The following is a 240712-nucleotide window of genomic DNA, read 5'->3' as shown; positions in this document are numbered from 1 at the left end:
CAAAAGGAGACACCTGAGCCTTTTGATTTGTGTTCCTGCTAATGTTAACATTTCCCCTTTTATGTATGGAGCACAGGCTAAGGCAGGGGTCTGACAATGCCCACAGCACCTCCTGCAGAGGTGGTTCCCTCCCCACTTCTGCTGGGCACTTTGCATGGGCCTGGGAGAGATGAAAGACAAAAAACCCACCCCAAAAATAACTACAATGCACGACTGTGACTTTTGCAGCTTCTGCTCTGCTGGTGCCCAAAGTTTCTGAGCATTGATTTTTTATCTGCCAGGGGCAGTGGCCTCCAGAGGGGTGGCAGTGCGAGGCTGCATGTGGGGGCTTTGATGGTGGATGGGGGAACTTTCTTGGGCTCTGTTTCTGCCCCTGAAACTGCTGCTGGATTTTATCTACAGATTTGTTCAGTGCAAAATGCAGAAGCTGCCCAGGAAACAGAAGGCGATGCTTCCCCCGCCACCCCCCCCCCGGAAGTGTTTGCAAATCCCATCTCCTCTTTCGCTGTGTGTTTCTGCAGAGGCTGCTGGCATTGTTTATTCATTTTGCTGCACAGTGTCATGGTTTCAACAGGAGGGGGGGATAGTCCCCTTTTGATCCGTGCTGGCCCATGGCTTCTGTTGGTGGGGCACTTCTATAGGGGGGGTGGTGGGGTGGGTTTAGCTCTCCTGAAGCTTGGGGCTGCTGCCCTTGGGGCTGCTGCTCATCAGGCAAGCACTGAAAAAGCTGCTGGTTGTCCAGCCTGTGGCTGATGTCGCTGATGGTGAGGGTTTGCTGTGCTGCACAGTTTGTCCTAGCACGCTCCCAGGGCAGGGGTGGAAAGGCTCAGCTCAGGCTGGCGTGGGACGGAGCTCAGAGCACTTGCTGGGGAGGCTGCAGGGCTGGGCTCCCTGCAGGAAATCAGAATTGCTAACTACAGTGTCCCAGCGACACCTGACGGAACCTGTTTGGACTGGGCTGCTTGGTCATGCACAGGCATGATGGACAAAAGGCAAACACCCTGCAGACTTTGTCATGGAAAAGTGATAGGCACGTTCCAGGCTTGAATTTATAAAATGTTTAGATCTCCTTCAGGTGCTGCCTAGGTCTCACAAAACACTTCTGATCAAACATTCAGGCCCAGAACCTCGAGGGTGTTTCAGCATCCGTGCTGCTGACATCCCCTGGCATGCACTTAATCCTTTTTAGGTGTCTCAAGGGTGAGTAGAGCCACCCAAACACAGGTGCTGCTGCCTGGCACAGCCCCAGAGCTGCAGGGGTGCAGTGCTCAGGCAAAGTGTGTCCAGATCTGGGCTTTGCTAGCACAAGCCACCCTCTCTGTACTGTGTCAGTGCCCTGGCTGCTCATCCTGTTCCCCAGGGGATGCTGCTGCCCATTGAGTTGTGAGGGCCCTGTGTGTGCTCTTCTTCTCCCCACCCTGAGCTCAAGCCTGGTGCTGTAGCCTTTCAGCTGGAGACTCTACAGCACCACACAGCCAGCTTGAGGCACTGTAGGGTCCCCCAGACTCGATGGGATGCTCTATCAAGGCACCCACTGAGCAAATAATGGTCTGAGAGCATCCCAGCTTGGTGCTTTCTTTCATTGCTTCAACGGTCTGCTCTTTAGTTTGCAAATTTTAAACTGCACCAGTTGCAGCCCCAAGCAGTGGGGTTTCCCTGTCCAAGGGATGCATTTCTGTGACACTGCTGACTCCATTGCTCTAGTGAGAGAGAGACTGTAGAGGCTGTCACCAAGTGCACCTCAGTGGCTGCTCTGAATGCTCAGAGTGCCAAGGAGAGAGAGAGGGTGTTTTGGATGCCCCAGAGATGCTGCCCTATGTGACTGAGCAGCTCCTTCCCTCTCTCACACCCTCATGTACCAAATGTATCTCCCCTGTACAGCACAGTAAGGCTCAGGGAAGTGTGGAAGTGATGCTGAAATCAAAGGGAAATTGTAATCATAGTGAGAAATTCTGGGTGGAACACAGGTTTTTTGAGGGCTGTTGTATCTTGCAGAGCCCTGGTGTGATTTATTTTTAATGCTGAATGTCTGGCCCTCCATTGCATTTCCCACACGTGTCGTTTGCCCCCTCATTTATTTGTTTCCCACCATACAAGGAGGGCAGATACTCCCTACTCTCTGTTACAACTCAAATTGGGCACGGTAGCTCCAACAGCTTGTTGCAACACACTCGTGGCTAAAGCCCAGCTGTTGTGGCACAGCTTCTCTGACAAGAGCCCAGAGGGTTTCCCCCACCTGCCTGCAGGCTCCCATGAACCCAACACAGCCTGCACCCCTGGATGCAACCCAGAAATGGTTAAGGGATGAGCAGGCTGCGGTGCTGCTGCTGTCAGGCTTGCAGGAGGGGAGCTTTCTCTTCCCATTGCCAGTTGCTAGGTTTGGGACTCAGCACTGATCCTATCCAGGAGTGTACTGATCCTATCCAGGAGCTGCATCCTCTGCCACCATCAATTTAATGTCTCAGAAAAAGGTGCTGAACTCCTGTCCCTCAGGTAACGAGGCCTTCTGCAGCTGGCAGGAAACAGTCTTTTGCATGAGCAGAAGTGCTGTACTTCTGTGATCCATAAATACACCCCAGTGTGGGGGATCTGCTGTCTTTGCCGTGTCATGGCTGTGGGGGCTTTTTTTGGCAACGCCCAGGGTTGGTATGGAGGAGGAGGTGTCAGCAGCCCATAAAAGCATAGGTGGGGAACGAGTGGGAAGCAGAATATGTGGGTGTAAATGTGAGCTTATCTCTTGCAGTGGCTGCTCCCCTCCCACCCCCAAGCTCTGCTAGCTTTAATCATCTTAGACCCGTGCAAAAACTTTGCATACATCAGGTGCAGGATGTTTGAGCAGCTGCATTACTGAGCTGGAGGATCTAAACCCCTTGCACTTGCACTTTGTGGAGGTGGCAGACAGCTCCCGATGGTCACAGCTCCTGACCCCAGCGACTGCTCCATCCCTCTCTGGTGTGTCCTGGAGCAGTGATGTGTTTCACATCTGGGCTTGATATTTTCAGAGACTGCATGGCCACTGCATATTCAGTAAGGCATGATAAGTTCATTAAACAAACCTTCCACATCATCTGTGAGTGAACACTGCTCTAACCTCCTGTTTAACGTGCTGGTTATTGTGGTATTGAAGTTTATTCCTGATCTGATGCTTTCCTCCTTTCCTGCCTGCCAGCATCTTTGACAGACAACAGAATTCTATTTTAGATCTATACCAGGTAATTATGTTTGCTTGGCATGTTGCAGTGCTCCTTGTTACTTTGCATTCAGAAGTGTTAGGCAGGGGAAAATGCCATGACAGGTGGAGTAAAAATCACATTGCAGCCCAGCTGTAGCCCCCCCCCAGGTCCCTTCCTCCAAGAGTCCCAGGGCTTCTGGCTCATTCTCCCAAGTATTTGACCTGGCTACAGAACAGGATCCTGACATAAATGCCTGAGGTAAGCAGAGACAGGTAAAGTGATGAACCTGGCCCAAATATTGACTCTATACAGTGGGGAGAAGCTGGCACTGATCCTGTCCTGGAGGTGGGAGAGATGAATTACCAGGAGGTAAATAAAGTGTCTGGTGAGTCCTGGGAGGGCTGTTGGCTTGGATAATGTGTGGCCTGTTGTGCCTTTACTGCAGAAAGGCTGTTTCAAAAGGTGTTTGCAGAGCTGTGTTTAAGTTCATTGTGCATTGCCTGTATGTGGCTGAGGAGCTTTATCAGGATGAATGGACCCATGAGCACTAAGGGGGAATTAAGCAGAACTCGCTGCCATGTCCTTGCCTTCCTGTGTGCACTGTGCAGGCTTCCCCTGAGATCACAAGGAACTGCAGGAGCCACTGCCTTGGGCAGCAGCCTGTGGGAAGCATGGCACGAGGACTTCAGCAGGACATGAGCAGCTCCCTGTCACTGTCCTGGGTGGGAGTGGGAGCTTCAGACAAAATTTACTAGAGGAACCCTGCTGCTGAGTCACAAGGTGCAGAGAGGACCCCCTTGCTTTTTAAACTTCTCAGGGAGGAGCCTGAAGGTGTCTGGGTACAATCTTAGCCTCAGACTGTCAACAATTCAAGTAACTTTGACCTGCAGGATTTAAAGATGGCAAATCAGATATGTTTATATAAAATAAATTATTTACTATGACAAATGATTATACAAAATATCTTAATCAGAATTACTAACTACACAGAATAAAAGCTGAAACTACTAATAGTTATATAGTATAACATAGTGCACTAAATTAAAGGAATTGTATTAAAGGTAGCAAAAAGAAACAGTTACTAAGTAGATATTGATGTAATTCACCATACCAACACTCACAGTGGATGGTCTCTTTCTCTTAACATTGAGGAACAACTCTGAGGGCCACCCCCATTCAAGGGAGAATCTCCACACACAATCCAAGAAGTCAGAAGAACCTACTGTATGGAAAGTGGACTGGATTTTTAGAGTGTAAAGGGGCTGACTATCAGTCATATGCCTGCAGGCCAGTTTAGCAGCTTATCTGCCAAAGCTTTGCCTTACTGTCAGGATGTCGATTTGGGCTTGGTGTGCCAGACTGAGTTTCAGCGTAATTCAACACCAAAACAACACACAGTCCCCTCTCAATCCACCCTGATAGATTTGCAAATGGGACACTGAGTTCTTGACCACATTCCAGGTCAAAGCATGAGGGGCTATGGGGTGAAAACATCCTGCCACAATTACACAGGATAGAAATGACCCCACAGATGGGCTGGAGCAGAGCAGAGCAGCTCCCCAGCTGCTGGAAAATGCACCATGAGCCCACACTCTCCCAGGGCTCCCTGGCTGTGCATGCCCACATCACTGGCACCCTCAGGTGCCACCTTCAGCAGGGAGGGCAGGCTGAAGGTTCAGGTGCTGCCAGTCTTGGATGTCCCCATCTGCTGTGTGACAGGGGAGCAGCAGCTGCTCCTTGGACGCACTCTGGACACCGGTGATGCCCTGCTGCACATGAGGGCTGCTCAAAGGCAGGAGGGAGGGCAGGGCTCCCCTCACCCTGCAGAGGAAGATGACGCAGCCCTGTTCAGGCTTCAACAGCAGCAGCTTTTCCCTGAACAGAGAACTCTGAGCACAGCTGGCCAGTTTTAGTCAAGGCCAAGGTCACAGAGTGGATGTGGGAAACATGGATCCAAGTCCCTCTTCAGTTTTAATTAATACAGATCTGAGCCCAGCTTCCCTCCCCTTCCCCACATCTGCTCTGGGTATTGTGGAGAGTTACCCAGCAGCCCAAATGATGTTTTCAAGCACTGCATCCATACACATGTACTGCAGTGGGAAGCAAGAACTTGCTTCCATGGCAAATGCCCAGCCCCTCACTGCAGAGCAGCCTTGCTGCTCCTTTCTTGCTGGAAATGTTACTGTTTGATTGGCATGGGAGAGTCATGAAACCACATCTGCAGGATGGGCTGGGAGAGACCTTGTGAGCTGATTGATGTAAAATCCAGTGGCCTGGACAGACTTGGAAAGGATCTCTGTCCTGCTCTGACCAAGCAGTGGGAGGATTTGACCTTGATGGAGCTACACGCCATGCCCAGGGCTCCTTGTCCTCTTTGTGTGGGGTCTGTGTGGTGTCTCACACAGAGGTTTGGGTGCTGGCAGAGGTTTGGGCTGACAGATGAGTGCACTGGCCCATGGCTTGCTGTGCACTGCATCTGCTTCAGGCTGCCTACCCTAGAGTGTGCTGTTCCCTTTCAGAAACGCTCCTGCTGCAGCTGCAGGCTCCTGGGCCCGCTCCTGCAGCACGGCTTGGTCATCAGGCAGCACCTGGGCTGGGGCTGAGATCTGCCGCCCAGCTTGACCCTCTCTTCTTACCTGCTGTTTTATTGGCTTTAATTCATCACTGTCTGCATGGGTAAGTGGCTTTTTGGTGGCTATTTCTTGCCAAGTGTTGCTGCTGGCTGTCTTGTCTCATCCACAGACCAGGTGGTGAAGATTCCTCCTGCAGGATTGCTCCTGCAGGCAGGCTGCTGTGAGGCGGCTGCCAGCTGCTGTGCCCTTGGGCTGGGTTTGGGCATCATAACATGCTCTCAGTCCACAGTCAGGAACCTGTCCCCGCTCAGACCACTCTGTGATGGCAGCCCATGTGTGTGTGTGTTTGTGTGCGGTGGGGACATGGCTCCGGTGAGATGGTGCTGTCAGCTTGAGGCCCTCCTTGCTGAGGATGCACAAGGAGGACTTTGTGGGGGGAACCACAGCAGCTCTTCTGTCCAAGGGGTATCTTGAAGTGGTGTTGGTCTTCTGCAGGGGTGGGACCAGGAGAAGGCAGGCTGGCAAGGACACCCTGAGGGGGCTGAGCCTGCTGTGAGGGAGCTCTGGAACTTAATGCCTGAGCAAAGTTTGGTGGCCTCAGTCTACACAAAAATGAAACCCTGCCTGCAGATGGAGATCTGTCCTCTCTTCTGAGCAAGGGAAAGCTCTTCAGCTCCTTGCTCTCAAAGTCCTGGTTGGCTGCTCAGCTGCTTCTGAGTCTCCGTGAGCAGCCACATCACGCGTGTACCAAGTGCTATTTCTGGTGGCGGTGCAGGCTGTGCTGCAGCTGCAAACCCCAGCACGGCCACACTGGTCCATCCTGTCTGCTCACAGCTCTGTGATGCTACCACAGGGCACGTCCTCCCTGCCCCAAACACACCCAGCCAGGGCTTAGTGTGACCACCCTGTGTGCAACCTGGTCCCACGGACAGTGCTGACACCAGGAGCTCTGCCAAGAAACGCTGAGGCAGCTCCTTCAAAGGTCACCCTGCTGATTTACCAGCACAGGAAAGGCTCGGATGTGTGACACAGCTGTGGCTGTGAGATGAGGGGAAGTGAGCACCGAGCTGTGACTGCTGTTACAGGAGCTCAGGAAACTAAAGCCTGTTGAAGGCAGAGGGGCTCTGGTGCTGTGTGGCATGAGGACCTCACCCCCAGCACTGGTCCCATGAATGCAAGCAGCTGATAGAGATAAAAACCAGGGGAGTGAAGATGTTCAGCCACCAGTCAGGCAGCAGCTCTGCTCCTTCACTGCCCTGAGGAAGGAAACACTTGGCTGGAAGTGTCTGGATGTGCAGTGCTTGGGTTCCAGCTAATCCAGCACTGGTGTCATCAAAGCTGCACGTCCTTGGCTGTCTTGCCATCCTGTCAGAGAAAGTGAGCCCTGCTGAGGGCCACAGTGGTGCCCACAGGTAAGCAGCTAAAGTGGGTGAGATGAGACCTGTCACCTCCAGTTAGGTGAAATGAGTCCCACCAGCTGTTCTTGGGCAAACTTGGAAAATAACAGGAATATTTTAATGTGCAAGAAGCAGTCCCCAGTGATAATTTAAAATCATATCAATGTATATTAGAGATAGGAGCTACCTACAGATCCTTAAGTCACAATCACATTAAATGCCCCTGGCCATGAAAAAAGGGGCTTTTAGAAGCAATCTTTGTGCCAAGTCTACACAGGATTGCCCTGCAAGGCAGATGTCTTCACTGGCAGCTGGTGAAGGTTTATGTCCCCACAGCACACACCTCTGCAGCAGAGAAGGTTCCTTCAATCAAGACTCTATTCTCAAAATTCTTTTGGTGGAAGATCACATAAAAAAAGCCATTGTTTTCTTTTTTCAGTGGCAGCATATCTCTGCAGCTTTCTGGTCTTGCTCTACTGCTGTGTTGACCACTGGCTTCTCCGACTTCCCAGAGATTAAAAAGAGCAGGATAGATCATGAGGAGGAACTCTTGGTGGCAAAAAAATGTAACAGCACAGAGCTGCAGTAGCACAGTCTGTAGCTTCTGACTCTACTTCCAGCCTGGCAGCCACAGCAGCTTCCCAACACTGAGAATCTCTAGTGTGCTCAAACCTCAGCATTAACCAGCCATGAGTCATGCTCTAAATAATGCCGAGATGTGGTTTAGAGCCCGAGTTTGTTTCTTTAGAGAATACATGCTGGTCTCCTTTATGTACACTCTGGTATTTAAGTTTTCCTACCTAAGATGACAAGAAACTTCTCCTTTTCAGGCCTCCTTCTCACATTGTCATGCCCTTTCAGGGCCAAGGGTTATCAGGAAATGAGTCAGGAGTCACCAGAAGTTCATGAGGGCACAAGGTGCCTGTTTGGTGCACCTGCAGTGCTCTGCTGAAGCCACTCACAGGGCAATGCTCCCTGACTTTCCTAGGAATTGGGACCTCAGTTGCCTCCCAGTCCCAGCTCCCCAGTTTCTCCCCAGCACAGAGATGCTAAGATGTTAATGCTGAGATGTTAATGTCTTCTCTGTGCCAGGGGCTGGAGGTGTGCAAGGCTCCTGCCTGTGGATGGTGCACAGAAATACAGTGCTGTGAGCTGTGGAGCTGCTGCTGCCGGGCAGGCAGGAGCTCTGGGTGTGCCAGCACGGTGTGGCTGGTGAAACTGGGGTGGGAGGGCTCATGATGGGGCAGGACATGGCCTCTCCCAGCTGTTTTACCTCCAGCCTGTAGGAAATGCAGAGTGGGGCTGGGCTGGCTGCAGTCACTGCACTGTGTGTGGGGGGTGCATGCTGATGGCACAGCTGCTGTCAGAAACTCCTGCAGGAGCAAATGCTGTCTGTGCATGTCTCTGGTGAGGCTGCCTGCTGCAGCAGCTCTCTGAGAGGTGTTCCCTGCCTGCCTGTGTTCCTCCAGCTGCTGCTGCAGCCAGCTTCGGCAGCATCGCCTCATCAGCACCGCGGCTGCTGATTCCTCAGTAGGCACCTACTGCCCCCCGCCCCCAAAAGGAGCTGCTGAGGTGCTCACAGTTTATCAAACCCACCAATCCCCAACCCACCAGCCCCCACCCACCTGCTGTGCATAGCAGAGGTTCCCAGTGCCCTTCACTGGGAATGTCTTGTGTCGGTCCTGCAAGCTGCTCCTCTGAGGGAGGTGGTTCTGTTGATGACAAGAGCACTTCCCGGGGCTCAGCGGTCCTTCATGTCCCATCCCTCCAGCCCTTACATGTGCACATGGAAAAAGCAGCGAGGCACGGGGGAGCCTCAAAATCTCACAGAAATGTGATGTTTTGTGGTGCAGACCAGCCCCTCCTCGTTCCCCGTGAGCAGGTTTAGTGCTGCCGTGTAAACCGAGCTGCAGGTCTAATCCCTGGGGAGCTGCCAGCTGCTCAGACACCAGTTTGTCCCCAGATCCAACACGCCCTCCTCCCTCTCTGCCTCCCCCCTTGCTGACAGCACGTGTGCACCTGGGGAGAGAATGATTCCTGGTACCCCTTGTGAAAAACGCCAATCACTTGGTTTTTAAAATTTTAAAAGTTTAATAATAATAAAATAGTTATAAAAATAGTAATACAATTAGAGTAATAAAAATTTAGAGTTAGGACAATTACAAGACAATAAAAAGCAAAGAATTACAGATGTCCGGATGCTCTCGGGCACTTGAGCCACGACAAGCATGCCTTGTGAACAAAGGAATCACCCTTAAAACAATACACTTTTGCAGATTCATATATACTTCATGGTTATGCATACATTCTATTTAAAACAAGAAACTCTGTCTGGTATATGTCAACTGTTTCCTTTAATCCCCACGGCATCTTTGAGTCTGAGCAAGGCCTGAAGAAATTAGCTTCTTCTGATAAGAAAACCATAAATTCCTCTTCTCTGGAAGATTTAGGTGTTCTGTGATGGTTACCTCGAAGTGAGTATCTCATTCCTTAAAAAAACCCCACATACATAGTTTCTATTTCAACTACTAAAGCTTTGTTTTAACTACAAAACTACATTTACCATACTATTAAAATGTTAATACAGCACAGCTAATCAATATAACATAATACATATATTAACTATCTGTATAGAGCCATATAATATGCATTTTCCACACCCCGATAAGGCTCTTGCAGATACTGGGGAAGAAAGAAGTGGGAATAGCACTTCCTCCTCCTCCCCTCTCAGTTTCTTCATGGCTGAAAGGTCAGTGATCTCCTTGCTGTGATCAGGGTGGTTGTGGCTTCCTGGTATTCCCATGGGAACCAGGCCTTCCAGGGCAAACTTCAGCTGCCCCAGCACTGGTGAGGACCCAGCTGGTGCTGTTTCTGTCCCACAAGGTCTCCAGCAGCTTCAGCTCTGCGGTGGGGGCTGCAGTGTGCCTGTCTGTGGCTTTGCAAATCTCTTTCATTCTCTGCAGAACAGCGCGGTACAAAGCACCGAAGTGCAAAGGTAGAGGGTTTATTACAGCAGGTAGTGGGGAAAGGCTTAAAATCTAAAATTCAGCTAAAATCTGTGCTCTGTGGGTCACCCCCTGCCCTCCAGCCTGCCCCCAGCACAGCCTGCTTACAGACTGTTGGGACAGACAAATTTCCTGAGGCGCCAGCCAGATGCCTTAAGATTGAGGGAAAGCCAAACCAAAATAAACCTGATGTAGCTGGGTGCTTTAATTTGCAGGAAGAGCTGTGCAGCAGCAGGCTGGTACCCAGCTGAATATTTCTTGCTGTATCAAGCATAAATTCATCAGGTATTCCATTTCCTGGGGAAAAAAATAAAGCAGAATAATTCACTTGGAAATAAAGAGTGGAGTTATTTTTCCCTCTGACATGGTGAATGCAATTACCTAAGGCATGGGAGGCTGAGATAACTCACTGATTCAGCCCCCACTCTCCAAAGAAACCATCATCATTCTGTCAGAAAAGGCTTTAAACTCCAATTCACATCCTGAATGCTAAAACATCACCGCATACAGAAACTGTCCTTATGATTTCCATGCACCAGCTGCTGCATCACAAGGAAAACACACTCATAGACAGGCCAGAGTTTATTATTGCCAAGGCCATATACACAGTGCAAGCTCCCTGTGTTTGCTGACCCTTTTCCTGATGCTCTTGGTGTCTCCTTGTCCATCAGGAGCAATTCCTAGTGAAGCAAAGCCCACTGGCAGCCTGTTAGTAGTGTGTGAGCCACGCTGGGGCTGGGAAAATGTGCATGGGGGTTGAGAGTCTTGAGCCGTGTCTGTTTGGAGAGCTCAGTGCAGGCAAGCCATAAGCCTGTGATTGCCCCTGAATTTAATTCCATTTAGGCAGCACTCTCCCACCTCTTCTGCCATTACATAATGGAGCAGAGTAATGACTTTGAGCAATACTGTTTGAGTGGCAGCAGTCCAATTCTGGACTGTATTTTTTTTTTTTTTTTAATGGTGGGGGGAGAGCAGGTTGGCAGAGGGGAGAAAGCATCCGTTTGGTTCATCTGCAATCCCTATTTTGCTTTGGGAGCTTTAGAGGACAGACACATTCCTCCATCTCTGCTAATCCTCCTCTGATACAGAGGATTTTCCTGCCATTAAATGATAGCTTGTGAGAAAAAAAATGCCAACTTTTCAGAGACTGACTCGTATGGCTAAGGGCAGCCTCATGAGCAGGAGGGAGGACACAGCCACTGCCTGGCCAGGTAAGCAAGGCATCGGATGATTTCTCTTGGGAATTTTAGTTTGCACTATTTGATGCTAAGCTGGTTACACTCCTCTGTACCAGCACCTATTTCCTGGGGATAGAGCCAGTCCCTTACTGTTGGTGATCCTTTCCCACCTCAGATGAGAGGAATCTGCCTTTGGCATGGCTTGTGGGAAGGATGCAGATGAGCTCCTGAAAAGCAGTGGCACAAAGCTGCAGGATTCCCTGAGAAGGTCAGTGGTGGAAGAAAGATACTCACCAGGAAGGTGCTGGGGACTTCTTCAGTTTGAAAGTGTGTGAGAGAAGAGCCTTTTCCTTCATCTTCCTTTCTAAACATAGACCTTTTTGTGGAAAAATGATGCAGGGAAATGACAGAGGATGAAACCCATCTCTATTCTTCCTGTGTGCTTTTAGATCCCTTAAGTTTGCTTGCCAGACCTGAAATGCCACTAGAGAATAATCAAGGTAATGTTTGCCATCGTTCTAAATGGTGAGTATACTCTTCTTCTGCATTATCCAGTAGTGGATTAGACAGATCATTTGGAAAGGTGGCAGTTAAATAATTATTTGCAATTATTGTCTCTTTACCCTTCTTAAGACTCTGCAACTTTTCTTTTTTTTGTTTCTTTTCCTTTGGTCTCCTACTCTTTCTTCCAAATACTGAGTTACTGTAGTATTTAAAAGAGCGAAAGATATCATCCATGGGAGGAAATTTTTTTATTCTTTAATGTCACAAACGTTTTTGACCTAACTGCTCTCTTTCACCCTTTTGCTCAAACACACATCTCATTTGAGTGCTCAAATGTGTCACTGACTGGCTGAAAGCTTCCAGCTGCTGCCCTTTTTTAGGGAAGGGGAAGGAGTGAGGTGGGAAAGATGGGAATCTTCCAGGCTGTGTTGATCAGATGAGATCTCGCCAATGGGGAAGAATCAATCTCTTTTGCCCTGAGCAACAGCTCTCCCAAGGGTTTGGTACGGTTCATGTGGAGGATTTTTTCCAACTTCCTTGAAAGAGGGGAAATTGTCCACAAAGGCTGCATTGCTGAGGGGTTTCTCTGAGCTCCTGTTGCTGGGGGGATATTTTCTCATTGAGTGGTCCTCTCACTCTTGCTTTCCATGTCCTGAAGATTGCAAAGATGCACTTGTAAATAGAGATCTTAGAAGTCTGCTATGAAATGCCACTAGCAGAAGACCCAGATTTGGCACTTTTGTGTAATGAAAGCAGGCTGGATATGGCTTGGGGGCAGATATTTCCTCTATTGATTGATTAGAGGAGAAGCAGGGAGGGGAAGGAGGGGATCAGCAGGCTCATTCCCACACTGTCCACCATGTGCACAGCAGTGCATGGAGGTCTGCTCTGAAGGCCAGGGATGTGACTGAGCTTGGGCAGCTGGAAATAAACATGGAGCTTGCTCAGGACAGCCTCACCTGTAGGACAGCCTATGCACAAATGCCCCTCTGGATGTCACCCTGAACCCACACCAGGCTCCCTACCAGCGGCAATCCTTGCATCCATCATTTTCCAGACAACCACCTGCAGTCAGACATTTGGGAACAGGCAAATCCTTAATCTGTCTGGCCCTCAGTTTATGTAACTGCCTAACAAAAACAACATATGCCCCTGTTGGCACACAGAGGGTGGACTGGTGCAGAGGGGAGCAAATGAGGCAGCCCCTGGGCAGGCTGCACAAAGAAAGAGCAATCTGAGACCAGCATATTGTTCCCCTTCTTGTCCTTATACTCCAGCTGTTTTCAGGGGGATTGAAGGAGACTTTCCTTTAGCTGTGGCTGTTAGATAAGGGCATGGGAAAAAGGGGAAGAGCAGACAAACAAAATGACAACCTTTCTAAAATCCTTTCCACCTCCCAGAGTCCTTCACTATCATTTATCCTTGAAGTGATGTTGTTTTGCTAATTCTCCAGTCACAATAGTGTGCCCAGGCATGATGAGACTTGAATTTTGATGAAGAGGCCACAGCTCATCCTTTTGTGATGCTCTCTGTGTATTTGAATACCTCTCCTACATGCAGTAACCAGAATGGTTTGAACAGACCCAGGCTCCAGGGCAGCTCCTGGGTTGATGCCCTTCAGCAGGGACTTGCCCAACAACCGGTTTTGCAAGTCTCTTTTACACAGGCAGTGTAAACTCCTAAATACCACCCCATGCATGTTGTCTTTAGAAAGGATAGAGGAAAGGCAGAGCAATTGTAGCCCCAACTGTTGTTTCTACTGTACATTAAAGCCTTAAGGACTGCAAAAATAAAACTTGATGCTTGCTGAAGGTGATGCTCCTGGGCATATCACCTCACAAGTCTGTCTTATTAAAAATGCCCATGGGAATACAGCTGTAGTGGGCAATCCCTGTGCTGCAAACCACAGGGAGAGGCAACCCAGCTGCTGGGAGCTTCCCCCTCTGGACACTCAGCAGGAGTATGGAGGAAACCCCCCTGATCCCAGGAGATGGTAATAGAGGTGGCTGTTGGTAAAGTTGTTGGCATCTCATGTTTTGCTGAAAAAAACAAAGAAAAGGATTATGTTTGTATGGGAGCTAATAAACTGCAGCACAAAACCAGTCAGCAGCAATTGCACCATTTCATGCTTGTGACTACACGGAGATTGCTGGTGTGGCTGCTCATTTTGTGGAGGAGAAGGTAGGATGTGTCTGGGAGAGCAATGAGGAAAACTGCCTTCCGTTCTTCCCCTCTAATGAGTTTATTTTCATGGAATTAGAGAAAGAGTTGTGCTGGAAAGTATTTAAAAGACCATCTCATTCCAAGCCCCCTGCCACGAGCAGGGACACCTTCCACTAGACCAGGTTTCTCAGAGCTTCATCCATCCTGGCCTTGAACACTGGCAGGAGTGGGGCATCCACAGCTTCTCTGGGTACCCTGTGCCAGTGCCTCACCATCCTCACAGCAAAGACTTTCTTCCATATATCTAACCTAAATTTCCTCTCTTTCAGAGGAGAAAAGCATTTTGCATTAAAAAAACAAAAACAAAAACAAACTTTTCAGATTTTTTTTTGACTGGATGTTTTTTTCCCCACAGAAAACCTGTCTGTGGAGGCTGATGTCTCCCAGGCCTTTTGCTCTTTTTTGTTCTCTCATTTCTCCCAAGAGCCTTCTTCTCTTCCTTGTTCACTCACCTGTGTGGAACTAACCTGGGAGGAAACAACAGCCATGCACCTCCCACATCAGGCTGAGAAAGGACGAAGTGGCAGCTCCCATCAAACATAAGGCACTATGGTGACCGTCTTGAGAACTGCCAAAGTAGCAAAAACTGTGCTGGAGATGCAGAGTTTCTCATCTATTATGAGATCATGAAGCCAGCAGTTGAAGAACATCTCTTAGTTTGTTTTTACTCATGCTGTCATAGCAGTACACAGTGGGAATGTGTTTTCAAACACTGCATTACATCTCCTTGAGAGCTGAGACTTCCCCTTCCAGTGCTGCACCAGCTCATGGTTCTGGTGGAGAAACATTAGGTTGAAAGATTAAAAGAAAGAAAGAAGCAAAAAGTATGAATTTGACACACTTTGGGCAATTAATTGATCTGCCCTGCCTATTGCCAGACTCAGAATATACTGCCATCCCCTTTTCCACACCCAGGGATGCTGTAACCCACCCACAGCTGCTGGCCCTCAATGCATTTCTGCCTGCTTACTGGCCAAACCATGTCCCCATCGGGCAGCAGAGAGACCCCAGCAGAGACACTTGAGAAATACTGAATTCTAGGTGAACCCCCACTTGGGGAGAGGAATTAATCAGAGATTGTCTTCTAGGTGACATATATTCTCAGTAGGTTTAGAAAGCCCAGAAGATTTTTAGGAATTTTACACAAGAGCTCCTCAGTCAGCACTGAGGTGGCAATTAACTTGGCTAGAGGGGAGGAAAAATTGTAATTTCTTTTTACTGCTCTGACTAATTAATTTGCTAATGATGCATTCTTTTCTCTTCTGCCTCACCTCTGTGGGGATGGCAGTGATCCTTTGGGTCCCACAGGTCCATGGGGTGTGGGCCTGCGTGCGCTCCTGCCCTCCCAGCTGCGTGTGCACCCCGGAGAGGAGCTGCTCCGTGCTCTGTGACCGTGCCGGGCTGGGGCAGGTCCCCAGCGAGTTCCCCTGCGAAGCCTCTTCCATCAACCTGGATAAAAACAGCATCAAGTTCCTGTCTGAGAGGGCCTTCGGGACGCTGCCTTCCCTCAAGTCCCTGTCACTCAACCACAACAACATCTCCTTCATCACGCCAGGGGCGTTCAAGGGGCTGCCCAGCCTGACGGAGCTGAAGATGGCTCACAACGAGTACATTCGCTATCTCCACACTCGGACCTTCACCGCGCTCCGGCGCCTCGTGAGGCTGGACCTGGCCGACTGCAACCTCTTCAACATCCCAGACAGGATCTTCATCGAGCTGCCTGCTCTGCAAGAGCTGTTCTGCTTCCAGAACAACTTCCGAAGGATCCCAGGCGCCATCAGGGGCATGGAGAACTTGACCCATGTGTACCTGGAGAGAAATAGGATTGAAGCGGTGGCCTATAACTCCCTGCAGGGCCTGACCAAGCTGAGATACCTGAATCTGCAGGACAACAAGATAAATGTCATCCACGAGCGAGCTTTTCAGGGCTGTCAGAGGATGGAGTACCTGTACCTGAATGACAACTTGATCAGTGAGCTTCCAGAAAACTCCTTTGATGGCCTGAGGCACCTGAAGATGCTCAACCTGGGGGGGAATTTTCTCAGGAACATTTCCAACACCTGGTTCCGGGACCTGGGGGAGCTGGAGTTCCTCTACCTGGACCGCAACAGGATCAGCTACATTGAGGAGGGGGCTTTTGAGAACCTCACCAGCCTGGTGGCGCTGCACTTGAACAGCAACAACCTGACGACGCTGCCCTTCTCCGTGTTCGAGCCCGTGTACTTCCTGGGGCGCCTGTACCTCTTCCGCAACCCCTGGGAGTGTGACTGCCGCATCGAGTGGCTCAAGGAGTGGATGGAGAACTACAGGCTGGTCAGGGATATTCCGTGTGCCTCCCCCTCCTCAGTGGCTGGGATTGATCTGATGGACGTGCTCTTCGAGAGGTCTCCCGAAGGTTACTGTCTCGACCCGGAGGAGCTGAACATCACGTCTGAGTGGCCGACCCCAAGCGAGGAGCCTTGGTCCACCACAGAGAGCAAGTTCAACAGCCTTATCTCCAAACTCTTGCTCCAGATGGGCCTTCCTGAAGAGGTGGCAAATGCCACTGAAGTGTACAGTAACAGCACACAACCGCTCGGACAGACTGAAGGGGTTTCTTCCGGCATGAGGGGAGACAGAACCGAGGCTGACTCCTCTTCCTTGTACCTCCCAGCACTTTTGACAGTGATTGTTCTGCTGTGCAAATAGTCCAAGGGCTGGATGGAGCAGGGGTTCTACTTAAGGGTTTAGACCCTGCACCTACTTAGTCATCAGAGAAAAGTTTTACTGTGGGCCTCTGATACGTAACAGGCTCTAACCTCTTCCAGGCTGGGTTTGTTGGATCTGGCTCCAGATTCCCCTGGGAGCTGGTGAGATCTGGGTCCTGCTATGGGTGACAAACCTGCCCTGTGGGTGTCCCAGAGCCTCCTGGATACTCACAGGGAGATGAGCAGCACTAAGATTGAATTTTGCCTAGAGATGTGTGATGTTCTGCTGGGAAAGGAGGGAAGAGGTGTCTGTCTGTGGGGTGTTTGCTCCATTGGGCCAACTTGAGAGAGGAAGATGTTCCATGGTGACTCAGCTTCATGAGAGCAAGATGAGGCTGCAAAACTGGGCCCCTCTTCATGTCCTGACAGACACCCACACCCACGGCAGATGCTGCCGAACAATGGGAAACTATTCCTCATTTCCTCAGTGGGTGCAGGAGGGAGCAGGGCAGTTCTGGGCAACATCCAGGGATGTAGCAGGAAACATGTATAGGCCTCAATGAAAAGATCCAGGAAACATGTACAGGCCTCATGGAAATGAGGAAAGTGCCTGGGGGGGGCACCTGCCCCAGGCAGATCTGGGATGGGCGCAGTATTTTGGCTGTGACCACAGGCAGGATTTTGATCCTCTCTCCCCCCGCCATTATCCTGGTACTGGTGAGGAGCACCAGATGTTTGCACCCGTGTTTGTCCCAACATTCTTCTCTGAGACAAAGCTACTTAAACTTAACCTACTTATTCCCATAATTTCAATGTGTTTAATTTTTCAGTGAATATATTGTTTCAAGGAATACATTTTTTTATTTGTAGATTGTTTCATGGCATGGCAGCAGGGGCAGAGCATGGTGAGTACAAATGCAACCAGGCCCCACGAAATATTTTGTATTTCCACCATTAATATGTACCATGTAGTGTGTCATATTATGCCATATTGATAATTTTTTTTTATACGGCATCTTAAGTGTTTTATCTTTGAACTCATCAATAAAAGCTGCTAATATGACCAGAAAAAAATATGTTTTATGTATCAAAGCATATTAATAAAATAATTTGATACTTTACTCACAAAAATAAATTAACTGCTCAAACCTAGGTTTTGTTTTTTTTTCTGGAGATCCTTGAACAACTCTGGTGATTTTTTTTTGTAGGCTACTCAAAGGGTGCACATGAGTGTCCTTTCATGGCCTAGAGCAAATGGCAAGCTATTTATTGCAACATAAGTACTTTCACTTAGAACCTGACAGTGCTTATGTTTGTGTTAAGCAGCAACACTTGACAATATAAGTGACTATATAGAGATACACTTCTGTCCAAAAAGATCTACTGCTTTCTAATTAGTACCAGAGATTTCCAGAGGAAAGCTGAGTACAGGGAAAACCAAGCCTTCCCTGCTGCAATGGCTTCTCAGTTATCTGTAGCTCGACCACAGTTTCCCCAGGGAATCAAAATGCCAGATGGTTTGATAAATGCCTATTTGACCTGTTCCGCGAACTAAATTCAATGAGTTTGGATTTCCAGGCTATTTATGAATCCATTAATCTTCTTAAGTGCTAAATTCATCTGAGTATTAAAAGAGGCTGTTTTTCAAACCTAGTTCAGCCCGGTGCTGCAGAGACATATTAGGTTAAGGATGCCTTTACAGGAGCACTGTTTCATCCTGTCAGGGGAGGTTTATCAATAGGCCTGGCACAGATGGTAGGACACAAATGGTTGTATTTCACTTCATGCCTCATGAGTGAATTGTTTTTATAACCCACATATTCATTTTCCATGCTGGGGCACATTAAAGCTGAAGATCACCTTACTGTGCAATTGCTGAGTGGCTTTCAAGTCAATCAGTGCTTCAAAGATGCTCCTGCTTTATCTGCAAGATGCAGATCTGATCATGAAGCGTCCTAAAATGTTGGTTTTAGCAGAGATTGTGCTGTCAGGTGATGGGCAAGAGGGCTGTGCATTGTACTCAGCTGTGTGACAGCAGGGACACTGACCTTGGGGTCGATGGTTTAAGTGTCTCTTGTGCTCAGACACCTGCCTGGCCCAGAGAGTTTCCCTGTGCTGCTCGGACACAGCCGTGGCTGCCTGGAGAGCGCGTGGCCGACACCATGCTGGGTGTAAAGTCTTCATCTTCCCTGCAGGAACCGGGACAGATTCCGCGCTCTCCTGCTCTGAAATCCTGCTCTTCCCTCTGAGCTGAGAGATCAGCAATGTGTGTTTCCAGCAGTACAGAGCAGCTGGCACACGGCACTCTGAGTGGATTGGGAAAGGTCTGTGAGCCCGCGATTGCTTTTCTCCTCTTCTCTATCTTGCTCATTCCTTGTGGAGACACCAGAACTGCCTGCTTCATTCTTTCATGATTCTTGTTTCTAAACTCTTAGCAAATGGCTTGTTTCTCTGATTGCACAGGCAGGTGACAACCCATAATTACATTTTTTTAATAAATAATTTGGTTTTTTTTCTTTATTTTCTTAGACCACATTCTTGCTGCAAAATTGTGCTTCAGCTGGTAAACCTGAATCAGTTGTTGGTTGCAAATCCATGGCTCAGAGTCCCTTCACAAATCAATGCTATTTTCAAAATCTGTCTCTGGAATGAGACACCTCGAAAGATGCCAAACCTTTGTCTGTTTGGAATAACTGCAAATATTTTTCAGTAAAGTAGTGCTCCCAGCCCTGCCCTCAGCATGAAGTGCTGAGGTTTTGTTTGAAGCAGTGGGAATGGATGGTCATGAGCTGCCTGGAGTTAGGATACACCTTCTGACTGAAGTTTATTCAGAGAGCTGGTGCTCCCAGGCACCTGAGGTCCTGGGAGAAGGCAAATTTAATGTGTGGCACCTGGTGACACTGCACTGCTCTTCTCTGGTGCAACTGGTTTTCATGCTGTACAAGAGTTACTGTTGGAGCAGAGGGGAGAAGTTGTCAATGTAAATAGAGGAAAGAAACAATCTGATTTTTGGATATAACTTCTGAGTCTCAGAATTCTGTTGCTATGTTGCCCCCCTAGGATCATACTCAGTGTTTTAATATGAACACACCTTCATGTCCCCTCTATTTTCTTTAAATTTGCAGCTATTGCCAGCAACCCCCTGTGAAATGAACCTATTGGCTGTTTTGTTTCTCTTGTGGATTATCATATTTTCTGCTTTGGAAAGAAACATGATGTGCAGGACTTGAGGAATCATTGTCCTTTGCTAGAGAGGCAGCAGCTGCTGTCTGAGACTGACAGCTGCTGGCCAGCCAAAGCTCAGGAACTTCATGGCCAGTTTTCAAGGGTGTTGTATTTTGGCTAATTCTTGTCTTCACAACATGTGGCTGATAGCTTTTAAAAGAAATTGAATTTTAACTTGTTGGGTTTTCCTTTGATAATTTTTGTGGTCACAAATTCAGGAGGAACCAAATCAATGGAGTAAAATTCCAGAAAACTGGTGTGCCTGCTCTGGAGAATATTAAGCCTTGCAAGAAAATAGCCTGTCATGTTCACTCATGTTCAGAAGACAAGGCTAGTTTGGGTGAGAAAACAGTGCTTGTAAATGCCTGCTTTTGCAGAATTAAGGTATGAGATTGTTGCAGAATCACTAAAAATACTGATCTTTCCTCTTCCCCCACCCAAATCTGATAGAGATCGGTGGAGTTTGAAGGATCTGCTGCAATAACCTTGAAAGCAGTTTTAAAAGAGCTTAAAAAAGTGCTAACAATGAAATAAAGACCAGAAAATATAATTAAAAAAAAAGGTATTACTTCAGAGAAAAACATATAGCAAATATTTAAAACATAAGCCTAAATATGTGCAAGATTGGCACCAAATATCCATTCCTCATGGGGCAAGGCTGGTATTTTAAATTCCAACATGAAGAAGAATACAGAAAATAGATATTTCTGGACAGAGAATTATCTATGCCTTTCACCCAAAGTCTGATTTTGTTTACCCTGTGGTTACTTGAAGCAGTCTGATCTTGTACTCTGTGGTCAGTTTTAGCCTTGAATGGGAGAAGTTCATTTCTTCTGCAGTTCTTCTCAACTTTGACCTTCACCACATCCTTTGATTTTTGTTGTACTTCCTTCTTCATCTGTCTTTTAAAGGACTGTTTTAGAGTTAATTCTTAACTTGCACATCATAAATCTTATATTCTCAATGAAAAATACCAAGGCATTTCAAAAAGACCTAAAACCACCTTTACTTTTTCTGTCCACACCTGATGGTTTACTCTTCATGCATATTCTATGTATTTGCCATTTGGATTAACAGCTGATTTCACTTTGTTCTTGTTCAGTGGGTTTTGTCCTGTCTCAGGAGCTTCTTGACATGGCTGGAGGTTTGCAGTGAGGCTTCAGGCACCCTTGTTCTGCCTCCCCTTGTATTCCACACCCTCCTTTCCACTCCTCCTCTCCTCACCTGCTTGTTTCTGCTCCAAGCCAGAGGGCACTTGCCTGTGCCCTCACTGTGCTGCTCCAGCAGGGCCAGCTGTGACTGAAACTGGATCACTGCAATGGCCCTGGTAAAACCAACATTCACCCCTTCCCTCTTTTTTTTTTTTTTTTTGATGTTTAGGTTCCCTATTATTTCCCCTAGTATTTTGTAAGTCAGGTTGGGCCATAAGTGGCTTAAACTGGATAATTGGAATAAAATGCTATTGTTGTATCTGAAAGGGGGACAAGCTAAATGGGAAAGATTGTGCTCAATTGCTGTTCAGTTTCCTTAAACTGAGGGCAGAGCCCAAGGATATTGGGAAGATGCCCAGGGAGTTCTTGGGCTTTGTGGGGGCAGATCAGGGGACAAGCAAGGAAGCACTGGTTGAGATGAGGATGTGCCAGACTCACAACAAACTATGCCAGGCAGCCAGATGTAAAAATATGTGTAAAAATATAAGTGGTTACTTCTGGGCTTTTGATGATGAGAACAAGGCTGAGTGCACAGTGCCAGGGTGGGCAAATGTGATAAATCAGTAACAAAGGACAACCAGCTGTGCCCATGTAAATTGGAATGGAATTGGCAGCAGCAATTCCTCACAGTGCTGAATGATTGTGTCTCAATGTGCTGTGACAATAAGAAATACATCAGACTCTAAGTGGACAGGCACTTCCCTGATGTATGAGACTGGTAAAGAGCCAGAGGGCAAAGCACAGAAATAAATGATAAACTTGCAATCAGACAAAGCTGGTTCTACAAATATACTTTTGTCTCTGTTGAAAGCATTTGTGAGCAAGCCAGATACCCAGTGCTGCATGGATCATGGGCAATGTGGGACACAAATGACCACAAATTCTAGGGATGGGTGAGACATTTCTGCTCTGTGCCACAGGGTACAATGACCTTCACCAGAGGATCCCCTGAGGATGTGAAGTTGATTTTGATTCACAGACCTTTTCTATTTTCCTAAGAGTAGGGTTGGGTTTCTGTGTTCTTGGCTCAGACCTTGTCTGTCTGCGGTGGCTCCTCCAGTGATGCTGCCAAGCTTTATGACTAAATCTCAGCTGTGGATCTGTGACACTTGAGGGCAAGCTCAGGACACCCCTTGGCCTAATGTTAACAGAGCACAGGAGGCATTTATGCCAACACAAAGCAATAAAAATCACCATGTAGCCCTCAAGGATACAGAACCTACCTTTTTGAGAGGAAAATTTTTTCATTAAATTGCTAAAACAGGATGAATCACTGAATCATAGAATGGTTTGGATTGGAAAGGATCTTAGAAATCACCTAGTTCCTGCCATGGGCAGGGACACCTTCCACTAGGTCAGGCTGTTCAAAGTCCCAACCAATCTGGCCCTGAACATTTCCAGGAATGGGGCATTCACAACTTCCTTGAGCAACCTGTGCCAGTGCCTCACCACTCTCACAGTAAAGAATTCCTTCCTTATACCTAATCTAAACCTTCCCTCGTTCAGTTTAAAGCCATCCCCCCCCTTGTCCTGTCACCATATTCTCTTGTAAAAACTCCCTCCCCATCTTTCTTGTAGGTTCCATTTACATACTGGAAGGCTATGGTGAGGTCTCACCTTAAAAAAAAGTGTCTGTCAGAAAGAGCTTGGAAAACAAGAGACAAACCAGAAAGGAGGCAGATGCAGGCCAGCAGGAGAAGGAGAGTTGCAACTGGTGTCACACTGGAGAACACAGTTTAGGAAAAAAAAAAAAAGGACCTACATCCCTACATCCATCCCACAGACTACAAGGATGTGGATTTTAAGGTCTGTGGGCAGCTTCCTTAGCTCAGCGAAATGCTCCTGGTGAGCATCTACGCTCCCATCTTCCAGCCATGGGAATTTCTCATCTCTCAGTCTTTGGCCACTGGAGCCACAGAATCACAGAATATTCTAAGTTGGAAGGGACCCCAGTGGAAGATCTTCCTCAGGATGCTGCCTGTGCAGCTCAATACTAAAAGTGCTAGTTAGTGTTTCAGTAAACCTGCCTGTTTTGGGGCAGTGGATTCCACACCTGCATCTGCACCACCCACTGAAATCCAGATTTGAATACCAAAGTTACTGTGATGGGGTAAAATCTCTGATGAAACCCCAAATTACCTCACATGGACTCTGCCTGCAAAGGCCACTCAGGGGCTGGGGACTGTTCAGCCTCACCATTGGAATTGCTGACACCCTGCAGCCTTACCTTGGCTTGACCCTATAACATGTGGTGTCACGTCCCTAATACATCCTGATCACAGGTGAGAATGCAGGAGGGAAGTGCAGGAAGAGGTGAAGGGACTTTACCCTGTCCTGCACAGCAGATGGCTCCTGCACAGCTCTCAGGTTCCAAATCTGCAGCTCTCTTTCTGAGCCTTTGCCTTTTTATTTTCTGAGTAGACAACTTACCTTTCTACTTGTTCATTCAATCTTACTGTCACTTCTATTGACAGGTACCTTAAAAATCCAAATTGGGTTGGGTATGAACTCCTGAAGTGGAGTGGATCACTCAAGTGAAGTTCAGGAATGTTCAAGTGCAAGAGATAAAAAACCTGACAGCTGAACTATCAGCTTAGATTGAGCAGCAGTGTCACCCTTCCCTCAAGCCTCATTACTGCACACAGCCAGGACTGAGTTTGTGAGACCCAGGCAGGGAGGATTTCATCACTCTGTGGATCCTAAAAGGTCCTTTTTAGTGTGAGACTGGGGCATGTGAACCCCAGCCAGCCCCAGAGCCTACAGAACAACCCAGCTGCAGCACAGCTGGGACAACAGGGAAGAATGGAGAAGTAGATAGTGACACCCCTCCAGTGATCTCTCATTCTTTAGCTGTTTTAATGATCAAACCAGAAAAATATATTAAAAACATATTAATAAAAGTACATGTCAAGACAGAAGATCAAAGATTCTAGAATTATTTTGAGTCTTTCCATTGCCCTCAGAGACTTAGTATCACAAATTACAGCCAAATGGATAACACTGAGCCCAGCAGCCCACAAGACAGTTGAAACATTTTATTTTCTACCTGAAATATTGCTAATTTAAAATCACAAATTGATGATGTTGGCAGAGTGGAACCCTCAAATGGCTGGCACTGAAATTCCTTGGAGGCTCCTCCAGGCAGGGGCAGCTGCTCAAATCAACAAGGCATTTTCCTGGAAGCAGGATCTCTCTCCTCTTCCTTTCCTAACACTTGGGAAATACCCTAAAGCCTTTACTGAAATGCTTATTTTGAAGAATAGAGAACCAGAATATTTTACTTTAGGAGAGTTGTCATGATCAGTAACTTGTATATTTCAGAGATTAATCTTTTTTATCCATTATAAAGTTTACTTGTCTGCATTTTTTCCCCTAACAATTAATGAAAAAAAAAAAAGTTTGGAAAGTTTTCATAATAAACAGAAAACAACCTTGTGGGATCTATTTTCTTTCACCTATGGGGTAACTATAAATCTTTACTGATTTATAATCCAATAATCTTTACTGGGTTGTGGTTTTGACACAGATTTGTTGCTTTTGTTACATCCATCCTAGTAAACAAAAATGGCTGTAAGGCAGAGTAAGGAGATGTTTAGACACAGAAATTGTTGAATTTAGTGAAAAATGACTGAGTTTAAAAAACTTTATTTCTGCATAAGCCTGGGGTGGATTCTTCAGCATTCAGTAGTATGTGCTGTAACATTGCTGCAACCTGTAATATTCATTGATTATTAATGAAATACTCTAGACAACAATTCATGCATCTCTCACTCCACAGTTATGTTAGTTAAGAGAGGAGTGCTTCTGTAATTTCATCTCCTTGCTCTGAACTCATCTCAGGAAACTGTTGGTTGTACAGAGGCAAAGCAGACAATTGTGTTGAAGCCATCTCGATTTTCATGTAGTGGATTAGCCCATTTCCACAAATGACTCTCATTCCTCCTTGACAAAAAGGAGCAGATTTTGCTCATTTTTAAATAAATTTTAATTCCAATTAAAATACTTCCAGTTGATAATTCCAGTTTTGATTACAGAGTCATTTAGGTTGGAAATCAGCTCTTAATATCACCTAGTACAACCCCCTTGGATCAAGCAATGGTAGCTGCAGCAGGGTCTTCAGAACTGTGTGCACTTGAATTAAGTGTCTTCAGAACTTTTCTCTGAATTGTTTTTTAAAAGGAATTTAGGAAAACCTTCTAAAGGTTTTATGCAAATGCTGCAGACCCTTGGTCTTTCCAGAGAAGAATTTCCCTAAATATGCTCATCATGGGTTGCCTTGTCTCCCAGTGAAAACTGTGGGATGTTTAGGCTGGTAGCTCTGAATTGCTCTAATGTGTAGCTGCAACTTTTCAAGGAAACACCTGGAGCTATTGTCATGTCAGGTTATAATCTGCTATTTTTGCTTAGAAAGTTTAAGATTACATGAGAAACCATCAACTTTCTGGCCAAAATCTTAACTGAGAAATGTATTTCTGAGGTAAGAATTAATTATTTATTCATGTACAGGTCTGAGAAACAGGCTTAACTCTGAGGCTAAATTGTAAGGAGTCAAGAGGATTTTTGTACTTGCTTCTGTCCAGCTTTCACAGGATTAGAGCAGAAGACTGTTAAAAATCACTTAAGGCGAAGAAAGTCAAAATTACTATAGGTGCACTTACTGTATCAGCAAGCAAAAAACACCCAAAACACTGCAAACACTTAAATGTGGGAAGTGGCTTTGTATTTTATTGTGTAGCATCAGTAAAAATAGTCTCCTCTATCCTAAGCTTGTGCACTCATCCCCATGGTGTAGACATGAGGCACAATTATTCAGAATTTACTTCTGTTCTGTTGGTCAATGACATGCTTCCTGTTGTGCAGATATTTTGATTTATATGTGACTATTTGACATAATGTGCAGCAGTTTCCTTGTCAAGAGTTATGACTGTCTCTGAGCTCATTAAAGGTAGAGAAGAAATTAGTCTGAGAGACAGGTTTATTAAGGAAATGAATATGCTTCACGTAAAAAAAGCAGATTTTTTATGGTGCCTGCTTTAGCTCATCCTCTGTCAATTTAGCTCATAAAAAGATAACTCTTTAATAGTCAGGAAATATATATTTTTTTCCTGTAGTTTTCAAAAATCCTTTTCTACCAAGTTTTTTAAAGCCTGTATTGAATTCTAACAGCCTTCACTAAAGTTGTTGAATACTATCTGCAGTGAAAGAGAATGGGGCCAGAACTGTTTGCATTTAGGATTTCAATGCAGATTTGCAAAGCACTCCTGTGAGCTCTGTTGGCATTTCCAAGTATTTCTTTAAGTAACAGTACTCTGAAATAATTTCCTCATAGAAAATAATAAAAATTGAACAAATACTGGTTAGTCTGTGCTTCACCTTGTCTTAGTGGCTCTGGTACCCAGTTTTTGGAGTATACACACCAGCCCAATGCTGCTCAGGTTGAACACCTCTTCTTCTTTGTTGGGATTTCAAAGTCAACTATCACAGTTTGACGCCCCCATGAAATTTCACCTCCCCAAATAAATGCTGTGAGATGCAATCAGGAACAGAGCAGAGCAGGCCCAAGCTTAAAAACAAAGGAGAAAGAACTTTATTAAGCTACTACCATGATAAAAGACACACACTAAATCCAGAATGAAAACCCTCCAGAACACTCCTCCTCCCCCCACCCAAACTCCAGCAAACCACAGTGAGACACAACTTGGACCCTCAATCAAGTCATCACCCTTCAGATAATCAATACTCAGTCCATTAAGGGAGAGAGGAGTCTCTCTTGCACCACAGACTCCCCAGGAAACACAGTTGCCACCCTTCTGTGTTTCCCTGTCACACATGCAACCACCCGGAGAAAATCTGCCAGTGTGACACTCTCCTTTCCATGTCACAGTGCTCTCACCACCGTGCATGGACAGACTGCCCATAGGATTCCTTTAAGGATGCTTTGCCATGGACCAAAAGAAATAACAGTTCAGCTTCTCATTTTGGGACAACAGTCCCCACCATTTTCTTCCTCCCCTGGGGCCGAGGGTCTCAAGAACAGAGATCTTCTTCTTCCTGGAGACAGAGGGCATCACCACACCCTCCTCAACTCTTCTCTGTTCACTCCACTCCTGTGTTGGTAGTTGCTGAAACAGGTCTCTTGGCTCACCATTGCATCCCCCTAAAAATGCAGTCTCTGTTGCAGGAGAAATTGGTTCAGTCTATGACTATCAAGACAAGAAAAGTCTAGTCACAAGCCACTCCATCATCTCCTCCCACCTAAAAATTTCTTCTTCTAACATCTCAGGTCCCAGACTGTTTCTCTTCCACTATAAATTGAGGAGGAATATTTTACAAAGCCCTCATTTCCCAGGAAAGGGTTGAAAGTTCAGACTCCCTGGCCGGCTGAAATCTCTGCCCAGAACTCCAACTCCCACAATGGGCACCTTCCCCCTGCCTTCTCCTTCTCCTCTGCCGGCAAATCTCCAGGTGCCGTCAGGCTCTCTGTCTCCTTCCCTTTGGGGGGGAACAAAGGCATCTCCATTTCTCTCCACCCTTCCGTGGGCAGGGGCCGGCCCGGTTCCAGTCCCTACACACCTTGGGCCTACCTCGACCAGGCTGCATGGCTTCCCCTCCTGCACCCAGCCTGAGGCTGGGCAGGGGAGAGTCTGCACTGCACTCTGACCGGAACCAAAGACAGACAGTTCCCCTGTGAATTTTTGCTTTTAACCCCCTGTGTTCTCAGAGGCGTGTCCATACCTTCAGTGGTCACTCCAGGTGCCAATATCCAAACCTGACCACTGATTGGTTTGACTTCCTGAAAAAATTCACTTCTGTGTCAAACCATGACATCACCTGAGTAACCCTCATGAAGTTTCTGAGGCAGGTAGGTTTTTTTTCTTTTAGAGACGAGTGGCACAGCATTGTTCTTGACCAAACCATATAAAAAGAAATCCACTGCTAAAACACATGGAAGAATTTGGCTTTAGTGATTTTTAAGAATGTCCATCTGGCAGTGGCCAGGAATCTAAACTAGGCTACCATTTCCATGCAATAATCTTACCACTCTGAGACACTGAGTAACCTAGTGAGTGTACTTTTATTAGGTAAATGGAAGCAGAGGTTAATGAACATTTATTGGACCAACTTAACACCTTGAAATCACAGGCATCAGTCAGACTGAGAGGCAGCATACTGATAAGATCAAGTTTTTTTTTACAAATCTATGAGCCCCTGTACAAAAATAAAGTATAAAAGGGGCAAACAGAAACATTTGTTTCTTCCCAATCCCAGGGCTGCTTCTGAGGTCACATTCAGCATAAATTTAGAGAAGTCCATGTGGCGCTCCAAATTATGCAGTGATATTTACAGTACCAGGAGGACCCTTCTCCACTTGGAGACTGAAAAAACCAACAAACTGTAACACCAGCTTTGCACCTGCACAAGCCTTCCCTATGCAGGTGAAGCTTCCACCTCAATTTCTGCAGCCTTTTGCCCTCTATGTACCACACAAACAACAGAGATGCTTCAGAAGGGTCTGAGCAGGGTGGGAGGACTGGGCAGACTGAGGAGTCCTGGGCTTGCTCTGTCTGGGACTGTGCAGAACTCTGCTCATGGAGCTCACTGTGTGCTGTGGATCTGCTGAACTTAAAGCCTAGGCAGGGTTTCCAATTTAATCTTTTGCTACTGAAGGTTCCTACAAGGAAAACAGACTGTGGTAAAGAGGAGGCAAGACAGGATGCTAACTGTGTGCTTTACAGTTTTTGTCTCTTGATAAAAGGTTATACAGTGAGAATAAAAGAAACAAAGCTCTCCAGGTCAATCTTTCTACTGTGTAGCATTAACTGAATGGTAGCTCCACTTAAGAGAAGAAAAGGTATTAGTTACATCAAATCACTACTTATTGTCATCTACATAAGGCAGAAGCACCCTCATGGGCCATGTGAGATTTCTTTCCTTATGAGCTGGATACACAGAACTCCAAGAAATTCACATTAACAGAGTCAAAAGTGTAGTTAAAACATTTATGGTAGACTATACTCGAATTATCAAAATTACTTTACCTGTTTAATGCCATAAACATTTGAGATGAAAAACATTTCACTGAAGTCAGACACCAATGCTCATCAGAGAAGTTTGTATTTCTAACATCAGAAACACTCCACTGCTTGATTTTCAGTAGGTCTTCCCATCTTTGTGCTTTGCTGGGAAAAGAGGTAGTTCTGAGAGTGAATGAACCTGTCACTTCCATGAGCTCAGCCAGTGTGGACTCACCACTGCAACAGCACACCAGCTACGGTTCACCCAGGACTAAACACAACCACTTGAAAAATTACCTCTTACTCACTAAATAGTTCACAGTTTGCACCATCCCCTTCTTGTGGGGCTAAACCCAGAACAGATGAGCACCTACACCTCTTCTGACAGCTCCCTCGCTTCCCTCCACGTGAGGCCCACGCTGACTCTCTCATCCATTACTTCCCACAAAACTACAAACTCAAGGGACTCGGGTACGGCTCTTGTTTAGGGATGCAGCCACAGAACTGTGATTCCAGCTGTGGCACTAAGGGCATTCAGCAGGTGGGGTAAAGTGATGGATGAATTTCCCTTCTGTGGGCTGCAAGCCGGGCAGTGAATGCTGCAGGAAAGGAACACCTTTGCCTGCCCTGGCTGGGTGGGAGGAGGCCCGGCCAGACTGAGATTTCAGCTGTGGATTTTCAAGAATTGTAAACATACTCGACCACCCAACCTGCAGAAGTAGTAGGCAGGAGAAAATTAGCAATAGGATTACCCTTGTGGGAAAGATTCAATCTTGAGAACCCTTTTCTGTTTGCAGAATGGTGCAATGGTTCCAAACAACTGGAACAGCCCACAGACCAACTCCAGCTGCAAGTTCCACTTTGAGGAAAAATCCTGTATCACTGTATCATTTTAATATAAACACTAAAATTCACACTGTACAACAGCACAGCCAATCAAACTTAGAGAAGTAATTTTAAAGAACAGTGTGCTTCTGACACCTAAAAAGAGGTGGCAATGCCTGTTGCCTTTAACCATTTTCAGAGAAAATGCAAATCATGTGGGCCAGTGAGAGCACAAAGAAGGAAAATGAAGTGCCAGGTCCACCCATGGTTACACTTTCTTAGTTGGTTCTGCCCTAATTCCAACTTTATGGAAGGAATCCTGTGCTGATCCAGGAGGAGCAGAGCCCCTGGGACAGACTGCAGGCTGTGTGCCTACAAAGGCTTCCCTTAAGGACTTTAAGACACTTTTCCTCACTGCACGAGTCACTGATTTGCTCTTGAAACTCTCTGTGATGAAATGAAGCACCCAAAAGCATTTAATTGTTGAACACATAAAAGGAAGTATATTTAAAATAAAAAAAATTGGTCAGACTGTAGAGTCAATTACCATTTTTAAAGGAATTTACAGGGCTGTTGTAGATGAGTCTTTTGGAATAGTCAGTTTATCGTAATGTCTAAACTGGTTTCTTCATTGCACAGTATTTTCTTTTAAAATGTGTGCATCTTTAAACAATTACAGACATATTAAAAATCAGCATTTCTTTGCTTCAACTTAATTAAAACGTTAATACTCTCAGACAACACAGATCTGAAATGGTGAAACCAGTAATTGCCCCCTCCCACCTTACAACAAATTAAATTGAGACAAAATTACAAACACATTTCACTACATGATTATTATTAATAAAAATCAGTTTTTCTTTTTTTTTTTCTTTTTTTTTAGAAAGTTGCCCAAAATGCAAGGGATGTGCATAGGTTTACAACTTAGTCAGAATAATATTTTGCTTTATTCCCTTGGGTAGGTGTTCCCATGAACGGAATGTACTTTGCTGTAGATTACAGGTTTTATCAACACAGATACACCAACGGCATGAACGCTTGCGACTGTCCACATGCATTAAGAGTCAAGACCCAATTTCAAATTTCTAAAACTTTTACAGAGTTCTTCAAAGAGACAGTATCACATTATCTGGATGTTACACAAAAATACTTAAAAATACTATCCTAGGAGAAAAAAAAAAAGCGCGAAAAAAAAGGCCTTTAAAATTTATTAATTTGTTTTGTAACCACTAGACTAATTACTTCAAATAAATAAAGGAAAGCAAAGTATTCCAATCCATAAAATCAGACTCTAAAAAGAATGTAGTGTTCCACCCCCAAGTTAAGGTAACAGAATCATATTATTATTACTATTAAAATAGATTATAGAAAGCAGCATCTATTTTGTGCAGTTTTTAGGGGCCCTCGAAATAAAAAGCTATGATTTCCAAAAATATAACATTCCAAAAGACTGAATAGTACATATATTTAAAGATACATTTTATTAAAGTTTAGGAGAAATTATTAAAAAAAAGATACTGTCTCTTTAAATTAGTGTTTCATCTGTTTTTTCCCTCCTCCTATCTATTCGGACATGACAATAATTATATTTTAGGTCACACTACATCTAGGTAGTCTCTAGGGGCCAAGACCTGTTGACACAAGGTCAATAACGAAGAGGTTTTCCATGTATGAGGTGGTTCCCAGTAATGACAGATTTTTTTTTTTCTCCTTAATTCTCCCATTCCCGGTCTAGTAGACCCAGGAGACCGGGACCCACTGGGAGGCTGTACACACGAGCTCGATGGCTTCCTCCAGGTGCCTGATGGTTTCATCAATCTCATTGTTGATAATTGTTAGGTCAAAGTAGTGTGCATATGTTCTCTGTAAGATTTCGGACTCCTTCTGCAGGCGCTGAAGGGATTCATCCTGTGCAGCGGCCGGGAGAGAAAACGGGAGAAAAGAAAAGTTGGATTGTTTCGTGCTCTTCCACAACAGCTTCTCAACTGAGAAGGAAATGGGTAAAAAGGTCTCAGGGAGCCGAGGTGCTTTAGCTCTCCCACCTACAGCTATGGGAATCACATGGGACAAAGGGCACAGTTTCCCTCTGGAAGCTGACACTCAAACAGCACTCGGTTATTGACGTTCTTGGAGACAAAACACAGCTCTAGAGTTAAAAAAGCGAGGTAGAGGATGGAAACTTGGAAAAGCAGCAATGGAGACCACATGTGAATAAATCAGACCTGGTGTTATTGGGCCCATGTCACAGTGAGAACATGAGAAACGGGAGGAGGGGGAGAGGCTGTCAGGTATTAGCTGTTCCCACTTTTAAGTAATGTTTTCTGTTCCACACCAATCCTCTGGGTCTGCTTCCTTTAATGGCAATTTACTGATAAGGAAGTTCTCACTCCACTCCTCTGTGGTTTCTATCTCAGAGCAGGGCATTTCCAGCTCCTCTCAGTGGGAGATCCTGGAGATGAACCAGGCAGCCTGGACATCAGACCTTTGTTAGCGAGGTCTGCCTGCCTGAGGCAGCTGGATGAAAAAGGCTTCTTCCCAGGGCTCTGCAGCAATTTTAAGTTTGAATTCTCTTCCTGCAAATTTCCTTATGAGTTAAAAAAAACCCAACAAACCCATTTGCTGGTTTGCTGTTTTTTACCCATTTCAAGGTTTTCAGGAACCTTGAAAAAGCTACAGGAAAGCAATCAAGTCTTTCCTGTCCCACAGGTTTGGGGTGGATCTGGTGCCAAATGATTCCTGCTGCTCTGCAGTATCCATAGGCTGACTCTACTGGATCAATCAGCTGGGACACACTTTTCTAGAGTTTTAGGCTGCAAAAGTACAGACACAGTGCCCACAGCTTTGTCACTAGAAATTCTTCTGGAAACAGATTTTTATCTGGCTGTTAAGATGACCTCCACCTTTATTTTTTTTTCTGTTTCATCTTCCCAAGTACTTGTAATTACAGTGACAAGTAGCTGTGGAACAACAGCTTTCAGGTCCCCTCAAGGAAACAACCTGCTCTGAGACAGTTCTCCTTCCCTGCAGCAACGAAACCAGCCACTTCTGGAGGAGAAGTTCTCTGCCAGAGTTACAGTTCTGCTTCTCCCCTGAAGCTGCAGCCTCAGATGGGGAGGGGGCTGTGTGGTGTGGTTGTCTTCACTTGAAAATTATTACAAACTCCCTTCCAAGTAAGGCAAATACTCCTCACATTCACTTCTGTACAAGGGATGTTCCCTGTATGGGCCATTATGCACCACCAGCAACTCCTGGAACTTCTGTAGAAAATTCCAGTGTGTGCAAATTTAATTTATGCTATTACAAAAGAGAACAATGTGTATCAATGCTAGTATTAAATATTTTTGTAGATTATTTCATGTGGCCCAGTATCTTTAAGCCAAAACCCTACTTAGGTGAACTTCCAACTTCTCAGAGATTCCAGAAGAAACATCAATTTGTATCAGCTGAGCATCAAACATTTCCTGCTTAAATTAACCTACAAAGGAAGGTCAATAACTTGTCATGCAGACTATTTGCAATGCTTTAAATGTATCTAGCTAAGATTAATTTTGTATTTACAGTCTGTCTTGTCCAAATCATAGTGCACCTTGAAAATAGTTTTGATCTCATGACACAGGGCTAACAGTACCTGAGAAGCCCCTAGAAGCCCTAGAACTGTTAAGTCCTTATGCAGATTTTGAATAATTATTCAGATTTCCCATCAATGTTACTTTTACCTGCAGATATGGACTTTTCTCACTACAGCCTCTCTTCTACTGTGACTGACAATGAAAATCTGAAAATCTCACAGCTATCTCATCTTAAAAAAAGTGAGCTGGTAAAGTTTACCTTGCACACACAAAGGTTCCACAAAACGAAGTGTTTCAAAATTTCATTACATTTCAGTATTTTTCTGAATAGCTTCTCCTAGATCCAACTTTGCTGGGATCAAAGAGGTCTTTATTTTGGAATATCTAAATTTCCCAGCCTGCTGGAAATGTAAATCATTACTTCTTTCATATACTTTTATGGGCAGTAGTAAGTTTGGGATAGGCCATTGCAGTAAGTTTCAAATAGGTTCAAACTTCCCTAAGCTCAGCAAAAGGAAGAGATCAAAGCTCTTGATTTTTATTTCATTCTGGACTAACTTTCACCTGTGTTTGTGATAAGAGTATCTAGTTGTACATGTCAGACTTGGCTGTTTTCTCTGAGTCTGCAAGACTTAAATACCAAAATTCATCTTTGAAGCTAGCTGTAATCAAAGTATTTGCTGTAGTAAGTTCCTCTCAATTTCTCCAAAATGTCTTCATTAAATTCTGCATACTGAACATCCCAGCTTATGTTCCAAGAAGGAAATTCTTCAGCAGTTGTGCTCTCAATAGTGTCAAGAAAGAAGATATTTATCAAAATGTTCAGTGAACTGCAGACAAATGAATGGCCACAACTTCAGAAATTAACATTTGGGAGCACAACATCTGTATTTCCTTCTTCCCTCAGCTTTTGTGCAATAGGGATTTTATGTGGGTCTAGTTGCAGTGTGTCCATTATTGGATCAGACTTTTTCTTCCTAATTCAATCCACTTTCCCACTCTCCTTTTCCACCACAGCTGAAAGGAGTGAAACGTGGCTTTGTCCATGAAATACATAAAGGCCACCAGTGGCATCTTCACTCTCTGAGGGCTGGGTTTTTTTGGCCTGAAAGTACATAGAACAACAGCTACCACTTGTGGCAATCAAAGCCCAGCCCAAAAAATTACTAATATTCCCTTCTAAGGCTGTGGACAATGTGTAAACACCATCAGGTCTTTGCCACTTTTGCTTCAACAGAAATAAGTTCACAATTTAAATAGCTGGTGAACTCCACACTTCCTAAAAAAAATATTCTTTGGCTGTAGGAAGGGAGGAAGCACAGCTAAAAGTCTGAAGAATTTGGCTCAATAAGGTTTACATCAAACAAATGGAGCCTGTGATCTCTTTGCTGCTGTCTAGGCAAAGAAGGTAGGAACAGCTGGAGGAAAGAGGAACTACCCCAAGGTTTTCTGATGCACTTTCTCCTCTGTTTTAGCACAACAACCATCAGATTTAAGCTTCCTCTGTGATTAGACAGGTGGGTGCACTGTGGGAGATTCCCTGTATGATTTACATTGGTCTTGTGCTTTGCAGGACTGCTCAGGGTGCATTCCTATATTCACTGCAAAGGATAACATTTTGTCTCCTGATTCTTGCTGTGTAGGCCTCGATTACTGAGACATTTTGTGTGGTCTCTGACAGGCTAAAGTGTCTCAAGAGACACTGTTAGGATCAGGCCTCTGCACTGGTTTTACCACAAAGTTCAGCTATACATCTGTAAAAGCAGAATTTTTACTCAAAAGCTTCTCTTTTCGCTAGCAGATAATTTTAGTGCAGATATCAAAAGTCATTATTATATTAAATTTTGACTCCAATGGCAAAAGTAATGTTGAATGGGAACAAGCATATCTACATTCTAGAACTACTGCAATAACCAGGACTACCTTGTGAGCCCCTAGCTGGTACTTACAGGCAGTTTTCTGCACCATTTTGGCAGCTATGTACAATTAGTACGAATGCAGGAAAATGAAAAGAAAAGCAAAGATGAATTTTAAGAAAACATGGGAAGGGAAAAAGGGACAGTCATTACAGAAGTGTTCTCAAAAAGTGCAAGTAAAATAAAACAAAGCAGGGCAAGAGGATCAACAGAAAATGACACTCATTATGCAAATGAACCTTTCAAAAAGGAAGCATGAATGGGAAATAGGAAACACACACTCCTCACTCTTGTTTGCTGCCCTGCAGGCTGCTACACACAGACACACTTTGCTTATCTGCCCAGAAAATCTTGGAAAACAGGATTCTGTGTGTGGGTAAGGGCTGTTGCTATTACCATTGCCTGCCCCTCCCTTTCCTTAACTTTGATTGATTAATAAATTAGCATGTTTTGTAAGTGTGGCCTTGGCTCAGCATTTCATGTGCCTGGGTGAAACCCTGCAGGCACAGAGATTTTTGTCAGAGGAGCTTAAAATGGGTTTTACAGCACAAACACAGTATTTTACTTCTGCTAATTCTTTGGCATGAAGTACTTCCCCACCACTACTGTAAAAGGCACATTTCTGTTCTCTTCCCAGTGTATGAGGGAAAATGTTTTCTCCATCACATGAACTGTCTCAAGTATCTCTGTATTACATCCTACAGCTGGAAGATAAAAATTTAAGTACCACTGGCAGATGAGTGAGGCCAAGGAAAGACTATTTGGGAGCTGAGGCAGGTATGGAGGCAACAGACCTGAGCATTTGTGTAATTTTACAGGGTACCTGATGCAATGCTATTTGTTTACACAAAGAAAAATTCAGTGTAGATGACAAAATTCTAGTATTTTATCCAGACTGTACTGATTCACAGCATCACACCAGCAGTTACATGAAGTGTCACTTCACTAAGTGGCAAGTTGTGCTGTGCTGAGGGATCTTGGTTCTTACACTCTTGAGCCATCTTCCCCCTCCTGTCCCTCTTTCACTGCTTGTTCTAGCACTGGTGCTTAAAAATTGACAAAACTCCAATTTAGAACTGGAGTAGCTCACTAAAGCATCATAGTGAAGTAGCAGAAAGCCTCAGCTGTCAGTAAAATTCCAGCCTGAGGCCAAAATTCTTCACTTTCCACTTTTGATTTGAATAATCATTCAGGTTATTTGCATTTAAATATGCTTGTCTTGCTCCTTCCTTTCCTGCAAGCCTATGCAGTGATGCCATAGCTTCATGCTTATAATATTGTAATTACATTTCTATAGAAACCTGCTGTAGTGACACAGCTTCTGACTTTGTGTTTTGATGATCAAAGAGACATCTAGGATATTTGGAACAGATTCATGATCAAATCCAACAGATTAAATACTTTAATATCATGGTTTAAGGAAGACTGAGCAAATTAAGTGTTTGTGAAAATGGAGTTTGTGTTAGTGTCAGCTAAATCCAGAATTGCTTGGTATCCTTGAAATCAGCAGCAATCTGCAGAGCAGATACTCTGTACAAACTAAGTAGGAAATGTATGCTGTGGACCTCCATGAATACTTAGCATCATTCCACAAGCAATTACGCCTTGGGTCAAAGATTCCAATTCTTAGAGGACAGCTGTCAAAATGAACAAGCCTATTTCTGATACATATTTGCTGTGCAGGGAAAATGCTAAAGCTAAAGGTGGGATCAGTGCTGGCACTGCAATATACAATTGAGTAATTTGTGCCAATGATTTGGAAATGGATTTCTGAGCTGGAGCAGGGAATGAAATATAAGAATATGTACTTTGATCATACAGCACATGGATCCTTCCTCTTGAAGCCCACATTTTGAATGGTTGGTTTTATTATAAACAATAAATGTATGCCAATCAACTTAATAAAGCTGTTATTCAATTATTTTTCTGCCTCTTCATTTACAGACAAGGAAACAATTGAAGAGTCTGATTTGCACATTTGAATCTCATCCTTAATTCTGTCTCTGCCAGGACATCAGATTGCAACGTGCCATACCTCATTAATGCCTGGGGTAATCGTAGGTGCAGCAATAAAAACAACAAAAGGAGCAAACTCTGCAGTTCTCAGGACCTTCAATGCCTAAGGGAAAAAAAAATCAGATACTTTAGAGGAAACCTCCAACAATCAATATGAAGTAAGTTTAGTCATACAAGCAAAAGACATAAATTCATGATCTACCAATGCTGGATTTGTTTTTAACTGAATTGAAGTCAAGACCTTAGTAATACAGACACCTATCTTTTTCTATTATTTTATATTTTTGGTGGTCAAAACATGTATTTATCCTTAATTAAAGGGAGTTTATGAGACAGTAAAAGCTTTACAATTTTCAGAGTACCTCTCCCCATACAGTCTCAAAGAGTGTGAAATTGTTTATATTTAAACTGACTGATGAAATGCCATGGAAAAAAAATCAGTTATGCTATAAATAGGGAAAAGAGCCAACTGTGTTTCAGAATATTGATTAGACTATAAATTTTATTATTATAAATTATTTTTTAAAAAGATGAAAATGTGATGTGAGAGGTTTTGTGATGTGATGTTTGAAGTGTTTAAAAATTGAGCATAGCACTAAATGCAGTAAATACAGCTCCAATCTCCTGAACCAAATCTGTGCAAAAGAGTTCTCATTAAAGAGTTGCCTTAATGAACTGAGTGACACAGAGCTGCCATATGTGACACTGTCACAGATCTGGGCTGGACTGAAGTGCAGGACAGTGGGTTAAGCACCTCAGCTGAACTCAGAGGGATGGACAAGATAAAGTCAGGCTGCTAAAGGTCACTCTGGTTTTGCTCTTTCGATTTCCTGTCTTCTCCAAAGCTTTTTCTTTTTAGAGAAACCAACAAAACAAAGCCCCCATAATCCACCCTTTCCTTGAGCTGAAAGGTTTTCATCTCTGCTGCCACCAACAGGAATCACCTCTGCCAACCTGCTCCAAGCAAGAGACAAACCCCATAATTGAAATGTAAGAAAACCCATAAGAGTGCCCGAGGGAGAACAGGCAAGTGGTGTAAGACAGCCAGGAATAAATCCACAAACAGGTTGGCCTCAATGAGCTGAGATGGATGCTGGTTAGCAAATTGGCTTGCTGGACACAAGCTGGAGGAAATGTGGCAAAGGCAGCTGCTGCCAAATGTAAATATATTCTAACAAAGATTAAAATCTCTTCTGAGAATCTATTCTGAGAATTCTGAGCTCTTGAATGATGCATATTGAAAAAGTTTATCTAGAGAGTTTGCTGCTAACAGCTGCTCCATTTGAACTAATTATAAATGCTGCTCTCCCTGAACGCTGTTAAATGTGGGATTTTGTTTTGAAGAACACCACCACATTGTTGTACTCTTAACTGTATTAAATAATTTAGTCAGATATCTCATTTCTGTTGTGAAATTCTTAGAAAAATTTGAACTTCCTGAATCCATTCACAAAGAAGAAACAACTCAGCAAATTTAAGTAGATAACGCTGGTCACAATTTTGTCCTCCCTCCCATTTCCTTCCGTCTGCTAGAATAATATAAACATGACAATCGTCTATATTCATGTTGTTTCACTTTACAAAATATATAAACAGATCCCTGTGAATTGAAAGTAATGAGTACACAGATGTTTCAAAGGAAATGTATCAGAATATTCCACAGATTTTCTACAATGAATAAATAAACTATTAGTGTTTCTTGAGAGCCTGATTTTTCTTTCTCCTCTGTGTCCTTCTAACCATATGATTACTGGAATTCCACAGACTGATATCCTGGTGGTCCAAGGACTTTTGTTTCACATCACTTTAAGCAGCACTTACCTAGTGTGCAATCAATAAAAACATTTCAATGAAACAAGGTTGAAGGATTTGTGATGAATCCCATTTTTATACACTTCTAATTAGTTACCTGAGGTTCTACATCAAGTATTGCAATTAGTCCCTGCTCATGGATCTTTCGTATTGTTTCCAGTTTTGTCCCATACATTGCATCCTCATGGCTGCCATATTCCAAATATTCATTGTTTGATATATCCTGCATCATTTGGTCATGTGATACAAAGTAGTAATTTTTGCCATTTTCTTCATCTTTCTTTGGAGGTCTGGTTGTGTCTGAAAATACAAAATACTTTAGTACAGAAGCAATATTAAGGTTATGCATGGCTTCTTTTTTTTTTTTTTTTTTTTTTGTTTATCAGTACTTATTCACTGAACTGAACCTGTCAAATCACATGTAGAGCAATGAAGTATGAGGCAGTCAGAATGACAGGCACTGGGAAAAGCAGGAGTTTGAGGGATATGTGTTGGGAAAAGCAGCAGTAGAGTCCCTAGGGTCTACTGAACTTAAGATGCTCATATTTCTCCTAAATCCTCTTCTGTCCTAAAAACATTTCCTTTTTTTTTTTTTTTAATATAAGTTTTTATGAGGTTTTTATGACTGTGAAAAGGATAATACTAAGAAGCAGTTTAAAAACCTGATTACCTGTGGTCAAGAGAGGTAAAAGCTACTCAGGGATAACATACTTTTTGGATATTGCTTCTACAGACTTATGTGGTAAGAGAAGTATGGCCTACTAATCTTTAGAATTAACTGCCATTGTATGTGACCTGATATTTTTGATCTGGTTTTCAGTCCGCAGGTAATTTCTTCATAAAGCATTCTTCCAAACTCCTCATCCAATTTAAGGCCCGTCTCAAAAGCTACCTATTACACCATGGTTTTGTAAAGGGATGCAGAAAATGCATTTTAGTGTTATAGAATCAGTGAAACAATTTCAGTGCAGGAACCACAGAGGAGGAAACTAATGCAGGCAACCTAAGGCATGTTCACCATGGTATAGGTGAGCCCATTTTAAAAGCATCTGCAAATAAAATCACTAGTTTCTGTGAAGAAAATTAAACAAGTGTCACTTGTGAGCCATGTAGGGCATTTCTGAGGTCAGTCTGAAATAGAGTGGACAGGTAGGTGCTGGATGCTCTTGTTTTGGTGTGCTTAGCTTGAGGAAAAATGATGCATCTCCAAGAGACCATGTAATGGGATCTGCAGTTCCTGCAGGGCATTGATAGATTGTCATGAAGGGAAAACAGCTCTGTGCTCTTTGTAACAACCCACTGGTAAGCAGTGAAATTAATTGTGTTTTCTCTTACTTAGTGTCACCTCTGGAAACTTGGACCTATTTTAGTACAATACCAGTCCTTACGACTTGGCCGTGTGAACTAATTAAAACACTACAGGTTCCTTCGAAATCCAGCTCATATTTCTTCTCATGGGAATTATACACAGTTAAAAATGAGAAATCTTTTATCTTTCATTTTAAATTAACAAACATTTGGGGTAGAGAGAAGTATGTCTAACAAGAAGTTTTGTGAATAATAAGGAACATCTGATGCAAAAGTGGTGTTACTTTCCACCCTGCCCTTTGAAAAAGCAAAAGAACCACACCCAGCCCTACACAGCTCCCTGCTTCAAGGCAGGATTTGTCTCAGCTGAGCTGAACACAGGCAGTAGAACAAGGGGGGTGCTGTCAAGGAGGGCACAAACAATTCTGCAGCACATTGAACCCTGCTACTTACGAGGAATGGGGTAAGCAAATCTGTCCGGGTGTTTTGTGATGAGTGTGTTTTTTATGTGTCTTCTTCCAACACCATGGGCACCTGAACCGCAACACAAAAAAATAATTTAGAAATATTCCACCACCAGAAAGGCTTCAAAGCTATGATACTATGTTCAGAAAAATAACTGAAAATTACCTAGTAGGACTAGCGTTTTCCTTTTGAATGCTGGCAGCTTTACTACTTCTTCATATGTGACGAGATCTAATTGATCAAACACTAAAACACAAAAGAAAGGCCCAAAGAATAAGAAAAAAAAGGAATATGAAGGGTGACAACTAATTCTGCTATAATCAAGATTTAGACTTATAATACAAAGTAACATGTTATGGAAAATAAAACCATTCATTCCTTATGCAATTTTAACAAGAGTGTTCATTTAAAAAACTGTTAAGAGCAGTAACAAAACTACTGAGATGCTCAGCAAAGTTTGCATGTCCTTTCATGCAGTGTTCAGCAGACCACAAAAATCAGCTAGAACAGCATGCCATTCACATTTGCATTCCTAAGAAATAGCAGTACTAAAGAAAAATTTGTGGACAGTGACCGACATGAATACAATATGAGAACATCTATTTACACTGAAGATAGGGATACTTTCCTAATAATGTTTTAACAAGATCTATGAGAAATGCACAGTGTTAATACTTTGTGGTATTTATTCTTTCAAACCACACCATTTACTTGTAATTAGAGTTCTCTTTAAACACACGTGCTAATTAAACTGACATGCTTTTAAAACTTGTGACAAGATGAAGAATTCTGATGAAAAGTGATGGCATTACAGAAAAGAACCTCCACCATATTTAGGGAAAAATTGTAAAAGTATTATTTCAGATATCATTTCAACTGCAGTTGAAATTGGATGAATTCCATCATGCCCATCAATCTGTCATCAATTGCCAGGGAATATAGTGATTGGCAAATCAAGTTTTGTTCATTAATAACAGCTTATTCCTCCTGTGCTCAGTAACACATCATCTCTGGTAACTCCTGCTGAATTCTAATGACAGAAGCAGCCAGGAGGCAGTTATTTATATTTGTAAAGATTGCAGCAACCAGCAATTGTGGAGCAGAACAAAGAACAAGAGTTTTCAGTTCTGTATTTCTGCACGCTATGAAAAGGAGGCAGGAGAGACTCCATCCTATGGAACTCCAAACTATGGAATCTCTCTCTGAGTGTTTCCAAGTGTTAAGTGGTGTATCCACCTCAGCTACAGCCAATCCATATTTTAGGATCAGTGTGGACATCTCTCAGTTTTTCAATTTGTGGCAGTCTTTTCACCTGAGAAAGTCCAACGGCTTCGATTTGGTGAAACTACAAATCCGCCAATTGACACACCCAACTCTTTAAGGTATTGAAAAGATACAGATATGAAAACTTCCTAGTCCATTTGAAGCATTTTGAATTTCATCCTAAAGAAGAATCTCTTTCAACCTTTCCCCAAATACTACAAACAAGAATTTAGTCATATTTTTCTTTCCACAGCAGAACTCTTACTCTTGTCCTTTTTGCAACTTCACAGTATTTAAACAAATTAGTAATTAATTTCATAATAATGATCTACAACACACTAAAAAGCTTCACCATGCTAACCACCTAAGCCTGCAAGAGTATTTTTCCATTGAAAAATTATAATTAAAAAAGAAATCAATCCTTTATTTTCTTCTTGAACAAAACCACGTTATGTTAGATACAAACAACAGGAACAAACACCAGAAATGACACATATTAATGCCTTCATCACAACGTAGTAACATGGAGAAGATGTGTCTCAGTCTACATGGATTTAACTAATGATTGTGGGGTTCTCAAATGCAAAAGAAAAATGATTCATTTCTTAATATACAAAGATAGGAGGAATACAGGGCACACTTAAAAGACTGAACTTCAATGCTTCTGTGTTACTAGCTGATAAAAGAAAAGGAGTTCTTGAAAGGAAACAGTAAGAAGCAAATAAAGAGGCATTGTCACTTGACAGGTTACTTACATGCACAGAGGCCATTGGGAGTAAGACAGCATGAAAAATGTACAGGGGTCATTGAGATATGGCTTGTAATATATTAGTAAAATAAAAAGTATATGCACAAAATAAACTTTATCATGCAATAGTCTAAACACAAGGCAAATAAATCACATTAAGAAATGATAAACGTATTTTATAAAAGCTTGGCAATTTTCTACATTATGCATAATATGGAGCATAGTTCTGGTCTGTTCTGCTCTTTTCTGAAGCCCTGCAATAACTTTTCAGCAAAATAAATGAAAGATGTATCTGGATATCACGGCAGCATATCTCTAGAGCATTTATAAAAATGTCAGTGAAATCTAATAATGGAAAAGATATTTCATTTTTTCTGTGGGCTTTGGTTTAAAACTAACTTTATACTGATAAAACATATGATAATGAAATTGCCTAATACTCTAATATGAAGTATGGAGGAAAGAACAACAGGATTGCATTTTTCTTGCAAAGGAGAATGTATTTGCTTCTAATTCTAAAAAGTAACTGAAATAATCTCCTGTTTACCTAATAAACTACATCTGATTTGCAGAATAAACTCATTTCTACTTCCAGTAATATCCCAATATACCACACCAGCTCTCAAATCATCAGCTGGCCACACAAATCTGAGTTGACTAAGAATTATTTTACTGGGTCATTTCTCAGCACCCCAGCTCAGTCTCACCCCTAAGAGAAAAATAACACACAAGTCCAAACAGATTACACACTGCTGATCAATTTATTTCATTTTACACTAGGATATAAGAGAAATAAATTCTACCTTCCTGTAAGAGCAACATTTTGACCATGATTATACTTGTTTTGGATCCAGCAGAAGAAAAGATCTGTTTTTTATTCTGAAACAGAAGCACTGAAAGGTTGCAAGGGCCAGTGTTGCCATATTTCTGACCAACAATCCTGGATGTGACAGAGCACTTCAAAGAATGTGAATTCAGTGCCACCTCAGTTAAACCTGAACTCACATGAGCACCAAAGCAACTCATAATATTCATATATTGAATATCCTATATTTGGTGTCATTCCCTGGAATATTACTGGCATTACCTTCAGTACCTCAGGGACTGAAGATCAATAACATTTCTACAAGAAGTCTTCATTTCAATCTGTGCTTACATTAACTTTTTGACTTAGGGGAAAGGGGAAGCTGTATTCTGAAGGGAACAGTTTCTTTTATGGTCATTGTAATAATTTTTAATTATTTCTAATGGTATTTCTAATTCTTGACAAACACCTGCTCTGATATAAAGCAAATAAAGATGTAACACTGCTGGTGAAGGCAGATGAACTGTGTGAAGCAAAATGCCATCAACCTACTCTGAAATGTCCCCCTATGTTAATGCTGCAAAGTCTACATTCCTTTCAGGAATTTAAATGATAGAAAATCTTTGAGCTAGCTCTGCTCCTACAGCACTGCCTGCTCCTCCTCCTTCCCTGGCTGTCTTTCCTTTAGCTCACTCCCTTGTGGCAGGCCCTGCTTACTCACATGGACATTTTTAGTTTTGTATTTGCACTGAGAAATGCATTAAGAAATGTATCTGCCCTAAAGAAAAAAATATCCATGTTTTTTTGGGTTGTTCTTGATCCAGCTCACAGCATGGCCACAAGTGAAGGGAGGAGCAAGGCTGTGGGAATGTGTGCTGGGAGCAATTGATATCAGTACTGTGAAAAGCTTTGGCTCATAAAATCCAGTTTACTCTCAACAGCTTTTGTTATAATTATTAAAATGTGGTTGAGTGCTACTTGAGGGGGAAACATTAGAACAAGCAGGGTGTTACAGCAGCAAAAGGAAGGAACCTACTTAAAGCTTTCAGTCTCTGCTTGTGAGAGCTTTCAGGGTAACAAATAGTTTTATATTCACCTGTGAACATCTTAAATGCAACAGTGAATTTAAAGAGTATAAACAACAATTACTGTCTTAGAATTTAGGCTTTCTTAGAATTTACTGCCAAATTACTTTTAAGGAAACACATATTCTGTAATAGTGACACATTATGAGCTCTGATACTGCACACATTGCGCAGGTAAAGAGAAATACATGAAAACATGGATTTATAATGTTTAATTAGTGCATTCAAGAATGCAACTGAAAAAATCCCCCAGAAATGAATGTAATATAGGATACTTTCATTACACTGCTTGGACAGGTATCTATTCTGATTCTAATAAAAACCTCTGCAAGTCTCTCAGGAGACCACAACAACATAAGCATTACAGAATGTGCTACCAAAGCAGGAGCAACAGAAAAGTGTTGAAAAGCAGTTTCAGCACATTAAGTATTTTATATTAAAAGAAGAAAAGAAGCAAATTCAGCTCATAAATGATGGGGTCTGTCTTCTTTACCACTAAAACGAATGAATTTTGCTTGACAAGGATCTCTTACTCTACACTTCTAAAATTTTCTAAAACAATTCATTTTTTCAGCAGTCTAAACAGAAGCCCCAAACTCAGGATTCAGGCAGAAATCACTGCAAGGAGGATAAACCTCCACAGCTGGTTCTATTTGGTAACTGGAAATAACACACTGACTATGCAATGGCTCTTATTCCACTTCCAGCTGTAGCACTTCAACAAAAATGCTCTTTCATGGTGTTTTCACATATGTAATCTGTAACTATAAATACATATTAACAAGGATGCCACAGAACAGTCTTTTGTAGAGCACATTACAGTTATATAGGTTGCAAAAATAATATCCTGTTTGTTTCTAATGCTGCTTTAAACATAAATCCCCAAACAATCTAAGCCTCTATGAGGACATACTATGATGCACTGCTTTTGTGGCAGCTTGCCTCTCACTGACTAAGCTCCATGCTTAAATAGCAAAGAACAAGCAGAATAATGTTGGTGTAATTAGAATTTTACTTTTATTTTCCTAATTAACTCATTAGGTTTATATTATACAATAGTGCCAGCTAAACAATTAATGGCAAGGCTTAAACTGCAAAAAATGTAACCTGTTACAGATACCTGCATTTTTTTGTTCATACCTGCATTGTGCTTTGCCAAGTATTTGTCTTTGTACTGCTTTTTTTTCTTTCCAAACCAAGTACAGCTGGCCTGTTGCTCCTGTTTGGTCTTCTCCATGGCAATACAAGCAACTCGCCTGACATAAGGAGGAGAAAAAACATTTTCTGCTGCAATCAAGGATCTTTAAAAAGCTGCACAGAATGAATTAGAAAAGCATGACTTTTTTATAGAAAACAAGTACAGTAAACTTTTAAAAACCTTTTTTATGACTTCAAAGAACATATATACATGGATATTTTGATGTAAGAATATTTTCTTAGAGGTAGATGATGGAAGCTCCCAGATGAAGTGAACATGGGAGGAAAGGCAGCTGCTGCTGGAGTGAATCCAGACCACTCTGCAGCAGATCAGAATGGCAGAGCACAAGGTCTGGAAAGACCACCATGGTCTAAATCACTCCAGAGCAAGTGGTGCTGTGCTGGGGGACTCTGGAAGTTGATCCCTAGGGTGAAGCACTGCAAGGGACCCTACTGCAATGTGCACCTGTGCTCCCTTACATCAGGGCTTGCACACAGCTCAGGAGATGGAACTAAAGGTCTTGGCTGCTTCTGTCTCTCTCCTGGCAAATCTCCCTTACCCAGCCCAGGAGACACAGGAGCAGTGCACAACTCTAGCTCTTTTACACAGCAAAGCCTGTATGAAGTTGTTTTGGGCTAGATTATCTAAATTTTACTGAGTTATGGCCACACCTTCCAAGACCCAGGACTCGCTTGCTAGAATTTGTGCTGACACATTTTAAATGTTTTCTAAACAGCTCCTGCAAGAGGCTGTTTAAAGACTCTGCATTGTTCAGGGCCACTGCTCTTCACTGACCTTGCCATAGGCACTGTGATTTTGTTCTGCTTTTTGACATTCATATGAAAAATGAAAAGGAAAGAAAACCCTAAAAGTCCCTCAATGACCTTTTTGTTTGACAACTTGCTAAAACCCTATTCCTGCAGCACTTGCATGAAAACAGTACTAATGAAACCCCTGATTAGCAGCTGAAAGAGAAATTAATTTGACCCTCTTATATAACCAATTTGCATGTAGCCATCTTCAATCCTACTTTCCTACAGTATACCAGAAAGCACAATGTTTACTAACACAGGAATTAATTTTTTTAATGTAATCACACAAACAAAATTGCATATAACCCTTACTGCTATGCATACATGAGAAAAAAATCAAAACCACACAATATACAGACTTAGGAAAAAAACAAGGAAGAAAAAGATAAAAGAATTCAAAGCTTAGATATACAACAATGAAAAGTATGAAAGACAGAAATAAAATCAAAATTAAGTTAATTTTTATAGAAAACTTAAGTCATACCATTCCTGAAGTTCAGGAGAAGGAATAAGACCTGCAGTACCATTTTTGGAGTTCTCAAGTTTACCCTGCCACCAGTTATGATCATCTTTGCTAATGATTTGGATAATATCACCAACTCGGAATCTGATGCCAGCTTCTTTGCAAGGAATGAGGTCATCCTTTGCTGGATCATATTCAAATTGTGCTCTTACATAGATCTAGGAAAAAAAGAGTTTATAAGAGACACTGCAGTATCATCACTGCTATTCAGAGTAACAGGTGAAAATCTGATCTGTGAATGCAGCTACACATATTGGTTGCAACAAGCAAAGAAAGAAACAAAAAAGGAAGGTGCCAAAGCAAAAGTGATAGTTGAAAATGAAAATGCCCCCTCCAGCAAATGACAGAGACATATGATGCTATTTCAAAAGCTCATGTTTTCTACATTCTATGGAACCTGAACAGCAAAAATGTAATAAACTCACGGAGTCCCTCAAACAGTTATTAACTATCACAAATCATTCCAGAACACAAGCCAGCACCTTACAACTCAATCTGTAATGTATCCAACTGAAGTCCCATGGTATGTTTTAAAACTTTCTGTGACAGGAAACCTTACTGGACACTATAAAGGACTTTGGCTTTATTAGTGGTCTTTAGAATGAGAATTTTTAAGATTTAAGACATTAAAAAAATATTTTTTTAGGAAGTCCTGTATTGTACCTATCACAGTGTTACTCAGGAGGAATGTGGAAATTCTCTGTATGGGTTTTTTAGTAAAAGTCTGCTCCTGTGTAAATAAAACTCATGATTTGAGCACATTATTCTCTAAGGAACATGAAGAGAAAGAATCCAGACTCTGACTTCACAATTTAAAAGATTATACCAATACTTTCCTTGTGTGTTATTGAGGTCTCAACCCTAGAAAATAAAAATAAAAGTGATACCCAGTTTTGGCTGCTAATTGGAGCCCTGATGAACCCAAGGATCTTAAAATCAAAATTAAGTGTCATGCCCTAGATGGGTAATTTCTACAGTTCATGAGTGTCAAACATCACCCTGCAGCATCTCAGCCAGCCCTGTATACACATACTGCTGCTTTTCTTACTAAAAATAGACTAGATCTAAAAATCCCCAACAATTACATTGCAAACTATCATTCTTCTTAAAAACTGTAACAATCATTTTTCAACTCTGCTCAAATTCTGCTCCAGTAATAGCTGTAACTATGCAGTGTTAGCACTATTCATGGCACTTAAAAAAGTAATCCAATCTGCACCTTGACATATGAATAAATTAACTTAAAATGGCTAATCACTTTTCTCTTGTATCTGATGTATTTTTATTGGTTTGCAGTGAGAGCATCAGATGACAAGACCAATATAGAACTCAACTTTTAATACATTAAATCTGACCCTTGCTCTGCTGTGCACTGAGTTTAAAAAAGCAACCCAACTTATTTTAATTACTTGAGAAATAGGATATTTTGAAACCAATTATGTTTACTTAGTAATTTGTTTTTCATGAAGTAATCAATATTGAGCCAATCCCTTATTTTGCCTGAAGCTTATTCATATAGGTCTAAAAACATCAGCACTATTTTTACTATCTAGAAACTTCCCTGCTTTTCAAGCCCCTACTGCAGTTTGAGCCATTACCCACCATATACTGGCAGCTCATGGAACATTACAGACTTCCTGACACATAAAAATATATCTATTAACCAAGCCCTCATTGTTTTCAAGGATGACAAGAAAAATATGCTGGTTCAATGGGAAAAAAACAGGTAATTATAAATGGTGTGAGTAAGAGAAACACCATTATTTTGATATTGCCTTGAACAAAGTTTCTTCTTCTGGGAAAAAAAACCCATGAGGGCCAAATGAAAACCTAATATAAATGTCTGGAAGGTGTTTCATGGAGCCTCTCCAGGTTTACATTCAGGCAGCTTCAGAAGAAAATGGAAAGCTGAAAGAACCATAGAGAGCTTTAAAAATGGGAAGTGAAGTAAGAGCAAACCATTCTTGTAACAGAAGTTCCAGCCAAATCAGACAGCAGTATAAAAAGATTCTCAAAGATAAGAGTTAATGTTGCTGATTGACTTCTTGAATGGAATTGCAAGAGCTATTATGAAAATTCCTGGCAGAGAAGGAGGCTGAGTACACAGTTAAAAATTCAGAGGTAGATTCTGGAAAGATTATAAATAACTGGAGCTGTTACTGGAGATGAATCACAAATCAGTTGATGGTATGTGCTCACTTGGAGGCTGCTGAAAAAGAACAAAAATTCTTAAAACTGCAAAAAGAAAGATAGGGAATCCTCTGAGAAGCCCCACATGCTTTCTTGGAATTTTCTGGAGAGGGAAGATCTTTCTTTGGTCTGTGCTGACTTGCACAACCACCAGGTCAAGGTAACAAAGTTAATGGAGGCTATTGAAAATGGGACTAAGGACTGAAATTTTAAGAGACCAGATTCATCAAGCCTTAACAGAAACTATCCTTAATGTTTTTCTTTGAAAAACTTTGTTAATGTTAATAACTAGTTTCAGATAAACTCAAGCTTTATGATCTTTGTCGGCAAAATATTTTAGAGTTTTAGACACCTGCCCTACATGTCTCCATTCCAGCTAAAATAGAAATTTGAGCTTTCCTCTAAGATTAAAACCTGAACAGGTCACTGCACAACAGGAAGTCTATTAATGCATTCTGAACTAAATCAACATCTCCAGTTAAATTCTCAGTGAATTTGTAACTCTCACACATGTGGACATATGAAAAAAAAAATTTGAATTAGCTACAAACAAATGGGTTAAAAGAAAAATGAAAAAAAATGGAACAAATTTTTCAAGCTTAAATGCTTTAGTCCAGCACACACAGAATATGAGTGGGGAAAAGGTAAGCAGGGATGTTTGCTAGCAGCTAAGTTTACAAAAATTCCCAGGGAGGATATCTATTCACCTGTCGTCCTTTTGGTTGTGTTGTCGATGGCAAGTCCTGCAGAATAAAGTCAACCCAGGAGAAGAAATTTTCATTTTACTTTTTAAGGGTACATAACACTGTTTGTTAGTGATTCATACTACATTACAGTCAAATGGTAAGTTAGACAAAAGTATAAAGCATTGACCCATGTTTAGAAATAACTTTTTTCTTAAAGAAAAATCAAACCCAGGCTGTTTAGCAGCAAGCTGAAGAAAGCAGGTAAAAAGTTTAAGCAGATAGAGAATGTGCTTTTTAATAAATAATTCAGCATCTTCAACACAAAAGCACCACCAAGTGAAAGAGGCTCATTATGTGAATGCCTTTTCCATTTAAGTATCAAGTTTTGCTTTTAAAAGAGAGAGGCTATTATAAATGTTAAAAAACCTATGATTAAAAATGTATAATGTGATCAGTTGTGCTGAGAATTAAGATTATAACTACTTTCATGTTATAAATTTAATTCACAAAAACGTCCTGAATTTTTCATTCACGTAATTATTTTTCATTCTACTAATTAATAAGCACTTTACCTTGTGGCAAATAATGTCTAAGTTGCAATTTTTATCAATAGTTAAAGAAATAGTTACTTGGTTTTGGGTTTTTTTTTGTTTGTTTTTAGCTAGTCCCATGAACTCATGATATTGACAGCACTCACTGAAGAAACTTGTGTGTAGTTACTACATTGGTCCAAACAACAACAAATGATAAACAACACGAATTTTAACACCAATGTGCTTTAGGAAGAACAGGAGATCGACAGCACCTTTCTACCTGAACACATACAAAACAGAAGTACTTTGTGTTAAAGATGTGATGGTAACAGCTTGGTTTGTAGTGCAGCTTAAAGCCACTTCCTTTTGCTTTCCATATCCAGGCAAGGCTCATGTTTCACACAGTATGTGCACGTACCACGACAGCAGAGAGCACACCAATTCCTTAACTCAGATAGCGGAAACCAGTACACGTTCCAGAGGGCTCTCAAACACAAAACTTAAAAAAAAAAAGAATCTAAAATGTCTTGGGATACCAACTGCACAGTTACTCTCTTCCTTCAAACTCTGCTTCTGAAGTTCAGGATGGAAATAAAAGCTTCCACTTAAACCTATGCTCAGTTTTGAGGAAAGTGCTGACAATGGTTTAAGGATGACTGAAGTGTCACAATACAGTTATTAACATTTAATTCACTGTATGGCTTTTAATGAGAAGAACATGTTGGAAAAAGCCCTTAAAAAAAAAAAAAAGAAAATAAAATGGGGAGTTACATATGCAATAACCTGGGTTCTCTCAGCAGGACAAAATTTTCCACTGACCACACGATAAGTATAACAGTAATGGCAGATGAGCACCAACAAAACTTTCACACTTTCTCTGTGTGGAACTGGAAATCTTACCGAAACAGAATTGTTAGTGCTGCTATGACCATTAGCGGGGGACTGTCTGGATGTAGAGGGGGAATCTCTCTGAAATAAGACACAAGGTTCATTAACAACACAAAACTATCACAGGAACACAGAAATATTTCAAAGAACAGTTACATCCACAGCCTTATAACCATTTGCTAAGCTGCTTCATTTGTGAAAGTTTCCACACTACAAACTCTGTAAAGCTGAAAAGCTTTTCCACAGCTTGGGATTCAGGTTTGACATTTTGATTTATCTGAGGTAATAACTATTTTTATGTTGCCTTCAGCTTTTTAATAACTGGGACTTCAGAGATCTCACGTGGCTGACAACGCTACCAGTCCTCATCATACACCAGTCTTGGTTAAAGTACCTGGAAGTTACACTCTGAACAGTACTTGGAACAGAATGAGGCCCATATCCTGTTTTAAAGATGTTTCTGAATATTTTTCCAGCTTTCTGGTGGTTGTCAGTCTCTATTCAGCAAGATGCATCTCCCTGCAGTGCCTCACAGACACTGAGGCTGGGACCTGAGGAGAAAGCTGGATTTTCTCCCATCCATTTTAAAGGACAAATGAGGGGTTTCCTCCAACATTCTTATGGGCTTGAAAGTATCAAACCTTGCCAAAATATAGGACTTTAAAAAAAGCCAATTCCCTTGACCCACACTACCAGTGTGGCCCTAGACTTCAGTGCAGAGACAGCAGACACAGGGAGCACACTGGGAAATTCTACAGGAAGGAGAACAGGAATTTCTTTTGGGTTTTTCAGAGCAATCTTTTTCACATGCCATTTTGACTGCATAGTGCTTAATTCCGTGAGGTCAGATAATTGAGCCATCTCTTCTGAAAATAAAATAATCCACTCATACACTGTAAAAAAAAAAAAAAAATCCCTTTTACCCTCACAGGAATTCTGGAATATAATATTCCATGTCAAAGGTCAGCTTAGGAATCTCTGGTCATTTTGTGTAACATCAAGGACAGCAGAGAAAAAGGGCTAAAACAGTTTTCTAGGCAAACCAAGTTAACCCTGTCATATTTTATCAATATAAGTATCTTTTGTGAATAATGAAAAACCTGGAGCTAAACTGTTCATGCAACACTAATCAGGGATTAATGCTACATACAAGGAACAAAACTTGCCTTCCACAAGTATTTGCAATGTGTCATGGACTGGGGGAAATCAGCTCTAAATTCTAATTACAAAATCACTCCAACACAAGTTTAAAATATTCAAATGAGAGCAAATAAACCATTCATTAGTGAAAAATATATTTTAAAAAATTAAAAATACAAAAAAATTTGAAAAGCCTAAAGGATTCAGTATTCTTTTTTTTCCCTTTTGTGTATGGATTATCAGCATCACCTTTATCAAATTGTAACCAGAAGAACTTTTTTCAAAAAGGCAGTAACTTCCTTGCTTTATAAAGAGATTTTATGCTGGCTCTGCAACTCCGTTTCTGCTATTTTCTCACTTTCAAGAAGTGAAAAAGAAATTTAAACTTTTTTTTCTTTAATATGGTTTGTTATGATCTATTGTCAGTGATGGTTTAGCAAGGGAGCAAGGGAAGGCTTTGGAAACTGATGCAAGCACCCAAATCATTTGGAGAAAAACAAGTTTAGAGAATGCCACTATTTCTGGACTGTCTTGAAGGATTCTGCCTTTGAAGGAAATTTTCTTGGTTTGAGAATGTTTTGATTTGTATTCCTCCAACAGTTCCCAACACAAGACAGCATATTATTCAAAGCAAATGTTCATCATAACATACTGAAGAAAATATACATTTTCAGTGCTATTGGTGATTTCAGTACTGTCAGAAATAATCTAACATGTGAGTCAAGAGACATTTTTTTATGTATGAGTTTTACATAATTAGGCTGTTCTGTCAGAAATTCAAAGGCATTTAGACTCTTAATTTTCTAGGGACAAGTCTTTCAAAAAATACCAGACTCAAAAGTTAGGAGAAAAACTGTATTATGAACAATCTAATGAGACAAATCAATGAGCACAGAGATCCTTGCAGAATAACAGGGCTGCTTAGGACTGGCCTGGAAGAATTCAGTTTTGGTTATGAGTTTGTTTCTCCAGTAAATCTGTACAAGCCCTCCTTTTCCTGGGAATAGGGGCAAAAAAACACTTGGAGGATCCAATGATTCTGAGTAATGTAGAAAGGTTGTTATAATTACATTTTAGTAAACTCAACTGTCTGGACTTCCCAGCCTTCTCCAGCCCCAAGACAAAAAACACAAATATCTTTGGGGTCATCACTCTTCAGCTGAAGAACCACAGAGCCAGAGCCTCAGAGGAAACAACCACAATTATTTCCAAATGATGGCAAACTCAGCTTCCTGTTGATTCCCTATTTTTAGGTGTGGTTTATGAATGATAAACTAATGTATTTGAGATGCAAACCTATACAGAAGAACTAAATGATGTCTAATAAATATGACCTGATCAAATTAGATACTGACACAACAGGTGGATCAACGATATTGTTGCCAGATATAAAAGAAAAAGCTCAAACAAGAAAACCAGCAAAACCTCCAACAAAACCAGACAGACTTTCCAAAATTCTGAAAATACTTTAACATGTCTGTCAGTATTTTTAATACAAATTTAAAAAAGGTTTAAGACAATAAAAACTCCTGATGTTTGAGCACTAATGGAAACCATGAAAGATAAAGGAAAAAAAATCCGTGGTGATTACCACCAGGCTTCTAAAATCTCATATGTATAAAGGCTTTTCTTCCTAATGAAACAAGAGATTCACAAAGGCAGTATGAAACATAAAGAATGTTTATAAGGATTTTTTTTTTTGTTTAAAGAAAAAAGAAGAGGAAAAAAAGTACTTCTCTTACCATTCTCACATATCTGACACTATAAAAAGTTACTTTGAGTGTTGTGTCAGTACAAAGAAAGAATGTAAATGTAGCCAGAGCAAAATGCTTACTCACTGGAATAAAACTGAAACACACAGACAGTGTCCACAGCCATCAGCCATAAGAAGGATGTGTTGCAATAGTTACATAAGTTCATGTTTATGTAAATCTGCAATTTTCCTGGTATCTGATGAAGAGAACAACACCCTGCCCCCCTGTTATCTAAATATGTGAGTTAACTCAGGTCATTTGCCATGCCAGTGACTAAACAGGTCACCTCACACCAGATCAGCTGATCCAATTTGTACACAAGGGAATTCAAAAGTATTATGTCTTAAAGCAAGGTCTGCTCCATGAAATAGAAGGTCTGGTAACTGAATGGAGGGCATGAGTGCAGGAAAAGCCACAAATGCCTAAAAAACCTGAAATTTTTCAGCTGAGATTTTGCAAAATGCCTAGTGACCCTAAATCATATAGTGTAGGAAAAAGACTTCCCTATATATATATATATATGCAGAAATGGCTCAATATTTAGAAAATAACACTTATTTTAAATGACTGTAATAGAAGACAAATATGGCAAGTGAAATTCACATCCCAGTTAATAAAAAAGAAACATTCCATGCCCCCCTCACCTTTGTGAAGGCCTAGGATGGTAAATAAAAGGCACATCATCTCTGATTCTCCTAATACGTAGTTTTTTCTTATTCAAGATTAACAGGATGTCTTGCAATCCAATGATGTGATCCCGGTAGGAGCCTCAAAGCTCCCAGTCCTCAATTCTGTTTTATATTCCTCTTCTCATAAAACTACACTACATGAGCACCAGTCCATGACTGAAGGAAGGGGGAATCAAACACAGACTGAAATGTTGCCAAAAATACCTTAACTAGGAAGATTATACTAGTGAAGTCCCAATATCACTCTATTTATCCTGTTGGAGGGCATGAGAAGCAAGATTTCTGTGTTAGTAATGACAGTCAACATTGATTTTTAGCCTTTTATCAGTGATTAAGGATTTGATTCATTTTCTGAATCACCTTCCTGAAAAATTCTGTGAACAAAATTCTCTGTGTACCAAAGGATTAGTGATGCTTTAAAAGATGATTTAAGAACACTGGGGCTTTTGTGTACACCTGTAACTGATGAAAATCAAGCCAAAGCCTTAGTGTAGCAGAGCAGGTGGAAAGGACTCAACCATCTCTGACTTAATGAATGCTAAATGCTACAAAATGGGATAATTAGACAGGATTTCTTTTTCTCTTTGATCACACATTTCTAGTTTAGCCATTTTTTTTCCAAAGGAATGTAAGAGTCTATTTTCCATTCTTCTGTGAAATAAATAGTCATGAAAAGCCTGAGGACACAAAGCTAAAGAAAAGAAATTACCTGCTAGTACTAAAATGACAACTAATAGTATTAAATTAAAGCTGTATGCTGAGATTTCCTAAATAATTGTCTTCTCAGCAAGTCTGCAGTTTCATCAGTTTCTGTATTTCAATATTGGGAAGTGAGGTATCTTTTATTATTACTCCTCTTTGCAGCACAGAAGTCAATACATGAATTTGTCAGCATGCTGCAATTTTTTTAACAGCCTCTGCCTTTCATGAAAAACTTTTGGTTTCATATTTATTTTAAGAAAATTGGCCTCATAGGTGAAAATCTGTCAAACCTTCTACCTCTAAAACCTTTTAGTTTTTGTTGAATTCTACTAGAAATACCGAAGGCAACCAAAAAGCAGTAATTTTTCCCTTGCAAAACAGATTGTTCTGACAACCACAATAGCAGTTTCTGTGTATTCTCGCATCTGCTGAGCCATAGGAACAATTAGGGTGAAATCACAGCTCTAATTAAGATAAGGTGCTTGACTTCAGCAGGGGTTGTGATTTCACTCGGGGAGCTCTAATTCGGGAGCTGTTTGCGCAGTTAAGCGCGTGGCTCGGAGAGATTGGCACCATCCACACGCTGCAAATGCCATCTGTAAACTCACACTGAACAGGGGCTCTCAAGTAGCCATTTAAGACAATTTAATTCCCTTCAGTTGCAATCTGGAATGCAACTTTGTGAGCAGAAGGGAATTAAAGGTTGCTGTGCAAAAGCTGTAATACCAAGTTTCTAGTTCAGCAACAACTCGAAATCTGTTTTTCTTCCATAGTGACAAAGACCATTTCTTCATGGAAACATAGTATTAAGCCACATGTAACTGTTACACACGACCATCACAAATTTTCCTCAACAGGGTTATACAGAAACAGGTTTTTCAATTAACCCTTAACAGCCCAAAGCAGCAATATAATGTTTAAAGCCTAAAAAAGAGGAGGATTGCTCCTCAGCTTGGGAACCTCAATAGACTTACTGAAGTATGAGTTTAAATGGTCATATTTTAAAGGGGCTTCTTAAAGGCATGAGTTGAGGATCCCCTTTCCTATTTTTTTTATTTAATAGGCTGTAAAGAGTTAGTTAAGGTGCTGATGAGATGAATATGAAGGCAGGGCTGAGTAGGTAGGTGAGACCTACTCGTGTTCCGTTATCTTTGTTGTAAAATTGGTGTGCGATCTAACAGGACAGGCAGAAACAACTTCCCAGAAAGCAGGAACATTCAGCCATCAGCAGGCAGTTAGTTACAGGACTGGGGAAGAAAGGGGATGGCTCATTAAATTCATTACCTCACAGGATGAGGATTGTGTGCGGTAACTTGGCACAATCTTGAAGGTAATACTTCCACGCATTTCCCTCTGTGAAAAAAGAAGCACTTTGAGACTAACACTGAAAAGAAAATCTCCAAATTGTCAATGTTAGAAAGGAAAACATCAGAGTCTAAGTATGAAAAGCTAAAATGCCATGGGTAAGTTGTCATATCACCTATGAACAAACATTCAAATAGTCCTCATTAAACTAAAGGATGAACATGCATTACCTGTTTGTTCACCTGACCAGATTTTGAATGCCTAGAATCCAGAATTGTATTTTTATGTGAGAGATTCAGAGATGTGTAGGTTTCTTCCATGTCAACCTTTTCTTTGTAGCTATAATTCTTGTCATCTACAGTCTTTTCTACCAAAGTGGCATTTTCTTCCCTTTCATCATACATGTTAAATAGCAAAACTGTATTCAGTTTCTGGAAAGCTGCATTTTACTGTCCTGAAGGTAGGAATTTCCAAAACAGTCTTTCATCAAAACAGGACATGGGGTCTGCCACTTTGCATTTACTATTGTATAAGAATATTTATAACAAGTAGTAACTCCAGAACAGCAGCAGATTGTGACAACATATTTTCTTAAAAGGCAATCTGAATACTCTTGAATACCACGTGGCTGACAACTGCAGGACTCTATCTGGGCAGAAATGTGAGCAGATCACTTCAAGAGATCTCGGAGTTTCTCTCCTTTCTCTCTTTGGCTGGCTTACTGTGACCCCAAAAAAATTCTATTTCCCTTGAAGCTTGTCTAGGATTAGTGATACCATCCAAGATGTCAAGGTTAGTGTTGCATGCAGAAAAATTAACAAGTGTTATGGAAATATCAAACAGACTCTACCAGCAAGGTCAAAGGTGGAGTTTTCCTGGAAAAAGACAGACTAAGTAATGTTTTTTAAATTTTTAGCTTCAGTAACTGTGAGCCCAACTGTTATAAACTGAAAGGACTTTTTGTTGCATAGACAGGTAGTTTATCAAGAACACAAGAAAAAGGGGAAGTTAGAACACATTTACACAAAAGTTTTGACTAAATAAGACAGGCACTTTTATAGAGGCTATGGAGAAGACTTCAGGCACTTACAAGCATTTTTTGTAGTTGTTCTACAGTTTGATTTGCCACACTGATTCCGTTTATTTCTCTGATTTCATCCCCTACATGTAGCGTACCTGCAGAGTCAACAAACACACAATCACCTCAGGACACGTTTTATAAATTGAAATAATTAGAACACAGCACTAATATTCATACAAAGGCATGAACAGAAAACAACATTAAAATATTTTTTTGCTAGATTCAGAAAAGGACTTTGTGTGAGTAACAAATCTGTCTTACAGAGTGTAGTGAATACACAGCAAGAGATGCCCAGGCATCTTCTCAGTGAACAGGAAAAATATGTTTTTATTACTAAACAACAATATTAAATCAAAACCACCATATGGCCTGGAATACTATAAAGATGCTCTGATACTATTCAAAACATAAAAGTGATGGAATTACATATTAGACTGAGAATCAGATTCAGTAACATCCCTGTATCAAATAAAATCCCCTTTTCTGCATCATTTCCCATTTCTGTCACTCTGACAGAAGTGAATATTGTTATGCTCATGACTGTAAGGAGAAGTATACATAAAAACTGTGAATAAAGAATGGACATTTGGCAGACATGTCAACAACAGACAGACAATTTTAAATGACTGACACTGGTGGTTCATTTTTACTGAATTCTCTGGAAGGTGCGAGTAGATGGAATCTTTAAAAGCCTTTCTTCCCATTTCAACTCTGCCACCTTTGGAATAAGAACAATTTCAATCACCAGGACTAGACAGAGTTGGCCTAGAGACAGGAGACAGCTTCACAGCAGCTACAATTTTGTGACTGGGAATTGCAGAGTTTGTGTTTAATATTGCTGGACCTGAAATTATACAGTTCCTGTAACCCTCACAGCAGATTTATTATCCAGACACTGCTGATACTGCCTGGCAGTTTTCCATACAGCAAAAAGAGACAGCAGAGAAAAACAACCTAACACTCCCCAAAACCAATTCAAGGCATAGGCCCTATCAATAGGATTCGAAGATGGTGCTTGAGATCACTGTGAAATGACACTTGTGTTATTTTATTCAGTAAAAATATTCTCAATACAGGTATGCTGAATGAAGCAGTGAAGCTAAGAAGTATCTAGAGCACTAAGAGAATTAGAAGCATTAAAAAAAATAGATGACTATACTGCAGAACCACTGAAGTAAAGCTCATTTTCAAGTGCAGAAGCACTACCTTAGCTAGATGAAGCACATGGAGAATAAGTTAAATTTCCCAAATCTTTAGAAATAAAAGATACTGTATAATTAAAAAGAAGAGTTGTAATGGGCACAGTTGGATATTTTACCCAGTTTTAGCAAGGTTTTAAAAGTTTTATTAGCCCCATTATGGAACACAGTAATGTTAAGCAATATTCTGCAGAACATCACCACTACCTAAGCACAGTTGGAAGAAAACCTTGCTCCTGTGAATCTTAGAGCAATCTCCTTTAAAAACTCATTTTCAGAAGCCAAATAAATTTCAGTTCAGAATGTCCTCCAAAGACAGAATTCTCTCTGAATTGCATCTTTGCTTGTATTAAAACTTTTGTCTTTCCCTGCTTCCTGACAGATTTTACCATATCAGTCGGACAAAGTGAATATATGTTTTGTCTTCCAAATTACCTGTTCCTAGCTTCCTTTGAAATGGAACACAAGGCTAGAGAGAACTCTGGTCTGAGAAATTAAGAAAATTTTAAAAATTTGTTTAAAGCAGGACAAAACCCAGTTACTTCTGGACATCTGATCTGAGCACAAAATGACAAAAAGGAGAAGACTGGGGATGAGAAAAAAAAAAGCATGTTTGCAGGATTTGTTGTGTTAGTGAAAACTGAAAATAAGATTTAGAATCTAGGCACAAATAATATTTTTATTTTAAACCTTATTTTTGTGATTCTCAACACCAAAAATATAAAGATCCTCAAGAACTGTGTGGACAAAGCTCTTTCATTTTTGCAAGGGAAAGTACCGCTACTTGTGTAAGGATTTATTTTTAAACAGAGAATTAAATAAGCACAGCTCCAGAAATTATTGGTGTTTCCATCTCTTGATGAGCTATACTCACTAGTAAGACAGCAATTATCATAATTAAGACCTAAATGAAACACAGTGGCCCCTCACCTCAAAATTGGCAGAAATCTACAACTGGAAGGTAACTAAAGCAGTTAGCAGGAGTCCACGCAGGCACAGAGGGACACTGCTATGGAATAGTAGCAGTCACAATCAGGAAAATGTACACAGTTTGTACAAAAGGACCTCAAATAACTCTGTTTGAGGACAAAACTCTTCATGAGATGTGATTACCTTGCCGGTGAATCATTCCTCCGTGCATAATTCTTGCCACAATGCAGTGGTTCAGCTCATTCATTTTTAAAGTGATTCCCTAGAAAAAAAAAAGAAATGTTTATACTTTTAAAATAAAATATTAAGCACTGTGATTCTTGAGTGGTTAAGAGTAGTCATATTTCCTGAAAGCTTGAAGACAGGGTATATATTTCAAGATTAAAATAAAATCTTTGTCACTCACTTCAAGATGAGCAATAAAACCAGATACTATTTATAAGTGAGGATGCAATACTTCAACATATGAGTATACAAGGATCTGGTTTGTTAAAAATGTGATTTTATACTGAAGTGCAAAGGCTCCAGTTGGGTTTAAGGACTAATTTGCTATAAGTACTACAAGGTTGCTTTTAAACAAACCAAGCCCTAGTGGCACAGCAGCAGTGTGAGCGCACACGAAGAATTTCAAGGAGGACAAATATCTGCAGTGGCTGCTGAACTATTCCAGTTAATTGACAACCCCACCTCAAAGTGAGGAAACTGGCACAAAAATCATTACAACACTGGTCTTTATCAGCACAGAGGGAATAGTGAGCTTCCCTCCATACCATGGGCTCGTCTGTGTTCTTCTGGAACTGCACCAGCCGGACCCGCGTTACGTTCTCCATGTCCATGTCGCCGTTGGCGCTCTCCGGGGAATCCCCGTTCAGGTAGGGAGAGGTGGGAGGAGGGGTGACCCTCAGCGCTTCGTCACTGTAAACTTCATGTGCCACTACATCATGAGTTTGAAGTAAGGCCTGGAGGACAGCACAGCAACAAAATGTCACATTTCCATCATCTCCCATGTCCCTTGCTCGTTTCCTTGTAAGGGTTTTTTTAAGCTTTTCAAGGAAATCCAAGTTTTATTGTCATTTCCCACTGGAGAACTTTTCCCTTAAAGGACTCTAACATAAACTTTCAGACTGCAAACACACACACACACTGAGACTCTAAAACCTGCTTGAGTTTATGTGATTTTTACTGCAGGCACTTCAATGAGAATGATGCTGCCTCCCTTCCCCTCATCCTCTCAACACCTGCAGGGTGTCAAGAGTGAATCCATCTTCATGTGCATAGACAGAGAATCAGGAATCTACCTTTCTGTGCAAACTATTCTATAATCATTACTCCAGTACAATGGAAAGCTACTCAGACCCCATGGTATCTCACTCTAATTAAGACAGACTGTGGAACAATACTAGCTCAAAGAAGAAAATACTGCTTTTTGTTGTTTACTATTATAATTGCTTCCATACTCTCCTCTTCCCCTAGAACTTGGTCCCAGCACCACCATCCTGAGTTCAAAATGCTTGACAAAAATTAAGAGTGCAAACCAGCAAACTGCTAAAATACTGCTTCATTAGCTTTCATTAGCTACTTCAGTAGCACTTCTAAATTGTACTGTGTTATAAAAGGTAATTTCTTAAACACTTTCTATTCTCATTTCTCTAATCAATTTGAAACTATATTTGAGAAGTCAGCACTATAATGATGGAACCAAATTCCCTAAACTAACAATGCTTTGCCCATATTCCTTCCCACCTTCCCAGTGTTTCAAGCCCACTTACATATATACTATTTTTAGTTAAATACTAACCTGTATCTGCATTTCCTGTTTTTCATCTTATTTTGTCAACCACTAAGCTCAAACTTGCAACAATTCCTCTGCATTAGTCTGCTCTACTGAAGCAACATTTTATATTAGAGATCTGGACCATATAAGTAAGTTAAAACACTTAAAAAATATTTAATTAAAATTTATTTGTGTGTCCACTTATGTGTGGGTACTCCGATGCAGGTTTAATGGCTGGACACAATGACCTTGGAGGTGCTTCTGTTACACTTTCCATGCCTCAATATTACATTTCTTATTTAATCCAGGTCCTTACATTTTTACCACATCAAATACTTGCCCTGATTTATATTATTTTTAGCCATAATATTCACCTTGTAGGTGGTTAAAAGATGGTACTTCCAGCATTTTTAAAGGTCTGTAATTATACTAAATGACTTCTGAATATGTTCACAAAAATGAACACTATTTCAGAAATACACTAAAGTACAGCAAGCTCAATTTAATATTGAAAACATTTATTAAAAAGATTCCTATTGGACCTTACTTAAAGATGCCTGTTTTCAGGCATTTCTGCTAATTTTGATAATGTGTTTTTTCCCTGTTTTTCCTTTGCAGAACATGGTAATACTGTTAAAAATCAGTTTAATGAGAACAACTGCTTTCTACTGTACTGCAGGATCACTGCGGAGAACAGCACAGGAAGGCATATGATGATGCATAAAACTTCAATATGTCATTAAGCAAAAGTCTCCTAGCAAATATTTCAATTGTTACAACATACTAAACTTATATAATAGAATCTTTAACACATGAAACTGACATATATGAAAAACTACTGAAAGTCATGTACTGGAATAAAAACTGTTTGAAATGTGTGCATCCATAACAAATGATACACTTGACAATGCTTTTAGAATTCTTAAATTAATTATCTACTGAAAGACCTTCATGCAAAATTTACATACATTTCTTTAAATTAAAATGTTAAACATACACAGAATAAACTGATTATTTATTTCTGTAGCCACAAGGCACAGAAATTAGAGGGCAAAAGAAAATTAGAAAAACAGAACACCTTGAAGATCTGTTACAAACACGTTTTATTGGCTTTGGTTCTGTGGCTTGCACACAGTTTAAGCCACTAACACTGTGGTTAAGTAAACAAGACAGATTATACTCTTTTTTCTTCTAATTAGGGATACGTATTAGATTAAAAAAAATACTAAAAAAGTCCATTATCATATAGGTGTTAATGCACACTGCTACGTATTACACCTAATTGATTACTGGATTAATGTGCATTAATAACCAGAATATTGCTCTGTACAACACCTGGCAAACACACAGAGTGTGGGTTAACAATATTGGCTTATACAATTATTCCTTTTCATAATAGTTTCCTTTAAAATATAAAAGCTTTTGCTCTGAAGGGAAGTTAAGCAGAATGCAACAAATGTAAGATTAAGTTTATTAAAGTCTGCAACCCATAAAGGTGCACCTGGGAGCAGGAGTGGGAATGGTGGAGAGGACAGAGTTGTCCCTTTGGCATCTGGAGACTGTGGTATCTGCAGGTGTGGATCCACACCAGCTTATGCTGGTTTAATTGCTGCTTCACATTCCTCCCCAGCACAAACTGTTTCTGTTCCCCTGCTCATTCTGGCCCTGGCAGCATCCCTGTTACCCTCAATTCTTTTTGCTAAATGGTTAGTTGGGGATTTTTTTTTTTTTTTTTTTTTTGGAGCTACTTTTTTCTACTAGTTCAGCCCAGGGCAACATTAAAGTCCAGCTCTAGATGAATGCCAGAACTACAAGGGAGAGGATGAAAGATGGGGAAAAGGGGTAATAGGACTTCAGCAACTGGCAATTTGGCCTGGGATATCACAGATTCACTTGCTGAAATTACTTCTCATCAGAAGTACTTGTTATGGAATTGTAGCTTATTCCTTATGAAAAAATACTTTGCAAAGATTTGCAGCAAAAGAATTCTGACAAATGGTTTTAGATTTATGAGTGTATCAGGGAACAGAGATACCTAAAAAAGGAGGATTTTCAACTCAATTTTCCTGTCACTTGATTTGATGCATGAAATTTCTATATACCACAATCACTTTTATTGATGCCTACCCTGAAAATAATTTATACTTTAAAAATGCTCTTTCTCAACAGTGCTTCATGTTTTAGCAATACTATGGGGTAATTACAAACACAAAAAAGTAAATAAAATGAACCTGTCAGTTTCCAAATGAAGCTGAGTAGAGAAAGTCAAATTCTTGATTTTAAGCAGATAATAGTGTATAGCAGATTTAAGCAAACATGTTTATTTCTCAATTTATGAACTTCACCTACAGCATAAACAAAAGAAATCCTTCAAATTAGTAGACTTCAGCAACTTGAACCAAGTTACAAAGCAGTAACATCCCTGAATTTAGGACAATTATTGCCCTCAAATCAGATTTGGGAAACAGACACAGTAAGTGCTGATATGTAACGCAAACTCAAGAGACTGTACAAACAACTGATTTGTTGTAAAATAATATTAAATACACACTTATTTTGCAATGAATTCACACACCTTTATCCTAAGAAGACCTTTGGAAAAAGAAAAAGGAGGACCCCAGCTCTATCTATGGACATCCAAAAGCATCAATTCCTCTTTCCATGTGCAACACAGACCTCCAAAAACACAGTGAAACTGCTCCATAATTACACTACTCCAAACTGCTGACAGTTTTCAGCACAGTAAAGAGGACCAATACTAATTCTTTTGCCAGAGCAGCAGGTTAGAAATACTTATTAATAGGTGTATTGGGTGCAGTTCCATCCCTTGCAGATTTTAAGAATTTACTGAAGTTTTCTAACATAAAGAATATATATTAAAAAAATAAAAAGGAAAGGAAAAAAACCCCAAACAAGAGTAAGATCATCTTACCATGAAATGAGGTTGTGTTAAAATACGCTTTAGCTCCTTTGCATCATTGTTCTCTGGGTAACATGAAATTTCTTCCAATACCTGCAAAATAAGCAGGAGAAATATCCCATAGTAACTTTCTTTTAAAGCTATTGAAGAAACTAAACCCTTCACTGCTCAGTCAGAATATCCCCAAATGATTATACACACCTCCTGACACAGGAAAGGTTTTAAGAGAATGTGCCCCAACCCAGCTGCCCCAAGAGAACAAAATACCTTGTTCCAATGTTCTCTCTGGAAGAGATTAAAGCAGAAATTTGAAGGAATTTTTATTTTTTTCAACTGACAGCATTCCTCCAACAGCTAAATACATGGGGACAGAAATGGAGTACTAACAGGTGACATGCAAGACCTCCGCCAGTTGCTGCTTTCATACATGGTCTCAATTTATTAAAACAATTGGTGTAAAAGCAGAATTAAAACACTCATAAAATCTATTGTTAAAGGCACCAAATCTAGCTGGGCCATCTGCTACCCCACCTTCAAGCTCCAGATTTAATAAAATCTGAGCCACTTTATCACGGGGGAAGGAGGAGTAAAGAAGCTTTAACTCATTTGCTTGCAGCCTGATTCTTACACCTTAATTTTCACATGCAGCTAGCTGGACAAGAAAAGCAGAGTATTTTGCTTCTGGAAGCATCCCCCAGGATTAACTGACAGCAAATTTTGCAGAATGGGACTTGAGGGCATGTATCAGTGTGACTTCAGCTATTATGTGGAGATTTAAAGTCTTCCTCCTTTAATAGCACAATAAACAGTTTTCCTATGACGTAACCCCTAAAAACTGCACAAATTTTTACTGATAATATATAATACAATATGGGTTTGAGTTTTTTACTACTTGCCATAAATAAGCAAATAACATACAATTTGCAAAGTACACGAATTAAGAACATCTGTGTCTATCTTTGGTCTTAGTGGGCCACCTTCATTGCATTTCCAAGTCTGCTCTTCTTAGACCTATCTATTATAAACTTGGGGTTTTTTCAATTTAAAAAGCTGACACTTAAAAATATTGCTTTTGGTGACTAATTTTATAAACATCAGATTTCTGGTGCAGATAAATAACCTGAACAGCAAAGATACTTCAATTAGCAGGAGTGTTCTTTTAACACCACTATTGTTGAAGAAAAGGTTAAATGATTAAACTGAGTAATATTCATAATCCTCACACAGATAATGGAATTCTGCAAGTTTATGCAACTTGTTACATAACTTGGGTAAGCAATGGTAATATTCCAGAAATAATTCAGATAATGAGGCAGAATACACATATTAATGAAGAAAAGTAAGTTACAGTTTAAATACAATCAACGTTTCAAAGTAAAAACCCCATACTTTAAAGCCATTACCTCTTTGGCTCTCTGTACAGCATCACTTGGAGGATTCCTGATTTGTGGTGAAGATTTTGTGTTTATTTTGTCATAAAGCTGAAATAACAAGAAAACAAACTACTGAAATCATATGCTACTTTATATAAACTAATGAGTGTTTACAATAGCCTGCTTATGTTACCAGGATTAGGATGATTGCTAAACTGCAAAACCCACAGATGTTCTGTATACAAAATCTAGCAGCCTAGGGTTTTGGCTTTTCATTTTTAAACATTTCCTGATTTGAACGGTGCCATAGATTTAGAGTTCATAGGATGACATGGGAAAGTTCAAGAGGTTAAGGGCTTCTGCAAACCTCACATGCTTCTGCCACAGATTTCCAGAAACTATATTCTTCTACTAGAAGTGAGTGTGTAAATCTTGAATAAATGCTATAAACCAAACATTCTGCTATAAAATCAAGTTAACCTGCATATCTCACTTTTCTCAATAAATCAAGTCATCAAACATCTGAACAGTAATTTAAATAAACCTTGGAATATGGGAAAATACTCTTGAAGATAAAACATTACAAAAGCCAAATACTCTGAGAACAGAAAAACAAACTTTCCAAGAATGAGTACTCATAAAAAAGGGTAACCTTATTTTACTTGGGATTTTCTGTTAGACAGAAGAATGCCATTGTATTTAAACAGGCTACTGCAAACCTTCCATGTTAATGATAATTTTAAAAAGCCCTTTTAAAAACTATTCAACTATGCAAATCACAACAGAAGAAAGATCCTTATTTTAGGTTTCAAATTAGAGATAAGACATTACAGGCTCTTTTTCATACAAACCTAACAGACTGTTCCTGTTTTAAAGGAAAAAATGTATACTTAAGAATAAATAGGTACTGTAATAAGCAGTATTTTCAAATAAAACCTTTTGGCTTACATTTGAAGTGACATAAAGATGGTCATGTCTGTAATTACTTTCTAATTATGTTAGACTATTTCTTTGATATATAAGACAGAAAAAAGCACAAATAAATTTTTTAAGGAATTAGAGACATTTTTATCACAACAAGGGTGGTGAAACACTGCAACAAGTTGCCCAGGGAAGTTGGGGAATCTCTAAACTTTGGAAACACTCAAAATTTAACTGAAATTCAAAATACTGGATATAAAAAAGCATTCAAAATACAAGAGTGACTCTAAAACCTTCAGCAAATCCTAACACTGCCAAGGATGAGGTGATAAGAAAGCACCATTTAGGCTGCTCAGCAAGGAGTGCTCAGCAGCTTCCTCTGGAAGCTGTTTGGCTTAGAATGGCCTTGGATGTTTGAAAAAGGGAATCCTGCCAGGACACAGAACTGCCCTCTTCTCTTTCTCACACAACAAGAAATTCCACTCAATTTTAGATACATAAACTGCCATAAATGCAATCCAACATCGCCATCACTTTCCTGGGTTAACAATTTAACAAACATGCTGAACATTTCAAGCCCATACATATATAAGCACAAAACCAGTAAACAGTGTCACTTCCAAAGACCATTCCCTGCAGGACAGTTACACCACTCTCTTGGGGAAAGAAAAGTAGAGAAGTCAAGCTAAATCAGTTTCTTCCAATGCAACAACTTCAGCTTGTGCTGCCAAAACCACTAAACTCCACAGTTTAAGCAGCCTTGAAAGCTTTGAGATAAAAGCTTTGTGATGGCTTGTAGTTCAGGAGATATTTTATTTGTGCACACAATTATTTGTTTTACCTTTTCTTAAATAAATTAACAAACTCTACCCAAACTCCAGCAACTGCAAATTACAAAGTACCACCATTCTATGCCCGTTAAGAAACTGCACTGAGCACTGTGTACTGACCAAAGCGCAGCAGAAGATGTACAATACCCACCATGAGTATTACTGAATGTCTTTTTCCTTCTTAAGAGTAATGAAATTACAGAAAAATTACCTTGAAAATATTCTTATTAGTTATTTCTAGCAATGGTTGAAAAGGTATATTGCTGAAGTTGCAGATTTCCCTTGTTCCTGTGACCCAAAACAACCAGCAGTTTACAGAAACAATTTTTTCCCCACTAACATGGGAGAGTTATCTTCTGAGATTAGGAAGGAGGCAAAAAGAAAACTAGGGAGCAGGGTTCCTCAAATAATGTTTAGAAAAAAAATCAAGGCAAAGTTCAGACTAAACAAGAGTGCATTTATTTTTCCACAGCGCCTTCATGCTGAGGCATGGCACTTAAATTTCATCTTCTAGGATTTCTGCTTACTGAGGTTTGCTTTGAAGGAACCAAACTATTAGAAGGAATTCTGACAACACTTAGAAGAAAAACATTCATATCTGCATTAATTTTAAGGATGATATATTACCCAAGGCAAGGGATCTATTAATTGTGGAGCTAGAACACGGCCTCACCCAGAGAAAGCATGTGGATTTGGTAGATTCACTAGCACGAGGAGGTCTCTTCATTTTGAAATGGCATACTCTAGCTGAAGTTAGTTTGTGGAGTTTTTTTACAAGAGGCAAGAGAAGCAAAGCTTATAATGGACATTAATGCATCAGAACTGGTGAAGCAGTCCCACCTCCTTTGCAATCTTTGAAAAAAGACTGGTTTTGCAACACTTTTCAGTATTTTTGCACTGAAATACTAGTTGTAGCAAAAGCAATTTAGAATTAAGGAATTTAGAGCTTGCATAATTAATTAATGAAAGCATTTGAATGTAGAGGTTTCATTCAGACATTAAAAAGAATATTTGCTCCCTTGGATGTAAGAATCTAACACACCTTTACATGACTGTTTTACGGAGTGTATAAGAAAACCTTAAATAAAACCTGTTTGCACACATCATAGATTAAAGTGAACATTAATTACACTTAGAGCCAGGCTCTGTGTGCTCCCTGTGGTAGAGAACACATTACTTTGTGCAGCTAGCTACAACATTTTAATCACAGAAACCCATCATGTTCACAGGGCTCCTTTCAGCAGCCCTGCAAACCTAAGTCCTACAGGGACCGTACCAAAGGTGGTTTCTTGTAGAGCAGAATGAACTGGCTCATTCTTCACTGTCCTCTGCAGAAAGCTTTTCTATGCAATATCAACAGACTCACAGCAGGACAAAATGTATGCCCTAATCATGGCTTTCTTTTTGCTGGGAGTCTCTATTTTCCAGCAAGTAACTCTGCCCCCTCAGCCCAGGAACCCAACCTCCAACAATTTCATTCAGCAATAAGCATAATCATATAAATGAAAAGTTTATAATAATTAAAAAAAGTAAAATGCCACAGCATATATAACTTTCAGCATTTCCAGACTTTTAAATACTTTGTATGTCAGTCTCACTCCTCAGCATCAGTTATTCTGCATTTCCTAGAAAGAAAATTGAAACTGAGAGCTTGCTCTTGACAAGATTAACAGTCTCAACAGATGTATTAACAGAACTTGATATAACAAACATACATGGACATTATAGCTAATAAACAGAATAGTACTGCTTATCAAAACCACAAGTTTTGATTTAAATTTTGCATGCTAGAACACAAAAGCTATGAAGAGAATACCCACAAGTTGAGTTGCTATCAGTTGACAGCTCTTGCAGCGTCAAGACTTTTTGTCTTCTGCCTGTATAAAGGGAGCTCGTCTCTTCTGATATTTAAAGCAGACAGCCCAAAGCCTAATCCAAAATCAGGCAGTCGAGACAAAACAACAAACTCTTCTCTTCTGACTAGTTTTTCAGATGTGCAGAAATTCCTTTTTAACCATTTCCTGTAAGAGGAGTCAGAATACTGTCCCAATGTAACCCCCATTCAATGTCACATTGAAAAATTTAGGTATGTCACAAGTAGCAGAAATGCAGCCTCACCACCTGGTCTGATCTTGAATGTAATAAAGATCAGATCACAGTGAAATCAGTAAATATTTTATCTACCCATACCTCAAAGTTTATGTGAGGCAAATGAGAAACTTGTTAAAACAAGAGCTACTGAACTGCTGGAGCACAAAGCCCCCTGCTCGTTCAATACAAATACACATTTTGTGGGGATGCAGCTGCAATTCAGAGCAGATACTTGGCTGCCAACCTCAAACATTAAATCCCCACATTGAAACATCTAAAATAATCATTATATATTATCCTTATATATTTGACTTTCTGAACAGTTTAACCACAGGCATCACAGTGATATTAGAGAGCTGTTTTTCACCACTTTAAGGTTTTTGGACCATCTAAAAAATTCTCATCTGGAAGTGCTGCCCCTTACACAGCAGCATTTACTGACAAAGAGGGTTTTTGCTTTGTTACCTCCCACAGCTCCCTATCCTGGTTCTCCATCCACCCCAGAGGTTTTATATGCTCAGAGACTGAAAGAAATTCATGGCCCACTGAGCAAGTAATACAAGTAGCAGTATCAAAGAATGGCTAAAATTAAAGGGCCAATTAGATAAATGCTAGATCACTTCATTCTTTCTTCCGCCAAGAAAGAAAGAATTCTGTTTCACATCTCCTTTTCCATGAAAAATATTATAATGTTCCCATGGGTGCCTCTTTTCCTGGGATTCTAAGCTCTCAAGGAAACACATCCCTGAAGCTAATACCTCCTGTGGAAAACACAGAGTAGCAAGGTCACAGCAGAGGCCTTATCTTCAACTTTGTTTAAAGGCAGTTTACTCTTTCAAACCCTCTGTTCTCCACTGTTAAGGACTGTGCATGAAGTTCATTTTTACCATTTCAGCATCATAGACCTAACATTTGCTTCCCAGGCTAATTCTACAGAACATCTTACAGTTCCATCCTGTATCAAAGTCCAAAGCATCTTTCAGACTCTGTGCCTGCTAGAGCATTACAGGCTACAGCCCTTCACAGCTTCAAATCCTTTTCTGTGATACACTCGCTGTGGAAGAGGAGCATAATTAACATCTGCATTCCAGTTCCTCACTCAGTGAAATGCTGAGCAATGCAAACAAAACTAATTCAACAAAAGGGTTCAGGAAGCAGTTTATCAGCTAAAATCAAGATTCCCTGACAGAGTGTTCACAGAAGACAGTCTGAAGCAGAACATTAATTCTGTCTGAACAAACAAGTGTTTGTTTCTGTCATGCCCAAAACTGACAGCTGCCAACACTGCAGCTTGTTACTGGAAGCACTCAGACTTTCAGTAACCCTGCCAAGGGTTATGCAGATTTGAAATACTCAATTCCTCTGTGCATATTCACAATCAAGCAACACATGAATAATCTTTCCTGTAAAAAATGTTGCAGTAGCAATTGGACCCTGAATTTCAATTTTAAGTTTGCTCATTCACATGACAGAACCGAAATACATACTCTTCAAACTTTTAGAGGAATTTTTATCTGCAAAAAGCAGGCCAACTGTACCTTGTTTTTAGAAGTCATCTATATTCTTATTCATAATGTGTCTTTTAGAACAACAATTACACTTGGTGCTACCTGTATCAGAACAAACATAAAACCAGGTTTTCTTACACCTTTACCTACTACACATAGGAGAAAATGATGCCAGCTAAACTCAGTCAGCCCTATGCAATTTCAGCTTTTACTCGAAGAAGCTGCCTTTTTTTTTTTTTTTTTTTTGATCATTCCTCATCTGGGCTTCTTCACTTATTTTGTTATAAACCAAAATGTAGCTTTTTGGAGGTAAGAATAGAGGAGAGAAACTCAGCTGGGCAAAACAATTTTTCTCTGAGCATTAGTTCAGTTCCCACTGCATGTGACTGGCAAACAAGTGTGCTGTAGAGAGTGAGAATTACAAACTTCACTGCACAAACCCTGAAACCCTGACACACCAGTGAAGCTAAATGCCAACTGGAGAATGTTTAATATGTATTAACAGGTCGTTAATGACCACATTTCTGAGGCACACAGAAGATAACACCTGTTTGTTAGGGGTCAGTGCCTTGCTATGGGAGAAGGAGGAGATACATGAACTAATCTACTTCAAGAACTGCTAGAATAAAATTCTATCTATCAGTGTGTTGTACAGACAACAAACTGCCTGTCAGACAGGCAGACAGAGTTGCCAGAACAGCATCTTCGTAAAACACAAATGATGTTTATGTTACTGAGGATAAACATAAATGACAGGTGAGTGACACAGTTCCCTTTAGTCAAGGTGGAACCCTGAAATGATTTTAGGCTCCTTTGAGAAGGAGAACACATTCCCCAGCCACAGCCAGAGACTGTGCATGTATTGGCTTTGTAGTGATCCAAAGGGTAAAAAGGATCCCAGAAAGAAATCCTTCACAGGGTCTGTCAGTGGCAATCTGGTGACACGAGGGCTGTAAGGAAAGCACACAGCCCTTCACCTGTGTCAGCAGCAGGGAGAGGATGCCCTGTGGCATTAGACATTACCAGTCAATATTTTATCAAGGGTATCTTCCACTGACATATTTGGTATGCTTGGAGACATGAAGGGAACCAGAAGGTTCAGGTAAAGAACACTGAAAAGGTTTTTTCATCCTGTTATGTAGCTAAGTGTTGGCATATCTGTTGTATATCTTTTGATCAAAACCTTAAAAAGTGAAAATGTATCCAAGTTTAAATTCTCTCAAAAAGTTATAATGCTGTAGCAAAACTGCAGGCAGTCATGAACTGTGGGGAAATCATACAAAGTTCAGTTTGAAACAAAGACTACACAAACCTCTGCAGCTCTACACACTGATACAGTGAAAAACAGATTCAAGGACACATTTCTGCTTAGGTTGGTTCAGACCCCACAGATATTCAGTAATATCTGACTTGCATATCCTATTTCTTTGCAAAGGTCAAAGTTTCCTACTTTCAGTGTACATGAGCTACAAACAAATTTTAGCTCTGCTGTGGAACATATTCCTTTTTAGCAGAGATTATCAAGTGTGATGCACTTTGTAAAATCAAAGCCTTAACACTTCAGAGACAAAAGAGCCAAGGAGAGGACTTTATTTGTACAAAATAAACTCCAGGGTGTGTGCATTTCTTCCCCCACAACTGACATTTTGAATTGTGCCTCTAGATTTGCTTCACAGATACAAAAATATATTTATTTGTCTCACAGAAATACTGATAATGAATGGTTATGTTACTCCTCAAAATCACAGCAGACATTATTTCCTTCTTTTTAATTTCAGATGTCCCTAAATGTCTCATTCATGTATGATGAACCCAGACTCTGATGTCTGACAGCATTTTATTTCCTTACAAAGTAGGACTCTAACCTAGTAATTTGTTTCCTATTTTAAGGAAAACCCATATTAATACTCATCATAAAAATTTTATTGACTGCAGAAGCTGCAGTTCTCCACAAGTGACAGCAGATGTTGAAGACATGCCAGACAGTACATGGACATAACCAGACTTTACTCTGTTCACACTGCAAATGTTTTAACATCTTTTGCAAAGATGAAATATGCCAAACTAGGATGAGATAAAGGTACTGCTTTGCACATGGCAGTACCAACAAAACCAGCACAGCAGTTGGAAAACCAATACAATAAAATTCAACGGTCCCATTTAAAAAAAGCAAAACACTCTCACTCTGGAAGGTAGCAGTAGTAGTGCTGGGGAAAACCTGGGCTTAGAACAGTATTTCCCAAGGTACTCTAACATATTACTGACTTCAAGGACACAAGAATCCCATTATTTCAGTAACAGAGTCACTTTTTTTTTCTTTTTTACTACATTGGATATAATTGAAGCTGATCTTAACAAAACCAAGGCAAAGCACTTTTTAGAGATGACACCATGCAGCTGATCAAATAAAAGTAAATGTAAAAGACATTGAGGTGCTGGAGGGAGTTTAGATAAAGGCATTGGTAAAGGGTCTGGAACAGAAGTCTAAACAGAGGGAGAACTTGGGGTGTTTAGTCTGGAGAAAAGGAAGCTCAGAGGAGGCCTTATCACTCTTTAAAACTCACTCAAAGGAGTAGCAAGCTGGGGGGTTGATCTCTCCCAAGTAACAAGAGATAGGTCAAGAGTAAATAGCCTTAAGTTGTGCTAGGGAAGGTTTTAGATTAGATATTAGGGAAATTTTTCACCACAAGGGTTATCAAGCACTGGAACAGGCTGCCTGGTGAAGGTTGCCCTTGGCAGTGTTGGGTTTACACCTGGACTTGATGAGCTTAAAGATTTTTTCCAACCTCAATGATTCAATAAGCACCAGGGAAAACAACTCCCTCAACACAGAAGGGCTTTACAAAGAGTTTGTTTCATGGACAACACCTTGCTACACCCCACAGAATAAGCTTTGCTCCTGTCTTTCCCCCACCTTTCAATATGGACTAATAACCAAGAACAGGAACTAACAGAGTCGGGTTAGGCCTAAATGAGCTTAATTCCCAAACCTGTTGGCCCAAGTACCTTGTCAGGGTTGGATCATCACCCTGAAGAGAAAATGCTAATGACCATGAACATCATTCCAGGGGGATAGAGAACCCACAAAACCAGTTAAATCCACAATAACTAACAACACCACAGCCCCTCTCCTGCTTTGTGACGTAGAGCACACCTTGCACCAGAGCTGCTAATGCTGGAATTCACAACTAGTTTTGTTTCTCCCTATTCACATAAATTTTCTGCAAGGATATTCTGAGAATAAAAATACTCAGAATGAGTATTATCTATATCTATATTTATCTATAATGAGTATTATCTCTGCAATGAGATCACTAGCACCTAGAACAGTCAGCATGCCCCAGCCAACTACCTGAAGGACTGGAAGAGGAGGCGGAGAGGACTGATTGAATTCAAAGACAGAAGAAGAGCTCACTGGGCTGTTTATACATTGCCTTTGGTTTTTTGAATGTAAACTAAGTGCAGACTGAAATATCACTCCAAATTTAAGCTCCCAGCACTAAGAAAGCTGAAGCATTAATAAAGATTTGTGGCCCAGGTGCTGCAGCATTTCTTTATTTTTGTCATTTCTCAGAGCAGATCCCAAGCTCTAGGAGAAATAATAAACCTAAGAATCTGAAGGTTTATAAGGAAAAAAGCCCAAACACAACAGGTACCCCTTATGGGTAAAAAGAAACTTGAACTCCACACAATGCAAGAAGTGAAGAAAATGTAGAAAGTTAAATATGAAACTGATCCTCTTTATCCCAAGACAGTATCAGTGAAGTTAATGAAATGTTCCACAAGTGTCAGGAATACAGTGTTACTGTTCTTTGATATATCAGGGCCCAGTAACTTAAAAACAGGCTGAAATAATGGGAATTTTTAGTTCCATATAAAAAAAAGAAGTAATTGGATTTTGGAGTCAGAGATGTTGGTGCACACAGACACAATGACACACCTTTTACACAGGGGAGATGACATCAGGCCAAGAAGAATGGGCTCAGGACTAAAATTCCCATTTAAAATACAGTATCAAGCTGAATTTCACTTGAGGATTCACCACATCAGTATCAAGCTTATAAATACTCAAAATGACAGAATATTAGTTAAAAGAAAACAGGTTAAGCATAACAAAGTAACTCTCACAATCTCATGAAAAGTGAGCCAGAATTTTGCATTGTTGGGAAGTGGTGGATATATAAATTTCTCAAAAATTGCTCTCAATATAAAAGTAACTCTTGGCTCATATTTGTATTAAGTTTGGGGTTAAGAGACCCACTCACTTATTACTATTATATATTATAAAAATGTGGAACAATGCTTTCTGCTCTGAAGACTAAATATAAAATAAATCCCCCATTTAATTTGTAAGGCAGAGGAACAGGAAGAACAAGAAAACAATGAGATGATGCTGAGTGGCAAAGTGATCCACCTATCCCAGCAGCAGAGAAAATGAAATGCAAAGGTACAATGGAAGATGAAAATGGAAAGTATTTTAGAGAATGATTATGAAATAATGCAGAAGGAATTCCAGGATAGCCTCTGCTTTTTGTGTTCTTTCAGACAGCGCTTCCAGAGAAGTTACCTGTTGGAGAACAAATGCACTGCACTGGTGGTGATGATCCAGCCCACCTGCTGAAGGAATTCTCCACAATTCTCCCTAAGGCTTGGCCATTGTTCTGTCTCCACTGCTTGGGAAAGGAGCTCCCACTGCAGTGTGGGACAGTCCCTCCCACTCCCTGGGGCTGAGCACGCTGCCTCTGCTCTGGGATAAAAGCCAGATTTGATTCCCCAAATAGCAAGGTGCCTTCCTGCCAACATAGTTTCTTCTGTTTTTTTTTTTTTTAACAAATATTTTCCATGTGTTTTTGTCTTACAATGATATGAAATAAAGAACAATTAAAAATATGAAAACAATGTGTTTTAAAAATGATAAAGTATTATTTCACTTAAGCATAACATGTTCTGAGGGGTTTTAAGTAAGACATCCCTAACACACTTTGTGATCTGTTTTTGCAAAAGAGAAGCATTCAGGTCTCACTAAAACATGTTCCCCCTATAAGTGCTAACAAAATCAGCATTCAAGAGGGTAAGGACCAACATGCATCCAAAAAAACTCGAAGCACACTATGTGATTCACATATAAAGTCATTCTCATTCAAATCAAAACACAGTAAAACTGGATGATCTAGAAAAATATTTACGCTTTTTATACGCATCTGCTAGTTTTATTTTCTACATCATATGATAGATATTCCACCAGTCTAGTCATGATTTAAAATAAAAGAAAAAAGAAAATTAAAGCATCCTGAAGACAAAAACCAAAATGTTCTTTGCTTTCCCCCTCCCCTTTTTTTTAAAAATTCCGAATTATACATTAAAATTTTTAAAACAATACACTTTGCTCAAAAAAAGAGTAGATCAGGGATAAATGCATAGAGAGTTTAAAACATTGTCAAACAGAGGACTATAGTATCAGCCATGCCTGGACACTGCTGAAAAACTGCAACTTTTACAAAGGACAGTCAAATTTACTGTGCCAACATCCAGACTGGGAGGGTAAACAGAACAAACCAAAATAAACCCAGAAGAAAGCTTTAGCCAGCCATGTAAGAAGCTAAACTGAGGTTCCAACAACATTCATTTTAGCAAAAGAGAAAATATGTTTCCTTAAAAGTCTGGACTTCAGGACCAAATGTGTTTGGATGACAGAGCTCAAAAGAAATCCTAAGGAAACTCTGAAGTGTGCACAGATGCAGGCTCCTGTGAAACACTACCATGAGCAGCAAAGGATAACAGACACAGAAGTGGGATTCTCTTGAGAAATCAGCGTGCCTTAAATATATGCACGGTGAATATAAATTAAACTCGAAAAAGAAAGAAGTGGCTGCACACATGGATATGATAAAAGTGGCCAGTGCAAAATTTATTGAACCTCATTTAGTTAAAATCATACGTGTGTAACACGTTAAGCCGGCAAAAAGTAAAATAAACTTTTCTGAAAGCTTGTAAAATATCTATCACAGAAATAACAACACTTACCTCAACGATTCCATCTATGAAAACAATGTAACAAACTTTTAAAATTAACAGCCAAAACACATCAGCCTAGAGAACTATCTCTGCCTTGGGACGGCCAGATGCAGACAAAGCCAGCAGAGAGGCCCCAGTCACACAAAAGCTGATATTGTTCTCCTGCTGGGTGAAAATCTCACTTGTAAATCGAGGGACATCTGCATTCAGAGTCAGCCCTGCAGAGGTGACCAAAGCACTCCACCCCACAGGAGAATGATCTCCCTGATCTCCTCCAGAGCACGCAGCTGCACCAAGCAGCAGCTCCTGGGTTTACATCTGAGCAGAATTCCTTTGATGCACTGATAGAGATGAAACATGGGTAAAACTCTTCCCCTCTAAGCACAGCCTTGAAGCGCACTAGACTTTGCAAAACAAACAATAATTGAAGTAAAAGACCTCCAAAATTAGTAACCTCTTCACAATTCTTTCCAACGTCTTTATCAGTACTGCTGACTCAGGACAGCAGAGTCCCCCAGGATGTCTTTCATTGAAAGTTAATAAAAAATTATTTAATTCAAGCATTTGATAAGGCTTCTAAAATCTGTCCATGGTAATAAAAAACTGCTTTCACTACTTAAATTTAACTCTGTTTTTCCATAAAGTTATTTATATACTGCACTGCATTCTTTATCATCTAAATTGGATACTGGAATGAAACAGTCTATAAAGCTTTATATAGTCACAAACCCAGACATTTCTGAGTGACACAGAGAAATGTCCTACAGCATTCACCAGAATTTTGATCATCACACATTTAACAGAGTAAGAAAAAAGAAAAATGTGTCCAAACCAAAGTTACTCTTTTACTTAAAAAAAAAAAATCAATTATTAAGCAATAATTTTTTTTTAGGCAGTGAATATTTCTATATGGTTGTTTCTAGAAGGGCCTTTTCTTTACTCTCTGCAGTAAACAATTAAGTTTTTAATAATGAAATGTGAAACTTCTGTGCAGGACAAAGCCCACTCAACACAAATAATAGGATTCTATAAAATGATGGAAAAATACACAATGAAACTATTCAATAAACCCACATCAGGATATGCTTCTGTACTGCAGAATTTGGCTGAGAGTGATTAACTACTTTCTAAGCAGTTGGAACCTTTTTCCCCTTGTTTTGAACACCTCTGGCTACCAAGACAATTGGAAGAGAGCCTTAAGACAGTTATCTAAACAAATTAATCAATTAAAAACAATCAATAGGATGGTGCCTCCTGTGGCCTTCAGAGGTGCCTGTCCTCTTAACACCCAACTTAATGAATTACTGAGAAAGATTTCTATTTTGTAATCTGAAAAAAAACCCAACACATGGGTAACTTGCACCCTTAACAAAATGAATGCTCTTTTTTTTTTTGGCCTTCAGAAAAAGTTATTTCAGAGGAAAAATAAGATATTTCAGCAGCAGGCATGATCTACCATCATGTGCTTAATCTAAAAATAAGGATAACTCTTGAGAAAGAGTAGGAACATGAGAACAAATTTAACTGTGGAAAATGGTCACAGAAGAGGAACAGTATTTAATGCAAAGTGACAGCCACAACTTCACAACAGAATAGAGAATTCCTACTTAGTGGGATATAATGGTTTATAGGCTACTTGGTCTGGAGGCTTCAGTAACCCCAAATACTCTAAGAGGAATAAACAGTTTCCCTGACAGAACTACATCCAAGTACAACTGGTGATTTTTTCTGAGAAAGAAATTGGAATAGTACTGATACAAAATCAGCAATCAATCTCCCACATTCAAGTTACTGACATGAAAAGGCTTCCCTTTCAAATAATACTGTCTGTAACTTGCTTCAGGCTTTAAAATATGTATTTCAATACACTGCACTCCTTCAGAATTTTATTTTGTATTTTTCTAACCAAAGTGTCCTTGGGAAGATTCTATCATCTCCCTTCCACATAGCATAACAAAATAAAAATGCTTTTTGATGGCAGTTTGTTCTTATAAAGATAACATATCTTTATAAGCTGCAGTTAAATGCATCCCTTTCTGTTTATGAGGATGACTGTGATGAAGAATGTGAAAACTGTATGAATTCACTGCTGGTTTTTCTTATTTGAAAAGCTACAACAGACCATTACAGCAGTAAAATAACAGGTCATGAATGAAGTACGAGGAACCTGACTGGTACTGTCAAGAGCAGAAAAAAGCAAAAGCCTTGCAGAAGTATGAGTTAATGTCTGGCAGACCTGTCATCCAGAAAAACACTGAAACTAAGGCTGTGTGGTTTACCAAAGCCCAAGAAGTTGTATGATAACACAATAATGGTAAATAAATATCTAAAACCTTTCTGCATGAGTGACACAAGTATTTTGGTTCTTACTACACTCATTCTACTCCTCTCCAGATTTTTTATTTACTGTTCATATTAACTGAGCACCTTCCTATACTGCAGCATGCCATATAAAAAGCAATTTAAGCATCTGGGAAACAAGCTAGGTGAACTTAAATTGGGAAAAAAAATTCATGCAAAATGCAAACTGCAGAGATGAGTTGTTGGGAGATGCTATTCAGGAAAGTCATAAGCTCCTAGTCCCTTCCTCCTGTGTGCTTCATGTAATTTTATCCAATGACTGTTGATGTAAAGTAAACAGTTATCAGAGTACAAAGATTGGAACTGCAGTGCTGTGCCAGGGCAATGCCATCATCACTTAGCAGCCAACTCCCTATCTCTGGATGCTGCAGTCCCAGGGGCAGCTGTGCTGTGGGGAAGCTCTGCCAGCAGCTTTGTGTTCCCACACAGGCCAGCTCAGAGCCCAGCAGCGGGGGCCATGTCCAGACTGCAATCCCTTAAACTTCAAGAATGCACAGAATTCAAGTGACTGCCCAAACTGTAACAAGAGTACAAATCATTCATTACATTGTAAAGAGTTTGGACACCAAAGGACCTGTGGTTGTTGACATTCAGCTCGTGCTCCTGCAAAGCTGCACAGAGGAACCAGGGCATTCAACAGTTTTGCAGAAATTCTCTCAAGTCTCTACAAACATAATAATCTACCTCAGATCAGACAGCTGGAATGACTCCTACTCCTGTGGCTCTTTCACTGGGTAAAAAGCACACACATCTTGTTAGATTTGTGATATTCACTGAGCTGTTCAGTTTAAGACATTGTACTAAAAAGGTCATCATCCATGTGATCACACAAGCATTATGGCTTGATCCAGGAGTGCATTTTTAAAATTAATCTCATTATGCCCACCTACCATTCTTCATTTTTCACCATACAGTGTTAACAGAGCATATTTACTCTCAAACAACATTAAAATAAAAGATGCTGTTCACGTACCAGTGGTTATTCAGTCCACAGGACTGCAGTACAACTGGAATAAAGTAAAAGCCCTTAGAACACACAGAATTGTCAGCACTGGCTCCTCAGTGCCAGCTGCTTTGTTCTAGAGATCTGCCACTGCTGTGCCACAGCACCTGCCAAGGCGCCTCTGTGCATTTGGTTCCATCTGGAGTTTTTTCTCAGTGCAAGGTGCAGATTGCTTTAGAAAAAGCTGGTCTGTCTGAAAAGCAAGTCCTCTGTCTTCAGCATTAAGTATCCACATATCCCAGAAAAAAACATCAGGGAAAGTATTTTTTCTGCTAATTTTTTTGACTTTTATTTTAGACCTCAGTGCTGTGCACATACAAAGTCACTGACAACAGGATGTCCTTTTGAATTTGTCACCCAGCGAGTGTTTTGGCACTCCACTAAGACACTGCTGCCTATGGACTAGCAGCTCTCCAGAACCACAGAGCAATCAGATTTTAGATGACTGAGCCTATTACATACCATGTCCAAGTGTGAAAGAGAAATGAACATACCTTGGTGCATCACACGAAAAAATTTCACACTTGTAAGAATATCCCCAGAACTGGCCTAACATTAGTAGATTTAATGTTAATAATAATAGAATATGTACAGTTATAAAGTTGCAATTCATGTTTAAAATTTTAAAAAACTTTTTTTTAAAAAAACCCTAAAATCTCGCCCATATTAAAAGAAAAAATCTATTCTGATGAATTATTTTAAAGCAAACCTATTAACTCAAACTCTTGATCACTTACATATTCTAATATACTCTATATTACAGTCCTAAAAATTTATTTTTGCATAAAGTGCTGGATGATTCTTACATTCTACAACTAAAGAAACTGATTTTGGTATCAAACAAGAAAAGGGAATATGCTCAGGATAAAATAAAATATTATCCAATGAACAACAGATACAGGAACAAATTCAAATTTTTATCACAGAAAACTTACATCTAGTAACGTGTGAAGATGCTGATCCTGGAAAACACTGTGAAGGAAATCTAAGTCTTTTTCACTGCAGTCTGTAAGTGCATGAATTTCTTCCAGGCTATCCAGCACCTGTGAGACTGCTCCTATGGGGCAACAGACAGGAAAAAAAACAGAAAAAAAAATCAATAAAGCAAAGGCTCATAGTAAACTGAACTTTGGAAAAAGAAACTTTCAATTCATCTGGTACAACTAGAATAGGAGCTCAAAAAAGCTGGAGTTTTAACAGGAAAATTCACTGAATAAATTTTTCATATATCAAAAGTGCTCACAGATAATGTAATTACACATAAGAAATGGCTTAATGGGAGAGAGGTTAAAGCCTAATTTTATTAAGCTCATCTTTGTTCTATTTTAACCTTGCTTCCAACGATATCTTATGGAGCTATTTGGATTATTGGCCTGTCCTCACCATTCCACCCCACTTCTCTTTTTGAACTGCCAGACAATTTCAAATACATACTGTAAAATTGTAAAACATCAGTAAGAATTATTTTGAAATCAAATCCGAAACATTGGTAAAATCAGGAAGAACCAATACTTTCACAAATATTTTAAAAATCAGCATTGGGATAAAGAAGGGAAGAGGGAGAAACACCTGACTGCTGAATCCTCTGGGGGACAAAAAAGGCTGTCATGTGTTTTTGTTCTGTTTGTTCTGCTTGCCTGGTTATCTCCTGCCCAGCTATTACACTTGCTGCTTTTTCACCAGGGCATTGCTTTGGGCCATGAGGATGAGGATGATTTTTATATGGCATGGGGGTGGGAGAGAAGCGAGAGCTATGGAGACAAAAAGGAGAAACGGGAGGGAGTGTGGAAGGTGGAAGTCCAGGAGGAAAAGCTGAACTCTCAGCAGGAGAGGACAAAGAACACAACACAAACCTGCAGTAAACCAGCCCACAGTCGTTCTGTGTGAAAACTTGTTTAAAAAGAGAGTATCAGTGGTGGCTGCCACCTGTGTGCTTTACTAGAATGCCAACTTTGCTTATCTCAACGCCCACGGATCATGTCTTCACTTTCTTCACTGTGGTAAAAACAACTGGTAAGAAGGCAGCATATCCAGTGAGAGTCTGCAGCAATGCTGGTGGTCTGGCAGTGAACTACTGAATGCTTTTTCATAATTAAATTCTTAATTCTGGATACTGAATTCTACACATTCTCTATTTCACTAATTTCTCATCAATATGCTTATTCTGTTCACTTATACATTTGCCTGTGTATTTTTAACAAGATAGGTAACATCTAAAAAATTGCTGCATTCCTTGAAATTCTATCTTCTATTGCATGAACAATTCTTACCAGCCCTCCTTAACTCAAAGCCTTTTGTACTGCATTTTCAGAATGTAATAAAAACAATATACCAAACTGCTCTTAACCACACAAGGAAAGAAGTTAACTTATTTCTCTGAAAATCCTGAAAAACTGGAATAAACACAACAAAATACACAAAAACTACTATACGAGACTTGCAACCTCATGGCCAAGAAAGAGAAATAAATTACAAATCTAGAAACTCTTGCATCACATTCAGTAGAAACCTCAGCCTAGGATTCTCCTCACAGCTCTCTGTACAAGGCTTGAGAACCGCAATATCCCCCTCACTCACAACTCATGTCTCAGGAGCAATAAAACTTCTTAATTCTTTCCCATCAAGTGCATCTGACTACTTATACCTATTTGATGTACTAATTTATGTTCTTTTAAAAATCTGTGGCTGTCAGCAAGTAAAACAAATGGCTTGACTTTTAGTAGTTGCTGTGCACGAGGTCGGATGCACTGAAAAAGAGAAAAATTTGCTTCCTCTTTGATAATGAACAAGGCTGCTCAGCTGAAAGGAACCATCCACATCCCTCTGCCAGACACACAGCAGGAAACCTGAGAAAATATAAGGGCTGGGGATCTGCTGGTAAGAGGATGGAGAGATCAGAGCTAAGCCTCAAAGGCAAGGAAAAAAACCTACCCAGGGACCCCAAAAGGACTGCACTGTTTTCCCAAAAGGACTGTGCACATGTTCAGCACATCAGTTAAAAGGCTGATGGACTTAGAGATCTCCAAGCCTGAAGGAAAGTGCTTGACTTTCCAGGATCCAGTCAGTAAAAGAAAATTTGTTAAAATTCTCTTCTATTTCTGCTCTTTTCACGCTCAGAGTTTGAATTATTTTATTTTCAAGCAAAGCTTCTTTTTCTTGGTTCAAAGCCCTTTCTGTATATTTGGGGTATTTAAGGAAAACTCAAGAAAAGGTTCACTTCAGAGGCCTGGGGATCTTAAGAGTCTCTAATACTGCTCAGTGTTGTCCATAATCCCCAAAACCTGAGCCAAATTTGGAAGCAGTAAGAAGCATGTTCAAAGTTGCCTGCAGTGCTGTGTTATTGTGAAACACCAAATGCTCTGGACCACCATATTTTTTATTTGACAGTATTATTTCCTCTGCAAACTTTGTTTTGTGGAATTCTTTGAGGGCTTTGAAATGGAAATGAAAGTTATGATTTTTCAATATTTGCATCTCAACAACCTCTTGAATATTTGGGAATTCAAAAAAAATTAGGGTTTGATCATTAGGTGTCTTTTTTCTTCTGTCCATTGGTCACATTGAATAGAAGGCTATAAATAAAGTTTCCAAGAATATCCTTAAGAAATTTGATGGGACTTTCTGACAGCAACTTTGTTAATCTCCCAAATGACAGTTTTTACCTTATTTTTTTTTTTTTTTACTTATAATCATATGCTTCATCTACTGCCATGCCCCTCACTCATTTACAAATAATGTGCACCTGCATGAGAAAACGGCATAGCAGCAATATACAGCAGGTTAGTGCTTAAAAAAAGGTGACAGAACAATTTTACACCCATTTTCATGAATACCTAAACTCTCTTTGTTACAGACATCTGTTAAAATGTCTAAAAGTTCCTTTCAGAAGAGTTTTAAATTCAGGGAAGAGATACTACACAAAATAAAGTTAACCAACCTTTACAGCACACCTGTTTCTAAAAAGATTCATATTCAAGCTAAATTTCTAACCTTTGGGAAAAGTGTAAAGGCACTCAATATTTATAATTAAAGCTTATATCCTCTTGAAATAGGATTTAACCTCTTTTCAACATTGCAAGTGCACCCATTTTAGCCTCAGCTAAAATATCCTCACAGATGATAAGACTTAAGTGAATTATTACACTCATGTAAGCTAAAACCTCAGACTTCTCATGGTCTGTAACAGTTACAGACAGAATCTAGAAACATGAAAATTAGAATGATGCATAAATATTAGTAAGGCAGGAAAAATCAGGAAGTTGACCAACTTGACTGGCTGTGTTCATTTGTTTTTTAAGACTCCATAAAGTAAACTTTGCTAGAAAATACTAATCACTGCCCCAGAATTTTCAAGTAGCCCCAACTTTTGGGTGAGATGAATCTCACCCTGCACCTTAAGTTACTATAAAACCAGATCCAATTGCACAGGAAAGGCTGCAATTCCAGTGATATAAATAGAAGACTCTTCTCTGCAGAAACAGTAACAAAATCCACACCAAACATGGTTCTGTGAGAAGACTGTGCATCCTCCAGTAAATGCACAGCAAATGACCTCAGTGTCAAAAGGAGCAGTGACACTCTGGGCCATGCACACAACCTTGTCTTCCCTGTATTCCCATAAGAATACCTAAGAAAGGATGGCTGCAGCTACTCAGAGTTTTCTGGGGACTGCCAGCTGTGGAAAGTTGAAAACTATGAGCTGTCATATAAAAAAGAGGAAAAACCACATTAGAATGCTTATGACAGTCTCCTGCAGTCACCACTAGTACATAAAATGCTTTTATAGTTAGTGGAATGACTTCTTAAGGATGACACCCAATTACTTCTGAGAAGACAGAGATGAACTGAGCAGTCTTCTGCCTACTGAGGCAGATCTGTTATTTATCAGAGACATGTATTTGCCTTGTGAGGCAGAAACTTGGGATTTTCTCTTTACACAATGCACAGTCAAAGTTACCACAACTATTCTGGGTGGGTTCTGCTATCTCATTTTTGGAGATAGCCAATCAGAAATAGTTTTCTCTTACAGCTGAATTCTGTCTCTAGAGTCTTTGTAGTTCTCATGCAGTGCACCTGAAGTTGCTATGGACACTAGTTCATCAGGCTGGAAGCAGGCAAAGCTTTGATAAAATAGTGTTGTTACTACAACATCCAGCTATTCTAGTCTGGAACAGGTGGTTTGACGAGAGAAACTGAAATTTAAAGGTAGGGAGGAGTTGCTTACTTCTCCCCAGAACAGAGTAAAAGAGAATTTTAAGGACTATTCCAAGAATTACCTACATATCCTGCAGTAGTCATGTGTCCCCCAGCACAAAACATCCCAAAATTTGCTTTTCTGAGATTTCTCAGCACACCAGGGAGGTGTAACTGGCTCCCTTTGATAGGTAACAGGCAATAAACAGAAATAGGAACCTCTTTTCATGTGGCAGGTGATCTGCAACAGTGTACAACTGAAAAAAGTGTTTAGGTAAAGAGACTCAGATATTGCTGCAAAGCACAGACTACATCCTGACTGCAAACACATTCTGACAGAGGGCAAAAGAACTCCTTGATTTATTTTTTAACACTGAAGATTACAAATGCTCATTTAAGTCTTGGGTCAGTCATAAACCCGCTTCTGAGTAATGAAAATCCAGAACTCAGGATGCCTGACATTGTTTAAACACAAAACTATAATCACCTTTTTGCCAGTCTCCTGCAATTACTATTATAGAAAAACTTATGATGACCATTATAATAATAGCATGTTTTTATGAAAGAGACATTGGCAAAATTTAAATCTCTTAGATTTGAAGAACCACATAAAATGAAGTTGATGACACCAGCCACTCATTTGTATCCTGTTAATTCTTATAAACTACCTTTATTTGTTTGGCTTTTCAATTGTTATTTATGTTGTGTAAATAGCTAAGTAACTGTGGTATTTAAATGACTAAGCAAGGCTTTGCTGTCATTTGCAATTTCTCTGTATATCACAGTTCTGTCCTTATGCCACCCAAACTACAGTAAACAGAAACTCATTTCTCTCAGCCTCATTTCTTGGCTGCCTTCTCATGGGCAGCTGCTGGAAATGAAATTAAAAGACCAATCCTGGCTCTTAAAGCACAGGCATTTCAGAAGGCAGGATTTACATTTTACTTTGTTTGTGAAGAAGTCTGAGGGTAGTCCATCCAGCAAGGAATGACAAAAAAATCATCAGAAATTGTCAAATTTTAGAGATCAAATATTAGAATCACAAAACAAAGTCACAGGATATAATCTCACAAAAAAAAAAAAAAACCCACAAAAAAACCCAAAAAACAACAACAACAACAACAAAAAACCCAAAAAAAAACCACCACAAAAACAAAACAAAAAAAAAACCCACCAAGCATGGGCATTATTATAAAGTGCAAACCTTTCCACTACTTTAACTGATGTAACATCTCAGATTTAGAGAAAGCCAGCTGAGCATCAGCTGCTCTTCACCACTAGCAGCAACATCTGCAGAAATCACTGGAGTCGAGATGGCTCTGATCTCACACAGTAATTTGTGGCTCTTTGCTGTTCACTGTATTCCAGAGCAACTGACTGCAGGAACAGATGACAGCCAGAGCAGGTGTATGCATGTACATGACTGTAATAGGTTAAAATAAAGTGGCAGATACATGTTTTACATATGCACAGCAGTATAATTAAAATGTAAGGCAAGTAAAGGCTCTGTCCTGCTCAGATGTGAGCTCTATTGCCATCCATGACTTCCTCCTTCTTGGACTGAAATCAAACAGTGAAGTTTAGACACCCTACAAATTTACAAATAAGCTCCTACATGCACACAGTTCTGTGAATGCTACTGGGAAGCAAATAAGGCAGTGCTAATACAAATATATGTATATACATACACTGTATGTATATAAAACAATCAGGAAGAGTGCAGTAAGAGAGCTAGAAAGATGGATGTTTATGGAGATGACAAAAATGATTCAGAAAGAAGACTGCTGGTGCAATGGAGGGTATTGGGATTTACAGCTACATTAAAGAAGGTAAGAACATCTAAGGAATACAAGAAAAGAGAGAAAGGCATGTAGAAGTCAGAAAAGAAACTAAAGGAAATAGGTGCAGGAGAGAAAAACAGGAAGAAAGAGACTAAACAAAGGAAAAAAAGAAAAATAAAGAAAAAAGGAAACAAAGATATTAAGTGTTTCCAAACAGCAGAAGGAATATAGAGGAGAGTACTACATATGGAAAACAACAAAGGATGGGGGGGAAGAGCAATTGGTGGGAGAGAGGACAAAGGGCAATGAGAAACTGATGCTTAATTTTGAAGAGAGACTTTTTTCATCTGCACACACAGGGGCACTGAGTATAGGCATGGCTCCACTTTCTCCTGTCCCCATACTTGGCACCTTCACACAAATGAGTTTGTTAACTCTTTTTCCCAGCTACCCCTCACTGAAAATCCAGCCACAGATATGACAGAAGCCAGTCTAGTGTGGTGCTGCAGAAACATGCAGAAGTGTTATTTTTCAGACCAGACCTGTAGCCTACATGTAAGTGCACTCACATGCAAGTAAACAAATGAATCTTTTAATAGATGAATGCCCTTCACTACCCCTTCCTTAGGTTCTTCCTCATTGCAAAAATGTCTTAAAACCCCCTTCTGACCAGCATGACAGCAGCACCCCATTATAGTCAGTTTGTGGAAGAAAAGTCTCTATGCACAAACAAAAACCCAAAAATCATGTCACAGGCTCTGTCTGAGTTTTGTTTCTTCCTTCCCCCCTTCAACTGCTTATAAATAATACTATCACAAAACTTTTATACAAAAATCCATGGAATCCATTTCACTCTCATGTTACTGGACAGGCATTCTGAGATGCAGAAATAGGAGGAAAAGGAACAACTTCCCCCACAATCTGCAAAATCAAAAGAATGAACCAAACAACAACAACCACAAAATCCATGACTGATCAGAACTGGAGACAGGGACACATGTGCTGCTGACATGTCCTGAGCTAGGACAGAAGTAGAGCTGTTAATCTACATGTCTTAAAATGCTGCAGGAAAACCCCACTTTCTATAGCTTGTTTTTGGAGAATTAGTTTTGCAGAATTAGTTGTTTTTGCAGTGGTTGTGGTTTGTATCAAAGGGTCTAAAATTTCACAGCTTCTCCTCTGCCTAGTATTGCCTGCAGGTTTTAGAAGTGCTTGTGCTCCCAGTTTCTCACGAAGTGTGCAGCTACCTTGCAGCAGAACCTCTTCCCTACATGCCAACAACATTCCTTCATTGAGGAGACACATTTTGGATAGTTATTGAATCAGGTGTATGCATATCCACAGTGCATATGCATAGATCAGGTGCCACATCAACACAGAAGGATCAAGAAAGTTCATGCAAGCGTAGAGCAAGAATATAATATTTGACTAATATTACATTATATGTTTGGTGGTAGGAAGAAAAAAAACCACATCAGTCTATGAAAACAATTTTGGAATGAAAATGCAAAACCAAAATATACTTTATTAATTCAATGAAAATTAAATTTTAGTTCAGTTGTGCTGCAAATATTAAATATTGGGGAAAAAACCCCAAAACTCAGGTAATTTTAATACTGCCTCTAAATTAGAACCTTCAGAATTCCTTGGAAATCATCCTTCTGCTTGATTATACTGTTAATTATATATTACACTGTCTACAGATTTAGTCAATACCATATAATTTTATCTGAACAGGCAGTATTAAAACTGAAAGGAGCAAAGAGAAGCAAAAGAAAGCAGATTTTTAAGCATGCAAAGACACACACCATAGCTGACTGATATGCCTTAAAGGAAAACAAAGGGATACCTACTTTCTGCTGCTAGAAGTCCTAGAAGGAAGGCAGCGTTTGGACAAACAACAAACAGTATGAAGATTTCAGAACAAGCCATTTATAAAGCTGCAACCTAGCAGACTAATTTAGCCACAAAATAGTCTCAACAAAGTGACAAGGATCCCCCCAGTTTTTAATATGGTTTTTCTATGTGTGAAGCAAATGGCACTGGCAGACTGGGATGGGAGGAAAACAAACATTTGGCATTGGGAAGGCAGCACATGGATGCAGTGTTAGAGATCTATTAATACCAGACTTTTCTCAATACTGGTTAAACTATTTTAAAACACTCATGGACAAAAAGTGATTTTTAGTAAAAATATTATAAGAGTCAAAATGATAAAATAAGTCAACATGCTGCACATGATGCATAACATCATATTAATATACTTAGTAAGCAAAATTTAGCAATGTTATATTGAAATCAAAAGTTTCAGTGAGAAATGTTAAGTGAACCACTTAGAAATATAATCACTTCATTATTGCTTTTAATTAACAGTGTCTTTATGCCATTTTTTAAATTTAAACATATCAGAGCAAAGAATTAATAGCTGAAAAATCATAAAGTTAATAATAGAATGTTGGAAACACACAAACTCATGATCTCAAAACTGATGGCTGTGCTTGTAATACTAGTGAAGAAATTAATAATAATTATAAGGTGAATGTATTTTTTTTTCCCAAGCATTCATATTTTAAAATGTTACACAACACCCTTTGCAAATATTTACAAAATCAGTGATGATAATTTTTGCATTACATAAGTGGGGTTTTTTTCTTACTTATGTTGATGAAACTGATGGGTTTTAAGATATGGGCTTGCATTGACAATATTTCATTAATTCTAAATCCCATAAAACAACTAATCATTCTAACTTGTGAGTTCAGCTACTTCCATGTATGTTGGAGACAGTGAGCTCACAACTTGTCTGTATCTATGCTGTTTGACCTTGCTCTGAAAGACTAAGAGATTTAGCTTTATTCCCATTTTTATTATCAAATTTGAAAATCAAAATCTCATGCTGTTAAAAACTTCTTGTTTAACATGACAACATAGAGTCTGACAAAATAGAAGAGGATGAAAATTTCAATTTGCACACATCAATCCTGAGACAAAATACCAAAAAGCATTTGCAGAAATGCTGTGTGTGGAGAAAATGAGGCAGAAGCACTGAAGGAGGTTCAGTGTGGCTGCTTTGTGCGCGGTGCAAAACTCTGCTTCTTTTTATCTGCTTCCAGAGTGACCACAGAGCCCAATACTCACATGAAGGCAGGAAGCACTGCAGCAGTGCCACTGCTCAGCACAGGTGCAGGAGCACATTTGGCCCCTCATGCTCTTCTCTTGCTCTGAGGTTACCCCAAAACACAGCTTGAGGATCCCCTTACAGGAATCCAGAACTGTCTGTGGCAAAAAGCTGCTCTGAAACCTCTTAGTCACAGTTCAGAAATGTGTGCCACAGACCAAGCAATTCCAGCAGACATCAGAGTAACAGCCTTGAACCAAAAGGTAAGGGTTGCTTCAATTAAAAATCAGTTATGCAGTTTTCCAAAGACTATGGACTATCCACTAGCTTAACTCCAGCACTGACTTGGTTCTGAAAATGTGGTTACAAAAAGCTTTTGGAAACATAAAGTTTATAAAAAACCTCTTCAATTGATCAGTTTTTCTAACTGTTGGCCTGAAAACGTAACCATTTTGAATCTACTTAACACCCCATATGAAACAGTTGTCCTCAATTCAGCTTCTCAAGTCAAACCCCAAGAAGCAAAAGGAGGAAAAATTAAAAGCTTTCCACTGGTGCTGTTCATTCCCCAGCCTGAGGCACTGTTATGAAAACACTTGATAACTGTTTGTCTGTACATTCTCCTGGGGAACAAGGGGCCAGCATATGACAGAAGGAGAGGAAATCCTGTCTAGAGCTAATGTGCAATCAGGAGGTAGGAGAGCCAGGCATTGGGCAGGAGAAAGGAGGGATGCAGATGGGGAAGGACAGCAGAGAGCAAGCTCTGTGAATTTCCCTGGCACCTTATGTATTTCATGGTCCACTTGAAACACTTCCTACTGGACCATTTTTCTCCTGTGACAGATTTAGCCTTCAGGGCTGCTGATTGCTAACTTCAGATTTATGTTTGTTTCAGGATATTAAAAATATCCAAAACATTTGTTGCCTTGGGGAATACACACTTTGCAACGTCTTGAAGACAGGCAACCTGAAAATCAAATGTTTCACATTCTAGAGAAGACCATTTGCAGAAAGCTTGTCAGCTGAGCTGCTTGGTGGCTTTACTGGAGAAGTTACTGAACACAGGCTGTCAGCAATAAAGCAGCATTGTAGTTTAACAGTATTTTAAAAGGTTTTATTGCATTCAAAATTCAGCAAGACTGGTTTCTGCAATGTTACCAACAGGATGATAGCAGGATTAATTCAAGTTTTTCAGAGGATGGTTGCTGACAAAAGAGGAAACACCAGTGGTCAGCAAGTGGTTGGAACCAAGAGCTGTTAACACTGTACAAAGGAAAGGAAGATGTGTACAGAAAAAAAACCTTGGTTGACCTTAAATGAAATTTATCTCTGTTCATTCCCATCTAATTTAGCTATGAAATTTTCTGACTTCCACTGGAAAACTCTCTAACAAGAATATCCTCTGTGCTTCTGCATCAACAAAAGTCATCTGACTTGCTGCCTGCAGTGCCTCCCTATCCTGGGATAATACTCTGGTAGCACAGGAAGATGCTCCAAGGTTCCAGCAACCCCAGGTTTCCATACTGAACTCTGAGGAAGAACACCTCTAGACTAATTGGGTAAAAAGAGAGAATTGAAACTTTCTGTTTCTGTGTTTGGAAAGCCCTGGAAGAGAGGAAATGTGATTTGCATAACTTAATAAGCATCCATATTTCTGTATATTTATCTCTGTAGGAGTTCTGTATTTGCCTGTTTCTGACAAACCATTTAATTAGAGTGATAGGCTTCATGAAATTTTATGGGAGGAATAATTGGTAACCACATCTAAAATATTAAATGCTCTTCATTAAGAGTTTATGATCTGGAATAACATTATGAGGTATTAGGAAGGAAACTTAAATAACCTTAAGATAATCAAGTTTCTACTGCAATACTTGAGTTTTAATTTCTCCAAACTAGTTTGGTTTAGAATCATCCCAAGACCCATCCTACAAGCTAGAAGTATTTGAAAATACGATTAGTACTTCTGAAGAGGAAACAAAATAGATTTTGATATCTAGGAATTTCAGCTGAAATGTTACAATCTCTGAAAGAGAAAGCTGAAAGAGTTGTAGAGTCTTTTCTTGCAAGACTTAGTGTTCAGTATTAAGTATTTTGTCAGCTAAAGCAGTGGGTCAGAGAAACATAATGAAAACTACCCACTTAGCATGGTTTCCTGATCACTGTGATCCCCCATCAGTTTGATCAACAATGTCAGGTTAGAGAATAACTTTGCTGTCCTGAGAATTCCAAGCTTTTGTTTCAGTTATTTCAGAGATGAACACAAACTAACAATGGATCCAACACAGATATTCTGTACAATTTACATGTGCACTGGGTTCAAGTATTCTGCGAGCAGAAAAAAATAGAACTTGGAACTTTCCTGTATAGTGATATCTGCAATTACATCATTCTGAGGAAGACACATGTCCTGTTGATGTGAGACTGAAACTGGAAAGCAGAACTGCTGTTTCCAGATTAGGAAAGTTGCCACTGCCAGTCATGTTGGTGGCCATTCACCACTGAAATGGGGGAAGTAGACGGAAACAAAAATTAAGGCACTGCAAGAGTTCTAGGTGAAGTAAAACTGACTTATTCTTTCTTTAAAAGAATAGGTGGATCCTTAACTGCAAGTTCAAGTATCCAAAAGCTGTGCGGCTGAACTCAAGCCATGAGGCTTTGTTTATCCATTTGCAATAAATGATCTGAGATTCTTATTAATTTCTATGGGAATTATGAATGGTGCTCATGTCTAAGGACAAAGCAATCTTTTAATTTTAGTACTTGAAGTTGGATTCCAAGAAGTGAAATTGGAGAATTTCAACCAAGAAAAGTTGCCCCCATTCTTATGGGGCATATAATTCTTATATTAATGACATTGAAATAATTTATAATTACTTGTTTATATGAAATAGAAGGAAAGAAATAATATATGCAGTCAATACATAATTTTCTCACGTATAAAAATACTGGGACAGAGAATTATCACACAGCAGATCAACACACGCAATTAAGTTCCTGAAATGTCTTCTAGAAAAGTCAGTATATAGCTAAAATATTCTGTCAGTACCTCCTAAATTGTTTAGAAAAATTAAAGACAGTCCTTTTGGTCTTAGATTTCTCTCAAAGGTTCATTTAAATTGATCCTAAATCCTAATTTTAGGACAGACAAACCAACCCAGACTTTTGTACTGCAAATATTTTGAGCAATGTTATGTCAAAATTAAGATACATAATGAAGACAGGGCTGTGTTAGTTTAGGGACTGACAGGTTATTTAAATTTCTGAATATGGGCTATGGACAAAAGGATTGCTTGGTAAGGTCATTGTCCTGTCCAAGGCCTAGATCACAGCACAAGCATTATCTTCTCCTCTGAGGTATGCTGGGATGTCCCTGGGTACATGTATTGTCTCTCTCTGAAAATTTGGGGGCCAGAAATACTGTCCAGTGTACTTTAAACAGGACACATCTTAATCATATTGTTCTCTAAAACAGGAGGTCAGGAAAATTTGGTACATAATGGCTTCTTTTTGTAAATAACTGTTAGTAAGGTATTAGAGCTTTGCTCCTGCCTAAGAATTCAAGACAAAATTTCAATAAGCTTTTATACTCAAGTAATATAAAAAGAAATGTATACAGAAATGTTATAAAGAGATTATAACATTATTTGTAATTAAATGTACATACACTAAAAAATAAAAAAATCAGACAGAATTTCAGTAGAAGCTTAAAACTGTGCTGAGATTTTCTCTTCATTTTTGCCAGCTGTGAATGCCATTGTGACTGAAAATTATTTATCCTTTCACATATAAATGTTAACTTAATATTCAATTTTATGGAATCTCAAGAAATTAGTAAATACTTGGTACTCTGGTCAGTATGGACTTAAGACATGCTGACTGCAGTAAATACACTTTCTGTTAAAATACCTGAGGAGGTGGGGTCTTCAGAGAAGTCTGGCAGCTCTTCAGGGGGGTCACCATAGAAGGAGTTGAATTTGTGGCTTGACACAGCTGCTAGTACTGCCCCCTGAATAAAAACACCCACAGAGTCTCAATTACACAAAGCAGGATAATGAAACATTTCCAGAGCCCTTGGATCCCTCAGTCTCCTGAGGTCTCTTGTGTGTTGAACTTTTCAGTGAAGAGCAAATATATTTTCTAGTCTTCAGCTCTGCCTCCCTTTTATCAGTGACCATATCTATCAGAAAAGCTGGTCATACACGAATAAACAGTAAAAATATTATTTGCAAGGGGATTCATCAGAACAGTTCTTTATGTGAATGCATTTTGAAATAATAACTGTGAGGCATAAATTCGCATTGTAGTACAATGTAAACTAACTGATCTCTTTATCTTTTCCTCTTACCTAGACTGAGTGGATTAGCAAGAATAAAAATTCACTATTTAAAGCAAAACATTATGTTTTTATTTTAGAAATTGTCATAATTTGACACTGACAGCACTACAATACTTTGACACCCATAATGCATCAATATAAAAATAACAGTTATTCAGAATCACAGAGTCCTAAAATGAGCATTACAGGGGAATTTATAGACCCAGAAAAATGGTTACCTCCTCTGACATATATTTACTTGTTCAAATAAATTACACTTTAACCACTCAGGTTTTAATGCCTCACAGTTATGGAAGTATGGATGAATTTCATGAAACATACTGCAGAACAGTGCTTTGGATAAAATGGCATAAAAAAAAAAAAAGTATAAAAGCTCAGGAAACTAAACAGAGTGGCCTCCCCAGGAAGAAATCTGGGAAATATCTGAAATTGCACCTAGAACAGGAATCAGGTCATATTCTAAAATGTACTAGATAGCATTTTAATGGAAATGTTACCTGGGCATACAAACCCTCTAAGAGAATAGGCTGCTCATGAACTGTGTCATCTGCTCATCCTCAGCTACATTAAACTTTTGCAAAGCAGCAGCTCAGTGTGAATACCTGATTCTGAGTTTTATTAGAAATTGTAAAACAGCCTATGAACTGTAATGCTCCATGTTTCTGTCACAATTTTCTGAACCTTTCAGTGAATTCAGAAATGTTCTGTTAAACGTTCCATGACAAGAACAGAAGGAAAACCATATTGTTTTGGGCTAAAATGTTAACATTCTTTTCAATATGGCTAAGAAATAAACTAGTATGTAGTTAAACATAAATAGGATAAACTGAAGAATACGTATTTGTTCTTCTTCAACAAAGACATCAAAAATTACTATTATTAGTTCCTTTTATTATAAACATAATACAATAATAAAAAGTGATTGCATGATTCTCTCCAGTAATTTGTATTATACAAAATTACTGAATTAAGATGAAGACCTCATATACACCTTGGTTGATACCAGACAATTTGCACTGAAATTTGAAAACTATGCACTAAGAAAGAAAGGACAAACAGCCTAAGACATAATTTCAATAAACATCTGTGAAGTACTGCTGCAACTTTTTATTTTATTGCTAACTGCAAAGCATGGGATTTCTCTTAGCAGTTTTTAAATGAATCAAGTATCACACAAAATTCAAGCTGTGTAATAATATTGTTTTAACACTACATTCAGTTTACCTTTAGTTTTCGTCTTGCATTGAATTTTCTCAACTGTTCTACTGTTTCTGGAAGATGAATCTTGTATGCATAGCGATCTCTCTCCTTGAAAAACCCCACAAGAAACAAACCAAAAGAACATTAAATACAAGCTTTTAATATCCTCTTGACACTAAGAAATGAGACAAGAAAAGTACCAACTCATAAATATCCTAAGGAGAATGAGGATTTGTTGCAACTTAAGGAAAACTTCCAGAAATTAAGAGGGATTAAAGTACTTTGACAGAATTCTTAACTTGGGCCAAGGATATTTTTTTTGTAATTGTTTCCCACCTTGTACTAAGACCCCAGTCTTTTGTTTTACTGTTGTGCTGTCAGTCTGTGTCTAGAACTGAACTTTGAAGCATAAAGTAGTTCTGCTTTTTGGAATTCACAAACCTTAGTGAAGGAACATGTTCAAGCACTCTTTGACAGGGTGCTGGATACTTCAGGTGAGTTTGGGAGGCGGGGTACATGTCCAACAGGGCAGGAAGTGCCAACCCAATGCAAGCCGGGAGATGGTACAGGAAGAATTCTCCATTGTAGGTGCAGATGAAAAATGTGCCAATGAACAATTGCAGTGACAGAAGGGACAAAACTTGCAGCAGCCATCTACCTTTTGCCCCTGAAGCTATGTAAAATCATTTATTTAATGTGTTTATCACATTCTTCTCCTGAATCAGAGTGAAACCACAGCAGTCCCTCTATGGCACTAAAGATGTCTCTGTCTCATGCTGTATTTGCTCCTGTCTATAAATGGTTTAGAAAGCTCTGAGTCAGCAGAGAAGGCAGTTTATTGTTGGCAAAAATGAGAGGACTGACTGGTAGAATGCCTGGCAAACAAGTTGTTATAAACTAAACCATGTCACTTCCAACAAATAACTACATGATCAGAAAGAGACCACAGACACCAAAAGTGCAAAGCTGCACAGGCAGAGCTTGCGCATGCACATTGCAGAATTGTCCTTTTAACAAACCTAAATAGCTCAGTTGCTCAAACAATAAAAAATTACATGTTTTCTGCCAAAATGACCCTCAACCAAGCTTTAGCTTTGGCATCTCAATGTAGGCATGCTCTCAAAGTGAAGAAAAAGTCCAATTACAAGCTGGTAAAACCAGATCACCTGTGTTTGTATGATATTCTGGGATTCCAAAACACGATGTTCATTTCCATACCCTTTGATATTTGATACACTACATATATCCCAGACCAACAGACACAACTTTGGCTCTTTTTAGTAGAATGGTTTGAACCTGAAGTTTTCCAACACACAGAATAACTGTCTTTCTTAACCACTGGCATTTCTGAGAGGTGAACAGTCCTGACCTCCTCTGATGAGCTAGGCCATTCTCCAGCTTGGAATATAAGAGTCAAAGGCAGAAAGAGAGCAGAGAAATGAAGAGTGACTCCATTCACAGGTGGTTACACCATTTTTACTTGGAGGGAGAAGAGCATATGATCCTGCTTTTCCCAGGTTCTTTCTTTGTGGGTTTCTCTTTGTCTCATGTAGAGCATAAAGAGAGTCCAGCAGCAGACACCAGCTCAGTCCCCTTTCAAAATACATGCCCTGTTTAAGTTAATGATTTCATGACTCTTTCTACCCTGGACACTCACTATAGAAAAGCAAAGGATAACTAAGAAAATAGTTAATTCATCAGCTTCCAAGAAAATACAGTGCTCTGAACCAGCACTTTTCACCTTTTAATTCTGCAGCCCAACCCATCACTCTCCGACCCAAATGTTTAGGACATACACTAGTGATGGACTGCTGAGGAGCTACAGGTGTATTTTCTCCTGCTTTTGTTGTAAACCTTCAATGTGCAGCAACTATTCTTCCACTGGCTTAAAGTGTGTTGTAAATTCTGCCATCACTGAAAAATAGTTTGATTACCAGATGTCATATAATTTTATGCAGTCACAGTGGCCCTGGAGCAACACTCCACTACTTCCTTCCCTTTTGGTGGGATATTTTCAAGAATCTAATGTAAGGAAGCAGCACAGTTCAGTAACATAACCTACAGCAGTAGAGTGCATGGCTACATGAGTAGCAGGAAAAGAGGTTTAGATATGACTGAACAAAAAGGAGATCAGAAATTACTTCTCTGGAGTTTGAATGCCACAGAAAGACACATTAACACCTTCTTTAAGCTTTATGCTATGAAGCCCTACTCCCTGCACTCTGGTGCTGCTGAAGATGTCCAGCTGAATTTGCTCTTAAGCAAGAGTTTAAGCCAGGCAATTATCAAAATCTCAGGCTCTAGTCCTAGAAAGCATTTAAAGCACATTATCCCACATTCTGTACAGTTCATGTCTACTTTGAAAAGCTCATAAAAACAAAGAAATCCATGTTTTTCTCCCTTAAATAGGAAAGTAGCGTGTAAACAGCTGCTTTTACTACCTTTAACCAGGGGTGATTCAGTGCTTCATACACTGTTATCCTCTCTGCTGGATCCAGCATAAGCATGCGGCGCACCAGATCTTTGGCACTTTCAGAAATATGGCTCCATTGCCTAGGATTCATCTGATTATGAGCAAGAAAAAAAATTAAATTAGTAGTAATAAGAATGGAGAAAAGAACCTAGTGTTTATCTACAATAATTGCAGAGATTTAACAGTGGTTGGTGCTTGCAAACATTTCCATGTAATGAATGTAAAAGGAAGTTTCTAAGGGTTTTAATAACTTGTAAAAATGGAACACTGGTTGCTACTGAAATGTCACAAAAATTGAAAACATAAACCCTGACATGTCCTTAGTATTATGTTATAATCACAGTGTAATTTCTACCTACTCTACATTTTGCTCAGATAAAACTGACCATTCACTAGATAAAGCAAAAAATAATTAAGCTCTCTTTAACTGCTAATGACACATATGATAAATTCAGAAATTAAATCTACTCCTGCAATCAATATATGGCAAGATAATTTATCTGCTTCAACCCACAAGTTCATGCCAGTGATTCTGGGTAAGAAGGGAGTAGAGAATGCCTGTTGTGAACTACTCTGGTGCTGAAGGTGCTATGGACAATGGCTCTTTCCAATAAATTCCTTTCAACTTCACACCAGGTAAAGCTTTCCCACTAGGGAAAGGAAAATGTCCTTTTCCTTCCTTTCCACAGGAAAGCATAAAAGGACAAGGCAACACCAGCAGTTGTAACACTTTCAGAGTAGAACTTTAGGAGATACAATGTGAAGGATGATTTAGACTATAGTTCCATTTTGTGGATATATGCAGGTTTGTGCCCACCCAGTCAAAATGATGGACACCTGATAAAACCATACCAAAGTAAGAAAATTCTTTATGTGATATAAAGGATTATATCCTTAAGGCATTTCTAGTATTTCTTTAAATTATGAAGAAGCTAAGTTTTATTTACATGATAGACAGCTAACTTTACAAAGTACTAAATGCAAATTCAAAATTATAACCACACTCTTTTCAGTGTTACAATCTGGTCATTTAAGGAGGTCCATTTTATTTTACATCAGTCTTTACAAAAAATGATCACTTTGAATCGGGGTACTCAGCAATGTTATCTGGCTATGAAATGCACATTTACAGCTGTGACTTAATTTCTTTTTCAGCTCTAATGAAATTAAGATAATTGCAAATTTGACAGGATTTTCCCTGAATAGACAAATTACTGTGGAAACAGGAACAGAAAAGGAACTAAGAGGACACAATGTACTAGCTGTAACTTTTTTCTTTTTTAAAAAGGGAAGTCAACTTGTATCCTTCAAAAAGGCTTTAACTGCTTAAGAGATTCCATAAAGAAATCTTCCATAAATGAAATATCTGTCAGTCTGTGCAATCCCAAAACAAGTGCCATGAAGAAACACTGCTGTTTCTAGGATTATAATTTAAAAAATGAAGTATGTGCTCCTGACCAAGTACAGTAACACTGCTGTCACTTACATTTTAGCAGACTGTTAAGGTGATATAATAAATCAGACTATCAGACAGCTTTGGGAGTTTCCATTCATAATTTGCTAATGCACAGCTCATGTATGACCTTGGTTCCAAAGCACAGCAAAGCTGATCTTAGGCAAACCCACAGAAACAGTGAAGTTGCAGCTTTAAATTTGTCTCCACAATGGTCTGTGGGATGATGCTGTGACAGCTTCTCTTGTGTGCACACTGACCTGCCCTTGGCTGTGAGTGGCTCCTGTTGAATCATCAGCTGCACTTTACTGCACACTGTACTAAGAAGAAAAATGCCTGCCTGCATTTGTAAAATAACATGCATTGCAAAATAACATTTTGTTTTAAACTGAGGCAATATGATGATGATGATGATGAATATTTATGACACTCTGTTAGTTGATCAAAAATTTTAAATGGCTAATAAATCTGAGGTTACAGTATGTTCTAATTCACAGCTAAACCTCTTGTCTTTCTGCTGGGCTCAATGTACAGCTAGGGGCTGCTTTTAACACCAATTTATTATTTCATCTGAGCAAATATTTCCATATTCTAATTCCTAACAATGACACAAAATACATCAGGTGCAAGACAGACTGGGGAGGGGAAAATCATCTCTCTTCCTGTGCGACAGATATCCATAAGTTTTACATTTGTATCAGGCTAAATATAAATATCAACTTTCAGAAATGTTACCAACAGAGCTCATCTCACAGGAAAAGGATTCATGTATGCTGTCATTTACCTTGTATTTGCCTTTAATAATGCCTTCAAATAATCTTTCCTTGGTTCCATAAAAAGGCAAACAACCACTTAGCAGGATAAACAGGATCACACCACAACCCCAAACATCTACAGGCTTCCCATATGGTTCTCTTTTTACCACTTCTGGAGCCATAAAGTGAGGTGTTCCTACACGTCCTAAATGGAAATAAAAAGAAAATTGTGTCAAAGTGATGTGTGTCAAACATGGAAATGAAGAATATCACTGCATTGAAGAAAACCAGTTTTAATACATTTTGTTCATGGTTTAAAGCTTTTAACACAATTCTTTTTACGTTATGTTTATATTTTTATATATGTGTAGTGAGATAAATCAGCATTTTCCCTTTTGCTTAATTTTTACTTTTATAAATTGAGGAATAGTCTACCTGAGCTGGCAGAATGTGGAACAAGACTTGTAAGAGCAGTGGGACTCTTCAGTGAAACTTGCCATATGAAAGTAAACCCATCAATTTGGACAATCTTTGAAACAGGAATTATTTAGAGAGCAAATACAAAGATACTGTAGAGTTCTAGTCCACACTGATAACTTGAAAAAGCTGCATCTAAATTGGCAAGAGCAGGATTTCGTCTGATGCTCTGCCCATACCTTGGCTGGTCTACTGAAACTGCCAGCAAAAATGCAAAATGCCAGCAAATGTGTTATTCATTTATTTGAAGAGGGCAGTATCTTACTGCAGATGAAAAGATAATGCTAATTTGTTTCATAAAGTGCTTTCATTGAGTGCAATTAATGTTTTCCTATGAAAACAGAATTTATTCAGTACCAAATGATCTTTTGAGCAGATAAAACTGATTAGAATAACTTAATTAAATTTCTATGTAACACATTAAGGCAAATAAAAGCAATAAACATTTTACCTCTCCTTATAAATGTTTCCCATTATAAAGAGTTTTGTTTCCATTGCAAAAATTAAGCTTGGAATGCTCAGGTTCTCACTGACACTTACAAACATTGTAGTCTCTGGACTACCCTGGTTCCACCAGAAAAAGAACATCAGTGTAGCAAACTTTCACCACTAGTACTTCCTTCATAAATTATTGTTGCTTATTACAGTGGATTTCAGAGGCTCCATTCCAGGCCTGCAGCACCTGCTGGTTAGGAGAGCCTAAAATGCAGCCCAGAGGATCTGAGGTGTTTGCAGGGCACGTATTTAACTCAGTCTTGTCTTTGTAAAGAGACTCCTGCTTGATTAGCCTGTCCTGCTCACCCTCTGCACAGGAGTCAGCTAAGTCACAGCACTCAGAATAAACACCTGGGGGACTATTTGGACGTGGCTTCCTCAGTAAAGACCATCCCTTGGTTATCCCACCTAATCCAGGAATATGATCTGACATATTTTTTTAATTAGTCCTTTTTTGCATCTAAAGGATTAAAATATTGTCAGAAAGCAGCTTTTCAACCATACTCTTAAGAAAAAACACCACCATTGTCAAACTTCTTCACATGGCTTTCTATTAAACCTTTTCAATCCCAGTTTATCAGGGAATTCCCCTGCCAAACAAATGTTAGGGATCTGTCTGTGACAAAGAGATGTTACCTCATCACTAGGCCAGGCTGGCATTTAAAAAGTCCCTGTAGCCCACGCTGACCTGATAGCAAAGGGGCAGTTCCTTCCTGAGCTAAAAAAGAATAAACCACCAAGATGCTGCAAGTCCAGCATCATCCTTCATATCACAGGGGGAGGGAGGAGGAAGGACATTTAGTCTGGACAGAGAAAGAGATGCACATGGAGAAAGATGACTCATTCTTCTTGTGGGCTGTACACACTTTGTAGATGTATGGCATAATTTCAGCCTGAGAAACCTCAAAGCCAAATCTCCAAGATCACATATATGAGGTACAGAATTATCTCCTTAGATGACTCTCTCTCTTTTAGATGCCTGGTGGCAGGGAAGACAAAGAAAATGGAAATCATATACACACATCCAGTATGCATAACTTACTGTAATTTTTTTTTTGCCTTTTTTATGTGCCTAGAAATTTATATCTATAACGTTTCATCTTTTTTTTTTCCCTTTGGATGCCACCATTGGTGACAGGAAAAGCATCAACATTTGCAGCTCTGCATCAGGTTATGCCTGTGCATAAGCAGCAACACCTGCCTGATCAAAGAGCATTTTTCTATCCCTCAGACTGCTCACGTGATGTTCGTGGTGTACCTACCATAGACTGGAAACCTTTAACTCAGGAGATCATCAGAGACCACAGAGCAGCCTGGCTCACCCAAGTCTTGTCTGTTCTCAGTGGGAACTTCCTGAGACTTGGGTGCAAAGGAACTCATTGCAATTTTGGAGCAGAGGTAACCTTTCTTGCTTGTTGAAAAAAAAAATCTTTTGTGGTACTAAAACACACTTAAATATTTTTCACCAATACAAATGGAAAATTCTGCCTTCCCACCATGCTTTGTAATTGCTGTTATCAGATCTGACAAGTGTTGAAAAGAGGGATTACTCCGAAGACAAACAGGAGAAATCACCAGAAGACAAAATATCACATGGGGTAACAAGAGATTTAAAAGAGGCATTAAGGTACCATTGTCTGGATAAAGTAGCTAATGAAACCATGAACCTTACATATCAAATGATATCTAAGTTGTGTTAATGTGTATTTTCAACAATTATGTACACCCCTTTCAGCTCAGGAACTTTCTGTGGTTTCAGTAAAAAATTGCAGAGGTGAATATGGTACAAAAATGACTGTGTGCTGTGAGAACAATGCTTAAAGGTTTGGGTTTTGGCTTTGGGTTTTTTTTGTCAATGCACTTAAGTCTGCTGGACATTTCAGTGGAGGGTAACCTACAGAACATCTTGTATCCTTGCAAACAATTACATTTTCTCCTGGTGTAAAGAGTGTATTTAGCAGCAATACATGCTATAAAAGCAATCCAATAGCATGATGGAGTGTAGGAATTTAGGTGTCAAGGTGCTGGCACTGGGGCTGCAGGGGTGGTCTCTGTGAGGAGGGGCTGGAGCTGCCCCATGCCAGACACAGACAGTTCCAATGGGATCACTGCAGGGCACAGCTCAGCCCAGCAGTCAGGACAGTGGTGTTGCAAGGAAAGTGTGTGTAAGAAAGGGAAAAAAACCTGCCCAGCAAGTGAGCAGTTTGGGAACTGCCATTTCCCATCCTCCCTGAACTACCTAGGGCTGGGTGGTGAATCGGAAGTGAGGGGGTGAAGCTGAACCTGGGAAGGTGAGGAGAGGAGGTGGTTTAATTTTTGCCTTTGCTTCCCACTATCCAAATCTATTTGATACTTCAAAGCTTGTATTTTGCTTCATCTGGTGACATCAGAATGTGAGGCTGAACCTTCACTTAGTGCTCAAGTGCTCTTACAAACAGACAAGTGATGGCCAAAAACCAGTCCCTCTCTGATCATCACACAACTTTCCAGTCCCCTGGAAGTTAGGAGGTGTTTCTTCCATCAGAAGTAGAAGAACTTGATCTTTGTTGGCCTGGTCCAAACCCAGGACAGAATAAAAATCCACTCTGATGAACTGCTTGTTGCGGAGCAGAAGGAATAGAGTGGTTTAGTAAAAGGAAACACAACACAGCTGTTTAAGTCCCCACCAGGCTGCTGCCAGATGAAAAATGGATGTTACTTAAAAGCAAAGTGAAAAATCAGTGCTACTAAACCCTAATACTCACTTTTAAATTTAAAATGAGAACTCCATAAATACAAAAGAAGTGAAGAAGAAAACTAGGCTAGGTTAATGAAATCCTGTCATTTACCACTGCTAGATTATAATTAGTGGAAACAGAGACAGGTTTGGTTTTGTTAATGCTGATTACAAGATCCCAATACTTTAGATGAGAGGGATGAGGTGGATATTTGTCGTAGGTACATTCTTCTTTCTTTCAGGATTTTTCATAGAGGAGCACAAAGGAAAGAAAGAGAAAACAATTTCTATTTCTGCTCCTTGTTTTTCTCATGTGGAATGTGTTTGGAGAATTGTTTACCTGGAGTGATGGCTTGATTGGATTCTGGTGAGGATTGTTTGAGCCTGGTGGCCAATCAGATCCACCTGTGGCTGGACTCTCAGAGAGGGTCACGAGTTATGAGTTAGTTAGATATGGTAGTTAGAACAAGTAGGTTTGTAGTTTTAGTATCTCCTTTAAATAGTATATGAATGTATTATAGCATAGTTATAATAAAGAAATCATTCAGCCTTCTGTACTGGAGTTGGACATCAGCATTTCTTCTCACTGGGTTCACCTACATTTACAATAGATATTTATGGTGGTGAAAATCACAATTTTATGTCCATGAAAAAGCAAAGCCAGAAGAAGCAGAAACTTAAGTGCTTGAGACTGAACTGTCCAGTCAAACAAGATTAAAAAATGCATATATATGTGTACATATGTATTGGAATTTTAAAAAGGCTATAGTAGCTTGTGGGCAAACTGTTACCCTTGTGACCACTCCACTGGGTTCATCAAAGGCAAATGATGATTTTGAATTTATTCTAAAAACTGACCTGAGCAAGGACTATTGAGCTGCACCTTTGAACTGAATTTAGCTCAGGAAAATGAACAAAGTGCACACATGAACTTACACAGATGGGGAATTTTCCTATGTTGAAACTACAAGAACTGTAAGGAATATCAGTAACAGCATAAATACAGTCAACAGACAGCAAAGTTGTCTAAAACCTTGGATATTCACTGCCCTTTAGATACAATATCACTTCTGCTGAAAATTATTTAGTAGAAAATCTGCCTTCTAAACATGTCCAGTGTAGAATATAAAAATTCTTCGCAACAGCTCAGTTTTAAAATATTTTAGAAATTTTCGAATTTTCTTTGGTATTTTGTGAGAAAGTCTGCACCTTTTTGGAGGTAGTTTGAAAAAGAACAGTAAGCAAAGGTACTTTTCTCTGAAACAGGTAACTTCTGTCTTCCACAGGCTTTTTATTCTTCAGATTATAAGCACACTCATGGATATATTCAAATGACTGTGCATGAAAAAACATTTTAACTGAATATAGATCGCATGCATGCACACACAGAGGATTTTTAGTTGTATCCATATATGAGAAGAAATCATATGGAAGACCGGAATCTTATTTCTAGAGGTAAATTTTCTTACCAGCCAGTTTTTAAGGCATGTTGGCTGCCTGTAAATTTAAAAAGTTGCTAATTTTGCTGATTTTTCCTGTGGATAAACAGAGAGCCTCAGTCTTCAGGTGCTGTCAATCTGACATCATTTACAAGCACTAAAGATAAATTTTGACTTACCTTTGGTAATTTAGTTTCTATGACTCTTTCCATATTATTCCAGACAATAGGGCTATGCTTTCCACAAGAAGAAGAGTATATACAGAGACCCAATCAGATTTTGTCATCCCTAAGGCAGGGGATTGATGACCAAGATATCAGAAGGAGAGTCTTTCAACAGCAGTAGTATCTGAACGATGTATAAGGAAACAACTGGAACAAATAATTTTTAGGAAAAAATATGTGAGGTACTAATAAACATCACCATCTGACCTCTCACAATAGTGTAATAAGAAATATGATCACAAATTAAGGTGTTTCTAAAAGAGTGGGATGTCCAGAATAATGTGGAAGGAATCAAAGAATCACACACAACAGATCAGATAGAGCAGTACTTTACTACTATTAATTCCTTTCCACATTACTCCAGACAATAGAGATGTTTAAAGCAGGTCTACAGAGAAGATGAGTAGATTAAAAAAAAAAAGGAAAAAAAGGGGGCAGAAAAAGGGGCAATTCAGCTTCAGCACAGAAGATTGTCTGAAGAAAATGTGTTTAAAAGATGCATCAGCAGACAACTGGACCACTGGATATGAGTGTCCAGAAAACAAACAAAGCAAAGCTCACATGTTAACAATACAAATTATAATTTATTCAATGGCCTTTTCTGCCATAAATCTATAATGGAGGAAGTAAACCTATATAATTTCTCAACACATTAGTCTCCTGTAAGCACTCTCAAATCAGCCCAGATGTGAAGTGGAATTTCTGTGAGACAGTAAATCACAGCTGTATCTTTTAAATAAAATAAAATCTCTTCAAGGTAAAGCCATGAAGGGACTCACATTCTTTTATTTTTCAGGAAAAGAAGTGAAAACACTACCCTGTAAGAGAAAGAAGAATAGTAGTGCGGGATCTCAGCTCAAAAAATTTTACTTCTCTTTGGAAAACAAATGAAAGCTTTGAAATACCAATCAGACACTGATGATGAAAAGGAAAAAGTGTCTGCGCAGTATAAAATCCCTCCAACATTAAAAACAAACAAAAAAGAAGTTTTCTAACCTGGGGTTTATAAAACCACCAAGATTCAGTTTGGTGAAGCACTGAAGATGTTGCCCAGAGAGGTGGCAGATGCTCCACCCCTGGAGACATTCAAGATCAGGTTTCTCTGAGCAACCTCATCTAGAGGAAGGTGTCCTGCTCCTAGCAAAAGGGTTGGACTGGATGAGCTTTAAAGGTCCCTTTTCAACCCAACCATTCTATGATCATTTTTACATTGGTGAGAACAAAGCAAAAAAAAAAAAAAAAACTTTAAAAAATTCTGCCCCTCTTCCCCCCATTTCATAGTCTTAATTAGAGGGAAATTTATGGCAATGCCTTCCTTTGCTGTTTTTGTATAAGTCTGAAAACACAGCTCACAAGGAACCAAAAGCACTTGGTATTTATGTGCTGTACTGCTACTAAGAACACATAAGATGTTTTCCAGTAAGATGATAATTTACATTAGGATACTACAGGATTTTGAGGCAGCCTAGGACATGTAACTAATAATATATGAAAATTAATACTGGACTGGATTAGCATTATGCTATCTGTGACATTTTGCTGCTGAAGGTAAAAAGTGAAAGGCAGTTAACTATCCCCAGATAAAGGATCTCATCCTCCTTAGGTCTATACAGTTGTCTTTGCACTAGCTGAAACCAGGAGAAATTAAGTAGATTAAGTGAAGGAAATATCAGGTGTGAACTCAATGGTTTTTGTTCCTTCAGACTTTTATACCATATTCTAGCTAAAACCCCCAAGATGTAGCATCTAAGATATTTGATATCAGATAGATCTGATGTCACATTTAAGAAAATACTGTGAAAATTCATACTATGGTCTGCAAGAAAAACTCTTCAAGGAAGGAGACAGAGATCATAATGTGAGATTAGTCTAATTAAATCACTGACTTCCCAGAGGTTCCACTACTCCAGCTGCATCATAACAATGCAACACAGACTGTTTACTGTCTTACGGGACTGTGCTGTTCCTTAAAGGAATTCACTTATAAGTTATGATGATCTCTAACTCCTATGAATACTGCCAGAGTTCCTTTATAAAGTACCTACTTCAAGGCTTCAAGTGAAGCCCGTAGCACAGTTTTCCACTTCTGATCATAAGAACTGAAGCAAGAAGAGACCTTCAGAGATTGGTAGCTCATGAAACCTATTTCCTCTAGCTCAGATGACAGCACATGATTCTTAGCCATTTATTGCAGCTTACGGGCAAATGGAGTGGAACAGACTATTTCCTTACATTTTCCCCTCTTGCCTTATGAAGAAATGAGTTATGGCTACATCCTTTTTTTTTTTGGTACTTTATTTTACTTACATAAAGAAAATAATAACTAATAATTGAACTTTCTTAAAAATAATGTCAACTGAGTTGTTAGATGATAAAATACAGTCACTGCTAAAATCTCCTCCATACACATTTTCATCAATGACATCTAGTACGATGTCATAGCTTGTTCTCATGAGCTCTCTTACACTTCTGTAAAACAGCCATTTACCTGCTTGAAAGAAAGAACCCTGTAGTTACAATCCTTCTAAACTTCACAAGTCTGTCTTTGAACTTATATCAGAAGATTTTAATACCTGGGGTTTAATTTAACTTCACTACAAAAATCCTTCCCCAGCAATTTATGCACACTCTGATAAAGATGTCTTTGTCAAGTTAAAAAATGTTACGGTCCTGAACAAAGCAAAAGCTGTAAGCTTGAAGGCTGGCTTCAAACACACTGAGGAAGAAAATTCCCTTTAGTTTGTTTTCCTGGGGCTACACAGAATCTGGGATTGCCAGGCACAGGTGTGTCAAAGTGTAGAGAAGTAGGAAAAATAGCACAAACAAAGCACAGGGAATTTCAGGTCAGTAAAATTATCTTAATGCCATGATTGATAGATTTTATTTAATAGAGAATTTCTTTTTTTTATGTACTAATCACCAAATGCAGGTATTGCCATGCTAAAAGGGAAATGATGCCATGCTAAAAGGGAAATAATTCACTACGTCAAAAGAATCAATGTTTTCCACTAAAAGTTAGAAAAGCAATGTGAAAGTGAACAAGTTGGTTATGACACTGCTCCAACTTCTCTATTTGGAGAGTTTCTACTTTTTTATGAGACAATTGAGAAATAAGAAGTGCCTATAAATTATTGTTACTATTATGACAAAACTTATCCATATGAATAACACCCTTAAACAAATGTGTAGGTAAACACTGATTTATGAAAAATTTATAGTCCAGTTCAAACAGCCAATATTGACAGCTTTCGTATAACACATGTGTTATACTGTAAAACTGAATAAATAAGACCTTGTCAGTTCTGTGTAGGGAACTGTCTAGTAATTTGCCTTCAGGTAGGGTTCTGTCAGGGAAAAGAAGTGCCAGATAACAGAGGCAGTTTGGGCTTAAAGACTGGAATGAAAGATGAGAAGAAAGAGAAGAGTCTGTTAAGGAGACTTTCTGTGGTATATAAATGAAGTGGAATTACTCTGGGTATCCCTGAAAATGAGTGGAATTTGAAGCTGAAAGCAACAAGTGCCAATGAAAAGGCTGCAAATTGGAGATGCCAGTTGAGAAAAAAAGGGGGGAAAAATGTGTGAAGGCAGACCAAGATGGCAGAAGTTGAGACGGAAGAAGCAAAAGATACTGATAAATATCACAGTGATGAGGTTTGACATCTGTAAGAGCTGCAAAGAGAATCCCCAGCACTGATCACTGCTGGAGGTTGAGCACAGGAACAGTGAGTGGGATCACAGCACTGGGAACAGTAACACAAAAGGAAGGTCATGGCAAAATTTGGGGAAAATGCAGTAATTTTATTTTCGAAGTTGAACTTGAATATTTTTTGCTAGACAATTGGTAGTCTGGAAGTATACTGCATCTGACTACCTCCAGAAGAGCGGCTGAAACAGAAGAAGTGGGTAAAGTTGCTCAGCAGAACATAAATAAGAAAAATTAGATAATTATAAACAAAAGTGTAGAAACTACCACTAAAAAAAGCAGTGACTGAGGTATAGGTAATTTGAGTAACATAAGAAAATTAAAGAAAGCAATGACCTTTTTATTACAGCTTAACTGAATGGGTATTTTCTTGGAAAAAATGCCTCTAGTTAATAAGATATTTGGATATTTCCAGGGTATCAACAATATCTGTAAGGGAATGGAAGCTGTTGATATGCTTATATTTTATTTGCTTTTTATTTTAAAAAACGTACAAAACTCAAATTGACACAGAACATTAAGTGATTAAATTGGGAAATCTGAGATTTTGAAGATGCACGGTACTGAAGAAAGTCACTAATTCTGAAGAAAAAATATTAAAACTAACAAAATGTTTTGTTGTGGTCTCCTATTCTGGCAATGAAAGCATCAGAAAACTGATTGGGTCTTCATCTGTGCAGGCTGATTAAAGCATAACCCTATTGTCTGGAACAATATGGAAGGCAGCTAGAGGAAATAAAATCCACAGAAAACAAAACACAGTCAAAAAATATACATACGTATCAAGATATTGATGTCTTATGCAATAATTACAATGAAATTTCAAAACACAGAAAAGAATCACATGTGAAAACCAGTAAGATTCTGCTATTAAACAGCACAGCATTCTGACAGGAATTGCCTATCAAATGGGAGCACTGACAATGCTGCACTAAGTGCTTCAATGACTGCATTTTTATTTTCTTTGCTTTACCAAGAATGGCAGAATTAAGCCAAAGTTTGTATTAAAGTGGAAAATTCTTTGGGTTTTTCCAGTTTTATTTTGATCAAACCAGCATGAGTTCCTGTTGAGTAACATTTACAGGGATTTAATGCTCAATGTGTGAATGCAGGTTACCTTCCACTGCCAATTTAGCTTGGCTGTGTGCATTTACCATGTTAAATAAGTCTTTAGTGAAAGATTATTTTTGAGCTCTTGTTTTGCAGGCCAGGCGGTGTCAGAAGAACAGAACTCTGCAGTACAACATGCACAATACTAAATAATTTAGAAGGAAAATTTCTTACCTCCAGCAACTAGCCCAGACTCTCCTAACTGAATTGCTACCCCAAAGCCACCAAGCTTTACGGGGGCTGAATTCTCTTTTGAGGCAAGCAGTACACAGTGTGGCTGAAAAGACAAAAATCCAGACAAATTATGACATTGTTTGAGAAAAACAATCTGTATTTTAGAACTTACTTTCATAAATCTGTGAGCAGAGGTTAGATTTTGTTTTTTTAAAATAATTTCTTTATTTCGGTTATCTTCTTTTCTGGCATGGACTCCTCTTTCTACACTGGCTTCCCTTCTATTGCCCCAGGCATAGCAAAATCCTTTCAGAACTTACCAGAACTAACAAGGAAAACAAAGAGAAATCATGATAAAATGGAGATAAAAAACTCATGTCTATAATTTCTTACCTGGTATTACTTTTCCTTTTTGTCTTTCATCCTATTAACCCTTACACTGTTTCAATTCCCCAGCTGAAATATCCTGCTTATTATATGTTTTGTGGGGTCTTATCCTTCCCACAGAGAACATAAAACTCTGTTTTGAGCCTTAATCACAGAACTCACTCAGCACTTCTCAAGTGCAAGAAAGAAAAGGAACACCCCTGGGACATTCCAGTGAGGGATATTCTTGAGGTGTCTAAACTGGATTCCAGCTATAGCCATCTATACCCTTCATTTTCCACAAATAAGAGTGAGGTCTAATGTATAAAAATGAAATAATATTACACAAAAATTCAGATGGGCACTGACTGCTGTAGGAGGAAGCAACGTACAGACAAAATCTATTAGAACACAATTTGGTATTAAATACACATACCCAGACAACTGCATTTAATTTAGAACTTCCTGCATTTACTCAAAGCCTCTCTTTTCAGCACCATATTATTTAAAATGAAGAACCTCAAATTTGTATACTACTTCCTGAGAATACATTACTGCTTAAATTGCAAAACTAAGATCTCAAAAGATTACACAGGAGCTACCAGAAGTTCGAAGTGACTACTTGTAAAGTTATCAGCTCTAATCACCCACGTATTTTTGTAAAAGTTTAAATTATATGAGAACAAAGATCTTCAAAGCAATGTTCTTGAGGTCTTCATTAAATTTAGACCTTGTCATATCAGGTTTTCTAGAATCCACTCTTAAATTTCTAATTTATAAATGTAATTTTCAATTCCTATGCCCCACTTGGAAGAGTATTACCAGGTGGTATTGCTGCTGCATATTGTATTTCACTTCTGCCTTAGTGAAATGGTTAAGATGCACACTTTGGGCACTTTCACATCCTCTCATCACTGTCATCTGGAGTGAGAAAAAACAACAATTCTAATCCCAGGCAAGGAGAAAGGCAGATAGGAGAACTATATAGACATTTACAAAATGTCCCGTTCCACAGTGGTACTGATTTATCTTTACCCTCTACTTGAAAAAAGTGACACTATTTCCAGGAAGTATTAAAGAGATGATAAACTGTACCAACATCATTATCACCCGAAAAGTCACTGGCACTGCCCACCAGAAACAAAGTCTTTGAGAAAAAAACTTCAAATCTCCAATCCAGAGCAAAACTGAGAAAAATTTATTACAGAACCTCTCTCAGTAGAGCCCAAATGAACTGGGTATAGCCAGTTAAAAATGCCTTTAAAAAAAACAATGCAAACCAGTTGCAACACCAGTTAAAACTTCCCCCTGTTGCCAATTGTACGAATCAGCTGGAGCTCACCACTTTCTGAGAGAAGCTGCTGCTGCAGCTTTCTAATAAAAGGACCTGCACGCTTCTCCTCCCTGACTTCACCAGTGGATTTGAGAACCAGCAGAACTTCTTAACACATAAATGGTAAGTGACTTCTTTTACACTTAAGCTGTAGTTTTCTTAATTGCAGAGGTGTTACTGATCTCCAAATCCTTTTCTAAGTATACCTGGATTTACGCATGTCTGCTTGCTTAGAGGTGACACAGCTTATGACAGCGAAAAGTTTTGTTCCTGATCCATTTGCAGCGTAACCCAAGTTTCTCTCATTGATCTAAACTTCCTTATGCAAGTCTCCATATCAAACAATTTCATAGAAAAGCAACTTAAACATGAAGTCATTGCAGTAGATGGGTTTCAAGATGTACGTGAAAACATTGCAGTTTGAAATCAATCTCTTGAAATTACTTGCCCTGACAATATCATGTGGCAAGTATGAGAACAGCTGGTTTTGAAACTGTGAACGTACCCTACCAGTTTAATGTAATTGTAGGGTCAGACAACATAGGATGTTAAAATATTTTAGACTCTCCTCTCAAGAATTCAGATTCTGTAAGTATATTAGGTCTTCTTAAGAATTTTGCCTGAAGTGTTGTCATTTTCACTGCTGTGGCTGCAGCACAGAATTAAATATAAATTTGCATTTTTTAAGATCTAGAATGCAAATTGCATGGCCTAGACATAAAAGTTATTTTGAGATTACATATACAGCAGTGGTTTTTTGTTTGCTTTTTTTTCCATAACAGTTGCCAGTCAACTAAGTTCAGTGTCAAAACCACTTCTGAAAATTCTGTGAGATTACAGGAAAAAACCTCTTTTGTCTGTAAAACAAAAATATTCTAAATAAACTTTTTTATGGCATTTCTTGTTGCTATGACAAACAAGTTGAAGACTAAAGTTTTATCATTACTTATCAGTGATAACCTTCATGCGACTGCTCTCCAAACCACACACTTCTGGTTTTCCTTTGTTGGTCAAGGCTGATTTTAACTTTCACATTGTACCTTCCTGGTCAGCAAAAAGCTTAGTGAAATTAAAAAATATTCAATTAAAGCAAAGAAAACCATGAAAACAAGGAAGGTTTGAAAACAACCTGTTACTGCATTATTGTGATTTCCAGCTAATAGTAGATTGTGGAATACTGATTTGTGAATAGCCAAGAAAAGGAAAAAAACACATTTATGTGAAGGTACAGATTATTATAGACAAGCTACTGCAATAATACTGTCTCACAGGGTTACTTATAACACAGTACATAGCCAGATGAGTTTAGACTTCCTTTAATATACTTCTATGTACTCTGTGTCAACACTTGAGAATACTTAGTTATGCTTACCTGTCCCTGCACCTTAGGACCAGAAATTCTGGTCCTAAGAAGTGAACTTAAAAAACTTATTTATTCTTATATATAAAGAAAATTCTTCCGTTTGCAGGAAAATGTAATAGTTGACTTTTCAAACAACACAAAACAGTAATAATGCTGTAATTACGGAAATATTTATCTATGAGTACTCTACACTATCTGTTCTTTCTTGCCTGCAGATTACCTAGACTTATATTATTTTATGATATCTGGCTGAAACCCCTTCTATTTAGCTACACCAATACTTGGTGCATTTATTCCTTTTAGCTACTGCCTTTTATGTTTATACCACATTAGACTGTTAGGCTATAAAGCAAAAAGACACTTGAATGGAGACTGTATTCTTAAAATCTCTCTTTGTCTTTTTGCAGAACAGCTAAAACACCTTTGCAAATGATGGCTGCAACTTCAGCTGATTTACCGACCATTGGTCCACACAAGGAAGAATTCTGGAGTAACCAAACCAACCTGACCATAAATGCCTCAGAAAGTCACAATGATGCCAGCTGTTCCTTGGATGACAACAACTCACTGTCACTTGCTCTGATAGTTTTTTACTCCATTATTTTTGTAGTTGGATTGGTTGGCAATATTGTAGCCCTGTTTGCTTTCCTGTGCATTCATCAGAAGAGGAATTCTATCCAAGTTTACTTGCTAAACGTAGCTGTTGCAGACCTCCTGCTCATCTTCTGTCTTCCCTTCCGGATACTCTACCATGCCACCAACCGCTGGATGTTTGGGCGGATTTTTTGCAAGGTTGTGGGAACTCTGTTTTACATGAACATGTACATTAGCATAGTACTGTTGGGACTAATTAGTCTGGATCGTTATATAAAAATAACAAAGTCTGTGAAGCGTCCAAAGATGTTAACCACTACCCGGAGCGTGCAGATCTGCTGTACGGTGTGGGCGATTGCACTGACAGGATTTATAGTGGTAGTTGCACCATCTTTCTTTAAGCCTGAGGACAGCAACTCCACCAAGTGCTTTCATTACCGAACCAAACAGAATGCAGAGAAGACAGAAGCAATTTTAAATTATATCACTGTACTGATTTTTTGGATAGTTTTATTCCTTTTGATACTTTCGTATGTTAAAATTGCCAAGAACCTTCTGAAAATTTCGAGGAGAAGGGCAAATTTTCCCAATGCAGGAAAATACACCAAGACAGCAAGAAATTCCTTCATTGTTCTCATAATTTTCACCGTCTGTTTTGTGCCTTATCACATGTTCCGGGTTGTCTACATCACATCACAGTTACAAACCCCATCCTGTTATTGGATGGAGATCATTCACACCTGCAATGAGGTGATGCTCATATTTTCATCATTTAACAGCTGCCTAGACCCAGTTATGTATTTCCTAATGTCCAGAAGTGTCCGTAAGACTGTATTCCAGCTGATTTGCAGAAAACTTCATGGAGAGTCAAGCCTAAACCTGGAGAGCACTTCTGACATAAAACTTGGCCAATACGCCCAAGAGCGATTATCTAGCACCACTCCTCACTCCAGCTACTCAAGGAGGAAGTCCATGATTTGAATGTTTAAATGGATCTCTGTCACTCCGGGTCACCAATTTCAGATCACAAAATCCTCTACTCCACAGCTACTAATTCTGCCTCTTTCCTCCTGTTAAGAAAAATGAGAAGTATTACTTCTGTTTGTGAAAATGAGAAGTTACTTTTCAGAAGAATTTTTTCGCTCCTGTTTATCCAAGAACACAAATTAGGAAGTTCTCACATTTTGTGTTGGACTAAACTAGAACACTAACTCTTTAGGGAGATTTCCACAAAGGGGTTTGAACCTGTAGAAATAAACTTGTATATACACATTAATATTAGTAGCTTGGGTATGTAAATAATAGATTAATTTTGCAAAAAGTAAATCCTGTCCTATTTGAAAGATCTAGATACCAGTACAGATTTTATGTATTTTATCATTTTCTCTGTTTTCATAGGTTTCCAAGAGATCAGTATTTTTACTATATTTATAAATGTATTTTAAAAGAAAATATTTGAGAATTTAGCAACATGAGTCAAAAATGAGGAGAAGAATATAACAGCTATCAATTCAGTTTTAAGTACAGGGGACAGTCTTAGTTCTATTAAGCAGCAAAATTAAAATACTCAATCCTACTAAGACCCTTGTTTTACCAACATTTTAATGACTGTCAAGGTCAAACACCTGAGGAAAAGCAAGCAATGCTTTCAGAAAATTCAAAATAAATGAAGGAGAGATGATGTGGATATTTCCTAAGATTTCCTTCAATGTGGCAAATTTCATGACTGCACAAGGCAGTTCAGCAAGGAACATCAACTCACAGAATGGAGCAAAAAGATCAGCCAGGCTCAGGCACTGGTCTACTCCTGGATTTCCAAAGCCACACATTCCAGTTGCATGCTTCCTCCCTGGCAGGAGACTTTTCTTTCCACGTGATTAAAATAATCTTGATAATTGCTGATGCCATGTGAACAGCACTGTAATAGCAATGTTTCATAGCTACAGCTACGTTCTCAGATACTAAACAGCTCCATGTATTTAGGCACAAACAAATTCCAAAGTGTAACATTTCTCAAAAACCAGAGAGCTGAAGGTGGTGAATGTCTGGCACAAAGACAACTAAAGCAGCACAACCATGAACAATTTAAATGTCTGGCATAACAAACCAGAAAAGTGAAAGAAATACAAGCCAGACATCAAGCTCTGCAAAATAATGATTTATTATCTTGACACATACAAACAATACTGCTCAAGTAAGCAGGTGTAAAGAAGTTGGTTTTAATATGACTACCAGTAACTTCTGTAACAGATCATGTGACTGTTAATGCCAAATCTGTGCCAAAATGTGTGGATTTTTACTAATTTCATACAATATTCTTATTTTACAGAAGATACTCATAATACTCTGATTGACCAAAGTAAACATAAGGTTTCACCTCAGCTACATATAAACTAAGTTTAATTTTGATGTGAATTTACATCATTCAGATTTGATGGAAGTGGCTATAAACACATCAAACAAATTACAATGACTAGCCAGTCTGTTTTGTTTTCCTTTTTTTTTTAATAAAAAATTAGGAGGTTTCCTTATCTTCAAAAGAAAGACTCCCACAAACGTGTAATTTCATAAAGATATGATGGTAACTGACTTTTTCTTAAACATTTCAGCATACAACGGAGGTGTTTGTACAATAAGTTCTGGCTGATTCTCACAGTAATTGCAGTTCATGATCTTTTATCTATCAGTTTGCCATCCTATTGTATTAATGCTTCTCTTGGTTTTGTATTTGTCCAGGGCAATTTTATTATGCAATACTGTAGTTCTACATAATTACATCAATTCTGGTACATCTAGTAGAGTTTATAAACCATAATTTCACAAGACATATATGTTATCTCATCATTCTTTCTTTTCCATGCTTATTCTGTGAGCAGTGGGTTGATGATACTGAACAGCAGGTTGGGGTGAGGGTGTGGGCTGGGCAGCTCAGGAGAGGACAGGCATGCACAACAGCAGCTTGAACAAAATGTGATTTCTAAAATTCTTCTGAATGGTTAGACCAGAATTTTCATTTACAAGGTTTGTAATTCATGGACACAGCAGTATTACCAAAACAGACTCAGATCCCTTCAGAAGATCAAGTAGTAGTACAAGGGCTCAATACTGAAAATCCAAACTGCATTAAATTAATCAACTCTCCAGCTCAGAAATGAAAATCTGAAAGGGAAGAGATCTATAAGAAAATCTCTAAGAGCAAGCATGGCACAAAAGAGTGGAACAGGAATAACCACATGATCTTGACAAAGTGCAGCATTAAGGGAGCAGCAGTCAGAACAAAGACACAACCACAGAAAGCAATCAGAAAATACTTTTGGATTTCTACAATTGTATAAATCAGTGCTTCAAGATGTTGAAGGCCAGATGTATCAACTGGCTTAGAAAGGGATCTGAAACTAGACAGCACTGTCATGTAGGAAGCAGTTACTAATGGCCAAGAAACAAAAGCAGGTATATTTACTCTTTTGAAAAAATATTTAACCCTTGTGTATTTTTTTCTGCAATCAGTTTTCCCAAATTTGACGGTAAAACGCCAGGCCTTACAAGAAAATATTACTAAAGAACAAAACAGTCCAGAAACATCTTGGGGATCTGCTGAAAGTCACATGGTGTGACGTGTCAAATGACCACAGAATCAGTCACTCAAATAGTGTCTTACTTGTCCTCTTCCCAACGCTTCCCGATTACCTGAGTCTTCAGGTGAATTTTAACATGAAGGTAACTTAACATGAAGGTAATTCTATTTATTTTGCTTTCTGTATTTAAAGGTTAACTCAACACACATCCCCATATAACTACATGAACCTCGTCTTCCTCTTTACTCAAATCTATAAACACATGAATTTCGACTGGTGTACTAAAATGTAGCCATGTTATGCTGGTTTTGGCTGGGATAGACTTTTTCACAATACGGGCTGTGGTTTGGGCTTGTGATCTAAACAGTGTTGACCCCAGGGATGCTTCAGCCATTGCTAAGCAGCACTTGCACAACGAGCAGGACTTCACTGTCCCTGAGAACGCCCCAGCAGCGAGAGGCTGGGGGTGCACAGGGACATGGGAGGGGACACAGCAGGGACAGCTGACCCCATGGGTACCCCAGAGCACGTACGTGGTGCCATGCTCAGCAATATAAGCCAAGAAGGAAGCTTGGCTGTGTTGCTATTTTTAGGAACTCACTGGGCACTGATCAGATGGCGTTGCTTTCTATCACTTGGGTTTTTTTTTGTTAGGTTTTTTTTTTTTTTCCTGCCGGTTTCTTTTTTTCTTTTAGCTTATTGAATTCTTTCTCACAAACCATGAATTTCCACTTTTACCCTACTGGTTCTGCCTCCCAGCCCACTGGAGAGGAAATAAGTGAATGTGTGTGTCAGACTAAGCAGGAGGGAGCACCAGAAGGGGAGGTCTGCTCTGCAGCACAGCAGCCAAAAGAACAAGAGGGGAAAGAGGCAAAAATCATGAACAAGTTTTCTCACTTTTACCCTTTTGATTGTCCTCCCCATCTCACTGAGGGGGAGTGAGTGAGCAGCTGTGAGGGCTCACCTGCCTACCAGGGTTAAACCACAACATCAGCTTTTTTTTAACTTGCAAACTGGTGTTTCTGAGGGCAGACAAACAGCAATTATAAAACAGGAGTGCAACTTATACCACTGAAAAACAACTGAGAATCACATTATTCCCAGAACTGGGAGGTTCACGTATGGAAGCTTTAGTCTGATGCTCTGACAGCACACAAGGTTGTGAGAGACAGTGTCAAAGCCTTGCTGAAGTTGAGGAATTTCATCATTAGGAACTTGCTGGGTTTTGTGTTTTTTAGGGCCAGGAAACAAGTTGTCTGTATATAATGATGAAATGCAACATATGCTGCCTATCTAGATCAGTAGCAACATATGCTGCCTATCTAGAACAGTTATAAATTAAGAGTGATCATCGTTTGAGAATAGTGAAAATGTAAATCATTGAGGTGAATGATAAACATAAAAATAATTATGAAGAACTTAAGAGTGTATGGCATAAAAATGCAGGTGTTCCATTTGAGTATCTTCAAATACATTTTAGATAAAACACACCATTTGTAAGTTAGGTGAATGGAAACAGTCCACTAAAAGAATAAGGAAGGTGTTTGCTACAGCTTAGAACCAACTGCAACTGTATTCCTGGGACAGGTGGCATTTTAAAAAAAACTTATAATACCTCATTACTTTGCTATAATACTTGCTCTCAGTAATCCATTCCAAAATAATGTCTGATAGACTTTAATTCACTACAATAATCTATTATCATACAATAATTCAGAAAAAAAGTGTAGTGATTACCTCTTCTTACAGCATGAGTTATTATCATTAAATTACAAATACTACAGGCAACAGTCAATAACCAACCAAATAATAATAACAGTAATTTAACCAAACCTGCTAACTGGAATTGTTCACATCACTCTCAGCAACTTTTCAGAATATGCATTCTTGTATCTAAACCTCAGTGGAATGCCACAGCAACAAGGACTTCTAACACTACTTAGGAACTATTAAACACGTAATAAACAGAAGACTCTCTCTCTTAGAATGATTTTTAATATAATATATATTCAAAAGTGGAAAACAAGGTATAATTAAATCTAACAAGAACAAAAATTAAAGTACATGCAAACTAATTACAGCTTTACAACCCAATTACTAATACTCCACAGAAAATAAATGTAGATGACTTCAGAATAGGAAGCCAGCTTTTATGTACATTATTTTAGAAAAAAAATACTAAGACTGAACAATAATAACAGATCATGAGGTGAATTTATGTTTAAACATAAAGCCAAACTAGGAAAACAAGAACCTTACCTCAACTTCTGTTCTCATAAAGGAACTTATTTCTAGGTGTTGAAAAGGAACTTATTTATAGGTGTTGTGTTATCTTACAACCACAGATGTAGCAGAAAGCAAAAAGCCCAAAAGTCTCAACTTCTACAGAGCTAAACAGAGTTTGCTCTGTGATCACATCTATGCTGTGGAGGAATAAAACTGTCCTCTGTACACCTCTGGATGATTTGTGTGAAACACTGCATTTCTTGGACAGTGAGTCCATTTTCCCTGCCAGAACCCTTGGATGCATCAGCTGTAAATTGCTTCCACACAATCCATCACCTGACCAGACAGGCGAGATGCGTCCATTTGGTCACTCATGTGAGGACACACATGGACACAGCACTACTGCACGTGGCCTTTGGGAACAGACAGCTTGGTGACAGCTTCTGGAGCTGAAGAACTGTTAAATATGACTGAAAAGACAAGTTTTCATGCATAAACTGGCAGCATGAAGGAAAGTGGGCAGTCCTAAAGAGAACCCCTCCACCCCCCAAAAGAGGAAAGCTGTATATAAAGGATTGCAAGGTGTTTCTGTGCCATACCTAAAGGATTGTTACAGCTGCTCTTCAATGCTATCTCCATCTTGTTTTTTTTTTCCCTAATGGAGCTAATCCTGACTTAATTTCAAAGCCTTTTTTGTATAGACATCATATTTTCTGAACTGTAAATGCCTGCCTGCCTCCTGACATTATAAAAGGGAAGTGTACACTCTAAAAATCTAGTTATGTCAGAGAGACATTTTTAACTGTACTCTCCAGGTTCCAGTGCCATCATTTTCACTGCAGCAGTGGAGATTAAACAGATACCAGACAGAAATATTTCCTCTCAGCAAAGGAAGGTGCCTGCAGCTTGTATAGGTAAGCTTAAAATTACTACTTCTTTGTTTTACCTGATGAAATTTGGTCAGTTGCACAAAAATTTTCATTAGACTTCTAAAATGAGTAAATTCAACAATTACTTTGTGAATTCAACCCATTATAATAAAAGTAAATAAAAAACAATAAAAGTTAATACATTTTGGTTCAACAATACATATAGAACTGAGTGTACACTAAAAGCAAGAGCTATAGAAGTTAGTTTAATTTGCAAATTTGTCAAACGCTGCCTACAGCATAGTTTTTATACTTGTCTGGTGTCTGGGCTTTTTATCATTGCCACTTCAGAATTCTCTTTAGGATCTGAGTCCATTTGTTTACAGCTGTTTAAAAAAATATTATTAGTCTGTAAGTCTGAAATCTGTTATTTTTTTCCCATATGACTTGATATGGAAAAAAAAAGCTAACTAGGATACACTCCACTAAAATATGTATGTATATCTATGCATACAACAGTAAAAACTCTCCACTACAGGGCTGTAAGCTGAAATGTCAGTTTTTACACACAGTCATTGCACACAGCTTTCATTTCTTATTTTCAGTTTGGAAATTGAGAAAAGACTGAAAAATGAACTTGGAAAAAATTAATATACTGCAGTTTTCAATAACCACTGTATATGCTAAAAGTTAGACTGAGTTGCTAAATGTACATCTGACATTAGAGCTCTGATAAAGTAACACTACAGACAGACATGAGCACAGAATAAATATATATTGTGAAATTCTTGCAGCATACAGACTAATTTATAGTTAAATGGAGGTACAGATACTCTTCTGCATTTCTGGAATTAAAGTAATTCCTTGCACTTAATTTGCTAATTTAATTTTAAATGGTCTGTAACTGGTTTCCAAATTAGGTTACAGACGTTCCAGAAGATTGAGAAATAAACCAAGATCACAGAAGTTACTGCCAGACCCTAGCTTGAACCTTCAGCTTCCTAATTTATTTTATTACATTCTATGCACATAAAAGCTTCAGGGTTAACTTTTCTTCATGAAATCTCAGTGGAAGAGAATGCCCAAACTGCAACCTCATGCAAACTTAAGGTAGCAGCATCAAAGGAACACTGAAAAGTCAGAGAGACAGAAACAGCTGAGATAAGAGCAAAGAAGAGATGTTAGATGCACATTACAGAAATATTAAATTTTAACTGTGTTTCAGCTCTGACCACTCAAGAAATCCTGCCATAAATGAACAGCTCATCATGTCTTCAGCCATCGCCAGCTACCACCGTAGCTCTCCCCATCCTCTATTCCTGCCTGTTCCCCGCTGGAATCTTTGGGAACATTCTGAGTGCCTGGATATTTTCACGGAAAGCGCCCACCCGAAGGACACAGTACATTTACCTGGCCAACCTGGTGACTGCAAATCTGCTGGTTTGCAGCACCATGCCCTTCCTGGCCGCCTACTTTGCGGACGGGCACCGCTGGCCCTACGAGTCGGTGGCGTGCAGGATCGCCCATCACCTGGGGACACTGGTGATGCACGTCAGCATGTACGTGACCATCACCATCCTGTGCTCCATCGCCCTCAGCCAGCACGCCACGCTGAAGAAGAACTGTGGCACACAACACTCCCCGGCTCTGCCAGGAACCTTCCAGGGGCGCCTGCTGCACAAGTTCCGGCGGCCAAAGTTCGCTAAATATTTGTGCGTCGGTATCTGGCTGATTGTGCTCTGCATAACAGTCACAGCCATCGCCTACAACGTCCAGGAGAAGGTTTCAGGGGAGTTCCCCACCTGCTACAACATCAGGGTAGAAGCTGGTGAACGTCCTGCAATGATTGCAGCTTATCTTGCCACTGTGTGCTTTTTTCTGTCTTTTATGACCGTTTTGTGGTCGTACTATTCTCTGACCAGACATCTGAGCAGAATACAAAAAAACACCTGTATTGGAGAAAAACATCTAATTTACAGAACAGTGAAAAGAAACATTCTTGTCATCCAGATGATATTAACTGTCTGTTTCCTTCCATACCATATTTTTAGGCCAATTTTCTATGTACTGCTTATAGAAAATGACTGTCCAAGGCTAAACTACCTAGTGGAAATTAAAAATGTCCTTACTTGTCTTGCTGCTACTAAAAGCAGTTTAGATCCAGTTATAACCCTTCTGTTAGATAAAACATTTAAGAAAAGTCTTTATGACCTGTTTACAAAATCCACACCAGAACATCAAAAACGTAATGATGATATTTTCACTGAAATGGGAAGGAATATGGAAAGATTTTCATAGACTATAAATGAACTAATTTTAATTACCTCTAGGCAGGCTTTGATATAAAATGGCAAATATTTAAATAAAATGGCAACAATATTGTATTTTCTTTTCAAATCATCTTGCTTGCTACATCAGCATTAGCCATAATAAATCCAATGTGTATATCCAAATGAATCCCAGGAGTTTGTAGAGTGAACAGTGTAATACCCATTCATCCACATACTAAAGAAGACATTTCATATTTGACCTGTGGACAGTTCCTTTTACCTAAAAAGTCAAGGAAGAAGGCAAAAACTAGGCTCAAGTTGAGGACCCAGCTCTCTGTTGTTATCAGCAAGAGTTTTGGACACAGGTTTCCTTTACAATAAGGTTGAACAAAGCACAGACATTTTCCTTGGGATGGGTGAACCACAACTGTGCTACACATCCAATGACCAAGTAACTACAGCAAGGCAGAACTGAGCAGTCAAAGCTTTCCAAATGGCAAAGTGCTGCTGACAGGACTGGTTTTAGATCATCAGCTGCAAGTCTGGGTGAGCAGAGCTGTTCACTACCAAAGTGCTCTTCTGATTTGCACGGGCACGAACTCAAACCCCACCACTTCTGTCCTTCCTGAAATACACTTTATAGGGAATGTAGCTGCAGTTATCTGAGCAAAATGCCTGCCTGGGCTTGTTTCTCTTAACATAGTTTTTGAAGGCAGCATAGGCTGAAGACATTCTTCCTATATTTTTCTAGTCACAACCACTTGTTTCCTAGTGCTTATCAAAAAGGCAAGAAAATTATTGAAACTTTGGGAACTACTAATCAAATATAACTTTGTGACAGACTCTTAGCAAGATCCCACTCCGACACTTCTACATAGCACCAAAAAATTACATATGCCTGGCTTTTTTCCTATGTAATCTGCCCAAGATGATGTCCTTTAAAGTTCTTAACTGCATCGAAGTTTTTCTTGCTTCAAATAGTGGAAAAGCTTTTGTGCAGTACAGGCAATCTGAGAAGCTAAAAATTGAGTCCTGCATTGGTCTAGCATTTGACAAAGAATTCATGGAGGAAAATCCCCCAAAACTTAAAGGCATGAGGGATGAGGGAGAGTTAGGAAAACATTACAGCAAAACACAGCTCATGTGGAAAACTTCTTGCGTTGTTTAGACATGCTGGTGCCAAAATCAGAAGTTAGCAGGTGACATGCGAATTGTTTAATAAAAATAATAAACAATTCATTTCTATTGCAGTGAACACAAAATCACAAGGCAAACAGGCACAGCACCTGGTTTGCAAAGCAGTTTAGAGACCACAAGAGTCTGTCAAATTTTTGGTTAAGCCATTCAAATGTGCTGCATGGGAAGCCAGCTCATCGATCAGAAGACATGAGTTTTTTGATTGTGTCAGCAAATGACTGAAACATATAAACTTAGTGACCAGAAAGTTTGTAAATGTTCAACTCCAGGTAGGCCAAGCAGAATAAATATACTTTTCTCAGCAAAACTGCTTCTGAACATACTAACAGGTCAACAGGAAAAGGGCTGGACAAAACAAGCAAGGGGACCTTGAGATAGGAAGCAGGGGCACAGGAATGAAAATAAACAAAGGGAAAAGAGCACTGCCTGAAGAAACACTGAGAAATAATACTGAATGTTTTGTTTTTGGAGTCTCCTGACTTGTACATTGAATGAAAAAATGTACCTCAGAAAAAAAGGTGGCCAGTCAGGACACTTCAATTGCACCTTTGATAGTTTTGCAGCCTTAATCACTTTTTAACAACTTAACATATAACAAAATCCTCACCAAGAAGTTGCTACTAGATCTCAAGGATCTTATAAGCTCTAGAAAATACAGAAGAAACACCAATTATTACTGAATGTCCCCAGAAAGCATAAAATAAGTTTCAAAGTGAAAAGACTGGAAGGAAAGTAACATGCAACAGATTTCTTGGTTTGGATATTCAAAGATGGAAAAGGGAAGATGGTATTAAAGAACAGATTCTATTTTGGTAATTTTTTAAACAGTCTAATATACAGTTAGATAAACACACACAAACACATATATACTACTTTTACTCATTTTTTAGATATGCCTAAAAGCAGAAGGGTAGGAGTGTTGAACTCTACCAGCAAAATCTGAAATGCTGAGCTACAAGCAGTTCAGGCAGTGAAAGACGGAAGTGGTAACTGAATGTGCTCTCAGAATTCATGTCACAGGTTAAGTTCAGTATAGTGCAAAAATCACCACGCAAATCTATCCACAGATCAAGTCTCAGGTCACCTGGACCAACTCAGATGTGGATATGACACGCAGTGCAGAGCATAATGCTTGGTCCTATTCCCTGGAAAAAAATCCCTGGTTTTGACTCCCAGTCACGGAAATATTGAACTGAATCTTAATGACAGAGAAGGCAGAATATGTGTATTTTTGCTTTAGCAGGTTTATCTATTTAGATGACCACATGTAGGAAACAAGCATTCACACCTATCAAGATAAAGCCATAATGAACATTTTGGATGTCTGCATCTTGCTGACAGGCTCACCTTGACCCCACTTACACACCACTTTGCTAATCAGTAACATATACAGGTACTCAAACTACATGGAAATCACGGAACAAAGCTGGAGTACTTGGGATGAGTTAAGGATAAAACCCTAGCAACTACAGCTCTTGATGTGATTAAATTACTCTTACACCTTATATACTCTCACTCTTATACCCCTCAGTTATATTAAGAGGTATTTTTATAACAAGATTTTTGCAACTATGGAAAATTCTATGTAACAATAAAGGCTCACAAAAGATTGCAAAACCTCTTGATGTTTTGCTGATAAAAACCATTCTGTTAAAGTTATTGCAAAAATAAGCCAGTGACAAATGGTACTAAAACTGCAGCAAGAGTTTTACAGGAAAAGACAAGAATCTCATTTCAGACCCACAACCCTCCCCTTTCCTTTTTGTTGTTCTCTTATATAAAGACTTCTCTGTACACAAACTGCTCTGTAATAACATTTGGTAATGGAAAAGACTTCCTTTCAATGCTGCTACTTTCAATAGCCACCTTCTGGGTATTCCTGACACAGCGAGGTTATGACAGAAGAAAAGGAATTGCTGAGTCCTCTATCAGTGGGTTGGCAGAACAGGAAAAAATGTCGTGGTAAGGGAAAAAGTTCTTGACATTCACATTTCTGATGCACAGCTGTCTTGAGTTTTCTATCTTCCTGCATCTTCTATTTTCCTTACCATATGATCCAGCTTCCAAGCACTGCAGGATCACATTAACTGAGGGCGAAGCAAATTTGTAATTTTCACTGATTATAAAGCCTTTAAGCAATGCTGAACGGGGTTAAATGATGTACACAGGCTCAAGAAACATCTGTTTTCACAGAGCAGTGAGAGCAATTAGGACAACTACACACCATCCTGTGAAAGCTTTCACATTTTGATTCTGACATCAGATGTGGATGTGGGGCACAGGGAGTTTGTCCCAGGCTGACTTGGAAAAGTCAGGTGAAGCTTCTGGCACCAGACAACAGCAAACTTTAATTTTATCTATTCTAAACTGTCTAACTTCCTAATCAGCCAGGAACTAAGGGAGCACAAAACCACCTGAAAGACACCTAAATCTTACATGGGCTATACGGTGCAGATTTTCCTGTGCAGCAAAAAATGACCAAGCAATTTACATTTCAAAATAACATTCACAGAAAGTCTAAAGGGGAGAAAAATGCAGCCTGACTATATCAACCTTACAGATTTTATTAAAGCACTTTCACTCATTCAGGTAATTTCTGAAGTGGTCATTTAGTCTATTTCTTTTCAAAACAATGTCTACAGTGACATCTAGAGCCTGGATACTGCAGTTAGTTTAATGTGTCCAACTCCCAAACCCCACAGCTCTGCACTGCTTTTGCCAAAACAAAGCATTGTGGGTTTACACTGTTTTAGACTGATACCTTAGACATTTTTTCCTAACCCATGTAATGTGAACAGGTTCATTTCTAAGGATGGTATTTAAAAAAACAAAACAAAACTGTGAGTCTTAGTTTCTAAGAGACAGGATAAGCACTAAAATAAATCCCCACTTCAACCTCAGTGAAACGGCCTCCCTGAGAGGCCATTGAAGTTAAAACTTGGGTTTTTTTCAAGAATATGATCCAAAAAACACAAGTGGAGCTTTCATGAAGACACAGCAACATAAAGATGACATTAATTCTGAAATTCACGTGGTGCCAAAATCAACAATTAAAAGTACCTAGAACCCCCAACACAGAACAAGATGAGACGTTCTACCAGCAATTAAGAACTGGTATTCAAAAAGTCTAATTTTTAGACTCTGTTTTAAAAAATTACTATTAAAACAAACTTAAAAAGAAAGCCTGTTACATAATAATCTTCTTGATTTTAAAAGGAAAGGAGTAAGAGGTTGTGAATGGTCTGAAATGTCTGGGTACAGAAGACCAAATGACTTCTCATAAAATCCACCAGTTCAGTGTCTGTACTCTCTCTCCTCACAGGTCACCTGCAGAAGTTTGAAGCAGAGTTTACCCTCTCTCCATCTCTCTAGTCCCTAAAATCCAAGAGTCACTTCTCAAACTGCACCATCAGAGCTTGCTAGTATTTTCCTTAATTCCTCCAGTGCTTGACTCACTTTGGATGAGACCAAACTCTTGGAGAAGTGGGAATAACTACTTTAGGCAATGACATTAACAAAGAACATGTATATCCAAATTGAAGAGAGTAAAGCCCACTTGGGTTAAAACTCCCAGCTACTTACATTAAAGTACTTTAGGATAAACTACTTCCATAAATATCCATAGAAACAGTACAAAGTTCACCAGATTAAAACCAATATGTACATACACTAGTCTTAAACACTGCATTTATCCTCCCAAACTTATTTATATTAAAGAAGTTTTCATAGTAATAAATGTTTATTGGACTGTCTCCAAGAAGTAGGTAATATTGCTAATATTGTAGCACTTAAGTCTCTGCATCTCTATGAAATCTTAGTGTGAGTGAGGCCTGTCATTATGCTGTCAAATTGATGCCAATAAACTACCAATTCCAGTTTAATTTATGCAATTAATTTATATACACATTTTCCTAACAAGAAGAAAATGCAAGCAGATTCCATATGAATATTCAAAAACCAGAAATTAAACTGACTTTCAAAGCATGTTGTAATCAAATGCATGTGTAATTTGTGAATACAGACCTCCTAAATGTTCTATATTGATGGAATTAGGGTGGGCTTTAATCTTACATGACACAATAAGAGTAAAGACACACTCAGCAAATAGAGATTTCTTTCCTACAGCTCCTCCCTTCTCTAAATCATAGAAATTGAAAATCAGTACTTTGCATTATTGTGGTGAAGAAAAAGAAAAGTAATTAAGCCCCTTACCTTCACATCTCTGTGAATTATATTATTATCATGACAGTAACGTAGAGCTTCCAGTATCTGTCTCATGTAATGACTGAAAAAACAAACACATTATGCATGATAAACCTGCAGGAAAAATTACTATACACATTTAACAATCTAAGTATTAAGAGTCTAACTGTATAAACTAGTCAACCAATTTAACTTCAAACATACAGAGTTTTGTAAAATGGAGTTTAGATTTATAGTAGTGAATAATAAAATCTAAAGCTTGAGAATTATTCTGACTGAAGATGAGGGAAATTAGAAAAGAAAGACCTGTGTTTTCCAGGTTTTTGTAAAGGTTTCAAATGTTCAATAATTCTGCTTGATATGACAAGGAAGTCAGGGGCCCTCCATTTTTTTTTAAGTAACAAAACACAAAGGAAAAACAAAAGAAAAAAGTGAGTATCAGTGCCTGATTTATCTGGAAAAGGACTGCACCAAGGTCTTGGCTTGCTTGGCACAGACTGGAGAGCAACCTTGCTCTCCACTGTGCCCAAAGGATGCCCTAAGAGATCACTGCTCACAGATCACTGCCCACAGCAGGGCCAACATGTGCAGCAGCACCCTGTGCTGCATCAGAGCATCACTGTGGCTAAGGGAGCCAACCCATGTCCTCTGGAGGCTCCAGCTGGTTAAAGGCAATGTTTTTGTCCATAGGAACATCACAATGCTGGATCAAGCTGCTCAGGGAGGCTGTGGAATCTCCCTCCTTGGAGGTATTCTACACCCCACTGGAGAAAGCCTTGAGCAACACGATACAAATGCTGTGCTGAGCCTGCCCTGAGCAGGAGATTCAAATACAGACATTGATTTCTTCTCCACCCTGGTCCCTATCATGCTAAAAAAATCTACAGTGCTGAGAAAAGCAAAGAATGCTGTGGGCTTTGAGCTCAACTATCAGGCCATTAGGACAGTGGATTTCATTACCCTTTTGCAATTTTATAGACTCTGTCATCTTAATTAATCTCATAAGCGAAAAGGTGAGGTGACCATAAATACATTACAAAGAAAAAACCAAACCAACTCCATCTAGCAAGACCAGTAAAACTCTCACCCTGTCAGGCAAGTCATTTAATGCCATCATATGAGAGATCCATAAAGGCAAACACAGCCAATTATGTATCAGATGTGAAATACAGTAATTTTACTCAATAATCTCATCCAAATCTGTAACTAGTAAATGGCAAAATGCTCCAAAATTCTACTTTGGTTATGCTAATTATTGCAATAAACATCTAGATTGTGGAAACAGGATTATTTATAGTACAACTTTCAACTTTTAGCTAACAGATTGTACAACACTATATTCCATTCTTTTCTATTTATCCTGAGGTATTAATTAAAATTATAATAAATACCTGGCTACAGCCTCGCTGTAGACAAATCCAGCATCTGCTCTCTTCACAATTTCAAAACACAGGTCTGCTCCATCCATACTGCAGGTAAAAAGAGGCAAAAATGCTTAAAAGTGACATTGCAATCAATTACATTAAAATGCTTAAAAAATGGATTTATTTCCCTTACATAAATCTTACATAAAGTACTCTAGATACAAGTACAGTGCATTACTCAATTAAAACAGCATTTAATGGGTAATCTAACAGAAAATAGCTTGCCACAGGTTAACCATTTTATGTCCCTGAAGTCATGTAAGTTCTCTTAAAGTGTTACCAATACGAAACATTTACTTAATTGCTTAAACTGCTCATTGAACAAGGTGTGCAAGAAAAGTCAATGCCCTGCAAAGAGAACACTGCAATTTAACAATTAGCTCCTGATATTAGGTTAAGTGTGTTCTTGTAAGCATTACAAGTGCAACTCTATACCAACGACTGTAGTAATAAAAAAATGTTACTCAATTTGAATTTTAAATGAAGACTTTAAAAAATACTCTAGAAATACAGTACAGTCTTGCCAGTTGGCATTCTCCTCTGGATAATTAAGCAGCCAAGATGAGATTTTACAGCTCATAGATACCTGAGAATACTGACAACCCACACATACTGTATCACCAGCTCTGAAATTTGATACCTTTTTCCTCTTCTCCCTCATCTTTCTGATCACTGAACTTCCCACAATGAGCAGCATTACACTTTGGATGCAGATATATTCACAGACCTTAGTCTGAAATTAGGCTGCCATTTCTCTAAAATGAAAGCAGCCTGGTGCTGCCCTTCTTTTCCCTCTCCTGAAAGGGACCTAACATTGGTATCTAGAAATGTTCACAGCCTGATGGGGCAAGAAGAGAGTAACGAGAGTTAACAAGAACAAAAAAAAAAAAAAATCACATAACTCATGTTTAATAAGGCACTTGCAAAAATATTGAATGTAACGTGACATCTTCAGCCTTCACACCTTTTCTTTTTACTCTCCACAAAGAATCAAGGGGGAAAAAACCCAAAAGGCAGAATTTCCAGGTCATCTGGACAGCCAACATTCCCAAGGCTGTTTCAGTAAGCTGTTCAGAATATCAGCATCACTTCTGCTTTGATACATACCTGAAATGCCAAACTTCTGCTTAGGGAGCCACAAGCCATGTGCAGAAGCTTTAATTCCCAAATAAATCCCAAAGGTCTCCTTCATGCAAAATACACTATCATATGGATAGAGCACTGACAACTGTAAGAGGGACTGGTGACCAAAAGAAAAGCACCTAGAAGAGTGCAAAGAGCCCCATATTGCCAAACCATGTCTGTTCTTCACTGCATCAACATTCCTCTGTAGTTTTTTTTTTTTTCCCAGCAGTTTTTCTGTCTTGCACAGCTCCTCACACCAGGTCTCCATAGAGGGCTAAATATCACCCAGAGGATATCACAGAGTCCATACAGCAGCCATGGGGCAGGGTCACTGAGAGAAGCATAAATCTGGAATTTACTGGCTCATTGGAAAAAATCTCTCATGTCAACCTCTCAACTCTTTCTCAAATGTAGAATATACAAAATGTATGATCAGCTACCAAAAATAAGGAGATGTCATTCTCATGAAGCAGCAGAACCCTTTAGAAGACTAATTATCTGTACTTTATAACAAGTCAGTTATTAAAGATCAGAAAGATTCTAACAAGTCAGAAATTAAAGATCCAGAGGCACTCAAGCTTTGTAGCATCATCAATAGTTCCTGAAACATGGAAGGAGGAGTGTAATGTTTCTACATTAACTTTTCTATTACACAAGGTGTTTATAATCAGCATGGTCTTTAACATGTATGTCTACCTCCCACTTACAGATTTCAGCATTTTTAATTGACATTTTGTACCAGTAAGTGCCAGTTTGAATTTCTTCTTGGCACATAGGTTTTACTCCATTAAGTAAATGGAGTACTCTGTTGGCCTCCCAAGCACAAATATGAGTCAGGTGTACTTTAATCTCTGACTTCAATTGACCATTTTTTCAAGACAAAACCTTTTTTTTAAAAAGAAGATTATGATTCATGTGTAAAGAGGGCTTTTATCACTCCATGTGATACAATATATTCAATACATGATATTGAATTTCACCTAAAAATCATGAGACTTTTGTCTAGCTGAGGCTGAAAAAAAGCCAGAGTCAACCTCAGGTATAAGAAATCCCAGAAAATTCAGTTAACCAACAGACTAAAAACTCAGCAATAGCTCAACCACAAGATGACTTTGCAGAAATTGAAAGCCTTGTATGACACAAGAGCAATGAAGTTTTGGAATATTGATGGAATGAAAGTTCAAGAAGTCTCAACGGTTTGCAACTATCAGCATAAGTATGTGAAAACCAAAAAAAGATAAGTTAAAATCCACTGAAGTAAACATACAAATATATTCATGCTAAGGACATAAGTGGATGAGGCAAAAAATTTGGCAAAAATCAGAACACAGTTGTAACCTGAGATAATTCCCTGAGACCAGCAGAGGGAGCTCATGGAAGGGACATGAACTGACTGGGACCGATGTGTTTTAAATAAATAAATATACACAATCAGTAAATATATCTATATCTATATATCTGCTCTGACACCAGCAGTGACTGAAGAACAGACAGCATACTCCGTAAGAAATCTGTGTTTTCATATTGGAGTATGATAGCTTTGAATTTGCAGACCTAACAGGATGTGGTCTACAATTGAATTTATTGATGAAGAATGAGAAAGCTTTAGAAGCACTGCTTCACTTGGGGAACTGAATTATTAGTTAATAAAAATAAGATAAAAAAATTCAGAGTTGACATACTGCTCTTACTGAGTTTACTGAGTTTTGTACCATGTATGTTTAAGGCTTGTGCACAATGGCATTTTCCCCCCTCACCTGAACAGTTTTCATAGACTTGCCTTCTTCACTTACCTCAAATAAGCCAACTGCAACCCTGTTAAGTACTGCTTTTATGAATTTGACATTTTAAACCTGAAGCATTTTTACATGTTAGCTACATTAAATGGCAAAGCTGTATGTATACAACTATATATATCCTAACTGCTAAATCTTAACAGATCAGTTCTTCTAACATCCCAAGATATCTCTCAGAATGCACTAAGAAAAACAAACCCGTCTAAGTATAGTGAAGACAATATTCTGCAAATTACCAAATACCAAGGTATTTTGGAATGCCCTCAACTAGTCTTGTATCTGAGCTCTTCAGCGTGGAAGTACTCTCAGTCCATACATAGATGATAAACTGCAAATAATATACTCATAAGTCTAAAATCTAGTTTTCAGACCCTTCAAAATGAATATTTAATTTCTCTTAGAAATATTGCAAGTAGCTCTGACCCTTCTCAAAGTATTCTCACTGATAAAAATCAATGATCATTAGGAAAAAATATAATAAGCAATAGAATATTAAGTGACACTTGTATACCACAGAGAAAACTGTATTCTAAATAAAACCAGGAGGCTTATGGGGGACCTCATCAGTCTCTACAAATGCCTGAAAGAGGTTGTAGCCAGGTCAGGATTGGTTTTTTTCTCTCAGGTAACAAAAGCAATCACAAAAGGAAAAATGGCCTCAATTTGTGCTAGGGGAGGTTTACACTGGATAGCAGTAAAAATCTCTTCACTGAGAGGGCTGTCAAGCATGAGAACAGGATGCCCAGGTTAGTGGTGTAGTCACCATCCCTGGTGTTATTTAAAAGATGTGTAGATGGGGAGTTTAGGGACGTGGTTTAGTGGTGGACTTGGCACTGCTGGGTTAACGCTTGGACTTGATCATCTTAAGAGGTCTTTTCCAACCTAAATGACCCCATGATTCTCTACAGCTGCCAGCAAATAACACCAAAAATGGGAAAGACAATTGCAACTCTATAATAGAGAGTAGAACTGGCCTTTCCCAGATGTAAGGTGTTGTCTCCAGAGTCCCTCTGGGGGAGCAGCTGGGATGTGCCCAAGGGAAATAATTTTGCACAGGTAGATCCTCTCTCATTTGTAATGCAGTAACGCCTAAATACTTTTAAAATAGTATTTTCACCTTAGCAATAAGGCCTCCTGGGATAGGGTCTGCTTCTTACCCTACACATGCGCTTCATCTATTATGGCCATCTGCTTCACTGCAATTTATTACAGCAGCACCATGCAGCCTACTGGTAATCTGAGATATGGGCCATTCTAAAGAGTGCTTGAGCTTGTGTATGAATAAGGGGTTCAAAACAGAGCTCATTTTGTGGTGTTAAACCTCACTGCTACAGTGCATCTTCATCAGTGTTTCTATGAACTACGGTTTGATTTTTAAAATGTTTCTTTTCACAGAAGCTTTCAAAACTGGGCACAAATTGTACATTTTCCTGAGTGGTTCAATCAGCTGGTCCCAGGTACATGCTACATTTGCTTGTTTAATTTGTACTTCTGTATTGGTAGGTTTGGCAAGATATTCAGGGCCCTCCTAGCAGCTGCCCCATGCAGCTCACAGCCTATGAAACAGCAATGAACCAATGTATCATTTACGTGCAAGTCATGGCACCAAGTTTTAGGTTTGGTTATTCCAGGCATTTTATGTGCTGGGCCTGCCTTAGTTTTCATGCAAAGCACCTGTGAGCCCACAAATCACTCATCACAGCTGGGTTTAGCTCTGCAGATCTGTGTTGTCTTCCCCTCTTCAGTCCCTTCAGAGTAACTAGACCCTAATAAAATATATTTTATTACTGTAGACAGAAATTTGCTGCAAATCAGGTGAGCTGGTTACAGTAACAGCATAATGAACAGAAAGCAGTATGGAGGAAAAATAATTAACCTACAGAGATGTACAGAGGCGCTTTTCTGCTAACTCCAAGTTTGTTTTTCTGGTCACAGCTAGAGAGTGTGCCCCTACCTGCTCAGACTCAGACAATGCAGTCTCACTCCACACAAACACCAGTCTGCTGCTGAATCCCTTTACCAAAGCATCCCCTCCAGCACAGCACCACACCCTGCCACAGCCCTTCCATTCCCTCACCACAGCTCGAGCACAGGTGCTCCTACTGCCTCGTTTTCTATCACTGCTATGAAAGACTGATGATTTTTGTGTACAAAGGAGACAAGGACACACATATGATAAACAATCATCATCCCTCAAATAATTTAGCTTTGTAATTCATTCTTTCATGTGGCCTGAAGTCAGGTGCAGTGTTTGTGTAGTAATTCTAATTGTTCTGACTTGCTTTTTATGTGTACAAACATAAATTATAATAGGGTTGTCATTAAAAAATAATTACTGCTTTTGTCTCCTATTTCTGAGCTATCAGCATGTTAAAAATAGAAGCAACCCCTTTTTTTTCCATATCAAAATCTTGTTAATTATCTGAGTATGACTACCCAAGGTGTACATAATTATTTCATAATAGGGTAATTAAAGTCCCTGGTCAATGCTTTGGGATTTTCAAAATAAAATGCAAAGTCAGTATTGAATCAAAATGTACAGAGAGGAAAGCATAGAACAATTACTTCACAAAATTGTTAATTTTAAGAATTCATCTAAAAAACCCCGAAGACTTGCAAACAACAATTTTCTGCTTTACCTAATGGTTTTGTTGTGGCTTTTTTACTACCTCAGTGGTAAAACATGTGAGAATTATTTTTTATGTGGACATCTCAAATCAAATTCTTGGCTCTAGTGGGCAAGCCAGTTTTACCTAACAAACCTGTATGATGTGGTTACTCCAACATCAGCAGGTCAAATCCACCAGAAAACGTAACGGAGGAAGATCAGAGAAATTTAGGAGCTAAAAATATATGTGCCCAGACTGACTAGGAATGAATATATAGGGAGCATAAAAAGAAGAGCTGGTAGGCAGAGAGAAAGAAGATCAAATACAGAACATGCACAAAAGACCATTACACATGTCTGGTTGTATCCTTCCCATTTAGATAAAACCTAACTCAGGAAGGTTTTCTCTCAAAGAAAATAATGTGGTCATTTTGGGGCTGCCTCCCTTCTTTGTTTCTTGATGTTGAATAAAAATACCTGTCCATTGCTGAAAAGTCACATTTTCTTCCCTCTTACAACTAAACTCTTACAATTAAAACTTCCAAAACAGATCTTGTAGAAAAAAAGCCTCTTTTCATATATTGTGAACAAGTATATTGATTTATAAGAACACTTAAAAACACCAATAACTTTACTTTCTTATCTAATAATAGAAAAGCAGTGCTAAAGAAGAAACAGTGTGGAAAAAAAGAAATAAAATTTCACATCTGGAACAAAACCCTCAGTTACCCAAAGATGATGTCTACCAGCAGATTTCCAACTTGTTTTCTTACCCCGCAGCCATCAAAAAAAGATCATGCCTTTCTTTAGAAAGGCCCGGTGTTCACCACTTAGACAGTGGTACAACTTTTTTTTTATTATTTGGGACAACCTGGACTTGCCAGAAATAAAGATTTTCAAAGTACTCAAGCCCTCTGAGCTATAAAACCTACAGGAATGAGCAGACATACTTTTAGGATTTTATTTAGCAAATGACAACATGGAAAGGTAAAATCAAGGTGAGAAACTTACAACTCAAAGACCATATAAAGCATTCCATCTGAGCTGTATGTCTCCAACAGTTCAACAATGTGAGGATGCTTCAGCATGTGACAAATACTGGCTTCTCTCTTCAGATCTGTGGAAGATAAGAAGGTAGTTGCAGGTTAGCTATATATTCAAGCTGTTTAGAACACAATGTTTGGAAAGATGTACATATTTGAAATTTCTAAAAAATTCATCCATCTTTAAAAAGATCTCTGACAAGATGATATTTAATTATGCTTAATTCAAATACTCACATATCTCTCAAAATTTAACAGATTCTTGAATTCATATATTAATAGAAGATCTCCTTGGTCATAATCTGAAGAACTCTACAGAAGTATGTTCCTTGAATGTACAGGTGCAGACTACACTGAGATTTTCATCCTAAATATTTAACAACACTGCAGAATTACCTCCAAATGCAGAAGACAGATTTTCACCACACTACAGAACTAGTAATAACTGGAGGTCTCTACTCTAAATCCTCTGCTCAAAGCAAGGTAACTGGAACAGATTGTGCAGGGCCACACCCAGCTGTGTTCTGAACATGTACAGGTGTGGAAACTCTACAACCTGCCCAGAAAACCTACACCAGTACCTGGTCATCCTCAGAAATAAGGAAGTATTTTCCTTATGTTTAAATTTCTTGCAGTTTACTTCTTCAATAGTATTTATTTTAAAATCACATTATATGAAATGACACTGCGAATTTTAATCAGCATATGTTAGTTTGCGTCTCTGCTCTAGAGAAGAGCGAACAAAGCAGGAAAAGCTGCAGCTAAAAGAAGAGCAGAAACCTAAGTATTAAGAGTCTAACTGTATAAACTAGTCAACCAATTTAACTATACTTATACTCTGAAATCTCTCAAAGCTTGAAAGATTTTGTTGTAAATAACACTCTTATTTTTTCTGATCACAAATCAATCCTTCTGCAGAGAAAGAAATGCAAAAAACCAAAGCACACTGAATTAATTTTTGTCTTCTTTGTTGAAACAATTTAGTACTTTTGTTATTTAATCATCCCTAAACTTTTTTACTTTTAACTTATCTACTTATATTCTAGAAAGAATAGCAAAATCTTGAATGAATAGCTTTGATGATAATTTGATATGTGAGGAAAATATCAGTCTGAATTCTGAAGCAGACATTGTACTTTTCTATTCTCTTTCCATACAATTGGTCATTGTTCAAGAATGATCTACACATGCATTTATGGAGAAATAAAAACATGATTTCTTGGTTTGAGAATATTCACCATATAATTGGGCTACACTAGAAAGAAATTTACAATGCACTATTTTCACATGTGCCCTCGTACATTCTTAACACGAATCAATTATATTGAAAAATGCAAGAAGCAAGATGAACATTCCTTTATGTGAAGCATTTAACGGGTAACTCAGATTTATGCTAGACTCTGGATCTTTCAGCCATCTATAAATTCAAATGAAAAGCTGAGAGTTTGGAAATTATTGAATTTCAATCCAAGAAAAATGTTCAGATCCACAAAGTGCAGATTTTGTTACCAGAACTTTCATATTACACCTGCATTATGTGTCCCCTCCCTCACAACCTTGCAAATACAATCTAAAAGCAAAATGACAGAGCAATCCTTTAGAAACCATCATGTGATGGCACCTTAGGAGATGCAAGCAGAACAGCAAACCAAAGTATCATTCAGTGATACAGAAGAAATTTTGATAAAGAAATCAATGTAAAATTTGGCCTGTATTTGTCCATCTATTTATTTAGGTGAAATTCTACAACCTAAGGAAACAGCAGTATGACTTTCACTATGGAAAATACTCACATTATCAGTTCTTACATCACCTTAATGCAGAATAACTACTAAAGCCACACTGTAACCTTCCCTTCCATCACAATAGGCAATGATTTGACACTAAATGGTTCCCACCCCTTTCCTAGGCAGAGAGATTCACTCAAGTACACACCCAGTCCTTTCTAAACAGGATCAGAGATGAGCACACTGAGAAGCAGTGTAAGAGAATGAAAATCTGTGATTCTGGGAATGACTATGGTCTTCAGGAAATAGGCTGCTTGTATTTTGTCTCTTACTTTATAACAACTTTAATGCCACCACACTTCGTCGTGGAGCCGATACCTATTTCAGATGGAAAGCCAAGTGAAAATACCCAACATGAAATTGCAGGAAAGTTCTGCTTTATATACTGGCAAAAATTGTGTTCAAAATAGTTTATTTTGGCTGCTCCCTTTATTAATATTTTGTGGGCTTTATTTGAAAGGAATTAGAACTGAAAGGAAGAAAGTATATGCTGCCATTTCCCTTATTCCTCTGTGTAATATTGGATGAGTGCAGCAATTGCTCAGACTGAGCACCAGCACACGAGGAAGGAGAAACAAAGTGGAAAATAAAATCTCCAAACAGGAAAATGAATAGAAGTTACAGAACAAGGCTTTATATGACTAAGGGGTCTTGGGGCTAAGAGCAGAACAAAGTCCTATTTTAAGCACAGCAGGGACTTGTTCAACAGTAGGCCTATTAAGAAAAAGAAAACGAGGTATAAAGAGACAGACAAGCACATACCACACTGATTCAACAAAGCCACAGGGCGGGAAAGAGATGATGGATTCTGAAGCACATTTGGACTGTGACCCAAAGGTCAAAATAAGTCATGTTTAAGACCAGTAAAAAGGAAAGGGAGGAGGAGAAAACGCAGAGACGACACGTTACATTGTTTTCACTTAAAAAAATGACTCAATCTACTCAATCATTTATCAAATGCTTTTTCTAGACTGAATTAAATTTTACCTCCGCAGGTCAAAGAGGTAAATAAAGTCCCAAGTACCCACAGACATGTTCTGAATCCAACATCAACTTAGCTTGCACCAGGTGATTGAGGATGTCCCTAGAAAAATCCCCTTATTATCTTGTGAGATTATCTGTGGCATTATTCTGAATACCACATTGTATGAACTACTTGCTGCCTCCTGTTAGGTTTCCTAAACCTCTGCTGAGTATTTGAGCCATGCTGTGTAGTAATAAGGGTCCTGACACACATCCCATATTCAAATTAGCCTTTCATATTCTAGACACCTACAAAAGATTCAAGACAACTCTAGAATCTGCCAATGGATCAAGTTGGCTTTAAGCACCAAGAGGTGATGTGTCATTTAGTAGTGGTCATGTGTCTCATATTTACAGCAGTCTCCTCCACTAGTAAACAAAATTTAGCTGAAAGAACATACCTTGCATGTCTTGGAATCTAAACCAAACTGTCATCTTTACTGGCTGGATATTTAACTTCATTTAAATCCTTTCTGAACTCTTCATCTATTCATTTTTCTTTCTTGATATGGCTGAAGAAATTACTTTCTGGTTCATTCTTTAAGCCTTCCCTGTCAGCACTTTTTCAAATTTAGACATAATTGACAACAGCGATAATAAATAGAACTGCAAGTTTTAAAAACACAAGTTTTAGAAGTTTCTCTGCCAGCTGCATGAAAGGTATTGTCACACAACCAGGAACAGGGGAAAAGACCTGGTGTTCCATTTAACTTGTTTAGCACACAGGCTCATACTTTACATCATAATTTAAAAAGCATTTACAAGCTATCCTTTTACACAGCTGTTACCAATAAATGTTCCAGAATTTCAGTCTGTTTACAAAACTTCGAGGTTTTTTTTAGCAACTGGAGACATGTTAAAGTTTCCATTTTAGACCTGGTTACTTATTTAGAGAGGCACTGAAGTTGTTTAAACAGCAGGAAAGTTCAGACTTCAGTAACAAAGAAGAAAAGTTCGAAGATGGAAAAGGGAATTCCCAACCATAATCACCACACAGAGAATGTGAGGGTAGCAACACTGAAAATGAATTGCTGGAAGCACTAAAAAAGATAGCTGCTCTATATAATTGCACAGAAAGATATATCGGTCTTTGATAAAAAACATAAAACATCAGTATCACTTAAAATTCCCATGGAAATTAACAACTCTAATATCCTACACATCTCTGACAATTCTGGCAAACACCTAATTTCCTTTCAAAATCTGATACCCAAGGTTTTAAAACATCTCAAATATACTGAACATATTTTCAAAGTATGTTCATTAGATGATCTCTAGCAGCCGACATAATAGCACCATTTCATTATTTTAAAAGTGATGTGCACAGACTGTAGCAGCCCCATCTTTTTCTGGGACAGACAGCTCCAAGTTTCTTAGCAAAATGGAAGACACATGTCATTTTTATATATACACAATTCATTTTTATACATACACCATTATGATTTTCCAGGTTCAGTCCTTTAAAGGATTAGTTTTCCAGCCACAGCTTGGACATGACAGTATTTTGAAAGGAAGTATCTTCAACAGTAAGCTTCTTGCTTAAAATGCTTCTATATATTTTGTACAAGATACAATTATATATAACTTAAATAGATGTGGTAGTACTAAATTTTAAAGGGAAATCAATATGCTTTGTTCACTTGCTTATGTCATTCTCACCAACCATCCTTTAGTGAGCATCACGGAGAAGCTCCCGGCCACCCCAATGGAATTCTTCCAGAAACAGCTAAACTGAGCTGTGTGTCTTGAAATGTGCCTGATGCATGGACAGGGGAGACACTGAGATCTCAGCCCTAGCTGTTTCACCCCCCACACACACACTGGGTTTTGTCCTGTGGATTATTAGCCTTTGCTAGATGTTAAACTCCCACTCAGGCTCCTGCTAAGGTGGGCAGGGGAAGAAAATACAAATAACAAGAACAAAAAAACTCATGGGTTGAGATAAACACAGGGAGATTGTTTATCAGCTACTATTTTCAGCCAAACAGCCTTGACAAAATTAACTTATTTTTTGTCAAGTAAAACATGTGCTCATTGATTTGGGTAGAGGGAATCAAGAAGATAAGCATGAAACCAAGAAATTTCCTCCTCCCTTTCATGGTCTTACCTCCACTCCTCCACTTCACCCCCTCCAGCCCCAGCTGTGAGGGGTGCAGGGGTGAGGGCCATGCTCAGCGCACTGCACAAGCTCCTCTCTGCTACTGCAGCAAGAGTCCCCCATCTACTCTGCCATCCTCAATCTCCTCCTTCCCTGACCTTGCCATGCCTTCATCTTGTTCCACACTCCCTGCACCTTGCTCCAGTCTTTCCTACCCCTCCTGAAATGTATCTTCACAGCAGCACCACACATGAGGCTGATGGGTTCAGCTCTGGCCCATTGGAGCTGACTGGGAACCACAGCCCCAAGCCTCCTCCCACAAAGGCTGTCCCTGCACCCTCCCTTTATCAAAAACTTGCCACTTACATGTAATCCAGACCTAATTCCCTTTCTGCTGTAGACACTACACACCTCTGCCTCATGTAACAGCCCCATGGAACATCCTGCACAACACCAAATTCCAGTTTAACCAATCACACCGTACCTGAGGTCACACTTCCAAAACCAGCTGAACTTCCAGGGAAATACTGACTGAAAAAATTTCCCTATCTTCTCTCTTTGCCCATTCTTGCTGCTCTGTGAAAATTACTTCTAGGCTCTATTATTCTAATAATACATCAGGGAAGTCATAAAAGCTTTCAGTGCAGCCAACACACCGCAACAGGAACGAGCAGCTGGAGGTGGGAACATCCTGTATTGCCATTGGCAGTGAACCTCCTATGCTGCAGAGCCACAGCAACATTTCAGCCTCAAAGATTTGTTCTTTTTAAGTATTTTCTTTTATTCCACGAGAGAGTATTCCCCTTTCCCTTAATTAAAACAGCACTTCCTGTCTTCCTGGGATATGTGAGCATCATCACACAGATACACCCGACCAGTTAATGGCTCGCTGCCTCAACAAGCACTAAAAGCTTTTCCAGCCTCTCCTCCCACACACCTTGGGGTGGCTGAGGCTCCGGGGTAGCCAAGCTGATTTAACTGCTGGCTCTTTCCCCCTTCATCCCACACACATTCCTGCCCTCTGTTCTAGCAGCCTGCAGCTTGTCACACCACACACCAAATCCATTTCAGTGCTAACTCAGTTAAGAAAAATATAAATTTATTTTTGTCTCCACTGGCTCACTGGTTTGCAGTTTTAGCACGGGAAATGGCTCATGAGCAATCTCAATTACAGAACTCAACTTAAAAGAAAGAGAAGGAAGATAGAAGGAGAAAGAAAGGCTGAGAAAAGCAGCCTTTAAAGCTGTTTAAGATGTTACAAAACACAAGTAACACCTTTCCCTGAAAGTGTTTCCACTGTCACCAAATCCTTATTGCATAATCCATCTGTACCTTAGCAAACATGCTCGAAACATGCACCAAAAATAAACAAATGCATGTGGCTGTGAGTGGCCCTTGATAAAAGCACCATGGGAATCAACAAGCACAGTGGCAATGTGAGAGAATCCACCTCCCATCAGTATCTTTTGTTCTAATGCTACTGTAGTGTTTGCAAACAAAATGCTGCCATGAAGCAAGAACAGCAAAATGCAGTTACAGCTAATATTTCCCTTTCTGAGACTTCCATGAAGAAACCTATAGAAATCTTCATTTTGGGGAATTAGACTTTGTAGATGTTTGCTAAATTCTGAGTAACTTTCACTTGCTACTCTATTCTTTCTCATTGTTTGGACACAAATATAAACATGTTAATGGCTTTTTAGCTGGAGCTGGGTGTCTTGGGAGACTTAAAGACAATTCTCCTTCCTCAATGTATACTCTGTCAGCTATGATAAACATGAAACTGGGTGTGAAAAAATCCCACTTCTCTCTCAACTTCTAATACATCCACCAGACTTGTCCAAAATCTAACAGACAGTGTAAGCTGGTTTGCATGATTGTGTCCATGAAAACAACTCTATCTCCTTTTATTCACTTCCTCATTTTTACTGACATGAAAATAAGCAATGCTTCATAAATAAGATGGTGAATTTTAAGAAATGAATTCACTTGAACTAATAAGAATGTTTTAAGAATTCCCAAAAGAGTATTTAACAGCTGCCTACTGCAGATAATCTAAGCCCATTTCATTTAATTAAATGGTAATTCTTAGCACCTTTTTACAAAGCACTCACCACATTGAAAAAAAAATTAACATTTTTCAAGGAAGAACAAAGATTAGATATCTCTCATCTAAGACTTTCCACATTCTATGTCCTCTTGGTTAATACTCAACAGCAGGTTCAGAGGTAGGGGGAAAAGGGAAAGAGGAAACATAAGAATGTGAAGGCATTACTTTCTGGACTATCATTGCTTTTTTATTAATTATATGCACAATCTGTCTTTTCTCTATGGTAAAGCAGTTTCTGAAGTACTTCACAAACTCAAGAAAGAATACAATAATCAGAAGCAGGGCTACAAACTCCATAAATTAATTTTAAAAGGAGTAAGGAGGGTTCTCTCTGTCACAAGGCTGGCCTTCCAAACAGAAACCGAATTGCTGCTGAAGACATTTTGCAATCTGTGCTGTAAAATCTGAAACACTTCTAATGTTGCACTGTTTTCAATAATTAATGAAAGGAAATTGCGAATAGTCATTGACACTCAAGTTGTGATCAATAAAGTTATGGAGCGGGTTCACTACTGATATCCACATTTATTAAATCCCATGTTCCCACCTGTTTCCCAGCACTGTGTAACAGCCTGAAACCCAACACCTTCCCAAGTACCATAGACCACAAGTTTTTACACTGCAAACCACAATTTTAAACACTTTGTGAAACAAGTTCCTTAAAAGAATGAAGTGCAGCAGCAGATCTGTCAAGAGCATGCCGTGAAATTTATTTTAAAAACAAACAAAAATAAAACAGAGAAACAACTGACCATAAGGTGTGTATTTGATAAAAGAATTCTACATGCTGGCTGGAGCACTGAACTGGCAAAATTCTCACCCCTATGGTCAGAGTGGACTTTACTGAAATAATTGCAAGGCTGTAATTTCATAAAAGTTTCACTGATTGTGCTTTCTTGTACTGAAAACTAACACTTAAAAGTAGCAGCCCCATTAAATGTAGCAATTGTTCCCTCTTTTGTCAAAAAGAGCATGTCCCTCCTGCACCATCTTTCCCTTCATACTAGTGGAATGCTTGTGCAACTGCATTAACACAATCAAGGAACGATACACCTCAACTGCAAACAATCCTTTTCCCTCTCCCCTTGGTGGAGGTTCCCTGGTGGAGCTGTTTTTCCACCAGACTGGTTCTGGCTAGTTCTGAGAACCTGCATAAACATCTTTGAGCACAACAGCACTGATAGCCTGGCAATAGAAACAAATAACCAGATTACAGCAGCAAAACACATTTGACAATACATCAAATCTCAACAGTTTGTACATTGCTGTCCTTCTCCTAATGAGTAAAGAAGCAGAAAACCAGATTTCACAATATCATCAGGAAATGCTAACTTGCCTCAGCTTTATGTTTTCATATGTTTAACTACACCTCAAATTAATTTGAGACATGATCTTTATTTAAGTCGGGTGATATCTCTTTTCCCCCTCTGTAGTGTCCTGTTTGTGCAGTTCCACGTGGACACGTGTCCCTGCAGATTTCTCACTAGGTGGCAACGCAGCTCCGGCTTTGATCCGTGGAGCCGGCAGCTGATCACACACGGAGCCTGCATCGATTCAGCCACAGACAGCTTTGTGTTTGGCCAGCTCTGCACCCCTTGATCCAACTAACGACGAGTACAGCTCAGGCCTAAGAGCAGAGGAAAGATGCCACTCAAAAATATTTAAGGTACATCCGGTGCTAAGCACGTTTTTATCCAGATTCTGTGCAAGACCAGTCTCTGTTCTGCTTCCCGCCAGAGCCCTTTGAAGCTGATGGCCACACATCAGTATCCTACTGCACTGCACACATTGAAAGATGTATAACACAGTTAGAATACATTTAGTTTGCTCCCATAAACCAGAAATTCTTCATTTAATCCATGAACTATAACACAGTGTGTGCTTATTGCTATAAAGACTAGCAAAAAGCTTTAGAAAGCTAAAACTTGCAAGTAGTTATTTTTAAAACACTGGAATTTCTCCTTTTTTAAAGGTTAATCACCCAGCATGCAGTTCTTTGTTTCATTTTTTGTATATTTGTTTGTTTCTGGAGGGTTATTTTTGCTGTAGGTGTGTGTATGTCTATGTATGTGTGTGTTCAGGGTTTCTCTCCAGCTTTTGGCCATGGCAACACAGGCAATGTCTTATCTCAGAATGTGCTAAAAGCATTATTACCAATGTTATGCTTAGATTGGCACAACACTTTTGTGCCAAACATTGACATCTTTTGGCCAGAATTCACTTAGGCTGATCAGGTTAACTAAAGGTTACAGACACTGCAGTCCTTTAAGTGAGTTTTTAGTACTCATGTACTAAAATGTAATGACATTAAATCAAGTAAGTGCCCTCGGAGGCAATGGAACATTTTCAAGAAGAGGATGTTAGCTGATCCTGAAAAATTAAGTGATTTCTCTTGCTGATCATTCTAACGTTTGAAGGTTTTTGGGTTTTCTTTGTTTGAAATGTCCTTTCTTCTGTGACTTAGCCTTTACCTAAATGTAATGACAGGCAAATTTACTTTTTGATATTAAGAAAGAATCTCAGTTTTACAGGAAAAACTCTGGTAAAGATACAAAGGAAATCTCTTCATAACATATTCAGCTAGTCTAGACAAACTGTCTGTAACTCCTACTCAAGGAAGGGTTAAATAATCCATTACACTGCTTCTGCTGCTGAACACTAGCAGTCAGGAACAGCCCAAAGGCACTCACATAGGGAACTGACTGCCTAAGATGCTTCTCATGCAGACAAAATCTACTTGTTTGCTTTGATCAAAGTTTCTTTGGTCTTCAACTGCTGGGCTCTGCACAGCCAATACAAAACAAAGCCAGTTGCACACTAATGCTAGAAAGGAAATCATCTTCTTTGCCCAAGTCTAGACAAACCAAGCAACACCAGCATCTAAAAATGACCCCAACTCCACAGTGCTACAGAGCTCAGTGACTGACAGTGTTTTAGCTGGCAAACAGCTCAGGTTAATTTAGTTTTTCTCAGGCAAAATAGTACAAGTTGCAGTAAATGCTGCTGTAAGGGACAGCTGAATTCTGAAAGTCCCTGCACAGCACATGAACTCAGCACAAACAGCACCTACAGTGCACCCTGACTAATAGACAACTCCCTAGCAAATGTAAGAATGATGCCAATTCTGTTCTACTTGGAAATTGTAGTGGAATACTATCTGAATGCTGGAGAACAACTACCTTAGCAAAACCTGTTTTCTGGTTCAGTGACAGAACAATGTCAGGAACCAGAGAATTCTTCTCAGCCAGTAATAATCCAGGATATAAGAAAACTTAATTTTGGTTTGTTCCACTTCTGCACATGCTTCTCTTTGCAATTATTAACAAAGTCATAGAATTTTTTTTTGTTTTCTTTGTTAACTGACACGTTATCAAGCAAGTTTTGTAAACTGGTGTGCATGTCTTAGTTCAGTCATAAAAAAATTCACTACAGAATGAACTTTTTAGCAGCACTTTCAGGATTAGACATCCAACAAACCAACATAGTTTGACTAGACTTGCTGCTACTTACCAAATATCCATAAAGTACTTCTGCATACCAAGTTTGTAATGCTTTTAAGAAGCACATTTTCCCTTTTCTGCTTGTGCAGCTGCAATACTCCTCCAGGCCTCTGAAAGCAATGCTCTTAAAACACACCGCTCTCCTTTCATTCCACAGAAATCACATGTTAATGACGAAGGCAGTGCAACTGAGTTCAAATCTGTTTCTAGCAACACTGAGGTCACAGCTCAAGGAATAAGGTTTTAACTTGCCTGACTTTTCTCAGATTTTACAACAGGCTCAAAAAAAACCACAAATCTTCACAAACTGTAACTTAAGCTTTCCTTTCTAAAACAGATTAAGCTGACAGAGGTAACATACCCCCATAAAGAACCAATCCAGTGACAACTTTGCCTATTAATTGAGTCCCAGCACAATTACAGGTCATCAGATAAATATTTTGTTTCATAATATTCACACACGTCTCATGTTATTTAAAGGACAATTTCTCTTCACCAATACCGTCAGGAAGAGATTTTCTTCTTTAATCTCAGCCAACCATTAAGCAAATAATATTTCATATCCCTTCCTTATTATCTAGTGATAAGCAAAAAAAAAAAAATCTAAAGTTCATACTTAGCAAAAGTTGAGTTAGAAACAGTTTGATCAGCTAAAAAAATCTGTGAACTTGGAAACTGTGTCAGAGTAGGTGATGGGACTTGCAAACAGTACACCTGCATGGCTTTTTACCTAACTTTTGAGAGAGTTTCCCACTGCCTCTGAACTTTCATGTGATGCCAACAGCAAGAATCACATTGAAATAGACAATTTCCTTTACTGTCACAGGGTATTTTGAGGGACTGACATGGATATAAAAAGCTTTGTAGTAGCCAGCTTAGAATAATGGATTGCTCCTCCTGCTAGATAGAGCAAAGATTGTTTAAGTACTTGCATATAAACTCTTTCAAATTGAATAAGCATTTCTCAGGTGCTAAAAGGTTTGACTCAAATTTGTTTAAATTTCTTTCATGGGTGTCCAAATCTCCAATGATGATCCATTACACTAAGAACAAACCTTTATAAATTTTGTCTGTTTTTCTTGCTCTAAGGTGCAAGAGCAACAATAAGCTTGCATATATACAAAATTATCAAAACATATATCCACAACTATATTTTAGAAGTCCACAGAAGTAAAATAACTGATAATAATCTGTATCCTCTCTGCAAAATACAAGCTTTACAAGAGCACTGTAAGAAACTGTTAGCGGGGTTCTTTTGTTAAAATAAACCCGCATTTCCTTTCCTCACAAGTTAAATGCCTGTCAAGGATAAAGAATATCACTGACATGATAGGGTACATGGAAATGTAAAACGTGACACATCAGTCATCTGAGTTAAAGAGGGCCCTGACCCATTCCACAGACTTTTTAGAGCACTTTTCCTGTCTGCACAACAAAAATTAAAACTATCTCTTAACATGACAACACACAACTCTCAGGTTGAACGCAGCCTTGTCTGGATTCTGCAAATAATCTGAAGCACAGGGAGTTGCACAAGGTGTTCTCCCCACCCCTTCCTGAAGAAGAAGCAAACATTTTAGAGCCTGACTTCCCTCCCCTCTCTTTTGGTGAAGCAACCTGTCCAGTGTGTCTCAGGCTGCACAACCTGTTCTCATTCTCCAGAACTCTGCAGCAGGAAAACAAGAAACCAAGGCAGGGAGGGGTAGAACATTCCACTCAGAAAGGAGATGAATTATGCACCTGCTACTTTGACATCAAACCTCAAATTTGCAAACCCATGAGCTGTTTATGCAGGTTGTATATGCATCTGCAACAGAATTAAAAGTCAGCTCAGGTCCTAGCAGAATTTATGAGCTTAAATGCAGTATATGCATAGCAGTTCTGCTGCTTCAGGGCATGATGATACAGAAGAGTCTCTGCCAGTCAATGCCTGGATTAATAAACCATGATGGACTAGAGTTAGCACCATGTAGGGTCACCTCAAAGTCACAGGAACTCCGATTCTTGAGGATTTATTAGCCCAGCTAAACACAAGCTGTGAAAATGCCAGTGAACACCCCCTGAAATGAAGTGCCAGGAAAATGGGGCTGACACTCTCCAAAAGGGTCAGTTCTGGACTGGTGCTATGGTAGAGCTCACAAATCTTAACAGATAATAAAAACACACTGCATATGTTTTGCACATCCAAATGCTTTCTAACAATAGCTGTATTATTACACTTATTTTTTCTTGTTAGCTACAGTACACCTCAGTCTCCATTTACCATGAAGAATTAAGACTTGGCTGCTTAAATCATCCTGCTCCATAAATCTTCAGTCATGAACAATTAAATAAGGAAATAAAATGGCCTCAGAGCACAGAGAAATTATATATATATACACACACACACACACACATATACATACATATATACACTACATATTACAGTCAGTTTGGTTAGCCTATTCATAACTCCTAGGTAAGTAGGATTTAAAAACAGCCTAATTGCATCATAACATTCTTAAGCTGAAAAAATAATTATTAAAGCTCAACACATTTCTGAACCTTCAGCATTGAACTTGAGCCTAAAGCTTTGAACTTCTCTGCATTCTTAAAAATTTATTAAATTTAACTGGCTTTCCTCTCCTTTTTGTTTCCCAAATGCCACATCAAATCATGAAACTGGAATCCATTTAAGCCTTTTGTTACCACAAGCAATATTATTCAAGTGATACTTGTGCCAACTTAAGAACAATCATAGACACTAAAGTGCTGTGTGCTGTCAGCAATGAATACTGGAATCAAAGCAAACAACACATCTGCCATAACCCATTTTTAAGAGTTTTTGCAAAAATACACGTACCAAATAAAACTTTGAGGACAGCTACAATGGATGTTAATGAACATAAAAATGGAAGTAAGAATATAAATACTGCACAAATGTAGCAACTGTTTCTTCTACATTTTCTTTCTTTTGTTGTTTTATAATTGCAAATTTAACTTTAAAATACTGCTAAGGTTCACATGAAAAAAATTACACAAAACCAGTGGCCTGCTGGTAAGTCATGAAATCTGATTCATCATCTCCAGTTTGGAAAAGGAGTTTGAGATACAAATCTATTATTTACATATAGTATAATTAGCAAGCACGAAAAACTCTCAACCTTGTAAGAAAATTTACAAAAGCTTCAATTTTTTAAATTTAAAAGTTAAATAATTTTCTTCTTTTTCTAGTATACAGATATTCCTCACTATGATGACACATGTTTACTGTACTTACCTGATATTACAAGTTACAAAACCTTCAGCAATAACTGATCTTTGAGTTGAAGTTTGATCACTCTTTGAATGGGTAAAATCTGGTGGAGAATGGACTTGGACATTGAAATAACTCATTAGGATAGGATCAGATGAAAGGGTAAAAACCATTGACTTTCTATCATCTTTCAAGATCTAAGGGGCCATGGAGTGGCAACAGGATCCACCAGAGCCCTGCCCAGACAGGAGGCTCAGGCAAGGCCCAGGACAGAGCTGGCTTGTTTAAACAAGATTTCCTGAGTCCTGATCCCTGAAACACACAGTCCTTCTTGGAAACAGGTCAGGTGGAGAGGATGCCACCAAAGCCAGCTACCAGATCTCAGAACACCTTTCTGGGTCAGCCTTTGTGCAAAGGCCTCCAGATCAGATGAAAATGACAATTTACACCTCAGTAATTTAGGAACACAAACAAAACTGCTCCTCTGTCCTTCCCAGAGCACTTCAGAAAACCAACAGCTACCATGATCTCCATTTACACAAACAAGTAATAACAGATATCACATTGCAAAGAAAATTAGGGTTACATCACTGTAGTCCTTAAAAGTCTCTAAACCTCATCAGGAATTGGGCCCTTCTTCATTCGGTTTGACTTTTCCTATATGCAAACGTCAAAGTGACATCAATTAACTTACTACTAACACAGCAAGACTGTCTGCTGCCAGACAGGCTCCATCCAACTGTGAAAGGAACAGGAATCCTAAGCTCTCACAGTCTCGGACAACTGCAGTGGAAAGTTCAATCTGCAGGGATACAAAGCCAGAATCTGACTTGCTCAGAGGGCTAAGGAGCTCTTACCTTCTCCTCATTAATTACAAAGGCAAAACAAAACTATGCACAAGTGCACAACTATACACCTACAAAACGTAAGCGAAGCAAGGGTGGGGTGATGCAAAACTTAGAAAGCTCTCTACCAACTGATACAGGACGTCAGAATCTTCAAAGACATACGAAGCAAATCCTGAAATTGGCCTTATCTCAGCAAAGCCAGTGCCTCCACATTTATCAGTTCCTACTCATTACAAGCAACCTCAGAACCAGACCAATTGTAATTGATTTCTGTTTTGGGCCAGCAGACAAACCAGGACAATCACAAACACAGATTCAATCGGAGGCAACAAAGCATACAGAGGTACTGAAAGTCCAAGGCTTGTTACTCAGAAGAGTAATTGCAAATTCAGCAAAACAAAGGACTGCAGAATCCTCTTCACCTGACACAACATTCTTTAGAGGATGTTGTGCAAATCCAGCCATCAGTTTGCAAGAGGCAAAGATGACAGTCAAGTGTAGTGCTGAGAGGAAGGGCGAATCAAGTTACTGCAATGCCACATGAGGATACAGATTTGGTATCATTCAGGATATGAACCTGCCTTCCTATCAGCAAACAGTCACCACAGCATGACCAGCTCTAAAGCTCTGTTCTACAACTTATTGTCTAAATGCTGACACAGAAGAGACACAATTTTATAAAGGGACATTCTCTCCCCATCTGACTTTATGACATTAAAGAAACCAATTTTTCTTGCAGTAGTTATTACTACATGGAAGGCAGAAATGGACTTCAAAATGTAAATTATTTTTATAAAAAGAAAAACCCTTCCAGAATAGATATTAAAATATTATTTTCTTTCCAAGATCTTGGCACATGTAAGTGCCCTCAGTCCTCAGACCAGCATTTGCAACACAGATTTACCTGCCCTGAAGCTGTGAATAGCTTTGATTGTTACTGTACAGCCCATAATTCCTCAGTAGTTACTAAAAACAACAGGATCAAGGCTGAAGATTCGATTGTGTTATAAAACACAGAAGGATAAGCAATGAAGAAAACAATGCCCTGCATCAGCCAATGACCAAGTCTTCACACAGGAGTGAAAAAGCCAATGTGTGGCCACTGGGATGGAGACCAGGGAGAGGGAGGGATGTTTTGCCTAAGCTTGAATGTGTTTGTTTGAATACCAGAATCAGTAATTAAAAGTCTTTTAACTGACCATTAATTAAATTGATTGGAATTTCATTCAAATTACAAAACTCTTCATTTGGGTATGTGATGGGGGGAAAAGAGGATGATGACACAAAAGGAGCTGAGTGAGTACCTTCAGTAATCCAGAGTAAGAGGAGTTAATCACACAGACAGACCACAGGACATGACCAGAACAAGGAAATTGGAGGCAAAAAGCCTGGTAGCCCAGACCACTTCTAGAATGAGGTGCATATTTTCAAAATTTTAATTGGTATTTCTTTGCTGACCAGTCCTACCAAGTAGACAGGAACACAGATAATCCACTATTTATTGCAGCTTTGATAAGATTTGAGGCTTTCTCCTCTCCCTCCATTGTGTTACCTTGTGCATGCACTTTCTCTAGCTAGGGTGCTTGTAGTTTAAGGCAAAAAATCCCCCAGAACTTGCCTGTGAGCTATTTAGGAAAGAACTGAGGTATCAACCATGGCTATTTACAATACATACTCCTGGAGTTCCTACTCCAACCCCAGACTGCATTTCTGTCTTCAACAGAGTAACTGGTGAAAATCAGTGAAAATCTCTTCTGTTTTCAGACCATCTCACACCAGTTAATCTCAGGTTTCAGAATAACATACAGCACACAGAATTATCTTCCCCTAAAGAGAACATCAAAATTCTCAACTGAATAAACTCAAACTTGTGCTTTCCCTTTAACAGGATAATTCCTCTTCAATCCTAACAGGTTTCTAAATAAGGTGCATTTAAAAAAGGAAGCAAGCCAGTCAACAAGACAGTAAAGACTAGGAGACTTAGGGTGCAAGTCCTCTATTCACTTTTCCCCCCACCTTGAATTAAAATAAATCAGCCCAAGGTTAAAAAAGTGCCAAAGCAAACCCAAATAAAGCCAAAGGAGTGCAGAGTAAGGAAGGTGGAATGAAGAAATAGGGCTTTGCCTTCCCCTTCAGCAGCCAGGATCTGTTCAGTCCTCCTGAGGGGGAAGGGGAGGATGCAAAGCACTGATACTCACCCACACTGCACAGATGGTAAGTGGCATCTAATAGTCCTAGATGTTACCATCCTACATTTCCAGGGAACCCTAGTTCCTTCACTGGCTTTCACCTCTATCAGAGAAGCTATTAAGAGGTGGAGATGGTGGGTGCCCTATCAGCCTGCAGCACAAGATTGGCTCTTGTAGAACTACATCAGAGTTGAAAAGCTTCTTTGCAAACCTGTCAGCCCCACTTGTGCAGCCCTGTGCTGGAAACACAGGCTTCCAGTTTGGAACAGCTTTTCAAAGAGAATGATGAGGACACAAGAGGATACAGCAATGATAACCTGTACAGACCTGAAAAGAGATGTGTAACATGTACATATTGTAACAAACATTTTTGTGGCAGCAACTTGGATTCAAATCCTAATTTGATTTGGCAAAGGGAAAAAAATCTACTTTGCTCAGGCAAAGTAGTATTTCATAAGTCATTTTCACTACTCATAATGCTATAAACTAAGGCAATATTTTCAGTACGATCTGTAACTATAAATTGTCACTATATTACAGGCAACGTTAAAAGTGACAGACATTAAGAAATCTACAGTAACTGGCTCTGTCACAGTAGATAAAACTATGTTTTTAAAATCTAACTTTATTTAGTTAGTCTTCTAAAGGAAATCAAGAAGCTTGGGGTTTAGACTGCTGACTGCTAGGAGCTTTCAGTGGAACTTAGTAATTTAAACTTAGTAATTTACTTAAACTTAGTAAAACTGTAATTTTTTTAGTTATTTAAAGTATAAAAATTAAGTTCTCATTTAACTGCCTTAACAAAAGCTAAGACACTCTGAAACAACAAAACATGACTTTTTAGCACCAGCCTCTTTTGCAACTGGGATTTTCCTTCTACAGCAACTTCAAAAAATAGAAAAAAAATTGACCACTGAATAGTGTAGGCAAAAGAAATACACAGAACAAACCTCCTCCCTCAACCAAGAAACACACCATAAATCTTACTCATATAAAGTGATCTTAAAAAAACAACACCCCATGAAAATCTGTGTCACAGATTTTAAGGAAACCAACCATAGATCACAGTGATTTTACTGGCATTGCCAATTTACTCACTGTCACTGTGTGTATTTGTTGGTTGGATTCATATTAGGAAATCAAATACATACAATATATTCAGTGTGAGAGCCTGTCCCTGGTAAATGTCATCATTAAAATAAATGGCTTGTAGCTGGAAAATGCCATGTCAGAAAGTGCACAGTAACACACAGAGCTGTAACACACAGAGCTGGTTAACACAGGTCACTCTCCCAAAGTTACTGCTTATACATGCAGTAGTTTTAAAACACAGAACCAGAAAAAAATTCAGTGCAGTACTAAAGATAAAATTTAATTAATATAAAATGTGTTCATTCGAGGTTTTATTAATTGGATTTTTACCTAAAACCTAACTGTATAGACAATAATTTATTGCTTGTACCTGACTTCTTTCACTCCACTGACTTCCAAACAAGCAATATACTGGAAGAAAACTGATGGTAGGGATGGTAGAACTCGAACATCAGATAAAATGTAGAAAGTCTTTAAGAAACAAGCTCACAGATCTCCTCAGGACTTTCAGGTCTTAGACTTATTTACATGTTCATGCTTTTCTCAACTGAGCAGCTAAAAAGCTTCAGTATTCTACTGTGCATGATAGCCAAGATATACTTTTACAAGATAGCTTCCAAACACAATTATTTCCATACACCTTCCTATCAAGTAGACCTAATTGTTTCTCTTAATATTTGTCTGTTCCCAAAGATTGTCTTTACTCAAAATGATTAGAAATCAATTCTTTTTTCCCCTTCTGAAGCAACTCTTACTCTGGGAAAGAGCCATTGCTTGGCACTGTGTACAGCTGGACTAAACACTCTCCCACATAATGACACACTATGGAGATCTCTCAGCTTTTACATATTTCATGTATTACTCATAAGTATTTGCTGATGCAGATGCTAGAATGAAAATTTCCATGGAGATGAGTGTGCAGTTTCCATAACTGCAGTACAGATTGTGGCACATTGTCACTGGTCTTCAGCTTCACCATTTTTTCCATGCTTAATTTTTCATCAGGAAGAACAGCTGGATCATAGGAGGATTAAGCTACTTGTGTTCATTTTATTATGAACAGACAGACATATATACACTACAGATCAGAAATATGCCCACACTTTTAAACTCTGTAATTCTTACTCCCAACTGATTATTTAGAGGGTCCATTAAGATTTGCTAACACATCTTTTGCAAATTTCCATTGCCTATAGCTCAAAACCACGTTCCTCTCCAATCCCTTTAAAACACCAGTGAGTGTAGAAAAGCTCCAAGAGGAACGTTTGTAGCTGTCTAAAGGGAAAATTGCCCAAGGTTGTGATATACCTACCAAACTTAGCAGAAAATTCTGGATACTATAAACAGATCAGAAACCATGAATCTTGCTTTTATAAAATATATAAATAAAATAAATACTTTAGGCAAAGGATTGAAACTGTCCCAGCCAAAATCCACACAACCAAAAGACAGGGGTTTTACCCATGTCCTACTACTATGACAGGATACAGGTTTGTCATTCTAACAGTGCTATTGCACAAGGATCATTATTTATCATACCACAGTGACATATATTTTTAGATTCACAAAACAACAAACCCCAGCATTTAAGAGTCAAAAAAGGTTCTCTTTTGATCAATGAATTAACAGAAACTGCAGCTCAGCTGCAGTGAATTTGGAATTTTGTTGATTGCACAAACCAGAACAGAATACATGCTAGCATATCCAAACAGAAAATATTTGAAAATACAGCTGATTCTTATTATCTTCCTTCCCTGTGTTTGTAATGAGCCTGAATTCCAGCAGCACTGCTAGAGCCTATTTCTGGACTACTGGCAAGAATCAGGATTCCTTAGACGAGTACATAGTGCGTACAGAGGCAGAAGTGTTTTGAAAAGCATTTTAATTTTTCAGAACAGGAGTTGGATATACCTCATGAATTCTGCAGTAATTAAAGACAACAATGTGTAAGAATGAAGTCTTGAGAGTGTTTATAAAATAAATATTTTTAAAAGTGTACGTCCAGATTTTTAAAAATAAATTTAATTAAGACTTTGCTTTGCAAAGAGGGTGAAGAAACACACCTTTGTCGTTTGGCTTATTGTATTGGTAAAAGCTCCAAGCATTGTTTACTGCTGTAAGATAGCTGGAGCAGGAATATCCTTCCTTACCCCTCCAACCTAAATTTCTTTATCAAACAAATTTGTTCTACTCAAATTCTGTCTCAAACACTTAAGGATGCTGTAACTAAATCAGGGTTTTAGAAAAGAAAAGGTTAGGTTATGTGATAAAACCTCATCTGCACACCCACAAAGGAGCAGAGAGAGACAATGGCATGTAGGGCAGGGGAGAGCCCAAATACTGCCCTGCTCAGCTGCTGCCAGGTCCTCACAGGAGAGCCAACCCAGCAAAGTTACAAAGTGGAATCACAGAATGGCTGAAGGGACCTGTGGAAGTCATCTGATCCAGCCCCTCTGCTCAAGCAGGGCCACCAAGACCCCATTGTCCAGGACTGTGTCCAGGCAGCTTTTGAGTATCTCCAACAATCCACAACTCCCCTGGACAACCAGTGCCAGTGCTTGGTCACTCTAACAGCTTAAAAAGTGTTTCCTGGCTGAGGCAGAACCTCCTGTGTTTGTTAGTGCCACTGCCTCTGGTCCTGTCACTGGGCACCACTGAGAGGAGCCTGGTTCTGTCCTCTTTGTACCTTCCCTTCATGAATCTGTACCCAACAACAAATCCCTCCTGAATCTTTCCTTCTCCAGGCTTAAACAGCCCTCCCAGCTTTTCCTCACAGAAGAGATGTTCCAGTCCCTCCATCTTAGTGCCAGCCCTTTGCTGGACTCTCTGGTACCTCCATGTTCTTCCCATCCTGGGGATGATCCCAGCACTGGAGCCAGCAGTGCAGGTGTGGCCTCAGGGGTGGGGCAGGACCACCTCTCCCCACCTGCTGCCAATACTTGGTCTAAGGCAGCCCAGGATACCACTGGCTCCTCTTGACCACAGGGGCTCATGGCTGGCTCCTGTTCACCAGCACAGGAGAGTCATCTGCTCTCCTCCAGTCCTTGGGCACCTCTCCCAGCCACCTTGTTTACTCAAAGATTATCCCGAATGTCCTCTCAGTGATATCTCTAAGCTCTGTCAGCACTTCTGGGTACACATCTGTGTAAACACACTTTAACAATTCATTATCCTCAGGTGCTTCAGGCCTGTTTCAGACTGACACTACACTGAGTTCTTAGACATCTCTTTTGCTGCATACTTCACTTATTTAAATATCGAATGCAAATACATAAGTCATCATACTCTCAAACTGCCCTATGCATCCAACTAAATATTCAGTAAAGAGAAGACACGTAAATAGTACGAGATTTTAAAGTATTTTTTGAGTAACACTGAAGTCTGCCTGTGATATTTTATTTCTGGGTAGAACAAGGATTAGGCTCTTTAGAATCCTGCTCAGCTGCAATCTTTCACACTGTGGTTGGGGAGATATGATTTGCAAAGCAGAGTCACATTCAGAGTGCCGGACTGAGGATGCACCTGTAGCTGACTGGGATGAGCATTTCAATGACAGGCTCACCACTGGCAAACCCCCCACAGAACAAACCTAGGACAGCTATCTCCAAGACTCTTGTAAGCCATACAGTACACCCACAGGCACCATCCTGTTTGGAATAAGTACTATTAACTGCAGCATACCTTTTCACTTCTGTGATTCACTCTGGATCACAAGCATTATCTGAAAATGTTTCTGCCAAATCTACTACGAATTTAAAGTATTTTTAAGTTTAATTTTCAGTGAAATCTGCATTCTAAATGGTTGTGAGTTCCTGGGAACAGATGGGATTCAAACAACAGGTTTCAAGGACCAACCAGTTTTTGTCCAGGTGAGGTAATGTATGTTTTCACTTAAGTTTTTCTGAATTAGCAAATACCCTGTAACACTTGAAATGACCAAAATGAGCATAAATTAAGTTTTATTTCCTTGAAAAATGGTTCAATATTATACACTACCTGAGTAGATTCACTAGTTACTTCAGTACTCATTTTTATCAAATGGTCCTAAGCCCTATATTATATGTACAAAGAAGAATTAACCTTTAAGTGGCAAACCTTATTTCACTGAGTTAAATGACATGTACTTTAAAGGAAGTTTTCATAATAATATTTCTTGGCAGTGGTCTTATTTACGAATGTGAACATATTTTCTTATTTCACATATATGGAAGTGTGATATAGAACCATAGCATAGTTTGGGTTGGAAAGGACCTTAAAGACCACGTAGTTCCAAACACCCTGCCATGGGCAGAGACACCTCCCACTAGACCAGGTTGCTCAAAGCCCTATCAAACCTAGCCTTGAACACTTGCAGGGATGAATCATCCAAAATTTCCCTGAAACCTGTTCTAGTGCCTCTCATATAAAGTGAGAAAAAAAATTACAGAGATGTTACTATAGGAGCACTTTTTAATCAATTATGATTACTTAAAAAAAACCCAAACTAGGCCAACTGAATACTCAGTTACGTAACAAAAATAACAGTTAAATTATCTATTATCTGGTGCATGAATTCTGTTCAGTGCTAATTATATAATCATTTCCATTATTATATATGTTCTAAGAATTCCAAGATGCAGCAATTTTTAAACTAGCACTCTAATAAGTTATTCTTAGAATGAATATTTATTGAAATGGCAGTTAAACACACTTGATGTAATTGCATTTTGAAACCTGTAAAGTGTACCATTTTTATTTCTAAAGCTGGGGAATGTTGCCTGCACTTGCTGCTCAGCTGCATGACACCTTTCTCAAAAGCAGCTTCCTGATAATGTTACGTAAACATCTGGCAACAAGGCCCCAGTGGTTTCAGCCACTGGACACAGCAGTCATTTTTCACAATGTTGGCACCACAGTGACACCAAGAGCAGAAGAACAAAGCTGTCAGAGCCAGCACGCAGCCAAGGAGGAAAGATTGAAAGAGAGGGAGGAAGAGGTGCACTCCTGCAGAGCCATTGTGTGTCCAGTCCTGTACTAAACCAGAAAATCAGATACATGTTAAAGGCAAGGCACTGAAGTCACACAGCAAACAAAGCTGTCCTTCTTCTGGAGACTGATTAGAAGGAAGAAAGAACTAATTGCTTGCAACACATAAAGACTTTATTATTTTCCTTCTACTCAAGCAGCCGTGCATAAAAAAATTAGGTAAATATGCTTTTATGCTTTAAGTGGATGTAATAAATACCCAAGCTATGCATTCCCTGCTGAAGATGGAAAAGAAAAATGTTTCATGAACACTGCTGTTAATATGCATCAAGTATGTCCAGAAATTTTATGTTCTTGAAGTAAGGTAATACCATACAGTTGATCTCTAACTCTTGGCTTATGATCTGGATAATAGGCCCTATTTCCCTACAGAGCACGGTATTTGCTTCTTGGGATGAATCAGATTTTCCTGTGTGACTCCAAACGAGGTCAAAACAATGATAATTTGGTCAGTGAAACTTAGTATATCACTCCTGGAAGCCTTTATCTGGGCACAAGCCAGGAAATCTTTAAAAAAAAAAAAAAAAAAAAAAAGAGCAAAGATCCCTAATATAAAATGCTGTTATTTTACACTTAAAAAAATAATTGAAATGTGGCCCCAAGACTGAATTCTGTATTTACAACCAGAAAAACATGGGCACCGTTTCTGCAGTGAACTGACTTCCAGTAGCAAGGATAAAATGAGTCCTTAGAAAGAAACCCTTGTTAAGTGTTCATGCATTCCTGTGAGCCATTATATGGATCTGTTCTATGGTTAACATGCTGCCAACTTACAGAAGTCTCTGCTGGGGGAAAAGCCTGCTTCCATCTCTTACGTTACATTTCTGCATAGAAGTATTTAATTCAAATGACGCTTTGTTTATGAAAGTTACAACGAAGTTATTAAAACTATTATATTTATGAAAATAAATAATAATAATAAAATAAATAATAAACAAAGCTATTATATTTATGAAATCTGTACTCCTCATAGAAAGAACTATATTTATAACCAAACCAGCTGACAACTGGTTTGTTTATGAAAGTTACAACAAAGTTATTAAAACTATTATATTTGTGAAAATAAATAAATAATAATAATAAAATAATAAATAAAGCTATTATATTTATGAAATCTGTACTCCTCATAGAAAGAACTATATTTATAAACAAACCAGCTGACAGCTTCTCCAGAAAAACAAAGAAGAAACCTTAAATCCTTCATTTAGTTAAAAGAAGCAAATCCCTCAGGAAGGCTCAGGTAACATTCCGTGTACCAAAACAGGACCAGTTCTACCCCTTCGTGGAATAAGGAGAACTGAGATAGGAACAATGCATTCCCCAAAAGGCAGACTCTTGAAATTACAAACATCAAAAGTGACTTCAAGTCCTCCTGACAGGCATAAATTACTACAGGTCCCTTCCATCATGACCCAGACATTCTTTAAAAAAAAAAAAAAAATCCTAAAAAGCATTATTTTTAATATTTGATTTTATATTACCACAGGTACATGGTTAATTCAAATCCTTCCTACTTCTTTACCCCAACTTGCTTTATGTTTGTACAGCACATACAGAAACTATAGTGATATTTTAAGTACCAGCAACATAAACTCCGTGACAGTCAGACTAGTTTTAAATCAGCAAGATTTTAGAGAGTTTCTTTTCAAAATCCACATTTGTGCATTTTCTAATGAACAGAGAGGTATCACTAATACCATATGATTTTTGTGGTCTGTAAAAAGATGCCTCAAACTCTTCATCACTGAGACACACACAGGAGATGAATCTTCAAGAAAACTCCTGTGCAACAGTTATACCTGCAACACTACAGTCACTAAATACTTGGATTATGACTTCTCATAGGGTTAAAAAGGTAATTCAAAAGCAAAGTCAAGCTGGTACAGAGCTTTTCACTCTCTGAAATATCCTCATATTTTCTGCCTTCAATGAAATGAAACCTATAATAGTGCCTTCCTCCTGCTTTCATTAAATCATAGAAAAGCTGGTGGGAAATGACCTCTGACATGGACATTGGGTCCAACCCCCACTCAATGTGAGATTACTGCACACACTGGGTCAGGATTGCTGTGATTTCATTGAGGAAACTCTTGAAAACCAAGTCCAACCTGAACCTGAGCCTTGCAGGCAACAATTCCCGGACATTTCCCTGTGTTCCAGCAGCTTCCGCTCAAGGACAGCTCAGCTCTCACATTTTTGTAGTTGTTCAAGTAGTTGAAGACCACATTATAATACTCTCTCAGCCTCCTCTTAACCAGACCAAACAAACCCAAACCCTTCTTCAACCTCTCTTTGCCCATCATGTCCTGCAGGGTCCTGATTATCTTGTCCTTTGCAGGGACCTTTCCAGCTCAAATTATGAAGCCTCAAACTGGGCACAATAGTTCAGGTGTGGGCCCAATAATGCTGCACAGAAGGAAGGCACTGCCCTTGATCTGTGAAATATGGTACAACATACAACTGACAACGACCAGAAATTCCAGATTAGCTGGTATTTCCAAATCAAAGGCAATGAGTCACTCATTCTTTCTTCAAATCCAGTCTATATATGGTACAGTATCATGAAAGATGATGACATACAGATTTGTAGTATTTTTTACTCAAAAGAGATGAGCTTAATGCTGACAGTACATTTTTTGCACGAGGCTCCAAGCTGCCAGGTCTATGAAACCCTTGAAACCACACAGGGAGGGAAGTGCAAAATCTTACAGATACTTTTGTGAAAAATAACTTATGATTCACTACAGCCTTCCAGTACCAAAAGTTAAAGATACCATCATGCAACTTCATTCTGAATTAAATAAAGCCTCTTAAAAACACTGCCCTGACAAAATGATTCTAAAAAATGAAAGCCTAAATAAATTAAATAAATAAAAATAAGAAAACCGACAAGGGTAAGCTGTTTAATGAAATAATGAGAACAAGGTCTCAAATTTAAGAAAATCTCGCACAGTCTGCAAGTTAGTCAGGGATAAGATATGTGGGCCCCTTTGTGGGGAAAAAAAGCCCCACAAGACAAGAACTAAAATACAACAAAACCTTCCCAGTTTTCATTCCAATTCCCCAATAAATAATTTTGAAATTCTTCTCCAAAAGTGGATGATCCATAGCAGGGGCAGTTTCGATTCAATTAACTTGCCCCTCTCTGTGCTAGTAGTCCAAGAACTGTATTTAAAACACTGCTTTCTTGGCTACAAGTTTGCTCTTTGTCACAGACAAAAGCATTTTGCAGACTGTCTTCACAGCCTGCTTCCAGAAGAACCAGTTTGGATTCTGAAAGAAACCTCAATCCTTCCTTATCAGCTTATTCATTCGGCTTCCCAGTGGCTTGAATGCACACAAACCTGTATATCAACCACACACATCAACCTAATAAATAAGGTGTAGACTATTAGAAGGCTGGAGAAGAACTGGTAACCACTTTCTTTGTAAGGACATTTCTATAGAAATTAACTACAGGTAAGAGAATCTAATATATGTTGAATTGTATTCTGAAAAAAAACTTCAATGCACTGTAGGCACAAAACACTGCCCTTTACATTGCTTTAAAAAACACTCAGCATGTTCCAAGAAAGTAATTTGGATTTAAGAAAAGGCAGATAAATAATGTGCATTGGCTTCTAAGTAGTAAGGACTGATCACCATTCTGTTCCTGAGAAATGGTGGCTTCACTTGGTGTTAGAGCAGGTAACTAAAAATCAGACATGCAAGCTGTGCAGAGAAAAAACACAAGAGAAAATGCATGGGATGTGAAGAGGGCAGCAGAGGAAATGGACAGTCAAACTAAGATGTGAGCTGTAACAAACTCATAAATAAGGAACAGGAACATGCTCCTCACAGTTTTCTACACCAGAAGTTCTGAGTATAGCAACTAAGAGCTGTAATTGAAAATGTTTATTTACACTGATATATTTTTTTAGAACTCAGTGAGTTTACTACTACTGCTTCTGAGAGCATCAAATACTCTTCCACATGGATTCTCTCAACTAACAGTAAAAAAGAGACTCTTATGTCTAAAAATATCCAGCCTTCACATTTTCTTATTTTTGATTTTTTGTATCTCTGTGATATGATTCTGTGTTGTAGAATATGTCAACATGTAAAATATCCAACATTAATCCAGCAGATCGCGCGGCCACTTGAGCAGTGACAAGGTGTCAATATACTTCATTAATATGGCTGAATTACAACACTACAGAGATTGATGATACACAATATGCAAGACCATGAATACTAATACATAAATCCAATAGAATTTAGCCTAGATTAGATTTGCTAGCTGTCAGGCATCGTTATATTGCATTAATTTTCCCTGCTATTATCAAACCACTGCAGAGATGCAGCGAGACACAAAAATCACTTGAGATGTCTGTGTCTACACATGCTATGAGTATTGAGCAGCCTTATGGAAAGAACACCATACCTGATAAAAGTTTGTCTTATGAGCTAGTGGCTTCTCCATCATATGCCACAAGTGCTCACAATAACACCAACTGGTAATGCATCAGCCTAGAGAAGCTTGTTTCTGTTTCCCTGGTAAAGAGATACCATTATTGTAAGACACCAGGATGTATTTTTCTAAATGAATTGTTCAGAAAACAGTCCCTTTAAAACATACTCACTGTCCAGCTTTCTCACAGGTTAAAGCAATCAAAACTGGTTTTAAAAACTGTATCAAAACTAGTTTTAAATTATCCCTTTTTAGCACAGTAATGCTATGCCTAAATTTTCTCCCTATATAGTATTGCAACTATATTGGCCCACACATTATACGTTGTTACAAACACCAAAGGATCCATCTAGGTTGGGAGGACCCTCTGGAGGTGATCTAGTCCAAACTCTTGCTCCAAGCAGGTCAAAATAGACCTGGCAGCTTGGAGCCTCGTGCAATCCACTTCTGAGCATCTCTGAGGATGTTCTTCACGAACACTCTGTGCAATCAGGCACAGATTTTTCTTTGTCTCTAACTGGCATTTCTTCATGTTGCAATTTGTCCACATGGCCTTTTGTCATTTCAATGTGTGCCCAAATCAAGACTGTGGCTCCATCTGCTCTATATCCTTTTATGAAGTAATTGAAGACAGCATCAAGTCTCATCTCAGCTTCTCTTACTAAGGCTTGACCAACTCAGTCCATCCCTGCTAGACTCCTGCCAGCACACCATTGCTTTTCTTGTACTGGAGAAACCAGACTGCACACAGTGCTCCAGGGGTGGCCCCACAAGGGATGAACAGAGGGAACAATCACTTGCTTTGCCTTGCTGGCTGCACCTCTGCAATGCTCTGCTCTGCAGTTGGCTGCCTTTGCCACAAGAGTACACTGCTGACGAACAAAAATGAAGTTCTTACCCATAAACACATCACCCTACAGGGATATTTATGTAAAAGCACTCAAGAACAAAGACTTTTTAGATTTTATCTGAAAGTGTGGAGGCATATTGGGACCTTTAGCTGTAAGCACTCTAGATATATGTGAATTAATGGAAGGAATTGGCATCAGCTTCCTCACATGCAGAATGTCCTGTTCTCCCACTCCTGTGCCTCAAAGAAAGAATGGAGGTGGAGAGTAGTGCAAAAATAACCTTCAAGAGCAAATTGAACTTGCAGAGGACAAAATTCAAGGTAAAGAGTATCTCCAAGGGTTAATCTTATCACTGCATTACAGCTCACACTTCAACACAGTTTACAAACACAGCTTCCTCACAGGTATATTTACTTTATACCAATACCACCATGGTGGCTGCCCACCAACGTGCATAAGGAATGCTGCATCAGAAATAAACAAGCAAACAAACAAACAAAATCTTTAGATTTTATATCTAGAACCTAGATAGCGGTGCAAAAAAACCAGCCAACTAAAAATCCAGGCCAAATGAAAAACAGAGGGAAAACAAAGAGAAGATGGAAAGGATTTGTGAAAAATTCACATTCTTATGTTGAAGAACTTGTTCCACACTCACTTACACATTTATGTGTCTTTGTGTCTTAATACTACAAATCTAAGGTATAACAAATCAGAATCTTTAAAAAAACCAACCCCAAAACAACAAAGAAACTCATACAACAATCCAAAACCACAAAACAAAACAAAGCACCACTAAACTCACAAAACGTTTATGATCGTACCTCAATGATCTGCTACCTTGAATTAAAATTACAACAATACAACAAAAGTGGAATTGGAAAAACCCCAGCCTTCTTAATACACTCCCAAGCCTATTCTTTAGATCCAGGCAGAAATTGCAAACCGTTCACATTTATCCTTTTCTCAGTTATTACTGTTGGCTTTTCTTTTCTTTCTGATGAGTCCCTTCTCTTTTGCCTATGACTTTTCCCTTTCAGAAATTCTTCATGGCCCCAAAAGGTTGAATTTTACTGTCATGGAGCCAGGAACGTAATTCCACCAAAGGCAGAAATGTGTCCTATCATCAGCAATTCAAATGAGGCTCAGAAAAAAAAAGATTTAAAAGTTGTGTCTGAATATATGGTTCATATGGAGCTAATCAGAAGCTGAATATTGTGGAAAATGTGGCTTATATTTTGTTATAGGGCTCAAAAAAAGAAACAGCAATGACATTATTAAATGAAAATATCTGGCAAGGCCTGTGATTTACCTTATAAATCAAGCTAGTCATTAAGGCTCAAGATACTGTTATAAATACCAACAGAAGTCATGGACCCTTTTTGCTGAAGCTAGGTTCACAAGGACTTCAATGGCATCAGTGGAACCCCACAAAAACATTACTGTACAAAAGAATATGATCTCCAGAAAAAAGATACAGGACACGGAGAACACAGCAAGTGTCAATGAACTGCCAACGCTCTTCTCCATGGAGGGTTAAAGAAAAACTTCATGCACACAGAAGTTGTGCATTCAACTTGTAGAACATAGATTGTTTTACCCTAAAATAGGAAACGTTTGAGAGTTACAGCCTTGTGTTTACGCTGTAGCAGTTCTGCAGCATTGCCTGTAATCCTGACTACATGAAAAATATATTTTTATATAATTTTGCACGTTAATAGCATGTCTTCACCTATCTATAGCAAATTACTTGCTAAATCTAGACTAGTGAAAACAAAACCCATGTGTTCTTGGTTTAATTCATGTGTATGCTTTTTTGACTCAGAACTACTGTTTTCTTTGCAAAATTCACATTCTTAAGACAAAAAAATCCAAACAGAAATAGAAATGGCTTAGACCTAACTTTCTAATATTTATGATCATCACTGAAAATATGTATTAGAAACTACTAAAGATTAGTAATGCAAGCAGTAAGCTAATTTTGAGATATACAGCCTTGCTTTAAAACTTCTAGAAAACATAAACCAGAAAGTATCATAAAGAGAGCAAACAGAGGCTGACAAATCAAAAAGACCTGTCTGATGGGAGTTTGCTTAATTATTAATTCTTACCTTCTGTGCTTAATCCAGGACTTGAAGTGAATTTTGCTACATCGACGATCTTCACAGCGAACTGCTGCCCCGTCTCCCTGTTGATGCATCGCCGCACGACGCTGAACGGACCCCTGCAACAGAGAAACCAGCCATGAACAACCATCCTCCTCCTCCTCACTGTGCTACAATGCCCTTGCTTCTCAGCAAGGTTTTGATTCATGCATTCAAGTGTAGTATTTACACAGAATACACCTCTTGTCCTTGCTGCCCATTAAATGTAAAATTAATGATTCCGAAGTATAGACTACTGTGAAGAATATCACCGAGTTCTGTATTTTCCTGTATTAAAGACATATTCTCTTACCCTGCCCCTTTAGAAAGGCTATACTCTTAGAAACTTTATGTAATATGGAACTGACATCATCACTATTAAATTTTAAGTGGGCCTTATTTAGATGCAAAATCCAAATAGCGGGGGAAAGAGAGGTGAGAAAGCCATTCCTTCTTTCCATCCTAATCTGAAAGGATAATAGACAACACGAAGACTAACAGAATTGTGAGCTGTTCCAGTTTCAGTTTGCGAGCTGTTTCAGTTTGCTTTACACAAACTAGGTTTATTTCCAGTTTGGTATCACTAGATACAAACAACCTCCATTACAATACTTTGAAATTCCACAAAAGCTCATGATTTTTCTCTCATCTATGACACTTAGAGAATCCTGGAAGTTACAGATGAAAAGATTATAATCAGTTCAGACAAATGTCACTACTGCACTCAAATAAAAGAGAGTAGTTATTTTTCGAAATTGAATTTACATTTGCCAAAACATCACTTAGAACAATGACAAATTTTTAAAAGCCACCAGCACAAATATGTATTTTTGGAAACACCTTTTAGGAGATGATTTAAGTTTTTGGTGCCTTAACTTCTAATATGGAATCTTCTGTCCAAAGTTAATAACAACCAGTACAATCAGATAAACATGGTATGTCAAGCTTTCAAAAATGAAGTATTAGTATGTTATGAAAACAGAATAGAATTGTTTCAAGAGTGTACTAGCTCTGGCAAATCAATCCTTTTTTACTGCTACTTATTTAATCACAGACGTGTGAGTTCTACAGAAATCCATTCTGAAGTCTTCTCAAAAAGATGTGAGGGAAAAATTGAGGATGGAAAGAGCCTTTGTTCAGAAGTTTGTCTATTGAGTGAACATTCACCTGCTGAGTGAAATAAATGCTTTAATATAGCTTGAAAGAAAAATTCTTCCATTCAAACAATGAACTGGAAGTCTGTTGACATGTTTCTGAGCAATGGGATTGCAAAGCAACACCATTCTCAAAATAAAAGGTACCCTGAGGAGGCAGAAATGTCCCTCTGAGGGCACTTACAAACCTTAATAACTGGCTTTTGGTATTCCTTTACACAGCAGATGATCTGAAGTGTGTAATTCATCACACTGCCAAACCCATACTCAGATAGCTAAATTCCAGGTTTTGTACTCTTTCAACATATAACATACTTGTAATGATTTCTTGAAATAGGATTATTTCTGACAGAGAACATTAATACCAAAAGTAGTCAACAAATCCCAGTCTAAATATTCACAAGTAAGGACGATATTTATTAGCACAACTATGGACACGTGATGTACTCAGACAGAACAAGTTATTCAAGAAAATGCAGGTTTGTTTTCTTTCTTCTTTCCTTGCTCCAAACACACAATGAAATCCCCCATATTGATGGCTATTTTCTCTTCTGAATCCACATCCCACTGTTATTCAGTACTTGGTCTTTTACCAAAAATGACCACAGATATTTCTAGAAAGATGATCAATTAAGCCTCTAATAGATATAAATGGACTTTCATCATTAAATGAAAAAGGTTCAACTGACTTCATCTGGCATTGGAAGCTATTGACTAAGCTACTGACTTATCATACAGCTATTGATAAGGATCCTCCCTCCACGTTTCAAAAAGTGATCTTCTATGAAAAAGATCCACTTTATACAAATCAGTGTCACCCTCTTATTTCAAGTTCCTGCTTCCTCTTTCAGCATTCAAAGTAAAATTGCTTCAAAACGCTATAAATACATTTAGATTATAGTAATCTAAACACATTTCAAAACCTAAACTGCAGCTTTGGAATAACATTGGCAACACCTCCCTTCACTCCTAATTGTCATAAATCACTAGAAACGAAACATATTTAATTCAAATAATCCTCTTTCTTTTCACTACCATGTCCCTTCCCCCCCCCCCCCCCCAAAGCCTTTCTGGATACATGAAATAATACTTTTAACATATTCTGATATAGAAGTGTAGATCACTGGAGTGCAGACACCTCACAAGACCATATCCTTTACTTGCAGGCAGATCCCCAAATCCTGTAAATTCACCCAAACTCTATGAATATCAATATTTCTGGCTATTGGCTGAGCTACTTTTAGATCTCCTGGTTTTTGCCAAGCCTGGGCAGGAGAGCTTTCCCAGCCACCACAGTATGTGTATGTGCTTTGAGCAGGCAAAGAGAGCTGGAGGAATCATAAATCAAAAAGGAGCCTATAAACTTCAGTTCTGAGAGGATCAGATCTGTGTGTAACCCACCTTTATCTTGTACAACCATGCCCTGATTTCTCCTTCCATTGTCCATTAACATTTTAAAATCCTGACTTGAGCAATTTCCTTCCTGCATATTAAATCTGGGACAAAAAAATTAGAGCATTTTATTCAGTTCTGTAACAGAAAAGGTACAGAGACACCCCTACATCTCAAAATTTATGGCCATATTGAAACTTCACTGTGACTATGACAGAGGCTTCTCTCCTTGGATTGAGGAATGTCAAAGACTCTTAAGTAAATGAAATGTGCTGTAAAGCACAGAATACAAGAACTGGGGTTGGAACCAAATGATCTCTAAAGTCCCTTCCAAACCAATCCATTTTATGATTCTGTGAATTCAAGCGACACCTACAATTAACTCATTCTATTGAAACAATACAGCAATTTCATACAGAAATAAAAATACTTTAAAACACAACCTGAAGAAAGACTCAACTATTTACAAACCTCAGACTTCCAAATTTTAAAAACACTCTCTCTATTGAACCTCTATTGATACTCAAGCTACACACAGCCTCAAAATAGTGTTAAAACACTACATTAGATGAATGCATCCCATGACAATAGCATCACAACAAAAGCTTGTATAGTCCAATTTTAGGTAATTTTAAATCACTCATGAGACATGCCCTGATCAATTAAGCAGACACCATCACTTCCATGTGCCAAGTAACACAAAGGAACTTTTAAATAAATTATGGTTGCAGTTAGTCCTCTCCAGCTGCAATGGCACACAGCAAGTTTACAAATTAAGTTTTAACAGCCCACGGTGATGCTGTATAACCTGAGTCAGAAAACAAGAATCCCTGTTTCCTAACACAAGAGCTTCAAGCCTTATTTAGAAGCTGAGTAACAAAAGTCTTTCAGCCCACCCTGAGTCTCAGCACTGAAACCACCCAGAGAGGAAAGGAACCACAGCATTCATCTCTCAGCTGAGATGAGGAGCTGCTCAACAGTTGTGCCTGCAGATGGGAAATGTGCATCACATCCTTGCTAAATGACAATTTCTAAAGCTCGTTTTGCCGACCCTGCAGCTCAAAATTTACAGAAGTACAGAGGTGACAGAGACTGGGGAAGGAACAACTGTAACCCCAGACACAGATCATCAAAGCTGTCAGAGATAGATAAGGGTGCTTATTTATTAAGAGTATCTGAGTTGAGTTGTGTAAGACTTCATTTTCTAAGTCATACAAACTGTAATCATGTCATGTGCTGTATATTTCATTTCTCTCTGTGCTACCTTTAACAGACATAACCCAAGCTTGCAAAATCTTTCCCTGCAATCAGCTTGCACACCAGAGACTACACCAGCTCAAATGAGGATCCTTAAAACATGCAAGGAAGCAGTAAGGACAGATGATTCCTTCACTGATATTTTATCAAGGTTGGTAGCAGCACACCCCAACACCTGGAACACTTGGAGTCCCACCTACAACATATGCCAAAATCCAAAATGTATGAACTTAAACTGAAGCTGGGATGCATGATGGGTTCTGCTGTCGTATGCAGATGGAAATCCAAATGTCCCATTACTGAGGAGGTTAGTGAGTACATATAGGCCAGGAAATGTGGATTGAAATGTTAAAGAGGCTGTCTCATGTCTTTTCATTAGTCCAAAATTTAAAATTAGCAGAGCAGGCCTGATGTAATCTTAACCCTACTGAAACTATTTTCTGATGGTAACTTACTGTCTAGCACAGAGCAGCTCATTTTCCATCAGCTAGACACAAACTTGAAGAAAATCAATTATTAATTACTCTCTCCTTCAGAAGTACAACACCTGAATAAGGTGAATAAGAATAAAACCTGAATAAGGTGAATAAGAATAAAACCCTAAAACTTTGATAACATCAAAGCCTTTTTTATCATCTCCTTCACTGTAAGTTATTTTACTTTGTGTGTCATTGGGACTTCAAGGACAACAATCATAAATCGATATATTGCAAACAACCTTTTTCTACGACAATCTTGTCAGTTTATCTGTCTGTTCTGCTTCCTGTCTCCTTTCCTTCAATCCCTGGTGGTGTGCAAGAAGGAGAACTGGTTGTGGTTGGAATATCCCACAGCCTGTTGCCTTCCCGTGTCCCTTAATGAACTGAGCTGACCTGTGGGAATGGAATTCCTGTAAAGACACTTCCTGAACCCCTTTGCTTCAGAGCCTCAAAATTTGAGATTTTGGATCATATCAGACCATCACGAACTTGCTCAACATCTCTTCCAAGTGAGGCCCAATTTTTTGAGGAACTTAATATAAAACAAGGTGTTTTGGCTCTCTAGTTCTTTTTCATTAAGTTAAAAAAAAAATAAGAAACACAAGTTGAACATTTTGACAGAAAAAAAAATAATGAGCAATATCTCCTCCTTTAAAAATGATCTTCCATTTAGAAGTAAAAGGCCTGTCACTCCTCTTCCTTATTTAACAAGATTTAATAGTTAAGAATGTGAGACATGCAACACAGGTCTTAAAGTCACCTTAATTCAACATTTTAGATCAAGTGTTTAGATCAAGATCAGTGTTGTCTAAAAAGGGTTTTGACAGTTTGTTGCAATAAGATACCATAGCAGTATATACATAAAAAAGATATTTATACCCAGATTTTTTTTTCTTTTCTATTTAAAGCCTGCACATTTGCTTACCTAAGCAGCAAACACTGCTTTATTAGCTACTAATGTGGCTAATACTTTCAAAACAATTGTATTCAAATTGATGACAATTACTGGGAAGAAAACAATTTGCTACTACATTCAAAGAGACAGATCTTTTTTCCCTCTTTACTCATCCACAAAATTTATAACATATATTTGTTCTTCAACTTTCCCTTTGCCTTCTATTGAACCTCTTTCAAAAATTAAGTATTCCCAAAATTAATTAAATCTCCAATTAGTCACTGTATCAGCTCATTTACACATGGCACTGCAGCTTAAAATAGTGATTGAACCCTTCTGTGAAATAGCACTTCAGATTAGAGAGCATCCACATTTAGAAAGCCATCGCTGGCAATGCTGGGTTGACACTTTTTGTTTTATTCTCAAAGGAAAATTTAAAATAATGCATTATGATGACTGTGGCACAGAAGAACATTTGGGTTGAAGATCTGATACTTTGGAAAATTAGATATCCCAGTACAAGCCACAACTGAGTTCCCAGACAGCAATATTTCTATCCCATTCGATCTATTTCTACTTTTCAACAGGTCACATCTTTGAAACCAAACCTAGGTTTGAACTCAGCTTTAGGGTGAAACCTACAAAGAACAAAGCAAAAGACAGCAATTCACTGGATGTCCCCCCAATATGAATACATATTCATAGATACTTCCTAATATTAATCCAAGAGGGAAAAAAAAAGAATATGTAAACCAAATCTTAACCGCAAGAAAATCAGAGAAGGAACGGCACTCCAGTGCTTGTGAAAGGGAAATACTCCCCAAGAAAACCTTAGGGTATGCTTGGAACTCATGCAGCAAAAATTCAAATGCAGAAAAAATATTTACCCCCAATTTTAGAGATTTACCCTCAATTTTAGAGATTTTCTGAATTTAGTTCAGAAGTGTGTTTCCATGGTTTTGTCAGTATAAAAGCAAAATACAGGCCAAAAGAGATTTTTTCTGCTGTCCTGTCTTTCATATCTCCAAGCAAAAAGGGGGATAAGCTATCCCTAAATGATCAGCCACCTCTACCAATAAAATAGTAAGTTTGTAGTCTGTTTTTTCTTCTTATCAAGCAAAAAAATCAAACAGTTTATCAGTCACTCTATATATTTACCAAATCTCTTAGGCATACATACGTTATAAACAAATGCTGGTATGTAAAAATATCTTTAATGTATCTACAGTTTGGAAACAACTCTTCTTTTACACTGTCTGGCTGGGATATTGAGGGGATGGAAAAGGAAGAACACTGAGATAAGATGCTCACTAAATTTGCTATTCTATTACCATGAAATAAATATTTCCATACCAGGCACCAACAACATTCTTCATACACAAAGGATTCAGGAAGTATTTTTATGTTCACAAATACTTCATTCTCTGAATTCCACAATTACCTATTAACATTGACCTTACCCTTGTCAATTCTCCTATCCTATTCATAGAGTCACAAAAGGGTTTAAGCTGGAGGGATGTGCTTAATAAATTTTATCAGAACATGTACTTGCTGCTCTCAAAAATGATACTTCCATGGTTTGTTTGGGTTTTTTTAAAGAAAACAAACTATCTCCCTTTTCAAAAACAAGCATTTGCAAATAATTATTTACCTCAGCACACAGACAAGCAAAATCTGTTCTCAATAAATATTGTAGTAAGAGGTTTCATGGTCTTAGAAGAATTGCTCTGAACACTGCAGATGGAGCAGGTACAGAACTGGGAAATGCACTTTGTCAAGGCCTTTTGGACAAAGGTCCAACAGGAGCTGCTGGGTGGCTTCCCAGGGGCCACATGGCACACACAGGAGGTGACAGCACAGCATCTCAAGGTCCTGTCTGGCTGGCACTGAGGTGTGGTGACTGCTCCAAACAGAAGCTACAGCTACTGACACAGAGCAGCCCTTCAGGAGCCTGTCCTCAGACCTTCCCTTCCTACTCTCCAACTCATTAAAGGTCATTTCCTAGCAAAGGGTCAAGACCTCAAATTCAAGTAACTACTAAGTAGAACTTCTTAAGGAGTTCAGGGTCTTGGATCCAGATTCCTTTCTTATATAATTTCTTTCTTGATAGTATGTTTCCAATGATTCACTGCTAATTTGCATTTGCTGCAGGATTACACACTGGACACTCTTCTCACTTTCCTACAACAGCACATAGGCCCAAAACTATGATTCCAGAATTAATCTTCAGGAAGTGACTGATTCTCATTACCAGATGGATGGAAGAAGGCACAAAAATGATTTTTAGGCATGTATGTACTAAGCATACACAGGTAAATGATGAGACATTTCCCTGAGGAATAAATAATTATCAGGATCTCAGAAAATTGAACTTTCCAATAACTTTTTTTTTACTAGTTTTTTTAACTCTTGGTATGAAAGAATCAAAATTGATTCATTAAGCTGAAATGAAATATTCTGCTCCCTCAGCAATAAAGAACTCAAGAAACTGATGACAAATATAGCTTTATCTCTGGTTCACCTTGAGGTAGATGAGAATCTATAGCTCGCACAAGAAGTGATTTTGGGCCAGTGAAGACTGGTAATCAAAGCACAGATTCTAGTACTTGAACAGGAGAGGGGAGAAATAAGGAGAGCTTTGTCCACTGATTAATTTCCACTGGGAGTACTGGAATAAATGCATGGAATCAAAATCCTCAAAATTTTATTTTTACACTCAAACATCCTGTAACACTTCACAGAAAAACACAAGATGTCAACAGCTGAATCAAAAGCATCAGTTCAAGAGTGTTCAGAAAAACTGACGTTGTTCTAACAGACTCCTTTAATGCCTGACCAAGTGTTTTGCCTCTTTCTTTTCCTTGCAGAGAAAAGAACAGAACATCAGGAGGAAGTGAACAAAAACAGAGAAAAAAAACTTAGAACTACTTTAGGTATTAAATCATTCAACAGTGAGGAGAAAAGCAGCAAACAAATGTGTCAGAAACAGCACTTCAATTACAGGAGCAAAAGGGAGTATGTTAAAAACAGCAGCTTTGCCTTCTAAAGAAGAGATGTTGGAGAGCACCTTCAGGCTCAGCTCATCAGATGGAGATGATGATTGCTATTCTTCTCTTTTTCCATTCAGAGAGCTTTTTTATCCCATTCATGTGTACCGCAGCCTTGTTCCATCCCAGGCTGCGGCCTCACCAGTATTTCTTCAGCAGAGCACTGGCCAAACCAGCAGCCCCTCTGGCTACTGCATCATCCCAGAACAGCCTCAACCAAATCAAAGGAGAAACTAAAACTACTCAAAAGACCCCAGACAAAACAATTCTCCCTTTTTTTACTGTGTTGTTTTTCAGTCAGGGCAGATGCTTGGTTTGGCTTAAAGCATAGCTGTGCAAAGAGCTCTGTCCAGATAGTCAGACCCAGGAAGGAACAGCTGGGACAGGAGGTGTTTCAGCAGCACTGCTGCTGCTAAAGCCTTGTTTCAGACCCCAGTGATCTTTCAGAGGCTCCTACAGCCCCCCGTGGCACCTGCACCACTCCTTCACACCTGCACTCGTGCAAGGAAGCAAAGGAACTGATCGGACAGCCTTGGGTGAATCCACACACAGCTGCCTTCCCTGTGTAATCTGCGCTGCAGCTACAACTGTTTTGATTGCATGCAGCACACACAGCAAGATGAGTAATAACAGGAATATGTCAGCCACCACTGCTGCCAAAAACTCCTCCATGAAATTTCACCCTCAGGTGAATGTAGATGCATTAACTGTTCTCTACACCATCTCTCCCCCTGCATTCTGGTTATATTTTAGACTTCCCCTTTATGACTTTTAATGTCCACTTTAAATCTATTAGTCCTGCTAACAGAACTGAGCTTACATACTATTTCCTCTACTCTCTCTCACATATCTATGCAAGCCTAACAAAATGCTTTTTTTCTAATGACAGGTTCTCTCATTTCAGAACCTCCTCCTAGCACCTGTTCCACTTCTAATTTTTCTTAACAAAAGTAACCAGAACTGTGAGTAGAACTCCGGAAGAGGTCTTAGCGAGAGTCTGCACAATGCTAACAATATTTTCTTCTCTGCTGGAAATATTGTGCCTGGTACACAGTCATATACCTGCCTTGTTGACACACAGATTATTGAGCCATCTAGTATAACTACATTCTTCTGCTGAGTTGTTGACACTCAACCAGCCTCAGCCCACCCCACAGGCTGTTACTACTATTTCCATTCTCAAGAAGTTCATGATTTCCACTACTAAAGTCCTTCCTGGATGGTGTCCAGGTCCTCCTCTGCAGTATCCTCAAATGTTGCCTTGCAAGGATACTTTAATGTAATAGTACAGTTCAATTTAGCACTTTTTAATTTTAAAATAACCCAACAGACATCTAATCCAAAACTGGCCAATGACAAACTTTCATTTTTACACTATTTCTTCTCTGAATGCCCTGTGTTAATTCCATCTTTAGTCCAATACAGATGATTTAGATTTATCATATTGCTATCCTTGTTTTAAAAAAATGCCTGCAACTCAAAGTACAAGAGGGAAGTGAGAGAGAAGCACTGGAATATCTGATTCATAGAAGGGTTTTTTCCATTGCTTGAAATACACCAGCATTAATTCAGCTGCCCCAACCCTACTGCTGTACAAAATCAGAAGCTTCCTACAGGTTCGTTACAAGGGACAAAGGTACATCTAACTTGCATTAGCCACCACAGAAGTAGAGGAGAAACTCAACATTTTTAATGGAAATAACCTCATTTAAATATTGCTATTATGTCTGTGGTAACATATGACAGTTCCTCAAAATTGAAAATGTATCACCTTTATATTGTATTATATGCAAAAAATCAGCATTTCTTTAAGGGCCTCTCTGCTCCCTGTATTTGACTAACAACAAAACTCCTTTGCTACCAGTAGACAGTAAAGTCTAAAACTTGAAAAACAGCAAAGGTCAAACAAAACAATATTTTCATAACACACACCTAGAACTAAACAGAATTTACTCTGATAGCCGGTTCAATCAAAATTGCTTTCTGTGTAGCTCAGTATTAATTCTTAAAAAAAAAAAAAAAAAAAAAAAAAAAAAAAAAAAAAAAAAAAAAAAAAAAAAAAAAAAAAAAAGCAAAAAAAAAAAAAAAAAAAAAGCAGCAAACCAAAACCAACAACTCAGTTCAGTCTGGCTGTCACTAACAATCCAGGCTCAGGGATATTTCTAGGTGTATACCAATTCACAAAACCCTTTGGAAGCAATAAAGAGAAGTTATTGAGGCCAGTAAGAGAAAACAAGTTTCTAAGTAAGAAAGTTCTACATTGCAGCACTGATCAGTGAAGTCAAATTACCTGAAACATCTTGATCCAGACAGAATTTCCTGTACCTCTTACAGGAGGAGTGTGGCCTCTGAACTGCCAAACACATTCATGTGCTAGGAAAAGGAAAAGTATCCTGGAAAGAAAGTCTGTCTTGTGTGTTTCAAAACTATTAAATTTCATAAGTTGTCATCAAAATTACATATGAAATGATGGAAAGCATGAGGTTTCCTTTAAAAAACTTGAGGTTTTCTTTAAAAAAATGTTGGAAGACTTCCAGTATTTCAGAAATTGAATTTACTACTCAAATAATCAGCCTTTAGGGTCATTCATAACATTTTAAATTATGGAAGGATTATGGGATTTATTAAGAACATTCAGCTGAATATTGGGAAAAAACTTTCTGGTTATGATATTTATAGAAGGTTGTTGAATTCTCTTTCCACGGGAGAAATGAATGAATTCTGACCTCTTGAGGTCTGAAGTTTTCAACAGTGTACTGAAATGAAAAACCTGTCACAGATGAGGAAAATTTAATTTCTCTATCTGGATCTCTTTGATTTCTGAACAGAAATTTCTTGTACTTTTACATATGTAATGCATATAAACCACTGTTTGAAGTGATGGTATTTTTTCTGGTTTGGGGTGTTTTTTTCTAATTTTTAAATACAGATTATAAATTTTTTAAAGAATAGATTATATTTCAACAGTCTAGGAATCTCTATGAGAAAAATATTAGGCTGTACACAAGCAGTATTAGTTCAGCCTTTTCCTGCATTAAAATAAGTTAATTTTTAGTAGTTTGAGTTGGACTCAATGATCCCTATGGGTCCCTTCCAAATCAGAATATTGTGATTCTGGGAAATTTCATCTCTCTTACTAAATTCAAAAAATAAACTAAAACTATTATATGGTTCTACAATTCTTGGGGAAAGCTAATGCAGCTACTAGAAAAAGCTTTGAAACTGAAAATAACTATTTACCTAACTAAATATCTGGATGGTAACAAATACCCTCCCTAAGTATTTAAACATAAAATACCAGCTTCCTGTAAAACAAGTGTTCATGAATTTTAAATTCACCTCTTCTCTCTGTGTACAAAGTTTAAGGTCTCTCCTTAGTAAAATTTTGCCATCATGAAGACTCAGCCATAGAGAATCTCTCATATTAGCTGCAGGACAATGATTCCTGTGTGAACTATAACCACCTACATGACAATTATTAGTACACATGCAGCACAATGCATTCCATGATCATTTCACAACTCCTTTATTAAAAAACCCACAATGTTTTCTAACAGCTAAACATTTAGCAGAACTGTTAACTGAAACTAATTTAGTTTAAGTGAAGCCTTTATTTAAAAGCCACATAAAATATTTCTCTTTTTTTTTTCCCTATTACAAAAAGGGAAAGCTGTCTGGATGAATTTCCCAGTGAGCTTTGAGCACAGCTGTACTGAAGTGTGAGCCAGAACCACTGTGAGGAAAGCACAGGGTGCCAGGAGAGGACAAGGGTTTTACTACCTCTTTTCAAAAAAGACCAAACAACAAATTACTCCTGGAAATACAAAAGGCAGGAATCAGAGCATTGACTCCATCAGTGCACAACCAAATAAAGTGCTCATGCTGAAACATCCCACACTCCTGGAAGTGATTATCTGACCTTTGGGACACTGACAAAAATAGGAAGCTGAATCCATGGTCCAGGTCAGGAACAGCATCTGACTTTTCACCAGGTTCCAGCTGCCCTTTATTTATGTTCAAGGACTGAACAGTGAAACGAGGCAGCCAAGCAACACCTTGGGTCCATGAGCAGATCTCAGTTTGTTTCCTTATGTTACTCACACCAAAAAGCAAAAAGTCAAAGTATTCTTTCAGTCATGTAACTTCAAACTCAAATTAAACCAAAAGTGATTTCACCTGAAGCGATAAATGCTGTGGTTCCTCATTTGGACCACAGACTCAAATTCCTTCTCTAAATTACACCAAACCACCTGTGCACTAATGTTCTTAAAATAAAACAAAATTAAAAATATCCACAGACACTGGTAGAAGTCCTAAAGAAGAATTAGGAAACTGTTCACTAAGAAACTTGCTGCTGCCTATCTGAGACATTCCCAAGCATTGCTCACTTGGCTGGTGGTGCTGCTGTCACTGGAAAGGAGCCCAGCAGCAGAAATGCAGCTTCCAGCTTTGTTCCAGGCTATACACACATGGAAAAATAAGCACAAATCCACACCAACTTCCCTGGCAGTAAAAAGGCAAAAACAGAGAATTCAACTACTCCTCTAGTTTGAATGACAGCTCATTCTTGAAGCTATGAAGAATCCCAAGTAATCAAAAAGTAGGGTTACAAATGTGAACAAAACCAGGATTTAGAAGCGCCAATTGTGTTTGGACTAACAGTATATACCTACACTATGGAACCCTACCATAGCAGCCTGCTGGTTTATATTAGAAATTGCATTGAAAATTCAAGTCTAACCATATTTTTAGTTGAATTGAAGGCTACACAAAACAGAACCAGAAGTTAACTGCTAAGAAAAGCAACATTTAGGAAAAAGTGAATGAGGAGAAATGCGCTGTCAGTTGAAGACGGGGGAGAGGGAAATGGGATGAAGAAATCAAATCATCATACTATATTTTCTTCATTATGCTTCTCTAGTCAAAACAATTTGAAGAGGGGAAAAAAAGAGAAAGACAAGTGCTATAGACTGCAGAGAATACACAGCATTGCTCAACCACACAACACAACTCCCTGCTGGCATGCTTTTCAAATAACTACACAACACTGCTTGTAAAGATGTAAAAATACAAATACCCAACACCCAATACTTTGTGTGATGCACGTGAAAGTGAAAACCAAAACCCAACCACAACCAACCTCCAAAACTTTTAAGAAAGCTTATGATGGTTGTTAGTCCCTTCAAACATCCATCCAGCACTTTTTTAGTCAGTAACAGGGCAACTGTTTATGCAGTTGAAGTTGACAGCAAGGCTTTATTTGGCTTTTAAGAGCACAAGATCAACTTTGACAGCTAAGGCCTGTTAGGAAGGGACAGGTTCCACAAAATGAGGGCAAAGCAGTTGTGCCAACAGCATTATCACCCTGGAAAAGGAGTACTTTACACTTCTGTGCTGTTGTGGGCTAGGGAGAGTTAATTTTCTTCATAGTAGCTAATATGGGGCTATGTTTTGGGACTGAGAGGGAAATAAGGACCAAAGCATAATGTCTCACCACCCTCACTGCAAACCATGTCCAAACTCATGTCCAATTTTAACCTACTCCAGTTTTGAACTGCTGCACACACTATTGCCACCATAGGCCTATAAAAAGCCTCTCTCCATTTTATAATCCCCTCTAAAGTACTGAAAGGCCACAATAGGGTCTCCCTGGTGCCTTCTCCAGCATGAACAACCTCAGCTCTCTTGGCAGCAGAGGTGACCCAGCCCTCTGGGTATCCTCGTGTCCCCTTGTCAGCCCCACGTCCTTCCCACGTTGGGGACCCAGAGCTGGAAGAGCACTGCAGGTGAAACTCTGATAAACTCCTCCAACAAGTTACGGCTTCACTGGAACCTCAGCAATCCCCCGAAGGTTGAAACTTGATTGGTTGATAGTACTACAGTAAGTTTCAAATTAAAATGAATACATGGCAACATATTTAAAGCAGTAGTTCCTGCAAATCACGAGAAATTCCTATACTAAATTCCCTGGTAAAAATGCTCTAATATTCAAAACTCATTCAAAACAACAGCAATTTCAAGGGGATACCCAAGCCAGATTTAGCCTATCCAAGAGTTGAATTTTTTATAATATATATGATGCATATATTCAAACCCAAACCTCCCTCATATATGTACACATAATTAAAATGTGATACAGCAAAGCAATTCAAATATATGTTCCTGTCAAATCTCTTGCAATCATTTTAAAATCTGCTTTTCTTTTCTGCAAATTAAATGCATTTGAGACTGCTTTACTGGGCCATCATTAAGTAGCACAGATCATTCTTCTATATTTTAATTTTACTAAAGTTCCTATTCTTCAAAGACCAAGCATGCAAGATACCAGACCAAGTTATTGCCTTCTGAACAAAAAAATCAAACAAAAAAACCTAAACAAAAAATACAATCATAATAAGTTTTCAGTTTCATTTACTCTTGCATAAAATGCACATCTGAGGTATCAATTTCCCCTACCTTAGATATTTTAATTATTAGAGCACACCAGCACAGAAGCATCTCACACAATGGGTCAACAATGAAAAAAAACCCAGTAATTTAAGCGATATTAAATGTGATAGTGTCTGGAAGCCTTTATCAACAATGTAGTGCTGATCAGGCAACAAATTGAGCCTTCCTGTAAAAATTAGAATTGAGCAAAATTCAGCAGTCACAGACTTTAGCTGACTAAAAGATAGAGAAGTGCTCATCTTCTCTATCAAGAAGCATATCAAGATTTAACTTCACAGAACAGCAGGATTCAGCAGGATTGACTTTGATACCTCTTGTCAGCTGCTAGAAGTTCTTTCATTACAGTTCTGTGTTCTCTCCTCTTTTCACCCATTAGCTAAAATCTGCATATTAGTGCAAATAGAAAACAAGGACAGACTTTTATTGTTTCTTCAGGAAAGTTAAAAAAGTCAAATCCCAATGAAAGCATAATCTCAGTGCACTGCTGAAATCCACTGTTCTTCCTGACAATTACTGATGTGTAATTTGCAGAAATCACTATCTTCAGCACATGGAAAGCTCCTCTACTGCAAACTGCAAGCTAAAGAGCAACAGAAGGAGCCCATTCCAGTTTTGTGAAGGTTATATTCATGATCTACAATAAAGAGTTTCTTTAGTCCAGCACAGAGTTGCATTTTTGGTTAGAATGCATAGTTATGTCCCATCTTCTCTGTTTGCCTATCAATCTTTCCCATCTATTGAAAAAGGTTTAGCTTCAGATCACAATCTAACAGCAGACAGTCCTACACAAATATTTAATCAATATTTTTATGTTGTGCATCAGATCTTTATCTGGGAACAACAGGCCCTGAATTTAAGTTAAAAGAAAATTCCTCTATAGAGAGAAGTGAAACAGAAGGACACATTCAGAATGCTATTTGCAACAGCTGAGTTACTTAAATCCACAGGCACAATTTAACAAAAAAAAAAAAAAAACCAAAAACAAAAACAAGTTATCTGAGTATCACAAAAAGTCTCATTTCCAAAGTTCTTACAAAAAAAAAGATGTGCTAAAGACTTTAAAAACTGGTTATGTGTCCACACTGATAAGCACAGATATTCACAAGAGCTCACTGCAGGTATATAATGATATCTGGCATTCATGTCCCTCTCCCTGGCTAAACCCCTGGTATCAGCTACAGAACGAAATTACAAGGGACATCCCTCCTTCACCTCTCAGCTCTTCAGGAGCTGTAGGTGAAATGCAGAGCCACAGGACTTTGCCATCTACCAAAATAACACAGGAGAGCCCCTACCCTAATTTTTAAAAATTTCCCTAAGAAACTGCAAAGATCTTAAAAGCCACATCACGTCCTGCCTAAATTAAAGTTTCCAACTGCTCTGCTGAGAGCAAATAAGGCCAGTTTGGGAGAAGAAAAAAGCAGTTTATAAAGTTTTTAATTTGGAATTCAAGCAGTTCTGTGATACCAACAGAGAAAAAGCTACCTCTGTGCTTTTGTGTACACTACAAAGAAATACAGATATCACACATTTATCATCATAGAAAACACAAATGGATGAGGCTCCTTTTCTCAGAGCATTTTAGTCTGCTGCTGTTTGCAAAAAGTTATGCTGAAAGTTATGAAAACAGCTAGAGCTGCCAACACAGCAACAGATGAGAACCTGCTCAGACTTCTTTCATATTAGAACTTTGTAGTAAGCTCTTAAAATTCTTCTTCTCTCCATGCTCATGAAGCTTAACATGGCACTTCTTTGGCTGTCCCCCTTGCAGCACTCAAAGCTCCCATATTTTCTTGAAATCTTTAGAGATAAGCTCCTTCAGTAGATGACTAAGGATGCCTTACTAATGAAGGCACTTCTATATACAAGAGCTACAGTTTCAGTATATGTTTTTCCATCATATTTGTAATACAATTAAAAAGTTATCCTTAAAACACTAAAAAAACTGAATGAGTCACAGGTTATCAACTGCAGTTCCTGGAAATGCATTGCTTTCCATTTTAAGCTGCCTCTGCCCTGCACAGAGCATCTTTCTTTGCACCTGAAGATCAACAGAGGTCACACCAAAGTGCTTGAACATTATGGATGAGGCTAAATGACAAAGTTAAATTCAGAAAACAAAGCTAAAGGCACAAAAACTTTCACACTGCCTCTGAACAGAAGTCTTTCAAGGCTGGCTGCCTTCCTAGCAACCTTCCTTCCCAGGAACACCCAAGGAGCAGGTTGTGCATTGGACAGACTGTAGGAGCAGATGTCCTCAATGCATTAAAATAACAAACAGAACACAAATTTACTTAAAAAAAAAGTATAAACATTTTCGTACATGCCTCAGAGTAATTTAAATGCAATTTAGGCACTGTTTTGGGTCAAAACCAAATGCCACCAATAAAAACCCCTACAACTTAACATGAATTTCCAGCACAAGCAGAGAGCTTTCCACTCTTATGAACCTCCTTTGCATGCAAGCAGATTATTTTGGCCAGACTTCAATGACTCTTTTCTGTGCTCTGCTGCACCTCTGGACATTTTACAAGAGCAGAAAAGTTGGGGAAATGCCAAAAGTGACTCCAGCTGCCACCTGGACTATGGCTGGGTGGGTGCTTTGAGAAGAACTATTATACAGGTAATCAGGAAAGGAGGAAATCCTGTCCTTCCACTTCTGCCAGGTTCCTCCTATCCTGGGCAAAGGTGTGGCCACAGGGGTGAGACAGGCTAGAAATGGACCCAGTGAAAAACAATCCATCACAAAGAACTGGGCTATTATGGGTTGGTTTTCAGTCCTCTTCTGGCCCTGGAAGGGATCACCTCCTTCAGAAACAGATGTTACTGCAATCAGCTTGAAACAAGAAAAGGAGAGTATAACTTGAATGCTTGCCAGTGTTAAAGGACAAAAGATTGTTAGCAGAATCAGACAGACAAACAAAAATAAATTTGAAAAATTTTATTTACAATATAGAGAAGAGAGGCTTCTCTTTTAAACTGATACTCTTCTATTTTACACTAATTCAAATTACACTAAGATTATTCCAGCCAGAAGCTTAATTATGAAAAAAGCTAAGATTTTACTCCTATGAAAGAAAAATTCACATCCCATGACTTTTCTATCTTAAAAGCTAGATCGCTTTTGCCTACGTTTTAGATTCAAAGAGCTAACCTATTATTCAAAAACACATCTAAATTAGGTGAGCATCACAGGATACAAAATGCTGCAACAAAACCTTTTTGCTCTTCCTACAGCTATTAAAAATTCTAAAATTTTAATGTTTTAGTACACAGATGATCACTAAAAAGCAGCTCTCCAAAACAGGTATTTCACTGTCAATTAGATAACCCACACTGCACTTCTATAATTATACAGGTTCAGAGGTTATTTTAGGCATAACACCTATCTGAAAAAATCTCCCAAGTCACAAGCCAAATAGAAAATAATTTTAAGTGATCATTATTTGGCAGGCTTTCCAATATGTACATATAAACAAGTTCCTAAACTATGTGCACAAACCCCTTCTTTTAGAACAGAACCAACTATTTAAAGCAATCCACAGATTTTAGACCACTTGCATTTTCCACATTTGTTTTTTAACTGTAAAGTTCATTTCTCAGGTGGGAAATGACCTCTGGAGGTCATTTGGTCCAAGCCCCTGGTCCAGCAGGGCCACCTAGAGCCAACAGCCCAGGACCATGTCCAGGTGACTTTTGAGTATCTCCAACAATCAAGAATCTCCCTTGGCAGTATGTGCCAGGGCTTGGGAGCCCTCACAGTTAAAAGGTGTTTCTTGGTGCTCACTGCCTCTGGTCCTGTCACTGGGCACCACTGGGAAGAGCCTGGCTCTGTCCCCTTTGAACCCTCTCTTCAGGTATTTGTACAGCAGTGAGATCCTTCCTGAGCCTCCCCTTCTCCAGGCTCAACAGCCCCAGCTCTACAGTAATGTCACAATATCTACACAATATAATGCACAGAACATTAAACCACAATGTTTTGTTAACGTGACTCATTAAATTGTCTCTTCACATCTGTGCTGATGTCACTCCATCAGGTTTGTGTGAGTCTTGACACACACCACAACCAACATCTAGGCTGTCACAAATCAAAAAACACATTAAGGTTGGATGATCAAGAGACTTAATTCAAAAGAGCACTTGTGACCTGAGAAAAAAGAAAAAAAACAGCAATGGAGACACACCCATACTGCAGGTCTATAGATTTTAAACAATATTTCTCTGTTAGAAAGAAATATAAATCTCACTGGTAATAGAGAAAAATACATCACGTACTTCAAAACAACCTAAACTGCAAACAGAAAGGGATTAACACTGTTACTTCTTTTTTGCACATTTGTTCTTGAGGAAGGATAGGCTTATTTTCAAGTACTAGATGGGTAAATTTTGGAATGTTTAAAAATGCTTTGAGAAAGGCTAAAGAAGTCATATGGTTTAAACAGGTCTGATAAAGCCCCATGTTAACACCCATCCTCCTCTCAAACACCATTAAGAATTAAACTATGGTATATACTGATGTGACTTGGAAACATGAAGTCATACCACTGTTAGGCAATCATCTGGAAAAAACAGTAACTAAAAAGAAAAAATATCAGACAAATGAAAAATTTTAACACATATTAAAAATATAATTGTTTCCCTTTGAAGAATTAAAATTAAGAAGTGACTGAAGAGTTCATTTTGCTCTCAAATTTACATTGCATAATTAATCTCTTGATTTTCCTTTTTTTTTCCTGAATTCACAAACTGAATGATAAATTAACTTCAACATTTCAATGCTTTGGCAGCAGTCTCCTAAAAAACACTATTAGGAGACACACCATGTACCCTATGGGCAGAAATAGTTACACTCCTTTTCACATTTCCAGTATTATTTGAACTTATTTCCAGGCTTTTTTTAGGATCACAGGTATATGCCTTAAATTGTAATATACAGTTGGAGCATCAAGATGCATGCAAGTTCTATGAAAACTAGCCACATTCACTGCATGAGTATTAAAATACAGATATATTAAGAAAGTTACTTTCATTGGCTCATATTCTCAGTACTAGTTAATAATGGCATGATGTTGGTAACTGTTGTGGGTTAACCCAGCAAGGAGCAAACACAGGCGCTTGCTCACTCCCCAGCCCCAGTGCGATGGGGGAGAGCAAAAAGGAAAGTTGTGGGTTGAGATAAAGACAACTGAATAGGACAGAAGCAAAAGGGGAAATTACTATTAATAATAACATTATAATAATTATTTTTTTATTATTATTACAAGCCAAACAAGTGATGCACAATGCAAGTGCTCCCCACCTGCTGGCTGATGCCCAGCAGCCCGAGCAGCAGCCTCTGGTCACCTTCTTCCCTCTAGTTTATACACTGAGCACCCTACATGGTCTGGGATATCTCTTGGGTCAGCTGTCCTGGCTGTGACCCCTCCCAGCCCCTGTGCAGCCCCAGCCTCTCCCTGCTGGGATGGGCTGAGCACCAAAAAGGCCTCAACTCCCTGGAAGTGCTGCTCAGCAACAACTTAACAGCAATATCCCAAATCCAGAACACTGTACTGTACTGGGCACTAGGAGGAAAATTATCCCAGCTGAAAGCAGGACAGTGACCAACGCAGAAAGAAGTTTTCCAAAAATGACATTCTAGAAAGTGGGATTTGTTTAGCTGTACACTACAAAGTTTGTAGAAGTTTTGGTCACAGGCACTGCTGCTCAAGTTACAGACGTGATGTGCTTTTTTCCCCCCTCGGTTAACATCAGGATGTAAGAATCTGCTAGCAAGAAATGCTTCAGCTAGAAAGCAACTTCAGTATCTGCCACAAAACCAACAAAATCAGTGCACAGTTCATTCTGTTCTTCAGTTTGAAGAGTCAGACTCAAAAGCAAAGAGCAAGCTGTCGTAACCAGTGCTTGGAACAAAAGGTATTGCACTGAATGCTTGATCAGCTTTGAACTGCAGAGCTATGCACAGATAACACAAGAAACAGAATAATGTTAGATGTTAGAGATTCAAAACACAGACCTGTTTTGCTAGTAAAATCAGTAAGTCAAGTTTGCTAGATACAGCATTTCTCAATTTATTAGTATTGCCAGGGCACAATTTTTATTTAAAACAATGCAACTCATTGAAAGGATTCTTTATAATGAAAATGTCAACCCTAAGTTATATTCAAACAACCTTGAGCCAGATGATATTTACTTCTATGTATTTAGAAGAGACAACACAGAATTCTATTTGAGCAAGACGTAACTCAATTTATCCAAAGAATGTGAACTGCACGTGTAAAGCAAGCCATAGTCCAGAAATGGTGAAATCTCTGAAATGTCCATATACCTGAATTACAGTCCTACTACTTAGCTGAATGACAGACTTAGTGCTACCAATATTAAAGAAATAAAACAAATACTTCTAGCAATACTGTAATATGTCCATGCCATAATAGCTATGGAAGAACAGTGTCTGCAGGAAGAAATTATGCACGTTTTACTCATACAGGTTGAAAAACTGTGTAGACAATACTTCCTCGAATGAGTTCTGACAGTAGAGTTTAATGTAACTCTAATCCCATAACCACATACACTTTACTGATTGCATTCCAATTCTGTTAGAATATTTTATCATGAACAAGCAGTAATTCTAAAAATACTCAAATTCCCAAAACACACACAAAGTCTAAGGCCAAAATCCTTGTTCCAACTATTAAAAATGCCAGTAGTTTTGTCTCAGAAACAAAATTAAGTAGCTCTCACTCACGAAATTTCACAGACAGGAACAATTACATTAAATGACACAAAGAGGGGCACTCTCTCTCCTCTGGTCCAGTTTGAACCATCTGTCAGTGGCATGGGCACGCTAGAAAAGCCACACACAAAAGAGGAGTTTAGAGAACAGGAATCTGCATATCTAACACAAAAAATAAGATGCTACTCTCAACAGTCACAACAAAATAGAGCCCCTTGCAGAGCTATGTATTTTAATTTGAGACACACTGAAAACTAAATACATGGAACTAAGTTCTGCACATATTTCTTATGGTCACCTAATTCACTTAATGTTATTTCATTACTTGAATAACTGCAGAGCTTCTGTAAACACATAATGTGCCTCTTCAACAAGAAATGCAGACTAACTTGGGAGGGTTGGATGTTGTGTTTGTTTTGCTGTGGGTTTTTTGTTGTGTTCTAAAATTCTTTTTGTTGCGTTTTTGTTTTGTTATGTTTTAAAATTCTTTTTGTTGCGTTTTTGTTTTGTTATGTTTTAAAATTCTTTTTGTTGCGTTTTTGTTTTGTTATGTTTTAAAATTCTTTTTTTTTTGGTCAGTTTGTGCACAGGACAAACTTTTTGCTTTTAGAAAAAAAAAATTGTAATATTACTTTGAGATGTATTTTAGCCATTGAAGATGATGTATGGAGATCAGTTTATTTTAATAAACAGTAATAGTACAGAAATTTTTATGGCATGCAATGAAGTTACCTGGAAATTGTACAGGAATTCCACAGGCACTTTAATGATCATTAGCTCTTTGGTACATATTCGCATCTAGTTTTATGCAGTATCACAAATTATTCTTCAGTTTTGAACAGAAAGACGTAAGGAATATAAGAAAAGCAGTTACAGGAAAAGTTATAAAGAAGAAAAGTTCAGAGTTAAGGAAGTTGTTACAAAAGTTGTCATTGTGTCTAACTTACACCATTGTGCTCACAATCAAAAACAGTAGCAGTGTTGGTTTATAATAAAGAATCACTTTTCACTGGTAGCTGATTTGGAAGATATTTCATTTCTGTTTGCACTTAATTGAAAACGGTCTTGCCATTCATAAGTAGTATCTGCTCAGGCCACAACTGTGGGTTTAGAGAACCTTAAACACAAGAAATAAAACCAGTAAAATTACTGTCCAAGGACTATGCTGTAAGGCATTACCACACACAGGACAAACCCATGTTAATACATTACACTATTTCCAAAACAACAGAATCTGATTAATTATAACACTCATTTGCCTCTGCTAGTGATGCTCCTTGTCAAGAATCTCTCAGATGCAGAGGTACAAAGAGCTCCCAAGACCATGTAAGAATGCAATGACAAATGTTAATTTTTCTCCATAATGTTATAAGATGAACCTTCTGACAAATTTATATATTTTTTCTAAGAGACAGATTAGATACCCTATAAATTATGTTTATCTGCATATACAGTACACGTGGCAAACACAGCTCTAGAATACCATGCTTGGAGATGTCAATGTGGACCTGAGAAAATGGTATCGTTTTTTGTTTCTCACTTATCTTACACTAGAAAAAAATTAAGAGTTCTAAATAAAATGCCCAAATAATACATTCTCCAATTACTAGTGAAATTATTTTCTTTATTTCTCTGTGTACTTGGCAAAGCAGGGTTTGTCAGAATTGGCAGGGGGAATGTGCTCCTGAAATTAATTGTCCTTACGTACTGATATTTAAAGTATTTGCCACAATTACGTTACAAAACAGTTTTGTTACAGAATAACAGTATTTTCTATAGCATGGCTAGCACTAAGGCTATAACCATGTACTTAAAGCCCAAACAAATTACATTTGGGGGAAACGCAAGCACGCATTAATAATACTCACTGCAAAAAGGAGCACAGATTAAAAAACCCCAACTTCTCCCAAATTTTAATTTGCTGCCATACTATTTTTCAGCTCATAAACACAATGAGGTATTATTAGTTTCCCAGCTGTTAGTCTCAGTAGTTTTAAAATTAATTTCTCTGTGACTGGGTTACAAATCAGAAATGTGCCTTAATCTCCTATGTGCTCAAGACTTCCAAGCAAGTGACTACTACAACTAACTCCACTATTAAGCAAAACCAGCTTACAGGTTTCAGTCCTACTAGCACCTAAACACAAATCTTGGCTCTGTTAATGAAGAAACTGCTCTGCCCATCATGAAATTCCTCCCTCTGTGTGTCACCGTACTGTACAGAAACCAAGACATGCTGCTTTGCATGAAACAATTATGGTGCACAGCACATCATCACAAACATATTTTTTTATGGATAAGGCATAATAGACAAAAATTCTGATCCACTTCAGCCACTTTGTATACATGTGTGCTTAACCACTTTAATCATCTTCAGAAATTAATCTAAATAGTCCTTCTTCAAAGACCTAATTACCCATCAAATGCCTACAAGGTCATTTAAATTAGAGAAATAGTACTATGCTTTCCTGAAAAGGATTTTTAAATTCTTTCTCTTGGCAAGAAAATTATTTCTGACAACCCCCCATGACCTTAACATTTCTGTAAAAATTTAATTTATATATATAAACAGTTCAGGTGATCTCTAGTCTCCCATTCTTGTGTAGCTAATTTTGAGGACGTTTCTTCCAATTACCACACAAGTTCTAAGTATAATTTAACTATGGAAAAGGTATTTTACATTTACTGTTTCCAGAGCTGCAAGGTGGGAACAGGTGATTCTTTGTGCTCTATTACATATCAGTTTATACTTACATCTTTTTTAATCGCTGAGGAAATTATAAGTTATATCAATTGTGATGGGTGAAGTGTGGTATACTCAGATAAGAGCTGAATGCTCCCTGAATATTTGACAATGAATTTATCCAACTAATTACTGAGGCATGCTGCTAACTCCTGAAGATTTTAAGAGCTAAAATCACTAGATGGATCCATCCCCTCCCTCTTTTCCCATGACTTCCTTTCTTATTTATTTTCACCACTGAACAAAAGTGATCTTACTCACCAGGTGGGTCCCCCAGTCACACAGGTCAGGCTGTAAAGCACTCACAAGCCTGTTAAGGGGCCTGCTGCCAAGGACTGGCTCTAGATCTATTTATAGCATAAACATGGTGAAGGCCAGATAAGTCTCATTAGCCTATTTAACAGTTATTTGAAGATTTGTTTATTTAAGATGCAATAACTTAAAAATAACTGCATAAGCTTCAGTTTCTTCAAAACATTTAAAAGCTGAAGCAACACCCTGTTAAGGTTGTTAGCAGCACTACCCTTGAAAGCCTTTCACACCTTTAATAACTGCAGAATATTGCTGCATTAAAGGACCTCCTGAACTCCAACTGAACAATCACAGCAAACAAGCCTTTCATTACATCACCTTCGAGTAAAAGCCTATATGTGCATACTAAATCAGCAAGACAAATTCAAGAACTAATTCCTTTTTTTAACTGGATTTAAATAAGCTAATTTTGGTCTTTGGCACTAGGTCTCAGTGACAGGAGAGAGGCTTAAAATTACAGATCCACGAGGCTAAAACAGAGAGGAGTAAACATTACTGCTGCACAGATGTCACTGGAGGTAGAAAGATGCAACTCAGAAAAAGAAGAATGTGATGACCAGATTTTTAAAAAGAAATAAAAAGAATCTGAACTCATTTTATGCAATGGAGTGAAAAATAAGGTACTTGAAGTGCATGCCAGAAAGGCAAACAAAGCTCTAAGAATCATTCATGGACTCATTAGTGTAAATCAGTCATAAGAAACAACTTCCTCTTAGGAAACACAAATTCCTGATTCACAATTAAAACTGAAAAGAAAAAAAAAAAGAATAAAAGAACAAGCAGAACAAACTATGAACTGCAAGCAGCTGGGCACACTTTGTTACAGGAAATAAAACAATTAATGATGACCCTTTTTTTACACCTGACTTTCAATGTGAAGTGTATCTCTGTATAACATCCCCCTGGTTTAACATTTCAGTTTAAATTTCACTATCATTTGAAGGGGAAGAAAGGGGAAATCAACTCCATAATTATATAATGGTTTTAAGTTAAGCTCATCTTTTTCCACTCCTGTGCAGAAGACTATTTACTTCTAGTTTAGCAATGCTAGTCCAACGACCTAGTCAAATGTCTACATTAATTTAGCAGAGGTTTAAGTGGAAAAGCTACCTTGTAACCAGGTGCTTTACCTACTGTTGTTATCTCCCTTCCTGAGATAAGCCCACATGGAAAACCAAGAAGAACATGCAGGTTCATTCATGTTTCTGTGATGGACGCAGTGAAACACAAGCTTTGAAAAACATTCCATTTTTTGCTTCTCTTTACAATGCAAAATTAGAGGAGGCTGAGAAGTCACTAGAACTTTGAAAATAATTAGGTTTACTAGCACATAACTCCATGCAAACTTTGTCCATTCTCACAGCTTCTACAAGAAAAGTTAAATGGAATGTGGTTTTCAAAAGGAGGAAAACATTAGGATCCTTGTTAGCTGTAGCTTTATTGCCTTGTACCCTTTTAAAGAATGATTTATTCCAGTTGTTACCAGCTTTACAGAGTTAAACACAATAGCACCACACTGTGGGAGAAAGCATTGCCATATACACATAGTGAATGAGGCAGCAATTAAGATTGAGACATCATAAGAAATGTTTCCAAATGTTTTGGAAGTTGTGTATGGCCCTCAGGTTTAGAAGAATATGAGGTCTGAAGTGCTGTCTAATAACTTTCAGTACTAAATGAAAGATCCAACTTAAGACGACAAAGGAAAATTACAGCCAGATTTTCAACATATTTCTGATCTCAGCAATTCTGAGCATGTAGAATTGTGCATCCCATTCCCATTGATTTTATAAACTGTGAGATATTGAATAAAGTACAGAGGCCATTCCACCTCAGAAACATCAAAAGCAGCTGCCACATGCAAACCTTGGTCGCATCCAATTAAAAACTCAATGCTTCAGCCTCCTGCTGAGAAACTTGTCCCAGACCTTATAAAAACCCTGAGCAATGTTTCTCTAAATCATACACAGGGTAAGAGAATGGTTGAGGTTGGAGGGAAACTGGAGGTCATCTGGTCCACCCCTCTTTATCAAGCAGGGCCACACACAGTGAGCTGCCAAGAACCACCTACTTTGAACCATCTCCAGGGATGGAGACTCAACAACCCCTCTGAGCAATAGGAGACAGTGCTCAGTCATCCTCACAGTAAAAACCCCAATGTTTCCTCACCCTCAGTCAGTCTCATGTTTCAGTTTGTGCCCATTGCTCCTCTCACCTCCCTCTTCCTCCTGGTGACACTCCTCCTAAGGCAGCCCAGGATGCCACTGTCCCTTTTTTACCACCTCGTGGCAAAGGGCTCGTGGCTGGTTCGTGTTCACCTTGGTGGCCACCAGCACAGATTGTCCTGCAGACACCCCCTGCAGCCAGGCAGCCCTTCTGGTTCCTGGGGCTGTTCCTCCCCACGTGCAGCACCTTCCACACTTACCCTGGTGGAACTGCATGAGGCTCCTGCCAGCCCATTGCTCCAGCCTGCCAGGGACTCCCTGGGTGGCACCACGACCCTCGGAGGTACCAGCCACTCGTCCCAGTTTGGTGTCATCAGCAGAGCTGCTGAGGGACAGACTGTCCCCTCACCCAGACCATTCACGAGTGTGCTGAGGAGCACTGGACCCAGTACTGACCCCCAGGGTACAATGATGGCTTCTGGCCTCCAGCTGGACTTTGTGCCACCGATAAGCGCCCTCTTCAATCCTCCTCACTGTCTGCTCAACCAGCCCCTACTCCTTTATTATCCAAGAATCTTAAGGGACACATTTTCAAATGCCCTTCTGAAGTCTAGAGAAACAATATGCTTCGCTTTCTCTTTATCTCTCTTTACCATAACTTCTTTTTCCATAGGAAAAAAACCAAAATGATGTGCCAGCTGTGAGTAGGGACCAAAGATCCTTGAAAACAAGTGACAAATCAACCATCCAATTAAATTTCAAACATTTGTTCCATGAGGACAATCTGAGGAAAACGAACCTGTGTAGCCTAGAGAAGAGGAAGTGTAAATGACTAGCTGGCACTAGTCTTTCAGCAGCTAAGAGGTTATCAGGAAGATACAGCCAAGCTCTTTGCTTTGGTCCAACAACACACACACAGTGATCATGCATGGCATAACTCATTCATTTCCAAAACTTCATTCACTTATCTGAGTCCTCAAGCTTTTTTGTTTGTTTTGCCCAAGCAACAATGCAACACAAATCTTATTTATCCGCTCTACTGCCTCTGGAATGATGGGTCACTATACAGGAGAGAAAACTGCAACAGCAAAAAAGGTTTAAAGGGATATTCTTCTTTTTCCCACCCATAAATCTTCAGACACTGAAAGAGGCCAGCAGCGAGAGAGTTTGTACTGCATTTTTTACTATACAATACATTAAGCATCTCCAGCCTTATTAGTCTGAGGCAGAGGTGACAATGACCTGCTTCTTTCCAGCAGCATAAAAGACAGAAAAAATCTGCAGGGAGGAGGGACAGAGCACCATTTTCTATTGTTGACTGAATATAAATAACTGTCTGATTGACACAAAACCCCATCTTCTGACTACATCCATACACTGGAATCTTCTTTTTCAGTGACAGATAAGAGCATCACACAATTCTATAGAGACATGGAAAGCTGAATGGCATCACAGTATCTGGCATATTTCTAAGAAGGAAATGTAAAATTACAATGCCTGATTTCTGGTAAGCCACTATACAAAAATACTGTATGAGCAAGGGCTATTTTTTATTATGTCTATACAGAAGGTTCTTTTACAGAAAAGCAGTGCTTCAAAAGGTAATTTTCAGATTTGTGTTTGTAAAATAAGTATTTCTACATGGCAAAATCCTTCCAAGAACGTTTAATCAACTCTCTTTCTTTGTAAGATGCCAAAAGCAGCTGAAGGCGAATTCTGTCTGTTGCTGACCTTGTACAATCCCACCCTTACTCAGGAACGCTGTGAGGAGAGGATACAGGAAATCAGGATACAAGGAATCACCCAATGCTGATTCCTGTGCAACTCATTCAAGTCTAGACACTAGATTTAAAAAGCCAGTCTGGTTACAGTGTTCACACTGCACATCACAGGAAATGAAAAAAGTGTCACACTTGCTAATTTTAAAAGTCACACTTACTAAGTAGCCCTGGATAATTTTTCAGTTTGCAATGCTAGCAGGGTTTTTTTTTAAACCAACGACTTACATGTGTCATATGGAAATGTTAATGAAAAACAAAATACTAAGAATTTCAAAAAGTGGAGAAACTGCTGCAGGAGCTTTTAGAATTATTATTTTTCCAACGTACTATCTGTACCAATGACTGTTTTTTCATACCTTTTCCATAAATCATTAAAATACAGTAATTCTTAGTGAGAAAACAAAGGGCTTTTTACATTTTTATGCTCTAGAACATTTTTGCTTCAGCTTTTCTACAGTCTTCATTTCTTTGTATTTATCCTCCTTACTGAAGTTGGATCTAAAATGCAACTATAATCAATTTCACAAAACTCTAGGTCAGTTTTCCTTAAATATTGGCATCTATTCTTCTTCCTTTTTCTGGATTTGTTAAAGCTCACTTTATGACCCTCAATTAGTCTTCAATTTTTACCTCTACTACTTTTGTTATGATACACCTTATATCTTTTTATACAAGTTATAACAGTGTTTTCTATTATTGCACAAAAGATAGTTCACCTGTAAAAATTAATAAACCAAACTGACTCTTCAAAGCAAAAAAAAAAAAAAAAAAAATCTAAAACCACAAATCACCAAACCAAAAACCAGCATTCTTGAGATGAACTGCACACAAACAGCCAGAAGGAGCACATCACACTTCAATGGACTGAAGTGCTCTTCCTTACAGCAGCATGGAACAAGATGAATGAACAGTGTTAGAAGCTCCAACCTGTACACTGCAGTTTCCTTCACAGGCAAGACTACAACCTAAATTCCCCACCACCTGGTGAATTGTGTATTTTTGGGTACAGAATCACCCTGCTAGAACAACAGGATTGTATAGCTCCACATCTGATTTACTGCTCCAGAATGTAACTATCAATTCTTTTCAACTCAATGTGAAATTAAGGTAAATAGGAAGCTTTAAGTAAGTACATAATGACACCAGAATGCTTACAAGGTGAATCACAGCCTACAGCCAAGGCTCTGCCAGGCTTCTCAAAGGAGAATTTGGGCAAAACCTTTGGTCTAAACATAGCCCTGAATCAATTCCATTTAATACACAGATGTAGATTCTTCTTTGACAAAAGCAGTGGCTGGAACTCACCAATGACTTTACCAGGCACATTATATGACAAAAGCTAATTCTGAGGGGGGAAAAGAATGAAATGACATTTTAGACATATAAAGCTGGTTTTTTTTAATGTAGAACTTCATCCCTAGAAACTGCCTATTTACTGCTACCAGGACAAAAAGCCCTATGACTAATTCAATGCCATTAAACCATAGATAAGTATCCCTTCAGCTTGTCACAATATAAAATCTCAAACTTTTAATTTGCTTTTATGTGTAATAACCCATAAGAGATGTGAATATGTTCCAAAAACATCTGCACTGGGGATATTTGGAAAAACATAATAGTTTTATTTATCTTAAAGCAGCAATGGCAAAATACTAATTAAGATAAAATCTGGCAGCTCAGTATGAGTGACAGGTCCAAAAAAAGCAAAAAATGACATCTTTAGCTTGAACAGAGCAGCATGAAAGTATTTCAGCAGGTAGTTTTCTCTGAGTATATTTGTCACTGTTTCTGATGTAAAGTATCTGACAGTGTTCATTTTTCAGACCTGAAGACAAGTCAAGGGGGGAGAAGTCCCAGAAACTTAAATTCTCACAAAACATAACATCCAGCTACCATAATAATAATAATAATAATAATAATAATAATAATAGTAAAAGGCAGGAGAAAAGAGGCTTGCAGATACTACAGTAAATGCATCTACCTGCCTCAAACTTGGGTGCAGATAAGGCTCAGTCTTGGCAATGAGAAACTGGCAAAAGACAACTGAAATATACACTGTGACTCATGGTGAAAGACTTCTATAGACATGGCAGGAGATGATAAATCTGACACAGCCTTCAGCAGAGATGCAGCTTCAGTACAGCAGTAACAAGTAGAAAAAAGTATCAAGGCTGTTCCACATGAACCTTCCCAGCTGGAGTAAGGCTGAATGCTGAAAGGAAGGATTTAGGGCCAAGAAGTTTGTATAAAACTCAGGTTTTTCCCCCCAATATACTGAAAATTATGCTAGGCATGTGCTTTTAAAACAAGCACATGAACAAACCCGTTTTTGCCCCCACAGACACTTATCAGCTTATTATAAAACTCTCTTGGGTAAGCTTAGGCCATATTTCAGAACTGAATGTACTAATTAAAATAAGGACTTGCAGCAGCTCAGCAAGGCTTTCTTTCATCAGTTTGTTAAAGCATTCATTTCAATTCTATCCTACCTTGGAAACAGGAAGAATGATGGTCACAATTACCTGTTTTTTCTCTCCACATTCAAGTGAGAAGCAGCTGAGTAGGTCAAGAGCTGCCCTCTTAACTACCCCTAGTAACGGAGATCCCATTCCTGATTCTCAATGCAAACACATACTACAGACTGAAAGACCCCTTTCCCCATTTTAGGTTGAAGTTCAACTGAAAAGACTAAAGCAATACTGCACACCTCTTGAGACTCAGATCTTGCTTCTTCCCTTCCCTCTGGGTACAGACTTGGAATGTAAAATAAATACAATCTCCTGTATACCTTGGGTCTGCTCTCTCCAAATACCAAGAGGGTGATTCCCACCCCCCAATTTATTACGGAAATCTTACTCAACACCAACTTCTATAGCCAAAACCAGATTGTATGGCCAAAACCAGAATGAGAACAATCCATGAAGGAGTGCTATAAGGTATCTAGAAATCATGTTAGAGAGTTCACAGACGTCACAGCTCAATTGTATGCCCAGGGCCGCAGCACTTGGCTTGAGCCACACTTACAAGATCCACTATGTCCAACTGTTTGCTCATTTAATCTCTTAAGGAGAAAGGACTCCCTTCATATGGCTAGAAAATTCCATCTTTACAAGTCTTGTCCTTCCTACAGGTATCTACCTAAACAAAGCTTTAAAACAATTACTTTATTTTCAAGGGTTTAGTCTAAATGTGACTTCAAATACAAGCTGGAGGAATACTATGCCAGACTAAAAGCATTTAAAAAAAATGTATATTCACAACTGCAACTCCTGATCCTCCTCTACATTTTTTTTTCCTTTGGATCATTCATGAAAGGTGCTGGTCTGGTTCTCAACAAATTAATTTCTACATGTGACACTCAAGGAATAGACAATTGTGTTAACTATGTGATACCCCTCTGTGACAAACCAGATCCCAAGTACCACTAAAGCAGCACTGAAAGGCCCCTTCTCCCACTAATGTTTTCCACCACATGACAACCACATGTAATCAATCCACTGAGAAGCAGAAAATATTTCTCTGGGAGATTAAAAAAAAATAAATTATAATCTGTGCTCTCCTTCCAAAGATACAGACATGCAATCTTCTTTCTGATAAACTGGTGTCCTGGTTTAACTGTTTTCATGGTTTCCACTGCTCCCCAATTCCTATCCAGGTGAAGATTAAAGTTTTAAGAGTAATTGCACTGTAGCCAGAAAACTGGCCAAAGTCCCTGAAGAGAATGACCAAGTGGGAAACTTATGAAAGGGGTGAGGGGAGAGAGATACTTTTTAATCTGTTTTTTTTATCAGTCTAGTTTAGACACCCAAAAGAGCAAGAACATGAACAAATATGAAAAAATAAGGTAGGGGGAAATACATCTCAAGGAACACAGTTCAATAAGATTTTTACAGGTTTTTTAAGAACTTCTTTGTATACATTTTACTACATAAAAAGCTTTGAAAATTAACACTTGCACAGAAACTCCTTTCTAGACAAGATGAAGATAAATTTGAGCTGTGACATTAATACTGTGAATATTTTGTACTACTTGCTGTCAGCATCCTCACAAGGAGATAATTCCCATTTTACAGAATTGCCTATAGAAAGCTGCAAGATTTTCATAACGCTGCATAAACGTTATCAACTGTTTACATAAACTAACATGGACTACAATTTCAATAAACTGTTTTTATGGGAACTGACTATACTTAGAATCCCTTCTACTAGACACCTTTTCTCAAGAATTTACATCAAGAAATCATTTTAACCAGTAAAAGAGCATAAGCTAATAATTTTTAATTAGCAACTCACCTTCAACATAATACTGAGAAGCTGAACACAACCCTTTTTTCAGTCCACTCTGAATATCACCAAACACTCATAAACACACAGAGAATTTTGGACACTGGATCGTTCCAAACCATACTACCATATTTACCTTGTTGATTACTAACAGTGAACAATAGCCCTTCCCAACCTACCTGCTAAAAAGGAGGAGTAACATAAAACATGTTCTACTGAGAAACAGGACTAGGGAGGACTGTGAAAACATCTGGAACTACTTGGGGAACAAAACAACAACCACAAAAAGAGAGGTTCCTTTCACATCAGATCCACACTGTCCTCCTTCTCACTCTTACTGCATGCAGTATGCCAGGATCAACAATTTGCTCCTGATCCTGGCTATAACAATTCAGCTCCCATCCATTAAAGCAGACAAAAAAAAAAAATAGGTTTTGCATGTTTTGCAGGGTCTTAACTCGAAACAAGTGAAATACTTAACTAGCATTCAGTCAAATGTGATTTTGGACTTAGCACACCTCTGTGCATTTGAGCCACTCGAAGGAATGCTGATTTTGCACATCATTAAAGAACAGCATATTTTCTGAAGCTTTATAAACAACACAATTCCAAAGAGCATTTAAACTGATAGAAGATCATATTTATTTTTGCTAGAAGTGAAGGAGAATAGGCAAAAAAAAATTGAAGCATTTTACCAGCCCATTTACATGTGGATACATTTGAATAAACCCAACCCAACATACAGTGTTGATATCATCTCTGACATACTAACAGGGGAGGATCACACACCCCTTCAAATGAGTCTATTGGTGTAACATCTTCCACAAAATATGAACCCCTACACAAGACATCAGACCTTGGAGATACAATTTTCTCCTTCCTCTTGGAGATTTGTATTTCTGGAAGTTCTTTAATGTGAGCAGTAGGTATGTAACTTTTCCTGAGATTTCAGGAGTTATCCTGTAAGACAGTATCAGCCTAAAGAAAGCAGCAAGGAAAAATTTAAAAAAGCAGCATTTTTAATCATTTTTTGAGGACCACCCCCCACTCCCTGCTAAATCACAGAGATTAGATAAAGTAGAAAATGTGAAAAGTACAAAAAGCACGTTCTGCTAGTTAAGAGTATACAGGAAAGAGTGGAGCAGGTTTGTACTTATTAAGTATAAAACACTTGTTTTATAAGTCTTGTTGCTGAAAACCCATATTTTCCCAGAAACTGATTGGGTAGAGAAGCATGGTTGCTAAGACAAGTAGGCCAAGATCTTATTTCCCCCTGGTGAGAAGAGATCAGATAAACTTCCTTCTTCCACACATGCTCACAGGAACACAATTCCACTGCAGTGAACCACCTTTCTTCCTTGAATTCTAGGCAGAAGCAGTGAAACCACACAACTTTACTTTTTCCATGCTCCAGAGGCAAAGTCAACCTGCAAAAAGAAAAGCACTTTCCTCTACAGCTATTACAGGGGAAAAAACCCAACCCAACTAACCAAAAAAAAAAAAAAAAAAAAAAAAAAAAAAAGAAAAAAAAAAGTCACATTAAATATCTGAACTGTCATCAGGACTTTGAGACAGTAACAGAACAGGTTACCCTGTACCACTCCCTCTACAGAAAACAAACACAGGTCTCAACACTACAGTCTCAGCTGGCTGCAGATTCAAAGATAAAACTGTAAAATGATGACACTTTTTCAAAGGTTCTTGTAACTCTGAGAAACCTTTTGTTAGCTCAGGTGAAACACTGAAACTGCAGTTAGATTTTGCAGCAAGCCAGTTTCCATGGGAGCAAAATTCTGACTGACAGCCATCCTACAATCTGCTGGGAGCCCAGTGAATCTGAAGAACACTGAAGGAGATCTCAGTCTAAGCCAGAATACACCATGTGTAACTTCATATACAAGTTAGGAAAAGTTGTTAGTTGATAGGATAAGAAATGTACGTCAAAGCAGGGAAAAAAAATCCGGAATGAAACTTTGGCAGAGCTACCGAGGAATGACACATTACAAAAGAAATGCAAAAAGAATAAAAACTGCCAAAGAAACATTTAAGAACCATTCAGGTATATTGACACTCAAACTGGAAGTAAAATGCTGGTACTGAAGAGACCAGCAAAACCCAAACTGTTCCATATTCAATAACCAGCCAACAGAATAGACTGTCTTTAGTACAGTAAAGACAGTAACAGGAGCATAACTTACAAATTTTAACAGCCAAAATGAGACCTAAAAATGTAGGAGGTTGTCTTATTAACTACAGCTGTATCTGAAGGTGAAACAAAGAAGAATACAAGATATTAAGAATACAAGATATTTCTCCTTAGAAAAACTCCCTAATGTATTCTCAGGGGAAAAAAACACAGGGGACAGCTATCTTCCTCACTGATACAAGCTTTAGAAAACAAATTCTTCTAACAGCAGTCATGAAATCCAGCCAAAATCTGTCTTTTTAAGAATACAGATGAAAATGCAGGACCAAATAGCAGCTCAAGATAAATTTCATCAAGAAACTAGAGATGGCAGCAGTGTCTCAAGCTAGCATCTGAGTGTAAGAGGAAAAGTTAAATGAAAAGGAAAGTTCTGAGTAATTCTTACAGCTTTGTCCAAACAAAGCTGTAAACATTTCAAGATGCTTTTTCTTTTTTTTTTCCTTTTTCAAACAGTGACAAAAAAAGAAAAACCTATCAGTAAGAACAGCTACAAACCACTGTAAGGCTCTATTTTTAAATGCAGAAACTTCACAGATCAATTTTTATCACATCTGAGAAAAAGAATTTTAAAGCAGCTTTCACACATGTTTAAATTCTAACATTCATCAATATTCTCACGAGTCACCGCTGATTTCTGAATGTTCCAGCCATACATTTGAAATCACATCTCAGGAAGGTATTATTCTTACACTCTTCCTTGTCTTTGCAACTTTAACAAATATTGAGAAGCTGGACATAGTCTGGGTGGGTTTTGAGAAGAGAATTTCCCAAATTAGTTTTCTGGAACACTTTAAATTTTTAAAAAATACGTTAGCAATATGAGAAACTAAGTCCCATTCTGAAATACAATCAATATTCAGGGAAAGAATCACAGAAGTTTCACAGAGTGACCTCATCTTTCTTTTAACTGCATCCCTGAGAATAATTTCAGGTTATACTTTTGAATTTGCTGTTTAACACAACACCTAAAGGATCCTGGATATTGAAAAGCACCATTTCAAGAGACATTCTAACTCACCAGCATGGAGAATACCCAAACCAACAGTTCTGCTGTGGATTTTGCCTGGCTGCTCCCTGGGACATGTTCTCAGAACTTGTCAGCCCATGTCACTGCAGCGGCAGCTGCTACTCATCAGTGCTTGGAGCGATCCTCCTGAAGTCAGGTCACTGAAAATCCTTCCCTAGCACACAGTGCCTGCAAAAGCACTCACCAGGCTAGAAGATATGGGAATCAAAGGTATTCTTAACACTCTCAGCTGATGTTTTATGGAATCATTTAAAAGCCACCAGATCCACAAGGAAGGGAAACGAAGCATCCATGATGATCATCTTCACAAAGCAAAAATCCGATTCCCATCCCTGTTCTGATAAAGTTTTAAGTATTTCAAACACACAACACAAAACAACTCTACAGTCAGCAATCTATTTGAAAACATCTCTTATCAACACAGCAAACAGACAACTCGAACTTTTGACAACTTTAAGAATCCAAGTAAGAAGATTCATCTGCAAGAGCTGAGAAAGTATCCTCAAAGTGTCTCTCAATGGCAGCTATGAAGTTTTGAATACTTTACAATTACAAGTGCCTGCAGCTGATAAAAAAATTGACACACTTGAGATCTAAGATTAGGGAAAGAACTTCTGATATTTTAAGCACCCTGTTTACTTTATGCTTTTAAAGATAATTGAACCTTAAGGGCTGAACATCCGAGAAACTCGGCCAACAGATAACCGCTTTTTCCAGAAAGGAAAAAGTAAGAAAAATAATCTTAATCTAATAGCTCTAACTGAGCAAAACAGTTCTGTCTGACCTTCAGTTTTGAAAGCCCCTTTTGTTTCTTTTATATCTGTAGTGCTGAAAGTCTGAAATTAAGATACTTGCACAAACACACTAAGATAGAGGTTACTTCTAGTTTGTGGGGCTGTAGAAAGGAAAACAGTTTTCTGTAAATGAAAGTTGGTACTTTTCAATCTAAACTTGATCTAGATGCACTAACACAGAACTTTTCCTAAAAAGACCTGAAACAAAACCCCAAACAAAAAAACCCAATAAAACAAATAGACAGAAAGACAGAAGTCAATGCAATACCTTTTACATTTAAGTTTAGAGCAAAACAAAATCTGAAAATAGGTGGCTTGGGAAAACTTTGGGTTTGAATTTCTTCAGCATTCCTAAATATGCTATCAGAGCTTTTGCACACAATCACACCAGAACCAGAAGTAACAGATTTGGTTTCTATAAAGCTTAGAATTACTCCTAAAAATCAAAGCATACTTGCTGTTCAGAGTACACTCAACTGTGAACATTTTAAGTTCTGAAGAACCCAGCAAGGCACATGCACATTTAGATTTGAAGAACATCTAACCATGTCAGAAGCTAATATTCTTCAAAGAATTAATTCAAATATTCAACAAATAAAAATTCCAGACTTAGTTGCTTTCATAATTTTAATTGGCTGTGTCACCAATTAAAATCCTCAATGAAGTGAGGTCTTGATGTAAAGTTAATGCTTGGTTTTAATTACAGGGAACGTCTATATGTATAGGAAGAAGGAAAAAACAAATTAAGGCCATAAAAACAACTCATTTTTTTTGTATGTGTTAATAATTGCATGTTAATTTGGAACATTTCTTTTCCCCTCAAAAAAGTAATCTGTTTCCCTTTTTTCTTGTCCTTTCCTTACCATTGTCTGGATTACTGCAGAAAAGGGTTTGGAAGCTAACTTCCTGATTATACAAAAAAAGCCAAACATGCTTTAAAAAAAAAAACTAACAAAGCATTTTATGATATGATCTTAGTAATTCACTGTTGCCAAAGGTGAGAAGAGGGGAGAGGTGCCTGCACACTGTATCTCTCTCCATCCCTGAGTCTTCTACCTTGAGCAAGCCCTAACTGCACTGTAGGTCTGGTCAAGCCAGTGAAAACAGCAGAAAAACTGCAGCAAGTGAGTATTTCTGTAGTGCACCTGGCTCATACAGGTCAGGTGAATATGGAGTTGGCAAAGGGGAAGGGTGGATCACTTCTGGCACTAAAGAGAGCAAGATCTCTGAGAGCAATGCCTCCTTCTTCCAGCAGCAGCAAACTTAATTCAGCTCCTCACATACTCCTCACACAGGGCACAAAGAGGAGAAAGGCCACTACTGCCATGTTTATACAACCTCCAGCACAGCTACAAACTTGTCACAGCTCTCCTTCACCAATCATGATATATTTACTGAGGCTGCAGGATCACAAAGGTGCTGGATTTCACCTCAATTCCCACCCTGGTTCCTGCTCTGCATGCAGCCAGACAAGTGCTGAGCAGACAGGTCTCTTCTCTAAACCCAACCTATCGGCTGCTGCTGCACTCAAGTTCAACCATGACAAACAGAAAGAGCTCCACAAAGCTCTTTTCTAGGAAAAATTACTATATTGGCTCACTATTGATATAGAAAAGATCCTATCACTTAGTACATAATTCGCTGAATTGTTTGTCATCTTCACAGGCTACCCTCACTCCCACCTCCTCTATCATCTTCTCCTAACCAGAAGGAGGCGGGTGGAGGAGTGGTTTGAAGAAGGGAGATAAGATTACCTCGCTTGCTCCTTCACTATCCCTTCCATTTACAGGTGTATTGATCCCTCTAATTGAGTGTAAATGAGTGCTTTCCCACGGTTCAGAACTGTTCCCCTCTGTTCAGTATCAGGAGCAACATCTGGAGCCAAAAAAAAAAAAAAAAAAAAAAAAAAAAAGAGAAAGTGGGCAGCTGACAACTCCATTTGGACTCTCAGGGTTTCCCTGGAGCAGTGTGGAAGTAAAACAGTAACACACTCTGCCTTCTCTAAGCTGGAACATTAAGGACACAGCCAAAGGTTTCACTTGTAGACCCTCTCCCCAAAATGAAAGTGGGAGAAAAAAGAAGATAGAGGAACATACCTAAATTCTGAGATGGTCAGGACAAGCTGAACTTTCTTTTTTTTTTGGTGGTGTTATATTGTTATATCTACTTCACAGACCCACATAACTAGACACCTAGAAAAAGATTCCATGAAGTTCATAGTATCTTAAAGACTGAAAGATCTGAAAAGCCTCAACCTCTCTACAGTTAAGACTTCCTTCCTTACTCCTAGTGCTCTTTTCCCAAAAGTCAGCTACCTTCCAAACTCTGGTAACTGAATTTACATGAAGTCATGAGTTACCCTAGAATAATGTGTTCCTAGGAAAGGCACACTTTGAAATTCTAAGGGTTTCTTAATCTCAGCTGCAACAGAACTGACACTTTGATAAGATAAAACTAGTTTTGCAACTTGCCTTAAAGTGCTTCCAAACAACTGAACAGAACACATTTTGAACCACTGTAAATGCCTGCACACTCCAGCTTTTACTTCTAAAAAAACTGTTCAGAGGAAAGTTTTGTACAACTTTCTTAGTTCACATATCCTAGGAAATTTACTCAATACTAAAAGCTAGGAATAACTGCTTATGTCCACATAATCCAGAAAAGAAAATGGAGATGTTAGTTAAAAATGAAATCAGAGTAGCTGCAAGCAGTGACCTCCCATTGGGTAACCAAAGAAACAGGTGAAGGAGCCAAGTAAAAATCTATTAAACCAAATGCTACTTAGAATCCCTGGTGGAAGGCAAATATTCAGTATTTCTTAAACAGACAATGGACTTTTTGAGTTTGTAAGAACTATGCATCAACTACAAATGTCTTCAGGTGCTGAAAATATGTTCTAACTCCTGACTTCTGAAAAAGTTAAGTCAATACAGAAATTGGCAAAATATTGATAACACAAGAATTCTGACAAATGCTAAGCCTGGAAGGAAAGCACAGCCCCACTGCACCTCGAACACTGCAACCAAAGACAGAAGGCATGGACTAAATTTCTGGCTATCCCTTCTTATCCTATTCTAGGAAAAAAGTGATGAAAGAGCAAAGCACTTGTTAACCAAGGTACATTCAATTCTGTCCTGTGAGAATACATTAGGCAATAGCCCTCAGTTCTTCTAGTCCTAAATTTATCCTGTAAAAGTTTTTTAGTAATATCTCTGGAAAGACTTTGCTTCTCATATAATCTGAAGCGAAAAAATAAACCCTTATTACAATGTAAAGGTCTTTTATGGCCAAGCTCCAAAAATTATTTGAACCTTATTTCACTGTTATCACCTCCAAAAAAAGATACTGGTAAAAGGGAGCTTAAATACCCAGTAACACAAAGGTAACTGAAATGCCACAGTTTTGGTGCGCACTGCTGTTTCCAACAAGGGCAGCATTCCTTGGACCAACAGACACCTCCCAAGGAACACTGTAACCCATTCTGAATGCAGCACAAGTTTATGAAGAGAAGGTACTAACTTGGCACACAAAACACAGTTCAGTTTACAGCTATGCTGAACTTAAGGCACTCTCTTCCCATGCTTTAGATGCATTACCAAGGTATCCTCTTACACACTTACCTGATGTAGGCAAAGAAAAATAAAAGTTTCTTGGGGTTCTTTTGGTGGGAATAGCTGATGACTACACTATCTCAAGAGGCAAGTCTAATTTTTGTAACAGGTAGGGATGATTGTTCTGGCCATGCCAATAGTCACGCTGTATATTAAAAAAAAAAGTACTCCATTCATGAGAGTTATTTTTATCAACTCCACAATTCGGCACAAAATACCTACTTATAACAACCACTCATTTCTGGAGTCATCCTTCTTTAGATGACACATTTAATATGACTACAAGTTTCTGAGAAGTGATCTTTGGAAACATCATACTGAGGTTAATAATGCTTGATTACCTTTCATAGCAGTGACATCTGTATAAAAGATTATAGAAAAGCACAGTGTATCAGACAGAGGGTTAAGTAGGTGAGTGGTTGTTGACATAAAATGTGTCTCTCTTCTTACCCTAATATTTCTTTATCCTGGAGCATTTTATCTTAAGTATTGTATTTGAATTGAAATTCAAAAGATTGAATCAGGAATCACTTGAGTCCTGCCTATTTTTCTGAAGCTTCATACTATTTTAATAAAAAGATCAAATTCCTAACTTAGCAAATCTTCAAGTCAAGGTCAGTTTTTTCATCCCACAACTTCTCACAGACATCTGATCCAGAATCTCAGTAGTGAACTGGTCTAAATCTTCAAACTTTCAGGCTGAAATTACACAGGACTAGTCTGCTCAGATTTGCTCATTTTCGACACTTCCTCCTCTCAGGTTTTTAAACACATAAACATATTTGCAAAGCCCCTGCACAATCTTTCTAGGTTTGTATCTTCCCAGATCAAGTTCCTTCAAACTCCCCTCTTAAGCAAGCCTTAACTTCCTGATCACTACAGCTGTCTTGTTCACATCATAAGAATCACAGAATCATTAATGTTGGAAAAACACCCCCAAGATCATCGACTCCAACCTCTCACCACCCTGTCAACTCAACCATGGATGGCACTGAGTGCCACATCTAGTCATCTCATGAGCAGCTCCAGGGATGGTGACTCCTCCACCCCCCTGGCCAGGTCATTCCAATGCTTAGCAACCCTTTCCATGAAGGAATTCTTCCTCAAGAAGGATGTACACAAGAATGCTGCTGGTTATCAATATTAGAAAAAGCCATACAAATAGAGAGTAGTGGTTGGAATGTTGTACTCTGCAACCAAGTCTGTTCATTCTATTCTGTGTTCAGCTGCTTCTCTCAATTAGGCAAAGAGTCTCTTAAGTAGAAACGGTTCACTGCTACAGGTAAAATCCATAGTAGAATAACTTAGCTAAGGATATACTCTAGCAATTTTACTCACAAATAATCAACCACTATTTTCCTGAAGAAATGCATGTTATGCCCTCATGCTTAAATCAAATATTTATCATAATCTGTTACTCTTAGGTACTGTAACAGAGACAACAGCCAAGAATGTCTTATTAGAAGAGAGTTTCAAACAGCACAAAAAACCTCAAAAGCTAAACTTGACAAATCAGTTGCCATATTCCCAAGAAGTTCCCTTCCCTTCCCCCGCCTTTACAAACAGTGAGTACATACAACAGTTGTTTCACATTTCCATTTGATTTGTCATTAATTACACACATCAGTTATATGCATTGGTTTTACAGAACATGCAAAATCTCAACAGTACTACAGTAAAAGAATGTTTGAGAGTCAACAGCATTCTAACTCCTGTGAGTGAAGATGGAGGCAATAAAGAAAAACAATACCACTGATACCATCCAAATACCTCTACATAGTTTTGTTACCACAATAATTACAATTATTAAAAGTTTTAAGTATTTATTGGTCAAGAATCCACGAGCTCTGTCATCCTCTTCCTTGAACACTCCCAGATCGAGGCATAAATCTAAAACACCTCTAACTCCAGGTAAGAGCTTAGGATGGAATTGCAACTACCACCCATTGTCTGATTTCAGTGGGCTAGAAGCCTTCAAATTTTAATGAAAAAAAAACAACCAATCAAACCCTGTCCCACGACTTTGCATCCCCAGCTCAGTGGTGTTCCAGCAGTGTTGGCAGTCTGGAAAGGAGAAGGGAGAAGGGAGCAATGCCTGCTGGCTCTTGCCCTTTAACTACTCTTTACTAGATGGAAGAGCCCAAGCAGAGAGATTCATCCCATCACAGAGCAAAGAGGGATGAAAACAAACTAAAATCCTTTCACGTGCAGTGCAGAAGAGGATTAGCCCTAACCAAGTTTGCAGAGAACGTCCTGGAAGCTCTGACAGCATTAGCACCAAACATCATGCTATCCTTGGGTACTGGAAATGCCAACAACTGCACCACTACACACTGATGACGGCATATATGGCCCACAAACAGAAGAAAAAAATTACAGAAATGTACCATTTCAGTGACTATTAATATTACAGAACAGGTAAGGCTGGAAGGGACCACTGTGGGTCATCTGGTCCCACCTCCCTGCTCAAGCAGGGTCATCCCAGAGCACATGGCCCAGGATTGTCTCCATATGGTTCTGGGATATCTCCAGTGAGGGAGACTCCAGGCCCTCTCTGGACAATCAGTTCCTGTGCTCGGTCACTGCACAGGAAAGTAATTCTTCCTCATGTTCAGGTGGAACTTCCTGGCCATCAGTTCCTGTCCCATTGCTGGACCCCACGGAGCAGAGCCTGGTCCATCCCCTGACCCTCCCTGCAGACACAGGCAGACAGGGATGAGGGCCCCTCTCTGCCCTCTCTTCTCGAGGCTGGACAGGCCCAGCTCCCTCAGCCTTTCCTCACTGAGATGCTCCAGTCCCTCCATCATCTTTGTCACCCTCCACTGGATCTGCTCCAGCTCCGTGTCTGTGCTGTCCTGAGGAGCCCAGAGCTGGGCACAGCACCCCAGGTGATCCTCACAGGGCTCAGCAGAGGGGCAGGATGCACTCCAGGATTAATGACTTGAATTGTGACCAAAGCCCTTTTAAACACAAATAAATGTCTATCATCTTTACCCCATTGCATTTATTTGGAGAAATTTTAAGCAAGTCCTACTGTTAGAAAGGTCAGACAATCTTTATGGTTCTCCTCTAATGCTAACATAAACTGATATGGATCTTAAGAGGTACAGAAACGTAAAACTAGATAATTTAAAATAAAGTCCTTGCAGAACAAGGCTCTATCATAAAACCCTTGCCTCACTCTTCTAGATTCAACACCTACTGAAGACAGGCATTCTCTCTCTGGCATAAAGAAAACTCCTGCTATGTGTATGTGGAGCTAGAACAGTCTGCACCTCGGATGAGTAGCCAAGATGCTTCAATTTTACACCTACTACGTTTTATAAATTACTCAAAGCATTTTGAATGAAAATTCTAATAAAAAATAAACATAAACAAGTACACTTAGCACTACTATCTGTGAGCTGTCAATCAAACACATGATCTGATCTACATAGGAGCAGCCTTAAAGATTTCAGACTGTGTACTTCTCAACCTGTACACAGGGAGAATCTCTTCAGAGTCACCTGGAAACAAGTTAGAAAAAAAATGGCACACTTGTATTTTTCATCACTCTCACTTATCCTGAGGTATGTTAACACATTTTTGAAGGCTAATAAAGAAATCCCCAATTTATTTCTTGTTGAAGAATGTTTGTGTCAGCCAAGCTGAAGAGAGAGTAACCTCAAACATAACACATTTGGTTAAGTAAAAATACATTACTAATGTCAGTGTCATAAATGCCACTTTAAAAAGTTCAATGAGAAACTGGGATTGTTATTCCAATTTGTATTTTCATATAGCTTTCAGCAATGGAAAGGTATACTAGAAATATATGCAAAATAAGATTTCCCCTAACATTTTTTTTCTAATAAAAACATGAACTAGAATTTCTCTCTATCCCTTCTGGCCTTTCTTTCCACCCACACCCCTTAAAATGAAAAATGCATGCTTGCAGAACTTAAACACTCTAAATGTCACATAATAAACAGTTTATCATTGTCATTCCCATCAATTCATTCATATACTATTACCCTGTAATTGTTCCTCACCAAAAGCTATTATTGCTGCATTTACTCAAAGTCAGTCTTATCAGTTTATTGTATTTAGAAGTGTTTAAAGCTTATCCTAAAGATCAGAATATGCCTCAACAAACTGTCTACTGTCAGCCAAGAAAGTATCTCCTGATTTCTCTAGCAAATTGTATGGGAACTTCGACTAAACACTCAGACATTTTACAGGCAAAGACCTCTTTCCCACACCCTTTATGAAACTACCTTTTACTACCTTAAGTGACAGTGGTAACTACCTATTTAGGAAAGAAAAATTACACATTTTAGTATTTCATGTGTCCGAAATGCAAATCAGAGCCAGATGTGCTAGTGGCAAGAACTAAATCACTGTACCAATCAACAACAAATCCCAGGGACATGCAGACGTTTAGTGTATGTTTCACTGAAAGATGTTTGGTTAGATGTATATGTAGCAATTCATGTAGCAGATTTACAGCAGCTTTCCTGAAGTATCTTATGGACAGGCAAGGTGGTACCGAGAATCTGTAAGCTAAATAAAGATGCTACACCTCTGGTCCCCTGGAATTTACCTGTGTAGCATTGCAAAGAAACAGGAATACCATTCATAAATTGTACATGAAAGCTGTGTGTTTATATTTTAAATGTTTGGGTTTTTTTAAAGGACAGACTTGACATCTGTGCGGAAAAACCTGAGTAATCACAACCAGCTATCAGCCCTTCACACCACCACTGCTGCTATTTTCAGTGATACACCCTGTTTTTGCTACAGTGTTCTTGGCATCATCATGCTGCTGTGATTCAATATTTATCTGTTAGATCTAGTTACATCACAACACTCTCTACACTACCTAAATCGCGTCTGGAACTTCTGCAGCTAACACCTAATCCACCGGTTTTCAGCTCTGGCTTCGAAATTCTCCAGCCTCGGAACAAAAAGTCAGTGGAGATGTGCAAACATCTGGCCCCCTGTGAATCGATCATCCATCCTCTGAAAGGGTGTGCGGTCATGCATAAGCACTGCACCTTCCTCCTAATGGCAAGCGGGCAGGAACAAAACCGAGTGTGAACTGCAGTGGTTAGCATAAAACCACTTGTGAAAGGAGCGTGCCAAAAATTGTATTCAAAACACTTTAACAACAAGAGTTTTGCTCCTACGGAAGCTCCTCAACAGCATCAAGTCAAAGCAATCATATACCATTTATGATGGCAAACAAGGCCCTTGGAGCTTAATATTTTTAAAAGTTGTGGTAGGAGCAAGGTGGTAGTGTCTTGTGAAACAACAGAACTGAGTGCTGAAACTTCTGCTGACAACAAAGCCACCTGCTATGTCCAAGACCAGCATTTCAGTATAATCCCGAGAAAAGATTAATTCTAGAATATTTTTAGCTCTGGCTTTGAAAGCAGACAGCACTCCATATACACTGAAAAGCATCAGGGCGGAGAGCGGGCAAGAGAATACATGCAGGAAACATTCTTTGTTTATAACCAAAACACGGTCAATTATTCTCATAAAATCCATTGTCACGAAGAAAAAACTCCAAGCACACTGAACAGTGTCACTACTAAGGCTTGCAGAGCAATCTCAGCTTTGGAATCAGACACACAGAAAATTAGGCAGTCTCAGTATCACTGTATCTTTCCTGTCCTTTTTGCAACACAGACGCAACTAGAGAAAATAAATGAAAGACGATGAAGAAATAAAGAATGCATTTTAAAATTGAGCAGTCACAGAAATACGGGGGAGGGGAGAATGGGGTTCAGGTTTAAATCTTTGTCACCATCTGATTTGGGGGAGTCTCTGCATTTTCTTGGTGACTCGAATTGTCATTTTCATCCAACAGTGGTAACCAGAAACAGCAGCTGGGGAACGCCAGCCACTGCCTCAACTCCCAGGTTTCTTACAAGCCTCGAGCATCGGTTTAACAGCAGTTGCATAATAAGACTCAAAAGGCCAAGCACTCCTCCTGCCTTGTACATCTCCATTTCCACACGAACCAGAGTGATGGATCTGCACGAGAACCGAGCGCTACCCGAGCGCCACTACCAAGCTGGTTATTATGCAGCAAAGAAGAGGAAAACCCAACACCTGGCGCACAAATATGCAGACACCCAGTGAATAGGTGGATCTACAGAGAGCTGTCTTCCCTTTCCCTTCCCCAAGAGGCAATCCTTGATGGGTGTGCCAGGAATGGGATATCGGGGGGGAGGAGAAGAAAAGGGGTGGGAAGTGGTTGCCGCTTGCTGCAGCCAGGCTGAGCGATGGCGAGGTGGTTAATCATGGTGGCTGAGGAAACATGGGGTCACTTCTCCCCCTTCCGCCTCCCGTGTGACGAGGACGGTGGGCACCGGCCACTGGGGGAACCCGGACCCCGCACGGACCCGCCGGCGGCGACTCAGGTGGGTCCCGGGCGGAGCATCCCCGTGCCCGGTGCGGGCGGGGGGCGCGGGGCAGCGCTCCCCCCGCCCAGCCCAGCCCTGCCCGCTCCCCGCCGCACTCACTTGCCGATCACCTCGCAGAGCTCGTACACGTCCTCGAACAGCACGTCGTCGTCGGCCATGGTCCGGGCGGGGGGGCTCAGCCCGAGAGGCGGCGGCCCCGGGGACGCCCGGCTCCCCCTCCGCTCAGCGCCCACCGCCACCACGGTAAATCCCGGCCGCTCCCAGCGCCGCCCGCCCGCCCGGGGCTCCCGCGGCCGCGCCGGGACTCCCCGCTCCTGCCGCTCCTCCTCCGCCTCCTGCCGCGGCCGCCGCCGCTCCCCGCGCGTGTCGCACCCCCCGCGCCCCCGCCTCCCACCCCCCTCCCGCCCCCTCCCTCCCGCGCTCAGCCGCGGCTCCCGGCGGGCGGCTCCGGCTCAGCGGGGCGGCGCGGGAGCCATGGAGGGGATCGGGGCGGGCGGCAGCGCCGGGTCACTCCCTCGCCGGGCGGGAGCGGGGCGCGCGTTCCCGGGCGGGCGGGAGCGCCGGGAGGGAGGATAATAGTGGGAGGGGGAAGGGCGGGGGGAGCCCAGGCGCGGGCGCTGATTCCGCTCCCGGGCGCGAGGAGGCGGCGGCGGCGGAGAGGCGGCGGTCGCGATAGGCGCTCGCGGTACCGAAGGGCGGGCGGGCGGGCGCGCGCGCGCGCTCGAGCGCTCCCGGTGCCGCCGCCGTCACGCAAACCCGTCACGGGGGCGGGCGCCGCCGGGGGCGCGCGCGCACGCGCGCGGCGGGCCACGCCCCCAACCGCCCGCTCGGGGGGTCCGGGGAGGCGCGAGGGGAGGGGGCTCGCGCAGGCGCGGTGACGTCATGGCGCGGGGAGGGGGGGTGTGTGACGTCATGGCGCGGGGAGGGGGTCGGGGCGCGGGTGCCGCTCGCTCTTATCGCCGCCGCGGCCCTTATCGCCCTTATCGCCATTGTCGCCCCCATCGGCCCCGCGGCTGCAGCACCCCCGGCCGGCACGGGGCGGTCCCGCCGCGCGCCCGCGTTCGCACGAACCGGGCCGTGGCAGCGGAGAACCCCCGTGCGAGCCGGGCTCGTACAGCTTTGCCCGGTGCTTTATTTTTCCTTCTGTGTATTCCAGCGGGATGCGAGTATTTTCTGCAGCAGGAACTGAACCGCCTTTGTTGTCGGGAAAGCCGCTCTTTATCCCTAAGAGTGGTGAATTCACCTTTTGGGAGTGCGCCTCCGGACGCTCCTCCAGCTGTGCGAGTCACCGCTGGCTGGCGTTTCTCGCCGCAGCCGCGTAAAAACAGCGCGCGAGAGACGTCGGGTGAATTTCAGAACACCCGAATGCTTACCCGGTTCATTGTTCCATGGTCTTTAACGTGTTGCACGTGTGTGCTTTTCCAAGTTTTTTGAAAACTTGGCTGGTTTGTGGAAGAAAGCAAAGCTCTCTTGAAGGAACTAGTTGGGAACTCTTGCAGTTTACAAAAGGTATTTATTTCTGTTAAGGTACAGTAGCATGCGTGCAACTTCTTAAAACTCATTAACAGAGGTAAATTATGGAATTGTTCCCCAGACAGAGAAAAAAAAACTGTCAGAGCAGAATTATCTGATGAAATGGTTTAAAGGTTGGCTTTAAAACCTAGAGCTGACAACACTTTACCTTGTTCCTGTCTCCAGAAAAATTTAAAAGGAAGAAAAAAATAAAAACAGTGAAAATAATTACATCTAATTAATTACATCTAATTAATTATATCTAATAATTGCATCACTGCACAGTGCTGTCTTAAGGGTGAGAGACATTCCTGTGGGTCTGTGCTCCATCCCATACAAACCTTTTAAAAATATTTAAACCACCATCTGCTCTTTGGACTGCAAACAAAAAGCTGATATATTTGAACTGTTCTCTAAATTTCACACAGCTAAACGTGGGCACCCATTTTTTCCTTTTGCAGGCCCACAAGGCTGAGTCCCACACAGGTCACTCAGTAAGAATTTTTAGAATATGGGTGAGTGTTCACTTACGCTTTGAGTTGAAGTTGTCTGCAAAGCCGTCGTGAGAAGTTAACATAAAAAACAATTAAAAGGGGCACAAGGAAGAAAATTGCTGTTGATGGATCTCTTCCTGAGCTGGGGCAAATGCTTTGGCTGCTCCAGCAGCATCACCTGAGGTGTTGCCTTACTCTGGATGCCGAGTGCTTGGTGTCACACCAGGCCACATTGCCCAGGTTTGACAGTTTAAACTGAATAAAAGTTTACCAGGCATAATATAGGGGGGCCTTTGTGCCAAAATATTGTCATAGAGCAAACCCTTTAAGAACTTCATTGGGCAATTGTGTTGTTTTTGGGAATAGGCAGCACATAAATGTGGCTTTCTGCTAAAGGACGAGATCCTGCGGTAGAGGTTGGGGGTTAGTTGTGATCCTGGGAAGGAAATTGGAAGACACAGACAAAAATGAGCTTTTGCTGAAGAGAGGTGATCCATTCCCTGGGATGCAGGGAATGCCAGTAGGCATCTGGCTTACTGGAGGGGTCCTGCTGCCTTCCAGGAAGGAGGGTAGCAGCTGCTTTTTTTTATCTGATGGACTGAACTTACTTCTGTTTGTTTGTTTGTTTGTTTTGTTTGGTTTTCCCCATCATTGAGCAAAGAAGGCCTTGTTAGAGCAGCCCTAGCATTCACTAGGCTCTCAAGAAGCAATGTGGATCTCTCAAACCTGTCAGTTGTCCTTGCTCAGTACAGGGGGAGAGTGAACATGGGTGCTGCTTCCCTTTTGAGTTGCATGGGGAGAATCTGTCTCAAGCAGTATTTGGGTGTAGATCTGGATCATAAAAAGTTACATAGTGAGCCAGCAAATGCAGCAGGGATACCACTGCATCAGCAGTTACTGGCACAATTGAGAACTGTGCTGTAACTCTGTTTCAGATTGAATGGGCTCAGGAAAATATGAGCATTGGTCTGCCAGCAGCCAGGACCCAGTAGCATGATAATCCAAGCAGAGCATTTACAGGTGTGTTTGTGATCAGACATTCCAGCCACAAGTTCAAAAGTAGTTATTCCCTTTCATAAGCAAGCATTCTTGATTTTCACCCATTTATCCAGTGTGGATCCTTACAGATTGTGGGATTAAATTAATAATTCTGAAATACATACATCTAACATCTCGTCGGAAAGTGTGTAACCATAATGTTTGGCATATGAGCAGAAGAGACTTTGCACTTGAGACCTGAAATTATTTACTGACAAGGTAATGGCCTGAAAACAGATCAGTTATTTCAGAGCTGGGAGAGGGACTTTTTGATCAGGAAAGATCAAGAGAAGGACACTGAGTGTTCACATGAGGAAATGCCCTACAGCCCCTGGTAGCCTTTCCCAAAGCACTGCACATGTTTGAGCTGCCTGTCTGCCAGATTCTGGACAGGCTGGTTAAGGTTGTATATGTTTAGGTTAACCAGTTTTGCATTCAAAAAATGCTAAGGAGTAGCTGAGTGTGGGCTTGGGCACTAGAAAACTTATTTCTTAAAATTTTGTGGGGTTTTCATGTTTTATTCACCTGGGGTCTTCTCAGGTTTTACACATACAGTCTGCACAGCCTGAACCACAGGGCAAGTAAGTTGTTCAAAAGTTGGTTTTGGAGCAGTAGTTATCAGTTATCCAAAGAGCCTTTATGGTGTTTTCATTTAAAAGTTTGTTGTAAAAGGTATATGATGAAGAAGAACAAGAAATTTCAGTGGTTTGACAATGTTCTGTTATCCCACAGATGTAGGAAGCACCAAATCCTGTTCCTCAGATTCCAATTGTAACAGGGTCCTGGGTGCTTTGATCTGTAACCCATGTATTAATTCCCTCCCTCTTACAAAGTTTGAGAATGACACTGAAGATGAGTATGAGCTGTTAGTATTTTATAAGAGAGAATATTGCAGGCCTACCAGGTTTCTGACAAACTGCCATATTGTTTAGGTGGGTAAGTTCTATGAGCTGAAGACTGTTCATACTTTGAGCAGTAGAAATGTGTTTTTGGTTGAAATGAAAAGAAAAAGTGTTTTGATCACAGGCACAGACATTTTCAGTCCTTGTAAAAACTGTTAGTGAAAAGAACCCTCAAAAGCCATCAGCTGACCTGGAGTAGGTCTGGATGACTTCTTGCAAAAGTCTGTAATTAAATCAGCTCAGAGTCTGCCATGTGGCAGGGTAGGCTGCAGCTGCAGAGCTCAGGTGTAGCACACAAGTTATGCCACACTGTAATTATGGAGGCCAGGTTTCCCACGAATGCTTGTCTTAACAGGTGAGTGATGTTTGTCTGGGAAGATAAATCTCCAACTGCATTTCTTTTCCCCCAGTGGAGTTGGTTTTAAGTTCCTTCACAGTGTCAGTTCTCCATTGCTCAGTGAGAAGGAGACTCTCACTGCCGCCTTTCCTCACTGAAGCCACCACCAGGTCTCTTTTCTGCAGCCACTTCTCTTCAAAAAGCAGTTGGAGCTTATCTCAGCGATCTGTACCTTGCCCCCGATTAATTCTGTTGGAATTGACTGCTAGGTTCAAAAGTTCCTGGGAAAGTTACATGTAGTGTGAACATGGCAAAACCTCTTTTCCTTGGGCAGCAGGCTGAGAGGTGTCTCTTTGGAATGAGGAATTTGCTTTCACTGCCTTTGAGACATGGTGACCACATCCCCTTCCTCTGACACAGCTCACACTGACCCAGGGCCAGTAACCAGACAGGTCCTGGTCAAGGGAAAAGTCACTTTCCTCATCTGGAATTCGACATAATTAAACAGAAATGATGGTAACGCTACTGAAGATGGACATTGAACTAATCCACAGCTGACCCAATCTGATCCTGTCAGAAGTATCACAAGTCACCTTTCAAAATCAACTTCCAAAGGTGAAAAACTCCCAGGTAAGAATAACTGACAACATCAAAAGAGAGAGGAATACTTGAAAATTATGCAAACCCTTATTTAATGGAGTTTCTTTAGCTATTCCTTGTCATTCTGCTGATTTTCCCCTTCCTTGTGTACCATGTAGCTGTGTCTTGATTGCATTACTGGAGGTGTTTATTTATTTCTCCCCAGCTGCAGCTTTTCCTCATTGATGAGTATGGATTAAATTATAATAAATGTAGAGGAAATCTCTCCAGGATGCTTTTATTGAAACTTTTTAAAATTAAAAATGTCTTACAGGGGTTAAAACCAGTTAATAAAACCAACTGAAAATTCCAGTTATCTTTTCATCATTTGCAACCATATGCTACATTCATGCAACTATATAGAGAAAAATAATTAAAACTCACATTATAAAAACAACATCCAAATGCAAAGCACTAGCACACACACAAAAAAAAAAAAAAAAAAAGAAAAAACTAATTACCCTTTTATTTTCCTTTCATGTCTTTCTTTCCTTCTTGCATTTCTCACTCTCCTGTCTTTTGCACAAGATTATTAAGCTCTTTTGACTAGAGGGGTGCCAGCCCAATAGAAACTCCAGAAGGGCCCCACAAAGCTGAGCAAATGCCCAGAGGAGCTTTAGTGTAGATAAATGGCAGGGAATACTTCATTGAGAGGAAATCCTGAGCTACACCATCCCTGCTGGATGCTGAACTTGGAACTGGTGGTTGCAGCTCTGGAAAGATCCCTCAGACTCAGCCAGGCAGTTTTCTGGAACCACTGCTGCAGGGTGCAGTGACAGTCAAAAAAAGCCAAGGCAGTATTGGGTGTGTCAGGAGAGGCATGAAAACAAGGCAGAAAGTGTCATTTTGCCTCCACGTAAAACCCTGATGCACCCACAGCTGGAGGGCTGGGACGTTTTAGGCCTTCCCATCTCCAGGAGGATGGCAAAGGAACAGAGAGAGAATGGCAACAAAAACATCCCAGGGATGAGCCAGCTGCCTTGCAAGGAGAGGGCAAAAGGCTGGGACTTGGCAATTTGCAGAGAAGACAGCTGAGGTGAGGTAAGGTATACTTGAGGTTTACAAAAGCATGAAGGTGAAAACTGAGTTTTCTTCAAACCCTGCACTACTGAAACTAAGGGATGATCCATAAAGCAAACGGGAAGGTAGTTTAAGGCAGAACCTACTTTCAAAAAAATATTATACACACACACTGGATAGCAAACCTTTTGAGAACTTGCTGCCACAGGAAGCTGTGGACATCAGTAATATCAGGAGGTTCAAAAAGGAATTAAAGCATTCAGGAATGACACATCATTATAAAAAAAACCCTGTGTAGATAGGCAGGGGTGTGCTGTGGAGCAGGCCTGGTACAACAACAGTAGGTGCTGGGGAGATGGAAGGTTGCAGGTTGTGACCAGGCTTTCATGCACTTTCAAAGCTATCTCCTATTGCCACCGCTCTTTTTTCATTTTCAAAGGTGTAAATTCAGTTTTCACTACAAATTTTACAGTCAGCTTCGCCACATTCAGGTGAATCCCCAGAGTCAGCACACCTGGAGCTCAAATAATCTCCTTACCCAGGAAGGCCACGTTACCAATCTCAGTCTTCCCTCTCAGGTAAGGAGGGCTAGGTGAACCCGTTAGGGCATTTCTTATGCTCTCAGCCTCTTAGTTTTATTCTGTGTTTCATTTTTCATTCCAAACTTTGTCCTTTATTTTGTCCCCATTCTGCCACCAATTTATTTTCCAAACCCTCTTTATGAGGTTTAAAATACCTATTTTCCTTACTGCATTTCGCAGATCACTATTTATGTGCAGTAATGCAATACAAAAGCTGACAAGGTTTACAGTTGAAGGCTTCTAAGACACAGCTATGGCTTTACCACTTATCTTATAGCCTCAGGGTAAGCTAAACTTGCCACATTTTATAACTTTAGAAGAGAATACTAATTCTGTAAGTAGTTATTTACTAAGTATTTCATCTTCCTCTTTGTCATTCAGCTTTTTTTCTTTTTCTCCCGGTTTTCTCAGCCTCCTTTATTTTTTTTTCAGATGTGAAGTCTCTTCACAGAAGAGTCAACACCCTCTGCCTGACCATTTAGTTACTTCCCACTTCCTTCTCCCTCTTATGCTTTCCCTTTCTGGAGTATTGTGCTGGCACTACATGATTATTCACACCCAAACTTCAAGGTTGTTTTATACTTCATGAGTAAAACCACCTGCAATGGAAAGTTGGTATTGACTTCCTGATTCAGACTGGCTAAGTTACCACTGAGAAAATTCTTGTAAACTTTTTACCTGCAGGAATCCAAGCCATAGATGGTTTGCAACAGATCTTTGACATTTAGCAGAAGAAAAACTCCTGGGAGGGCAAAGTTGTAAGGTTTTCCATGTCCCATGAAATTCTATTCAGGTCTGTCAGAGGGAAGAACTGGGAGAAAAATGTCCTTTTTTCCTCTGGCTTACGTTGGCAGCAGCACTCTGACAGCCATCCAAGGGGACTGGCCATGGGCATCCTCATCCCTGGCAGCATCCACAGCATTCACATTGTGCTGGGAGCCTGACACTGGCTGCAGCTGAAGAGCTGTTGTGAAAGTGAAGTTTGGAGACAGCAGAGAGAGAAAAAGACTGCCACACTTTATAACAGCTCTCTCTAGATCCAGTACACAGCATCTCTCTGATCACTCCCTTTATGGGCTCTCCCTTATTTTGAAGAAATTCCAGCCATTCTCCCTTGATGACCACCTGTGCACTGCACAGGGTCCAAATCTCAGCAGAGACTTCTGTGAGTATCTTGGAAGGAAAAGGCCTTTGCTTCCACAAAGGCAATTTTTTTTTTTTTCCTTGGGAAAAGGCACTTGTGTGCTAAGTAGGAAACTATTTTTGTGATTGCTGCCCTATTTGCTCTCACTATTGGAATGTCAGTGGAGAATATAACAGAAGGTGAGAAGAAGTAGGAGAAGAATCTTGATTTAAGGACAGGAGAGTGACACATAGGTGAGCAAATTGTTATTTATGCTGTAGTAAAGTGTGGTCGTCAGTGATGCTTTGCCTGGTGTTTTTACATCAGGTCAATATGCTCAGCTTCAGGCTTTTTTGGCCATCAGTGCTCATCTGGAGACAAGACTTGCCCTCCATTTTCTCTCAGCTCCGGGTGTACAGCATCATCAAACACATCTCTCCGCTCCTTCACCAATGTAAAATACGTTATCATAGAAGCAGAGGAAAACCAAGGATCATGGAAATATGTCAACACTTTCTAAAGAGCTGCAAATGCCTGTTCTAACCTCATCTTATGCATGATGACTCCTAATCAGAAGCTCTGTCTGATGCTGGTGATGTCCTTAGCACAAGGAACACAAAAGAATCTAGCAGAACTAAGTTGTCAGGATTATATTTTTTGCCATAACTTAAGAAGGACAAAACTCTAGGAATAATTAATTTTTCTGTGAGGAAAATAGCCAGACATAACACATATTGCTGACAGTCCACCCAAACCTCTGTCCTGTTAGAGGCACAGGGACAGAGAAACATCTCTGAGGCCAAACCAGATCAGAAATGCACGCTGGTCTCCTGCCCATGCTGTCACCATTCAGATCCCTCCGACTCCCTTGCAGTTTGAGTTCTCTCTGAGGATTTTCTGTGCCATGGTGTCCATTTTGTGCTGCACACCCACGGACTTTGGCTGTGCCTGAGCTCAGTCATTACAGATGTCAATAAAGGGCACCTCTTAGACTGGAAGCTTGAGTTCAGTCATAATAATTGATTTATTTCAAACAAGGGTTGGACAGGGCCAAGTGTTTTCTCCTTTCAGAAGACAGGAGATGTTGTCTAAAAACCTTCTAAGTACTTATTTACAATAATTGCCAGATCAGTGATCTGGTGGGTGAATCCCACCATAAGTGGAAAAGCTGTGACTCATAGTACCGAGAGGCTTGATTGGGGTTGTGTTGTCCTTCCTTTGGTGCCTTTGGTTGGAAGTATGAAGATAATCAGAGAGCAGATGTGGCCCAGAGTAGCTGTACCTGTCCAGAAGCATGTCAGCTCAAGGATGTGAAGGGCACAAAGACCAGGAATTAATTATGTACAGGGAAAGGCACTTGGTTTGCCTCTGCTGTGCAGATACAGCCAGTGCCCAGCTGGTCAGGTAAACCAAGATTTTGACAAGCTCTGGTCAATTCTGTTTTCTCATCCTGTAGGTTTCTAACAAAGAGTCATATACAAATCATCTCATTAATTTTAGACCTCAATGTTCTCCATCTGAGCTAATTGTCTGGGCTTCCTTTACAGACAGTCAGCAAGCAGATAGAGACATTTCTGAGGCATAATCACTCTGGATTTGCTGGGGAGGCAGTAAGGAGCTCCAGCAATTTTCCCTTAAAAAAAATAGAGATTTTTTTTTTTCCTTTGATCTTTCAAAGGGGGATGCTTTAGAGTCTTCTGTTAATATAGTAAGAGATGCCCTAAAAGAAAAGGAGATTACTAGCTTTTTAAAAAGTAATGAGAAAAGTATTTTTTCCTTGTCTGGCTTTCACAGAAATGAAAAAATGTCTCCTCAATATTTCCGTGTTCTGGAACCAGCAGGCACCACAGAGTTTGATAGGGATCTGTCTGCCTTGGAATGTGAGCTCCTAACAAGAGCAATGCAATTTGTAGCTCATATTTAACAACTGGTTCAAGCCAGAACCTCTTAAAGACAAGGTTCTCAGCAACTTCCCTCTGCATCCTGAAATTAAACATTAACATAATAAGGAAGTTCAGTTGCTAACTTAATCTAACTTAATGAACAAGCACATGTTCAATTAGTCTGAGGTGCTCTGCACTGATTCATGGAGTTGGAAATATCTCCCAGAGTATCAATACTCTTGCTGTCAGATGGCAGCAAGGCTGTTAGCTCCACTTGTGCCACGTCCTGAAACAAATTCATCTCAGCCTACTGCAGCTCTTGGCTGTCAGAATTTCTCAGGTGAAATGGCCGTGCTGGGACTTCTCCTTTGGAGAAAGTGTCATGTATTCCTCTGCATCTGTCCACCTGGTGTGTCAAGTTTGTCTCTGGCCACAGGATATTTCTTACAGCATCATTGTTGTTTGCAGTCATTGCTCTTCATTCCCACAGTTGTTCCTTATGAAATGGTGACAGCTCCTGGTATCCCACATTATGCTTCCCTTTTACCTTTCCCCACCTCATTTTTTTACCCCTTGTAGCTGTTGGTTGCTGTGACTTTGACATGAATTCCTGGTAAGCACTCAAGAGCAGGCACTCTTGTTTTCAGTTTTCAGTTGAATAAAATGTAAGCAAGTAACAAGTCATGTTACAATGGTGCCACTCCATTATTAACAGCACTAGGTACAGATCAGAATTGGCATCCATTCCTGTGTATTCTTTAACATTTTCTGCTGGCCTGTAGAAGCTGGAGATGATGGAGTTTATGTTTATATGACTAAACTTATATTTCAGAACAGAATGGTTAAACAGGACCCCGATAAATGTCAGACATTCCTGTATCAGGTATGCCAGGCCTAGCATAAGGGTTCAAATTTGGGATGTCCCTAAGCTGTTATCTTTTCTAGCAGCACTGTCCCAGGAAAATGAGAATACTCTCAATACACATCTAGGATAAGGGACTGCTGACTGCAGATTTTCCTTTCCAGCCAGGACATGCAAGCTTGCTTCTCCTTTGCATTGGGAACAAGTACTTGCTGTATCATATGACAAGTCTTACCACTTCCTTGATGAATTCATTTGTTTAGGATCAGGACAAATTTCTGTACCCTTTTCTTACTTATTTTCAGTCCCTAAATGAATTTCCTTCACTCATTTTATAATTTTTCAAAGACATCTTAAAAATGACCACTCCAGTCTCTTTCAGCATCCATCTGACATTTAGAGCACTCCTTAATTCGAGTTTGATAAAGATTATCAGTAAAGACAGAATAATATACTAGGCACAGTATGTAAATAGTTTTAATTACATTTTGTAAAAAACTTGTTTGTAAGAGCAGGTTTGACAAACAAAGTCTGTATTCTGTGTTTACTGTTAGGTTTGTTTTTTTTTTTATCTGCTTGCTTCATGTAAAATCTGACTCTGGACCTTGAACCACAGCCCAGTTTTTAAGTGGGTGAGTGTGCCTGCAGCCACCAAAACTTTCCTAGGTTTGCATTTAACTTGCAAATCACGTTTCTGTAGCTGAATGTTGTTCTTCAAAGTACTACTTCCCTGGTCCCTGTGGCAGACAGTCAATTTCAGCTAAAACTTATCTCTGGGGAATGAGAGCATGAACCTTTTTAGTTGTGGTGCTGGCAACTGTTGACACCCACATGCAACTCAAAGAGAATCACAGAGTCACAGAATGACTTGGGTTGGAAGGGACCTTTCAAGATCGTCTCATTCCAACTCCCCTGCCATGGGCAGGGACGCCTTCCACTAGGCCAGGTTGGTCAGAACTCCATCCAATCTGGCCTTGATGGAGTGGGTGTGGAATGAGCAGCCACAGCTTCTCTGGGCACCCTGTGCCAGGGCCTCAGCACCATCACTGCAAGAGAACTTGCACCATTGTCATTCTTGGAGTGGGTGGAAGAAAACTTTATGTTGTGATTACTTTTTACTCTCACTCCTTTAGCTCCTCAAGAGCTTTGTCACTGGCAGTGGCACTTGTTTCTCGAGTGCTTTGCTGTGTCCTCTGCTCTGCAGAGTGCCAGGCTTAGGGAGCTGGTTCTGGCAGCTCTATCAGGCACACATTTGCATGCAACATTTGTCTCTCCAAGGAATCTTTAAACTCTTTCTTGTCTGTCAGGCTAGGTATACTAATGATAACATCAACCTCCCTCGTGTGATCATTTCCTAAACCATTCTAGAAAATGAGATGGATTAATGAAGACTTATTATTTAAATTGCTCAAGGTACTCGGCTCATTTTTTGACTGAACACAGGAGCTTCTGCCATGACTGCTACAACCAGAATGGATGTCTATCAGTCTCTAAGCATCCAGCACACCCCAGTTTTAAGATTATATGCCTTAGTTTAGACCTCACAAACTAAAGCAGCTATGACAAAATTTCTGAGAGTGTGTTCACTTGCTAAGCTAGTTGTATATGAAAGCACAAAGCTGTGCATGGGTTAATTTGCTCCCCTGAAAGCTCACTGATTTCAAATTGCCTCAGGTATCTGTGCAGTCTTCAGTGAAGTTACACCCTTAGTTTTATTTTGGTCCTGGACTTTATTCTGTAAGTCTACAGAACCAAGATGTTTGAGTGATTCATTCCTGTCTGGTATCTCTCTGACTGCCTGGCTTAACCTGGCTCTGTGCACCAGCTCTTGGCATTTTCCAGAGCTCTGGAAAGCTGTGGTTCCCTGTTCTGGCTGCTTCACAGCTGCTACTATCAGCCCATAGTAGCTGTGGCTCAGAAAATGTTCAGGTCTTGCACTTTGAAGTCTCTGGATGTCACTCATAACTAATCACTCATCTCTGAAACGTTCTCCCCAATGCTGAAAGTGCTTGCAGAAGTAATTTACTGTGGATAGGCAAAAAAACTGCTGGCAATTTAGAAGTAATTAAAAATTTTCCATTTCAACACTTGAGGATTTCCACCTTCAATGCAAAAACATCACAGGTCTCAGCAGCTGTCACCCTCAGCAGACCACTGTGCTGTTACTCAGCATAGCCTGCTTTTATTGGAATTACATTTGAAATAAAAAGTTAAGGTTTTCAAAAGAACTTCTGATTTTTGTTTTCTTGTAAGTTTAACCTCTCACTTCAAATAAGAGAAAGCTGGTAACATAGTTTGCCCCATTTCTTAGATACCAGATTATGCATTTGCCTGACTTTTTATTTTACCTTTTCCTCTTTATTCTTTGATTTTCCATGTTACAAAAATGACACGGTAGCCCTAAATATAGCAGAAGATTGCTCATGAGACTATCTTGAATTAATCTTATTAAAATAATTGATTAAACTTGGTTCTTGACTAAAAATTAAATCTTTTTTTTTCTTCTTTGTTTGACTCAAGGTCAATTTTAAGCACCTTTGTCATTCTTTGACAGATAGGCACAATGTCCTGGAAAACATTTTGAGGAGAAATAGCACAGAGAAAGCTTGTTCCCACACACTTCCAAACCCCTGGGGTTCGATTCTGTAGCACAGTGAAAGATCACATTTGTAATCTGCTCCTTAAACTTGGGGCCTCTAATATGTAGGGCTAAGTGTGTGTTTAAGTATCTGAAAACTTTGTGTTGTCTGTTTACCTGAATCAGCCCTCTGGATGGTGATAATTAAATTCAAGTACCCTCTGAAAGCATGCCTGGCTCATTTTCAACCACTACAGTAAAAAGACCTTTCTCCAAGGGGGAGATAATGCAGGGGAAATATTAACTGAGGAATCCCCCACCAAATTCAGTATATAGCCTGCCCTGGATAATTTCTTTGCTGCTTCTTCTTGCTGCTGAATACACCAAGCCTTTAGCGTGGACCTTCAGGTCACATAGACTGGACATAAACATGAAGAAATTATTACTCCCAAACACAATTCTATGTAATTTTTTCTCCTGTTCATCTAAAAGACTTCTGGGAGAGATACTCAGTGAAAAGTTATCTTTACAGTATGACAGGCTGTTGCCAGGAACTCAGCATGAATGATCAAACAATTTTACTAATCTGTTTTTAACACAGCATACAGAGGTAAAGAAGAATTATGTCCTACACAAATATAACACAAAATCAGAATAATATTTTCTTATTCAAGTATCAGCATGCGAAAAAGAAAAGAAAAGAAAAAGTTTGCTCTGAAGTCAGCCATTTAGATACTTTGGCAGAGAGAAAATCAAAAGTTCAGCTGAAATAAGGGAAGTAATACGTGGAACATAGAGATCAAAGCCAGCCTCCACTGTAGGATAACCAGCTGTCATTGGCTGGTCTCTCTGTGATGCATTTATTTAAATCCTTATGTATTCAAATAGTAATTGTTCTACATTTTTAAAGCTCTCTCTCTTCTATTTGCATATTGGTCTTGCATAATTTTGAATAGGACTAAATTGCTTCACTAATTTTGACTAATATTTTAAATGAAGCTGCCAAAAAGTTACAACCCTAATTTACCTAATAGATTTGCTTCTATGAACTTTCCTTCAAGCTACTGCCTGAGTAAATATATTAAAAGTTCAAATGGTGTAATTTATCTCAGACCTTCTGCAGTTACAGTACTGTGCAATACTTCATGTATTGGTCAAAAACCAATACAGTGCTAAAATGACAATACTGGAACAAACTGTTCAGATTCTTTAATTACGTTAAATATGTCAAGACCTTGAAATTAATATCTGCAGCATATCAATGCTTTAATACTATCAAATCCTGCATTTGAGAAGGAAGATACACATTTGACAAAAAATGTTTAAATATATGATTACAAGGACAACTTAAGGGACAGGAAACAGTGGGGGCTATTGAGACAGAAACAAGAAAAATGAGTGATGTAAAACATTTGTTCAGCAAGAATATTTGGTTTCTCATGAGAATTTCTCCCCAGCCCAGCATTAGAAGAGTTAAAGTTGAACCAAGACATTTGGCAACTGTGCCCTGCTTGGAAATATTTACAGAATTCTAATACTTAGGAGGTGGTAAAATTTTCCTACCAAGGACCTCCAAGCATTTTACAAAACATTAATAATCAGGCTTCATAAAAAAATTAAAGCGCAGCTTTTCCAGATGTGTCTGCTCCTGGAGGTGGGTGGTTTGAAGCTGTGCCTCTGCTTGGTGCTGCCTGTTCCACCCAGAAAGGAAATCCTTGGAAAGCTGTCAGAGTATTCAGGGATGTGCAGAGGAGGAAGACGCTGCTTGCTCTGTGCTCACGTTCCCTGGCTTGTGATGCTCTGATGGAGGCATGGAAGAAACCCCCAGGAATCAGCACTGGGACAAACAGAGACCTGGCAAATCCTGACCTGGCAAATCTGTGACGTTGTTAAGCACCACCTGCACTGGAGAAAGGAGAGAGATGTGGAAAGGTTAGGAAACTTACTGAAGGTGACACTGCCAGTAGCTGGCAGAGCCGGAGCAGGAATCCAGAGCTGACTCTGAGCCTTGTGCCTGCATCACTGGGCTGGCTTTTATTCCAGAGAGCTACAGCTCAAATGGGAAATGAGAGACACTGCAAAGGTATTAGACAGCTGAACAGATTGTAAGTGCTCTGGACAATCTTGCGATTACAGCCCTTGTGAGCTTTGCTAACTGCTGGGTAAATTGGATGAAACAATTATGAATAGGTACGAGGCACCTAAGAGGATATAATGTGGTAGGAACAAACATTTTTCCATCAAGGAAGATGCAAGATTTTCTACAGAAATTAATAATAATAAAAATACTTAATTTGTGAAAAATTCTTTATAGAAACCTGTGAAAAAAAGCTAGTTGTTGTGGAGGAAGAGAAAGTTGTTATAGAAACAATGAGATACAGAAATGTCAGAAGAAGTGGCAGAATGGCCTGAGGCTGAGTACCAGTACTCGGTGATTAATGTAATTTGCAATCTGTAAAAGAATGGTCAGTGAGGTGGCAACGTTTGCAATATGACAAAATTGTCTGGGATAATTAAAACAAGAGAAGACCAAAGAGCACTACAGAGATAGCTAAGCTAGGTCACTGAGCATCAGATGAAAATTAATGTGGGTATTGCAGTTTGGAAGAATTACCTGGACTGCTGTCAGAGGTCAAAGTTAATAGCAACCAATAAAAAGAAAAAAATTTGAGTGAAAACGTTGGTGCAAACCTAGGAATGGCATGGAAGAATTTATGGATTTATATGGAATAAATCTGTGGTATGTTTATTTGGAACCTTTAAATTCTACATATCACATGAAAAGAATGAGTGGCAGAAAGGAAGTGAATATGTAGCTGTAGAGTGCACATTTAAAAAGTTAAGGGACAATATTTCATGTTCTTGTATTTTTTAATTGTGATAGAAGAGCAAAAAGATGTTCAAACAATCCAAACATCAAACAAAAAAGATAAAACATCATATTTAACTGAAGACAGAATGGGTAATAGGTAGCAATGGATGCAATACTGTACTATACTTCTGAGGTCAGGAGTAGAACCAGATGGAGGAATGTAAAAGATATTTATGTCCTCAATTAGAACATACTAAATGATGTATAGAACTGAAGAGAAAGGATAGTAAAAACAAACCTTAAAATAAGCAAATGGAGTGGCTATTTCATCTTTGCATTAAAAAAAATGGATTTTGTCTTCCTCATCTGAAGCACCAGGGACTGTTAACAGCTGCTGACATGATCCTAGATGAGCTGGTGTCATTGAATCTACCCATTTGGAAGTCAAAGGTGCTAATTAAAAGAATCAATATGAACAATAGAAAAAAAAAAGCAGATTGAGCCACTTTCATATTTGGGATAGTCAGATGCTTCATTCTTTTTAACCAGGGAGTTTATTTTCATGAGGGGTGTATAAAATTGACCATAATATTTAGTTTAGGCAGTATGTTTATACTTAGATTCAGGTATTTCTGTTTAGAAGGAATGCTTTTATGGATATTTTCAGTCTCAGTCAGCAGGAGACAGTCAGTGTATAGGCACAGAGCAGCTCCTTTATCAGGTTGAGGAGCTCATGACCTATATAGCCCTGCCATCTGCCCATCTCTTACGCCAAGGTAAATCTGCCTCACTAAACTACTTCATAAAAGAAAGGAAATGCAGCTAAGGCCAATTTATTAATAACCAGAAATCCTCAACTGTCTTATAAACATCAGAACAAGGATCAAAACAAAGTGGTTTTGCTGTTGCACCATGACCACCGCTGTAGATATCTGAGCAAACTAGAGGTCAGAAATATTTCCATTTAAAATAAACAATCATTTGCAGAATAGCAGGTTATCCCACAGAGCCACAGAGACTCCTGTCTCCATCTTTGTCTTCTTCCTGTTTTAGTGGCTGAGTTTTCCATCCTGCAGAAGAGAGCAGAATGTCCCTCAGGTGTGTCCCAGCTCATTATCTTGCCCTTTTGTACTGCTGGGTTTGTGTCTTTTCCATTTCCCTAACAGTGTGGATGTCCACAAACTAAGAAGTCTCATGAGCTGCGTCTTGTCAATTGATCTTAAATTTTGATGGGCTCAATGCAATGTGAAATAAAGGCCATAAATCTCCTGGAAGACAGCTTTCACTTTCTGATGTAATTGGAATGGAGGCAAAAATTAAGCAGCACAGATGTGATTTTTTTGCTTATATTGCCTTCAGAAATAGATTCACATGTCATGGGTGCTGGGCAGGCAGAATACATAACTAAGGGGACCTGTGTGGTGACCTGAGTTCTTCTGGTGACATAAAACTCAGCAGCACCTCGGGTTAGTGGCAGAAGTGACTGCCCTGGCTGCCAAGCTGTGAACCCCCATGTGCCTGGGGCTGCCTCTGGCTGAGTGTAACTGGGTATAAATAACCAAGAGTTTCCTGACCCAGGTGTTACAGAAGCCTTTCCCCCACTCTGCTCTTACTTAAACACCTTATTAAAAATAGTCACCTTACCCCCATGAATGAATTATGTTTCAGCAGAACCTTGAAGAGTTTACATTTTTCTCATAATGAGGAATAGTTTGGTTTTAAAACATAGCTCAATTAGCACTTAAAGAGTTGCATTTAAGTAGCTTGCTGTAGCTCTTCAGTCCATACCTATATCCCTTTTCCTTTTTTTTTTTTTTTTTTAATTTCTCCTAAAAAGCAGCTGGTTCCTATCTTCTGCTGTATTATCCAGTAAGTAGGGACTTCTGCTGAGGATGTGCCAGTGCTACAACTTCCCAGTCAGGAGCACTCAGCTGACAGCTACACCACAGCAGCTGAACTGGGACCCCTTTGCTCTCCTGCCAGAGCTGATCATGCTCCACTGCTGTGCATGTGGAGTTTGCTCAGACTTCACCAGGATGGAGAAAGAAAGAGATGTTAGGCAGAGGAGAAGACATAGGCATGTGTCTGCTTAGCCATTTGCTGCTCTACAGTGTGAAGTGCACTCCATGAATGCACTCTAGCTCTGCCAAAACACCAGTTTGTATTTCAACAGCATTCCTGGAGCCATAAAAGTGTCATTCCACACCTCCTCAGGTGTTAAAGCTTATTTAGAAACACCTTCATCCCCTATGGCATGTTATAGCTCTTGCTCTAGAGACCTGAAGTTGACTGGACATAAACTGGTGAATCCTTATTTTGGGATGTTCACAGCTGAACTCCTTAAATTTGAAGGGATTCTGCACTGAGAACTTGGTCTATAGTTATACCCAGCCTTTTCTTAGTTCTGTACTTAAAACTAGTACTTACAGTACTTCAGAGTTAATTTCAGGTTTTTAGTACTCCTAAGCTCCTTTTGTCCTCGCTTTGGCCCAAAAATGCATAGCTTTGTTCTTTAGTCTTACCTATAAATAAAAACATTTTTCTCTTAATCCTGGTGTCTGTGATACTCTGTCCATATCAATCCTGATAAAGGTACACCTTTGAACTTTGAAACCTTTTCTAGAGAATATTCCCATATTTGTCTGTGTGCCTCATTCTGATTTTTACCTAATTTCTTACATTTTTCTCATATTTCCCTACAATCCCTTCTCCCTCTGTTCAGTTTATCCCACAGCCTGCATGAAACTCACTCAGCCAGTGTCTGTCTTATCACACTTCACTCCCATGGCCAGGACCTTCTCTTTAATGGGCTGTTCAGGTTTCCAGAATTTCCTAATTTCCCTTTGAGCAATCTTTTCTGAGAAATATCACCCCTTTTAACTCAGCCATTACCACCTACCAATAGTAGGGCTTTGGGGATTCTTTTTTAAGCTCTACCTTTGTTGCATTTAAACTCCATTGGTTTTAATAGCCGAGCCATTAAAAAGTCAGAGAGTGAAAGCTGTAAGAATAATACACAGAATCTTAACTTGGCTCTTAAGGGAGAGTGGTTTCCAAACACCAGAAGTATTGTCAGTGAGACACTGCCTGGGGCCCTGGAAACACTCCAGCCCACAGTGTAGGAGTTTTTTCAGAGTGGCAGCGGGGTGTGTGCAGTCACATCCCTACCTGTGGTTGGGCTTAGATCCTTGCTGTGGCTCAGAGCAGCTGCCTGGCACTGCCAGGGCCAAATGCCACGAGCAGGAGGTCACAGCCCACCACGATGAGGCACTCACCTGATGCCAGGGTGTGGAAAGGGCCTTTCAGCTTCTTTAGGTCCACATGCCTGTGCTGTTCAGTGCCCCCTTGCCTCTCCTCTCTGTTCACAAGATTGTTTCTCACATGGTGCCACAAAGGCTTTTTTATGACTGAGTGATTGGAAGGTGAGTCTCACCTGCTCTGATTAGATCTGGTTCAGCAAGGTTAAAGCAGCTGCTTTAAAGATTGTCTGGCAGACTGGGGAAGGATCTTCAGTCTGTCTGTCTGGGCTGACTTCAGACAATCCCCTTCCAGAAATCCAGCTGGTTTGATAAGAATTCCCAGCAGTCAGGCCCTGAGTTCCCTGTTTCTGGGTGGCTTAGCCTTCATTCAGCCTGGCTCTTGTCATCCAAACCAAGGGATGCTTCCAGCGTGCTGTGCACTCAAGAAGCTCCTGGCCAGAAGTGCTGTTAGGACTCTGGAGCTCTAAACTGAGACAAGGTTATAAAACTGGGGGCTCCAGAAGCCTGCCTGTTGTTCCTGTGTCAGATGTGTTGGTTTGTGAGACAGCAGCTCAGCAAATGTATCTGGCAGGTGAAGACTGAGCTTCTCTATAGCTTGTGAATGGCCAGCAGCAGCATTTCTGAACTGGGAATGCAGTTAATGATTTTCAGTGAGATGCCTGAAGTCCAGTGATAGCTAAAGACACCCCAGTTTAGGCTTCCAGGAATGTACACAGCACTCCAAAAGCAAAATGTAGTAAAGGCTAACATTTGTCTATAAAGATTTGGTAACTTAGTCTATAAAGGAAGCAGATAAATTCAACTGAGAATTGCAATTTCTAAAATAATTTCCTTCCATAACTGTATTACAGGTTATTTTATTGGGAGATGCTGTTTACACAGAAATAAAAGTATGTAATTTCAAATTTCATACCAGGTTATTTAATTTCATAATGAGCAAAGAAAAAAATTGAAATATACATAGAATAAGTTGTTTGTATCAATGTGAAATGGCAAAACACTAAACCCAATAAAGTCCCCTAAATAAACAGCCATGGATGAAACCCTGTGCTTAAAAGTCAATTGCTTTTTGATGAGGCTGGAAAAAATGTTGTTTTTTCCTCCAGCCTAAGTACTGTCAAAAAGATATTCAAATATACATGCTGGCTGGCTGTTTGGGAGGAAGATTGCTACAAGCCTTGCTTATCTGGGTATTTGTGATGTATGTGTTATGACATCATCTCAAAATGTATTGCTGGCAGTAATGGAACTTCGTAGAATGTATGGAAGTTCCTGTTTATACTGTTTGAATTTTTCTGATTTATCCACTCTACTTGGGGATTTTTTTTGTCTAGCAGCCTTGGTGGTGTTTTATGTGTATGCTATCATTGGAGATATAATGGGTGAGCATTGCTAATGGGCAGAGTGAGACGAGTGCCAGTAATATTTACAATATATTTACAATATTGGACAACTTGCAGGTTATCTATTCACTATTAACCTGCCTAATATCCAAGTGCTAAATCAGAAGAGGGCAGTAAAGGGAAATTACATGGGAGATGTAACAATGGGGAAAATATTATTCCCTAAGGAAAAATAGCAGAGTGAGAAAAAAACCTCAAACCCATATGCCTGGCTTCATCCAGTCTAGGAGTGTTTACTCTTCCCAGGACTTGAAATTAAAAAAAGAATGCTTTAACCTCACAATTCTCATCCCAGAAAAAAAGAAGTGGGTTTACAGCAAATAGAAGCTGATAACTACACAGAGAAAGAGGTGAGGAGGAAGAAAGGTGCATCAAATGTAACAACTTGTTAATTCAGGGATGGATAGAAGTGGGAACTAAAGGTGGTAGAGTTTAAACCAGGGCAAGGAGATGTACATCTATGGACATCAGTCACTGTGTGAGTGCTCTTTCCCAAATATCTTGTGCCTTCCAGGACAATGAATTCACAGTGCTGTGTTTCCTGGAATCGGTGTGAGATGTCATTGGTTGGGCACTGTACTGGGTTTGTGTGGCCAGTTTTAGGAAGCAGGGGGGCTACAGGGGTGGCTTCTCTGAGAAGCTTCTGGAAGCTTCCCCCATGTGCAGCAGATCCAATCCCTGACAGCTCCAGGAGGGACCCGCTGCTGGCCAGGGCTGGGCCAGTTAGAAAAGGTGGTAACACCTCTGGGATAACAAATCTAAGAAGGAAAAAAAGTTATAGTGCAGATGTAACTGCAGGCAGAGGAGAGCAGGGTGAGAATGTGTGAGAGGAAGAGCCCTGCAGACACCAAGGGCAGTGCAGAGGGAGGGGCAGGAGCTGCTCCAGGGGCTGGGATTCCCTGCAGCCCATGGTGAGACCCTGGTGAGGCAGCTGTGCCCCTGCAGCCCAGGAGGGCACAGGGATGCAGAGATCACCTGCAGCCCGTGGAGGAGACCAAAAATGGGGCACGGGGATGCTGAGAGGAGGCTGTGAACCCATGGGAGCCCAGGAAGAGAGGAGCCCACCCTGGAGCAGGTTTCCTGGCAGGATTTGTGACCCTGTGGGGGACCCACATTGGAGTAGGCAGTGCCTGAAGGACTGACCCTGTGGAACTGTGGCCCATGTTGGAGCAATTTATGGAGAACTGTTGCCTGTGGGAGGGACTCACATTGCAGAAGCTCATGGAGAGCTGTCTCCCGTGGGAGGGGTCCCACATTGGAGCAGGGGAAGGGCTCCTCTCCCTGAGCAGTGGCAGGAGCAACATGTGATGAACTGACCATAACCCCATTCCCCATCTCTCTGTGCCACTGGGGGGAGGAGGGAGAGCTGGGAAGGAGGGAGGGATGGAAGTTGTTTTTACAAATTATTTTTACTTCTCATTATCCTGCTCTGATTTTATTACTAATAAATTCAATTAATATCCCCAAGTTGAGTCTGTTTTGTCTGTGATGGTTTTTGGTGAGTGATTTCTCCCTGTCCTTAACTCATGAACCATTCACTGTATAGGAGGGGAGTGACAGAGTGGCTTTGGTGGGTGTCTGGCATCCAGCCAGGGTCAAGCCACCACAGTCTTTTTGGTGCTGAAACCCGGGATCATGAGGATTTTGAAATTAGGATGGTGACTGGGAGAGATAATGGGCAAAACATGGATTGAACAATATTAGAGAGTAGGAAGATCATAGGGAGCTTCTGTTGTAACTTCTGAAAGGACAAGGGGTGGTTTTTGTGTAAATTGCCCTTTTGTTCTCTGTTGCATTGATGTTATTTTGGTTTTTATGTGTGGGGAATTTTTTTGTTGGTTTCTTAGTTGGGTTTGTTGACATACATGAAGGTTGTGCAATGAATGTGGATTTTAATGATAATTCTTAAATAAATAATTCACAGAGATGAGAGGTGGAAGGGGAGACATAGTGGGGACAGCAGGGAGACAGGAGGGTCACTCTACTCAGTTACACAGACCCCCTGTGGTACAGTGATTTTATTGCTTGGATGAGGGTGCAGAGAGCCATACCCATCACCTACCAGTCCAAAGAGAAAAAATTGACATTTTTTTCCCCTAGGGTATATATATACACCTATGAAACTAAATCATGTGAAAAATGATGTGCTTAAAGCACTGTGTATATTTTAATTGCAACTGATTCAAATTCTAACACTGTTGGTAATTTATTATGAAAAATTAAATTGCAATCTAGACAAGAGGCTTCTTTGCTGAGTTACAAATCATATTAAGAGATAATTTTTACAAAACCAAAATTATAATCATCACTATTATTATTAAAATGGCTTTGCTGCATTATAAGCCCTCATAAAAGCAACGCTGTTTGGTTTATGAAAACCTCCATGTAGTTCCCTGTATTCCTACTAAGAAGAATTTGAAACGGAAAGATTTTAACTTTCTATAATCAAAGTTCCACTTTTTACCTCTGGAGTTTTTTAAAAATGCCAGGTTTGTTATTTGGGGTTTTTTTGATTGTTTTTTTGGGGAGGTTTTAGTTTGTTTTTGAATTTTTTGTTTTGGTTTTCATGTTGGTGCTGTTGTTGTTTGGTTTTTGGTGTTTGGTTTTTGGGGTTTTTTGTTTGTTTGGTTTTGTTTTTTTTTGTGGGAGGGTTGGGTGATTTTTTTGGTGTGTTTTTCTGTTTGTTAGTGGCTTTTTTTTTTTTTTTTTTTTATTTCCTTCATGACTGTACTTTTTTCAGCAGCTTAGTGCTGTTCTGGCCCCTGTGCCTTGGGATTTGCCCAGAAGCCATCCTGGTAGGACGCAGGACAGATGTGTTTGTTCATCAGAAGAGTGAAAGTTCTTCTCCACTCAGCCAGGACCTGAGCTTGGGTACTCAGGTTTGTGGATCCCAGGCCTCTCCTGAAAGGAAGACAACTCTTAATTGAAGAAATGGAGGCTTTATTCAGGGAACATCACATTCCCATCCTGGCTGCCATTGGTATCAGGGTCCTTAGTTTAATCTCTGAACCTCACCACCAGGAGATCAAATTTACTTCTGCCTCTGAGTTTGTAGACCCACGCTGGACTGTTGCATACCTGGTCTTATTTCTGGGAAGAAAATTGAGGGACCAAACCTTTTCCAGCACAGCTTTCCTCTCCATGGCACACAAACCCCCCTGGATGCACAGCAGGTGCTGCAGTGTCAATAATTACTGCTTTTTTGCAATTGTGCAAGTGTTAGAAAATGGAGCCAAATATTTCCAAGCAGTTACTGACCACAGGTAACAAGAGTGCAAGGTGAGGGAAAGAGCAAGATTCAGCCTGACCCTGCACACTCCTGTTCTCATGTAACCAAGGACACCAATATCACTGTATTTTCCCCTAAAATGGCTGGTGCCTTTGGGCCTGGAGCATACAGGAGCTTGTGAAGACACAGCTCTTGCTATCCCAGAATTTTTTATTTACTGAGCATCACTGGCACACCACTGGGAGCATCCTGGCAGTTGGCACTTTTAGGTACCCTAATTGCCTTTAGGAGTTATGGATTAACTTGTCTCCTTATTCTTATACCTCATTACTACATCACACTCCAATGAGAGTCTGCAGTATGTCTCTGTAGGTTGAAAAAACTAATAGTCCAGTTTAAAGTCTAGGGAAAACACAGTTGGCTGTATTTTTTATTGCTGCCTAAGCAATTATTTATGCTGTATGAAGTGGCAATTGTAGGCTGCTCCTGAGAACAGTTGCCTATATTCACTTGCCTGCAAGGAGCACCAGTGATGAACCTGAATGTAAAAGACTCATCAAAAACATTTTCACTAACACAAGATTACCCCAGACTTGTGCTGGAAATTTCACTTTTCTTCTCTGGCAAGAATTTCTTCCATGTATTGTTAAATTGAATGTTCTAAAGCTTGTATTGTGTGGTGCTGAATGTTGAAGCTAAATACTGAGTGCAATCCAATTTTGTTTTGTAAGTTGCAGTTTAGTGTTTGAAGATGAGTTGCTGTAGCTCATCTGAATAATGGTTTTGTTCTTAAGAGAGCTAACAGCAGTGCTGTCCCAAAGCACCAAATTAGGAAGCAGGAGAGCATGTAGGAGTTTAATTTGTAAGCTTATGATGGGGCACAGAACCAGCTCATCTGTTAGGAACACACCGATAAAAGACAAAACTGGTGGATCTAATAACCATGTTCAACAGTAAAGTGTTTGGGGATTGTAATAGTTGGAAAATTACAGAAATCTCTCTAGGTTTCCATGAAACCAAAGCTGCTTTGGAGAAGGAAAATATTTCCTAGTATATTCTGCCAAAAGGAAAATATTGTAATTATGATTAACAGATGAACTTTTAGAGGGAACTAGTAAGTTGGGTTAATTTTCATTTTTCAGGTAATAATGATTTTTTCTGTACTTAGTAGCTCAATAGAAACTAGTTGCAAAAATGTCAAAAACATTCTTATGCCTTATTGAGGAAAATAAAGATAATTTATATAATTGAGGTTCATTTGGCAAAAAGTACTGAGATAATTGTACCAGATTTTGATTAGCTTTAGTTACCACATTAGAGCTGAAATTCCTCCTTTTCTTCAAGACTGCTCTCCCACATGGCCTCTCATGTGTGGCTTCAGCCTTCTGTACTCATCTGTTGCTGAAGCTGCATGTTTTGTTGCAAATTCTTTTTGCAGATTCTTTAGCTGTGTGTTTTGTTTGCAAATTCATTTGGTTTAATGGTAGAAGGCTTTGGGGCTGTCCTGGCCTCCAAATATCTTCTAGTCATCTTTTAGAAAAGTAGCTTTGAAATATTGTGCTGTGTTTGTTCATTTCTTAAAATGAGGCTGTATTAATTTTTTCTTTCATGATTCCAATGTGTGAACAAACCTTTAAAGAGATGATAGGGGTCGTGTATGTCCTGAGGCAGTGTCCCTCCTGGAGAGTGCACTGGGCCATGAGGAATTTCCACTGGTAGAGGAGCAGGTGACCTGTATGAGCCCACATTGCCATATCCCACCTCCTCTTCCTTTTCTTTCCATGTTTTTCACTGCAGACCTGTAATGCTGGTAATTTCTAGAGTCTGTTCCCTGCCAGTTCCTGCTCTGATTAGCTGAGAAAAGAGGTGCTGA

The 240712-nt window shown here is 39.4% G+C and overlaps 4 protein-coding genes across 15 annotated transcripts; 3 read left to right on the top strand and 1 right to left on the bottom strand.

Annotated features, from left to right (window-relative positions):
* Positions 1 to 9836: 9836 nt before the first annotated feature.
* NYX (nyctalopin) lies at positions 9837 to 17878 on the top strand. Of its 3 annotated transcripts, none has more exons than XM_053936071.1 (3): positions 9837 to 11359; positions 11502 to 11851; positions 15342 to 17878. In XM_053936071.1, the coding sequence occupies exons 2-3, from the start codon at positions 11830 to 11832 to the stop codon at positions 16739 to 16741; spliced, it is 1422 nt and encodes a 473-aa protein (XP_053792046.1). In that variant the 5' UTR covers positions 9837 to 11359; positions 11502 to 11829; the 3' UTR covers positions 16742 to 17878. The 3 variants fall into 3 exon arrangements, with proteins under 3 accessions (XP_053792046.1, XP_053792048.1, XP_053792047.1); XM_053936073.1 differs by lacking the exon at positions 9837 to 11359 and having other exon boundaries at positions 11414 to 11594; positions 11776 to 11851; XM_053936072.1 differs by lacking the exon at positions 9837 to 11359 and having other exon boundaries at positions 11414 to 11653; positions 11776 to 11851.
* Positions 17879 to 28232: 10354 nt separating this feature from the next.
* On the bottom strand, positions 28233 to 215515 carry CASK (calcium/calmodulin dependent serine protein kinase). Of its 10 annotated transcripts, none has more exons than XM_053936059.1 (27): positions 215266 to 215515; positions 168391 to 168503; positions 138040 to 138145; positions 131467 to 131544; positions 130085 to 130157; positions 112080 to 112182; positions 101771 to 101946; positions 99502 to 99624; positions 97085 to 97168; positions 95431 to 95530; positions 90257 to 90274; positions 82365 to 82486; positions 66731 to 66808; positions 65340 to 65420; positions 61404 to 61592; positions 60817 to 60895; positions 58514 to 58599; positions 57403 to 57471; positions 51846 to 51914; positions 50434 to 50469; positions 47498 to 47694; positions 46144 to 46259; positions 41268 to 41333; positions 41091 to 41171; positions 39427 to 39629; positions 37537 to 37620; positions 28233 to 31924 (listed from the first exon to the last, which is right to left on the bottom strand). In XM_053936059.1, exons 1-27 carry the CDS (start codon positions 215322 to 215324, stop codon positions 31748 to 31750), a joined length of 2766 nt encoding a protein of 921 aa, XP_053792034.1. In that variant the 5' UTR covers positions 215325 to 215515; the 3' UTR covers positions 28233 to 31747. The 10 variants fall into 10 exon arrangements, with proteins under 10 accessions (XP_053792034.1, XP_053792033.1, XP_053792038.1 ...); XM_053936058.1 differs by having other exon boundaries at positions 41268 to 41348; positions 215266 to 215514; XM_053936063.1 differs by lacking the exon at positions 50434 to 50469.
* Positions 115571 to 118560, top strand: GPR34 (G protein-coupled receptor 34). The gene has a single exon (XM_053936074.1). It carries the CDS (start codon positions 115571 to 115573, stop codon positions 116714 to 116716), a length of 1146 nt encoding a protein of 381 aa, XP_053792049.1. The 3' UTR covers positions 116717 to 118560.
* GPR82 (G protein-coupled receptor 82) lies at positions 121706 to 124771 on the top strand. Its single transcript, XM_053936076.1, has 2 exons — positions 121706 to 122450; positions 123631 to 124771. Exon 2 carries the CDS (start codon positions 123660 to 123662, stop codon positions 124701 to 124703), a length of 1044 nt encoding a protein of 347 aa, XP_053792051.1. The 5' UTR covers positions 121706 to 122450; positions 123631 to 123659; the 3' UTR covers positions 124704 to 124771.
* Positions 215516 to 240712: the final 25197 nt, after the last annotated feature.

Source organism: Vidua chalybeata, chromosome 2, assembly GCF_026979565.1.
Source record: "Vidua chalybeata isolate OUT-0048 chromosome 2, bVidCha1 merged haplotype, whole genome shotgun sequence".
Taxonomy (NCBI): domain Eukaryota; kingdom Metazoa; phylum Chordata; class Aves; order Passeriformes; family Viduidae; genus Vidua; species Vidua chalybeata.
This window is presented reverse-complemented; position numbering and strand designations above follow the sequence as displayed.

Coding starts and splice junctions, on each gene's coding strand:
- NYX (XM_053936071.1), top strand. CDS start 11,830: ATGTTTGCCATCGTTCTAAATG. Junction 11,852..15,341: donor GTTTGCCATCGTTCTAAATG/GTGAGTATACTC, acceptor TGGGGATGGCAG/TGATCCTTTGGGTCCCACAG.
- GPR34 (XM_053936074.1), top strand. CDS start 115,571: ATGATGGCTGCAACTTCAGCTGATTTACCGACCATTGGTCCACACAAG.
- GPR82 (XM_053936076.1), top strand. CDS start 123,660: ATGAACAGCTCATCATGTCTTCAGCCATCGCCAGCTACCACCGTAGCT.
- CASK (XM_053936058.1), bottom strand. CDS start 215,324: ATGGCCGACGACGACGTGCTGTTCGAGGACGTGTACGAGCTCTGCGAG. Junction 138,146..168,390: donor TCCTGGATTAAGCACAGAAG/GTAAGAATTAAT, acceptor TATCTTCCACAG/ATCTGAAGAGAGAAGCCAGT. Junction 101,947..112,079: donor GTCTGGGCTAGTTGCTGGAG/GTAAGAAATTTT, acceptor ATTTCCATTTAG/GACGTGTAGGAACACCTCAC.